We start from the raw sequence: 288,358 nt of genomic DNA on the forward strand, positions 1-288,358 counted from the left end.
CTGCTGCCGATGCTCTGGTTATGCTCGGGCTTCGCGGCGGCGGACCGAGCCCGTTCGCTGTTTGTTTGGGTGGGATTTTTTCGGGAGCGGGGCGGTGGTGGTAGAGTGATCGGCACATTCATTATTTCAGGTTTAAATATGTGAATTTTAGCCACAAATACCAGTCGATCTATCAGCCAACTTTGCAGCTCCTATTGTGACAGGAAACTTTCCTAATGGGGCTGAAGGCGCTAATGGAGGGTGATTTTTTTCTTGCTTTGTTTTGGTTTTTGTGGATTTTTAATTTTTTTGTTTTGTTTTGTTTTTGTTCCGTTTCCATCTAGTGAAGCCTAAGAGACTGAACATTTCCTTGTTCCCTCCGTGTTTTATGTTTCTTTCTCCATCGGAGAGAGAGACAAAATAAACAGTCGTGTCTTAAAAGGAGGGGTAGCGGCACCCCTACCTGCTCTGTGTCGTCTTAGACGATACTCTCTTAGAAAGAGTATCCTGCCTTTGGAACACGCCTAAGTGGTGCTGCCGTCGCCGTAAAAGTAACACTGGGATGCCAGAGAGGAAATGACCAACATATGTCCGCTGTATCCTAAGTATTTATTCACGTTAACGGCTGTCCTCTTTATCCTACGCAAGAAATTGGTATTAGACTGAAAATATCACTCTTTCTCAGGAGGAAGCAATACCAGTTCAGAATAATAACGACAGAAATAATAACTCCCAGTTTTGGAGTTAGTCAATTTGGGAGATTGAGGTTGTGAGGAGGAAGCAGGTCCGAAGTTAGGGAATGAAACTAGCAAGCGGAGAAAGTGACTTCAGTTGCGCAGGCAGCCTTTGAAAGCTCAGGGAAGGACATGCCAAGCTGCCCTGCAGCGAGAGTGTGAAGCGGAAGCAGCGAGAGGCCGCAGAACAAGAGGAAAGATGCTGCCCGGAGCGGCCGCCCGCCGCCCCCTCAGCTGCCCAGCACGGGCGGCCCCAGCCCCAGCGCCCCCCGGAGGGGAGGGAGCCAGGGCAGCGGGCAGGGGGCCTCTCCCCCCCGAGAGCAAAGTCATCGGCAGCTGCTGTAAGACAGAAATACGGGGTGCTGAGGAAATAAGGGATGAGAGGCAGGAGAGAATTCAAAGGAGCAAACAGACGCTTCAGCCTTCAGCACTGCATCTTTGCCGGAGTTCGTGCTTTCTTTGCACGTAAAGCCCTAAGCAAAAAGAGATACTCCGAAGAACTCTGTAGACTTCAGAGAAGCTCTTTTCTGGGCCCTCCTATGTCTTCGACAGGGGCAGGAGACAGCTTTATCATGCGCTGCTACAAAACGGAGCTCGTCACCCTGCCCCCATGGTTGGCACTGTCATGCAAGGGGTAGAGTTGACCGGGCTTGCCGGTCAACTTTCACGTTTTTGTTTAATTAGCAGTGGTGAGGGATGTTCACAAGCATTACTTTTGGCTCAGGGAAAGGATGATGAAACAGAAATCATGTCTCTTCTTTATCTCAAAAAATTCACCCGTGCTCAATGAGTAATGGAACAGCAATACTGCACAGCTTTTGTGGCAGCAGGGTTGTGAAGCCATCCCAATACCTCCTCACTGGGCTAGCTCTCACCACATTTGGCATTTCACACATGTAACACTTGGAGCAGAGGCTTCCCCACCATGCACATGTGCTGCCACCAGACCACCACAGCTTTACTGATGACAGATTTCTAGTAACTCTAGAGTTATTTCCAGGGGATGGGTTGCACTGCCAGCCCTTGCAGCCCTGCAGTCTGCCCTGGGGTGAGCAGGGAGCTAGGGGTGGTGAGGGGGCTGAACACAGATGGGAGTAAAACACCTCACAGGCACAGGGACAGAGAGGTGCAGCTTATCCTGCACCTCAGTTGGTGTCCGTGCTCACTGGGGTTAGACTGCCAGCCCTCCAGGAGCAGCGTGGAGCCAGAGCTCAGTCTATTTAAAGCCTCTGCTCTTGCTGCAGACTCCAAGCAGTGTGTGCCAATCCCCTTGGCTTGGCAAAATTATTTTTGGCTGCAGCTCCCTCCCACATTGTAGGAAATACAATAAAATTAAAACAAACATTAAAAAAAAGAAATAGAAATAATAAAAAAAAAAGAAAGAAAAAAGAGATGCTGAACAAGTGCTCCTGGCAGGGCAAGGAAAGGAGCCCAGGAGTGCCACGTCTTCCCTGTCCTGCTGTTCTGTAGCTGCCTCCATTCCAGCTGTGGCACCTCTGCCTGCCCGGTGTGGGGTTGGGATCACCCTGATCTGAACGGCAATTTGGACCTCTCTGTGTGGGCATTGCTGCATTAAGGATGGTGCTGTGTCCTTTTGGTGTGGTTTGGATTTAATCTTTATCCTGCCTTCAAGGAGCGTGTTGGGACAAGCTGCAGCTTTGTAGGTGCTGGAAAAGCCCTATTTCTAATATTTTCCATTCCACTATCCCAGCTCAGTCTTAAAAAGAGAGTAGCAATGAAAATAGACATTTAAAAAAATCCTACTCCTGAATTGAGACCATTAGAGTTATAGGCACAATGCATTCCAAAAACAAAGAAACCCATCTTTTCTCAACTTCATCTGTCAAAATTTCACAGACAACAAGAGAGAATGGGATTCAGTGAAGGAAAGTAAAACCCTCACTGGAGGAAAAAAACCAACTCCTCTCATTGGTGCAGAAGAAAACACCAAATAATATTCCAATGGAAAAGCACTGCTTACTTTTTTTTTTTTTTCTCTCTAATATATCTCTATAAGAGACTATGATGCAGATATGTATATGCTGAAAAATTTCTATTTATGGGCTGTAAGTTAATTTTACCTCTTTGGAGAAGCTCATGTATTACTTTCCTTCACATATTGTGAGGTCTAATAGACCAGTCTTCATGCCCTTTACACATCTGTCTGCTACTTCAGCTCCTCTTACTTCCAAACATATTTTCCTTTCTTTGGCTCAGCAAGAAGCAGAAGGAAGACAGAGAGGACAAAGTATGAAGTAGGATTGATATTTTCGCTTATATACTTCCAAGTAATTTTTTTTGCTCTGAACTTATATGCACCTGAGAGACAGGAATGCTTGTCCAGGAGTTGCTTCCATTCTAAAACTGGCTTTGAGAGTGAGTGGCTCCTGGCAAAGTTCAAAACTGTTATGCCACACTTTGGTAACTCTTCAGGGCTACAGTGCTGCTCCCTGAGCCTGTATTGTTCCACTACTCTTCCTCACAGTGGCTTACCTCTATGCAACACAAATTACCTGTGGTCACCTGTGCCTTATGCATATGTAATCTCTTGTCATGTAGCTCATTCCATTTTTACATACTTCTCTCACCTTGGACATGCTGCTGAGGTAAACCAGGTCGTAACACCCAGCTCATCAAGGGGTTTGGTTACTCTCATGGTTTACAGCTTCAGCTTGGTAGCCAAATGGAAAATTGACACTGTTAGTGGGGCATGTTCAGGGTTGAAGACAAGAAAGCTTTGTATGATTTCAGGGTGTGCCATTATAAATCCAGTGCAGCAAAATACAGCAACAACACACTTTGTTGTGCACCTGCGCAGCTGTGACTATGGTGAACTTGAATAGCCCACATGACTGCCAAAAATACCTGCTTTTGAAATAAATATTTTATTTTTAAAAGAAAACTATGAGTTTTCTTTAGCTGCTCTGTCTTCTTGCTTCTCTAGACAGCACTCTCTGTCATTAACATGGCAACAGTGTGGAGTTATACTCCTGAGACATTGTCTCCAAGTCCTGACTGTAGATCATCAGTGATTGCATGTTGTAAAAATCTCCACCCAAGGCTGTGGAATTTGCTTTCCTTGAGTTTCCCCATTCCTCAAATCCTAGGAGGGAAGGAGAGAATAAATTTGACAGTTTGGGCTAATCTTCACCTTAGTCTTGTGTCAATGCCTGCTTAAATAGTCCCCCTCTCATATCCAGGATGCCAGTACTTACCTTTAGCATTTAAAGATTAATATATCAACATTGAGTAGGCTTCTTGGCCAGAAAAAACTCCCTGTATCTCACCAACCCTGTCTCTATCATGGTGTGCTCTTTACTAAGTGACTCGTGGTGTCAGGTGTAGATTTTTACACACAAGAAACTTACTTGTCTTCTGACCAGAAATCTCTCCTTACAAACATTCTGGAATGACCACCTGGTCTTTTCTTTCCAGTGATTTATTAAAAATCAGAAATTAACCTGAAATTCCCCCCAAAACGCTCTCATGAACTGGGTACCTGCTTGCTAGCAGATGACATACGGGCCAAAATGCAGGGATAAAGGAGGAACTCTGTGGTCATACCAGGTCGCAGAATACAAAGAACATAGTTTTCTTTTCTTTGAATTGAGAACAAGAGATGTGCTCATAATTTTTCCTGAAGAAACCTTCCTCCACTTAGAGTGAGTGAATAAGCTATGCAGAATCAACAGAGCTCATGAAAGAGCTCATATAGGCATGAAGTACACTGTGACTCCGAACATCTGTTGGATAAACATTTAAGCCAGTGAAGTGAGGGAGCAACTCCTAAAAAAAAAAAAAAAACCAACAAAAAAAAACCCAACAAAAAACCAACAAAAAACCCACCAAAAAATACCCCAAAAAAACCAAGAAACCAAAAAAACCCAGAACAAAATTACTAAAAAACCCCTAAAAACCACCAGCCAACCAACTAACAACAGCAACAAATTCCAAAAAAAAGAAAAAATAAAAGAAATAATCTAAAGTGACCTCTCTGACGAGGACTTGAAGAGCCCACAGCAAGACAGAAGACAAAAAAGGGGCAGTGACTTGTTCCATGGTTTCCAAGGCAAGAGCCTTCCAGTCCTGGAACATAATCAGCCCAGATATTTCACTGGTGCCCTCTCCTGCACACCATCTTCTCAGAGAGCTAGAGCTGTCACCAGAGAGTACAAGATTTTCAGTTTGTCCGAGTCTGGAAGTAGGTACTGCTCCCCATTCACTCTGTTCGGAAAGAGTGCATTGGTGTGTGGTCAAAGGGAAACAGTATCCTTCAGAAACCATTCTCAACCACTAGTGTGACTACTGCCAGCACTTACTGGCAGTGCAAATCTGCATCTTTAAAAACCATTATTATAAGCAGCTGGTATGCCTGTGATGATTCTAAAAGTGCTTATAAAACAGATTATCTGTAACAGTTTTATTCTAATATTTTAAAAATTATTTAATAAGTCAGACAATCTTCACAGGTATCCCCAGGCTTGTGAATGTGCAGGACGGAAGAAGAAATTAGGAGGACTCTAAAATATTCCATTTCCTGATAGTCAAAAAACTCATGGAAAATCTATCCATGGGTGTTGGAGAAGAGTGTCTTTTCCCATTTTGTTTCCATAGTATGAAACTTTCTCTTGCATATTACAAAACACCGAAGAAAGTGCTTTCATTTAGTTCTTTTGCTGCTTACTGTGCCCCACTGATGACAAGCACACTGGCTAGCCACCTCGGGTCTTTTGTGCCTTGAAAACTCTTGGAGAGCCTTGGAGGTCCTCTTCCTTAGAGGCATTTTGCAGGACACTGTAGAAGGCAGGAGTAGAAATGGCACTGGCCATACTTTTATTCAGAAATTATTCAGTAAGAAGGACTGCCTTTTCTTTAGCCTGCTGAGTTCACACTTTACCAGTCTCCACCAGCTGAGAATCTGCTGGGTACACGAAGAGGTGTTTCTTAAAATGACATACACATCTTATCACTCTTCATACTCTCGTGAGGAAGCAAGATCCCTGCTGTTCAAGCTGGTGAATGTCACTCTGGGAAAGCAGCATTCTGATCATCATTCTATTCTGTGGGTGACAGAAACCTGTATTGTCTTTCAGGCTGAGATGGTCAGGTGTTCTATGGGATTGGTAAAGTGCCATACATCCACAGAACTAACACTGTCTGCAGAGCGGTTTTGAAGTCCCTTCTTTTAAACCCTAGCTATGATCTTAAGTACTCCAGCTACAGGAATAAAATCATCAATCCTGTAAAAATCTTCTCTACCACAGGATCTTCAGCTGCCTTGATGACACCAAAATGACAAAGACCTGTGGAAGTCAAGATGAAAAAGACACGGAGTGTCAAAACCATTCAGCTTGGACAAAAACATCTGCCCTGCTGGGTGGTCCTGGAGATGGAGGCAGGAAAAGTTTATGGTCAATCTTCATGCATATTTCTTTTTCATGCAGAAGTGTTAAATATCCCAACACCACATGCTGAGAGAATAGATTTCTTTTGCACAAGTTTTCATGATGGTATGCCTACAGGACAACACACAATGACTGTGGCATGCACTGTCAGTGTCTGCCAGACAGTCAGAAGATCCACCAGCAAAAAGAAGGTCTCCTTCCATTATCCTGGACATCCCAGTGTCAAGTTGCATGAAAACAACCTTTACTACCTTCCCTAATCTCTGCTGCCATGGTAAAAGTAAAGCAATATTTGGGAGCAGTTGATCCACGTTCAACTGATGTAACAGAAAAGGATAGAAATGAAAGTGAGAAGCTGGGTTCGCAGGCTAGAAGAATTTTGCACAGAAGTCCTTCCTCTGACTCTTTTGAATCATGCTCTCAAGCTGATATGTGCTAAGCCTTGGAAGATAATGTCAGAAATCATAGAACAATAGAATAGTTTTTATTGGAGGAGACCTTAAATATCATCTCTTTCCAATTCCCCTGCCATGGATAGGGAGCTTTCCACCTGACCACACTGTTCAGAGCCCCATCCAGCCCACTCCAGGTATGGAGAGCCCACAACCTCTCTTAGCAACATATGCCAGTGCCTTGCCACCTTTATTGTAGAGAATTTCTTCCTAATATCTAACCTAAACCTATTTTCCTTCAGCTTGAGGGCATTCACCCCTGTCTTATCACCACCTGCCCTTGGGAAAAGTCCCTCTCCAGCTTTCTTGTGGCCTTACTTAGGTACTGGAAGGTACTGTTAGATCTCCCTGAAGCCTTCTCTTCACCAGGTTGAACAGCTCCAACTCTCAGCCTTGTCTTCACAGGACAGATGCTCCAGTCCAGTGATCAACTTAGTGACTCTGATCTGTACTCACTCCAACAGGTCCATGTCCTTGTTATGTTGAACCCCAGAGCTGAATGCAGCAGTCTGGGTGGGGTCTGACGTGAACAGTAGAGAGGCAGAATCACCTCCCTTGACCTACTGGCTGTGCTGCTTTGGATGCAGCTGAGGATGTGGTTGGTTCTCTGGAGTTGGGTCATGTTGACCTTCTTATCCATGAATACTCCCGAGTCTTTCTCCCCAGGGCTGCTCTCAATCCATTCTCCGCCCAGCCTGTACTTGCACTTGGGATTGCTCCAACTCCAGATGCAGGACCTTGTACTTGGCCTTGCTTCATGATGTGTGCACATACCGGCCTCTCAAGCTTGTCAAGGTCTCCCTGGATGGTATCCCTGCCCTCCAGCTTGTGACCTTACCACACAGCTTGCTGTTGTCAGCAAACTTGCTGAAGGATCCCAGTGCCAAACCTATTTTAGGGCCAAATCCGATCACCTATGCAATGACAACATAGAGTTTGCTACAGGAGTATGTAACAGACAACTTACAAATTTACCTGCATTTGGTGAACTCAGATAAGCATGCTTGTGCCCAGGGCAAGAAATATTGAAGTCACTTCTGGTGCTAGGGACCACATATCAGAAATAGGAGAGCATGTGAAGTTTAGTCAAAAGAAACGCCTCAAACTGGATAAGGGAGGAAATTTGGATCTGGTAGATTGGCATGCAAAAAATAGGAAGCCAAAATAATTCTCCTTTAAGGGCCTGCCCTGGCTCCATTTCACAATGTTTTGCAATTTTCGAACTTAAAAAAAAAAAAAAAAATCCCAAACAAAAAAAACTTGCTACAAAAATATAGCTGCTACAAAGTTAATATGCTCTGGTTGTTCACATAGCTTGGCTGAAAATGCTGCAAGGCAAAAGTAACAACAAAGATGTGCACCCCTTCTCTTCCTGTTCACCTTAATGAGGTGTGAACTCAAAGGGCTCTGTATGCCATTTAAATGTTACCATTAAGCCTCAGCTTTCCTTTTTTTTTTTTCCCCTGTTAAAAACAATGATGTTACAGTTCCTTAGCAATCCTGTGGATTGAGAGAAACGAGGGTGCAGAGGAAGAAATTACACTTTGCTTTATTATTAAGGAGAGTTGAAGAGCTGAAGGCTCTTGTATGGAACATGCACAAGATTTTCTACCTTTCAGTGTTTCACTTATCTCCTAATCTTTCAATTTGTTTTGGTGATGATGTGATGATATGGTTGAGTGGTGATATTGTCATACTGTTTCTGCCATATTTTAGTAGAAGTAGACGTCTAAACAAATAAAAGTACATAGTATGAGACTATTAATTATACAGGAAGATATGCTGTGCATCAGGATTCAGCAGTTGCTTTCCTGGACAAGTAAAGGGAGACTTGCTGCTGACTAAAAATCAATATGCCATATTTCCTTTCCAAAATGAAGTTATTCAAAATGAAAACTCTGATCTACTGCAACAACTTTGCTACTTCTTACAGAAGTCACAAAGTTAAAAAAAAAATAATTATGGAATCTGCTTGAATTCTCCCCCATCTGATATGCCAGAGCAGGGCAGGAAACAACTGGCACTTGACCCTGCCCCAGCGGGTGGGAACTCCAGGCTTTGCTTGGCAACACAGGGAATTACAGACATCAGCCTCTGCAAGCCTTCTGACCAGTACTCTCCATCTCTTTGCCCAGTGGATTTCACCCTGGACTGCAGAGCGCTTGCCTGGGGGAAGCAGCAGAAGGAATCATTTCGCCAGTGCCAAAATGAGAGTTATAATTCTCCTAGTTGCTAGGAGACTGTGCAGGAGGCTCGGCAGGGCTGGGGTTCTGTAAAGAGCAGCACAGCAAAAGTATGAACTTTCAGAAGTAATGAGCAAGTGTTGTGCACATGTGCAAAATCATGGAGTTTTCATGGTGCCCTGCTCAGACAAACCTGAAAGAGTTGTTTCAGGAATAGGAAGCAGCAACTTTTACTACAGTGGCCTTTCTATGAAAAGTGGGAAGCTCCCACTTGAAAGCTGGTGGGTCAAGAGCATTTTTTCGTGTGCGCAAAATGATGTATTAATCCAAAGCTATGTGGTTTTCTCAGCTGTCCTGTTATGAATAATAATGGCTTATGCCATTGCACACAGTCACACCGTACTGAGATCCTGCCTACTGCATTGTTGCATTCTAACGTGATCCTTGTTTGCTCCGTCTATCCCATGACTGGACTTCTGCACAGACTGGACTGTTGCAACATTGATTCACCAGGTTCCCTTTCACTCATTTAATTTTCCTATCCTGTCAGGTAGTAAGCAAACCTTGAAAACAGAGAGATTTTAATAAAGTAAATTTACATCAGCATCTTCAAAAATAATATATCTTGAAACGTTTTGTATTTCTCACAAATTCTGTCGTAAAGATGTCAAATAATTCTTTGTTATTTTTTTTAGTGGAAATTCTGCAAGTGAATCTATCTTCCTCCAGATTGCTATCTGTTCATACACAGATGGGTAACTGACTTGATAACAATTATCTATGGAAGAAAACTATTTACAGTCTTTTCCTGGTTTACTGATTCTGAGTGATAAATAGTATTAAGTATATAGATATTAAAACCTCAGAAGAGCAAAAAAATTCCAGAATCAAGGTCAACCTGTTACAAAATATATAAGAATTGATTACATTTATGGAGAAGAAAGCCATAATCAACACACGTTAGTGCTACAGAACTAGGAAATCAAAAGCAATGGAAATTATACATAACACAAATTTTGAACTTAAAAGTTCACAAAAGTTGCTTATGACCATCTAAGTTTAAACTAAAGTGATAGAGTATGACAACTTCATGCAATACAATTTTTCTTTCTAAAGGACTGAAATATTTATTTCTTTCTTGATGTCATTATTTCTGTCATTTGATAGAATAAAAATCAATTTAGCAATTGTTTGGTAAATCACATGCAAGTTAGGCTTAGCAAATATATGGACTCAACAAAAACAAACAACCAATCAACAAAACAGAGAAAGCTGCAGAGAGTAATGGGATTGTCTACCAGAAACTGAATCTTTGTGAGCAATCACAACAGCAACACCAAAGTCAAACATAAGGAGTAAAAAATAAATGCCTCAAAACCTAAACAAATTATTTCTAAAGTTCTTGCAAAAACTCTGTTAAGCATTGATGACTGGCACAAATTTTTAATTGTGTGCAACTTTCAAAAATAAAACTTTCATTCTGTAAAAAAAGGGAAAACATTTAAACATGTTGTAAAAAACAACACCTGCAAATTCTTTTTGTCATAGGGAAAGGTCTGCTCTCCACTCGACTGACTAGCTGGTGTAAAGTTTTCAAAATCTGCCACACATAGCACTAACAGTCATTTCCTCTGATCACTGAACAGACAAATTCATCATTCATTTTTTCTAGGTTTGCCTTCTTTGTAAAAGGATCAGAAAAGACAAACTCTGAAAAATAAAGCAGAATTCTACAGTGATTGGTCTTAAGTACGAAAGCTTGTATTTCAATTTTTTTTCCCTATTTTATGGCATTTTCTACTTAATGTTAAGTGTAGACTGCATTTTTAGACGTTTAAACTGTTTTTCTCGAATCAAACAAAAGAAAACTAACTTCCTGAGAGGCCCCCATTCTCCCAGCAATGGCCTCCAAGTAATTATGAAGATTCCTTACAGTTTGTACTTGCCAATTTCTTACAGAAAGGAATGTATTTGTTATCTGATTGATTAAAACTCTTCACACACTTTTACTTCATGCACTTTTATTTATTTCAATGTAAGTGCTTTAATTGTGTAGGAAGTTTTAGATGTGAAATCCTTCCTCTGTGAGTCTGCCTTACTGCCGTCGGGTTTGGACTGGAGAACAATTCCTCTGGAGCGCAGTTAATCCAACAGGGAGCGAGCAGTGTGATGTGATAGCTTATAAAAGGTGTCATCTGAAACCACGAAATTACACAACCTGCGCGCAAAAACCTTCCTGGGGGGGAAAAAAACCCCAAAAAACAAAAAAAGAAAAAACGTGCGAAGATACGTACTTGCCTAACGTGGCCTGAGAGGGCTAAACTAAAATATTATTCGTCCCTGATCTGCGAAATCCCGCGGCGGCCCCGCTGTGTGCGGCAGCCGCCAGGCGGAAGCGGAGAGCCGCGCTTTCCGCGGGCGGCGGCGGGGCTCGGGCAGGGATGGAGGAGGCGGAGGAGGAGGAGCAGCCCGGGGCCGAGCAGCCCGGGGCCGAGCAGCCCGGGGCCGAGCAGCCCGGGGCCGGAGCTGGAAGGAGGCTAGGGCAGGCCGGGGCGGCCCGGGGCCGGAGCTGGAAGGAGGCCGGGGCGGCCCGGGGCCGGAGCTGGAAGGAGGCCGGGGCGGCCCGGGGCCGGAGCTGGAAGGAGGCCGGGGCGGCCCGGCCGCTCTGCTCCGCGCTCGCATGAGGGGCGGAGGAGGAACGCGGGCATCGGCGCGCAGAGGCGTCCCTGCCGTAAAAATAAACGTCTATATGTGTGTGGATATATAGGAGTTTAAAATTTGGGCTGAGGCGGGGAAGGAATTCTTGGGCCGAGTTCAAGTCAGACGCCACTGAAACGTGCTCTGCAGCCTGGCAGCTCAAGAAAGGAAAGGAGACTGGGAAGAGAGGAAGAGGAGGAGGAGCGCTCTGCCCACAGGCTGTGACTTTAACGCCTTTTCCTTTCCTCACTCCAAGAATTTTCATCCCGCTCGGTGTCAGGCAAAAAGCTGGCAACAAAATAAATCCAAAACAAAGCCAATAACCAACCTGAGCAAATAATAATAATGATATAATAGTAATAGTAATACTAGTAATAATCTCCACCTCTTCCCCTAAAAAATCCCCTTAAACGTCCCAAACCAGCAACAGCAAACAAAACAAAAAACCCCCATACACCCCCTCCCAAAGGGGTTTTACCTGAAAGGTAAAAGGTCATTTCTGGAAATAAAAAAATACAAACAAAACACAAGAACAACGACAGCAAAAGCAAAACCACAAAACCACCTCCAACAAAAAACAACAACAACAACATACCCAAAAAACCCCCAAAACCACTGGGCCCTTGAAAAAATTGAGATGCATCCAGGAAAATGTGAAGCCGAGTGGTATGTTGCAGATTTCAAGATCTCATTTATTTAATACAATACACCACAATGGCACATGGTGCTTGTATTTTTACATATATATATTATTTTTAGTTCAATTGACTCTTCTTTTGTAATTCCTCCAGGCTGAGATTGTGTCTCTGTGGTTTCAAAGTGGATGTTATACCCTATTCTTAAACGCTGATACCACTTCTGCTTTACAGGATAAGATATAAGTGGTGGATTGTTTGTATTTGGAGTTGTTTTTTTTTTTTTGGCAACTTTTCCATGTGGGTCACACTTTTATGCCAGAAATCAGTTGATGGAAGTTTGCATCCAAAAGTGCTGAACTTGGCATGTTTCCTGCTTCAAGTTTTTCCCCCTCCCCCCTTTTCTCTGGCAGACAACTATCAGTTAAATGCTGGAAAGGATTAATGCAAATGCTGCTTTATTGGTAAGAGATCTTTCCCTCTCCTTCTTGTTGCCGTAGAAATTGCTTCCTTACTCACATTTTAATATAATATTTTCTCTCTGGCTGTTTTAGCGGTTTTTGTAGTTAATGGACTGCAATTTGAATGTATCATGTGGAGGAAATGTCATTGCTGCTGTGTATCGTCTGCTCCATAAATTGTCTGGGGGCTTGTGCTGGTCTCTTTCATGCCATGTAGCAGGATGCAGTGTTAGGGTGGCATTACTGACTTGTTTTTTAAAGTTACTCTGGAGGGTTTCTTTTTGTTCCTTCCCCCCCCCCCCCCCCCCCCCGCCTTTTTTCACTGCTGTTTTGTTGTAGGACCTGTGTGTGTATTTTAATTCATTCCTTTCTCTTGCGTGTCTGTTTGTATGTGTGTGTGCGTGTGTCTGCTTTCCCTCTTGTCCTCTCTTCCCCTGTGTGTCTGGGCCACATTTTAATGCACAATATCCCATCCATTAAGTTGTGGTTGAATGCGGAGTGTGTGAGGACTTGGCAGCTCTCAGGTTGAAGGGGGCGGGGAAGCCAGTTTCGACTCTGACACAAGATGCCGATGTGGCGTGATCTGAATTATTATTAGTTCTGTGAACATAGCCATCTTCTCCTCCCGCTGCTGGAAAGTGCTGCCATTCAACTTGTGACGGGACAGACAAGATTTCCAGCTTTTTTTTTTTTTTCTTCTTTTTTTCTCTAAAGTACAGTAGCTGGCAGGGAAAAGGCGCCAAAACACACAGGATTAACTCGTAACATTCTCTGAAGCTGTTTTGAGCTGCAACGCTTGCAATTTTAACGTTGAATCACAAGAAAAAGATCAAGCACTACTACTATAAGTCTAATTTAGGGAGACATTTAAATCCAGCTTCTACATGCTGCCCCCTTCCCCACTCCATCCCAATATTCTCAAAATCTGGCAAGTGATATAAACTGCCAGAAATGAAATGTGTTGGAATTTTGTGGTCTTGTCATTGCTGTTTGCGTCCAGGGCATTTGAAATCAGCACATGTGAATTTTTAAAGAATTTACTGTGTTGGAAAAAGAGAGTTTCATGCTTTTGTAAGGCCAAGGATGCGACCTGCAGTGAGGACAAAAACTGCACAGTTGTGTAACCCAAAATGCTCTGGTTTACAGCTTTACACTTGAGGTTTGATGTTTTTATTTGCTGGTCTGGGAGCTGTGGGAAACTCAAGTATTGTAGTCCCCATCAAACCATATGTGGACAGGGGTCAAGCACACACACCCGTCATATGTATGTGTGTCTCTGTTTAGAGTAACTAGTGTATTTCTTCCCTTTTCATTGTATATATGCACACTTTCTATCTGATCATACATGTACATAGTTTATGTACAGTATGTGTTTCTTCCTACCACCCAAAACCAGGTAAAGAATGCTAGTCATTATAAGATACATAATTTTATTGTTGTATGATACTGTACTGGCTTAGAAGTTGTACTGACTGTTGTTTACATTTTAAGTCAAAAATAACTTAAAATTCAGTCTCATGTGAAGCATATCAAGGCCCTATAAGCCAAACAGTTATCTTATTTGACTGTTCTCTTATTTAACTGTTAATGTGTTTGTTTTCTCTGTATTTCTGTGCATATACATATGTTTGTATATACATGTATGTCGCCCTACACGGACAACATTCCTGCACATAAAAAAACTGTCCAAGGCTCTGGTTATGCCAAAGATGCAGAGGTTTCCTTTGTAGGTTAATATGCTTGTACAAGAAGACTTGCAAGGCACCATGATAGAATCATACAAATACAATAATCATCAGGTAATAATAAATATAATATAATATAATATAAAATAAATAATATAATATAATATAATATAATATAATATAATATAATATAGTTTAGGTTACTTGTTATGCATAAGGGACATTAACTATACTCCGTTTGTGCTACTAAGTATTTATGCATGTACTCAAGTAATTGTTTATCGAATGGACATACTCACTAATGACATTTTCTAACAAAGGGTGAAAAAGGAGTTAATGATATTATTAAACTAGATCAAAAACTTATGTTTTGGATCACAAAGACCTCTCGCATAAGAGTTTTGATGCTAGTTCTCAGATATCCCATACTTTAGACAAAAAGGCATGTGCCAGAATCAGTTCTTTCTGATTTCTATAAAGACAAAACTGGCTAGAATTTTCATGAAAACTTGATTTCTTAGAAGCTCAGTATGTCTATGTTTAGATATTTGGCCAAACTGCCCACATTTATTCTGAGATAATCTTAGGCTTCACGCTTCAGCATTAGTGACTCCTTTATTTTTGTTCCATTAATAATAGTCTTGTGCTCCAAAACTTGAAAAACTTAAGCAATTGTTCAGCCAAAGGACAACAGCTGAAATTCTGGTCTAGGTGGGATATAAATGGTCTAAATGACCTTTCCACATTTAGTGCAAGTTTGGCATGCTATGGTCTGCACCACTGGCATGAAACTGCCCTGGCAAACTAGGATGGGCGGAGGAGAGGAGCCCATCTTCCCCATAGTGTCAAAAAACCTTTGTGGTTCTTTCCTGTGAGATGAGCATCTCAGATCACGCAATGTGGGCAGTGGATGTCCTCCCATCCTAGCCACCCTGCCAGAGCTGAGTGGGGGCAGAGAGAGCATGGGAGCAGTTCCCCAGTCTGGAGAGTGCAGGCTCACGGTGAGCTTCGGAATCTGCCACTAACTAATGTGAAAGCTGCCTTTTCTTCCTGAGTGTCCATTTCTGTCACATGAAGGTTTCTAGCAGCTGTGTGCAGGTGCCTAGCTGTGTGTGTGTCCAAGCAGTGTTATCTGTTCTCATATTGCATCCCACCTGAGAGTGGGATCCCTTCACAGCCTGGCCTTGTGAAGTTGATGGGCTAGGATTAGTGTCAGAGAACCACTCTCAGTGTGTCTCACTGGGAAGGTCAGATAGTGACTTTCATTTTTTTAATTGCCCACATTGAAATGCTAGTTGAACTTCCAGATACAGCATGAGGTTGGCATAGCTCTGGCAGTGAAGACAAAAAGCAATTGTCCTCCAGCCTGGAGCTTCAAGGGTAGAGAACTTGCAGCATTAGTATGTGGGGATGGAGAGAAGGGTCTTGGGGTGGTTGAGGAAATAATGCAAGCCAGAATTTGAAAGCAACTGAACCACTTTCTCACAAGGTCTCCCTGCATGCCAAGGGCCAGCCACTATGCCTAGTGTCCTTGCTGCATTAATGCCATATTTCTCCAGGCTAACCCAGTTACCACCCTTTTAAACATGCCTCTGCAGCAAAGTGATAGGGACTTACACTTTGTTATGATTTTCATGTAGTTCTTTATCCATTCTGAAGATCTTTAGCTTGCTTTTCTGGGAAAGGAGCTGAGGGGTCGGGGTGGGATGGAGGAGGATGGAGGGGGCATAAGCATGTGCACACATGTGTATCTGAGCAGGGTTCTCCCAGGACAAAGCCTTCGTCCTTTATGGGTTCCCACTGGGATTAACCAGGAGCAACAGAGCCAAAACACATGTTTGAGTGCCCAGTACAGCCTGCTTTCTGTGATATACTGGGAGCCTTTGGGTCAAGCCCGTGAGCAAACCAATGGCACCATGTACCACACCTGCCATGACAGATAGATCATACAGAGGACAAAATGCTGCTTGAGCCATGCCGGCTGGGCAGTTCCATTTTCCCCAAGATGCTTTCATATGAGAAGCCTGTTCAATCTTGGCCCGCAGACTGGCTCTGGGGGTGGGGGTATCTGGCTTTGCCTGCTCTGCAGCAGTGCTGTTCTGGGGGATACGGGCACAAGCTGTAGGGCTGTCTGTGCTCATCTACCGCCTTATGCCCTCTGGGTAGAGATGCAAACCCACCCTCTGCCAGCTCTCGTGGCAATGCAAACACAATCTCACACTATCTCCCTCTCCCTTGCAGTAGCAAAGGCTGTAGAAAGTGACTGGTTTCTCTCTGCCACTACCTCACTACATTTGTTTTTTCCTGCTTGCCAGACTGCCAGGTAGTTCTTGCTTTTAGTGCACAGGACCCTAGTGCAACTGTAATCCCTTGGCCATCCCAAGGGAGGGAGTGGGGCCTTCTGCAAGCCCTACCTGGGAAAGGAGAGACTTCTCACATCTTTGCAGCTCACAGGGGCAGCCTTGCTGATGTGGTGTTATGGATTTGGTTAGGTTGCCCTCATCTTTATGGAGGGAAGAGAGTGATAAAAGGGACAGAGGAGAGTTATTGTCATTTTAAATCAGGTCCGCAATAATGGTTTGTTGTGTAAGAGTTCAGGCACTCAAAGAGGTGTGTTCAAGGACACCAGTGCATTTGTGCCAAGAGGAATGTCTTTTATGGTAAATTAACTCCAGTTAAATAGAATACTTATTCAAAGAGAAACTCCATAATTTAGAGCTGGCATTATCAGCTTTTTGTGTCTGGGTAGAGGGAAAAACAATGGGATTTCAGGGGTATTTTACACCAGATATAAAAATAAGTTTTGCTAATTATGGTTAACCCCAAGTTTTTGTCATTCATCTCTGCCTAAATGTATGTCCTTAACTTGTCCCTTATCAGTATAGTCTGTAGAAGAGAAGATGCACGACGGTTGTTTGACCCCTGCAAATCTGAGGGTGCTGGGCAAGAGTAGCCAGCCAGAAACCGAGCAGTGGGGATGGGGCATGGATTCTGCAAAGGTTACCGCGTTGGGCTCTTGCTGTTTGCTTTGACATTACCTGTCTTGTATGGGGTCTCTCCTTCCCCCACTCATCCCCCTGCTTCTTTTGTAAATTTATGGGAATTGCAGCTGGTAGCCTTGGCAAGCTCCCCTCATTAAGGGGCCTCTTTGAAAATGGGCTGTGTTTGAGCATTTCCCTAATGAGGACAGGACGGGGTTAAAAAGTGACCATTTCATGGTTGACTTGAACCTGCTTACTTTCCTTGATGTGTCGTTGTGAAATGCCTGACGTGAATAAACTCTCACTTTGGGCAAAGAGGAAGTCAGCGGTCCCTCCGGCACGCCGCCGGGGGCTGCGCAAGGGCAGCGGGAGGGAGCGCTGCAGTGCCCGCAGCGGCGGTGCTGGGGCCGGGGGCCGCACACTCCGGACGCCCCTGAGCTGGGCACAGCACCACAGCCCGCCTCACAGGAGCAGAAATAATTTTTACTCACTGTTTTTCCCCCCTTCCCAGCTCCCCTGGTTAAAGCCGCCCCCGGAGAATGAAACCAGACTCTGGCACCCTGTTGCCGCCCGGGAGCCGGGTCCCCTTCGCAGCCCCCGGCCGCAGCCGGCGAGGGCGGGGACATCAGTCTCCAGCGGTGCGGGACAGGCTCCCCCCGTTCGGGGAGGGGGGCGGAGGGGGCTGCCCTCCCCCGTGTCCCCCGCCGAGGGTGGGGGGGAAGCGGGGGCGCCTGAGCCCCGCCGCAGCTGGCAAAGTCGTACCCCGAAAGAAGAAAAGGAAACCTCTCGCAGATGGCAGCCCCCCCTCCCACCCCCCTCCCCTTCGCCCCCGCAACTTTCTCCCACCAGAAGAGCGGGAAAATGAGGGAGGGATGTTTGCGAAACGTGCTCGTTCCTTCTGCAGCGTTCGGTGGTAATGAATGCAGAGGGAGGGCAGAGGAAGGGGATCTGGTGGAGAAGGAATGTGTTTGCAGGAGGAGGAGTGTAAACGGTGATTGTGTAATTAAATAATTAAACAAAAATACTTAAGTCTCATTTGGGGAGAGAGCTGGAGTAGGGTCCACAGGGTGTAACTGGTGAATTTTTCAACTTCCAAGTTTTGCAGAGTCAGGGGCGGGGTAGTGGAGGGACACTCACGGACACGTTGAGAGCAGATCGGGTGGGAGCGCCGGGGAGAGATTTATCGTTTGAACTTCCAGGAGATCATTTTTATTACGGTGGCCGTTTGGAAGGCAGTCTCTCACCGCTGCCCGCAGAGAGAGGACGGGCGGGCGAGCAGAGGCTGCCGGAGGAGCCCGCAGGCCGCGCCGCCCGCCCTGCCCGCCCGAGCGCGTCCCCGCCTCGGCGCGGCCCCGCGGCACGGTCCCGACCGCCCGGCGAAGTTTCGCTTGCCATCGCTGTTCGGGAGCCTCTTGCTCCGCTCCGGGCTGTAACCTTGAACTTTCGAAAGCGTGGTGACAGTGTCGTGTTATTACGGCAGCACCACCAACTTCTGAAGAAAGAAAAAACACCGCTCCCCGCCCCCCCCCCCCCCAAAAAAAAAAAAAGGAAAAAAAAAAAAAAAGAAAAAGGATAAAAAAAAGCCAAACAAAAAAATCCTCCCGCCCACCCCCACACCCTCCCCCCCCACCCCGAGTCCTTCCCCCCTCATCTGCAAAACAACCAGCAGCAGCAGCAGCAGCAAAAGCAAGACTCCTGCGCCGCCGACTACAAGAGGGTTAAAAGTGTAGATTGGATTTCACCCCGGGAAATCTAGCACACGGAGTGAACTTGAATCTTTGGCTATTTAAGGAGGACTGGGGTTTGTTGTGAAGTTGTGGTGATCCAGAGCAGAGCCCCGTCCTGATTGATTTCATCTTCCTTGAGTCTCAGATGACTGTAAAATGAATAGATGAAATTATTCCTTTTTGAGGCTTTTCTTAGGGGCTCTCCGGGCAGCGTGTTCTCAAAGCGAAGTCATGATGTATTCTCCAATCTGTCTCACTCAGGTATAGACGCTTTTATTTAATTTATTTGTTAATTTGTTTATTTTCACGTGTTTGCTGGGATTTTAAAAAAAATTTATGTGTGTGGGTTATTAATGAGTCATTGCTAGTAGTTGTAACGGGTTAAAGCACAGTCGTAACTGTTTGTCAGATCCAAACTCCTCTCTCAGGAGGGAATATTAAAGAATAAACTGTACCACGCCATTGTTTTGGGGAGATCCATTCAAAGTGTCACCCGTATACAAATACTGTTAATTGTTGGTGCATAAGAAGTCAAAGGTTAACAAACTGGAAATGAGCATAATTATGCTAAAAAACCGTGTTTGAGAAGTATTGATTTGATTGGAATCAAACGATTTGCACTCTTTTCATCTCGCCTGTTTACACACAGCCTAATGAAAGGGTTTGAAAGGAAAAGTGGTTTTTTTGACAAAACACGACCACTGGCCGGTGCGAAGTAATCCCGTCTTATGCTTAATTAATAATATGCAGGCTGCCAACAATGAGGGAGATGTGAGCGGGGATGACCAAGCTGTGCAGCGTTTTCTCGCTCGGTTATACAAGGGCACGTCGTTTTCCCCCTCCCCGCTGAAGTGCGGTGCCGGCAGAGGAGCGTGCCTTCTACCCAGCACGGGGAGAGACCGGCCCTTTTCTGAGCGCCGCGCTTGCGGCCGCTTCTCGGTGGCGAGCGGCGGCTGTCAGCGGCACGGACGGCGGGAGGGCAGCGGCGGCCGGCGCGGTGCGGAGCGCAGCGGAGCGGGGCGCGGAGGGCGGGGGGCAGCCCGAGCGGGGTCCGCGCCGCGGCAAAGCGCGCATTTTGAAACCTGAGGGGTTTCGGGAGCGTGCCTGGGGAGTTCTCCGGGCGCCCCTGGAGCGTCCTCGGCCGGTGTACGGTATCGGCGAGCGAGCGCTGGGGCACCGGAGCCTTTTTCGGACGGTAAACCCTGTCTGCAAAGCTCGCGGATAGTTTTCAGCTTTCGTGAAAGTCTGTCTTAGGAGGATGTGATGTAAACTGATTAAGCGATAACTGCTTGCTTTTGCATTGGTGCAACAAATAGCTAAAGAAGCAGAAAATGTGCGAAAGTAATGTCTGCTGCAAGGCTGCTACGGAGAGGCCAACGATGCACTTACAGTTGCACCGTGAATAAATAAGTGTGATTTAAGTTATTCCGCAGTTACAAACCATTGTAATTCGAAAGGACTAAAGTATTCATAAATTGTGATTGAAGATGGAAACAATGATAAGGCTTATTCAGTGATTGGACACAGTCCTGCAGTTTTTTGGCTGACACATTTTTTATTGTTTATATTTTGTTTGGCATCTAAGTGTGATTGACTTAGATATGGATATTTTCAGTAAGTAAACGTGAGCTGCAGTGGAAGAAAGCTGGAAAAAAGTGTTATTGAGATATTTCTTCTTCAAAAGAGAAACATAGGAAGCATTTTGTGTAACAGAGACGCACATGCTTACAGGTACACACATAGAAATAACTACTTAGCGTGGAATCTGTGGTTAGCAAAATTAATTCTGTGGAGACTGTCCACTGTGTGGAATTATTGATGGGCAATAAGACCTCTGCATCAGAATATAAACCTGACAGTACAAGAAAACAGTTTTTGCATTTGAGACACAGGTTTTCACAACCACCTCTTTTACAGCGGTATTTCATGATCTTGTTTCCTTCTCTAATTTTTTTTTTAACATTATTTTTTCTTTTTGGGCTCATTGATGTAATAGATTTCCTCATTCTTTACAAATTTGTATTAAAATACTGCACTCAGGTGTATAAAAAAATGCTACGTTGTACTTCTACTGCCATTAATCCAAGAAAGCAGTTTCTGGCTTTTGTGCATTGATACTTTCTCCATAATATTTTACAACCATGCTCTACCACGTGCCATGCAGGAACAGTTCACATTTGGTAATACATACATGTAACACAGTTGCAATAAATTGATTTTAGTTTGAAATATTTTTCTACCTGCTTGGAATGATAGGACAAGTTTAGAAATGATATTTTTTCTCTATATAAATTAAAAATTAAAATGACACCAGTAATGAGAACTTAAACCTGGTATTCTTCATTTGTTTAAGGCAAAAGATTGATTCATTTCACTTGAAGTAGCAACTGCATTAAAGCATTACTGCCACAATTGTTCTCTCTCTTGTATTCTCTGTCTCTAGGACTCTTGCAATGCTCATCGACTGTGGTAGTACAGGTTCAGAAGAAAATATTTTGGTAAAAGTAAACACAGAACACCTGTTTGGATGGAACTACTTATGAAAGTGGTAGTTCAGTTTGTGCCGAGACAGCGCAGAAGCATGTTTTAATAACAAGTCTAAAATGCAAAGTACAGCTTTAAGACAAATCTTGTCAATTTGAGTGTTACCCATCACACTTAAAATAAAAGTTTAGTGAGTGAAAATAAGTCCAAGGTAGAAGAAAACTTACCAAATGCCATTTAATTTTGTGGGCCCCTTTCCTCGGTTTCCCACATACCTCTTTCTCTATGTTTTGGAATGACTGGAAACTGGATTTATCTCTCTTGCTGAGGCATGAATAGGATGCAGTTTACTGCATGCCTTTTAGTGCTAGCTCTCTTGTGATATTTTTGCCGTGGTTTATTATGTTGCAGTAGTCCAAAATCTCATAATATGTAGTGTTTTCTTTTGCGCCTATATGTTTCACTAGGCATGAGAAAATCCGTGCAGGAAGTTGAGTAGATGAAGTTTTTTGTATAAAATTTCCCTACTTCTGCCTGGTGCATTTACTGCACAGTCCTCAATTTGAGCTTTCTGGGCTGATACAAAGTTTAAAAGTGAAAGATAGGAGAAGAGCACTGCATATCCTCTTTATCTTTTCAATAAAGAAAACTTGGCCTACCTATTGTCATTAGATGGCTGCTATTTTTTCCTTTCTTTACCAGGAACATAGATGTTGTAGAGTAACTTCCATTTTAATTTAAATTGCCAGTGCACAATGGTTCACCTTAGCTATTTGATATTACATTTGAAAATCTTGCCTTTATAAATTGCTTCATTGCAAGAGCAACTGTGGCACATGAGCAAGTGTCACATAAAAATAAAAAATAATTTACTATTGTCTATATGAATATTAAGGAGAAAAAAAAAGTCTGTTGATATCTTTTTAGGAGATTTGGTGGAGAATGTGTGTGATTAATTGCAAATGTCCATTTAGGATAATTTTTACGGGCACTTCCCCATGTCAAGTAGTAGTTTCATTTGAAAATGCACAAAGAATAGCTCAAAAAATCTGATAAAATTGCTTTCAAACAGAATATTCTTTGCTGTGTTTCTTCTCAACACTTTTCACGTATATGTATGTCTTTAGGACTTAACAATACTGTGAAAGAAAAACCTGAATACAGTTTTTAAAAGGTTGGCATTTCTGGTGTGCATGTTTTTGTGGTTTCTTTTCTCCCTATTTTTGAAAAGGAAACATTCAGGTACTACAGGCTGGAATTTAATCAGTGAAATTCTCTATAAAATTTTCATAGATATAAAGTGCTATAGTTTATTATTGTTAATACTATATGCATTACCTCAAGGCATAGTCAATCTGAAATAATTTAGTAATTTATGATGATCTTCTTCAAAATTAAAACTAGATGTGCAACAATTTACTAATGTAGAATACATCCATGTTTATTTTATTGCCATTTTAAGTTATAAATGCCAAAGTCTGTTTAGATGTAGGAGAAATCATTGTATTGAGGCAAAAATTAATTTCTCCCAAAGCTCTTCAGCCACCTGCCTTCACCCCACCTTTAGCCCCAGCTGTTAGAATTTTCAAAATCTGTAGTAAATCTGTTTTATTCAGCCTAAAATGAATTGTGAGGACTTAACACAGTATGGTCATTATGCTTCCACTAATTAAAAAAAAATTCAGTACTTCAATTAAGATGACTTCTGTAAGAGAAAAAATAAACTTTCTTTAGTAGTTATAATTGAAAGGGAAAAAAGCATGGCATCAGAAAGCATATGAAGATAGGGAAGTCTTATCATGGGCTGTGGTTGCTCAGAGCAGTACTGCCTTCCCACACAAAGAACAGATTGTGGTTTAACTCTTTCCACGGCCTAGTTTTATGTACCAGTATAGTAACAGAATTGTTCAAATCTCTGCTGGAAACTACTAATCAGTTTAATTGTTGCCTTTGTAGGTCTTTGACAAGCATCATACTGTAATGAAATTGTTTATGTCCTGAAGTATCTTCCTATATTGCCTCTCTGTTCTTTTTTTCCTTTACCCCCCCCCCCCCCCCGCCTTTGCTTAATTTATTTTTTTTTCTATGAAGACAACATGATCATAGGTAAACTGCTTGTAACTTTTCTGTTGTTTTCTGTTTGATTTGAGGATGGTTAGAGAGGTAACTAGATCTAGTGGGTTTTCCAACATTCAGGAAATTTTGAAGTTTGTTTGAAATTCAAAGATTTAAATATGGAATTCTTTGCCTGAAGCTTCTGCAATGGCAGTCTGCACTCTATAATTGAGACCATTAGTTATACTTTCATCATTTTTACCTAATGGAGTTAATCAGCCTATTGATTAAACATAATTCATTCCTTGTCTAGCAGCGTAACTAAAATAGTAGTTTGTTAATTGTATTCTTGAATATAATTGCATAAAAAAGGTTCGGTTTTAGTTTGATTGCACTGTGCCACTAAGTATGATGAGCAATCTGCGTGGTATTTAAAACTAAATATCCCTACACACAGGAAGAAGGATACCTCCCCTAAGGTCTCCCTTTCAACCCAAAATATAGTAATGTTTGATAACCAGATTGCAGTGTTTTAAACAGCAGACTTGTTAATGGAAAATAAGTTTTTGGGGAAGGTCTATTTAGATATTAACATGGATGTGTAGGATGGTACTTTAAGCAGACAAATGAAATTAATTTAATTGCTATAGGATGTGCCTGTAGACAACAACTAAGCATTACCTCCTTAATGCAATCCATATTGCTGCTAGGCAGAAGATAAGAACTTGCAGGTGAAGCCAGACAACAGAAAGGGTTATTTTGAAACTGTAAATAAATGGCATGGATTTCACAAAAGCAGCATTGGACCAGCGGTGGACTCATAATGTCTCTTTGCCACAGCATGTAGAAACACAAAGAATGCAAAGTTTGTGCCAAGTTGCCATTTTTCATTGTACACCTCAGATTGATTTTTAAGGGGTTTAGAATAATTGCCACACTCATGTGATCAGTTAGCAAATTAACTGACCCTGTGGGGCTTCAAAATTCACAGTGGAACTGCTGGAAGGACATAAATGTAATTTTTGTTCTCACCTTCATAAAGTCCTAATTTTACAGAGCTTGGGGGTGGTGGGAGGGAAGCGAGAAGAGCTGCAAGTACAGAAGCTTCTGTTCAGGATTTGAATATGACATGTGTCTTTTGCCTGCTTTTCCTTACTGTATACTGGTTTCTCTAGTTACCACCACTGGAATGGTGCTGTTTCAGTGCTGGAATGTTGGACGTTTGATAAGAAAATGGATCAAGTTTAATGGCGCATGCTCTTTGTGCCACCAGCGGTCTCTTGCTGAGAGCATGCTCCAAAAGCGGGAACTGTGTGGCATTACACTGAGCATGTATATGCTTTGTGTTTCTGTGCCACAGAGAAGAGAAATGAACTGTGGCGTTTGCCTCAGCCTTCTGAACATTTCTGCTCAGATTTTTTAAAACCGTGCAGTGTCCTCTTTGTGCAATGGTACTTTTCTTGATGTTAGCTGTTCAAATATTTAAATGTTAGGAACAAAACATCTTGGTAGCATCTCTTAAATTATATTGTCTCTGCAGAGTTGTGGGATGAACGAGGGGAGGAGTACAAAATAAAATTTTCACATAGTTCTTTCAAAGAACGAAATATGAAATTTGTGTAAATTTTACGTGTTTATTCTCTTCATCTCGTATTCACTTAAAGATTTTCAAAAATGTTTCTTGATGGTGCTTTGGTTATGAGAACTTGCTGACTTTGAGTTTTCTTGTTCTCTTCTTCTTTTTTTTCCTTCACTTCTTTCCACAGGATGAATTTCACCCGTTCATTGAGGCACTTCTTCCACATGTGCGTGCAATTGCCTATACTTGGTTCAATCTTCAGGCTCGAAAACGCAAGTACTTTAAAAAACATGAGAAACGAATGTCAAAGGATGAGGAAAGAGCAGTCAAGGATGAGCTACTTAGTGAAAAGCCTGAAATTAAACAGAAGTGGGCATCCAGGCTCCTGGCCAAGCTGCGCAAAGATATTCGCCAAGAGTTCCGGGAGGATTTTGTGCTCACAGTTACTGGGAAGAAGCACCCATGCTGTGTATTGTCCAATCCTGACCAGAAGGGCAAGATTAGGAGAATCGATTGCCTGCGACAGGCTGACAAAGTCTGGCGTCTGGATCTAGTCATGGTGATCCTGTTCAAAGGCATCCCCTTGGAAAGTACGGATGGAGAACGTCTCATGAAATCCCCCCATTGCACAAATCCAGCACTTTGCGTCCAGCCACATCACATAACAGTATCGGTCAAGGAGCTTGATTTGTTTTTGGCATACTACGTGCAGGAGCAAGGTAGGAAGCAGACTGTCATGTTTCTATGTTAGTATGTCAGACTCTGACTCCAAGCAGCCCTGTTTCCCCTGTGGGCTGGCTTCCAGTGAAACAGTGTTCTGTGGTCCATAGATGGAGTGTGGCTACATATCCATTTGTAAATCAGCCTATATACATATGTACTTAAACACACACAAATTCCTGCAGACCTGTATGACATGCATATTTGACACGCGTGCCTCTTTCACGAGCGAGAGAGACATGTACCAAGGCAGTACTTTCATTCCACTGAAGTTGCCTTTTATTTATTGTGAAAAAGTGGCAATACATAGTTGCGACTTCAGAAAACATTATTGTTTTCAAATTGAGTTTCTAAAGAAAAACCAAACAAAACCCCCCACCCCGGTACTATTAAGAATAGATGCAGGTATATGCAATTGCACAGTCACAATAAATACTACAAATATTTATTATTGTCTTTGTTGTTATAATTAATCAAGAAGCAATCCTGAAACTGATCATGTTGAAGAGCAATTGTAGACTTTCTCATGCCTATAAAACAAAGCTTGAAAATACTTTATCACGGCAGTATTTCATATAAATGCCAAATAGAATCAGAATTGCAGCACACAATATGCAATGTTTTATCCATATTTTACATCAGTAGCTCATCTTATCTTTGAGCTTTAAAACAAAGATCCAGGTCGTAACATTTTGAGAAATTTTTATGAAGAGTATATTTTCATAATCACACTCATATACTTTTATTTGGCAGGTAATGGAAATGTGGAAAATTGCAGGAGCTCTATGGAAAAGCTTCTTAAACTTAGTATTACAGAATGAAAATAAAAACAGGGCTTCTGATAATCACGTGTCAGGGGAAAAACCTACTAGCCATATTTCATATATTGGATATTCAATAACAATACCCATAGGCAGGTTCCCTAAAATTGTAAATGGCTGTAAGTAGATAAAGGTGTTGGTTTGCTTTTTTCTTTCTTTTTTTTTTTTTTCTCTGATTGTAAGTCTTCTGAAGTATTTTTTCTCTGTTAGGGTCATTTTGGTTCTTTCTGATAATGATACTGTCTTCTAAGTGTCTTTGTAATGCTGGCTGATCAGCAGTAATGATGCATTTCTTTTTTAGCCACAGATCTCAACTAGGGAAAGTTCGACCATCTGCAGATGGTGGGCCATTTCACAACTTGGCCTGGTAGCAGGTAGAAATGGCCTGCAGAAGGGCAGATGGCAGGCTGTTATCTGATGCTTGGTAAATAACTATGGGATTTAACTGGAAAACAAATTGAATTGATTTTGTTAGCAACAAAAAAGTGAAATTGCATGGCTTCATTTGGTGTATACTCGTTTTTTAAGAGGAGAGCTGCAAAATGAAATATTTTGTTTTAAGTAATTATCTTTTAGCATTTACTCAAGCAAGTGAAGAACTGTTTTTGTGAATGTATGTATTATTTGATGTGAAAAAAATATTGGCTTCTCCCCCCACCCCTGCACTCCCCCTAGTATTTTTTGGGGTTTTTTTTTGTCTCTCCACAGCAGTAGACACGTTTAGGTATTTTACAGTGACTTTAAGTAGTTGCGGAGTCTGGTAAATCTGATCCCAAATAATACAGGAAGAAAGATTTCTTTGACAACACTAAACAAAATAGCTTAATTACAAGTAATTTTTACCTTTAAATTCCTTTTGTAGGAAAAAAAAATCAAATTATATTATGAATGCATATAGCGTAAGTCATAACTTACTGATTAATTCTATGGATTTACCTGTCTCTAAAAGTCAAAACTACAAAGGGAGGCAAAACAGTTTAAGTACCTCTTGAGCCAAAGAAGCTGGGGTCAGAGTACTCTTAGCGCACTGTTGACTTATAAGTTGTTGAAAGGCAGTAACTTGAAGTGGGAGAAGGAATTGCAGGGCATAGCTGATTTTGTTGATTTAAATGTATTGAGAATATAAGTTTATTTAAAACACTTTTGTCTAATTGGAAATGAGGAAGTTAAGCATGTTGTAATATTATAACTTTCAAAGTTACACAGTGCTACTTTGAGAATATACTGAAAATGAAGCTGGCTAATTTCTATTTCCAAGTCACTCATAGAAGACCCTTTTGTTTATTGCTAACTGCATGTCTTTTGTATTTTGCTGCTTTACATTAAGTCTTCCATTAACATCTGTTGGCTCTCTTCTTGAAAAAGTCATATTAAGTTGTCTATGTAATTTTTTCCCATTTTATAAAACTTTGATTCTCTATGTTCATTGAAATCAGGTTAATTGTGGCACTTTTTAGGGTACTTGATTAAGAGTGCCAGGCTCTGTGAAAGATATGTGTGAAGTCAACCAAAAATGTTGCATTATACTTATGGCATTTTGCTTTTTATTTATCTTTCAGAACATATAAACGCCTAATAGCACCATGTAACAGCTAAGTGGACACATAAAAAAATTTAAATCACTGAACAAAATATGAAGAAGGAATTAGCACACAAAATGAAAAAGGGCCAAATAGTTTGCTTTTTTTGTTGCTTTAAAATAGAAGATTAGGGGAAAAAAGAGGAGGAAGGATAGTTCGAGTGCCAGTGATGGTTGCCAGTGGCACCAGGATTGGCATCAGACCTTCTTTGTTTAGCCTAGGATGTCTGTGATTTGTTGGTTGGCATCCGCATTGCAGTGCAGAGTAATGTTACAATATATTGACAATTTCCAGATCTAGAAGTGTCAATAATGTTTTCAGTTCTTAACAAAAAGAGCTTCTACTTCCATGTCTGTCTTGAAAGAAGAAATAAGGACTGATCTATGAAGTCCTATCATTGATGAACTTCATCAGATGCTACTTTTCGCTCATCTCAAATTCAGCATCTTTTTTCCCCTCTATTCATTTTATGCTATCCTCTTAAAAGAAAAAAAAAGAAAAAAAGAAGATTGACATAGGTTGCAATGCTGCTCCTTTGACTGAAAAGGAGGAAGAAAATGGGAAGTATACATTGTGATCAATGTTTAACATGAAAATAACTATTAATCACAAGGGGCTTCTATGGGGCTCTGTGTGTTGTGTGTATCAGGGGGGTGCGTGTGTCCCACACAGATTGTTTATAAAACCCCAACTTGAAAATGGTACGAACATTGTTTCTATTGACAGAATTGTCCTTTTTTTTTCTCCTGTGAGCATCAGAGACTGTCTATCATTTAGTATGAAATGCATTTCAGTCCATAAAATCATTTGATGGTATTTAATTCAGCGCAGCGCTTATGCTGTGTTCCCGTTGCTACAAGAACCGCCATTTTGTTTGTCGAGTGCCAGGAGAGGGGAAAAAAAGGCAGACAATGTGCTTGATGCCAATAATGGTTGCCAGTGGCACCGAGGTTGGCATCAGACCCTCTTTGTCTAGTTGCTGAATGCCTTTGATTCGTTGGTTGGCATCCGCATTGCAGTGGGCACATTGGAAAGTTTTTGACAATCAGTGAATGAAAGCTGCAGTACTTGTTTGCTGCAACAGAACCAAGATAGTATAAATCTCTCCTTGAGATGGACATTTTACTTACTCTTACAGTGACTAATTTTAGAAAAAAAAGCTAGAAATTGCCTTATTCTTTTCCAAAACTTAAAATATCTATAGCAATGTGCCTTGTCTGCATAATTCTGAATTCCCTCTTCATCTCCACTACTTTTTTTTGCAGCATGAATAAAACGCAAATTTGATGTTAGGTAATTCAGCATATACTGAATGAAGCATAGTACACCTTGGTAGTTTAAGAGTTTAAACAACTGAAGCAGTGCTACATGTAAATGTTAAGATTTTTAAGTATTTTTAGTGCATGTGTCTCTCAGAGTACATTTATCTGAACAGTCATGTTACTGTTTATACTCTCCTTTGTCCTCATGTAAGGGTGATATAACTGGGGGAGCCCACGTTCCCAGTTGTTAATAAAGTCTGGAGTCAAAGGAGGAGAGGCTCTTTTAAAAGAGTGGGGAAGAAAATAGGTGCAGATGTCCTTAGTCTCGTAGTGTTCAGGCACTCTTCGTTTTTTAACTTCTTACACCATCAAGATGCTACTACAGCTCCAGCTGTGCAACTTTGTTATCAGGAAATTGGCAGAAAGAATAAATCATTTCTCTTGGAAGTTTCCTAGATAGTTAACATTAATATTGCTTTCCGGTTAACTGCTATTATCTCGTTAATTAATAAGAAGGATTAGCAGCTCTACCAAAAGGGCTGGGCAGAAGGAAGCCTGGGCTATGTGAGTCCCTGATTGCTAGACTGTGTCCTGTCTCTTGAGGATTGGAGGGGGGGTACTGGGCCAGGGAAGAAAACAGAAAAAAGCAAGAGAAAGCTTAGAGAGCAGCGAGGGCACTGGCTGGCCAAGGGGAGAATTTTGTATGCAGGGTTCTCATGCTGAGCTGGCCCTGTGTGGGGAGGTTGGCAGTGCCCTGCTGCGCTGCAGGTGCCATTCCCTGCTGGGGGGGCATGGGAGGGGGCACGGGCACACCCCGGTGTGGTGCCCACGCTCCTGAAGAGCGCGCTTGCAGATAACCTCAGCTGGGTCCAGGGTGCTGCCGCCGCATCAAGCTGAAATGCTTCTGCCCTGAGCTTAATGCCAGCAAACTGGCAATCTCCCAGCCAAGTGGGGATATCGCTTTCCCAATTCAGACAGTCCTGGCAACACGTGTGTCTTGTCTTACTTGGAAAACATGCCCTCTTCCAGAAGGAATTGTAATTCTTTTTTTAATGAGATATGTCTGAATTGCAGGACTGGGTGGGTTTATCAATGGCTTAATCTTTTTAAAAGCTTTTTTGAGTTTTGTCAATTTATGTCTATAGGGAGCTCAAATTTTGAAAGAGGTTTGCATAGTAGTTTCACATTACATTTGAGTTTTCATTCTATAAGTTGAGAAAATTTATTGTGTAGTCATTCTGTTAATATTTTAAAATGATAATGAAATTGTTTTTTGTTAGGTTGCTGTGACTACATGAATTTTCCACTTAAAAGTCCCACTCAAAATAATGTTTTAAGCAGTTCCTGGTTAAGTCATATTATGGTTATATGCCTAAATACCACGCCACCCAGATAGATTTTGGATGAGGGTTCGCATTTTTTTGTGTGCACTGATGATCCCACATACAATTAATAAAAAAGCAATGAGCTTAGATGAATCAACCATTTGCTGATTGTTTCTACTTCATTTAATCTTAATGATTTGCCTCCTTCTGAATACTTTACCTGGGAACATGCAGTAGAACATTTTACCTGTTTTGCAGAAGGACACATCAAAGTGCGAGGTGATTTGTTGGGAGTTTACAGAGCAAATGATGAGTTACAGCAGGAACAGCAGGAAATAGAGCTTATTACTGCCTGTCCCTACAGGCTTCTATATGCTCCAGGACCTTGTTTCTAGCACAGTGAAATGGCGTGTGATCCCCTGCTCTAAATCTCAATTTTGAATCAGAAAGCCAGTACAGAACCAAAAGTATGAGTTTATATATTGTCTGCCCTAGTAGGGGAAGAGCTTTTAGTAGTTTAAAAATCTCATAGGGAATAATCAACCTTTTAAAAACTGAATTGCTCTGGACAATTCCAGTCTGTTGAGGCGTGAAGAGAATGCAAATTTAAAAAAACTTTTTTGTGTCAACTGAAAAAGACACTGTTATTATTATTTTCTAGTTTTCTAACATAAAATTTTGGATAACTATTTTGTTGTTGACTGTCTCTATTGTAGTGAAAATTATGGGCAAGAAAGACATTTGCCATTAGGAAATGGAGGTTAATCCAGTCTATATATGGATGTAATAATATTTCTCAATTTATGATTATAGTTTCTTTGTTAATGAAGATCTAGCATACTGAAACATTTTGAAAGGCCACTTACCAATTTTCATTTTTTCAGAAGATTGATGTGTGAACTAGCATTCAGATAGTAGGTTTGCAGAATTCAAAATGTTTAATTTTTTCTTTTTAATCTAAAAAAGCTTTCTTAAGAGCAGGAATGTGGGTCAGGAAAAAGAAAAGGAAAATTTCCACTATTTAGCACTATTTAGTGCTAAATTATTTACTGTTAACAGGAATTAAATTTATGTGCATTTCAAGAAGGAACATTTACCTAATTCTGATTTTTCTTACCTGATACACTAATTTTCACAGGGTTAATAATATAAATTGTGTTTAAGATAAAAGAAACTTAAGTTTAAATAAATTCTGTTCAGGTACTTGAAAACATAGAGGTCATTGTTAATTTATGAGCGACATTTAGTTCAAAACAAGAAGCGATAAAGTAAAGAATGGAAACTGAATCAGAAAATTCTTGCTTTGTGGTAGTTTCAGATGGAATACTGTGTGCAAAAAGGATTATTCTAAACTATATACAAGAGGACTCATTAATAAAGGAATGCCTCAATTTAAAGCAGGATTTTATGTTTTACATTTCTTAAATGTTCATGCATATTTGAATTCACTCTAACTGTGAAAACTTCATTAAGATAATTGAACACTAAATGCCACTGCAGGTTGAATTTTAAAGTTAATTGCATGAGGTTGCTGTCAAGTCCACTTCCTTATCTAGATTTCTTTTTTTTTTCCCCTGTGTTTCCCCCTTGTCCTCTTCCCTGCTGCCAGTGTAGCAGCATAGTCATGTCAAGGACAGGTGGCCCTCAGAAGTGGTGGTCCACAATGCCAAACACTGTAACTCAAGAGGTTTCCTGAAGTGCTACTTTCCAGTCTCACCAGCAAGGTGAAATGTTTCTTTGATGTAATTGCTGGGACTAGGATGGTTTTCAGATCAAGTTAAATGGCTATGTTAACTGAATAGGGTTGCTCCTTCCATTGTGGGGTGAAGAAGGCTCCTTATGAGGAGCTGGTTTACAGATTTACAGATTTACAGTGATTGTGAAAAGGGAAGGAAGTCTCTGATACTATTTAGTTTGTTTGACAGATGTCAAACGAGATGTCATTAATTATAGGGAGGTTTCATGATTTTACTCTGTATCTCTTTTTAATTTTTGTAATTTTAAACTCTGTTTAGAAGTTTTTGCTAAAACCATGGCTCAGGGCATTGAAACCTGGATTAGAAGAGGTTTGAAAGTCTCAGAACTAGGAAAAGGGAAGTAAATCTCAGATTATTAGCTCTGTCGTAGAGAAAGCCAAGTTCATTTTGGTGTGTCTATTGTACTGTCTTTTAGCAGTGAGCTGTGTGTGAACCTGGAAGCATTCTTCTAGCACAATTGTTTATATTTCCCCCCCATCATCTTTTTATTGACAAAAAGTTTACTTGTGCTCTCCCCACCAGTTCTTCTCTGAGGGGGATTCTTTCCTTTTCTGAAGTATATTGTGCTTTTTAAATTTTAAATAAACATATTTCTTTAGCTGCTTCTTGGGAACATCAACATTTTAATGTGACTTTTACCCTAGTCTCCCCCCCCGCCCCCAAGTCCCATCTCTGCCCTGTCCCCAAAAAGAGTGGTGGGAGATGGGCACTTCCGATGGGCACTTGGTGTTTGGGGGGCATTTTCAGAAACGGCTGATAGTCTAAAGTTTGTTTATCAATCATAGTGTTTCAAATGTTTTTAGATTACCTGAGGACCAGAGCTTTTGCCTACATGCCTTATGACTCTTGTGTGTTATGTTCCACTTTATATGAGACCCCTCTTCAAGTCAGAAAGGTGACTTAAAATTATGGGGACCTTGGAGTAATTTTAACCTTAATTTGTTCCTAACTGCCTTTGGTGTTTGGAATTTTTAAGTGACATGTATGTTTGTTTGTTTTTACCCCAAGAAATACTATTGAAATAAGGAGAAGTTACTGTGATGAGGAAGGGTGTGAAAGCTTAGCTGAATCCCCTTCAATCATTGTGTTCTTTTTTCTCAGTGAAACCTTGCACTTTTTTATTAAGTAACTGCACAATCTCCAGAGTAGAAGGGACATGTCAAGTTTTCCAGTGTCCTTCCATAAAGGCACCTTCACTAAAGACATCTCAGTGGCTTTAAGTAGGCTTTTTATTTCCCCTCTGAATAAAATACATGTGGAAATTGATCAAAACTGTTCCCATTTTCTTCCTCAGAAAGTGAACAGGAAAGCCAAATGCAAAAATGAACAGGTAGTGAACTCTGAGAAACTTGGTGTGGTTGTTGAGAAATTAGGGAAAAAATTCGTGATTGTTTGTTGGAGACAAATGGTGTGCACACGTAAGTATATTCTATATTGTTTGGAATTATTTAACAATTGATAATTATAAGTATCCATCTTTTGAACATATTGTTTACCTATTTGACTTCTTGATCTCCAAGCAATATTAACCTGAGTTACTACACGTTTTTTCATAAAGGATCAATTCAAACAACTGAAAGATGGTTATCTATTTATCTTAAAACTAGCATTGTATTTTAATTTCCAGTCAATTTCCTTGCCATATTCCTCATATTCCACAAGCTGTCTTCTGAGGTGTCATAAAATTTGCATATTTTTTTTAAAACAGAAACAAAACAATGTGCATGTAATTCAGTAATTACAAACTCTATGCCTTTAGAAATTGAATGAAATAAAATAGTATATAATTTTGCTTGTGAATTGCATTGGGCTAAAATGCCAAACCATTTTCAGCCTTTTTTGTGAAGTAGCTAACAGGGAAATGTTTAGAAGATTATTATGGATGTACATTGTGTCTGAGAGATGGCAAATATACTTACTGCAGCGTCAGCTTTCCATTGCCTGAGTAATGCCATTGAAAATTATGCCAGACTTTTTGAAGGGATAACTCCACTCCAGTGTCCCTGATTTAAAAGTGTGAAAATTTCTCCTAATCAAGACAACTTACTCTGACATCTGCAGTTTCTAGACGGATTACCTTAAATTTGTTATGCCATGTTAAAAGATGTGTTTTACGAGGCTGGCCTTAGTGTCAAGAACCTGGCTATGTGATGCAATACATCTTGTTAGGTTTAATTGACCAAAGCTGATTTGTTAAAACAATTCACTTGCGCTGTAACTCATGCTCACGCCAAGTTGCTACCTGAATCTCTTGACCTTGGTTTGTCTGGGTCATGAAATGGCTGTGAACTGCTTGACCTCTCCATTGTTCAGTGGCCGTGCCACTTCCTCCGCTTCTTTGTGGTGGTTGGTGACAAGAAGACCTCGGCCCTGAATTTACACCCCAGTGGGTTTTCAGTGTCCCTCCAGAGCATCTGTATCCTCCTTTGGAAGCCCTTTGGTGATGTCACCACCTATTGTCTGCTGACAGTGAGGGGGACAAATTGACAGCCCTTCATAGTAGAAGAGGTAGTGAGGGAATTTCTGGGAGCTGGAGGAAAACTCCATCCCCTCTCAGACTGCTGTGCATTCCTGTGCACCCTGTGCTGGGGTGCATGGGGTCACTACTTTTTTCAAGGGGAAACACCATTGGTCTTGGTCAATCCCATTTCACTGTGAGTTTTGTATGAGTGGGATGTGCTGGGAAGAATGTTCTGCTTTGAAAATATTTTGTTATGAAAATCTAATGAGTATGCACAGTATTTCAAGTTTTAGGACTCAAGAGTGATCAAAATAGATTTTTGGCGTGAAATGGAGGAGTGTTTCCTGTCAATGTCATAAGTGGCTATTGATTTCTTTAATGCCAAAACATCAATTTCTTATGACATAACTTGTATTTAAAAGCAGTCATGGTTTCTAAAGCAGAGGACTTTAAACACTATGCTTGATGCAGTATCTAATCTTAGTAAAACGGAGAAAGAACAATCTTTATGTGACTTCTGTAAAAAAAAAAAGTAGAATACATTATTTTTAGTGGAAGCTACTTGTCCTTAAGAATTATTCTTGGTGGGGGGCAGTCATTGGATGCTTAGCCTGACAGGCTGCCTACTGTCAGTACCTCAGATGCTAATGTCAGCTTCTTGATGTAGACTTTGTGCTTCCCATAATTACCAACAATTTGACTGCTGGCACAGTTTATTTTGTAGAAATGAGTATTACATCTAATTATGTGCTGCATTGTGACACTTTTTTAGGAAGTAGAGCCTTTCAAAATCAGCGGCTGGATCTGTCAAAAAACTGTGGCTAAGTTAAGAAAGCTTATAGACTAGTACTGATACCATTGTAAAGCAAGTAAATTTGTATTCCTGTGGTCATCACATAATTGGTATGCTCTTTTTTTAACTCCTTAGCCTTAGACTTAGCTCATATGAATGGATTTTTTCAATTGAGTTGACATAGTTTAAACCCCATATTCTTCCACAGCACTGTGCACTGACTTTCACAGCACATGAGCAGGTTTGTATTTCTGCAGTACAACTGATTTCTTTGTAAACTTATTCTTTTTTGCTTCTTGAAAAAGAAATCAGATGGTATGTTTACATACAGCATTCCTGTGCACTTGTATATGTTGAAACATTTTTTTTCTGTGTGAAACTCTGCAAGCTAGGTGTGATTTCTAATTGCAGTTACATAGTTCCTCTGAAGGAAGAGGGTGGGAATGCTGGTGTAAGAGGAACTTGAATGCTGTGGCTGTGATGACAATGTAAAGTATGACTCAATGTTTAGTTGCAAGGACTTAAAAGTCCTTGTCCCTGGTCCCCAACCCCGCCGTTGTCTCACCGGGTGACTGCAGGCAAGTTAATTAATATCTCTGTGTGTCTGGACCCGGGGAGAGAGAAAACCTCTTGCTTCAGTGTTGGCCCAGCGAGGATTGTGATAAAAACTGAGATAAGTACTGGCTAAAAAGTCACTGTATTCCTGCAAGCAAAACCCATGTGCTGGTGCCCAGCCCCCAAGAGGGCTCTGTATCGCAAAGAAATGTTGTACCCAGTTTTCTCATGTCCAGACAGAAGGAACTTGTCCCAGCAGGGAGGGCGGGCACGGAGCATTCCTTGCCTCTGAGCCCTGCGGTGGTAGTGCTCCGCAGGAGAGGCGTCGGGGCGGAACCCCGCAGCAGGGCTGGCCCGCACGGGGGAGCGGGGCGCTGGGAGCAGCGCTCCTCCGTCACCCCTGCTTCCGTCAGGGCAGGGCTGGCCCTTGGGATGGCACCTGGCACAGACAGCTCGCTGAGTTTCCCTGCCCTGTGACCGTGAAGCAAAAATATGCCCCAGACAGAAAGGTCTGAATACTAAAGTTCCTGCACCGTGGTCCCATGCTCAGGATGGATGGTCAGGAATTTGGTGAGGTGTGAGATGAAACCCACCATGAAGCTAATCTAACAGTGTACCTATTATCTGGAACATGCTGGCCATCCTGTTTCATCTCCCAGGCTTGGAGAAGTCTGATTTGTGAGGCAGCTAATGGGCACAACATTGGTCTGTAGGGGCTTAGCTCAGGATTGAGTCTTGGAGGGCGGCTGAGCTTTCCCTGAAGCCCCAAATGATTGTAGTGAAACGCTCCTAAGTAATTAGTAGCCTGTGTTTTTTGGATCCAGTATGCCATCTGCTTTTACTCCTTCAGTCACTGCTTTCCTCATTCCTTACTTTATCATGATATTTTAGGTTTGGTAACGAGCTAGCCATACCGACACCTACAAAATTACTGTGTCTGCTTCTCAGAGTGGGAAGTGGCAATAATTTTCAAAAATTAGGTGTGTCCATGCATTTTTCCAGCTGATACTGAAGCAGTGCAGTTTACAGCAAAACAAGGGTTAACATAAAAACTTATTCTATTGTTTAACTTCCAGTTAAAGAATAACCAGCTTGTGCAGAAAAGAGAATTGAAAAATTGATTGGCCCTTTGGATTCAGACATAGAATTTAAAGGATATCAGGTTGTGATTTTGCCATATATGCATTCATAGGTGAGTTTACGGCCTGCAGTTCAGTGACTTGTGGAGGCTTATGTTGTAGGAGCCACAGCCTTAGGTGGTTTTATTAAACCTAAAGGAACGTGTTTTAAAGCTATGTATAATTACTTTAACTGGCTTAATTGCTGCCTTTTTTTTTTTTTTTTTTTTTTTTTTTTTTTTTTTTTAGTTAAGAAAACATATCAAATTGTTACTTAGAGCATAACATTGTTTTTTTGCACTTTATAGTGAGGAGTTCTGGTGTATTTTAAAACATATGCTGATCTTGCTTTACCATACACAAATCAGTGTGTGTATGTAGATCTTCCTGGCCATTCATACATTTTTCCATTCTTTTGTGGATATAACTTGAATATTCTGGGACAAGAATTATAGTTGTCCTGTAGTGATTTCTGTTCTATTTACAACCTCCAAATAAAGGAAAAGCTGCTTATAGTAAAATGAGGATCACTGGTCTTTCAGTAATTAAATAGACTTGTTATACTGCATTAATCCTTTTTGGAACATTTGGAATGGCTTCTTAGCACTCACAAACACAGCATTAGGGCCAGCAATTAATCTGTTGTTTGTCCTTCAATATTTGTGTGACATAAAGAATGTGCATTCAAAGATGTAATTCAGGTTCAGGATAAGGATTGTCATAGAGTCAAATACTTATATTGATCATTCAGTAGTGTGAATCAAGTCCTAGAATGAAGTTGCAATAATTGTTGGAAGGACTCACACACTACTAATTGCATACAACTGAAAGAACTAGTGATGTTTTCCAATGCTGTCTAGTTTTGGTTGCTCTATGTACATGAAGAAAAAAGTCTGAATTATTTGGAGGTAGCTAGAAACTTTCTAGTTTTCTGATTAGCTTTCCTTAAGGTAGGTCAAGAAGTAAAGCCACAACATTTCATCAGTTATGAATATGCTCAAGAAAAAAATTCAGGATCTTTCTAATGATGAGGACAGTGGTTTTTTAATCAGGGACAGGTTTAGGGAGCATCTACTAAAATGATATACCAGGGTTCAATGGTGCTAATACAGGAGTAAAATTTCTTCCTTTTCTGAGCTTTGACTTCTCAAACAATGAGCAGCTAAAATCACACAAACTTTCTCTCAGATTTTTGCAGTCTTTAAATTGATTTTCTGGACAAAGTCTGCTTAGTCTCTGATCAGAAGGCCAGTGTTGTGTTAAAGTCCTGTGCTGTTCTTCTTCATTGTTCAGCTGTAATTGACCTGAAGCACGGTATAGAGCTTAAGCTTCTGAGACTAGGTTAAATCAGCAGAAGGGTCTTATGTTCCTCTAGTATATAGTCTTAGAACACATTATCCTATTCCAGTAAGATAAAAGTGTTTTAAATATAGTCCAGCCAGTTTGACCTTGTCAGAATTCAAGTCATATTATTGGTAACTTGGGCTTGCTGACATGTTTCACAGTAGGTTGAGCATAAACACAGATCTCCCTATTCCATCTGGTGAGGAACCCAGAGAGAGTGCTATACATAGATTTGTTTTCTTAAATTCCATGTTACAGTAGAATGAGATTCCGTCTTCTCTGTGCTTATGACACTTCTCTTGCCATTGATGGGCACTCTTGTCAGAGACCAAAAAGTGCAGTTGAGACACTATGAAGTGGCAGTAGTAGTGGATAATGCCCTGGAAACAGGTGTCAAAACGAACAGAACAGAATTTAGTGATTAATGTACACATGTTACGAAAGTTCCAAAAAGACTCTACAGTTTTTAAATTTGATTCTGCCAAAGTTTGCCTATGCATTATAAAAACATAGTGATAACCAGAAACATCATGCTGAGGTCTGAGGAAGCTCATGTGGGTCCTGAAAGCAGCAAAATTGCATTCATCTGGCATCTTCATGTGCTTTCATGTAAACTGCTCCTTTGGGTTCCTTACAGGATGATGTCAATCTATTCTGGAAAAATTTGCCCATTGGAGTAACCACAGATTAATTTGAACTTGTCTCTGTTATATGTGTGTTTTATTTTCCAATAATAATAATATATGCATATGACTGTGTCTGTCATGAGGTGTTTGATATGTAGTTTCCAGTCTGAGTACCTGCTGTTTGGTATGCATCCTCGTCATTATGCATTTTATTGACAAAAGTGCCTTTGGTTTTTGTTGATGATTTCTCTGTCTCTGGTAACACATGGCCTCTTTGAAAGTGGCACATGGAATCCTAGAGTCACTTAAGTTGGAAAAGACCTCAAAAATCATTAAATCCAACTAGGAAACTAGCAACGCCAAGTTCACCACTAATCCCTGTGTGCTACATCTACTCCTCTTTTCACTGACTCCAGGGATAGCAGGTCAACTGCTCCCCTAGGCAGCCTGTTCCAGTACCTGAAACCTCTTTTGGTAATCGATTTATATCCTAATAATCAATTTAAACCTCCCCTGGTGGTTCTTGAGGCCATTTCCTCTTGCCCTGTGTCCTGTTACTTGGGAGAAGAGGCTGACAACCACTGGCTACAATCTCCTTTCAGATCGTTACAGAGAGAGCACCAAAGTCTCCTCTCAGGAGGAGACTCTCCTTTTTACTTCCAGGCTAAAGAATGCCAACTCACTCAACTGCTCCTCATGGAAGTTTTTCTCTAGACCTTTTGCAACCTCTTTTGCCCTTTTCCTTGATTTGCTACAGCACCTCAAAGTATTTGCCATAGTAGCCCAAAACTGAACACAGGATTCAAGGTGAGGCCCCACCAGTGCCATGCTGACATATTTCTCATTGCCTGAGGGGCAGACAGCTGAGTGGCAGAGTAATTGCATCTCTGGACATCATTGGTGATGAATAAATATGCCAGCATTTCCTGTCTTCACAGAGTGTTTTCACAGACAGTTCACACTCCTCAGCTTTTTTGGATTCTGTCACTATTTGAGTGCTAAGTGGCTCTGAGTTGTTTGTGCCTCCTTGCCAATGAAAACTGCAGCAGTAGCCCAACTCCTGCCACAACTTGTGTGGATGTGGGGAATGGGTGAGGTGAGGGAAGAGAGAGGGTGTGGGGCTAGGAAGGAGCGGGCAGGGGCTGCATGAGGACAACCCCAGAATGTGTGTGAGGTAGGGGGTGCTGGAAGATGCCATCTTTATTGCCAACAGCACCAGTTTTGCAACCCCTGAACTAGACAGGTCTGTTGATTTCTGAACAGTAATCTTTCTTCTTCTGTCTCCTTAGTAACCCAAAGTTACTTCATACAGAATGTTTGTACCTCTGCGTTTTAAGGCTGGAAGAAGAAAATATACATATGGAATGTCATGTTCTCTTTAGGAACAATGAGAAAAACAAAGAAAGAAAAAAAGAGTCTCTGATTTATCTTCCTCCCCTTCCTCACAGTTGTAAATTTGAGAGACATTCTTCTTGTATTTTGTAGGTTAATATGGATCTCATCTGATCTCTTTGAATCTTATTTGGTTGTTTTACAGTAATTCAGTCCTAATGCTGAATTCATCTTGCAAGGACTGTGTTCAGATTCCTACTTCTTCTGTAAAGGATGTTCTTTAAAGGCCTGTTCAGAAGCTATTCTGGTGCATTGAGTTCCCAGGCAACAAAACTAGAACACGTATGACTGAAGTACTGCAGACTCCCTAGACTGTAAACCTAATCCTGCAAATCCCTATTTACATAAATCCCACTGATTTCAAAGGGCCTGCACATGAGAAAGCAGGTTTTACAGGATCAGGCCATTCTTCCTAGGGACCAACATCTGTTGCACCAACTGTGATAATCTCATGACTGTTAAAGAAATCTCTGAGGAAACATTTTATCTGGACTAAAAGAAAACAGCAAAATAGTAACACTGTTATCTGTTGCTATAAGGTGGATTATTACCAAGAGCAATTCTCATTATATTCTGTGTCTCTCTTCCTTTCTCACATATTTTTATTTACTCTAGGAAAAATGCTATATCTGGCTATGCATGGTTGCTGCTGTCCCACACCCATGTTGTATGAAGTTTGTGAACCAGATTGCAGATGTTCAGATATGCTTAGATACTGAAAGAGGCTTTTGGCACATAAGTTAAAGACTATCATTGTGTTTTACAGTTTTTGGAAACTGGAGAAAGAAATGCCTTCAGTAAAATTTTTAGGTATTTTGGGTCTTGCAGTTCAAGGCTGTGCTACTTTGGCTGAATTAACTGAAGTATAACAGTCAAAGAGTTCACTGGGCATTTGCTGTGGAAGCATGGATGGTCAATAGGTAATACTGCAAGCAACTAAAAAAGAACAGCAAAAGGTGGTTATGTTGGGAAGAGCAAAGTCCAGTTCCTTTGCTTTCCTTTAAGAACTTTCCTTGGGCTGTGCAGCTGAAGATAGGGACAAGTATCATTCGTTGTCCCTTGCAGTACAGAGGTTCTAATAAAATAGATGTAGAAAAGAATAGCAAAATATCTGGGCCGGTCAGTTGGGCCATTACATGTCAGGGTTAAAGATCTGAAGTCCAAAAGCCAAGGGAGTCTCTGTCAATAATGAAGTACACGCTCAATAGTTCTAGCACTTTATCCGTGCTTTGGATTCCCTGCACTTAAAATTTATGGTCAGTCTCCACATGACAAGGACAATGGCCTGGGATTTCCATGAGCCATGTAATAGACAATAAGCTACTGTTACTCATTTAATGGGATCAGTGGGAAAAAAGGAGTAAGATTTCAAGTATGCCTACTGTGCTAGGTTGCTGTCAGCAACTGCAGGGTGGGTGGACCAGTGGCATGTTATTCCTCTGTATAGTTGCAAATTCTTGCAAAATTTCTTGCTAAAGTATAATCTAATGATTATACTTTTACCTCTGTAAAATGAATAAATAGTGTTCAAAGTCTAATAGGCAAGGCTTGAGGGAACTGTATTTAACAGATGTGCAAAAACTAGAATATAAATAAAATTTCTGTGCAGTTACTTCAGAAAGTAACATGTTCTAAGGTGGTGCTTTTATTCATAAGCTGTAACTTTACAGCATCTTTTTGTCTCCTTATCTTTTCTGATTATTATGAGTCAAGTTTCCTTCAGTGTGCAAGATTCATAATTAAGCATACTTATCATTAGGGGAAAAAAGTTTACTATAGGTTTTTCTACTATGTCACCTGTATTTCTGCACTGTGGTTATCACAATTCCTCCTTCCCTGTCATAGACCTGTTATTTTCCCTCATGTTTTTTAGGAAATGATTAGGAGTTATACTCTTAATTATTTTTAATGTGAGTTTAAATGTACCAGTTTACTTAGAAGTAATTGCTTTTGAGAAGCAAACAATATGCTTTAGGGAGTATTTTCAAGAATTTAAATTGAGCTCTGTGAAAGATCAGACCTATGCTAAATATGCAACATGAATCTATTATACTATGCTTAAAAAAGCAGAATGGAGATGAACGTCAACCAAAATTACAAAATATTCACTTCCAGGGAACGGTCTTGAGACTGAGAGAAAAACAATTTACACATTTTTTTTCATATATACTAATAGGAAAGATTTTAGAAAAAAAAGGCAAGCAAAATCTCTAGAAAGTTTGTTTATATTATGAAAATATCAAGCAAGCACTTATATTAATTTTCTGTATTGAGATATTGTCATCTTCATTTGCTAGTGGTAATCAGTTAAATTAGCAGAAATTTTTTTCTTCTTTTTTGGAACTATGCAGAATTAGCATTTTCAAAATAGTAAGTGTATAAGATCAAGCTTGCTGAAATACAATTGTGCACACTATTTAATTTGCCTCCCCTGTCTCAACTCCCAAGAAATGTAAGTTCTTTAGGGTCAGAATTTGTCTTTTGTTTGTGTAAGGGTAAATATAAAAGATGTAACAAACGCTTCTGGCTCTTTTAAATTTTAAATAGGACTTTGTTCTTGTTTGAGATTTTTTCTGATATTTTAAATCAATCCTCGTTTAAATCAATCCTCGCCAGAATTTGGCAATACATTACAGAAGATTGTGACTGCATGGGAAGAAAGTAGAACTGACTCTGAACAAGGAGGAAGCCAATCAGTTAGTTTTGAATAGTTCATTGTTTATTTTCAGAAGACTACTTATAACAAGTGGTTCCTTGTCTCATTCTCTGTAGTTTTCTATATTTCTCTCTCGTATCTCAGGAGAAATAACATTCTTTTTCATCAGAACCAATGTACCCTGTTAAGTCATTAAGATAACAGGATCTCCTATCATTCTGCTAAGTTATGGGGCTCTTGCTGAAGGTGAACACCTTTGGAAGGCAAAAAAGAGTTTTGCAGAATTTCACTTTTGAAATGCCTATTTAAGAAATGACAACTGTTCATATAAACACACTACCTTTTTATTGCCGCTTCTAGAGATGCTTTACACAGACTGCTTTACACTGCAACTGAGTGTCTGAGTGGAGAAGGAATGCAGGTATTTGAGATCCACATCCTTCTGTGCCTCAGCTCAGCACCAAGCACAGCAGGATCTTCAGCTCTGTTGAGATTGTGGTGCACAGTGGTATTTAAAATGCTTGGTGCGGAATTCTGTGCTAAAGCAGTACTCAGCATGGTATAGCTGCATCCCAGCCTGCAGGCTGTGATTCTTAGCACTTTCTTACTGCTAGGTAAAACAAATCATTGAACTGATTGGGTTTGTTAATTTCTGATACTCATTGTGGTACTGTATTCTGAAATTAAATTATCTGAATAAGAAAATATTTTTTCATGGGCATAAATCAATAAGTATGTTCTACATCATGTTCTTTACAACTATTGTGTTTGCATATCTTATCTCTGTCAATAAAATCTAAAGTCAATGCAGAAATTGTGCTCTGATGCTTATAAATGCTTAGATTTTAAACTTTTCTTTCCTATGATAGTTGTTAAAATGGCTGTCAGTAGAGGAAACTCTGGAAGAAAGCTAAAATTTTGTCATAGAAAACCAGATTTCAGTTAATTATACTGAAAACATATTTCCTAATCTTTATAGCTGTTCCAAAATCTCAATACGCCAAACCAAATAGGACACATTGTAAATAAACACAATTATGCTTTAAAAGTTGCCAAGAAGGAAAAGAAATAGCTTTTGATGAAATTTCACTAGTTCAAAAGAAAATAAGCAAACAAAAACATATATAAAAATGTAAAGGATGAGTTAATCTAGTAGATTATTTTGGAATTGCCTGGTATTTTCTGAGAGATCAGTAGCTGATGCTTCTTGTGATTCTGTCATTGCTATTGATGCAAAAAAGGTAATCTATAAAAGTTTCTAACCCTATGAAAGTGTAGGATCATGCCATATGCTGTTATGATTTCTTTTTGGATCAAGCATTCATTTAAATTTCATTTATGAATTCATAGTGGTTTTAAAATGATAATATCTCTTTCTTCATTTTTGATTTTCAAAACTCCTCAGACACAGCTAAAGTTTTTAGTTTGACTGTTGGCATGTATAAATGCATAAGCTTCAGAAGGAGGGTGTTTCACTCTGTAGTGTACAGATTACCCATTTAAGTAATCTGCTCCCAGTCCACAGAATCATACTGAAGTGCGTTAAATACCCTTTTAAATTAAATGTTTAATGTCAAAAGTTCATGGTAGTTCATAAGAAATGGTGAAGATCATTAGTAGAGTCTTCATTGATAAAAAGTGTTTGGATAGCATGGGCAGTTCTTTTGAAGACTCTCTGTGGAAGGAGTGAAAAGAAATTACACAATACAATAGCATATTTCTGCCAGAACACTTGAGAGGTTCATCCTGGAAACCACAAAATTGTGACTCTGGCATGGCACTCATCCAGATAACAATATCAAAATAATATGTGCCGTATGGACTTCATGAGTTGCAGAAATTTATTTCCTATACAAATTTAATACTTGAAAGTGGCAGGTAGCATTCTTACACATTTGCTGAGAAGTAAGAAATCTGAGGCGTCTAAGCAACTCCAGATTTTTGAGAGGCCTCTACTTTAAAATATGAATGCATTTTTTCATGTGAATGGAATGAACCTTTGGCCTGCAGCAAATTAATATGTGCCATAAGTGACCTTCCTGCACTTTCTGCCACGATCTTTATGATTGCTGTCATTAGCTTTCCTTTTGGTGTTCTTCAGATTTTTTTTATCCTTCACCTATATTGTCAAAACATGCTGATTTGTAGTGTGTATGTGCAATAATAGCAGTTTATTTCTCCATAGTTTACAGTGAGAGTTAGAAGCCAGCAACTGCAATTACTTCCACGTTCATAGCTTAGCAGTAAACTAGGAAAGTGAAGATATGCCATTGATGTAGTACATCAAGAAAGGATAAAATCATTGCTATACATTCTTTTGGTTTAATGATGGTTGTTACTTAAATTTGGTTTTGGGGGGATTTACCACTGTCTGTTATATTTATGTGAACACTCAAAGATAGTTTAAGTTACCTGTTTTGTGAATATCTTCTTGTTGTTCTTATTTGCTACTTCTTTCGTTTGGCTCAACAAAATTGTAAATTCCAGATAATGACTTTCTGACCTGCTTTGTGCTGTGTGGAACCGGTGCAGTTTTTACCCTTAGTGGTGGAATTACGTAAGCAAGGTTAGAACACATACATCAGAGTTCAACTGTGAAGTGTCACAGCCACTACTCTCTACTGCTTGCTCACATTTGTGAAACATATTTAAATAAGGCAGCGGCCTCTAAGGTTGAAATGAGTATAATTAAGACTTATATGCAACAGGTATTCTCTAACAATGGAAGTCTGAGCATCTAAGGATACAACTCCTTTGCACAGAAATTTGCATGTATATTTATTTTACATGTATAATTTTTTTTTTATATTTTGGCAGCTAAATTTGAATACTCTGTATGTAGAATATAGCTTATTTGTTGTGGTTCATGTTTTTATTTTTTCTTCCTGCCATAATCATGCATATATTTAAATATTATTTTCTTACTGAGACAAAGTTTAATTCAACACAAGAAATATTTAATTTCCTGAACATCACCAGTATCACCACATGAAAAGATGAAAATCTTTCATAATCTATATGATTAAAAATGTTTAGCAAAATATGGAACACAAGAGTTAGATCTAAGTGACCTGAAGATACTGAAGGGTCTAATTGGATATAACAGGTAGCAAGAGGTCTGAAGTTAATATAAACTTTCTTCATTTACTGTATTAAGCAATTTTGCTTAGGCCAAACAAAAAATTGAAAAGGAAATTTTGATCTCCAGTGTACAGTCCTTGTGCCCATTCAAATGGTCCAATGGTCCACATTACCTGGTTCTCAGTGGCTGAAAATCAGGGGTGGTTTCCTAACCACATTTATCAGTATGTTTCCTCTTGGTTCCCTGAGAGTCCACTAAACTTCCTCTTGCATTAGTCTTGCGGGGTACCATTATATTGGCATCCAGTTTTAGAAGGGAGAGCACAATTATATTTTTAAGGGTATCTCTGAGCAATGCTGCGGAGCATATGATAGCAGGACATTTTTGTCACAACCTAACTTTTACGCAGAAAAGTGTGAACTCACCTTCTAGAAAAGTGCTTTGTGCTAAAGTGGTTTAGCCAGCCAGTGGTTAAGAAAATTGAAGCAAGATTAGGACATACTTATACGGCATTTTGTGAGCAGACCTAACAAACTTTCCCTACAACGTTGAGCCCACCAGGCACATTGCAGCAACTACATGGCACTCAGTTCTGGCCAGCTGCTGGCTCATGGCACAGTCAAGGCTTGCATTCCATTGCCTACAAATATACTCCCATACTTGTAATGGCAATGTGAACAGGGGAGTGGTCACACTGACCTCACAAACAGCTCCCTTCTAGCTCAAGTGACAGGGATGAGGGAGGCCATGTGTCTGGGAGGGGGATGGTGAGGCCAGTTGCTTTTCAGATGCAGCTACTGTCTTCTAGAGGTTCCCTTTGAAGTGCCCAGCTGCCACTTAGCAATTTAGCTCACCCTTGTAACATGACCTAGCAGCAGCAGGAGTGGCTCCAGCTAACTCTCTTCCCTCTTAGGAAGGCCTGGTTGCCTATTTACAGTTTGCATGGAGTGATGGAGAGATAGGCTTGCTGTAGGCTTTGTTCTCTCTGGTTCCTTGTCGAGGAGCTTCCTCATTTGTTTCAATTTCTAGTCCCCCTGATTTTTTTTGGAGACTGTAAAAAATCAGAATAAATTTTAAGTTCACATTAACTTCAGAACACTATTTTTAATGAGTTATGAATGCTTTGGATTTAAAAGGTCCTTGTTTCTGCTGGCAATGACTGCTACATTACTTTTTTGTTTTGTTTCAAAACAGTCCTTGAAGACTTAGATTTGAAGACCCTGAGGAGAAATTACTAGGATTTAACCTTCAGTTTCCTTCTGTTCCTACCTCTCTGCTCTCCACTTAGTTTTCATTTGATGGAAGATTGCCTAAAAAATGCTTATTATCATAATAAAATAAGAACAGTCTGAAATAGTTGAATTCCCCAGGAAATAACAGTGATTTTTTTCTAAATTAACATTTGTCATGGGATTTAATGTGGTCATTCTTTTTTAGGGACTGAAAGAAGATGCACAGATTTAACATATGTACCTTGTTAGCAATGTTTTGACAAAGAGCAGCAGCTGTATAAACTAATCTTCCTGTAGCTTTCACACATGGGACTCAATTAACAATGAGCCACTTTCAGTATCTAATCCTTTCTATAATTTAAAAAAGAGTTTCCTGGTTTCTGTACATTTTTCCATGTCTAACTCTTACCTATAAACTGAGGCAAGTGGCAGATTGTGAATGGACTGACCTTGCACGACATTTTATATGTGATTTATAGAAGACAATGGCACTTGTGTTTATATTCCTGGTAAACGCAGATTAAAGTGAAGATTAAAGTCTGTTATTTGCAGAACATTGTAGTGATTGCAGGATCTAGAAGAAAGCTTTGTTTGAAATTCCGGTGTTTCAAGCTCTGAAGTGTAGAGAATCAAGAAGCATTGCCCCAGGTATGTCATTCAACCTCATTGTGGTAAGTGCTCTGGAGGAAGGAGGAAGGAAGAGCTCTGTCGTTATTAAGCCTGTGAACCCATGGTATGTATTGTAAGAAAGTCTGTATTTACCTATGGCACGGTCAGGTCACAAGGCTGGATAATTGGGCCTTTAACTAATTTCCAGGTGGATCTGTGGCCAGAAATGGAAGTATTAGGTACTTATGCAGTGAAATCTCAGGAAATTTTGAGAGAGTTTAGAATAAGAGGAAATTAATGTGAGTGCCATTTTAATTGCACTTGACATTTCAACCTTTGCTTTGAAATTCCTGCATTAGAATGATCTAAAGAGGACATTCTGGAATTACAGGGGCTTCTTGTCTTTTGCAAGTGAGCAGGAAGACGCCAAAAGGATATAAGGGCAGAGCCCAAATATTATGTCTTTTTTTTTTTCTTTCACCTAGTAAAACTTCAGTAAAGTTTGAATTGCTAAATTCAGAATAGGCCATTGTCACTGCTTGCCAAATAGTACATGCTTGTGCATCTGTCTAATCTATATATGAAAGCCACAAACAGAAGCACATAATTTGGCACAGCACCAGAAGCATGCCTCGGCACACTTCTGGAGATTCTTCCAAATGACTTACTGATTCAAAAATTCTATAATGTTTGCCTGTGAGCACGCGTTGAGTGTCTGGAGGAGTAAAGCATGAGCTCCGTCAGAAAGCTAAGTGTTATGTTTGAATTCTGGGATACAATAATTATGTGTCCCTACTAATTTACCAGGAGTCCTGGATGAGGTTTTTTTGTGGTGGTTATTGTTATTGTTTGTCTGTATGTATGTGTGTTTGTGAGAAATGGTGTTGTTTTCAGTAAGAGAAAATTCACAGAGGCAGTGTGCATAAAATGGACAGGTATTGAAGACTATTTCTTAGTCAGAATTGCTTCCCCCCCCCCCCCCACCCCTTTTTGTTTTCTGCTATAACTTCCCTCTCTTTCTGTTGAATTTTTAAAAATAGAGTATGACCACTGTTTAGAGACTTCAAAACTAGAATAGAAGCCTTTTCCATAAAATAAATTTTCTAATCTAGAAATCAGTCTTTTTCTTCCTTTAGTAACCACTTCTCCACATGTTAGACTCTTTAGGGTCTTAGACTCATCTTTTATTTCACAGTAAAGTGTTTCAAATGTTCAGCTAAATTTAAGGGTACAACTTCATGAAACAGCTGAGATGACCTTAGAGTCTCTTTTAAGGAAGTCATCCATATTCCCCTCTGGCTATCTCCCTACAGCTTCCCACAGAAGCCTTCTCTTGCCCTGAAACTGCTGGTTGTTTGTCTCATGTCTTTGCTGATTTCTGTTTTGTGCTGGTGGGAAGTGTTTAGGTAATCAGAGGATGAATTTAGTCTGGAAACACATTGGTTTAAAATACTCTATTAACAAAAAGCAGATGTAATGATTTGATGCTTTGAAATATAATGGAAAGAAGCACAGCACAAGAGTAAGCAGCCATTTCATTTTTTGAAGGGGTGTGAGGTTTCCCCTATAGCTTTAAAACAGTAACCTCATTTCTGTCATGCCTCTTTGTCACTCTAAATGTAAAAATACAAAATTTTAAATAGTGTATTCTGTTGGAACTATTTCACTATAAATTACTGTTTTAGCTGCAAATGTTTAGAAGTGAAAAAAGATGCTTTAGAAGAGGAAAGGATATTTTAGTTCCAAGGCAAGTTTTCTAAAGTGGTATTGTATTATACCAGAATAGCTGTCCTGGTAAATCTGCTGTTTTGGACAAATCTTTTGTTTACAAGCTTTTATTTGATTGCACACTTGATGTGCCAAAAAGTGAGGTAGGTGCGTCTGTACTCTGGTCCATACTTATGTCCGTCTTTCATCAGAACAATGACCAACACTGTATAAAAATTGAGAGAAATCTGAATTTTCTTAGGCTTTAAAACCTTTGATGTGGAAATATTGTCACCTCACAGTTGTAAATGCAAAAATACCTTTTTTTTTTTTTTTTTCTTGATGAATAAATAGTGGTGAAAGACGACATGTCATGAATTGAGATTCTGGCTTTTAGTCTGGACACTACTAGGAGAGACAGGCAAGCACAGCATATTCTGTTGCAACAAGAAAAAGACAGAGCCTGTTTTGTCTTTTTTTACTGTGGCAGGTTGACCTTGGCTGGCTGCCACATGCCCACCCAGCTGCTGTCTCACTCTGCCTGCTCAGCAGAACAGGAGAGAAAATGAGGACAGAAAGCTAGTGGGTCGAGATAAAGACGGGGAGGTCACTTACAGATTACCCCCATTGGTAAACATACTCAGTTTGGGGAAAATTGATCTAATTTATTGTCAACTAAAATAGAGTTAGATTGTGAGAAACACAGGGAAAATGTAGCCACCTTCCTCCCACCTCTTGCTTTTTTACAGGATCAGCTTTACACCTTCATTCCTGACTCTTCTACCACTCTCTGTCCTGGGCCTAGTGGTGCAGGAAGATGGGGAACCAGAGTTTTTTGGTCAGTTCAGAACAGCTGCTTTCTGCATCTCCTTCACCCTTTTCCTGTGTTCCAGCATGCATCTTCTCCATGGAGTGTAGTCCTTTAGGAAATATTAACCTGCTCCAATGTGGAGTCCTCCACCAGCTGCAGTGTGAACATCTGAACATGAGGAGAAACTTTATTGTGTGGGTAAACTGGTTTCCCAAAAAGACTGAGGAGTCTTCCTCATACAGAGATACCCAAAAGCTGACTAGACACAGGCCTAAATTACATACTCTAGGGGACTCTTCTTGAGCAAGGAAGTCAGACCATATTACCTCCAGTGCTCCCTTCCAAACTTACTCATTCCACAATTCTGGTGTGGTCCTTTCCACAGGCTGCAGGGAAATACTTGTTCCACCTCACGTCCTGGAGCGCCTCCTCCATATCCTTCTCCTGTGAGCTCAGTATTTTTAGGGTTATTTATCACTGTTTTCCCTCAGTCCTCATTGTTTTGCCCTTTGTTGCATACATTTTCCTAGGGACCTCCATCTTGGCGGAGGGTCTGGCTTTGCCCTGTGGTGGATCTGTTGCAGTCTGCTGGGGCCGGGGCAGACACTGTCTGTTCCACAGATGCCAGCTCTGCATCCCCCAGTGCCAGCTCCTGGCGACCTACACCCAGTTCACATGGCATTGAAAGGTGTTTCCTCTTGGAAGAAGACTCCATTCATTGCATATGCCATGGGGCATTAAGTCTTTCCTTAGTAGGTAAAAAAGAAGGAAGTGAAGTATCTTCCTTCATACTTACTTCAAGCTTACTGCATTAAGCTAAGCATGTGTCAGATATGCAAAGCATCACAGATGTATTCTGCATTATATTTTTTAAAGACTTGGTGTGGAAAAAAAGATTCAATAACAATTGTACTCACTGTTTTGAAAGGCAATTTTTAAACACATCTGTACTTGTAAGAAGGATGAGACCTGATAGCAGTTGTTTCAGCTGAGGTCTGGAATGAGCTTAAATCAGGAGGTGTGAGGAAAATTTGAGTTAGTGTAGGTAAACAGTTTTTTGGCTTCTATGAGAGAAACTGTGGTTTAGTAGTTCAGGACTCATTTATTAATTTCAAAACTCGTGACAAAAAACTTTACATTTGTGTAATTTCTTGTTGTGTTTGGAGACTCCAACCTAAATGCTGCTATTCTTATCTTCCACGCTTTTGCCTCCTCCAAACCATAGAGAAATTTTAGGACAGCAGTGTGGTATATTAAATATTCTTCAAATGGGTTTAGAGTTTTCTCTCTGTATGGAAAGCCTTTTAAAAGTAAGCTAAATAAGCACAGCTGCAAACTCAGCTACTCTCTGCTGCACTCCAGTGAAAGCTTTGTACCAGCTCTTGGTGTGAACATTCTTAGCTTGTGCTGAGTGGCTTTGTGCAGAAAAATTTATTGCAGTGGCAGAGTTTAGAAATATGATGGCATTGCTAACTCTGGACAATGCTGCAATGATTGCCCAGTGTAGACAGATTGTTAAATGAAATACAACTTGGAAGCTACCATATTTTCCTGTGCAACTGGTGTGGATGGGCTGCTGAAGAGAGAATTCATCATATACAGTTCATATCTAGCAATTCTTCTTGTAGCTTTTAATAGGAAAAAAAAAAGTTCCTGTAGTTATTTTAGTTAGACTAACAATTCATCGTCAGTAGAATTGAGATTAAAAATTTTTGGGAAAAAGTATATAAAAAAACCAGTAAATGAACATTACAATGAATGTTATTCTGCTGTAGGAATGTTATTTCTGTTGTAGGAACAGAAAAATGCATCCAGTACAACGAATGCCATTTTTATATATCCCTATGTATCCCTAACACTAAAGCAGGAAATTAATTTCCTGTAGTGTTTCTATTAAAATGATATAGAAGATGAGATCTTGACTTAACAAAATGTTTTGCATATGTTTTTGGACCTGCACATAGATTTGTCAAAAATCTCCATTTTCATTTTGTATGCATCCATTCAGACTGTAAACTGTCTTGGTTCCTGTCAATCAATGGCCAGGAACTTGAATTCTCTGGGAATTTAGATCAGGTTCTTCAGTTTTATTAGTGAGCTTTTCCTTGATTCCTGCCTGAATGCAGTTAAAAGGCAAAGCTCATTTGGACATTGCTAGGTTCTTCAGCTTTGCTCTTAGACTGAAACTCTTAGCACATTTGCTTATCTCCAGTCATGGTAAGGCAAAATCATATTTGTAAGACTCTTCGAAGCACTTGAATAAAAAGCAGTGCAGTGCTTATCAGTATAAAATCAGCAATTCTTCGTGGATATTGCATTGTGCTGTCTTGGAGACTGCTGTATTACCTTGTTTCTAAAATAGGAAATGACTGTGGCATTTCACAGATTGTGGTTTTGGAACTGTCGATAAGTCCTGATAAGGAGTATATATAAAAATCCAAAATCTCTGGAACAGATTTTTGAGAATTCAGTGTTCTGTTTTGGCTTGATGACTGGGGGAAGTTTTTCAAATTTTATCCTTATAGTATTAGTTTTATGCTGATGGGAAGAAAACCTGAAACCTTTTCCCTGAAGTCTAAAAAATTAAAATGAAAAATTGGGCACTCTAGTAGATCCACAAAAGAGATGAAGTTTTGTTCTTATATAAAATAATAAAATCTTCATTTTTAAGAGTGTCATTGTAAAAATATAAGTCCCACTTTATAACTTTCGTTTGTGTCCTCAATTATGTCTAAAATCTCATAAGTATATTTTCATCTGGGGCAGGGGGAAAGGCTTCTGTTTTGCCCAAAAATGAGTTTGCATTTCTGAATAAAGCTCTGATGTGTCACTCAGGGAGAACAAAGTCCAGCCACCTTATTGCACAGATAGAGAGGAAGAATGATCCCACAATGGGTGGTATAGTCTAACAGTTGGCAGTAGTGTCACATCTGGCACTGATGAGAGTTTTGGTTTGGCTTAATCACAGTGAGTTACACTGCTTTTTAAAATAATTTTGGCAGCCAGCACCAGAAACATACACTCTGTTGGTATAATCTGTAATTGAGTGTGATTTAGAACAGAAACAGAAAGTGTAGTTGAAGGCAGGACAACGCATTTGGCCACAATTTATCTAGCGGTGGTGGAACGGGTTTACAGTGACTCCTTCTCTTTGGTAGTGAAGGATGCCGCATCAAAGGAAAAATATAGGAAAATATGAACACCCCCTGCAACCCCCCAACAATCACAAATTTCAAAACTCAAGCCCCTCAAACTTAATTTTTTTCCCTTTTTTACTCTGTCCCAATGATGGATGTCCTCTTGTCTGCTGTCCTGACATTCAGAGGAGGTCTGTGGTAGGATTGTCTGCTGCAGTGTTTTTTCCAAGCACTGTTGTCATTGGAGCACACACTAATTTATGATTATCGAACATGAACAAATCTCAGTTGGAAAATGGTAAAAACTGCATTCAAGAGACTTGGAGCTGCTACTGTGATTTACCAGTAAAAGTCAGGAATAAAAGTGTTGTCAGAAATGCCTGATGAAGAATGTGGTCTTACTCGGAGAAGAGACTGAGGATTTAGTCTTGTTTCTGGTGAACTGGTGACTGTTTTATAGAAAAGCATCATTGAAATGGTTGGTGATCTCAGCAGAGAAACCCGAAAATGAATAGGCATGGTTTGCTGAGCAATTGTTGCTCTCTTTGATGTGGTTACTCTAGAAAATCATTAAGGCACATTGATAGATCCATGAGAGGAAACCACTCTCCCTGTTTATATGTGATTTGCTCTGTATTTGGGAGTTTTGAGCCATTAGCCGGCCAGTTTTATGTGCTACTTTTACTTGTGTTTTACACCCCTCCTCCATGCCTAAATCTGAACAAGTGTAGCACATAGTACATCCTGCCCTTTCTTTTAAGATCAAAACTGTTGTAGAAGCCTTAAAATATTGGAATGTGTAAATACAAGTTGCAGGATAAATAGCTGCAGAAAAGTAAAAGTTTGCAGTACCATCTCTGGTTCTTCACTTTGAAAGTTACTTACAGTGTAGGAGTGAAAGATGGATGGACAAACAAAATAAAATAATTTATGTTAGTTACAAAAGGCTGGAGAATTGAGCCTTTCAGAGCAAAACATTTTGCGTACCCAAAGTGGCATGCTCAGAAAAGATATATCTACATGAAGAGGAAAAGAGCATTTATAAAATTAGGAGAAATAATGGAGAACATCCTTATCAAGAAAAAAATTGAAGACAAAAAAGTAATCCGAGGAGTCTTAGTTTTGAGCAGATTTGTGCTGCTGTGATTTTTTTTTTTTTTTTTGGTGTGTTTTGTTTTTGTTTCCTACTTGTTGCACAAAATGTCACTCTTTGTCCATATAAGCACTTTCTTGATCAGACACTTTTGTGCCTTCAGATATGATCTGAAATTCCTTGTCTTATCTCGTTAATGCCATTGGAGGTGAAAAAAAGGCTGTTTCCCTCTTACTAATTATGGTGAAGTGACATGTTATGTTGTATTGTAGTTAACAACTTCAGGGGCACCGAGAACCTTTAGTTTTGCCCCTGGGGAGTGTGACTTTTCCTCTTTCACTCAGCTCCAGGAAACTTGAACATTTGTATTTTCAAGACCACGTACCATTGGGAAGGAAGCAGGGGTGGAGATGTGTGCAGAGATTATGTGGATATGAGAAGCAATATGCTTTGTAAAGATCTAGGAACTGCAGAATTTGGAGACATATGCACCCTTAACTGCTGTGTCCTTTGGCATTTTTAAGAGTTCAATGACAATGTTGTTAAATCTAGCAACCTGTTAGAAAATTCTGTGTAGAATTGTTTTTCGTATGTGGTTATCACAGATCACACTTTTTCCATAATGTTCCCTTCATGCACTTTAGCATACATAATGTGTATGCAGTGCATGTGTCTGTGTGTGGGTGCACAAGCTTTCATGGTCTAGCTGCATTTTTCTGGAATACATATTTATCATTCATCATGGTAAAGGAATTCCTTAACTGTGGGAACTAGTTATGAAAAAATAACTTTAAAATATTTAGACCAGTTTAGCATAAACTCTTCCACTTGGATATTGCATTTGCAAACAGTTTTCTGGATTTAAATTTAGACTCATGAATTCTATGACTCTACTTACTTTAATTTCTGATTCTGAGATAATGTTGGGAAAAATCCATAGAGCCTTCAGACGAAATTTAGATTTACTAGGTATTTGGTAAATTGATGGTACTACTCAAACTTTGGTCGTGTGCATTCTTGTAGATTCAGTTAGCAGTTGAGGAAAAAAAAAAGCCTTTTCTTTCCTGTTAGAACTCCCTAAACATATTAGCCGAAGGCCAGATTCAGTGTGGTTTATCACTATGCTTAAGTGCTTCTGCAGGGCAGCATGTCCTAGAGCAATATATAATTTGTGTGTTCTTACAGTAAGAACAGAAGCAGTACATTCCTGCAAATCGAATTACCCATGCTTTTATCAGTGAATAAAAACTGTATATCCTTTTTATCAAATAATCCATTTGACTAAAGTCAGTGAGAATCCTGCATGCACCATGTTCTTCCTTGCTTTATTTCTTCACTGTTTTCCTGGTGCTTTCTGTGATGTGAAGGAGCAATATGTACCTATGGATCAGGCAGGGGAGAAACAGATTGTGGGAAGCACTGCAAACAGCTCTGTGTCAGGGAGTACGAGTGTAGCAGGGAGGAGCAGGGTAATTTTTCTGTCTACAGACCTAATCATACTGTGGAGGAAGCCATAGGTTTCAGTACCAAGACATCAAGCCCCCTTTAAAGAGAATTTCTCCAAAAGTGGAGCTTTTGAGAAGACAGAATGTGAGGCTTATCCTAGAAGGCATTAAAATCGGTGCAGAACAGCCTGTCTATGTGATTAATATATTTCCTTTTTCTTCTTTATTCTGGTTCTATGGCATTGACACATTCAAGTGATAGTAATTTATTTTCGAGGATACGTAGCAGTCTTATTTGGCAAAAGCAAAGCTGGGACTTCCTCTTTAGTACTTACTTTCTTTTTATACCTCTCAACTTTGGGCTAAATGAAAAAGTTGTATAAATCAACCAAAATTTTCCTTCAAGTAGCAAAAATAATTGAAGTATAACCAAATAAAAATGAATAGTTAAAATGAGGTTTTGACATGGTTTTCACAGTAATTTGCATACATATTACTTGAAAAATATGAAGAAGCCAGACAACCAGTATCATCTTGTCTGAAAGCTAATTCTACAACATTTTTTCACCAGAAATAGTGCTGGAGGTCTTTACTTGCAACGGGTGGTATTTGCTAACTAACACAGTGAAAAATATGCACTGATGGGAGCAATGGTGTAGATGAAGATGATCTGTAACAAGTAATTTCCTATCTACTTTTCAGGCTGTGTTTTGTGACTGACTTTGAAAATGGTTTTTATTTCTGTAACTGATTGAAAAGCCTTGTCTGTGATAGAAACATTTCTTGGAGGTGTGCTCTTTTAAACAGACATGTTACTCAGCAACTCTGTGTTCTGTTTTGGAGGAAGTACTATTGACAGTGAATCAGAAAGGAAAGACAAAAGACTTTTCCAACAATAATGTATTTACTGCCCAATTTATTTTTACTCACTGAACTAAAACACATTGTATATGAACTTATTAATGATTTGTTTTACCTATCTCTGATTTTGATAGGAGTCTGAGAATTATTTAAAATTAATTAGCCATCAGTTACAGTTTGCATTTAAAAACCACTTTTGAGACTGAAGAACAGGGTGAGGTGCAGGACTGTCTTTCACAGTGAAAAATTGTTATGATTTCCAGAAAAGTGTTACAAAGTACAGGAAGCGCATGTCTTTTGTCTGAATGCTGGAGACATTTAGAAGTGTAGCAACAAATGTATGATTTAAATATTTTAGTTGAGTTCATACCTGCGTTTGAAAGAAATGAACTTATTATCTGTGTGAATTGTGGCAAAGTAGCTTCAGTAATCAAATTAGTGGGCAACATGTGCATACAAACTGTGGCAATGTATTATCCTTTGCAGTCTGAACTAAGAGAAATCTGCCTTGCAGATATTTTACTTATTGAGTATTTTATTTATTTTGCTATTTTATAAATAGTTAAAGTTTTGCTGATATATTGGAGTTTTTTCCCCCCACAGAATTTTCCTTACTCTCATCCTCATTAAGTCTGAACATATCTTTACTTAGGATTAAGATATGTCTGTTACATTTGGAGTAACTGAATTGGGGGGTGAAAGAAGAGATAAGAATTACCAGGTTACTATGAAATTTTATGGAAACAAGATTTTTCACAAAACATGCAGATTTACAATCATTCTATGAAGATCAATCTGTTAATATGTTTTTCTTCTTTTTTTGATAGAGCCCACCCAGAGGCGTAGAAATGTGTTCTGCAGGAAAGTTCTAGCCACTCCTATCCTCTCTCCTTCAGTTTTTGCCTTTGGGCAGTTAGTAAGGCACATTTTTAATAACTGAATTGGGGAAGGTTAGATTTCTTTTCTTCCTGGACTATCTCTCCCCACCCCCCTACACCCACCCCATATATTTCCCTCCTCTAATGTGGAGTGTTTTTATTTCTACGTGTGACAAGTCTGCAGTCATGTGTTCTTTCTGAGTTATAATGACTCAGATGTCATAATTAATTTGATGAGCAGGTGGGGGTTATTAGCCTTGTGCTTCACTTGCTAATAGCTGCACAGCTTTTCTAAAGTACTCTTTCAACTAAGGAGACATTTCTTCACATAGAATAAACAGTGCAGCACAAAAGCCTCAGTTAGATAACTATCCCTGGGTTTGAAAAGCTGCCAAGCAGATGTTGTTATTGGAGCGGGCCCAGACGAGATTGGGCAAGGCAGATGCGAGATGGGGGAGGGAGGAGGTTGCACACAACCCAGGCGCTTTCGCTGCGGTGGCTGCAGAATGGCAGGCTGGGAGGTGTCTTCCCATAAACCAAATCCATTCTTCACTGGCCTCATGCTCATTCCTCAAGACCCACCCTTTAACTGTAAATAAATGTGGAGGAAGCCCCCTCCCTCTGCTTTGTCTTAATATCCATGTGGGAATGAAACTGGATGTTCATCCAGCAGTCAGTGACTTCTGGTTTGCATTAAATCGGCTGTGTGCAATTTTTGAAGGGCCTACAGAGACTTTGCTTCATACCTATCAACATATGTAATGAACATGACTGCACTGACATTTACCAGAACTCTTAGGTTCTGCTTTATTACTATAAATTAGGTTGTGCAAATTTAAGACAAAATGCTGTTTTGTTTCCTGTCACCTCTTGTTTTGTTTTTTTTTTTTTCCTAGTGAGATTTTTTTCTTCTTTATTAAAAAAAAAACAAATATAAAACATTGGTCCATTTTTATTCTTTTAAAAGAAAAAAAAACCAAACATACCAAAACCACTTACAAAATCCAGAGGATTTGTATGTGAGAGACAAGTAGATTGGGTTGAAAATGGAACTGATCTCTCTTTTAGCCTCTCTGGGTTTTTCCCCCCTCTGTGATCCTAGGCTTTTTTAAAACACATTTCTCTGTCCCTCTCCCTCTCTTGATAAAATTGTATAATCCCATTTTTTATTGACTTGATCTCAAGCCAGTGGTCTGGGCTTTTATTGCCAAGGGATAATTTTTGATAATGGGCTATTAAAACACTTGGAGCTTCCACCGTGTCTTTCAAAACTGTATATGCATAGATTGTAGTTCTGTGGAGAAAGAAAATCCCTTTGTTGGCAGAAATCAATAGATTGTATGTTGTGTAGTATAAATGGCTTAAAAGAAATAGATGCCTGTTATACTAAATACAGCATAAAAATACCACAAGATCCAGGTGACTGCACTTGGTAAAGGATGATGTTCTGAGTAATATGCCTTTATGTTTTATTTGTTATCTGCATTGATAGTTTGCTAAGTCTTTTGCAGACTGATATGGTACTAAGAGGGAAGTTGTTCCTACAGTCTTTTTGACCATGGAAATTTACTGGTACATGACAAGATGTACAAGACATATGATCTTTCATTGCTGTCTAAAATGTAGTTAATATTGTTTTTAAAAGGACAGAGAGCTTAAAGGACATTTTTGTATTCTATACAAATATGCACAGTTAACTATTTGGTATGTTTGACTTGTAAACTTTGTTAGTGTTCTTCGGTAAGGATTGTAAGAGTCATAAAAGCTCAAACTAAGATTTTATTTACACCAATGCTCTTTTTACTAGCTCAGATTTGATTTTCCAGTCTGAACACAGTACATTTATTTGCTTCACAAGACAGCAATATGGTAGCCGAAAATCAAAGATTAATTTTTTCTCTTATGAATGGATGAAACTCCTTGATGCACTGGTCTAAGAATTTTTTTTCCTTAATTTTAACAGTGGTTTTTTTCATGGTGGTCCTTCAGCAAGTCTCTTTCTGACCTGCTGACCTTATCCTTTTAGGATTTCTATAGCTAGGGTCTGGAATAATGCAATTTAAAAAGAAGAGAACATAATGCAGCAACATTTCAAAACACGAGCAATTAAATTTCTTTAGGGGACAACAGCAAAGCACAGCTCTATACATCTTCATATGGTGGCCAGACTGACCTAGGAATCTTGGTTTTTCTACCTTTTTATGCAGCACCAGGAAGCTGATGTTGTAGGACTCTCCATATATTATTCCTTTCCTTCAAGTATTAATTCAATTTCATCCCTAGTTTTTCTCCCTTGATTGACCAGTAAACATTAAGATGTTGGTCCTTAACTTTTCTCCAAAATGGCACTATTTTATATCTCATTCAACTGCATGGATAGGATTAAGATTTGTCCTCTTAAAAAAAAGGCAGAAAACACCAACCACCCTCAAAATCATATATCTAGCAATAGGGGAAAAAAAAAGAGTTCACAGATCTGCTAGGACACAAAGAACATCAGCCTGCAAAGGATATATATTAAAAACTTTGCTGCTAAGGGCCTCATACAATTTCCTTCTGACCCTTTAATCATATTGCCTATATTGAAGTTGGTGATAATTTTGTCTGAAAAAGAACCAAATGAACATTAAAAAAAAGAAGACATTAGTTGCTTGCTTTGGTTTACTCTTTCTAAAGCACTGAACATTTAACTGTGTATTTGCAGAATGGTTTCTTGTTTTCCTGAAGGTCTTTCAATTTCCCAGATGCACCATATCTCAGATTCAAGGAAAAAAATAGTTAAAAGATGTTTAAGATATATTAAAATGAGTTTAACAGTCCCTAGGGAACCAATCTAATCTCTCAGCACTCTTGTAAGGGAAAAAACCCAAAAGAGGTTAAAGTGAATGTGAAATAAATAGTCTCTTCACATGTAAAAGTTCAACTTCATTTCATTAAATGTTATTCTGTTTATACAAGATGGCTGTAATCACTCCAGTAATAGATGTTAACAATGAAAATAATAGCATATAGAGTTGGTAATCAATGGAGACTCTTCTCTGATGTTAATGTCTTTTTCCTATAGTAAGTGTTTCTGATCCTTACTATAGGAAAAGGTACTCACAAGGCCTAAAGTTTCTTCTGTGACAAAAATCGCAGATACAAAAGGAACAATGAAATGCTATAGCAAAAAAACACTGACATTGCAGTCACTACTGTTTAGTTCAGGACTGTCCAAAAATAAAACTCTATAGAGCAAAGAATAATAATCACACAAGTATGAGTTACAGTGACTTTGAAGAATAACGGATAATATATAATAGATGATAAGATGAATGTGGCAACAAGTGTGAATCACTTTTATGTAAAAAGGAAAGTCTTTGGCAAATGACTGGTGTAATTTTGGCAGAAATATACTAGGTGCTGCTCTAACATATGAGCTTCAAGAAGAAAAATTCTTTATGAATGTTTGAGCTGCTTGACCTACTGTCTAACAGCCAGTTAAAGCCAACCTTGAATCAGATGTATTTTCAAGGATGTAAAAGAGTAAACAAGATTCTCACTTACTTTTTTTTCTGGAATTGTTCTCTAGTTCCTGCTTCCATCTGGGATGAGAAATGCTGAAATACAGCAAGTCAGTCAATTTTTAAACTACTTATGCTTCAGTTGGAGAAAGAAAGTATTGTCTTGATCTCGTAAGATTTTTAGCCCAACATTTTGTGAAATATCTTCTTATGAGGCAAGTGCCAGATATAAAACAAAAGCTTCTACCAGTTGAATAATGCTGGCTAGACGCTGTGAGATTTTTCAGTAAAACTGTAGTCTGTGCTCAATTCAGCTGCAGAAATGTTTGTGTTGTCGTCAACTTTTGTTCTGTAGCATTTCCCTAGGTTAGTAAGTCAGTAAGTTCAAAAAAGTGAGTACTTTGTTCTATGACTTAATTTTTTTAGTGAAGAAAAGATGATATGCAATCAACTGAATTAGTTTCTGCAAAAGAGCACAGAATATAAAAACAGAAACACTGGCAGGTTTTGATGTCCACAAAGTATTGTGCTTTCATAAGTATCATGTATCAGTTTTATTTCAAAGGAGTGAACAGTTAAATTTTGTCAGTGTCATTACCAACCATAGGGAAAGATTTGGGGTTATGACCTATACATTCACTGTAAAAGCTTTACATTACTTTATTTCTCTTTATAATAATGCATGGGTTCTGAGATTTTAACTTTATTAACTTCTTAAAATTTGTGGGTTGGCAAATAGCTAATATCTAGGCATTTCAAAATGCTTGGCCTCAGTCCTTTCCCAAAATGCTATTCCAGCAGCCGTTCTAGCCTTACTAACATAACTAGAGGTGAAACTGAATCCTGTGTTTTACCGTACATAAAGCTGGAAGAGGAGCAAAAGCTCTGTGTTATCCCATGCCAAGATGAACTGCTTCATAAAGTACAAGAGAGAGAGACATAAATTTATCCAGAATCCCAGTATGCAAAGTACTTAGTGGAGCTAGAATATCTGAAGTCTTCACTGTTTCCAGGAAGCAGAATCTCCTGAAAGAGGCTACAATTCCCTTGAAGTCAGACAAATCCCCTGACAGAGGCAGTACTTTGACAGTTTAATATGAATCTATGTATTTATGATCTAGGACTTCAGCGTATGAATTCTTTATTTTGTAATTGCTAAAGAGAAAGCTTCTCTTGTGTATATGTGAATTACTGGCTTCTGTGATTTAGCAAGTTTTTACTATACATTGTTCCCTTTACGCCTATTTTATATCATGTTTATACCATGTAGTTGTTTCTTTACCAGAGTTTTCAAAAGCACATTTACTTAGGTAAATCACTTAAGGAAGAGTCAAGTCCGCTCCCTGTTTCTGAAGACATGATGGGCTTTTGAAAAGAAGATTTCTGTGTGGTCTTCTTACTTGGCATGACACTAGGTAGATTTTATTGGAGAAAGGTGATTTCCTAATCAGCAGTGGAAAGAGTAACAAAGGAGCCTGCCTTCTAAAGGGACAGAGGACATTATGGATTTCTCTAATGAAGGGCTTTTTACAGTGCATCCAAGCTGAGAAGCAAAGCCTCCATTCATCATGGAAATCTTAAAAATCTGACTTAGTCCTTTCCATATTGCCATGAAGAAGGTAGGTAGAGAGATGCAGCCATTTTTCAGCTAGCTAGGCACTGTTCTGAACCCAAAAAGTTCCTTAAAAACAGTGAATATGCAGTGTCTTATGGGCTAAGAAGGGTGATTAAGACTTCTGCTTAAAGCAGCTGGATAGAATAGGAGACTGGTCAACACCTTTTGGGCCGAGAATTTTTTAATCCAGGATGTTATCAAAGACAAATCCTGATGAGGCTAAATGCTATCACTATACCCCATGAAGATCCAAATTCTATGTCAAACTTGGCTAGTGTTCATTTTCTGTTTGGAAGCAATCTGGAAAGATATTATTGTGAAATATCTACAGATATTTCACAAAAATACAGACTTTTCCTATGTTCATTTTATTACAATTCTAAAATGTCTGCAATTGATTAGTTTTTTTTCTTTAAAAGTTTATTATTTCTTTTTATTCTAATTGGGCTTGGTATCCCTATTTAGTGTTGAGGTGGCCAGGATATTCCCATTACAAGTGTGCTTCCCTTTGTTTATAAATCAGTTAAACTTCACTTTGACTTTGCCATGCAGAATGTACCTGGGACTGAAATTTATTATAAAGTTTCAGCAAAACTGGGCTAGACATTCCTAAAAATGACATAAACAAAAAATATCAATTATTTGATTGTAATAAATGTATCTTACAGCTGTTTTGTTGACAAGCTTTGCCTTCTCTCTGCTGTTGAGCAAAGTCTTGAAATTTGGCATAGAGGTCATTGAGGTGTCAGGGTATTCCTGTTGCTGTTCTTCTGAAAAAAAGACTTGGATGTGGCCAAGTTGTAAGCCCTTGCAGAGATTCAGTTTGCATATTAGCTTACAGTCACATCAGATTTTGGCAGAAAAATTCATTTGAGGGTGCTGAGTGCTTTGAGCATTTCCAGCTCAGGAAAAGTGCTAGACTTTCTGCAGCTTTTGCTACCAGCTCTTAAGGTCCTCTTTGGATTTAAGTAGAGGAATATGTTGTCCCTTCTTGTCTCATTTCTTCATCAAATAGGCAAGTGAGGGGAAAAGCTGTTTGTTTTTAATATAGTGGGAATAAGGAGTTTCTTCTGAGAAGTAGAAGAATGGTAAAAACCTAGGATAAAGAAGAACACATTACTGGTACACATTATACCATTAAAAATATAATGTAATCATATTTGATTTTTTAATGGAAATGACACAGCTTTAGAAAATATGTCTTTTTAGGATCATTTCAAATAAGGAACAGGAATTAATTTTTGGCTTGCTGAAATGGCAGTAGTGAATGAACAAACCTCGGCTATTTCTCCTTGCCTCTTTGGCATTATTTATTTCTTCTTGGAAATACAAATGCTTATGAAACCATGAAGCCACAGAGCTATGAAGCATATTTCAGATCTGATACTGGTTTGGTCAGCAGCCATTAGTCATTAGAGAGTCAGCAACTGCTGGTTGTTTTCTGTGGCAAGGGACTCTCAATGGCAAAGATATGAAGAAAAATAAGCTACCTAGTAGCACCAAATCAGACCCTAATTTCTTCAAAGTGTTTTGAACACATCATGGAAGTTGAGGTAATTTGGGTTTCCTTAGAGGCTTGCTGTGAATGGCAGTATTAATTTATATAAAGAGGCTGGTATGACAGTGTGCAGAAACTCTAAACATTATCCTGAGAAGGAGAGTTCTCTGTTTGTGTCTGAGCAGCACAGTGTAAATTATTTTTGTTTTCCACCCTATCAACTTACAAACTTACCCAGAGTATGTTATAGCTGTATGGGACTTGCTCCTTCTCATGTAAAAAATATTCTACCAATGCCAAATTATATCCTCAATTGTACTTTTGCCTTGAGACAATCTGTACAGGTGTGCAACTTTAATAAACAAATGTAGCTCTAATAGAAGGCTAGAATTTATTTCTCATGCTGTCTTAACTATATAGCTCTTCAAAAATTCTTCCTTAGGTTCCAAAATGAGTAGGCTGGCCCTGGATAAACATGTTGCTAATGTTTTAATAATGAACTTACCACTTATTTTTAAAGATTTTCATATTAGTCTTTTCAGACTTTTTAAAAAATTACTTATTCTTTCTTCTCTTTTGAAGGTGAATCCCCACTCCAGCATCCATCACTCTCCAATTAATCTAGTGAAACATTTTTTTTACAGACTAAGAAAAAATATGTTCATATTACTAAGTGTATGTATTTTCAAGAATTTGACCACATTTTTGCAGTTATTAATATTTCTTCAGATTATCACTCCAAATTTTATATTTGGATTACACAAGAAAACCCTTCTGGTTAATTCTTGTATCGATAGAAGAAAGTGCTTTTATTAATACTTTGCATGAAGAATGACAGATTTGGCCTTTGACCTTTTTGCAGTTAATGATGTAATATACTTAAATCTACAATAGTTTATCCCCACAGATACAGTACGTCCTCATAAGATCTCAGTGAGCTGCATAAAATAATTTTAACTATTGGTTGAACTACAATCCCAAGAATTGTGAATCAGTAACAGGTTTTTTTAGGGGAGCTCTAGACTCTTGCTACATATATTTTGTGCACTGAATTTGAGGATGAAACTGCTATGGTTTACATTCCTACCTAGTAATCAATACCAAACTCAAACTTTTACATGAAAGACCATCACAATTACAATCACATTTACTCTTTTTCTTTTCTTTTTTCTTTTTTCTTTTTTCTTTTTTCTTTTTTTTTTTTTTTGTGTTTCTGAAAATGCCAAAAGCTTCTGCCCTAAAAAAGATTGAAACCTCTGGTGAGAGCTCCCACTTGCTGTGCTATGGTGCATAAAATTACCTGGAAAAAAAATTGCAATTGCTCACCAAAATCAATAAGCTGAAGGAGTTATCAAAAACCTTCCTCTTTCTTTCATTCTGTCTTTCCCCCCCACCCCCGCATTATAACATTACTGTATGCATTGCATCTTTGAGAGAAAAACAGAATTCCAGAAAAAATAATTTAAGAACAACTTTCTTGTTCAACCAGCACTTTGAGGTAGACTCCAATATGAATAAGGTGATGGTACCAGTTAAAAGTGAAACCTGAGACACCATGCCTAGGTTTGCACCCTGCGCTCATGAAGTGTTGTAAAAAACCCCATATCAGTTGTGGAGCCTGAATGTTCTAATATCTTTGTAGGCTCCCTGCAATGATCATATAAAGAAAATACTTCACAAAAAAGAATAAGATTTTTCTCCTATGTTTTCTTCTTTGAATACTGGAAAAAAAACCCCCATTTCCAAATAAGCTTCACAGATGTTTAAATAGTACAGCCAGATTCCCATGTAGAGTACTCTTAAAGGAACTTGTCAAAAAACTTCACTTGAATCCCTACTGTGTAACAGTTTGAGATTCTTTTCATAGAGACATCTTTAATGTACATTTTGTCTGAGATTTCCCCATTGACATTGTATTATCTTGAAAATGTCAGAAAGCAGTTTTGGGAAGTTTTTCTTTTATACTTTCATAGACAGTGACCAGTTAAAGGATATGAAGGTGAAATTACAGCTTCAGGTGTGCTTTTTACTGTGCTTGGGGAAATCCACTGCTGCCTGTGGCACATAATGTGTTAGGGGCTTGCCTTTCCTCACTCTCAGTTGTAGATAACTCTCTTGGTTTTTCTTGCATGGCAGCATGAGCCTGTTTGCACAGATTGTGCAGCAGAGCACATAGAGAGTGTGTGCTTGCACCAACCAGGCATTTACCCTTTGAGTGTTTGAGGTCGTTTTACACTGTGCTATTCTGAGCCCTGATCTTCCCCCAGCCCTGTCCTGGCCTCTGTCCTCCACTCTCTCCTTACCATCTTTGATTCTGGCAACAAAAGTTCATTCCATAGCTCAGGTCAGACAGAAATGATGCATTGCATCACAGCTGCTTTTATGAAAGTGTTTATTTCATATCTGAAATGTTTTTATATACATTAGCTCTGCTATGACTTGCAGGAGGAGAAAGAAAGCAGTTTTACTGGAGGCAAAACAGCCACCTGTGAAAACTAATTGCGTAGGTTGTGTTGTGCTGATATCTCTGGGAATGCTCCATCAGGAAGAAAGTAAATATCCTTAATCTGTTAGGAGATCACCTATATGCCAAAATGATCCTCTTTATCAAAGTGGTGATTGAAATATTCCTTCAGATTTGCAGTGGTATGTGTAAGGGGGGGGGGGGGAAGGGAAGGAAGCATAACTCCTGTAGAGGCAGGTGCCTCATCTCAGCAAAGTGTGTAGACAAATGAAAAATTATGAACTTGAGAGGCTCTGACTAAATTGTCTCATTAAGGACTGTAATTCAATATGCTTGGAATCCATTTACTTTCAAAGAAGAATTTCAAGAGACCAGGCTGCTCTTCAGGTTTTTTTTTCCCATTCAGTAAGATGAGGCTTGCAGTGTCAAATTATGACCCTCTCCAAAGTGAGAGTGAGAGTGCCCAAAAGTTCTGCTCTCCATCAGCTTTCCAAAAAACACACAGTAGACTTAAAAAGAAAAATAGGTTAAAAAAAAATGCAGAGCTCTAAGGCAATTCAGCTGCCTGCCACCTCTGGGTGTGTTCGTGCAATTGCGTAAAAGCCTGCCGTGGAAAACTTAGAAAAAGTTTGGGGAATTTCTTTAAGGCATGGGCAGAAAAAACTGTTTTGTTTCTACAACATGCTGTGCTCCTCAGTGGCTGCTGAGAACTTGCTGAGGACTCCTGAGTCTCCCACTCCCCTGACTGCAGTGGCTTAGGGACTGTGCCCAAGACCCCAGGCTTGATTCTGTGTTCCTATATTACAGGACAAACTGGTGACTGGGCTTGTGTTGGCCATGTGAGTGTGTGAGGACTTGGACCCAGGATGCTGCTTGACTTACTGAAACACCAAAGGCAAGGGTGTTCACCAGACAGGATTATTTCAGTCCAATCTGGCTGTCTCTTCATTGTATGATAAGATGACTTCTTTCCCTTATTTTTAAACTTTCAGTTTCACTGTACCTTAGAGACAGACCAGTTGAAGAAATTACCTGCTCTGTAAAACCACAAAATCTTGCTGCTAACTCCATTCCTGTGATTTATGACCATTGAGTAGACTTTTCAGAGAGATTTTCCATCCTTATTTTCGAATTTTTGGGTAGTGAGCAAACAATCACTGTCACGGTGAAAATGATAATTAACTGCTTTTTGGCCTGCTTATATGAAGGGGATATTTGACTGATACTTCACTACAACTTATGTCCTATGTTTCAGTGACAATAAATATATTACAGCAAATTGTAAGACCATTTCATAGCTCTGAGTTTTAAGCAAAATATGAAATTCTGTTTCCCTCACCATTTCCTTAATCTTAAATTCAATTTAATGAAGTAAACATTAGAATATGGGAGGAAAGAACCCCACCAGCAGATAAAGAAAAAAAAAAAAAAGAATCAAAGGGCTCATCATGTGGCATGCCTCTAACACTTTAAAGCTGAGAATAACAGAGTTTTAGTAACAGTATGCAGTCTTTGTATGAAATGCAAATCTTGAATACAATTCTTTTAGAAATCAGTAGCTAGAGGAACCAAAACTAGAGTTACCTTGAAATCTGAAATCGACTCCTAGTATTATACCTCTAATTAAATAAATTTTATCTTTGGGATTGACAACAGTGATATAAGTAGTAAGAGGGAGATGTCAAAATGACAGATTGTATAATATATTGAGATACTTCATAGCAAAGGAGACCAAATGAAGTGATAGAACTAGTTGTTAGTGGCAGTGAAGATCACAGTTCATTAAAAACGCACATTTTTCAGAGATGAATTTGCCTTATATATTTACCAGGCTCATAGGAGGTGAGGCTCATATGGCACAACACTTAGCTTAAATGGATTTTGAGAGAATGCTGTAATACTAATGCCAGCTTCTTGCTTTGCATCCTGGATATTCACATTTCCAGAAGATTTACACGAAGTGCTTGGATTTAATTTGTGAGTCATGAGTCGTATTTTTGCTTAGTTTGTACATAGTGTAGCTATTGTACTGTGCTTTTCCCAAGAATAAGTGACATTACTCTGAAAAAGAGGCACTGTGATTTGATCTCTGATACTGTGTGGTAGGTGTATCTTTATTCTAGGATTTAGAATAATATATACTACAAGCCTAATTGTCACCAGGTGGAAGAGTACTGTGTCTGAATGACAAAAAAATATGTTTCTCCTCCAAATCCAACAAACCATGTGTTACTTTTGTTATTCTGTCTTGAAAATTAAATGAGTGGTAGTTTTAACCTCTTTTGATTATTATTGGATCACTGCTTTTCTAACTTATGTAATTTGACATTATTTTTCGTTTTATGGTCATAGCTGCTTCTTCAAGTTGATAGAAATGGCTGTCATTAGGTGCAACTTTATATCCTTTCTGGTTAAGCTAGGGAAGAGACAGAAGGGCCGCTTGTCAAAAGTCTCAGATGCTGGAGGGGAGGGGATGTTGCTAATGCCAAGGAAATTTGAGAAACACACACCTGTTGTTATTTCAGAGTGCCATGCTTCTGCTGATAGTTGGCTGATGTTTAAAGTTATGTGTGATTTAACTCTAATTCATAATTCTGCCACAGATAGACACTAGAGTGAACAAGGACAAGTCAAAAGCTGAGATGTTACTTACTATTGGATTGACTTTGGAAATTGGCAGTGATCCTCCAAATTAAAAGGAGTCCCTGCATTTTTGCAGGCAGATACTGGCACACATCTTCAGAGACAGACATTTGAGCCAAAGGGGTTTGGGACTGCATTTCAACCCCATCTGCTTTTGTCACCCGGCCATCCTGACATGCTTACTTTGTCAGCTAGAGATTTTTTTTTGTTCCCAAGTCTGTCTGTGTTGTGAGAATTCCTGGCTTCCTCAAGTATTCTGGGCAGCTGTGTTGGGCCTGAGGCTCTAGCTCAGTGTTTAAAGCCAATTTTTCCACAACACTCCCCTTCGTTTGTATCTTGCATCACTGCTTCTTTTGGTTTAGACACAAAGATACTACCTAAAAGTGGTCAAAATCAGTAGAATTTGGCTTTGTGAAAATTATTAACTCCATCACTTTTTTTTTTTAAAGTTGTAAGGATGCCAGAGGTACTCTTCAGCTTAGTTTTCACTCTTCTTAGTGGTTATTCTCCATGAAGTCCAGAGGACTTTCCTAAAAATAGAATCATAGAATGGTTTGGTTTGGAAGGGGACCCTGAAGATAATTTCATTCCAAATCTCCTGTCATGACCAGGGATACCTTCAACTAGACCATGTTACTTCAAGCCCTTTCCAACAGGGCCTTGAACACTACCAGGGATAGGACATCCACAGCCTCCTCTGGCAATCAATGTCTCACTATCCTCACAGCAAAGAATTTTCTAATACCTAAATTAAACATAATATAACTTTGAACCCATTACCCCTTGTCTTGTCCTAGTACCTGTCCAGGTACCAGATGACCACTATTAGGTCACTCTAAAGCCTTCTCTTCTCCAGAGTGAAAAATGAAAATTCTCTCAGCCTTTCTGCACACAAGAGGTGCTCCCTCCCTCTGATCAACTTGGTGGCCTTCTGTGGACTCTCTCCATCAGTTCCATGTCCTTCCTGTGCTGGGAGCCCAGAGCTGATGCAGCCCTGCAGGTGGGGTCTCAGCAGAGCAGAGCAGAGCAGGGGGCAGAATCCCCTGCCTGCCCTGCTGCCCACACTGCTCTGGATGCAGCCCAGGACACGTGTGGCTCTCTGGGCTGGGAGTGCCCACGGCTGGGTCATGCCCAGTCTCTCACCCACAAAGTCTTTCTCCCCAGGGCTGCTCTCAATCTGATCATCCCCCAGTCTGTGTTGACCCAGGTGCAGCACCACTTAATACCTCTGGGATATTCATCTGGGCTTCATACATGGATACAGGCAACACAACCGCAAAAAAACCCCCCAAACCCAAAAAACCCTGCAGGGAATGGGCTGCCTGTTTTTTCTTCACTTAGTCAGACTCAGAGTTCAGAACCCTAACGGCATCCATGCAGCTTGTGAGCTTTACAAATCTGCAAATTTTGAAGTAGAAATTTAGTTCTTTTTTTTCTACCATCACTGCATTTCACTTTGCAATCATTTGCACATTCACAGTATTATATATGCTGTTGAGTATATCAGATGAGAAGTCGACAAGTCTGTGTATTGGTTTGGGAGAGAAATCTTTATGAAAAATATACTGCTTAGAAATCAGTTTAATTTTTTTTATTTTGAATTTCCTTAGATATTAAATGAATATACATTTTCTTGTTAGACATTTTAGATGTTTCATTTCTATTTCATACATCCAACTGTAAATATCTAGCTGGATTCTGTTCAGCTCTACCAGACCCAACTCTCTGGTGTAATCTCTTTTTTTAAAAAATATTTAGAAATTTAGTTTCCAGAGGGGTATTTGGTCAGTGAAACTGCTGTAGCAGTTTTTTAAACTATAGCTGGTGTAGGAGGCCTGAGGGGACACAACTCTGTTCCCATCTGGATCTCAGAAGCACTGTGCAGAGGTGAGGATCCGACCTGTGCCTGTAACCAACCCCTGGAAGTTAATGCAGGTGCAAGCCTTGCTGAGCTTATGACATTTGTTTGCATACCATTTGCAGCAACCTGAATGACTGGTTATTCTGGTCTGGAGAAAACAGCTCTGACATCATGTGATTCTGGCAAAGTGAGCCACACTGGATCCTGGCCTTTGAATACCCAAGGGGCTGGCAGCAGTCTCAGGAGTTGGCTGGCGGCCCCATTGAGCTCGCTAGTAATCAGTTGACTGCTGGGCTGGACAAGCTGCCCTACTTTCTCTGACTAGCTCTGTCTAAGAGAATGATGGGCAGCCTGCCACTAGTGCTCTTTAGTGGAGTTACTGAAGATTAACTGTTTAGCAGCTCAGCCCTGACAGTGCTTCCCTTTGAAGAATGGGTGCCAGAGAGGACTTTGTTGACTAGGGATGCCACTTTTTCTCACTTGTTATAAATTTTATTCTTAAGGAGCAGGAGTCTCCTTTTCTTGTTTGGTTTTTTGCTTTCCTAATGCCTTTCTTGCCAATTTTCAGATAAATCCCAGTAGATTTGTTTTTCTTTGCAGTGTCTAAGGTTTGTTTCATTTTTAGTGAAGTGTTGCATTCTACTAGTTACTCAGCATTGCTAAGTTCCTACACTGCAGAAATTCCTGGAGGAAAGACAGGCAAAAGAAAAGTCAACCCTTGGAAAGGCCCAGAACATTTAGTGTTTATTGTGACAGACAAACTCAGATATTTAAATAAAAATTTTGATGTGTTCTCACATCTATGGGGAAAAAAAGCAGCAAAAAGTGGGATATTCAGCATAGAGGGAGAGTTATATTTGTGAATAATTTTGAAAATGTGATTGTCATAAACAGAAGACTGTTGACTATCAGAAGTGTAATGAACAAGTCATAAATTGAAACAAGAAAGGTTATATTAGCAATAGGCCTGTTTATCAGGTGACTTGGTGGAAATACAGTTACAGTACTGTCCCACAAAAGACAAAGAAGTGCTAAAATTAGGTCTGTAGAATAGATATTTTTTCAGTGGCTATTTTGTGTAGTATTTTGCTTGATAGTGATCTTTTTTCCAAGACAAATTTGTCTTAAGGTCAATAATAATATAAAACAAGCCACTTTTTAAGATAAATTTCTAAATTTTTAGATAAATTTCTAAATTTTCAAAAAAGGAGTTTCCTATGTTACTATTATGATTCAGAGAAGCTAATCCAAATTCTTCTGAAGTAGGTAAAAATTTTTATGACATTGCCATCTCTTACAATTGTGAGAAACATAAAAGCTTATTATTTTGTGTCTTTGTATTTCATCTGTTACATGTGTAGACACAGTGTCAAATCTGTATATGTCACATGCACTGGCATACTTTTGCATTTCTTACAGCGCAAGTTAGCTGGTTCTTCAGATTGGCTGTATTTGAAAATTATTTTCCTACTTAAGAAAATGGCAGGCAGAGAAATTAACAAAAAAATACATTCTGAGGATACCTTTGGAAGGTTTCAATTTAAATATTTTGGAAAACTCCATTTATATTTCACTTTCCTATCCTCTGCTGTGAAAATAATACTTGGACTCCACTGATTTATAAGACATTGTCCTCAACATTCTAGTCAGTGAGTGGCAATTTGGGAACTACTTTAGACCACTTAAAATGAATGTATTTTGGTGCTTCTTTCAGAAGCCTTTCTCCTCTTATTTTCTAAAACTTTAAGTAACCTTATTCTTAAGCCTCTTTGGTTTAGGTCATAATTAGTTCAAATGTCTGCCTGACAGACAATGGCTGATCAGTGGACTGGCCAGTCATTGTAAATAACTGCTAGCATGAACACATAATCACTTTGAAGGGTTCAGGCATGGCAAAAATTTTAGCATTTTTAATTGAAAGGAAGAATGCAAAACTGTTTAAATCCCATAAACATAGTAGCTAGTCTTTTTAGTGTCATTCACTATGAATGAAAAAGCACACTGTTCATATTGAGGTAAGATATACATGTGCACTAAAGCTCTTAATTTACTTCAATCTTAATCTTTTTTCAGGCTGTCAAGATATTTTTGATGGATATTAATAGCCAGATTTGAAAAGAGGACTTCTTGCTTACTCAGATAAACTTTCCTGTGTGGTGTATCTTTATGGGGAACAATAGTATTCTAGAAACTCACGAAGACTCATTATTCTCTAATTGATTATCTTCCTCTCTATCCTTCTATGGTGTATTTCTGCGTAATTCAAAAAGTAAAATTAATTCTGTATTGTAGCATAAGTGCTGGCTTATGTAATATATTTTATTATTAATTTCTGAGTCTCAAGACACAATTGTATTGAATTAAAAAAATTGCCTTGAAACTAATTTCTTTGCCAGTTTAATACTGAGGAATTATCATTTGAATTCTCTCAGAACAACTTTTTTGTGATTATGATGGAGGTGCCTGTATATCATGGCAGAAACATGCTGTTTATGTCTCCATTACTCAAAATCTGGTCATAGACAAATTAGAGTAGATCATTGCAGGAAGGTTTCTTCAGCCATTTAGATTACTGTATCCTTTTCTCTCTTTTCTTTTTGATTATTAAGCCAGAAAAATACAGTGTTTCAGTGAACTACTACTAAATGAGTGTTCATGGGGGAAGGGGAAAGGAAAGACATAAGAAAAGGAAGAAAATATGGTGTGGAAGTTATATTTAATTTTACTTATGAATCAAAAATATATGTTCATACCCATAATAATGCTAAAACTTGGTACCATGGATTATAGCTGTGCACTCTACATTTTGCAGCGAGGGAAGAGTCTGTTGGACTAGTCTGAGGAGAAATGACTTGCATTAGCTAATTTTATTAAAAATTCCCTGCTTTCAGATATTTGCAGATATTAGAGGTATTCCTCAGTGATTTGGAAAGCCTCAGTGCACTTCTGAAGATGAAAGTTTATAGACTTTTCAACTGCCTCATTTAAGCATTTCAGCAGGAAAGAGTATTTCAGACATAATTTAAACATTTTCTTGAAATGCTTAAATTTCTTTTTTTCTCAATTTTTATTGAACAATGAATTGTATAAAATCAGTTCCCATGGAGAAAAATTATGTTGTAAAGTCTTTGACTGATACAGAATAATTGCTTTGTTGATTGTATATCCATGCATGATAAGATATGCATAAGAAGAAATCTGGTACAGAAGTATAAATAATACTTATCTTTAAGCCAGCATCTGTCATCTGCTTCAGCAGACAGTGTTTTCTTTCATTCCTGCATAAAAAGAGCTGAGAGATTTATGGAGCAGCTTTGTTTGTGCTCTGTGATGCTTAATCAATTTTTATTAAATTCTAAATTAAAACTTGGCTTTCTTCATAGTCTTTTTTTTCCTACAAGCAGACATATCTGATGTATAGAACAGGAGAAAAGCTCATGACAGCCACAGAATTTATGTGAAGGTGGGAGGACTTCAGTCCTGAACTCCTGAACACTTTATTTTCAAAGGGGCCACTCTCAGTCACTTTTTAGAAGCTACACTGATATTTCTGTGACATTCATGAATATGACAGAATAACCTTTAAGTGATTAATATCTGGACTCCCTGGTTGGTATAATTATTATTGATCTTTGCAAGAAATCTGTGAAGGAATTTTTAAAAATAATTTGCAGATGGCATGAATAGTTCTTTTAATCAAACTATGCCTAAAGTTGACTTTCATCTTTTTGTCAGTTTAAAACATTAGTTAATTCACATTATGCACAGAGATATGTAAATAAGTAGTGTTATCTCCATTTTACAGATGAAGAAATTAAGGTAGAAGTGCAAAGTCAGTTAGTCAGGGTCATATCTCTTGAAAGAGGAAGAATATAGGTTACAGGAGTGCTCTAGCCCTTGGCTCAAACAATATCTCTAATTACTTTAATAAAGAATAGACACTTATATGCAAAAATTTTATTTTCAAAGCTTAGATACATGAAATAAATTACTCCTCTGAGACAAAAAATATGTCTTAAAATTGGTAATTTGCTAGTTTGTTCCAATGCTTTGTCATTCTTGTTGGTGCTAAATTGAGGTTGTTTAGCTTCACTGTAAAGTTCTTGCTGTGCCATTCACATAAAATGACAACCTCTTTATGATCTGTTATTTTCTCCCTATGAAGGTATTTACACATGCCAATTAAAACACTTTTTTCCTTCTTTTTGAAGAAGTCTAGGATTTACTCTGTAAATTTCAAGTAAGGTTTTTGTCTCCATTCTTCTCTAATAAGATGACAAAATGGTGCTTCTTCCACTTTCCTCTTTTTTATAGAGCTACATCACGTTTTGTCCTGGATTGAGGCTGGGATCACGTATTGCAATTTCATGATTGAAGCCTTTCAGTAACAAATTTTGGGAATACAGCCCTACATTCTTGTTTTTTCTGTCTGAAAACTCATAGGAAAGAACTGAAAAGGAACCATCTACTCAGAATGCTCAAAGGGTTTTTAACAGATAATAGAAAAATTTGCCTGTTTGTTGTCTTCAAGCAAGTTGAAGACATAAAAAGAAATATTTTTGTTTACCTTAACACCTCTGCTTTCAGATAGTTTAGCTTGTGTCTTCTACACAGTCTCTGGTATGCACCAATCTGTCTTTGAGATTGTTTCTTGTCCTCACTCTTCTGAGTAGTGACACACAAATGACAAAGTGTACTGAAAAGCAAATCTCTCAATCCTCAAAGCTGATTTAAAAGACCCCTTTCAGTTTATGCATGTTTGTTTTAAGAAACACAGCAGAAATACGGAATTCACAGTAATGTGAATTATATGTGGCGGAATATAATAATTTCCTTTGCTGGGCTTTTTTAGAGAATCTGAGAAGATAATTTTAGTTAATAACTTTTAGAAAAGTGGAATACAGTCTTCAGAGTTTTGTAGCTCAGCTTCTAATCAAAGATACGTCAGTTCTTTTTTTGGTGTCCTTTCGCCTTTTTATCCACTCAAAACACTGCTTGTTATCTATGCTGAACACATTGGTTCTCTGTCCAGTGCAGCAGCAGCAGCAACATTGAAAAAAAGCATGGAGCTGAGAAACTGAAAGAACTCAGAAAGGAAGACAAATAAAGAGAAGTGTCACTGAAAATTTAAAATAAAAACAGGATGTGCACATGATGTAGAGGACGACTTTCATGATACAGTGCAACTGTCTTTGTAGCTGCCCAATTTGTGCTGCATTGCTGTTGCCAATGCTCTTTTTTCTTTTTTTTTTTTTAATGAACATAACACAGCTCTAGTAAGTTTGTGTCTATTTCATGTGGAGTAAATTTAGACTAGATGAACTGAGTTTTTGGAACCACTGCCAAATGAGGTGGTGATGATGGCTAGAGAGGTTTGGAGTTTGGGAATGCTTCTGACTGGAACACAGCACATACTGCATCATGCCTTTGACCATGATGCTTCAGACATGCTGCCAAGTGTTTCTAACAAGATAGTGCTGTTACTGTGTTTTAATTTTCCTGTTGCATAAAGTACATTTCCTTTTTTGTTTTATAAACTGTGCTCTGCATGGTTTTTGTACCTCTGTAAACAGTTCTGACTATCTGATATGTTGGCAAAGTATAAGGGAATTTCATGCAGATTACTTATTGTTATATGATGTTATGCACTCCATACAGTTTTGGTAATATGGTCAGCCTGAGTACCTAAAATATCCTAAAGACGTGAATAGAATTTTATTGTTAGATGTTAGCAAAACAAAAAAACAAACAAAAAACCCCAAAACCCAACAACAAAACAAAACAAAGGGACATTACTTATATCTTTTAAATGAGCAAAACCACAATTATCAGTATGAGAGTCAGAGGGTATGTAACGATGTACCATAACAACAGTTAGATCAAAATTTTCTAAAAACAAAAGTATAGTCTTCTGCTATGTTTAGGGAGAACTGGAATACTTTTTTAATAAAATTCAAAACCTCTAAAATTTAGTGAATGTTATGGAAACCTCAAAAAGTATTTCAATCTACAAACTACCCATACATTTATAGGTTGAAATTTTATCTCTTCAACAGAAGAACAATTACATGATTTTTACATTTGGAAATGGTCATATAAAGCACCATTGAGTCTATGCTATAACTTCTCAAGTTTTTTTTGCTTTTTAATGCTGTTCTCTAACAGATCATGTAACTGATGTCTCCATTTGAACAGTAAAGTGTCCCCTCCCTGAATGAGGTCACTGTCCTGTATCCTATCCATGTAATCTAATGTAGTAGTAATCATGGTGCAGGTTCTTGCAGTCACCATAGGTACCTTTGAGAAGACAAAATTATGTTAATTGTGAATGTTTGTAATGGCAGAGGTTTATTATACTCAGCTTGAGGTATTTCTGACATACTGAGCTTTGGAAACACTGAGTATTTTTAATTTCACTGTTAAGTATTTGTCACTGTTCAACTTAGAGGCAGCTGCATATCTGTGGTGGATAACATGTTTTCTAGTGGTGTAAAACAATAGCAAAGTTTTCAATACCTTTTTTTTGGTAGGAATTTTTAAAATGCTGTGGTGTTTGCCCAGTAGCATACCATATCAGCATGCTGTACCACAGCTCTTGTAATGTTAATCTGGTCATCCACATCATAAGCAGTTTTGTCAGCTAGGAAGAATAGCATGGTCAATGCTGTGTGATGTGGTTTTGGCAACACTTCCGTTGTTCCTTCATGCTTATGCTTTCAGTAAAAGGTGTCTCTTAACCCTGAAAAAAATATGCTAACCAGTAAGTGAAAATTTACTTCTCGTGGCTTGGCTACCTTAGTTACTATTGTGAATAACCTTCTTATGTTTGTGTTTGCAAGAGTGGATTTCCACTCAGAAGGGTTATTGAGTCACCTTCTCAGCCTGTAGAACTTCTGTCTTGCTCCCCAACAACATGGCTTTGACAGGTCAGTTCAGTGCTGGGCCATTGTAGCAGTAGGAAAACTCTTCACCACAAGTGATTTCCTGCTGGTGAGTAAATGTTATTGCAGAGCTGGAGATTAGGAATTGAAAAGAAAAGTTAAGGACCAGGAGCTCTCTCTTAAGCAAAGCGTTTATCTGAACACTCTTGCTGTTTCTGTTTATCTGCTTCTTTTCTGGGTGGGCTTTTTTTTTTTTTTTTTTTTCCTTCTTCTGGTAAAAGAGTGAAGAATAGGTACTGAGTTCCAAAGCACTGACTCATGGGACCACAATGAGGCACTAGGATACAGCCACTTCCTACCTTTGTTTGAAATCAACCGAATGGCTCTGGCGGATGCGGCCCTCTGTTGCAGGGCTTGGTGAAAGGAAATGCTTTTCATCTTTATGGAGTATGGAAAGTTGCTCAGTGATTACTTTGTGCATTGCATGTGGCAAACATGTAAAAGGCTTTGCTGTGTGTTGCTATATACCTCATAGTCACCTGTGGCTCTGAGGTTATTTTGTCTTCAGGAAAAATATTTGCCAAGTAGTTAGAAAAGTGTGGCAAGGGAGATGGGATAACGAATTCTAAGACTTGCACTCTTTCTGAGGCTGTTTTACAGGTGTGAGTAAAACAACCAATCCTTCTTTGAATCTGAGAAACATGGCAGCAATAAGATGAAACTAAGCACAGAAAAAAAAAAATTTCTTGCCTGAAGATTCAATGGTTGCTGCAAAAATAGGCTTTATGACTTCATGCTCCTATTTTCTGTAGTGAGCACTTAACTCCACTTAAAGGGGTTTGTCATAATCTCTGAAAAGACAATGCATTTGCAGGTAGTAAGAGTCAATGCCTTAAACCCCCCAAATTTCAGGGTAGGTAACTCAAGGACTAAAAAGAACAATGACAACTGGAATGTTAGGTGGTTGTTGTGTATTTATCTTTAGCCTTGAAATCCATTGAGAATATTTCCAATATTTTTTCTGGGGTCTTTTATAAATGACTCTTGTGACCTTTCATTTAACAATAGTTGGCATAATTTTTCAATATTTTTTTTGTTTTGTTTTTAAACTGTGTTTAATTTGTTTGTTTAGTGATTTCAGTTACCTCTCAGAGGCAAATTTCTTTTGTTAACTAGTGCCTTATTGGCATGTGAAGTTGGTGTTAGTAAACATATTTAAAGAAGAGGCAAAAAAGTATAATCTTGGAAATTCTCCAAAGAAGGGTTAGGAAGCAGTGTACAGACAAATGCTCCTGCTTGGAACAAAATAGAAAAGGGTCTCCGGTTCATGCATTTGTCTGTATGAGTTTTTAGTTTTTGTTAAGCCAAAATTAAACACAGTAGAGTTCAGTGTTTGCTAATCACCATGTGTTTACTTTCTCTTCCAAAACTGAAGTTGCCAACCAATACATTTTCTACCCAGTGCTATGAATCTGTCCAAATAAACATGGGAAGCAGTAAAACAATAACACTATACGAAAATACGTCCTTATTCTCTACACAGAATCCAAAAAATTTTGTGAGGTTTAGCAGGAACAGAGAAATATGCATTATATGGGCTCTCCAGCACATGAAAAAATGATAACATAACATGAATTAAGTTCTCGAGAAAAGCATCCTGTAATTTACAGAGATGAACATTGATTATTTTATATCATATTCTCCCTGTAATCCCTCTGAGCTTTCACATTTTGTGTTTCTTTTGGTTTTATGTTAATGAGGAAGGTGTCTTTCAGAGAGCAAATGATCAGTTCTGACTACTGTCTCAATCATTAAACATGTCCTTCAAAGTGAATTTTAAAAGGACTTCTGTCTCACATCACAAAGGCAACAGCAGAAACATTGCAAAATCAGAACCATAGAATCATCATGGAATATCCTGAGTTGGCAGGGACCCACAGCAATCTTTGAGTTCTGTCTGTACACAGAATCACCCCAGAGTCACACCATGTGCCTGAGAACGCTGTCCAAACACTTCTTGAACTCTCTCAGGCTGTAACCACTTCCCCAGGGAGCCTTTTACAGGGCCCAATCACTCCTTGGATAAGAAGCTTTTTTTAATATCCAGCCTAAACCTCTCTTCACACAGTTTCATACTTTTTCCTTCAGTCCTGTCACCAATCACAAGAGAAAAGATCTCAGGGCCTGCCCCTCTTCTTCCCCACAGAAGGGAGCTATCTGTGCAATGAGGTGTCCCCTCAGTTTCGTGTTCTCCAGTCTGAAAAACTGAGTGACCTCACATGACTTCCCCTCCAGACCCTTCATTGTCTTTGTGGCCATTCTTTTGATGCTCTCTAGTAGTTTAATTTCTTATATTGTGACACCCAAACCAGCCTCCAGCACTGGAGGTGAGGCTGCCCCAGCTCAGAGCAGAGCAGGACAATCCCCTCCCTTGCCCAGCTGTGATGCTGTGCCTGATGCACCCCAGGACAGGGTTGGCCCTCCTGGCTGCCAGGCACTTCTGACTCATGTTAAACTTGCCACTGACCGGGATAGAATCACAGAATCTCAGAATCAATTACGTTGGAAAAGACCTTTCAGATCATTGAATCCAACCTGTGACTGAATACTGCTGCATCAGCTAAGCAATGGTACTAAGTGCCACATCCAATCTTTTCTTAAACACTGTAGGGAACAGTGACTCCACCACCACCCTGGGAAGCCCATTCCAATGTCCAATCACTCTTTCTGTGAAGATTTACTTTCTAATGTCCAGCCTAAACCTCCCCTGGTACAGCTTTAGACTCTGTCCTCTTGTCCAATTGCTGGTTGCCTGCAAGAAGAGACTGACCCGTACAGCCTTCTTTCAGGCAGTCATCGAGTGATAAGCTCACCCCTGAGCCTCCTCCTCTCCAGGCTAAAATACATCAACTCTATCAAGAAGTGCTCCTCATTGCACTTGTGCTCCAGACCCTTCTCCACCACTGTTGCCCTCTCCAGACATGCTCCAGTATCTCAAAGTCCTTCCTAAACTGAGGGCCCCAGTGCTGAACACAGCACTCAAGTTGTGACCTCACCTGTGCTGAGTACAGGGGGTCAGTCCCTGCCCTGCTCCTGCTGGCCACACCGTTGCTGGCACAGGCCAGGATGCCATTGGCCTTCTTGGCCACCGGGGCACTGCCAGCTCATGTTCAGCTGCTGTCAGTCACTTCCCCCAGGGCCCTTCCCACAGCACTGCTTTCCAGCCTCTCTTTCCCCAGTCTCTATACACAACTATAGTTGCCCCATCCCAGGTGCAACTCATTTTCTTTAAGCTTCATAGAGCTTAAAGAAAGCTCTATGAAGCTGTGATTGCACAGCCCTCTAATTTGTCAATGTCTGTCTGCAGGACTCTTCTACCCTCAAGGCAGTCAACACTTTGTCCAATTTAGTGTCATTGACAAAGTAACTTAGTATACCTTTGAGTCCTTAGGTAATGTTTTTTGCTTGTATGACCAGATAATGTTGGATGAAACAGTCTTCTGTGGGTGGCAGAAGAGAAGCTGGACCATACAGATGTCCATCTTTTCCCACCAGCCAAATTCAATTGATGCACAACATATTTAGTCTGTGCCAAAATTTATAATAATGTCAGCAGATAGTTCACAAATGGTTCAAAAGTAGCTTTTAGCCATCAGTTTTGTCAGTCACTGAACTGGAGAAAGGGAGATGACCTTTTTCAATACCTCGTGCTGTGTTACAGACATTGGGTAGAAAATAAAGAACTATGTAAAATGCATGGAAGAAGACCATGATACGAAGTTTATCAAACCTTACTCCTCAAGAACATATGGAAACATTTCAGATCTCATGCAAAGGAGGAGACTTTCAGGAGTTCAGTGTGTGTAAAATTAAATAGGGACCTGTGCTTTGAAGGCCACCTGTTCTTGAGATGCAGTCCTGAAATGGCATTCTGCCCTGGGGACACTCCATGGTTGTCCTTGGCAGCAAGTTAAACAACTGCCTCTTTCCACCAGCAAACCACCTACTTGTTCTCTGTAGATCTGATTTTTGAACCCCATCCAATCTGTGATACATTTAGGAATTCATGTTTAAATTTTATGACTTTCCATGAAGGTGACAACCTAGAACTTTCTGATGTTGCATTACATAATTCCCATACTTCATCTCTGGATTTTCTTTTGAAGTGCAGCTTCAATTAGTTCTGTTGGTATTTCCTTTGTTCTATTTTTTTTTTTTTGGTGGTGTTTATGAACTTCAGTGCTAAGAAAAAATGCTTCTGTTGCAGTTGGGAGCACATCCTTTACTGTGAAGCACAACTGTCCTGTTAGTCTGCAGCCATTCAACCTGAAATAAAACCAGCAAGAGATATGAATTTTCTTACAATACTTTGTGACTAGGACACTCTGGTTTTAAAGCTGAGCAATTATCCCTGGGATGCCTAGGAGTCAGGTAGTTCACTGTTAATCACAAAGGGCAGCAGAAATGCTTGCCCAAGCCAAGCCTAGGGCCTCTCTTCCTTTGTCTAGCTGATACATTCCTCAGAAAGTAGATTCTGGGGGGACTGAGATTGAATAATAACAAAACTTTCTGAATATTGTTTAGATTGCTTAGATAATTTAGAAAATAAGGTAAATGTAGTACTGTTATCTAGAAAGCCCTAAGCTTTGTCACATGGTCAAGGATCTTTCATTGCTTCATTACTTGTAAAAAAAAAAAGTTATTAGAAAAGGTTAGGATTTTTTTGTTGTTTGTTTGTTTTTCCCACATCAAGGAACCCTTACATTAGTAGAAAAATTAGGAATGTGATATTTGCACCTCTGCTGAAGAAGCTGTATGGATAGAAAATGTCTGCGAGGGCGTAAGGGCAGCAAAAGCATGAAGAGAGTGCACCTGTGAATCCTCTTGAATATTTAATAAAGATTTAAAAATATTTTTATTCATACTTTGAATCACAGTCTTCTATTACAGGAAGTAAAATGGGGGCCAAGAAAAATGTGAACAAAATCTTGATGACACTTGATAAAAACAATACTCAAAACTCCTCCTTAACCACCTTGAAAAAGTGTATTTGAAAAATCTCTAGAAATGATGGTTGGGATCAAAATTTAATCACATTGGGCACTGTGCAAAACCAACACAGACATAATATCTGCCCTAAGGAGTTTATGGACTATTTCAGGGCTTGATGCCAGGAGAGGGTGTAGCAAGTAGTGAGAACAAGGAAGAGGTAGTAGTTCTAGGAACTTGTGACTGTCCTGTCTTGATAGATAAACACTCTACTCAGTGTCAGCATCATTCAGTGAGGTTAAGAAGCTAACAAAAACACCAGTGCATTTGGTAATCATGGCTAGTCATCTGTCTTGTGACAGGCCTGGTGAATTTATGAGACAGAGCTACTGTCAGTTCTATTCCTCAGATTTTATTATAGTCACTTTTGGGCAGGAGGTTTTGGGCCTCAGCTAACTAACTCCTTGTTTATGGTCTGGTTTTTGATATATCTACTCCTACAGAGGAGCAGTGCTGACATACATCTTTAGAACTTTTATTTCCAAAAGAATAATATTTTCATAAAACATAATGATTGAGGGTTTTCTTCTTCTCTTACAATTCTGGCAAGATGAGAAATTTTTTTCCCATGCAAACATATCATTCAGTGGGAGTCAACTAATAAGCAAGCATACAGTATATCTGAAACAGATAAACCAATTTTCAGGGTACAGGATGCTGCATTCTTTAGTTGTTTTCACTAACTCCCCTTTTCTTTGCCTCATCTGGGGAAGGAGGCAGACTGCTGACAGATCATGAGCCAGCTCAGGAAGGCATTCTCTCTACAGGGCATCCTGAGGTATGTTCTCAGAGCTTATGGAAACTGAACACATGATTTATTGCCCTGGGCAGGCAGAAGTGGCTTGTTATAAGAGGACCCATTGAGGAGAGGTCACAAATTCTGTGTGGAAGTGCATAAGATGCTACAACAGAACTGTGCTGTAACCACAGGAACGTTACCATATCAGACAGGATTCAGTGGTCCAGGTCCATGTACTTAGCTCTTGGTGCAGCACTCCATGTTTGATAGCAGCATGCAAAGAACACATTAATTGACAGTTAGAGAATAACCTGCCCATAAGGGAAGTTGCTTTCTCAGCTCAGGCAATTAGTGGTTTTCTTTTGCCTTTTAGCAGGAGTTTGTATACTTTGTCTTTAGTGAGCAAGCAGTTCAGCTAGCTGAATAGCAGCTTTCATGTGGCTGTGGGAAACTTTGTAACCCTGGTGTGACATAAACAGTAAAATCTGCCTTTTAACCAGTAAGGCCAAAATGTACTTATTATTGATGTAGGGATTTTAGTCTAGCCTATGATGTAGATATTCTAGTCCTTGGGGTTGTGGTACTAATCAGTAACGGAGACCAACGCCTTCCATACCTAACCCTTTCTCATCAGATATCTCACTGAAATATGCATCTCAAACACACCTACTTCCACAAACCTAGTATAGTTTGGCAAAGTATGTTATGTCACTCCTTTGGGAAAACATAAACAGGGCTAAATATCTCATGAAAATGAAGTTTTCCCTAAAATTGCGAGTAAAAATTCATTTTTTTCTCGATTTTTAGACTCCTAGCTTGTTTACACTCTTATTTCATGATATGCCTTGTACTTTTACTATTTGAATGCTTCAAATATCTGTTGACAACCACCAACTGGCCTTTGAATTCCACAGCTGCAGTCAAGTTACTGGACGTAAATTTTGAGATTGATTTTAATTTTCATTAAAATTTATAGCTACCTCACTATTATTGCAAGATCATGTAGAAAATACATTTTCTCTTTGTCCACATAATTAAAGAGGTAATATTGGTTGAGTGGTTCTGGGGGACAATGGCAAATGCAGAGTTAAACAAATTACCAGTTTATGTTGAACTGAACATTCAGTGTTGATGGATCCTTAATCTCTAAACAGATGGTTTACCACAGTCCCATTGTAGTTCAGAAGTACCTCTTGCATGAGAAAATGCAGTCATGCAGAAACCGTACAAACACTATTGACTTGCCCACTACTTGCTGCTGCTCCTTTTCTTTCTCTTCCTCCTCCTCTTTTTTTTTTTTCTTTCTTTTCAACAGAATGCAGTGTTAGTTTAACTTTCATGCCCATAATGCCTTTTGGCCTTTTTACCTAAGATTTCTGTTTTGCTTCTAAATTAAATTAGTATGATGGATATGATGAACTCAAAGGCCTTCAGTATGAACTGATTATGAACTCATTTTCAAATTTGACTGGCTTTTTACTATCAGAGGACATTTCTTTTGGTTCTCGTAACTTCTCAAATCATGACATTTCAAATTCCAGAACTCCTGTAATACTATAATTTGTGAACAAGAGAGAGGAGAAAATAGAGATATTTCAGTTCCTGCTTTTGTTAACGCATTTTTTTTTCTATGCAGAAAAAGAAAAGGGTCTCATTACTCAAAGCTGAGGATCTGCCAGCTTGTAAAGTATTCCTTTTCATATAAGGAAGATTAAGTTTGTATTTTATGCAAGTTCCCTAGTATGCAGCTTTGTCTCTTGTCATGCATCACGTAATTACTGCATTTCACCACCAGCAATCATTCTTAAGTTAAAACCAGCTATAAACCTCTCATTAGTAAAAAAATAAGACAATGAAAGTAGGATGTACACCTTCAAAAAGAGAACCTACTGTTAAGGGAGTTAATCTCTTCATTGCACAATAGATGAAGAAAAAATAATTTTCACTTAGGGCTTTTTTTCACATGCAATCAAAATTGTTTGTGATAACATATCTGCTGCCAAAGGCTTCATGAACACAGAGTGTTTTGCAGATGGGGTTGATCTTCCTTCTACACTGCATTCAAATAAGGTATTTTTTTTAATCACAGCAGTTGACCAGATTTTGATGCTTGTATTATGGAGAGTGGAGAGCTTCTCCATATAGAGGGCGTTTTACAGGGGGTGGCACACCACCTATTTACAGCCTCTGCCAGGATAAAATATGTTTTATGGACAAGGAAAAGCCCCTGGTCAGACCTCATTTCCTCTAAGAAGTTTTGTCCTGAACTGTACCTAGAGCATGGAGGCTGATATTGGCACTGAGAATGGTTGTTGGAAAGCATGACATTATTTTGTGCCAGGCAGAGACTTGGAGTGCCTTCTAGGTTACTGCCTCCTATGTAAAACCATATTCTCTTCCAATCCAGTTCCATCAAGCCAAAAGATGAAGAACTAGTAAACTAGATGTTTTTTCTTGTTGCCAAAGCTTTCCAGAGTTAAGAAGAAAGCATTAAAAATTCAGTGTTCCATGTTCCAGTGAGAATTTAATTTAAGACATCCTTCATATCATGTCGATGTTTAAAATGGCATTTTTCTGCAGAAGGCTTACTATGGGATCACTGGCACCTGTGTTTGGTACCAGCATGCAGTGGGCTGCTATAAGCATGGATAAATTTCCACTTTTGAAAGGGACAAGAGAGAAGAAGGCACAAAAGGGATGGAAGAAGCTGGGAGAGAGGAAGGAAAAGGTTGCCGATCCATTACGCTGCAGAATGATACGAGGACTGAACTGTGTTCAGAAGTAGTGCACCATCACGTATCATAAAGTGTATAACATCCATATTCTGCTCATGAGACCACTGCACAAGATAAATGTCCAGAAGTATTTTATCTTGCCTTTGGAACTCACTCAAAATTTGTGTTTTGTGTATGCAAAGGGAAGAAAGGTCATCTAAGTGTCTTGGTGTCCTGGCATGAATACAATAGAAATATGTTCAGGCGAGATTTTCAAAATTGACTATTGATTTCAAAAGTAACGCTATGGCAATGCAGCCAGGTCAGTAGAGAATACTTTTCAGAGCTCTGTTCTTGTACAAGAAGATGGGTAGGCTAAATACACCTGAAAATTCAGGAAATGGGGTTCCTGTGCATGTCGACCCAATGTTGCACAGGTGCTTTGCAGAATTTTCCTAAATGACTTACAATAGAAGCAAAGAACCAAACAATTTTCAGGTAGTTTTTCAAAACTTTCTAGCACCAGAGATATCTTGTTGCATTTAAAACCTCTGAATTTCAAAATCAAAATTAGAGGACAAATAACATCTCTTGTTAAAGTAGCATATGAAATTTAGCCATGCCAAATTCCTCCCCTGCCTCCCCCAAAAACAGCTGAAAAACCTATTGAACAAGATTTTTTTTTCCACACAGTATGAAATAGGATTGAACTACAGCAAAAAAAAAAAAATCCAAAAAACCTGAAAGTGTATAATAGTAATTATAGTAATGATGAAAGATTCTAAATAAATTAGTTCTTCCAGAAGCCATCCATGAGAAACTTCAGTGGGAGCCAAACCACAGGCACTTTTTTGCCTCTTTGAAACATTTAGATGGAATGCTTTCCAAAACAGGGATGTGCTTGAGGGGAAAATAAGAAAAATAAGAAAAATAATTTTGTTAACCAAAATAAGCAGAATTCAAAATTACTTTTGGAGCTTTCCCTTTCCTATTGAGAGAAAACAATAGGAGGCGAAATGTTCCCAAACTAAAATTCAGTTCATATGTAAAATACACTTGCCATTGCAGGGTCCTTTTGCAGTTGCAGAGTAGGAATGTTCTCTGAAGCTCCCTAATTTTACTCTTTCAAGTAGTGTGACTTGCTAATTCTACTAGAACTCTTAGTGAATAAGAATGCACGTGAAGTTGGCTCTTTCAGGTGTGTGTGGTTTATATCCTAGAGTTACAAAGTACTTTACAGAGAGAAATATCAAATAAAACCAACTACATTGCAGTAATGGTGTTTCTCCAGGCTCTTTGAGCTTAATTACTGTAACCAGTAGCAAGTGCAAATATCATTTCAGTGTAATAGGTTACCTCAGGCCCAATTAGCCTAAAACTAGCACAGAAATCACATAGTCAAATTGCTTGGTCTCCAGTTAAGAGGCTCACTGCTTTTTCAGGAAATTTAAATCCCCAACTGTTACATAAGCCAGCATCAACTTGCCTTCTAAATGTGGGCACTTATATTTGGGATTCATCAAAATCTGGGTAGCAGTTATTTCTTACACCATATTTATGAATAATGACAAGACGCTGCCAGCTGGTATGTGTAAAGTCGTCTAGACCAATCTAAGAGCAGTATGTTTTTGCATTTTTTCTTATGGCAGCTTTGAGGGCCAAGGAGGCAGACTGGATAATTTTCCACTGACTGCTAAATGACCTCAAAACCCTACAAGAAATAATGCCTGCAAACACTACAGCTTTGGCAGCTGTGACAGAAATACTAAAAAAAAAAAAATAAAATTGGAAGGCCATCAGCACTTATGCTCTAGGACTAATGTCTTTGAGAAAAAGGAAGTTTTCTACCTAGGTCTAATATTTCATAATTTTGCAATGGGCAAATTGTAAATTATCATCATAATTACATAGTGCTGATCACTTTTTGAAATATGATCATGAGTTAAGACTGGGAGGTGTGACCTAGTGGGGTAGGCAGTTGTATCTGCAGTGCATTCTGCAGTGTTCCCTAGTGAAAGACTGCATGAAGGAATTTATTGAGTTTGTTTCTCTTTTGAAAACACATTTATTGACATCTTTTCACATGCATTTCTTTTCTGTCTTGAGGACATGTCGAATTCTAGGTATCTGTGCAGTTGTGTGATATAACTGGGGGGTTTTCCCCCCTGTACTTTTTTTCACTAGAAGGGAGAAGTCCTGCAAACAACCAGCATTCAAACTGCTTTTAGTTAGGGTGAGCACCCTAATCAAAATGCTGGATTCCGAAAGGGACAACGTGTGGCAATTTAGAAAAGACAGGAAAAACACGAGGTGAGGGAGATATGGAATGAAGAAGACTTTTATGAAAGAGAAAATTTTTTGTATGAGAAAGAAAAAAGACAAAGGCAGAAGAACTGTAAAGGAAAGTTAGATTATTGCAAGATGCCTAATTTTTTCCATGTGGCATAAATGTTTTGACATAGACATCAACTCCATCTCTAGATGGGAAGACTCCAGCTGATACCATGAATACCACAAACTGAATTCTCAATTTATTCTTAATAAAAATTACTTATAGCTTTATTGGGAATATCCTTGTCTTTATGTGTAATAAATATTCAATTCATGCTGAAAAAATAATTCATAGGTTAGCATTTTAGGGAGAAATGTTTGATAACGATTATAAATATCACTCATAGATCTGTAAATAACATACAGTTCCCCTGCGTGATCCCTTGAACAGTCATATATGCTATTATTTAAAAAAAGATTTCTGCATGTGGTAAAAGCATTAAAAGTAGAATGCACACAGCTCATGCTAATATTTTGTCACTTTGAGGACTTATCTCTCTCTCTTTCAATTTTTTTATTTTACTGTGTATTCATGTCTAACAAATGCACATTTAAAGAAGATTGAGTTTAGCCATGTGTAGTAAAAAGATATAATTCTACTGATCTGCTAAAAAAAGTGAGGAAAAGATATAATTCTACAGTTTTCTCTCTCAGAAGAGTTTGAAAACATCTGTTAAAGTTTCCATCTCTTGTCCCACTCTGCAACCATATTGTAGAAAAGTGAATGAGTTTCTTTTTTATTTTGTTTTACACCTGGATACGAATTGCTGTGGGGAAGATCGTGACTCTCAGAAGCATCTAGACAAAGTGTGACTCATTAGACATTCCTGAAGTGTGGTGAAATGGAAAAGTCAATGGAGTGCTGTAATAACTGGGTATAAGTTATGCAAGCCCAGTTAAGAGTATAGTGTTGAGGGATTAGCATTATGTAGTATGCTTTCGATTTAATTAATGAGATGATGCCACTCCATCTTACAGTGGTATTTGTAGAGAAATGAATCCCCTATCAATATGCATGTTTAGAGCTCTCAAGCCAAAAGCACAGCTTACTCAGCAAAAAGAAATTGCATTTCTCTTTGGAAAAGAATGGACCTATCTGCGGCACTGCGTAAATACCCTTGTTCTTGTTTTGCAGTGAACACTTGCCCACATCTCCAGAAGATGCACTCATCCATGTTTAGGGGAAGGATGCTAAGACTCTGCACTTCTTGCAGAACTGAATAGATGGAGGGAGGAGATTATCTTCTGTGCTGTGTGCTGTCTTCTCTGTATCCCTGTCATGCCTTCTCACTCTTGCTTAACCTCTTTTTTTCATTGGGAACCTCAGTCTCATGGCATTTTTCCCCTTGTGGAGACTCCAGCTTTCTTGTCTGACCACTAGAGTGGATGGGTCTCATTGCATCCTCTTCCTGTGCTAATCAACAAAATGTCATTTACATTTTTAAAGTTCTCTTCTCCCAGAAACAAGAATGAGAACACTAAGTAGATCCAAGATGAGAGAGGTATGGCAGGAAAATAGGTTCCACCAGTTTCTGCCCTCTTTTTCCTTCACCACCAACTGGAGCTGCTAAGAGGCATAAAACAATAGAAGAGTCAGAGAAAAGTTTGAGTAATTCAGCTGGTCAGAGAAGGATTGGTTTTCACAGGTGTTCACATACATTTTTTAGTTTGTTGTGGTTTTTACATGCAAAGTTGTGTTTGCAGGGCTGGTGGTCTGGGCAAAGTATGACCCTGCCCCATTTTGCTTCTCTGATGAGACGTAGTTTAACAGTCTAATGGCAGTCGTAGCTGCTCTGCACATTGCTCTATCTTGTGATTTTAGAGAGCATCCGTAGATAAGCTATTCTTCTGAAAGGCCTCTTCCATTTCTGGTAAATGGTACATGAGGCTGTCAGCCAACATTGAAGACTCTGGCTCCCCTCCTGACTGACATCAGATATGTTTTGGGCATGCAGTGTTACCATGTACATGCCAGGAATGGCTAACAAAACTGTCAGAGACTAAGTAGATTAAATTTTAGCAAAGCTACTTACTGTGGCTTGTGCCCAGGATGTACCTCAAGAAGTCTCATCTGTAAAAGACACTATTTTTAACTAGTGAGAATTGTTGTCAAGTCTGAGAATTTGAGAATTTCTTTCCATGGAGCTCATCTGAGAGTGGTAAAACAAGAGCTGACACCATCTTTCTATAACACAAACATCATTATAGGAACAAAATATGCATTTTTCCTTTGTTAGGGAAACAAGTCTATACTATTTAATACAGGATTTTTTCCTCCAACTATTTTTCATAGACTGGTTGTTGTTGTCCACATTAAGATGATAATTTTCTTTTGCAACTATTCCAGCATTCCAGACTTCTGACTGCAATCACTAAATATATAGTAACAATTTAAAAAAACTCATGTAAAATAAAAAAATTAAAAATTGAGAAAGATCTTGTCCTTTATTTTCAGTGCAGATCAAGCGCCTTCACTCTTTTTTGCTTAACACTAAAAAGAAATACAGGCAAATAAAAATCAAATAGCAAAAAGCCCAGCCAGACTGATCTACATCTACAGAGCAATGGTCACTTGAAACTATGCCATGCTGGGAGGCATGATTGTTCATCTGTGTCCTTTATATCATTGCGAAGGAGAGACTACTCAGAATGGACAAACTTTGTGCTCCATTTCAGAAAACAAATTGTTTACTTAGAGTATGAAAACATACCCAGGGTAATAATTTTTTTGAGATCCCTATCCTCTCTTACAGCTTTCTATGCCTGCACATTGTGGGACTGGGTATTATAATTGAATATGGTATTTTTTGGGAAGATGAACATGTCCTGTGGTATCACATAAATTTTTCCAGAAGTCAACTGGGGGAAATTTTCAAAAACACTTTTTACAGACAATCTTCTGCTCCCCCTCAAGGTGGATGCTGGTAGGAAAAAATAAAGCAATTTGACTGTTTGTTCCTAAGAGCCCAAACAATAGAAGCACTTCAACCTAGATACGTGTATCATACCCAACTTAAATTCCAATTCAATTTCTCCAATATACAGCACATTTTGTTCAGTTGACAGATGTGTTATTACAATTTGCAGATTGTTTTCTGTATGAAAGTTAATTTTTTGGAAGGCTCAGGTGGAATATTTTTCTTTGTGCCTAAATTAGTCCATTGGGCTCCAATATAAGAACTCAGAAGTTAGATGTGTATTGAACAATACAGACTAATTAGTTAGGTTTATAAACTGTGGCATCTGTGAGTTGTGTGTGGCTTAAAAAGCATATCTCAGAGATGGCTGACATTCAGCTGTGTGTGAAATGCAATTTGCGGACCAAACTTTTCATTTGTCTAAATAAATTTGCTTTAATTCAAAGGATGTCTGTAGAACTATTCCTGGTTTACTTTGGAGTTACTGAGAGATGCCATTCACTTCAGAGACGAAGTACATGAACAAATATTAAGTTCTAAAAATTTTTGGAGCCACAGACTTTATTAGCCATTTTAAGATGACTGTTTCTTCTCTTATTTTCCATCCCAGGCAGTGGAAAATCTTTAGATAACCAGGTTGCTGGAGGTATTTTGATTCTAAAGTGTGTGAATATATTTCATACAATAAAAACAAATTAGTTGTATTTCCAGATGACCAAATGAGCTTTTGAAAACTATCTTATATATTGAAATAGAAGCTGTCTTTGCTGCAGATATATGTCATTGCTGCTTATGGATGAAATGCTTGGTGCCCAGTGGCAGCTAAATCAAAGAGAATTTGACATAATTGTATCAAAGTTATTTTGTAAGCTCTTGTAAGCTTTTGTAGTAAGATCTGTTGGGTTTCCCCCTTGGCCTCAAGAACCCATCTATTTCACTACTTGGCATCCTCTGAAGATACTGCTAATTTTCACATGTTTTGTGGTTTTGTAGTGTGGCAAAGTCCCACTAGGTGCTAGACAAACAACTTCTGTTTTTGTGATTTAAGCCACATTTGCACTGGGCTGTCAGAGGTAAAAGATTAATACATCATTCCAACTCATTAGTTGGTTGTCCCTCCCAAATCCTTCAGGGATGTTTGCACACTGGAAGTTTCATGTAACCTTCAAGTTTTTAGTTTGAAATAATCATCAAAATACCCAAAACTATTATTACAGCATCAATGAACAGTCTGCAGCATTTTAGTTTTTTTGCTAAGGAGTGCACAGTCTTTTGTTCCCCAAGTTGTTTTCTGTTTACCGTTCTTTACAAAAACCTCTTCAATATGCTGTTTTTTCAGAATATGTTTTTAATCAAAAAGTACATATTGATGTTTTACGATAAGGCAAGAGAAAAGATTGGCCACACCTTAAGGAAAATGCTCTAATTCTACAGCTTACTCGTTCCCTTGCTTGGAAAATCTTGTTGGTTCTCAAAATATTCAACACCATTCAAATTTGCCTTTTGCTCTCAAAAGGATGCAAAACACTAAATCCCTTCTCCAAAACCAAATGCTTGTAATGTTATGAAAAGGGAGAACAGATGGTAGCATAAAGCTTAAGGGGAAAGTATAGCACTTTAATTCAAATTGTTTGACAGAGCTAAAGACAGCCACTTAGTTACCAATTGCTTCAGTTATTTATGCTCCTTTGTGTAAAAGAAGAAAACAAGGAAATTAAAATGTTTTGTACATTCAGAGAGAAAAGGGTAAGATAAGGCAAAATGGTCGTTTATTTGATTATGCTGTTTGCTAAAAGTAATGCCCAAAATGTGATGGATCTTACTAAGAAGCCTAATAGAATCATTACAATAATTGAAAACTAATTGTATAATAAGTTATCATATAATTTTGGTTTCACAGTGGGCAAGTTTACCCTGTTACAATGTGATAGCCTACTAGTAAAATACACAGAGCTTCATAACTTGGAACCTTTTGGTATTTTCCTTCCACTTTTAACTAAATTAGTTTTGCAGTTTCTCAGGATTTAGATTGTGATTCAGTGCATTAACTTATCCCCATGCTGCTTTGATTGAACAGCAAAGCATCCATTACCAATGCCATATCCAAAGTGACGTTTCCATACAGACTGCCTGCTGTTTCATTCATAACCACAAGGCAGCCCAAAATGACTTTACTTCTTTTACAGCTTGCAAGGAGTTAATGGACTGTGCTGGCCCCCTGCCAAAACCTTTAAGAAACTTTATTAATGTGCTATGAGGCTGGGACACCATAGTGCGGCATTTTATTGGTTGCTCATTTTAATGAATAAAAATATGTATGCACAATTAAAACCAGGTTTTCAAGCAATTGCCTTCTAGTAAATGTTAAGTCTTTGACGATGATATTCCTAATGTTTGCTAATGACAGTTTTGCATATTTCTTCTCATAATGCAAAACTTTGCCCTGCACGGATATTAAATTTGTGTTTTGAATGCTCCTTTCCATGCTAGCACCACCTTTTGCCCTGAGAGTACTCCTTTCTCATGCAGAAAAAGTATTGAAAGTTTCTGGTTGGACTTTACTGTAAAAGACAGCGAAGGCTACATGGCTGTGGAGACATTGTCAATCTGTGCACACTATATTAAGAGCTAACATAATGTAAATGGCTCCAAAATTAATGCCAGAAGTCATTTACTGGTAGGCTGGTTGTCTGATGTGATTTAATTGTTATTCTGCAAATATTTCTTCTCAACAGGCGATGGTTCCTCTGACCTATCTTTAAAATTTAGGGTTCGCTCAAACAGTGACATAGGTAAGACTAGGTAATACTCCAATTCTAATGCCTGGGCTGAAGGACAGAGAGATATGTGAACACTTTTTTTAAAAGAAGGCTGATTCATTACTTTTTCTTCCATCATTAAAAAATAAAAGTGGTAACTCAGAGTCCCTATTCACTAAAAAGTATCCCCATTTCCAGTCCCTGGATGCTATTTTCTAAAGCCTACAAATACTATCAGAGAAAAAAATCATCATAGAGTTAATGAAGATAACAATAAGAAATACAGAAAGGAATTTGGAAATGAAGTTTAGTAGGGGATGGAATGAAGAGTTAGTAGCAAAGCAAAAACTTTAAATAAAAATGCCTCCGTCTGTTTAAATAGTTTGTTATATTAGCACATGTTGACAACTGTTGAGTTCTCATAAAAGTTTCCATTCTGTTGTCAGGCCTCTCATTTGGACTTGAAAATTTTAAAGCTTGGTCCCTTAGAAAGCAGTCATGCTTTGCATGTAATTTAAGCGAAGAAGATGGCAATGGTTTGCATGTACAAGGAGACTCATGAAAGACAGCCCTTGGTATCAAAAGAGAATGTTCTTGTGACTTTTGTCACAAGATGCTTACACTATTTTCCTGTGACAAATATGTGGAGATAGAAAAACTGTATGCTGGGGACGCTTACTGAAGAGTGTTACAGTGATTATTTTAGGTTTGTGGGTGATGCACACAGTATTTTTGTACGAATAGCACTTCAGAATCCCAGGGGTAGTTCAGCCTACATTCCTCCTCCCTTTAACCTCTAACAGAGTAACTGTGTGCCTGACAAAACTGAAGCTGGCCATGAGCATATGTGATTAGTTAACAATGCTCTCAAGGAGATGCTGCAGTTGGTAGATCGTCTCCAGGTGGAGATTTGGATTTAGGAACGTATTTTCTGTATAAAAGGAAGGAACTCTTATACTAATAGAGATTCTGTTTGCAAAATAAAGACTTTTGGTTTAATTCTGCACATACATATGTGCACAGGTGCTGCATGAGTATCAGGACAGCACGTATATTTAAGATATTAGGTTTACTTGATGCAGAACTTTAAGAAAGTACTGCAAATACTAAAATGCATATGGGTCAGAGAGCAAAAAAATGAAACATATTGCCAACACTGATTGTGACACCTTGACTTACAAGGATCTATCCATGCAACTTCCTTTTTGCATGTAGCTTTGTATACTTCAGGCAAGATAGATTAGGAACCTCTGGATGTTGTAGAATAAACAAATAATAGATTGATGCAAAATCCAGGATTATATTGTGATAACTTTTCCCCCTTCATGCTTTAGAGTGAAGTACACAATTCAGTGTTCTCTTCCAGGAGATTTTTATGAGATTTAGCTATAAATTCTAGCCATTAGCTAAGAAATACAAGGAAAGTGGAGGTATTATTCATAACACTTATGTAAATCTGAAACATCTTTGGTAGTGCTCCTAAAAGAGGAAATACTCTGAGTTTTCCTGTCTTGAAAATTTTCAACTAAAGGAAGATCATGTAGGAATAAGTGTAAATAATAAAATACATCTTGATCCTTTTTTCCTTTGACTACTTCAGGAAGCCATATACCAGTGAAAATGTGATCCAATTTGTAGAACCTTTCTAAATACACAAGTGGAACTGCTAAGATACTAAAATACTCTGATACTGGTAAGATACAAGGATGTTTCCTACAGCATGAAAAGTATAACATAAGTATAATGAAATATTTTTTAATACTGTAAATGGAATTTCACAGTCATTTTAAAGCTGGAATAGGTAAAATTTGTTCACTTTGGATTTAGTAAACCAATTTGCCAGTAGTGTGCAGAACCTAGGGACTGGGGATGCAATCTCATTTTCTTACTGCTTATAGCATGAAGGTGCTGAGTTACCTGCAAGCATATAGTCATCTTTATCCCAAGTCACTGGCTTGGTATTAGGATGCTCAGATAAAGTGACACCCTGGAATTTAAGCTGGACAAAGCTGTTGTTGTACATCTGGGTTTTGTCTCTCATAAATGAACAGAATTGTATTCTTGAGCACTTTCAATATTTCTTTCAGTCCAGGGGAAGTTTTGGGATTCTCAGTAAGTGAAGTACTCAGTGCATCCATAGAGGAAAATGGCCTGTGTTTTTTTAGTGTTTTAAGTAAAAGTGCATTGTTAGCTCAGTTAGGATGAGAAATGGGGAACAAGTAGATATTTTTCTTTAAAATGCATATATGTCTTTGAAAGGAAGAAGAGTGGCACGGTATTTACAGAATGAAGCTTCATCTGTAGAGGATGTAAGCAGCAGATAAGATGGAAAGTGGCGTGATTTTTTGAAGATGTCCCTTTGCATGAGAGACTGATAAACATAGTCCCTTGCTAGTTTTGTCCCCCTTTTTTTTCATTTTATTTTTGGTAGAGAGCAGTTTAGAGATACACTTATTAAATATTAATGGAAGAGATGCTCTTTGGAACCTTAACCTCAGCTCACTGGGACCTTACAAGGACATCAGTATTACACAGCTGTGTGACTTCGACCCTGATTACTAATTAAACAAAGGTGAAAGTCACTTAATTCAGAAGCATATTGAGTGGACATAACCATCAAAGTGAATGTCCTCTCTGTTTAGCGGTACAAAAATTTCTCAATAGAGTAGAAAGGATTAGAAATGAAATATAGTTATATAAATAATTGACTGGGGTTGATCTGAAGTCTTGTGATGACTTCATGAGAAATAAGCATTTAATGGATCTGTTGACTAGCATTTTCACAAAAAGCTCATGTTCAGATGTTTTTATTTAATGATAGTAGATAGGGAGGCTTAGGACTGTAAATAGATAGGGGCAGCACCCACAAGACAAGCTTTATATTAACTTAGTGTCTGTAAGATTGTGATTCTTCTACTAATGGAATATTTTTTCTTATGTGGACACTTCCTATTTTATTTTTTAATTCCAAGTAATGCTAAAATGCCTGCAGAGCTTTATCTTGTAAAGAGAATTCAGTGAAAACATCATGATGCATTCAAGTGTCAGCTGTTGTTATCCAAACCACCAGAATCTTGTGAAACTGTCCAGCAATACATAGGAAAGCAGTGAAATGCTTTTGCTTTGGTTGTGCACAGTTATGGTTAGAGCAGAATACAAGGCCTAAGGAATCTCTCAATTTACATTTGTCTTGACATTAGACACAATGAAAGAACACTGTTCTGTCTGTTATATAGACCTGGGAGAGAATAGTTAAGGTTTTCTAATTCTGCCCATGGCTGGCATATCTTGATGAGGCAGTCCACATCAAATAAAATAGAGACAGTCGCAGCAAAGGCTTGAGATGTTTGGAAGGGTTTTTAAAATTTTGCTGGTAGCTTGGAAAAGACAGGAATTTTCTTTAAAAGCTGGCAAATGCAATCAGTGTGAAGGAGGTATAAAGTGTCTGGGGCTTTGCTGGCGCCTTGTGCATGAGCACAGAGTAGCTGTGCTCTGCAGTGTCCCAGTGTGTCTGCTCCTGGCACAGGGGAAGCATATGACGATTTGTGCATAATTTAAAACAATAAAGTAAGCTTCCCTTCAGGAAACCCCTCCTCCCCCCTTTTTCCCCAGTGATGGTATGTGTGGAGCAGTCAGCATGTCTTTTAGCCCTCTGCTGTGCACAGTGTACTGGTGAGCCTGGTGTGACTGACCTGCGGTGCCAGGTCCCACTCTTGTCTGGAAAACCAACTCCTTGCCCCACTTAAAACAATCTGATGGTTTTAGAACCAGTTTTGACTTTTGCCCTTCATGCAGGACAACACTAGATCGACGACATTTCGGGATAACTGTTTGGCAGCCATTTTAGATACTGCCTGTGCTGAGAGCTCTCTGGCTGCCAAAAATTGCAAACACTCTGTGCCAAAACACTCTTGGCAGTAGAGATAAACTTTGCAGAGATACACAGTCCAGAAATATCTTATAATTACAAAGCACAGGGGGCAGAATGTTTTTACAATACAGCTGTGCTAATGTAAACATTTAATTTGGCAGCCCTCTCCACCCACTTTTCAATTAACCGGGTTTATGCAGATACTTTAGGTCTGCAATAAACTTTATTGCTGCTTCTCTTAGAGTACAGTTTATGAAACACAGATTTGAAGTATTTTGGGGGCTTTCTATCCATTTAGCAAGGCACATTGAAAATGTTAGGCTGTTGTAAAGGGAAGTGTCAATTCCTGTTTTAAAATGCCTTAGCTCTGGCTTCACTAAAAGCCTTTGCTTTAAAAGTATATATTAATTGGGGCCTGTCTCCTTTGTTTTTCCCAAAGCAAGTAACAGGATATTAATAGGAAGAAATGAAATCACTTAAAGAGCTACAAAAGGACATTTGTGCTGGTGGTGATCATTAGAAAAGACAAATGTTCCTGGTATTACAAAATGGTGTTAAAGAGAATAGCTCTGAACAGCAGTCTTTACAACTATAATTGCAATAATTGTGTGATAGCTGCAGTAATTGTTCTCATAGAGTAAAAGAAAAATAATTTCCTATCACAAATATTTTTCAGCCTTAGATGGCAAAAGCAGCCAAAGAGCCTTTCCTGAAAACTCCAGAATGCTGGAGGTTGCATTATTTTATAATGGCATGAGTTAATTTGCGTTGTGAATTGCTTAATCTTTTATAATATAAAAAGGCATATTAGAAAAAAATATTTTCATTGACTATCAAATAAATTAGAGTAACTCTCTCTAATAACTTTTGCATTTTGTGGGAATGAGAAGCGTGACTTTGAAAGGCCAAAAGGTGGAGTCCTTCCTCACAGTCCCTCCCCAATTATGAGGGGGATCAGACCATGTCAGAGGGGCTGTCCCTGGTCTGCAGGGCTCTGTATTCAGGAGCTAGGCAACACATAGTAAGCACAGCCACAGGATCACATTACCTTGTTCTCTAGGGGTGCCAGACTTCAGGATTTAAAGGATCACTTCAGTTTGGAGAAACTGAGGAGTAGGATTGATTGTTGGTTATTTTTTTTTTTGAAACTATGTTGAGACTTTAGTTATGAAACTTGGATGGGCAGCCAAAAGAGGGTGTCTTGTCTACTTTAATTTTGACATTTATATTTCCAGGCCAAGCCACTTATTTCTGATAATTATGCCATAGCAGCAGCAGAATGAAGGCTTTTGATAGTCCCACTGCAGTCTGGATAATGGTCTCTGCCCCACAGAGCATTCAGCTTTGGTTTCCCTGTGTGTGGGGCCAGGATGTGGCGGTGTGAGGCAGTGGGACGACTGGCTAAGGACAGCAAAGTGCCTTTACAGTTGACATATAGAAACTTGTTGGGAACTGTTGTAGTATTTTTGCTTTAATCTTCAAATGAGGGAAGGTATGCAAGTAGACACAAAAGTGAAAACACTGAGGGCATACTTTACCAGAAAGTTTTTAAATGGGTGTGTTATGGCCCAAAAAATGTTTAGTGAAATTAACTACATAAATTTTTAATGGATTACAGAAATTTAGGTACTTAATATGAGTGAAAGGCAATCAGAAAAACAAGAGCTTCTTCCAATTGATTTGCCTTTTCCCAACTTTCATTGAAGTGAGTTAATCTTAAATGCATTTTTTAAAAAGTGAATTTACTTGTTTATAGTAGACATCATAGAAATGTGATTAAGTTACTCAGTACTAAAGCATAACAGCATAGATATATTAAAAAACTAATTGAAGAAGGTCAGCAAAAGCAGATGCTAAACACTAATGACATAAGCTAGGACCTAGCTTTAGTGTTAATTCTATCTCTGCAACCAGTTGAGCTATAAAGATTAGCTGTGAGGAAGGGAATATAGTTTATTTGTGGATCCCATACAATTGACTACTGCAGGAATCCAGAATAACTTCTTGTCCTGCATGATCACATGACATTTTCTTGCACTCCTACTGTAGGAAGTGATCATTGCTTTAAATTTATAGTTGTCTTACTTTCTATCAATCAATCAATCAAATTAATTTTGCTGATAAATTGGAATTACCTGTTTATCTCAAGTGCTCTCTCCTTTATTAGGAACACAGTTGTTCAGCATTGTTGCTGTGATTAGAGTATAATTACATTACAGAACAGAGTGCTTTGGGGAGTGGTATGAAACTTTTTAATAGATTTTGGCCTCTCCGTTAACAATAAAAATTCAGTTTGGTGTCAAAGGACTGTGATGAGTGAGATCTTTATTTTCTCCTTTATTTGGCCATGGGAGCCTGTAAGAATGCTAGTCATGGCCCAAAGGCAGAATCAACATTTAAAAAAATTATGCTTTGCAATTCATTGGTGTTAAAATAACATGTAATCAAGATAGTAAAAGCCTGGCCACAGGAATGAAAGATCTGAAAAGCAGTGAGAAATGCATTCCACACCTACAAAGAGATTATCAGTCATCTTTGACACCAGTACTTTAATGGATTATTGGTAAATAATCTGTATAGAATGCCATCCCCCTGTTGCCTCCCTCCCCAAGGCTTTATTGAACCATGGGTGATATTTGGGGACAAAATAGCCCTTGTATTTATTTCTCTATGAATAAGTTCCTAAACAGCTGGGGTTGGCAAGAGGTGGTTTTGTGATTTTGTACCAGTCTGGGAGAGCAGAGGCCAGTCTACACTGAGGGTCACTGGCTGCTGAGGGCCTCTATGTGGAAGAAAATCTCCATGTCTAGCAGGGAGCCAGACCTTCCTGGGGAGCTGAGCAACTGTTGCCGCACTCTCCCATGTCCCCTTTGAAATTTGTGGTCTGCTGTAAGTGCAAGAAACCTTGACTAACCAATGGAGGAAACATCTATAATATTCCTCCCTCTGCACACGTTGGCAACGTTCCTGCCTCTTCTTTGAGGCAATGAGCACCACTGCTGCACTGCCCCAGGCTGCAACAGCCTGCAGCAATCTGCGGAGCACTGGGCTGGAAGTGACATCTCCAATTCTGTGCCCAGGGTACCCACAGAAGAGTCCAAAACAACCTCCCTTTGTTCAGGTATTTGGGAGTACGCAAAACCAAAGCTATTTTTTCATCCTGGGTTTGAAGCTGAATGTTGGCATAATGTTTGGGCAAATGCTGGACGTGAAATAATACTGTTCTGATGATATGGCAAGAATTGAGAAACTATTTTCGAAGTGGTAAATGCAGTTTGCCACAACTAGCAATCTGCTGCCAATGCATCCTGAGGGTACTTTAAAGCTTGGATCTTCAGGAGCAGGGGTTGGGGGCAAGACAGGGATGTGTGTGGAGGGGATTCCATGCTCTAGCAGTGTCTTAGTGGATTCTTTAGAAGGATGCTGAAACTCATACAGTGGCAGCAGGATTTTACCCTGCCAGCCCATAGATGATAGTAACGATGCTGTGTCAGTTCCTTAGGAAACACATAAGCAAGGGCAAATGAAGTATTACCCTGTAGTGCAGAAGAGTTTAAATAGATTAGGCTCTGGTATAGCACTTCAGTTTATCAAGCATTTAGTGTTTAGGATGTACAATACAGCCGTATGTGACTTGCCAACTATCTGGGCTTCCCCCACTGTTTCTGGTTTGGCAACAACATGGTTTTTCACCCTGTTGCAATGCTGACTGCCAAGGAGACATGGCCAGCTTTCTGCTTCCTGTCTTCCTCTTTGTTCTGGCTTGGCCTGCATTCTGCCTGCCAAGTCACAGATGCCAAAAGCTTATACAGAAAGGTCAAACAACTAAGGCTTGAAATCACCTATGCCAACATTTGTATTTCTCTTTTATTCTTCTGTATTTGGCTAAATAGAAAGTACACACCACATAGCTGAGACAGGCATACAGAGAAGTTTTTGCAGGAGAGTGTACCTGTACCATAGTTCTAAAAAGTGCTCATGGTGGCAGGGAGCACTGAACCTTTCTTAAAATTCCTCTTATGGAATTCTAAGTGCTTAAGACATATAATAACCTTTTGATTTTGTGAATTTATGTCTCTCGCCTTCCTCAACCAATTTGATTTTTCTTACTCTTGCTGTTTTACTATACTGAGGATTCAAGTTCCTTTGGAAGTTTGTACTACAGATCTCGGCAGTTGGATCTACAGCTGCATTAATATCTGTGACCCTGTTGTAACCACTAAGAAAATTTGTCTTTCTGTAATATTTATAATTTGAAAACTCTAATAATAAGTATGCAGCTTTAAGAAACTTAATCAACATAAATCTGAAAACTGAACTGTATGGTTTTATATATTTTCTCTAGAATAAAATTATTCTTTCTGATTGTGGTTCAGCCTCTCCTCACCTTGTGAGATAGAAGCAGAAAAACATACCTACCACTTCTATTCCTGTAATGTTTCTTATCATGATAATGATATTCACTTATTATTTTAACCTACAAGTTTTAACCTAAACACTTAGACTGACAATAGTAGCCTTAAATGCAGAAAGACTGTTGACCATGAGTTTTAAAGTTCCATACTTGTAGGGTTAGCCTTCTGTTCAGATGATTCATCAAAACCCATGTTGAAATGCACAGCTTACTATTTCAGTCAGTCTTCAAAGGAAACTTTATTCATCACTGTCTCAGCTTCTCCCCTACCCTCACATCCTTAAAGAGAAGGTGTTTCTTTAAAGTAATGGCGAGAAGCAAAATAAAAAAAAACCCACAAGGACGCCTTCAGCAATAGGCATGATAATAATAATTCCATAATAAGCAGCATTGAATTGCCTCTTATTCAGATGAGCAAGAAACCTGTACAACTCTTAGTGGTTTTACATTGTTTAAATAAAAATATTTTCCTGGGCACTGCAAAAATTGCAGGGTTGAAGAATATTCCAAGGTGTATAACAATGCCACAAGGAAGGTAGAGAGACAATGTAAATAGGAGATAGGGAAAAGAATACAGGTAGTTGCAAGTTATCTTAGAGTGAATCTTTAACAATTTAACAATACAGTAAATCTTTAACAATGCAATATGCCTAAAGTTAATTATAGATCTCGATCTTGGGTAAATGGAGCTGCCAAAGTCGTTAATGGGGTAACTGTGCCTTTTCTAGGGTCGAATATTGGTTGTGGACAATTGCACATGTACAAAAATATGTCAGTTTTCTGCCACTCTTCCCTAATAATCTCATGAAAAAATACAGTCCAGAGAATTTACCTTGTTCTGCCCTAAAATCAGTGCACTTCTTTTTTCATGCCTTATAACTTAATAACTGTCATTTTTTGATGTGTGAATGTTTTTATCTGTGTTTAGTCTAGTATTTTTTTTTTGTAACACTGCAACACACTGATTACATTTTTTTCCATCTGCTGCTTATTAAAGTAGACTTATGCTAGTACATTTGGAAAGGCAGCTATCCCTTTGGTGTTGACATATGCCTTTGCAGAGAGATCCTCATGTGATTGCCTGTATTCTACACAAACTTAATGTTAGGCTGTGGTGTGTTGTTTGAAATGGTGTAGGTGAGAACCATGCAAAGATACCTGCACTTACTGTGGCTGAGTCAAGTGGTATATGAAAACACTGTAGGTTTGCAAGCTTAACAATATTCCCAGTGATGTTTTCTGGGCTGTCTCCTATATACAGTCACACACTGTCTAACAAACTGTGGTAATCTCTAGACTAAACTTGGTATAAAACCTTAGTTTTATTCTTATTGTCATGGCTATTTGTCTTCATGTACTGTTTCCATCTTCTGAACACTTACATCATGCTGTTATCATTAGCTATGCGTATGGAAGTGATTTCATTGCTCATTTTATTAAAATAGAAGAAAGGGTCCGTACAATATTCCTGGTGTTTCCTGGGGGGACACAGGGCTTTAGACTTAGAGGAGACAAACTGACTTGATATGGAATGTGCTTTAATGTAGTTACACAGCTTTAATTTTAGCAGTTGTGTATGTAGGAAGGGTAATGCCAGAATCACTTTAGAAAAATTGGCCAAACAATGTGCTGGTCTATGCTTAGTTTCTGGACATTGCTTTGCTGCTGGTGGAGTGTTTCTGTTACCAATCCTGATGTTGGTCTGCTTTACTGCCGGAAGGTCACACACCATAGCTGTCCTTCCACATGTGCAAATGAATGTGGGCCACTGAACAGAAGAGTATCATATGAGAAGTGTTTATTGCTGTGGGGCAGCTTCACACTTTTGTGGAGGTAGGGGCAGGGGGGAAGTAATCTGGGAGGAATTCTGACCAGCAGACTTAACTGTGCTGTGTCCTGGGATCAGTGCCCTTTTTTTCCCCCTTTTGGTTTGTTTTGTTTTTCTTGGTTTGTTTATACAAGTGGGATGTGTGATTTACTAGTGGGCCCTCTTCAATGCTTGCCTGTCAGTCACACCCACTGGGTGGAGAAACACTGCCCTAGGCCAAGGTGAATTTCACGTGAGAATTGTATTTTCTCATGTTCTTGCCATCACTGATATCATACTGCTGTCCTGAAAAGGCTCCATTGTTGTTCACGCTTCACTTTTAAGTTGGCATTAAAGGGATACAATTCTTGTTTAGAGATGCAACACCTCCTGGAAAACTATTTGAAAGGATAAAAGCATTTCGGGGCTTTGGAGATTTGCTTAATACAGCTGTTCATAAGTGTAAAATTTAATATCAAACTAGCCAATTGGTCTCATCTGCATATCAATACAAATTCTAGCAACTGGAAACCTGGAAACCTGAACTGCTCAAAATCAGGCAGATGTGAATGAAGTTTGGACTTGGCATTGTGCACTTTTCTGAATTCACTTTAAGTTGCTCAAGCAGCACAGACAGATTGACTTTACACTGCTCTGAAGTGTTAGTAAAAACCACATCAAAAGAAGGCTGGGCTGAAAAGGGAGCTGTAATCATTTCAGAATCACACAAGGTGTGTTGTGTATTTTTGTGGAGCAGAGAGAGACAGGCAGAATGGAGGAAGGTAAAGCAAAATGAGTTTGCAGGTGTCCATTAGAGTATTGTCACATGCTTGAAATCAGTTGTAAAAAGGTCTGCCATAATTTCAGTGCATACAACTGAACTATTGTGCAGTACATTGTGTCTCATCTAGCTCCTTCAGGTCACGTGCTTTTAACCCATTTGTTCAGGAAAACAGGGCTGCCAAGGGGCTTGAATACATGCAAGGTATTAAACTGGATCTTGAACCTGCTATGTGGGTGCACAATAGGGAAAATGATTAGTATTGTTCACAGAAGAAGGGCAGTGCAAGTATGAAGTTGCTATTTTTTGCTCTCACTTTTTTTGAAAAATCTCAAATATTTCTGTGAGGAATGCTGTTGTGAAAGTGCTGTTGTTCACGTTTATTTCTGTTCTTCCAGTAATGCACAAGACAGTCAACATATTTAACCCATTAGACTTCCACCTTCTCAAAGCCCAAAACATTGACTATAAGTAAAATAAGCTGGGATCTATATGAATTTATAATTTCTCCACGTACACACACATATATGCACAGATACATTAATATAAAGGGTTATTAAAATGGAAAATTCTGTTTGGATTGAATTTTATTTTATATATTTAACAAACAGAAAGAGTGGGTTTTTTGTGTTAGAGGGCCTTTAATAAGAACTTAAATCTGCAGTTATAGGAGATGTTGAATATCTAAGGTTACTCATTCTGGCTTCTTCTCTTGGAGCTGTTGGGTGGTACAACTTCTTTTGCTTTGTATGCAGACTGAAACTTGAGTTTCTGATATATTTTCAGTAAACATGTACAAGGTTTTTTAACTCCAAAGACTTTCTTTTTTATAGCTGCAGACCAAACCAGTCTTGATAACTTTCTCGAGGTCCTGCTGTGATAGAGTAATGGTAAGAAAATAAGCCTTAGAAACAGTGGATGGTTAAATAGTATTCAAGGCACTGGCAAATTACCAGGTGCAGCAAGAATTTTGAGTCAGGGTTTTTGTTCTCCTTCATTCTCCCCTCTGACCCCCCCTTAATTAGCACTCAATTTTTACTCATGCAAAAGGCCCCCAACAACTAGTAAGCAATAAAAATGAAAGCCTTGGAATTTGAGCCATCTGGTTTTTTTTAGATAAAAAGTAGTATCCTTTTTTCAAGTATATAATACCCTTAGGTACTGCAAGAACATGTGCCAACTTCTGTAAATAAAACAAAATTGAAAGAGCAAAAGCAGTCTCTGCTGTATATTGAATGGGCAAGCATATTTTAATATCTTGCAAAACTGCAGCTAGTATTGTACCTATCAGGTACAATAGTCCCTGCCAGGGAACTTCACCTACATAGATGATTAGAAAGTTAGGGAAATTAGAAATTAGGGAACTTTAAAGCTGTGATGTATAATATCCAGTGAAAACTATAGAATTTCAAACAGATGCTGCATGTGATATTAGCCACAAAACTACAGAGCTATGTTGGGCAGGCACAAATGAATATGATCAAATATGTAATACATTAATACTTTTTAAATACTTCTAATAATTTTTTAATAGCTTTTGACCAGTATGACAGCAATGACTGTACTTTTGCTAGTAGGGAGATGAGGAACCTGCTTGAAAGTCATGGTTTGCATGCTTTAAACCAAGATAACTTTTTTCTTTGTAAGTTACATGCTTTAAAAATAATTCCTTGCATTTATTTGCAGAACATTGCTGCACAAACTCAAAACTGAGTTGGTTGTACATTTGTATGCTTTAGTCAGTTTTACATTTTAAATTCTGCTGTGGCGCATAATTTGACTAGCTACTTCTGATTTTTATCTACTGTAAAAGGTCAAAGTAGAGAGAAAACTAATTTGTAAGTCATAATTTTTTTATCACTTTTGCTTCAATACTTTCTCATCATTTGTTACAAACCTCTGTGTAAACATGGTGCCTGTGGGCACACATGAAACTAAAATCAAGCTTTGAACTGGCACGAAAAGTTGGGGTGAATTTTCTCAGCCAATTCTCGTATATTACGTACTTAGCGCCCACTAATAGATTTAATCCTTCTTTTGTCATGGTTAGTTTGTTTTAATTGTGTGTGTGTGTGTGTGTGTGTGAATATGGTTAGGCACAGTGATGCATATTTTGTCTATGAACTTTTAGATTACAGCAGATGAAATTAAACCCACTTTATAAAGAACATGTGTATATACTTCTATTTGAGACTTTTTTTCACAAAGATCTCTGATAAAAAAAAGTGTTACTTGAAGATCCACAGAACTATGGCATTCCTTATGTCCCATGTCTCTTAGAAGTAAGTTAAGTAGCATACGATTGTAAATGTCTGAACTGCTGAGGAATCTGTCTTTTATTATTGTATGATTTAGTGGAGAGTGCAATGCACTTGAAAGGAAAAAAAATGCAGATCTGTCCTACAGTATTTGCTGGAACTATGGGTTTTTTTGTTCTTTTAAGCTGTAATTCACCATAAAGTGCCTCATCCAAAACTTGATGGAGCAATTTTTCATTGATTTTAACAACCTTTGTCTGTGATTCATGTTAACAAAACGGACTTTTTCTTACTCCTGTCATCCTTATCCCTGTCCTAAGAATGTTGTGGAAATGTGAATTTTATCTCCCTGAACTCTTTTTGCTTTATCGCTCTACAGTTCAACAGAAAATAATATCCTGATTGCACGGGACTCAGCAGTAGAATTTACATTAGCTTCCCTGAAACCAGAATCTATGTAGCAGGTTCAAGTTGGATCTCAGGAAGAATTTCTTCACAGAAAGGGTGTCTAGAAACTGTAATGGGCTGCCCAGGGAAGTGATGGAGTCACCATCCCTGGAGGTGTTTAAGAAAAGACTGGATCTGTCTCTTACTGCCATGTCTGACATGGGCTGTCTCTAGCTAACAAGGTGGAATTCAATCATAGGTTGGACTCAATACGCTCAGAGGTCTATTCCAACCTAATAGATTCTGTGATTCTGTAAAGATCTCAGCAATTTGCATTGCATATACATCAGGGTCAACTCTGTCTTACAGAACAGAATAAAGTGGATGGTTTATTATGTAGATGAAGGTATATGCAAGGAAATTCCTATTATTTGCTTGCAAATATGAACTGTTAAATTAATATAGTCTATCATATAATTTCTTCCTTTTATAAACATCACGATAAATCTTCACTGTGTTCCACATTTTGCTTTTGATTTTCTGAAGAATCAGTAAAAAAAGCTCTTAATGAGACATACCTTAATGTAAAAGTTCCAAAAAATTGTAGAAGTTCCAAAACCGACTTCTGAATATTTCTGACTATAGTAGTATCCACAGTATCCTCCAGATGGAGAAGATTAAGCATTTATATCTCATCTTTTCCGACTGAATCCAACAACTTTTGGAAAGAAATGTCATTCTTTCACATTCATCCACATATGGCTTGATACCTATGTAAATCTCTTCTTAATGTAAATGTCAAGAAAGAGCTCAACTAATATTATGAGGTATGGGAAATATTTGTTTCAGGCCATGAAAAAATGTAACCCTTTTCTTAACTTAAAAATGTGTGTGTGTGTGTGTGTACATATGTGTATATTCCATGCACAACTTGTAACACAGCTGGAGAAATTTGTTCAGTTTTCAATATGAGCAACATATGGTCTTTATAAATTGTATAAGAAATATTTTGAATAAATAATTGTTGTGACTTATGTCACATAAACAAATAAAGGAATTTAAATTAAAAAGATAAATCTATGCATGGGATATAAAGCTGAAAATCCTACTATGTGTACTGCTATTTTTGCTCTTGTAAGTGCTTCTAGGTCCTTGGATTTCTTTCAACTATATAAAATCTGAATTTACTCCCAGAGCTCCACTTCTTAACTAGGGCAGTTTAAAAACTAAACAAGGATTGAGTCAGTTAATTAATTTAAATGAGATTACAAATCAGAAACACATTACGTAATGTTCATTTAATTACCATTTTTTATTTACTCAATTAAAATACTCTGAAAGAAAGTTTACTGTCTTGACAATGGCCAGTTGGGTGACTTGGCGGAGGCAGATCCGCTGATAAAAGAGCAGGTGAAGCAGGGAGCCTGCCGTGACCCGCTGGGCTCTGATGCCCCAGCCCATCACACACCATCTCAGTGCCAGCCCCCATGGCACTGCCATTGCCCCGACAAGCCCATGCGTGGGGATGCTCCTGCAGTGATTGAGACGTGGGGTTTCACACAGCCACAGGCGAGCTTCTCTGGGCTGGGAGGGCACGGGGGCATGTGGTGAAATGGGTCAGCTGATGGCTTAATAGCTCTTGCTGTGTCCAAAGCAAACAAATTTAAACTGAATTGGAAAGTGAGCCCAGTCTGCTGGCTATCCTGACCAGCTCCCAGCAGAAGTGCCTCCATGGGCTGAGCCCTGAAGGCTTTGTGGAGTGACTTGCTTGCTTGGACTAAAGCCTAGGTACCAACACCAACAGACAGCTCAGCTTCTGGGGTGAGTAGTCAGCTCTGTTCTTTGCTGCCTTTTTTGGGTAGGTGAAGGTTAGACAGCAGCACTCTTCTGACGTAAAGAACCTAAGTCACTCTTACAGCTCCTAGTGAGACACATGGGTGCTGATGACGCCTGGCTGCAAGGATTACCACATCCAGCCTTCAGGGTAGCTCCTGCTGTTTCACTGGTCTCCTGAGAGGTCCCAACCATGCCTCCTGGGTCACTTTTCTATGCTGCTCATCTACCACCAGGTGTATGAATATGAAACACAATAAAAATGTATAGGACTAGCTCTTTGTGTAGTTACCCAGTGCAATAGCAGAGCTGTCTTGTAAAGACAGAGGAAGTTCTTGCAGAATAAGAGTAGTAGAACAATGTTTTTAAAAGAAGTCACTGATTCAGTGTTGTGGATGTTTCCAGTCTGGGTGTCATGAACACATATTGCTTACAAGTAAACACTGTTGGGAAAGATGCAAGGGCAAACATGTCTTTCTCACAGTGAAGCCCTACTTGTTTTTTTAAGGTGCTGCCTCCTCCTTCTGTGAACTGTGCTGCATACCATATCTCTTCAGGGACATATAATCATGGAATCCTTTAGGTTGAAAAAGACCTTTAAAATCTTGAAGTCCAACTGTAAACCTAACTTTGCCAAGTCCACCCTTAAACTATGCTCCTAATTGTCACATCTCTAGGTCTGTGAAATACCTTCATGGAAGGTCACTTTCTGACTTCCCTGGGTTGCTGATTCCAATGGCTGGCCATCTTTTGGTGAAGAATTTTTTCCCAGTGTCAAAACTAAACCTCCCTAGGTGCAATTTTAGGCTGTGTTCCTCTTCTTTTATCGCTTGGTACATGGAAGAAGAGACTGTCCCCACCCGGTTACAACCTCCAGTCAACCTCCTGCAGAGGGCAATAATGTTCAGCCTCCTTTTCTCCAGGATAAACAATGTCAGTTCCCTCAGAACTCCTAACAGGACTTGTGTTCTACCAAACAAATTGATGGTGGTGAACATTTTATCAGAAGACCTCAAAGAGCCAAAATTTTCTGCAGAAGTATTTGAATTAAGTGTAATGATCTCTGAAGATGTGAAAAATAAATCCCCCCCTCAAGTTATTACACTTGCGAAAACAAGGGTGACAGTAGCATTTCCATGTTGGTAGCAGCCTTTCAGTGGATGCTATCCACTTTTCAGTGGATAATGCATCAAACCACTTTTACCTGTTCTATGACAAGAATTGGTGTGAATAATGCTACTAAAATAGTACAGATGGTCTCTATTGTCTGATAGAGAAAGACTACACTAAGAAAGACACTGCTTTTCAAAATGAAATTGTTACAATTGTTTGGGAAGTTTATCAAACCAATCAGTTGCTTTGTCAAGGTAAAATAGTGTAGGCAGTAAAAGGTAGTTATGTAGTAAAATTAGAGTAATTATAAGTCAAGGTAATGATTTAAAGTACAGGGATAAATTAGTTATCTCTTTGTTTTATGGATTTTTGTGGCTCATGTTATTTGTTTTGGAGAAGAGGAAGATGTCTTACTTTTCTTTGCTGTGGATGTTCTGAGAGTCTTTGAGAGATCAAGCAGGCGCTGAGATTGAAGACATTCGAGGTCTCTACCACACTATGGTAACCTGTGATCTTGTGATTTTCAGGGGTACAACATTTGTGTCAAGTGATGTCAGATGGTGAAGTAATCCTGACATTCTGGAAGGTTGTTGTGATTCTTGTTCATGATAGTGACTCTGTCAGCTGTCAAGTGCTGTATATGAATGTGAAAGTTTGGACAACGTCATACCTGGTTTGGTGATGGCCACATCTCTGTGGTTCCTTATCCCTCACACCAAAGTCAGAGACAAAGAGCAAGGATGTATTTACCTGGTGGTGAATGATTAAATTAGTGTCTATCAGCTGAGATCAGCTGAGGCTGATTAAAGGCTGTCCTCATAGCCTGTGGCGAATAGAAATGTGTTCACTGAAACCACTGAGCAATTTAATTTCATTAGTGTGATGCCTGTGGACAATCTACTTATTTCCCCAAGACATGGCTTTAGAAAATATCTTCAGATTTTAACACATTCTGCTGCTACTTGTTTTCAGTGCCTATGGTATTATGCTCTAACAGAGAGCCTTAAAACCAAAATTTCTTGTACAGGATGGGGCATAAGGAAGGTATAGCAGCTTACTTTTTAAAGAGAGTATCATATCAGCTAAAAAGTGAAAGGTTGTTTTATTGAGATGAGCAGTACTAAAAACCCTTCAGGAAGCTGGTGAGCAACAATGTGACTTGTTTGTCTTTGCTGGCATGGGTGTCCTTCCTGCTTGTCAAGGACAATGTGGCTCAAAGGGAGAGAGGATCTCATCCTTTGCTAAATGGACTCTATGGACACAGCTTTTTAAAATTTTCCTCTGTCTTATGAAGCCAAGACTTTTCCTAGTGTACCACAGGGAAAATGGAAGCTTATTTTTTCACTTGAAGCAGGCCTCAGCAGTCAGTTAGTCTCAACTCTGGCTGCACTGGGAGTTACCTGCACTCACAGATGCTCATTGTGATCAACCCCTGGAAATGAAAAGATAGGAAAAAAATTAAGTATTAAATATATGTCAGCTTCTTGTCTCATCCTTTCATACAGTCTCCCAGAAGTAAGAGTAGTTTGATATAGAGTTTGAATATCTTGGAGATAGCTGTGCTAAATCATGATAAGTTATACATAAAGGGCATCAGGGTTACATGACCTGTTAAAAGTAAAGTCTGGCTTGAATCTGTTTCATATGAGTTGTTCATCCATGGGGCAATAAGTTATCAAAGATAAGTTTTATCAGTCAGCACCAAGAAAAACAGAGTAGAAGATGTGCTACTGTAGCTGTGAGGTGCACATGAAAGCCATTTTGGGGAAATGGTATGTGTAGGAGACATTTTGCTCCCTATCAACCACTACAACAACAACAACAACAGCAACAAAACTAAGAGAACTTACAGTTGGGAGCTACCTAAATGAAAATTACAAAAATTTCAGTTTCATTGCATAAACATGATGGGATTTGATTTTCTTCTTGTTAAGTATATTTTTATCCAGCTTCTAGCTTGGGTTTTCTTTTGGTGGTTTGATTTCTTTTGCTTTTGATTGTTGGTTAGTTTTTTTTTTAATTTTTAAATTTTTTTTCATGCGTAAGAGTTATTTGCTGGGACAATTGAATGCAAATTCAGCTAGACAGACAGTGAATTTGTTTTATGTCTTTCTCCATCTCCCCTTCCTGGAAGAAAGGGCTCATGTTGTTAATTAGTGGTCTTGTACAGATGAGGACAAAGAATGATTTAAAGTGTCTTAACAAGTCTTTTACTTCTGTAGCTTCTGTGGCTTCCCAAAAATGCTTCTTACTCCCTCTTTTAGAAGAGCATTGCTCCAATGTAGCTGTTCATTCAGTGTTCTGTTTATATGCAGTTATATAATTTAATCCTATAATGACCATGATTCTTTTGTACTTTGCAAAGCTATTTGCATCCAATCAAAACAGAAGAGTGCTTTGTAATTACTGACATTGGTAGGAGACTTGGATCATCACAGGCCATCTCAACTATGCGTCTTTAATCTTGAGGATCAGATGCTTTTCTGTGTTTTAAGTGCAGAGTTCCATAGCTTGATGCTCTCATACAGAATAAAAGTCTTTGATTTTTAGTGAAGGCTTAGATAAGTTTCTTCTCATATTCTTCCTCAGTATTCTCCAAATCTCATTGAGATCTCAAAAGACACAGATTGAGAATCAATACATAAAAGCCATGATTACTGAGTAGTTAACAAAACCCAAAGCTAAGGCTGATTGGAAAATTATAATAAATAGCCAACTGCTTATCCCTACAATTAGAAAATTCTTTGCTATATTTCCTACTATAATAAAAATTGTTCAAACTTCCATTAATCTTTAAATCCTGAATACAGAAACTAGAAGTAAAGGCAAATTTCTGTGCAAGATCTGAAAAATTATTTCACTTTGTCATTTTTTAAAATGAATTTTGACAGGAGAAAACTTCAAAAGTTATTTTCTGGTAGGTCTCATTAATTCAGTTTCAAATCTCTGTGATCCTGAAGCTATGTTGTTCAAGCTTTATTGGTTTTATCTACTACCAAAATGACAGTTCATTTAGCCACATATCTGCTGTAGTTTTACACTTGGACATTGCTGTGTAACATTAATCCTCTCTTATAATTTGAATTTAAATAGTGATATGTATGGTTTGCAGAGTCAAAGAATGTCTATTAGAAGAACATTCTAATTCACACGGGAAAAAGGATGATTCTCCCCAAATTGGTCCATATGTGGAGAAACATTAGACTCTTAGCATTTCTTGTAGCTGATTAAGTTTTTAAATTAACTTGATTTAATTATTTTAAGGGAAGTATCACATCATGCAGAGAAACAGACTGAATGGCTGCATACTGTGCTGCACAATGGGACACCTAAGGGTACCCAGGTGCCAAGCCACGGTAAGGGCAGAGTCCAACGCATAGTCTTGCCCTGCATGTTTCCTGCCCAAGGCTGAAGAAGATAAATGAAATTTCATGGGAAATTCCCTATTCAATGTGCATTTAATTGTGCACAAGAGTGATTTAATTCAGTTTTGGAAAAGTTAGTTGGTTTTTTTTAACACCATTGGAACTGCGTTTCACATGTGCCTTGGAATTCCAGTACTCAGGTAGCTACCCAGGTGTATACATTTTGGGATAACTGCCATTTAGATCAACTTAGTAGAACCTGAGCTGTGAAAAGGACTTCCATCTCAGTTAAAATCTTCTGTAGAATCAAGCTTGTGCTAAGTTAAAGAGTTTGACAGACATGTGAGTCAAGGCATGTCTATGAAGATGCATAATGGGTAGCAACAGAATTAAATGAACTTCTTGTAGCAGGTAGAGGGAATCTCTCATTCTAAGATGTGGAGCACATCAGCTATAAGAAGAAGTAATGGTAATTGAAGGAAAAATATTTGTTGATATGCACTTTTCTTCTTTACTATAAAGTTTATTCTTTAATATGGGCACTGTAAGCAGCAATGCATTCAACAACTCTACATCCAACTGGAACTGATTTGGTGGTAACAGTTTCTATGGTGCTATGATGCAATCTTTTGGTGATCTTATGCTATTAATAGCATCACTACATTTAAAAAAATTGTTATTTTTTATTCAGACTCTAAAACAGCTCCAAAACCAGCCTGTATGTAGAAAAAATGGTGATGCCTAATTTATTTTCTTCTTCTCTGCATGTTTTGTTTTTTATATCTTTATTTCTTGCAGTGGAGAAGGTTTTTGTTGTACTATTGATGTGGGAATACAGTGAAAAGTAGATATATTTAAAAGCAACTGTCTTTATGAATAAGGATATAATTTATTATTTAGTGTATTAACATGAAATTACATTCTGATTTTGATTCAATAGGTGCATGCATGGAGGCGCAGAAAAACACACTTTGAAGTCTACAGTATTTGAGTTTTGTTAGTTTTTACGTTACATAATCTTAATTTCACAACAGCAGTTCTCACGGGCTAGGAGCACAAAGACCATATTGTATTTAAACAGACTGTCATATCCTCATTGCAGTCATGAGTCTGTGGAAGCAATGTAGGCCTTTGTGCTTTAAGGAGAAGCTAAAGCAAAAAGCCTCATCACCGCAAGCACCACTAATTGCCTGATCCAGTGTGTCTCTCTGGTCATTGCCTGAGAAGAAGTTACCTCTGCTTTGCTCATTATGCAATATTATATTTGGGGGATGGTGGGAAAAGGAATGAAAAGGTACCCTTGTAAAATGTGCTTACAACTTTAGTATTTAACTGAATGACTCTCTTGTCCTTATTCAGTGATCTACAAGTTCCTCTTATGAGGATCATTGCATCTTTCACAATGTTTCTACCTCTGCATAAAATAGCTTACAGGTAGAGTGTTTGTTCAATAATGCGTCACATAGAAAGTCAGGGAAATGACCTTTAAAGAATAAAGTAAAGCATTAGTTTAATTGTTAATAGAGGGTATTAAAAGATTGCGAGATACTTGCAAAACAAATTATTAAAACATTTCTTTCATTTCTTTATAGATTCTGGGCAACCAGGAAGTCCAAGCCACAATGATCCTGCCAAGAATCCACCAGGTAAATATAAGTTCCAGAACATGTGCATCTAACATTGTTTGAGAACAATGATACTACTGATAATGGCTAAAGAGAGTTTAATTATTCAGCAACATATCTTGCGCTGGTAAAAATAATCAGGATAAATTGTGATACTTTAGTTCCTCTAAACTGGCAGTGCCTTAATTGCTATTTCATCAATATTAATTTTATCTAAGGAGTTTTACTTTCATCTCATGTGTTTAAGAATTTTCTAAGTGGGGATGGGCAAGGAGGTGGGAGTAAAGAAACAAGATCCAAAATAACTTTATTTTTATAAAAGTCTTCCAATACTATTAGTTTTCTTTCATCTGAGGCAAAAGAAAATTGACCTATGTTTAAAATCTGTGACTACACTACCAGCTTTTTTACTTTTCATATGTGCTTTATAAAATAAAAATGTGTTAATTTAAAATTATTTTTTGGCATCAGCTCAGAGCAGTCTTTGAACATGTTAATGCATCATGGCTGGTGACACTTGATATTCCTTTGAGAGAGATGTTAGTGTAAATGGTCCTTTCAAGGATTCTTTTAAAATAAAAACACAGGAGAAAATCAAACCCAATTTTTGCCATTACAGTCTGTTTAGACAAAAGGTTCCTTGAATTTTTATGAGCCTGTCCTTCTAATCAATTGGGCTGTGCTAGTAAATCTTGTAAACCTTTGCCACGTTATGAATTTTATCAGACTAAGACAAACAATTGTGACAGACACACTATCACTTCTTAATGACCAAGGAGTGACTCTACCCACCATCATCACATTGTATCTTCTCAGTTTAGCTCTCAGAAGATACGTGTATTTGAAACAAGTTGCAACTGACTCAGTTTGATCTTCCAAATAAGAAATGAACCGTATTCTGACCAAGATGTAATTTTGTGTTGCTGGGCAGCTAACATATACATGTATATTTTCTGGATCCGTTACAACATTAGGATAAACAGTCTGCTTTGTGGTTGTACCATTTTATAATATGCTTATCATCAAAGAATTCTCTATTTGTGAAATATGTCATGTGTATTGCCTGTGAATATCCAAAAGTGGGAGAACCATCAAAGATTGTTATACATAAAGTCATATTCCTGTAACATTAACCCCAGATATGTATACTTGAAGATAGCAGATGTATTTTAGAGGTAAGAGGACAGAATAAGTCAAATAATATCATTCTAAGCTCCAATGCAAGCGATTTTTTTTTCTTTAAGGGATCATGCAGGCTTGTTATCAGTTTCAGTTGGAGACTTTGATGCTATTTCTTTCCAAACTGTGTGGGATTTTGAGAGTGAAATTTTATTTTTCTACTAAATACATGCCCACAAATATGTAGATTAGTGGTTTAAAAACCCAAAGAAGCAAATTGACTCATAAAATAAATATGAAAATTTCTCTATGGATAATTACTGTTTTTGAAACTTGGACCATTCAACCATAGAAAATTTATTTGCTTTTAGAACATCCCTAAAAGTGCAAGAAAAGCCAAGCACATTACCTTATCACTTGTGATTTTGAAGGACTTTTTTGTAGCTTCTGGGTTTGGGAAGCTGAAGGCAGAATCAACTCTCCTTCAGCATATTTTAAAATTCTGGTTTTGAAGTGCCATTTAGCATTTGGAGTAGGAAGGTGGCAGTATGTGTTTTACTAGTGAGGATCACACCCTATAGTGAGCCAGTCCCCCCAGCCCTCAGCCTTACCTCCAGTAAGGACTGATCTTGTTGCCAGTAACAGAGCCTTGGGCAGGCAGCAGACAAGCTGCATAGGCTTTCTTGTGGGCAGACTTATGGGTCAAGATGTAATGTTTGACAAACTCCACTGTCTCAGAAGTTGAAGGGATGTAGAAAGCAGATCACTCTGAAACATCATGAAACTTTATGCTTAAAAACTGAGCACAGAACTTTCTCATGATTTGGTGTCACTGCAGCCAGTATTATCCCTTTGTCTGCTGCCAAGTGGGGGCAGAAAATAGAAGCTGTGCCTTGGTTCCCTTGAAACCTTTCATTTAAGCAGAGACAGAAGGATAATTGAATGTCATCTGTTGGAGGATGACCTTCTAGCTTTGTTCAGCTTCCCTGTGTAATACTGTTTTGGAGTTAAACTGGCAAGGTGAAAGTGCTGTGGTTTGTGGGATAGCAGAATACAGGACTTCTGGGGCTGTGCAGGAGAATGAGAAGGAGTTGCATGCCATTCAGCTTCTCTGGGAAAACCACTACTGTCCTATTCTTTCTTACTAAACTTCACACGATTCTTATTATTAGAGCCAGACAGTCACTTCTGTCAGAACCCTGGGGGATATCCACTCTGAGGTTTGTTTTCAGTCCTCAGCCAGGAGTATGTGGATTGGTAGTGCCAGGAGGGTTGTTCTTCTAGCATGTTTTGTTCTAGTGCCTGTATATCAAGGAGCCAGGTTGCTGGCAAGGGATGTGTGCTGCTAGCTTTTGGATGCCACCCTTTTCACAAGGATACTGCCAAAGAAGAGGTTGCTGGAAACTGAGTGGTAGTTGGCAGAGCTGTTGGTGTTAAGAGTGGTTTTTTCCTAGGTTTGGCGAGACTGTTGCATTCTTTAGGGTGTCTGGTAATTTGCTGTCCTAACAACAAGCTGGAGAGAGGGTAATGTCACTTGCCAAACAAAAGAACATGAAGAGCATTTGTTGGAATTCTTTACAATATGTTCCTAATATTTTGATAGCTCAATGAAGTGATAAGACCTGTGGTATAGCTTGTGGTGATAGTGGTATGTAGCTTTTGTGGCTACATCCAGGGGTATCCTCCTCTAAGTTTTATTTTTCCATAACTTTGAATTATTTTTTTAATAAAATATATTATTAAATATATATTTGTATTAGCATATTTTTATAAAGGCTTAATCATGTTTTTCAGAGGGCTGGGTTGTAAATTTTGCTTCTCTGCAGGTACTATTAAATAAGTTCCAGACAGATAGGTGAGCAGAACTGAACTGAGAGAGGAGAAAAATCTGAACACTACTGTTGTCTGCATCAGCCTTCAAGTTCCTGGTATATAAAAGTTTGTGCTGTACTAGCATAGTCCTAACTATTAAAAGTTTACATTATTTAAAAGAGAGAATGGACATGACAAAGGCCCCAGTGAGGGTGTCTGAACAGATAGAGAAAATTAGAAATTTGAAAATGCCCATATTTATGCACACAAAAAACAAACACCAGCAAGCCACCAAAACCCAAACATAATCGAAGTACTGTAGGCCTGTCTTGTTTCTTACTTTGTGCTCAGAATGTTCTGAGCTACAGCTGAAGCAGTCTGTTAAAGGTAACCTAGTGTGGCAGTTTCAGTCTAATGCTGCATCATTATTTGCTTCCTCCAAGTTCCATAGGTGTTTTATACAATTTAAGAAAATCCAAAACATAAGTCTTCACAAGTGTATCTGGAAATATGTGCAGTGATGTGGCAGGATATGTACTGAAGACAGAAGATGTCATCTTTTAGTAAATTAATCTCTTAAGCTTGAGAAAATTATGAGGGTGAGTAAAAAGAAAAAAATATCTAGAACTGTAGTTAAGCTAATGATATTGACCCCAACCATAACAATATGGTCTTCAAAGATACTGTTCTTACTAGCCAGTTGTTCCTGGTGAGGATTTTCTAGATTTTGCTTTGCTTTATTATTCTTTCCGTTTCTGCCTGTGGGCCACAATGACTTGATATTAATAGGACTTCTTACCATTTGCCCTTGGTTTGAGGTTGCTGCTTGGCAGATTTGATTTATACATCAGCATTAACACAACTGTGTCCAGTTGTTGCTGTGCTGCTCAAATCTTTGAAGACCGCCTTTATAAGCAACTAATATAGGAGTAAAAAGTAGCAATATTGATAGAGTTAAACACCATGTGGATAGGACAGGGAGGAGACTCAATTAGCTGTGAAGATAATTTTAAATCAATTTTTAATGGGTGCCTTCTATATTTTGGAGCCATTTTTGTCCAGCAATGGGGAATACAAAAGATATCTTTTCAGAAAGTGCAAAGAAAACCTAGATATCCTGACACAGACAGGTATGGGCCTTTTTGTTGAGGGAAGATGAGTGTGTTCAGATTTTTCCTTTTATCCAAGCAAATGAGTTTGGGTTACTCGAGCTATGTTTCCTAGCAAGTGGCAAACGCTAGGTTTTTTATTTGACTTTTTTCTTGATACAATTGACTCGATTTTATCTGGTTTAAAAATTTTTTTCATAAATTTTTATGACTATAAGATCAGTCAGGATGCAGAGAACTCAGATTTGAGCTTTTGTGCTAATAAATATTAAATTATTTATATGGGATAACACTTCTAGATGAAGAGATGGACAAACTGTCTCTGTGTCTTTGCCTTTCATTACACCCCATTGGTTTCATTCTTTCTTTCACAATAATCCAGGGTATGTTGTCAGGGAATTTGCCTAGAGATAGAACCCTTAATCTGAATGAGACATAGCACCATCCTTACTGTACTGGAATTCTTTTTCCTCTTCTATTTTCCCTAGAATTTTTATGTTAGGAACAACTTCCAAAGAAGACCTGAGTGAAATCTCCAGCTCTGAAGTTAGTTTTGTTTTGTTTTGTTTTATTTGTTTTTTAGTTAAAGAAGGTGTTGCAAAAAACCTTGCAACGAGCCTCACCCATCTCTCAATATGCAAATCTGTCTTGCAGCTGTACAGCCCCAAAGGCTTTCCTTGCACTTTCTTATGGCCTAGCAGCCATTGGGTGAACATTTTTTTGGGTCAAGCCCTTAGAAGTGTGTAATAAATTTGACTACATATTTCTGTTTCGGATAGAAGTATTTCAGTATTAGGTTTTAGAATTTGTAGTTTCAGAAATAACCTCTGAAGAGGAACATGGTCTCAACCTTTCCACCCTTTTGGAAATGCAATAAACAAATGTCTTTGAATTTTGAATGTCTCAGGCCACAGATACTTTCATTATTTTATTCTATTGCAAGCTACCGTCTTGTGGGTGGAGAATTAGCCCTATAATTAATTTGAATAGAAGAGATATTCCCTGGCCTCATCATTGTAAGCAGCTTTTCTTGTGGAAGTGATGATGGCATAGTAGCAGTAGAGGGAATTCCAACAGAATTGTATTTAAATAAACAAATATTCACCTCTTTTTCAGCATGGAAGTAGATATCCTGAAATGCTTGCTGTTTCTCATATGCTTGTAGCTGTGCCATCTCAGATAGTGATCTTCAAATAAAACAGGGTTGGGTTTGGTCAGATCTTGATTTTCTGTGAAGTTCTCCCTTTCCCAAATGTTCTATGAACTAGCAATGTCAGAGGGTGAGAGATGATATTTTTCTTTATCAGCTTCCCAGCAGTGAGCTGGAGGGGGTTGGGTGGGGCATTCTGCAGTCAGTGCCCAGCTGCACAGGTTGTACAGTCCTGCTTTCCAAAAGAAAGAGTTTTTGGCCTTTCAGGATGGTTTGGAATTTGGTGTGGGTAATTATTACTGTCTGCTGGTTTAGTATTACTTTTACATTCTTGTTTGGATTGGCTGTCCTTTATGAAACTGCTGTGTGAATAAGTGATGCTGTGATCAATTCTCATGCTGATTCACATGCTGTTGTGTTCAATGGTGGATGTGATGGTTTTACTTCAAAGCATACACAGAGAAAAAATTTACTAAAAAAATCTTATGTTATCAGCTAGAATTCCAGAAACCTTCTTTGGCATCAGAAAATTCCCTTTTGGTACCTACTAGTCCTATAGCTGTTAGAAAGCAGTTCCCCCAGCTTTTTCTTAAGTCTTGGCTGTAGCTTTGGTATATCCTGAGACCCTCTGGAACAGAAAGCAGTATGTATATGTGTTACTTACCCTTTCTGTTTCTTGCTAGGTTTCAGGGCAGCTCACTTCTTAAATTCTAGCCATGGATTTCAGAATCCATTAAACCTGGTTTTTACTTCTTCAAATTAATGCGACACAGGTGACTATTTTTCTGTCTATAATTTTGAGGATGTCAAATATCTCATTTGTTTCTGAAAATGGCGCATTTAGCTATTTAGATCCTAATTGTGTTAAAAGTTCAGTGGAGTCAGGGGGTCGTTTTGCAAGTTTGTTTCCTGTCCCGGTTACAACATTATTGCAACTTTCAGGGGAAAAGAGCCCAAACCAAGCTGTGGGTATTCTGCATGACTGCAGAAGGTTGTGTGATAACAAAAATAGCCTCATTCTCTAAGCAGACTTTAGTTCAACTGTTTCAATGATATCATCACTGAAATCTTTATCACTACTTGGCAAATATTATCCACCCATATCAGTCTTTAAGATATTCTGTTTGGTAGCAGCCCGTTTCTGGTACTGTTTTTCAGGCACTGGTTTCAAAATGCATGCAGTAACTAGAAAACAAACTGTATGTCTGCTTAATGTATTTTGACTTATGAAAAATGTGAGACTAATTTTTCACTACCACTTCTGACTGTAAATAATATCTCTACAAAGCTGTAGCTAGCAGCATTACCCCGCATAACTTAAAGTTTATGTACTGCTGTCTGCTTTAAACCAGAATTTTCAGCCTTCTCACAGTCACTCCTGATGTTTGTGTATTTTTCTTATTGCTAGTAAGTTTATTTGCTATTCTATAATTCCTCTTTTTAAAGTTCCAGGAATAAAAGTATATTAATAAAAAATTATTTCCGGTACTGATTGGGTCCTCACCCTTATTTTATAAGTTGCTCAAAACCAAGGCAGTATCAATGAGAAAACATATTTATAATCATACCAGGAAACAGTTTTATGGTTAGGTGGTAGCCAATATGCTGCAGAACATAAACAGGCATTCTATTCATAAAAGTACAATTAAATCAGAAGACATAAAATGATCGGTTAAAAATTTTCAAAGCTAAACATCACTAGTAAGCTTTTAAGTAATGTGAGAACAAGCTTGTTAAGGAATTGTTTCAGCAAACTGAAATTTTTCAGTCAGTTGAAACTATATTTCCTCCTCCTTCCCAACCCTTTAACTTTTTGTGTGGTTAGAACAGTTAAAAGCTGCACGTGTAACTCATCTCTTCAAGGCAGAGTACAAGGCATAGTGCAGAAATAGAGTGGGAGAGGTGCAAGGAGTAGGGCAGTAACTTCTACAGCAGTTGGAGGCATTGCTGCGGGCTTCTCCCTTTACTGACTCTATATGGGAGCTTGATCAGAACTGCTGCTTGGCTTAACCTGTTCTTTCATTGTTGATGCCACTGGCTTGGCCATTGTGGAATTATATGGAAAGTGTATTTTTCATGAGTGAATTTCCTTTAAAAAAATAAGGAGAGAAAGATTTTACAGTCTCCATGTACAAAAACTAGGAGAAAATGTAAAAAATCCACTCTTATTATGGGTTTTGGAAGTTACTGAGTCTTGGTACAAGGTCTCACTATGGCAGTTTTGTTAGACATTCTCCTTTTGTAGAAATCAGATTTTTAAGAACAAGGACAATTAGTAACAATCATTTCAGAGTGTCATCTCTCAGGCAGGATAAGTTTTCTTAAAAAACATTATTCAATGCTTTTGTTAGGTTTGAATGATAAAGGCAGCAGTGTTACAATGACCATCAAATGGTACAGTAAATTGTCTGTGAGCAATACAATAGACATATCAAGTGCATTAATTTCTGTACTGAACAGATCAGAAACACACACCAAGAGTGCTAATTTAAGGCTCTTTAACATATTAATGTAAACAGTGCATTAGGAAGGGGCAATCAAAAAACCCACTAAGGCCTATATTGTATGAAGTATATTGATATAAACTACATATTTTTTTTCTTTCATGAAGTGTAATAATGTGAATACAAATGTTAACTCTTACTCAGTGGTGTGATCAGATTCATTAGGTAAAAGGCAGTATCTCACAATATAAACAGAAAATATCCTATACTGTTTAGCTTCTGCATGTTAAGAGTTTTGCTCTTTGTTACATAGAATGTGTTTCCACAACAAATTACAGCAATTTAATGTCACAGAATATTTTCCTCTTGTACAGTTGGGAGCCACGTAGCAGTTGTGTAACACACTCATTGCAGGTGACCTTCATAACTAGGTGAAACTTTTGAAGTTCACTGGTATTGGACCTTAACATGCACCCAGAGTCATGTTGGAGTCCACCTTCCCTGTCAGAACATAAAGCTCAGGGTGAAGTTTCTCAGTGCTATGACACTGATTGTTTATTTTTGCATTAATTCTTTAATAATAATTTGTCACAATACATAGAGAAAAAATTAAAGTTGTTTTTCATGTTGATTGAGATTTAAAATAGCTTCAATTTCCCTTTCCTTTCTCCAGCCAAAGCATTTTCATATATCTGTGAGTGTCATTATTTTTGGCCATTCTGAGGCATGAGTGAAAAAGACATGTCCCATCAGTCAACAATACATCCTTTTGTGAGGGGATGAGAGATGGTGGTACCACTTGATGGTAAAATGCTTTTCCTGCTCTCATTTCATTATCACAAGGAGAGAAACATTGTATTTCTCTTTCTATTATGTATGTATTCTTAATATTGCCAGTGAGAAAAACTAAGAATCCATGAGAGTAGACTGAAAATTAAACATATATGCCTGGGTGTGTATGCATGAACACATGTACACATCTCTGTTCTTACATATAAAATCATACATAGGCTTTTTCTTCTTTTAATATGAGCCTTACATCTTGTTCTTACTATAATGATAGCTTGATTAATTTACACTTGGCTAGAGCTTCTCTCAAGTTAGTCTGGCTTGAAGGAGAGACGTTGTGCTTCAAAGTAGTTGTGCTTGGATAAACAGCAGAGAAGTTCAGTCATGTCTCATTACCAGCTTCAGAGCTGGCTGCATAGTTGTACACTGGCTTTATGCCACACTTCACTTATGAGCCAACTAAAATCAAGAAACCATTTTCTCTTTGGAAATCTCCCTTCCGTGTTGTACTTTAAACTGTTCCTGCTGGAGGAAATAAGCAGAGAAGGGAAAGATTGCCACTGCTTGAGGAATTACTGGGATTCATCCAGCTTGCCTGATCTTAGATTAAAAAACAACAAGTGAGGAGGAAAGGAAAAGCAAAAATTTACTGTTTGCATTTTTTCATTAAATGGTTATACCAAGTTCTGTCAAATAAAGAAGTAGATATTTCAGAAGCTATGTAATGTTTTCATCCACACAAAAAAACATGGAGAAACAGTGCAAGAGAAAATTAAGGGGAAATCTTTCAGTTCTTAGACACTGCAGATGGCAATATCCAGGTGAAGGATGGTAAGAGAGGAAAAAGTAATGGATATGGAGAAAATCTGTTTAAAATTAGAGATAGAGAAATATGAAAGGAAGAGAATTCAAAAGGGAGGGAGACCTGAAGAGCTACCAGAGGGAATAAAGACATGCGGGAATAGTGTATGAAGTGGCATTGACTGGGAGATGAGAAGACGACAGCATTGGCAGAACACTGTTCAGGATGATCCCACAGGCCCACAGTGCTCTGTACACCCGTGGTGCTTGGTCATGGCATGGTTCCCAGCTGGGAAAGACTGACAGCATAACAGACATGTTGGGAAATGTGCTTGGTCGGATGGGTTCCTATTCTTTCAGCTAATGCTCTCTGATGCAGTGTTTATACCTGCGCTGGTAAATAATACCAGGTGTGCTGGATGAGGCAGCTCTGTTAGACTAGTAAGCAGGGAAAACCACTCTTTTTGTCTCTGCCCTCTTTTTGACCCTGGAAAATGAGTAGAGGTTTCTACAGATATATGAAGGACAGACCTCTCAGGTAGTGTGTGCTGCTTTTATAGTTACTTTTCTGATTATAGTGGCCATGTTTTTGCTAAATTACTTGAACATAAAAGGAGAAATTTCCAAAAGAAATCCAAAGAGAATACTACCAAACCACTGTTTTCTAAATCAGTAGATATTCCAGTATTTTTGTTTATTTGTTTTGTTAGTTAAGATATCTAAAATACTTTTGCTCATTCAAACATTGGGAAGAGAAAGTTGGCAGTTTATTTCCAAAAGAAAAAAACTATGTTTATTCAGAAAAGAGACTAGAGTAACCACAGTAAGAAATTCTTAGTGCACAGTCTCACATGAAAAGAAATTAAAAAGTAACACTATTGAAACAGCAATGTGCACCAAGTATAGATCTCAATACTTTTGTTTGTAAATGCTAGTTATTATTACCTATAAAAGGCCATGATGCTATGTAATCTCAAATTCACTAATACAGCTTTTGCATGCGAGGCTTCCACAGAAAATTGGGTTTCTTGGCTCTCTTTGCATAAGGTTACTAGTTACACTGCTGAGATAAGTCTTATCAGCTGCTGTTTCAGAGCAATACTTCAACTTATGCCTGAATTTCACATCAGAGAAAGTATATAAAATACATTTATCTTAGAATAAGTGAATACAGGCCAAAATAATAATATGTGTTTTCTTAAACATAGGTTTCTAAATATAAAATTCAGCATGTGTATAAAACATACCCCACTGAATAGCTCAGTCACTTTGATCAGTTCTATTTTTCCTGGAAATAGTAGCAAACCCCTCATCTATCTCAGAGATAGTGATTTGTTAATGCAGGCTGTACTGCAAAGTCACAATCAACAAGGTGAGAGTTAAGTAAAAATCTCTTTAGCAGAAACATATGCAAGGACAGGACTGCTCTATGAGGATATTGCTTATCCAACTGATACTGGTTGTAATTCAATAGTAGCTTAAATTTCCAGTTTTCATATTCTTTTAAAAATTCCTCTATCACAGATCCTTAAGACTTTTTTGCACTTTTTTTACCCTCAGTTTCAACTCACATTAGATCCTGTGATAAGTTTTGGATGCACTTTGATCTTGTATTATTGTTCTGTGAGTCCGTTAATACCATTGTTAGCTGGTGTATAAATCTATCTATAGTTATTTATTAATCTTTTCATTATACTGACTGTGGTTCTGTGGTCTTTTTCAGTGTACCTTGAGGACAGTTTTGTGAAATCTGGAGTATTCAATGTGTCAGAACTTGTGAGGGTGTCAAGAAGTAAGTTAATATTTGTGTTTAATTGTTTCCAAAGCCTCCTATAATCAAGTGAAGGTTTTTTCCTTGAACTTTTTTCTCCACAAGACATAAGATGCATACAAAATGCTTATAACAATGCACAATTTTGATATATTTTACCACAGTATTACAGTCCATCTTGAACATGTTTGTAATAAAACAAATAGGTCTTCTACCTCTTTGATATTTAAAGATGGAATCAATTTGTTATATCTCCCTCTGCACACCTAGTGGTCTGATGTTTCAATAAAATTACCATATGTAGCAAAACCTTCCATTGTTAGACTTAACAGTTTTTTAAGGATGCTCTACACATCCTTGGGTATTGCTAAAAGATCAGATTATTCCTTTAGTTTTTTTTTTTTAATTTGCAACTGTTAAAAATCACGGTATGGATATAAAGAATGATCAACAATATATGAAATATTTGTGTTTCTTTTAGTCTTAGCATTGGCTGTAACTGAATTTCTAATTACATTGTCTTGTTTTGCCATCAGAAATATTACACACATGAACATGTAAAAATCTTCATAAATATTAAATATAAAAGTACAGGTGAAGCTTTGACTGCAGAATGAAAAATCAAGAAGAATAGAAGGTCTCTTTTGTTGGCATCTAACAGTTGTTATAATAGTATAGCATAAAACGTCCGCATTTTCATTTTGCATTGCTTCCTGACCCTTTCTTTTCTTCCTTTACTATCAACACTATTAAAGTATTTCTCTCAAGACTTCATTAGGAAGTAAAGAAGAATAGTTGAAAGTTGTAGAAGTGTAAAAGTGTCCACAGTGATGATACAACATTGTAAAGACTGACTGGTCCAGAAAAATCACTTTTCTGGTGAGGTGAGGAAAAAGTAAAAGAGGCTTCCAAAATTTCTAAAATGTCTGTCCATATTTTGCACAGGTGTTAACTCATGCAGGGTCCTTGAAGAATTTAATTAACTTTCTGAGGCTTCAGAGGCATAGGTTATTTCATTTTCTGTGGTCAGAAATGAATATTCAACAACTGAAATTTTGTTAAATCCTTCAGCAAAACAGTGAGCATTGCAATCCTGCAGTGCTAAGACATATCTTTTCTTGTGCCTGTTGAAGATATGATTTTGCTGTTTTAGAAGGCTGAGGATGTGTGAATTATAGCTTTCTTTTTGTTGTCAGGTGGTTAAGTACATTTTAAAGTGTAAGGCCCTTCAGGTTAAAAAAGAAACAATATTGTAATTGTGCTATGAAACTGTGCATTATGGAGCTGTTATACATGATATACTTCTAATAATAAGCATTAAAGGATGTGGTTTCTGTGGGATATCTTACCATGCATTTGTTTAACCTCAAGCCACAACAGAGTTGTACTTAAACTGTCAGGAAAAATACAAACCTTCAAATACATTACAGAACGTGCAATTATTCTTTTAAGTGCCAAAGGTAGTTAAAATGCACAATGCACAGACAATGAACAAAGGTAAATACACCACAATATATAATACATAATTTATTCTTGAATTACCAGAGTCTGTGTGGTACACAGACCCTAAAAGGAGGTGAAGGTAACACTGACTCTGTGTATTTGCATGTAGGTGTACATATGCAAAGCAGAATACGTGGCATTGGGCAAAAGAAAAAGAAGGCAGAAAACCAGGCTGTCAACACAGCAGGCTATTTTTAATACAGGAGAGTTAACATTAAGGAAAAGTAATTAGTGTTTTTCCAGGTTTCTTATTTCCATTTTTTCAGTTCTTTAATAAATAATACTAGCTGCATAAACCCAGCCTCATTCATTATAGTGCTTGAGGTTTGTATTATCTTTTCCATATTGGTGATTCCATGTTATCTCTTATAAAATAAATGTATTCTGTCTGCACAACTGCTAAGGCAATACTACAGAAGACAATTCACTTTTTAGATACATAATCATTGATGCAACTTGTCTGTACTTGGTTCCCACAAGAGGCAGAAAATTAGGTACTTGTAGTAACATCCTGATATTTTTCCAAGTGTTAAAAAAGAAAAGATAGCTAAAAAGATAAAAGATTATCTCTGACTTCTTATGATGATGTGTTTTTCAGCACCCATAACCCAAGGAAGTGGAGTAAACTTCCCAATTGGAGAGCTTCCGAGCCAGCCATATTACCACGATATGAATTCGGGTGTAAACCTACAGAGGTCCTTGTCCTCTCCACCAAGCAGGTAAAAACTCAAAATAAGTGCTAATGTGAACCATGTTTAATAGTGTAGGACAAGCAATTCACAAATCCTGTCAACAGTCAACTGCTTTGTTAATTTCCTCTGATTTTGTGAGGCTAGCTACTTATGTATGTCACCATAATCTCTGTACAGACTTGTAAATTATAAATTTTGTCATTTGAAATGTTGTCATTGTTGCCTGCCATCTTGCATGACGTTGAAGATGGTGGAAGCTTTCTTCAGGATTTGAGGTGCCCACTAATTGATTTTGCCAGGAGGACAGCTACACATCCCCAAAGTGCTGCTGAGCTGCAGGAAGGTCCAGCACTTGGGAGCATGCTGGCCCAGCTCAGAGTGGTTGTGGGGGAAGAAGGGCTGTCTTTCAGGGCTCCCTTTTGGGCCTCCGTCTTGCAAGAGATGTTTGGAGAGATACTCTTTCCTCTAGAAAAGGTCTTAGGACAGGTACCTAAAGACGTTTTCATCCGTAACAGCCCAGCTCATGCAAATACGTTTCATGCCTCAATTCTTCAGGCAGCATTTCCCAACAGGCTGGAAAGAAGGAGGAGCATGTGAGATAGTTACAAGTTAATTTTTCTCAAGAGTCTCCCTTTGCCTGCTACAGGTGATTTAATCTGAGGGACTGACTTCCCCCTTGTTCAACATGCTTCCTTCTCCCATCTCTGAGAAAAAGGTCGCATTTCCTCCCTTAGGAAAACTGGTGGGCCCATGAATGTAGGGCTGTGCCCTGCTGTGCCCTCCTCCTGACTACCAGATCATGTAGTGTCTGTCAGACCCCTAGGGCCCCTTGGTTTTCTGAAACTGCCTGCTACACCATGAAACCACAAGCACTATAGGAGCTGTCATTGCCCCACAATTCTGCACCCCAATCAGTCAGGAAGTATCTGCACAATGGGACAGGACTTAATAGGACTATCAGGGCGCTGAGGTATCAGGGTGCTGGTCTTCCACCAGCGCTTGATTCTTCTGAGTTATTTTGCTCATATTCCTGTATTTCATTCTGTCATATTTTCAGCTTGGCAATATACCAAATACATTTTAGAAATTGATGGATTAATTAGAATAGATGGATTAATTATCATACTGTAGCAATAGCAGTTATAGTAGTAATAGTAGTAGTAGAAGTAGTAGCATTGGTAGTAGCAGCAGTAATAATAATAATAACAACAACAATAATAATAATAATAATACCACACCATTAAAAGCTTATTCTTGTTTTCTTTGGCAGTCAGTAAACTCAGGTTCAGTATATATTGCTATTCACTTTCCTTCACTGTTTTGAAGTTCTGGCTCATTTTATATGATGTGACTTGAAATATTGTTGGGCCTTTTGTTGTTTTTAATTAAACTAGTCAAAAATGAAAAGTGTTTGTTTCAAACTAGCCCTCTTTGAAAAGTTTGGGAGTTTGACCTGATGAAATGCAGTAAAGTATATTTTTTCCTTATTACCACATTCACAAAAGTTCCTGTTCTACCTTGGCGTTATTGGTAACACTTTCCAGTGACTTGCTTCACTTCATGGTTCTTGCATAGCGTTTAGTACCTTCATGACACAATCTGTCTTTGGTAGGCTACAGGAACTGGTTTATTGCTCCATGAAATGCTATGGACTGTTATGTTACTCATTCATGTGATCTTTGAAATATTTAGTCATGTGAATAGCACAAGTGCGTACCTGCATCATATATTATTAACATTGCCTGTCAAGGTAATGTAAGTTGTAATATCCAGGGGTTTTGTTGGCTTTTTTGGCTTTGGTAGTTTATATACCACTACTAAATGAGTATTATATTCACTGACAAATCTCACAATTCTTCAACAGCAAAAGACCCAAAACTATCTCCATAGATGAAAATATGGAGCCAAGCCCCACAGGAGACTTCTATCCTTCTCCAAATTCACCTGCTGCAGGAAGTAGGACATGGCATGAAAGAGATCAAGGTGAGTAGCATGGAGTTTTTTTACTTGAATTATGCTCATATAGCCATTTCATTGCTGCAATAAAATGATGACTTTTTAGAAGAATCTTTTTTCTGTGTGGAGTATGTATTTGCTGGTTTTGTAAATGTATTTAAAACCAACAGGATATTGTATAAACAACCACCATAAACAACATTATTCTTTATACCTAATAATAATAATAATAATAGTAGTAGTAGTAGTAGTAGTAGTAGTAATAATATCTTTTCTATCTGGTGCTAGCGTTATTGTTTGAAAAGACATGTGACAAATGAGGTACTTGATATAGTCTGTGCCATGATCATCCCAGTAGAATTGGGAGTCCAGTGCTTTCAGAAATCAAAAGATCTCCTTAATATGATTACTAAAACATAAGATTACACCATTTCTTTACTACCATGGCATGGACATTTAGTCTCTACCGTGTGACTCAGATTAGATTCAATAGGCTCTTTCTGAAGAGCCCACATGTAGCTCTGTGGGGCTCTGTCTGAGGGGCTTGGTAAGTAGTGGCATGTTCTGGGTTATCCAAAGCAACAAACATGCTTACTGTGGAGAAGAAGAGTGAAATTAATCAAAAGTCAAAAGAGTGAAATCGATTGTCATAACTCTCTCTCATGTTATCTTGATGTTTTATAAACCTAGGTGCCTGTGCAGTTCTCTCCCCTTTGTCCCCTCCCCTTTGTTATGTGACAATGTGTTTAAACTCATATATTTGAACAGTGTTGGTTAATGGATCCTGTGGCTGAGGTACTGCAGCTGTCTGGAGGGACTGTGACATGTAAAGCATAGTATGTAAAAGGGAAATAGTTAAAAAGACATGCAGCTCCTTCCTTTGGGAATCTTTCAATATTTGTCCTTAGTTTTCACATCGACTGCTGATCATTGCTCTCAGTTCTTCCGCAACTGAGTGACCCTTTGGTCTTACCTCATTTTTGTATTGTTTTAAAGCTTCTTAAAAAAACAACAACAAAAAAAGAACCAAACAAAAAAAACCCCAAAATAAAAAGACCCCAACAACAACATCAACAACAACAACAACAACAAAAAACCAACCAAAAACCCCCAACTCTCTTTTTCCCCCCTGCTGAGTTTCCTATTTCATCTGCATGTGCAAGGAAACATCTGACTGGTATTTCTTTTAGTTGCCAAACTTTCACATTTCTATTATAGAGGGTCTCATTTTAATCTGCTTTCGCCTACCTTTTTGTCTGTGTTCTTTCCATTAGGCTGTTCTTCTCACTCAGTGTTAACTAGTTTTTTATTCATAATTTCTTTTTTGCATAATTTCTTAGGGAGCCTCTGATACTTACTTTTGACTGTTCGAAGCATTCACTTTAGTATTTTTTAAAAAGAAGGTTGCCTGTGGTTTTGCATAATCTAATTTAAGAACAGTATAAATAGCAGATCTGCCATCCAGAATCTTCCTCCTTATGCAAAATATTTTTCTCTGTGAATGCTACTTGCTTTGCCATGAAACTTTATTAAAATTCTTCATAAAAGACTGGACCATACCTCAAATAATTTTTTTACTTTCTAGATAAGATAAATTATTTTTATAGTTGTAGGGAAGACATGTATCCCCATTTCTGCAATGTAGTTTTGTCCTACTGAGTGAGCTGTAGGGGCTTTTGGGAAGTTCTCTGCCAAATAGACTCCTGAGTGCAAGTCCTGCTGACAGAGCCTTTGTCAGGTGATCTTTATAGTTCTCAAGTATCTCAACTGCTTTTTAGGTTTTGAATCATTCTGCAAAGAATTATTTTCCATGAACACTGGATTTGTTTATGTTTGTATGAACTTCGTATTGCAGTTATCAGTAGTGAATAATGTTGTGATTTAAATTGCTTGAGTGTATTTACAATGAACCTTTACTTAATTTCTGTATCATTAGGTAGCTAGACTTCTGGAGTGAAATAGCTTTTAATATGTTCCATAAAATAGGGAACTCCAATATGAGGAAGATAAAAGACTTAAATCAGGGTGTTTTGCTTCCTGGAGTTTGCATCCCTCCTTGAATGTCCTGTCCTCCATCTATAATGGGCTTAGTGAAATTTTACCAGATTCCTGCCAGAGAGATAGCCTTTAAGTCACTATTATGGACTTTCTTTTTTCCATCCTTAAGATGTTCTTCCATTCCTGCAGAGGCACAGATGCAGCACTGTCCAGCGCAAAAAGCATTGTACTGGGGGAATTAATTAGAAGCATTTTGCCCCTAAAAAGTTATGTTTGCCTCTGATCACTTTTTGAGATTATTTGCTGCTGCAGAAACACCATAAGTAGTAACTGATAAACAATCCCTTCCCTTGGTGCCCGGGCTCAGTGGGAAGGAGTGTGGGGCAGCTCCTGGCATATTTGTTCCGCTGCTAGTTTGTTAGAGGCTCGATATCATCTTCATGGCACTGATTTAATCTCTCTGGTGACCAGTGGGGTGACCCAAAGGAGTGACAGATTAGGTTAAATATTAGAAAAAGGCTCTTCACACAAAGGGAAGTGGACCTAGTTCCAACCTGACAGAGTTCAAGTAGCATTTGGACAGTGCTCACACACGTATGGTTCTCAGGGCTGCCCGTGCAGAGCCAGGAGTAGGGCTATGGTGATCTTTTTTTGGTCCTTTCCAGCTCTGGATATTCTATGATGATTCAATTACTTATATGTATCTGTGTAAAAACTCCTTTCAGACACTGATGTTGTATCATGATATTGTATTTATGAAAATCTATTTTCTGCTTCCATATGCCTGCAAACACAAAGATAATATAAGTAAATTTTGGAGGTGGTTTCTATGCCAGAGATCTCACTTGTCTTATTTCCCTTTTATCTATGTAAATCTCTGTGTTATATGAGGTTAGGATAAATGAAAAAGAAATAGGACTTTTGGGATCATGTTTGTGTTTATCCAGTGTCAAGAAGGAATGATCATGTGGCCACACTGGATTGCTTCTTCAGGCAGTATCCACAGGTCATCAGCACCAAAAATGCAAATCATTTCACAGTACCCATAAATAAATATGTCTCTGGATATCATGTTTATGGGTAAATAGCTTCTCTACCATGCAAATGCAATTTTAACTTTTCTAAGAGAGACCACATCAGGAATAGTGTTGATACTAAAATATACCATGGTTAATTTCAGTTTCATTGTCTCAGTTTTGGACTTGACAGAGAGAGATTTTTAACTTCTGAAATGAAATAAGTTTAGTTTCTTCATCACCATGTCTAAATGTAAAGTATTTTCATGGAAATTGAAATGACATAGTTTTGAAAGACTCTTTAATCATTAAGGCTTTTCACATCTTTATTTAAATATTTCTAAAGTAACAGAAATGTCATGAGTGGTAGTTTGGAACTGGAAGTTGTAATAAAACAATAACATCTGAAACACATTTGAGTAAAATATTTAAGATTTTCCTAGGTGTCTGAGGGGCATTCTAACAGTTTTGATAGAGAGAATGAGACAGAAATTAATGGGCAACACAGAAATATACTGAAATTAAAAATAGGACAGAGGAAAATTTTGCAGTAGGGTGAAATGGGTTAGATTAACTTTCCATTGCTTAAAAAAAAAAATCATAGTTTAGTACGTAAGAAGAGTTTAGGAGAGGAGTGATTTTGTTGTATTCATTATAGGTTTTATAACTTCTCTGTGCAGGCATGCATTATGAGGGTCAGGGACATGAATACAGGAGTACTTGTGGTGTCGTCAGGATGTAGCATTTGTGGAACTAAGAAAAAGAAATCTAGCCTAGTTACAGTAAAATATTGCTCATACCAGACTCTGCTTTCAGTTGCAAAACTCAAGACTGTCCTTTTGCTGTTAACTGTCTTCCTGTCATAGTACTTCCAAAAATGTTTTGATAAGATTTCCAGATGTTGTGCTTTATAGTCTGTTTTGGGGGAGCTGTTTCTTTGAAGTTTTAACTCTGGGCAGAAATAAGCAAGCGTACCCTAAAATTAGTAACTTTATAGATGGCATACACTTAGTAAGAAAAAAATCCACAAAGAATTATGTTACCAATCTGATATAAAAATATTAGTCCTCTCTAATTAACCCAAATTAACATGAAAAATAAGTTTTAAAATATTTTTATTTATTGAAGTTGGATTATTGATCTTTATGGAAAAAAAGAAAATCTTATTAAGCCATGATACTGTCCTGGAGATTTGCTCCACTGGCTTGCAAAAAAGTTTTTGATTATTTTAAAAATATATGTAACCACAAGAGTATGTGTAACTGTTTCAAAAACAGATTAAAAAAATACTGTGGAATGACAGTGTTGTTTTTTATTTTGGAGACATCCAGTGAATGTGGGAAGATTCTGTAGTTTTTGCCATTATTTTTTGCTACGTTGAAATGCTAAAAATATGCTTCTATTTGGTGACTTTTTGAAACAGGTTTGAGGTTTTCTGGTAGTGCAAATAGGCAGTTTTATAACTTCAGAGATTTCTCCCAAGACTTTTGCCATTAGCCTTTCAAGTAACTAACTGTCCTCCAAAAATCCTACAACCCAAGAAAGGGAAAAGTCATCTCTGAGAATGCTGCATTACTTAGAAGTTGAGCCCTAACATGACAATTGGGATTTCAATTGCTGTGTCTTCTGTCAGATATTGTACAAGTTATTTTTTCTCTCTTGTGGCTTGTTTCTTCCAACTGGATGCCTGAATAACTTCAATAATATCTGGATCATGTCTTAAATCTCCATCAGTTAGAAATACCTCTATGTCTACTAATTTACTGTAGATCTCTCCCAGTCTTCCTTTCTCCAGGTTGCTGTTACTGAATTCTTTGCTATGTTTCCATATCAAACAAAATTTTAAGTTCCTGCACTAGTAAGATTTTGTGAGATAGATGTAACTTTCTGCCTGAATAAAATTTATGAGTGTTTGAGCAATATAGAAATTTTATGCAGTAAAAAAAAAAAAAAAATTCCCTCACAAAATATGGGAGAGGAAGTTACTAAAAATTTAAAATGACTCTAGTGACTAGTGCAGTGGCTAAAGGATCTTTAGCATTAATAGGCTAATAACTGTTGGTGAACATCTTGATTTACTGACTGGCAAGTAAATTAGATGCTTTTTTTCTTAACTTGTAAGGAAACAGAAATATCAGAAAAGAGAAGGACAGTGTTCCCATCTATGGCATCATTTTTGAAAGATGGCTTAGGAAAGTTCATTAACATAATTTCAGACAATTTCCATGTTTGTCCTTGAGATCTGTTTTACTGTTATAGTGTTACAACACTGTGTACATTGGAAATAAATATAACAGTTGTCATCAATGCACACTGTTCATTACAAAAGTGGAGAGATTCATGTGGATTTCCATAGTAGTCAAGTGTCTGGAAATACTGAATATCAATATACAATGAACTGAATTTTAATTTTACAGTTTCTTCATCATGTTCATTCTCTTACACCTCACCCACCTCTACCAACAGTCAAGAGCCAAGATGCCATCATTCCATTAAAACTGAAACAGCTGGACCGCCTTCACCTGTTGCTTGGCCAGCATCTGTTGGACCCTCCACTTCTCAGGTCCCGACACCCTTTGTTGGATACTCCTCTTCTGGACACTTGTCCCCTCTTTCTTTCTCCCCATCCACTGGAAACTCCCTCCCCATTGGGGTCCTTCCTGATCACTGCTTCTTTCTCGGGTCTTCTTCTCATCAACAGTCGAGGATGGATGTTCTCATTTCTGAAGTGAGGGAACTGAAAGAGGAAGTAGTTAATGTAGTCCAGGAATTGAGAACAGTAACAGAGCACCTTGGCATTTTGGTATCCTGTGTTGGACAGGGTAGAGGATTTTTTCAAGCTCCTGGTGCTCCTTCCGAGGGCTAATACTTTAGAAACACACTCTCCATCTAACAGATCAATTCAGTTTGCAAAGGTTTACCTGATGAATATCTGTTAAATGCTATTCTGTGTTTTTGACTTAGTCTGAATTTTCAAAATCTTTCCATGTCAAAGTATATTTGAAAGCAATTTCTGTCTTATTAGTAGCTTGTTGCTTCTACCTTTGTATATTTTTATTTCAAAATACTTTTTAAACAATGTATACACACACGTACACATGCGTTTCATATCTCTGTATCTCTATGTATTACATATAATTTTATGCGGTTTTGACTAGTATGATAGGATTATTTTCAGCACTGTAATCAAATACTACCACTTGGTAAATTTTCATAACTTCACATTTGTAAAATGAGAGATATGTTTCACCAAGACTAACTTCTCAAAGTGTATTTCCAGAGTAAACTCTTAGCCATGGCTTCTGTGAGCCTGTTGGCTGCTGTGCCTCTGAAAATGGCATCATGGTAACAAACAACAGCCTTACAAGGAAGAATTCAAGTATTTGAGTCCTCCTTGTTCTTCCTCATTGCAGAAAAAAGATGTTGGTAGAGTTCAGTGCATGAACTTTGTCTGCTTCTTAAAAATAATGTCAAATTTTGGGATAGTTTAAACAAATCCAAGGTCAATAGGGAATTGGTTCGCTTTTGTTTTCTATAGTGACAATTTTGCAAGAAAAGCTGCTGGGACCTGGAATAAGTCAAAAGTTATTTTTATAAAGATGAAAAACACTTAAAGCTTGAAAGGCACTAAGTATGGAAAAATAGGTGAAGGATCTCCCAAATGTTTATTTAATGAAAATAAAGAGAAAGGAAAACATACTATGAACAGGATGGCAAAAATGTTACCTTGGAATGAGTAAGTTGCTCGTACATCAAGAAAATTGACATCCTGCATTATGGAGAGTGGTAAGTTTATGCTGCCTTCAAAAAACAAAGCAACAAAGATTATATCAGTTTTTCTGTATTTAAAATTGATTTAGACAAATTTACAACTGTTCATAAGTATCTTCAAGTATTCAGAATAATGGATGAGGAAGTTTTTCTTTTGGGCACAGCAGAGACCTGACTTTTCCTTCAGCCCATGAACACTTAAGTTTCCAACTGAATGAAGAGTGTTTAGAAATATAAACAGAAGGACAAATATAGTTGGAGATGCAATAGGAAGCATACAAAAAAGATTTGCTTTTTTTTTGCGTTCCTGGAAATGACTGTTATTTGCTCAATAAAGTTGCTGTAAAAAATCTCATTACAGATTCTTTGTCTTTTTTTTTTTGACAATATATTGTGGAAAGAGCTATTACTTAATGTTTTCTATGTGTGATTAGTGAGGTGAATACCTCAAGGTCTCCATATTGATCAATGAAACATGTTAGTGCAAAAGGAATTTTTCTTATACTCATGGCCATTATCCTGTGATGAATTTTGTATCATAGCAACATCCTGTTATCTGGATGGTAGACGTCCTTTTATTGAAATGAGTGATACAGTGAATGTCTTAATGCAAGATTTGTCCCAGGAGCTATTATGTGTAATTTTCTTATTCCAATTTTGCTGAATAAGAGATTAAGTATTTTGAAACGGATCACTTCTTTTTAGAACTTAAAGGGTATGTCTAAGTCTGCATAATTTAACGTATGTGGTGCAGAATGTAATTTATGGAAAGAAGAGGTATTGTCATTTTTTGGGCACCTCTCTTCATTCACATATTCTGTGTTTCTGTGTTTATACATAGTCATATTTGAAAGGGTACTTTTTTACTACTTTCCAACAATCTATATCAAACTTGATCAAAGTAGTATATCTCAGTTTGACTTAATGATTTTTAAAACCATTCTCCAGAAGGATCAACAACTAATGTTACACAACTCTTAAAATGTTCCTGTTACTATTAGAAACCATTAGATAATAGTAATAAAAAGATTTCATAATCTGAATGCTTCTAAATCAACAAATTCCATCACATTATTTTATCTCAAATAGCCGTTTAATCTTATTGCATTAGAAACTGGAAATACTTTTGTGACTTTGGCAGTTATGATTACAGTATTGATTTTATTTTCTGGCCAAGGTCCTTGGAGTCTCAGTCTTAATGAAATGTTACAGCTGTACATTTTTCCTTGAAGTCTGGATGACTTTCTGTAGGATAACTTAATAAATGACTAAAATGTACTCCAAAGTCTTCATAACTTTTTTGGTTTTTTAGGAACATTTTACTCATTCTTCCATAATGCTCTTCTATCACAGCTGTGTACATGAATCACACCTCTTAACAGTGATTCATAGAAGATGAAATGGCTCACTCTATTTCTGAAGTGTAAAGATAAACAAAAAAGTACTCAAGTACCTGAAATACACTGGAGCTGCTTATGGGTTTTTTTTTTATGGCAATGGCTTTTTTAGTGATGATATATATATATTTGCTCTAGCAACACAGTATTTTTGGCTTGATGTCTTTTATCACTGTTTCCAAAGTCAGCCCCATTACTTGCAGTGCCTACTCCGTGTTTAATAGGTAGCCTGAGCTCTGTGCTAGTCCCAAGTACTTCCCATACAACATCCAATGTGCTGTGTTGATACAGAAGTGGTAGGATGAACTGAGTCTGCAGTTGTAGGAAGATGTGAGACAGGAGAGGCTGTAGAGGTGCACCTGGTCCCTGGGGACCACTGTGAAGGGAGTGGAGGAATTCTCACCTCCTTCCAACAGCAGCATCCCAGATCCCAGTGATCTCCGTGATGGCCCCTGCAGCTTGGGGGTCTCACAGCAGGACAGTGTTTCTGGTATGAGATGAAGATGAGGAAAGGTGAGGAAGGCTGGGCAGTTTTATCTAGAAGGTCAATGCATGGGAAAAAAGGGTATGTTTCTTCTCTCAGGAAACAGGGCAGTTATAGTAACACAGTTGTGCTGATTATAAACCTTCCCTGGGTGTTTTACTGTTACTTCCTGGTGAGAAGTGGTGAGGTGTGTTTATAGATGAGAATGAAGAATTGCTGCCCACAGCCTTTACAGGACAGTGTACCATAGTTTCAGCCTAATCTTGGTGGGAATAGCTGCGGGTTTACATAGACATGCATCTCTTCAGTATGGCAGTTAATTACCTACGTGTAATATGATCTTGTCAAACAACAGTTATGGGATTGGGTCTGTATGTCCTGTCCTATAGGTGGACATTTTTAAAAATTATTTTGGGATGGGGAAAGTTTTAGTGTTCACATATTCAATATTAATTTGATCTGACCATCATAGCTTTGGTCATCCCCCATTTTATAAATAGTGTTCTGTTAAAATTGAAAAAAAATTGGGGAAATGTGTATGCAGGTTTCTCAATTACTTTAGTTTAAATATCCATGCACTAGATTATACTTTCCAAAAGCTAGTGCATATAATTTTAACAGGAACTGTACTGAGTTTTACTTTCTGTCCATAAAAAGTAGGATAGTCAGTAATGCAATGGAAAATTTCAGTTGTCCAATTTTATACAGTCACAAACACCAGCAAAGAGTGTCCTACATTCATTCATATAGGGATTTGCCTGAGTTTTCCACCCTACCTCCCTATATCCACCCTTGCCATGTATACAGGGAGGTGTAAGGGCAGGTAGGTAAAACACTTCTGTCTCTTGTCCAAACCCCTTTCTGCTGAGGTAAAGAAAATCTTCAAGGTAAACACAGCCCACAGAATGATACTGTTGGCAATGGAGTACAGCATTATTCAAGTTCATGTAGTTAAGGATGAGAAGAATGGCATGTCTGCTCCATCAAAAGGGTTCTGACCTTTTCTATTTCAGGTGTCTGGAAGTTCTTGTATCACTTTCTTCTCTTATGTATATTAATACTTAGAGAGCAAAACAAAATAGTGTAATTAATTATATGACTAATGAAAAAATAAATAATTCAGTTGCTTTTGCAATTAATTTATTAATTTTGCTGTTGTTGTTCTGAATTACAGTTTGGTTTTAGTGTTTTTCTTGACAGCTTACAATACTGAAAGTGACTAGAAATTCTAGTCTAGTTTCTCTTCTTGGGTTTTAAATACAAATCTCAAAAGATGATACATTGAAATGGTTTATCTGTTGTGAAATGACATAATAGCACAACAGAGCATTTGATTAGCCTTGGGCATGGTTCCTGATGGGAAAACAGGTGTCACAGTCTGGTAGACTGGATTGTGTAATATCAGAGGTGTGCCTGTGAAAATAACATTGGCACTAAGTAGGCTGATTTGAAAATGGGAAATTATCAAGTCTTCATACACTGAAAAATTCTAATCCAGTATAAAATTTTCATATGTAAAATGGTTTTCCACACTTGATGCAGAAGTAAAAGTAAAACCGAGATCAGTTTTTAAAATGTGAGGTAAAACAGATCAGTCTTTTGAATGTGAACAGCTCTTTCCAAACCTTGACACTTGTCCTAAAGTTCAGAACACTCTCAGCTGCTAAGCAGTATGCATGCAGCTGCATGACCCTGTTGTTTCTCACAAAAGTGAGTGCAAAAGCTCACCTTGAGAATTGTTAAAATATGCCTCAGAAATCCATAGCATGGAATTGACCATGATTTGTTTGTTCTGTTTTATTTTGTTGATTTTTAATTCTGGAGAACGTCAATTACCAGAATTTTTCATGGAAGTAAATAAATTTTTAAGAGGCCTTACCTCTGGTCCAAGATAACACTTACAGTGAAGTGGAATGAGACACCAAAAAGTCAAGGATTAGGCACAGATTTGTAAAAGGGATGAGCTAGTTACAGAGACTGGTTTCTGTTTGGTATAGAACAGGAACTCTAAGCCAGTCTTTGTTACAAACATCAAGTATCTCTAACATCCAGCTGTTCAGGCACATTTCTCTTTCTTTCATATTTATTCACATATCCATATAAAAATATGTCCCCACTCCTTTTCTTCCTTTTGTGGAGAAGATAAATGAATTAAAATGTTTTTATTTTCATGCTCCTTAGTTTTCATCCAGCCCCAGTGCCAAATGTTTGGGGCAGATATAACAAAGCCTTTTTTCAATAAGGGAGAGGTGGTTGTGGTTTAAAGTCACTCAGCTGTCAGTATTCAGTATTAGGTGCCTTATTAAAATGCACAGTTGAGAAATACACGATGTTAAAGGAAATCATATTGAGCTGTCAGAAAAATTGGTGATGCTGGCTTTGCCTGTGCAAAGTGGCTCTGCACCTTCTTCACATGTGCGGGTGTAAAGCAAAACTAATTCTCCTGACCATGGGGAGATTTCTTGTCATTATACAGACATCCAAAGTGAATTCAAAGTTTTACTGAAGTTTTCATGTGCTTCACACAAGAGTGATTGGATGAGGTGAAGACTGAGGTCAAGCTGGCTGTGATGTGTGTAGTGTATCCTGCCACCAGAAATCATTCCAAGTACTGCCTCTGGGAAAGAGCAGTTCATTTAAAGCTGTAGCATGGAAGGATGCCTCTTATAGCTTGACAGTGGTGCTATGGACTCCATGGTTTTTGTCCTTCATGACAGTGATAAACTGTAAGCTGAATATGGGTTCATCTTACTTTCTCTGGAAGTGATGCTACACTACTGAGGTGTAAATAAATCTTTACAGATTGCTGTTTGCAAGAGTGTACCTTGTACAAAAAGGTTTATGAAACCAAGCAGTAGAAAATATACTAATAAGAAGATTTATAGAATTAAAAGATTGAAATATATTTATTATTTGTTTATGGAATCTTCTAGCTCTTCTCATAAGCATCCCTCATCGGCAAGAAAGAGAAGCTGCTATGCTGTGGTGGTGATCAAGAAATTAGGTCAGGTGCCCAGAAATGGGCAGGTGGATGTTTAAATTTGCCCTGGGTCACTGTTTGGTTCCAGCTGAGTTCTCCTTACAGGTGGCTTGCCAAGTGCTGTGTCAAGATGACACTCATCCAGGAACTGCCTGGATGGCAAGCTGCTTTAGACAGAGGAAGAGGGTCTTTGCTTTGATGAGGAAATTGCCAAAACTCAAGTCTCATTAGTGTTTCCTAAGGTTCCTTGGAAGTGAACAACAGTTTAATTAAAGGCTGATGTAAACATGTTTCTGCACTTTCCCTGCAGCATTTTATCACATTAGAGTTGATCAAAATTGTTGCCTTGGGCTGTCTTGAGCAGCTATACATCTGGAGCACCATTTGTGCAAGCTGCTGACGAACAGGCTACATATGCTATGTTTCACAGCAGCTCTTCTGCCCTCCTACGTAGGCTGGTTTACCTTGTTGGAAGATGAGATGTTCTAACTTTTTTTATTTGCATAAGCCCTTTTTACTTTGATGTGATGCTTTGGAATGTATAACATGCTACCTGTTTGGGTGCCTGTGTGCTGTACCTCCAAAGTAATATGAGAATAAAAACAACAGTGATTTGGAACAGCACTGAGAATTTAACATTTGAAGAATATTCTCAGCAGGACAGGACACTGTGTCTGATTAATTTTGACCTTAAAATGACTTTGTCGGAGTGCTTTTGACATCTTTCTGCTTTTCATCTGTATTTCAGATTGTTTTTTCCAAAAGTCTGTTTTATTTTCATTCTCAAAGTAATAAGGATTGGAATCCCCTCCTGAAACTTAAAAACAAATAAATCGTTTTTCTTCAGTATTGTTGAAGAGATGAACTCTTCGGGGTATTCAGGCACTCATCAGACATAGTAGTCAGGATCAAAGTGGAGGGTGGGACTTGCAGGGGATGGTGGAGGGTCACAGGCAGAGTCTGCTCTGTGTCTAGTGCCAGTGCCTGTGCCGGGATTGACAGCAGGATGGGGCAGGGTAAGGAATTGGACTCAGTTTCATCTGTCCTGCTCTAAGTTCGGTTCAGAAAACATTGATCCAATTGGGTCTCAGTAAGACATTCACATTTTTGCAGGCCTGTCTTAGCAGAATAGAGTAATAGAGTGTGCCAATATTAAAAGGGTCAAAATAATTTTAAAAATAACGTGGTCCATGTAAGAAGTCAACTTCAATGTGGCCCCTATCCAGTAAAGTGCTTAAGGAATTACCTCTGCTTTGAACATGGGTTGAAAGCAGAAATAATTGATTTGAAATCCCATTGATTTGAAATGGAACCAATTACACTATTGATGTCTGTTTTACAAAAATATTGTAATTATGTTTGAAATAATTTGGTACAAAGTCCAACAAATATTGATCAATTAATGTAAAATTTCAGAAAAAATCCAGTATTTTTGCTCTGGAGAACTTCAGTAAACTTGGTAGAAATCATGCATTTGTCCCTACCAGTCTGTTATCTTCACATAGTGAGCTCTAAAGAAATGCTTTTATTTATTGGGAATCTCAAAGGAAGAAGTGACAAGACAATCCTTGAGACATGGAAAATATGACAATAGTTAAAGTATCCCTTGTTCTTAGGGAAGTTACATTGTTTCATTATGGTTTTGGTGATAAGGGGATAAGTTTTGAGGTAATAAAATAATAAATACCATAAACTGGCATGTGTATGGCAGTTACCCTACACACCTGAGTGTAGGTGTTGCATTGAGAAATGCAATAAAAATTAAGTGGCTGTTGAAGGAACAGATGATTTGGTGATGTACTAGGGAGCTGACGGGTGTCTATGAAGGTTCTAAAGACATAAATTTCTTCACAGGTTGACTTCTATGGTATTAAAGAAATGTAGTTGCTGTCTTGCAGGACAAGAACCTGTTAAGACATAATTTTTAATTCTCAAATTTGAAAGCAGTAATTTAAAATTAGTTTATTCACCATATGGGATTTGCATCATCATATCATATTTGTGCAAGAAAAACAGAAAGAAATATCTTCAGTCTATAAAATTATGTGTTCTGAGGCAAGCTTCTAAGCTAATGTTATTGTTATATTTTTTTTTATTGTAGATATGTCTTCTCCTACAATGAAGAAGCCTGAAAAGCCTTTGTTTAGTCCCACTTCTCCCCAGGATTCTTCATCAAGACTGAGCACTTTTCCCCAGCATCACCACCCAGGAATCCCAGGAGTTGCACACAGTGGTGAGGGTTATGTCGGAGGAAATAAAAACCTCCCTTGTTCATTTGCTCTGTTCTCCTTTGCTATAATCAGATTGTGATGCATTTTTGCAGACTTTCTTAGAGACCTAATCCAATTTATAATACTGGTGAAAATAAAAATGGAAAAGGTTGGGATATCCCTGCAAGAGTGCTCATTTAGCTTTTCAGGTAATCTGACTGCTGGAAGTCACTTAAAAGGATTTAGGATTAATTAGTGAATAAAATAAACTGTACAATGCATAAAGAAACTGACAGAGGAAAAATGCTCCCTGTATTTCATCCTCTCACCTAAATCCCTTTTTTATTATTGTTGCTATGACTATATTGTATTTAAATACCAGAATGGCAGGATTTAATACACAAGAGAAATCACAACCATGTTCACCATGTGACACAATGAAATAAGTACCAGTGCTTCTTTTGAATGCTGAGTCTAAAAAGTCCTGATTAAGTATTTTCCAACACCTGTTTTCTGAAATCATTAGTAAATCTGTAGTAAAAATTCACTTGAAGTAAGGATGAGATATGTGAAATGTGACAGAATGCATGTTGTCTTGAGGGTTTATCAGTTACAGGGTAATTCCAGCATCGTGGTGTGTTTAATTTTATAGGTGAGACCGACCCTGGTTTTCAGATGATCAGAAGTGTCCCTTCAACATCTCATCATGTCTCCTTGACATAAACTACTTATAAAAGTTTTAATTTATTGAGCAGAGTTAAGTGACTAGAGTAAAACAGATTTGAAAATTTTGGTTTTTTTCTTCACATGAAGTTTTGCTTTGAGAAGTTTCTGTTTTATTTTTCCTCCATGATTTCAAGTGAAATCTATAAGAACCCTTTAAGCTCATCTATAAGAACTATTTTCCCCTTAACATCCACTTATTTTTTATTACAATGGTCCTGGACTCATTCTGGTCACTCTGATGTTTCCACTACCAGCAGACACTCACGCATATAGAGATGATGGGTGAAATGGAAGGGACAGATTTCACTTTATTCGTGTTTGTTTTTCATAGCTCTGACATGCCAGAGGAGTAATTAGTATTTTGTTTAAACTGAACTTGGTGGAGCTGTCAGTAAAATGAACCTTCTAAAAAAACCCAAACAAAAAACCCCAGCCAATCAAAAAAAAAAAAATCCCCCAAATCACTTATATCTCCTTATATTAAATTTAGAGTATAGTTTTATAATATACATTCTTCAGTGATGATCATAACCTATCTTGTGATTTAGTGAATTATTTACTTGTTGGGAACCCCATTTTAATCTTTGTGGCCTGTTCTATTATGCTGATGAGCAATGCCCAAAAATATAGGAAGTCCTATAAAAATTAAGCTGAAGAAACTCAGAGATGTGAAAGGTGTTCCAGAAGAGCAGTGTTCATGTGCTTGTGCTGATGCAGTAGAGAACCATTGAACAGTGTATAAATAACCTTTCTTTAAAGACCTGATTTTGTATTTTTCCACTAATGAAAACGGAAACTCCCTGTCTCTTCTCCATTTCCTTTGAACTAAGTACCCCTTGTTTTCATACACCGAGTGTGTGCTCTCTAGGTGTGTAGTAAGGGTGGAAAGTGTGTTCTTGTGCAGTGTGATAGAAGAAAGTTCTACGCTTCCAGACCAACAACTGGGCACCAGAAGGACAAGCTGTACCTTCCTTGCACTGTGAAAACATTGTTAGTTTAGACACTATACGCAGTCTTTAGGTAGAAAATTGTATGTTTGTAGAGGCTGGAAATAAAGAGAATGATAGTAATGAAAATGGGTAGTGTAGGTAATTTTTTATTAGTCAAAGATAATTTTATTGGGTGGATTGGATTCTCAGGTACTGAAGAAGTTGAACATTCATTAACATTTTCATAACGGTCAGCAAATATCCGTGGCAATATTAATGAGTAGATAAGATACTGTCCTGTCCCCAAAAGAGGAGGATAGATTGCAATGCAGCGAGGAATCCTCATTTCTTGGGACTTGGTGATTTTCCTCAGTGTTGCAGTGCTGTAAATAAAAGTGGGGGCTTTATTTAGTATTTGGTTTGATTTCTTTGGGCTCCAGATGGGAAAATTGTGTAATTGGAATAACCTCTATGTTGGAGAACGACTCCTGTTTAAAAAAAAAAAGAAAATACTATGATGGCATAACCCACAAAACCAAAACAAGATGCACTATTTATGAATTTGAAACAGTTACACTTTTCATTTCCTGAGATAATATGAAGGCATTAAGTTTTTCTGTAAAAATGCCCTTACGCAGGAGTTCAATACATTGATTTGAAACTGACTTTTTATTTTTTTTGCTGTAACACAGAGGTGAAGAATTTTAGAAGAAACAAGATGCGAAGTAATTTTAATTTTATTTTATCTTCTCCAGTCATCTCAACTAGAACTCCACCTCCACCTTCACCGTTGCCATTTCCAGCACAAGCTATTCTCCCTCCTGGCCCATCTAGCTACTTCTCTCATCCAACGATCAGATATCCTCCCCACCTGAATCCTCAGGATACTCTGAAGAACTATGTACCTTCTTACGACCCGTCCAGCCCGCAGACCAGCCAGGTACTGTAAAATTATGTCAATAACTCCAAAACCAGCCCTGTGGGGAATATGTGTAAGGCATCTAGACTGGTGCCTAGCCAGTTCTGATGTTAGAGGAATCTGGAGCTGCTGTATAAAGTGATACAACTTATCCTGTTCATCATGATTGAATAGAGGGTGCAGGTTAGTCATATTTACTTGTTTTCCTCCGTCAAGTGTAAGAAAATACTCTACTGGAAGCCCTGCCATCAGCAACAGGGCAGGTGCTGGTCCTGCACCCTCCTGCAGGCTGGGCCACCGGAGGCAAAGCTCCACTCCGGGGAGCTCCTTGGTACACATGCATGTCCAAGTACATGCGTGGACATACAGGTATATTTATAGCCTGACAATGAAAGTAAACTCTTGCAAGTTAGTACTTACCCTGTTCCATAGGCACTGATATTTCTTTGCACAGTGAGCACAACACTTATAGGCGCTGATATTTCTTTGCAGGTACTGATATTTCTTGGCATAGTGAGACATACAAATTCTTTTTTCCTCCCTTTCTAGAGAACATGCTGTAGTAGATGCATTCCTGGCAACTGCACGGGTTCAAAGTTGTGTCTGATATTGGAAATTGACATGTTTTTCATTAGGAAAGTCATTTGTGAAGGTCTGTGTGCAAAACTGCTTTCCATGATAGCATCAGCACGCACAGTTACCATGTGATTTGCACTACAGAATAAACTGCAGTTGAGACTTGGTCTCTCAATACCTGGAGTATGTCCAATGTCAGTGTAATGTAATCTTTGCTGCTGAGGCTGTTATTCTTTTGGTGCCTTTCCTGAAAGGCTCTTTTGGAGCCCTGTTGCTGGTGTTTTAGCATGTTTTTTTGGAAGAGCCTTGGGTATGTAAACTGCAGACAGGTTTTCCGTCTTCTAAGAGTTAGGTTCCTTTGGAAGGACTTTCTTAGCAGGGATGATGGGGTTGCTATGACAGTATTTTGTTTTGGGCTAAGGTTGGTTTTTTTTCACCAATAATGACAGGCCTTGCAGCATTCATTTTGGTTACAGCAGCACTGGAACTTGAGACTGAATCAAACTCTCTCAGGACTGTGCAGACTGTTCATGGTGGCTATTGTGCCCATGGGCTAATTTCCTGGTCAAGCTGCATGATTTGCTATATATTTAACTAACAAAAAAAAAAAAAAAAAAAAAAAAGAAAAAAAAAAAAAGAAAAAAAAAAAGAAAAAAAAAAAAGAAAGGTGGGCCCATAAAGTAAAAATTTACTTTGAAGGAAGAAATTCTGACTAGGTGGGTTTTGCTTGTTACAGTATTACTGCAAATTAAACAAAAAACTGAACGCAGTGTATGTTGACTTCAGAATACAAATTGCTATCTGCACATGGATTAAAATTCTTTCAATCCTGTATAGCATTTTTTCTGAGACTCAGCTGGGAATGTTGCATGCAGGACCTGATTTTAATTTGTGTAAAATTTCCATGAATAACAAAGTCTAATTAAGACACCCATTAAAAGTCCTTAGCTTTAATTCAGTGTGGAAAATCTCAGAGTTCTGTTGGATTTTTTTTTTAAACTGATGTCTTAATTAGGCACTATTAAGGGAAAAATTATGCAAATTAAATCAGGCCCTTACTGTTATGCATTTCTTTAATTATTCAGTGCTTGTTTTACTTACATTTTGATTTCTTATATATGTTAAAGGAGCAGATTAGGTGATAATCTCTCTGGATTGTCCCACATCCTACTTCGGATCATTACTGAAAAAAACTACATCTAAATGAAGTATCTGACTTTCTTTCAGTTGAAAAATGTGCTGTCTTATGATTTTAATATTGGAGAATGTATCAATTGAGCAGGAGTTATGCTTTCAACTTTCTGCTCAACTCTTTTCCCTTACCTCTGGTTGAAAAAATAATATTTTGACCTTAAAAGATTAAATTTTAGTCTGATGATTTTTTACAGAGTAGTGGCAAACTGAGAAGACTTCATATTTTTGTGTACTCCATAGGGAATAGCAGATTTAACTGGCCCAAGTTTACTGCTTTCATCACTTTTCCTAACCTTTTTTAGGGTAATTTTTTTGTTTCATTTGAGATTTGGTTTAGTTCCTGACAAGAGGAGATAGGGTAAATGACACAAAATATGCAGTTTCAGTCATCTACATCATATATTTACCATAATTTATTATCATTAATCACTATTATTAGTGAAATATTTTAAAAATTTAATTCTTTGAATTTCATCTCTTAGATTTGCTGTAGGTTTGAGCAGTTGCATGCCTAGTCAAAATATCACTAAATAAAATAGTTAAAGTTTGGCTGTATGAAAAGTAAAACAGCAGGATTAATTTTTTGCTTAGGAAAAGAAGATGGAACTGTCTGTGAAGTTTCAGTGACAAAAGGGAATTGTTCTGATAACAATAGGATGCTTTGATCCAAACCAGTTTTTCTTTTCAAAATAAAACATGAATTTTTATTCAAACAAATTTAATTATTATAAAATTCAAAACAGCATCTGTAGGAATACCACATTAAATTTAATTATACTTTCCCACCTCAAAACATACTCATTTGGATTTCAAAAGGAGAACTATGATGATAGTTTTAATTTAGCTGGAGAAATAGAAAGAATGGATACCCTGACAGCATTTACCTAAAATGAACTGCTCCTCCTGAACATCTTTCAGTAATACACTAATTTAGATTGTTACGACAAGCAACTGAGATGCCTTGTACTCCCCACAGCAATTTTGAGATTAATTACATTACTGCTGCACTGATTATAGGGAGACAGTCATGCTATTCAATGGAATACTTTAAGTAAAATTAGTTCAAGGATATAGAGATCTCGTAGGTTCCCATTATGGGAAGCACTGAGCAATTTTCTTGACATAATGTTAAATAGTCCAAATTATGTGTGATGAACAGTCAGGAAGTTCAAACAGGCCCTTTGGCTGCAGTGAAAAATGGTTCAACAATGGATGATCCTAAACAAAAGGGAGCTGTTGCTGCTGGTTTCATGAATATCTGCTTTTCATCCCCTGCTCAATATGGAGAACAAACAAACAAATGTACTGAACAGAAATAGATCTTGTTAGATATAGAGCTGGACTTGTCTCAAGCTAGTAGTCTGGTAAGTTCCCAGGGTTTTGAGAACTGTTGTACTATCCACTGATTTAGAATTTCTGCTAAGCCCTTTCTAGTGTATTTATTTCAAAGCTTTTCTTCTTAGCTAGGTACTCATTTACTGGTTGAGATTTTGTGTGTGAGGATGGATCTGTATAATGATGGGGTACAGGTGCCCCTGACTGATACTGATTATTCAATGCAAGTTTCATCAAAAAACTAATCGATTAGTATGTGTCTAATCCTCCTATGGGGTTTATCCACATAGAGTGAGGTTTTCAAAGCTACCACAAATTTCCAGCATGTATTTCCTTTTTGAATGATTCCAGATGGGTCAATCTTTTAATCTTAGAAAATATTACCTCCTCTGTATCTGTGTACACAAGTACAGATGCACACATGCACACAAATCTGCAAACACATGAAATTCATTATTACTCAGGAGTGTAGTAATCATATTCAGTATCAAAATAAGGTATCCAATAAGCCTGAAAAAATAGTCAAGCACAACATCACTTGTGTGGCTGAAATCAAAACCAAAACCTCCAAACATTATTCACAGTTGAATTAAATGGAATAATTTCCTGATGAAGGTGTGGCAAATCACAGAAAAAGGATCCGAAAGTGTGATAAAGAAATGCAGTAAAGCAAACAGTGGAAGTGAATCCTGCCGAGGAACATCCTGGTATCAGTAGGAATTATCTTTTTTTCTGACTGAACCAAACAATCTTCCAAGCTGTTTGAGTATGTCATAATAAAGGGCACAGTTTTTCTGTAACCTTACCTCAAATGTTGTGATATTGATGTTGAAATATGCTGTTTTCATGATATGGTAAATCTAACTGAATTTGATGTGAGTTAAGTATTGGGCTGTTTTCTTCCTACAAAAAATGGCTTGTATGTGTTATTTAATACAGGCTGAGTGAACTGCTGCATATTTGCAGTATATATGACTGCATATTTGTCTAAAATTCCTGTGTCTGATAAAACATACTTTATTGCAGAGGGGGGTAGTTTGCAGCTTTGTCTTTTCTTTGGTTTTATCTTTGTCTGAAGACAGAAATATCTGTAGCGCTTGAGAATAATTGTTTCTGGAAGCTGATGAGGCCACTTATTTTCCTCCTGTAGTGGATTGGGATATTGAACATTTTGTTCAATGAAAGGACCGTTCTTCAGGGATGCTAGGCAGATGCTTTGTTCTACATTCTTCAATACAATAATTACAGTCATTTGGTGTTGATGAAGGGATCTTGTGGGGCTTTCTTTGGGCTGGTCATAGTGTTTCCTCTTAATTCTTGGGAGAGTACTAGCAGAACTATCCAAAACATGCAAAATTGTGTGCATATGGTTTCTTTGGTACATCTAGGACTTCTTTTATTTGTTGATGTTTAATAATTTTTAGCTTCTTGAGCAAGTCTTTCCTTGCAATTTTTAAGAAATTATTGAAGATTAAATAAGGCAATGTGCAGTTTTTAATTGTGATTGGGAGGCAAAGACTGAGTCCAGTCTAGGTTAACACTATCTACTGACATGCTGTTTTAAGATTTAATTGCAGTTGTAAATTATTATCTTGTATTTAATCTCTCTCAATGAATGAGTTTAAGTCTCCAGAGTGCATGAAATACTATGTAATATAAAAATATATTTTGAACATTTATCTACAAAGAGAATTCCTTTCCCACGCTTCTGTCACCCAAACTTATCCAGGTAAAGTTTATCATAGGTAAAATTGTGATTCAGGATGTAGGATTCTAGACTGTCTTATGAGATCCATGTCTGAACATGGATTACTGAAGCTCTGCAGTTGCTCTCAGTTTCAGCAGCATTACATCAAGATGAAAATTCATTCATCAGTTCACCAAATGAATGAGACTTGGGCCTTTCTAGATCAAAGTTGACACCTTGATTTCTTATAGAAAACACAGTAGGGATGTTGTCAGCCAAGAACTGGCAGCAACATGTATTTCTCTAAAGCTAAGTTTTTGTGCAGGTAGCTGCATGTCATACCACATAAAGCTCTGGTGTGGTATTTGAGAGGTCTGTGTAAGATATGCTGTCATGATGAGTTACTCAAATTCTTAATAGGGAAGCTAGGGTGATTCATTCCGCTGAAAAGTGGTAACGGGCACTAAAAGAAGACAAAGTGCGTTCCTGTTGCTACTTTAGTGTTCAATAGCAGAAAGGAAACCTGTACAGCCTTGATTTATGAGAAGCAAATCCTTTATGGAACCCACCAGGTTCAAAATGCCCTAAAGTATTTTCTAGAGTCACACTGGTGGTACTCTATTAATGCCATTTCCTTATGCTTAGCAGAGTCTCAGAAGCATCATTATTAGTCAGATGGGTAATAAATTGAGGATGTGTTTCACACATTTTGTGAAACTGACTGCTGTACCATTCAGCTATGTCTGGTGCGAGAATAACATGGCCATTCGATTTTTAGAGGTGATAGAGCATTAGGGCACCCTAGACAAAAAGGAGAGAGGGAAATTAGAAAAATGGAAGGCATTTCTGATTTCTTTCAGTTGTAAGTTTTCTAAAACATTCATCACTCTCCATGGGCACTGTACAGCACAATGACCTGGGCTCAAAACCAGAACTTATCAGCTATGATCTCCAGGTTCAGAGGTGTGTCTAGTAAACAATTTTTAATGTAAGATATTTGGTATGAGAACAAAGGACCAAAATATCCCAAACTATATCTCATATACCTTCTTCAACAAAATTAATTCAATCAGCCTTCTCAAAACTACCCTGCCATAGGTTTTTATAGTAATATTGTTTACCATAATACCGGAAATTTGCCTTTACAAGCAAAGGGAATACTTGAGAGGAAATGGATGAAATGGTATTTCCAAATGCATGATATCCAGTTTGACTAAACTGCATTCACTGGTTTATCAGCTAGCTATAATATGATAACATTGTGAAACACAGAATTTCTATTAAAAACCTGTGTTTTGAGAAGCAAATATATTATCCTCCAGGTGTAATGGTTAGATGGGGTAATATAATGTTTTGTTAAGCCTTGAAACTTATTTCTGAAACACCTAGCAGAGTATCATATGTAGCTATACCTAGGACATGCACAGATTAATATAATTTCTGGCCTTTGTTGATTATTTGTTTGAAGGTGATTTGTACTTAAGATTTCAAGGAAAATTGGATTATTTAATTTGGGATTGAGAAGTATAATTAATTTTTTTTTAAAAAGTGTATATGTGAGCATCAAATATATTTTATAATTTAAGCAATAAATAGTTCACGTAAATTTTTTTAATAGATGTTTCATACTTTTTTTGTGTTTGGTTAGGTCATCTGTAGATGTTAGTTTCTACTTCATTATAGCATCAGAAATACTTTTTTGTAACACTGAAAGTAGTAGACTATATGAAAAAACACTGTCCTGAATTGTACCTAAGGTTAAATATGGTGGTATTTGGGAATGTATGTGAACAAAAGTCTGAAAGGAGGTTGATTAAATATTGATTATAAATATGTTTAAAAATCCTATCAGGGCAAAGAGATACAGTGAATCCTGACTTTAAGAAAGTCCATATTCATATTGGTTACAGGTTTCTGTTCAGACTTCACACCTGAGGATTAAAATAAAATGTGCACAGTGCACACCACTGGATAACAACAGTCTGACATTCTGAGTTACATTACAGCTGTGACAGCAAATGCAACTTGCCTTTGCCTTTGGGCACATAAATGAATTAAACTGTGGCAAACCAAGATGGTAGAATTAAAAAAGATCAAAATTGTAACAGATCTGAAAATCAAATTAGCGTTCAATCCAAGAGTAGAAAAATGTGTGCCTGCATAAATAAGGGCTATATTTCCCAGACCTTCATTATGTTTCTTTCTTTTCCTCACAAATTTTCCAATGCACAGCTTGTTTATCTAGCACAGCTGCCTCTATGGAATTTGCTTGAGGTTTATGCCTCAGGCATTGCCTCTGTGAATCCATCACATAGACATATTGATGCCCTATTTGATGGTAACAGCTGATTCTTCACCTGCAATGCATTTGTCTGTAAGAATCTCTTGAGGAAAACTGGAACTAGAATATTGAATTTGTTTTGTATAAGGAAAAAATTAATTTGTGTTAAATGAAATACGGTAAGTATTTTTAAGTACTTTTAATTCAAGTGGATAGTGTCCAAATAGATATGTAGTTTCCATGCTAAAATATTGTTTGATAGAACTGTAAAGGGCAAAAGGAGAATAGGTCACAGAAGTTCTTTCTAGCTGTCTGTTTTCAACAAGATTATGAAGGAGCTGTTTCTGACAAAAGGGTTTCCCTTTTTGGATTGAAAACTTAAAGCAGCTTAGAGAACCTGAGACACTTGAGAGAGTCGATGTTCATGTACTGCTATCATTTTAATTTTCTGTTTCCAAAGATAACCATGGAAGTGTGAATTGAGTATAAACTGATGCAGCACTGTCTGCATCAATCTGAAGACAGGCCAAAGCAATAACTCTGAGACAATTACATGATCTGTTTTTTAGGAGTATTTTTCCAGTCTTAAGCCGCAAACTAGTTATGATAACTTAAATATTAGTTTGGTTAATTCCTCCACTCTTGTTCACTGCATGCAAAAAAACCAAATTTGGATGTTTTTTGAAGGCTTCTTATGAGAGATGTTGCTCTAATAGAATTTGTGAGAGTATAAGAGTACCATTCATAAACTCTGTTTTCAAAAATAGCACACTTATGAAAACCACTGAATTTTAAAGCAAATTTCAAGTGTACCATTTCCTATGAAAACATTTGTCAAAAGGAGGACCTTGGCTTACATCTCAAAGACAGCTCGACTGTTGAAGAAGAATTGTATTTGTAAACTTCACACCAGGTATGTGCTTACCTACAACTGGATTTGAAATCTGATATGCAGAGTGTGAAGTCTTGGACCTATAAGTATTAAACTTACTAAAGTAACAAGTTTTCACTGTTTTTTACCTCAGAGATTTCTTTTCTGTGAATAGAAGACCTCAGTGTCATTGTATTGCATCTGCACTCTCTTTTACATGTGAGACCGATGTAGAACTTCCACTTAGGAGGAAATTCGGGGAATTAAAAAAGAAAAAGACATGGAGGCACTTGGTGTGGGGGATCACAAACTGCATATACTGAAATCACTGGTAAATCCTCTATGGCTGTCAAAAAGCATGGGATTTCACCCTCTATTTTTATGGAGTGGAGTGATGCACTGCACTGCCATTATGATATTACACAGGGAAGAATTTAGTTTAGAGGAAAATGGGGTATAAGTATAATCTTTTTCTTAACCTTTGTTTGAACAAGGAGTGTGTTTGCTCATTTGGGCCATATGGATAAGGGAAAAGCTGGGATCCATGTGAGCCACTAGATCCCTGGCTGGGATCCCTACAGTACAATATAAGGAGATACATTTCTGTAAATCATCATGGTCTCCCATGATCTTCTAATTTATTTTAATCTATTCTAATTTATTCTTCTCTGTCTTTGGAAACAGCTGCTTTTGTAAGCTGATTATACTGTCTGTTTAAATCCATACACTTCACAGAATCTTCTTTCTTAGTTTTAATAAAAGTGGATCATTTTGGTAAGAGATTCTCAGCTACTTTTGTGATGTTTGCACACCACATAAGCTAAGGATTCTGAGGTAGCCTTGTGATTGCAGGTCAGCGACTCCACCTACAAGCTACAGATGCAGCTGAGAGGTGATACTCCCTCCAGCAGCCTCTGTGGACAGCTGGGCTGCCAGGACAGGAGAAGAGGCTTGCATCTGCAGCAGACTCCCTAGAAACATAGTGAAAATCCCATCCAACTTAGTGAGCACGTCTTCCTGACAAGAGTTGTGTCTAGAGAGTGACTTTTTCTCGTTAGGAGGGGTAGTTTGCCGCTCATAATTAGTGTGGTTTTTTTACTGTTATTTTTCATTGTAAGGCTTGTGATTTTAGAGAGAGGAGTTAGTCAGCTAACTGCTCTATGTTCCTACGGATACCATATTGGTTTCCATTTACACTTGTATTTTCTAGTGTTTTCTGCTAATTTAGCTTAAGATGTCCTAAACAAGACTCTCCCTTGGGTGCATTTGCAAAGTTTAGTGAATCATACTGCCAGGAAGTTTCTTGTGCTATAATTTTAAATTTCCTCCTTCTCAATTTCATTCCATTACCCCAAGTATGCATTTCCTCTATTTTCCAAAAATTCCTTCCTCTTCTGTGTGTTTATACTTCTCACATACTTGTGGTAATTGTGTCAGTCCAGTTATTATTTCATTATCGTCATGCTTACCTCCTTTAACCTTTCCTTGAATCAGTTGAATTGTGTCCTTTATCAGTCCACATCTTTAGGTTATCTTAATTTGACATGATGCTTCTGATTAACAGATTCCCAGTATTTCATATTTGTATGACTCTTTTAAAATACTTATGACTCATAGACCACACAATCAGTTTAAGACAGAAGTTATCAGCTGCTGTTGTAAAAACTATTTACTATGTGTTAGTTTTATTGCAAGTTATTTACCCTTAGAGTATTTGCAGTCATGCAGAATGTCTAAGGTATATTTAAGCACTGGATAAACATATGTTTACCAGTCAACATTGCCATATTCAGATGTGCCTACATGTAGAAAGTACCATATTGCTTGATGACCTATACCTGCCATAAGGTCATATGCAGACAGCCTCTTGTATCTATGAAAGAAGTGTTACTTATTATGCTATTGACTTGCAAAGTTCCCATTATTAAACACTTCTGTGTTTTTAGTAGGTGACTTTTTGCCAGATGTTATAATGTGTACATGATAGTGCATCATATCCAAACCCTCTACCCTATTCCCAAATTGTGAATCATTAGTTAGCCTTCCAGTGTGAGTAACCTCTGTGGACAGTCTTGGTTTTTCTCCAAGTCAGAGTGGTATGGCATGTGAAAACAGAGGTTTTACATCAGTTGTTTGCTCTTAATACTTCATACATTAGGGCCTGTGCCCGGTCAGTTTACTCCTGCTGTCATGGAATTTTGGTTCACAGACACTGCATGAGCAGCAAAAATATTTTGGAACAATCCGATGCATGTGCACCCAGGTAGGAAGAATGCGGAAGACTGCTTACCAAAAAGTACTGCTACCTAAGCACCCAAAAAGTACTACCTATCTGAAAAGGGACCTGCCTGGTGAAAATATCACATAGAAATACATAGCCTATTTAGAGCAGCACATTCAAAAACACAGGTGCTATGATGATGGGCAATTCTGGAAATCCCTAAGATAGGTAGGCTCCTAAAACACAACATGTATGTTTCACAAGGCATTCTTTTGGTTTTGTTTTGTAGCCTAACAGCAGTGGTCAAGTAGTAGGGAAAGTGCCTGGCCATTTTACTCCAGTTTTGGCACCCTCTCCCCATCACAGTGCGGTGCGACCTGTGACCCTGACCATGACAGATACTAAACCCATCACTACATCCACTGAAGGTGAGGCATCTTCACCTACAGCAACCAGTAAGTATTTCTTTAGGAAACAAAAAATGTCCATCAAAGATTTGAAATTATTTCAAATTAAGGCCAGAAAAAGGCGCCTTTTCCTACTATTTGACCAAGTGGGTGCTCATCATTTTACATGGAGAGCAAACCTGGTCTGACTGCAAAGCTTTTCCTCCCAAAATTTCAACCAATAGATCATGTTACATGAACCAAAGTTTGTGACATGACAAGCAAAATGAAAGGGAAAAGCCTGCATATTTGACCACTATTCAAGAAAAAGAAAATGTGTTTTTTCATCTGAGGTGGACATTGTTAAGACATTGAGAAGCACACCCAGACAGTAAGATTTTACAATGACCCACAGATGGAATTCCAGACAAGGACTGGAAAATTTGCTCCTCAATGAACTTTCCTACAGAAATCAAACCTTGTTACAACACATACTGAATCTGAGCTATGATAATTGCATGTTAATATAGGTTGTGTCATTTTTAGTAAAAACAACTGCTGTGGCAAAAGAAAATTTTCATTCTTTGTCATTTCTACAAGGGGTGGTAGATCCACTGTATGTGCTTGTTGCTTTTTTTAAAATAGAAAGTAACAAACTCTAACTTCAATGTTTTAATCTCTTTACTACATACAGGATCATGTTATTTATCCTATTATCTTCAATGGAATTGCAGTTCTAGAAATACAGGCAAATATCTAGACCAATATCTTCCCTTCAGAGTATTCATAATAAGTGGTGCAGAATGCTGCTTTTTAACTGTGTTCTGAATTTCTGTTGTTCTTGAACTGTTATTTGGATTTGAGATGGCCATGTTGCCAGCATTTAACAGAGTCATGAAGATTTTTAGGAGACACTTCCAGATTCTTGGAAAAAAATCTTAAGTCTTTAAAGTATCAGTCTCTTTAGGATTTGTACCATTTAAATTACTTGTTCTAGATCTATTTAATATTTGAACTTCAAATACAGTCCCTAACTATTGGTCTGCCATTAATGGAGACCATAAACTATCCTTTTCAGGTGTTATACCACTTTAAAACTTTTCATTAGCATCTGAGGAAGACGTGAGACTCAAAAGCATAAGATGTAAAAGAGAAAACTGTTTTAAGCATTTATCATAAAAGGATAGTAGTAACTTTTGGAGAAACTACTGCTGAAGTATAAATATATATATATATATATATACACACACATATACATATATATATGGAAGCATTTTATCTGTCCTTTCAGTATATTAGGTTTGTTAAGAGGTCTTAAGTATAATAGTTTTGCTAGGAGTATGTCTGTAGCTTTACTGGTGATTTGTGGTACAGTTTTTTGATCTTTTAAGAAGAGTTAGCTTTAGCAGCAAAGAAAAGCTGTTGCTCTAAACATTTGCACCAGAACAGAAAACTGAGAAAATTAAATTCTTGTACAGTTACAAGTATTTGTGGTTTCATTCTACTTTAACATGATTGTGCTTGACCTGCATATCTTCTTAGATGAGGACACAGTTTCTGATAAAAATGGCAAAAAGAGCACAGTAAATGCCAGATCTGTTTTGGGATGTTTTCTGGTTATATGACCTTAATCATCACAGGAAAGCATACCTAATCTGTACATTGTCCTACTACCAAGTGAATTATTTAGATCATATTTTCCAATTAAATCATCACCCAGTTTCTTGGGCAACTCATGGGAACCTGAGTAGCTGATTCCCGCTGAACCTTTAGAACACCTTGGCTTAGATACATAAAGTAAGGCGTCCTCCATGCTTCCATATTAGTTTACAAGTAAATTCTTGCCACTACAGTACATAAATAACAATAGAAAAAATCCCTATGTGCAAATTTTATTTGAATGTGACCGTACTGCCTACAAGATAGGTATAGCACCTTACCTGCTCAGGTGTGTTATGATTCTCAGAAAACTATCTCCTTGATATAGGCTTTTGACACTGGGTTGATAACTGTAAGAGCATAAAAAAATGAAGAAATATAGCTTGTTGATGAAGAAAATAACAATAAAATGAGGGATCGTGTCCTTCTGATATATAAATTATATATGAATACGTATAAACTGTATAATCAGTCAAACTGTATTATCAGTCATAATAGGTCCACCACACAGATTACTGATGTTAACCTAATGGGAAAATCAACACTTAGCATGATTTATAGCATAGTTTTACTTTTATTTGCAGTAATTGACTGATTGATTGGTCCAAAATACATATAGTTATATATTTATATAACTTGGAAAAAAAATTATCATTATTATTCAGTGTGATGGAAATAAATTGACACATGAATTGCACTGCTTTTCATTCTGAAGTGCTGTAGCAGAATTTTTATTAATGAGAAAGAACGTCAGGCTTTACAAATAATGTTTGCGGAACCCTGTGGCCTCCATCATAATTTCCTTCCAATAATTGGTTAATTCTTATTATAGTTTTTCAATAAAGCCTATTTACTGTATATATAATTTTTAATTTTTTGAAAAATGAATACATTTTCTTGTTTTTTTACCATGTGAACTTAATATTTGCAGGCCAGTTTAGTAAGTACTCTCATCTAGCTTCTCACTGGCATGCTTGTATATGTCTGTCCAGTTTTAGTAATTTTGCTACTAAGTCATTGGTAATTTTCCAGCAAATTTCCAGACTATGATGCTACAGATTGCAGTGTGGACGTCTCCACACTGGGAGGTTGAGTAAGACCACCTAACTAATTTGATAAGTGCCACATGAGAACATAATGACTTTTAGGAATTACTGGGAGAGACCAGAGAGGAATTTGTCCTACAGGTGGAGGATCCATTCCCTGTGGCTAATCCTAGCTTCCCCTGACATTCCCTTTCTCCTCAGAAATGGATTTCTTCAATCTTCTGAAGCAGGTAGAGAGAGAATTGTTTTAGTCACTCCCCTCAGAAAATATTGTTTTCTGGTGTATGATGGGGTTGAATACTTTCTGTTATATTGCACAGTAAGAATTAGATCCCTTCTTAGGAAATTATTAATCAGATTATATCCCATTACTGCAAAAATTCATTTAATGCCACATAAGCAAACCAAAATTTTTGTTTTAATTTATGTTCTACTTTTATAGTTGTTTGGTACTTTCTTGGTAAAAACAGGGCCTTTAAAGAAATAAAAATAACGTGACATGAATATTTTCTGTCAGCATTGTAATTTTAGTGGTTTCACCGTTGCTTTAGATTGGTATAATGAAAATTAAAATTGTGGTTAGTTCAAATAAATAAACTAGGAAAAAATTTGAAAAAAATTAATCAAACCAACTACTATTGTCAAGAGACATCATTGTGATTTACACATGCAGCTTCCATTGAAGTTTATAGGAATTTACACATGCCTTTCCAAATTTGGTCTAATATTTCTTTTGCTTACTCTTAAAGAAAAGCCAAAGACACTTCCTATATATTGCAAAATCATAACTCTGGATCTCTCATATTTGTACTGTACCTGCACAAGGTAATAGATATGATAGGTTGGTATTTTTATCATTATGTTTTGTTCTTCCTTAATCAGCCTACTCAGCCACAGGCACATCCCAAGCCAATCGATATGTGGGACTAAGCCCAAGAGACCCATCCTTCCTACACCAGCAACAGGTGGGCAAGTTTCACATAGGTGTAATGATGTAGAGAAGCTTTTGTGGTGTTACCTTCCTACATGCTGCCACGGGTATCTTGGATTAGACTGAAGTCTTGAGGTTTTCAGTATTTGTCGCATGAAGATGATGTTTATTCAAAACAAATTGAATGCTTTAAGAAATATCAGTTCAGCCTATTCTTTCTTTCTTAGATTGGTCCCATCTTAATGAACTTCTGATATGTTTCTTTCAATATTTTATTTTTCAGGAGTTCATACATTTAATCTTTAATAGGATTTTAGGAAGTAGAATGAGGTGTTTAAGAAACAAATACTAATTTCAAAATCAGTTTATAAAAACAAGCAAAACTTTCAAAGCAAAATACACAGTTTATTATTTTCAAGTTTTGTTTCCATTTCCTCCAGATGTTTAACACATTTATTCATTTTACTTTTAGAAGATCAGTTGTAAAACTGAATTCTCAAGGCAGCACATCATCATTTCTAGCGTAATAGGTTTAAATTGGTCTGCTGATTCCAAATGTGACAAAAACACATTTTTATTCTAGTTTCTTACATCATTTATATTTCAAGTAGCATTTTAAATTTCACATCTCATTAATGCTGCAAATTTAATGCAAATGAAGTGTTTACCCAAACTGTGAAAATATAGAGCTGAGATTAATGACGGCATACAAATAAATTAGCTGCAGTCAGTAGCAAGGCCATGCACATACAGAAATGGTACATTTCAAAAATAAATTCAGAACCTTTAGTATTTTAATGTACTTTATGATGTGTGTTTGTGTTCTTCTTAGATGTTAACAGTATAGGACTTTGAAGTTCACAGCAATAGAAATGTTGCAAGGAGAAAAGCTGAATGTGGCAATAAGAAAGAGGGTGTTAAATAGGCTTGGTATTTGTCATACTGTATTTTTTTCTCAGGCTTGTGTTACTGTCAGCAGTTTATATGCATTTCTGTTTCATTTTTCAGTAAAAACTACCTGTTCTACATCGTTAAGATATAGCTGACCCTTGCTTCAGCTGAAACTCCCTATCCATACCCACTCACAGGGCAAGGAGGCAGTATATCCATTTTAAAGGTCACCACATGCAGAGTTTAGAGAAAATCATAAAGATGATAATTTATTCAAAATAGCTGATGCGTTGCCAACTATTTTTTTAACCAGTAAGACTTAAATTCAAACATCTATGCACTTTATTATGAAAATATGTAGTGACTATTAGTGGCTCTTCCAGCCATTAATTTCTCAATAACTTTTCTGCCATGTTGTTTTGTTGGATATTTTCAAACCTCTCAAAGATTTTTTATTATGAAATATGTTGTAATTATTATGAAATGTTTTTTTTTCAAGATACACAACATATGATTATTGTTTTTTAAAGCACACACAACACCTCTCCTTTTTATGCAGAGTGAATGTAATTTGTAGAGTTCTTGTGAAGTTTTATGCAGCGTTCTTTGAAATATCTCTCACATCCTCTTAATTTAGGGATGCGAAATATGTTTTTTCCTCCTTGTAGTTTTGGACACAATTCTTTCTGCAGACTGCTCCTGCTTAGGCCTACTCCACTTTCCAAGCTCATTGAAAGATTTCTTAATGTCTTGTCGCATGCCAGAAAGTAGTAGAAGCATATTCAATTTTGTCCTGGCTGAACTTGACATATATATTGCTGATGTTTGGCATCTTCTATTTATTTTTGTCTTTGTGTGGATCAAAATAGATTTCAAAATTTCAGCAGTGTCCTTGGAACATCAAAGTGAGAGGGATCTCAAAGGTCTTTGGTATTGACATGTGTTGTGTCTGATACTCCCTCCCATGGTATAACATGGCCAAATGGCTTAAAGGGAAGGGGAAACTAAGCTAAATCTAATATTGCACTTCAGAAGCAGAAAAATTATTTAATGCTACTGTGTTAAACCAATGTTCCCCTTTTTAAAGTGTATTGATTCATGGTCTCATTATATTAATTCAAGAGCATCAATTGGTGACCAATGAGCCGTGTAATATATTTAAAAATATTAGTGTTTTATTGTCTTTGCTCTTAACTCACTATTCTCTTCTAACATATGCAATGGACATATCTGTGTTTGCCTGAGTGTGTTTGTGTGTATGAATGCCTACAGGTGTGTAGAAAGTTAAGGACAAGTATGCCCAGCTGAAACTATCCAAAAGAACAGAAAGAATACTTAAAGTTTTTCAGATGGATAAATATGGACATATAAGTATGTATAGGTATGTTTCTAATGAATTAGTTGCCTTCACTAGTTACCTTCGTTAGTTACCTTCATCTCCAATTCTAGAGATGACAGACTATACACACACACACACACACACACAAACAAACAAACGTGTGTGCGTGTGTAGAAAGTAACGTAGAGCATTGAGATTGTCTAAACAACTTCAATAGAGCCAAGGTTATCCTTTGGTAAGGCAGAAATGGGATTGATTTACTATGTCCTTTCATTACTTTACAACAATGCAAAAGAGACCAGTCTTCTTGTGGCAGATTTTAAATGCATTTGCTTTTAAGCAACCCATGATGAATGAAAAGAAAAATCAAGGGGTATGTGAAATAAGGCGATAAATCATTTTGTATTAGTGGAGAGAAATTTTCAATTAGAAAGCCATTGGTTTTAGTTCCAGAGAAATCTTTTAAACATTCCTCCCTGTAATGCACAGTGACCCCTCAAGAATAAATATTGTCACTAGTACCTTTTTTACTTCATTGGAGGAGTCTTTATGAAGATTTATTTTCTCTGGTTATGAGGAATAATAGCAAGTACCCACGAGTGGTTTTTTTTGCTGTTAAGAAGAGCCATTATGTAGCCCATTTAAGTTGCAGTAACCACAATAAATTAAAAAGTTACACAGGTATTTTGCAACGCACACTCACATGGATTCCTGACAAAGTGATAGCTTCCTAGAAATTCCAGTAAACCATGTACAGCAAAGCATACCCTAAATACTCACATTTAGATGGGAAGCACTGAAAAAAGCTTTGAAAGACAACACATAATAAAGCCAAGTGAGAGAATTTTTTTGGCTTTTACTGATCTGGATACTGTGAAATTGTGGTGTTATATGGATTACTTAGCCTGTAACATTGATATTTAGAAAGACTAGATTCTAATGGGGAATGATAGCTATGCAGTCCACTTTCTGGTACCCTAGCTGGTGGATCTCCCCATTACTTGCCTTGAAATGCCAGCTATTTCTATGCTGTGGCATAAATAGTTACAAAAAATAACATCAGAGAATCCTATATATCTTGGCACTTTCTTGTAAAAAATTCATATCATACCTCCTCTGTCTGTTAGAAATTATTGATGACCACTTGTTTTTTCTTTTTTTTTGATTCAGCATCAGCTTCTGAGACTTGTTAAATGTTGATAACATAACTGCAGGAAGAGCACCATGGGAGAGAGCAAGGGAGATTATGAGATAGTACCTGAATGAGATAATTTTTCTTAATTTTATTGTTGGTCATTGGTGGAAGTATTTTCTAAAGCCAAATCTAATGTTCATTGTTCTTTATCTCTGCTGAGAAACATCCTAGCTAAATTAAATAAAATGAAAGTGAGGTGGGATAATCTTTGCTATTATATTGGTGCACCTTCATCCTCCTCCTCCCTATTAATTTGCATTTATTGAAGATTTCTAAGCCTAGACTAGAGGAAAAAAACAACAAACAAACCAACTGAGGAAAGTCAGTCAAATTCTGCCCTCTATAAGTGGACACAATTCCTTGCCAGATTCTAGTTGTGCCTGCATTACTTTGGCTAAGTAACTTTAATGACCAGATCATTAGTGCAGTAACAAAGTCCTAATGATCAGGATCCTCATAGCTATGTGATGACATTTCTTTAGCCTGCTTGTGTCATGGTTCTCCAACTTCATAGATTTATTATGGTATTGAAATGACAAACACTTAGAGTCAGGTCATGTTGTTTCTGGCAATAATGCTAGAAAGTTGCCAGAAATACTAGTCATATACTTTGCCTGTGTAAATAGTTTAAAAAGATAGATGGATGGATGGATGGATGGATGGATGGATGGATGGATGGATGGACGGACGGACATTTGTATTTATTGCAAGTGCAGATGCAAAAAAACAAGGTTTCTATTGGAATGAATGAAATAACTGCAAGGTTTTTGTTCTTGACCATTTAATTTTAGTGCACCTCTGGCTTTGTATGGATGACTCTATTTTTAATTAGAAAACATAAATAAATGGAATAGCTATTAAGGTTGTTAACAGTAATCTCAAAAACTTTCACTGTGTTAACTAATACTGTCCCAGTTGCTGAGGAGTTAATGAACTCTTCCGATTTTTGCACTGATAAACTCAGTATCATGGTTTTCACCAAAGCTTGCACAATCTGGGTATGATGGTATGTTGCATTCATGATTTTCACACAGATTTTAAAATTATGAGTGAGACCTTTTCAATATATATATTAGTAAGGTCTCCAAAATTTTCAGAAAACTGTAGATAGCTTTTTATTTCCTACAATGCCTTCCCTGTCTCTTCAGTAGAAATTTCTTCTTACCAGATGCATCCTTTAGCTACTGAGCTGCACAGTTCAAAATGTAGTTCCCTTCATACTATTAATCATGGAAATTGTGAACTTCAATGTCCACTGAACACAGAGTATTTGTTTACAAAATGTTTTGAGTGGATGTTAGTCTTGCATTCAGCAGCAGGCTGAAAGAAGAACACAGGCGGACTCCTAAAGAGAACTTGTCAGTAAAGTCAGGAAACAGGTTATCAACACTTAGCCTGTTCTTATTGTGTCCCTTATCATAATTGACAGTTTGACGTAAAACTGGGTCACATGATTGCCAGGGAGGTATGTAAATGGCTAAGAGGTCACCTTTCACATAAGCTTGCTGGAAAGGAAACACATTTAAAGGAAGTTTCAGTCAGAACAATGACAATATGCAAATGTTAAGTTTTATGGACTCTTCTCAACTAACAGAAGCTATAGCAGTCTCCGATTACACTTTCCTAAATACAATTCTTCTTTCACTAGCTATCACAGAAACTTGAAATGGATGTTAGTCTTAGCCATTCTTTACATACAAGGCTAAAAAATCTGCTTAAATACTAACCCCTAAAAGTCATTCATACTGTGATTAAAGATTGAGCTGTTGGGCTGTGGGGTTTTAATGTATGTGTGATTTGCATACTTAAAACACTACAGGATGGTTGTGCTTGCAAGGTGCTGTTTAAACTGTGAAGACAGCTATAGTAAAATCTAGCACTTGGGTAGAACTTCACATCAGTATGTCTCACAGCTCTGGAAGGTGCAAAACAAAATCAATTTCCTGGCTTTCTACAGAAGAGAAGCACTCAGTCTACTTCTTTGCTTGTCTCCAGGCCTGTGTCCATTTCCAAGCTTGTGTTCCCTTCCTGTAAAATGTCTGAGGTGAATGAGGGAGTTGCACTGCCTCCCAGGAGAGATGCAAGCAGTGCTTTGTGCTCTCGGCTGCTTCATGAGTGCAGCAGTGGGGCTGTATCGCAGGCATAAGGGCAGAGCCTAGGATCCAGGACTAGGAAAATGCCTGAGCTACCTGTAAGGACTCCTCATCTTCTGTAAGGCTGGGCATCCATTTCCACTTCATAATACAGACTCATCCTCTTTCTCTTGTAGTTAAATAAGAGATAAATAAGAAAATCACTGATAATTTTTTGAGTGTGGAAGATGTTATGGTAGTGAGGTTTTTGTGGCTTGCTTTGCTAAAAATCCACAGAACTGTGGACTGAAGGTCAAGTCTTTTCAGCAGCCTTCTAGGGAAGACTTTTCACCATGTCATATGTCAAGTAAGGTCATTTATTTTTCATCCATAACATACATTTGAGAAAATTAGTAATGTTTTCAGCAGCTATTAGATATGTCCTGGGGATCATTTCTTATGACTCTCTACTGATAAATGTAAGTTTTCTCAAGTAGTTTCCTGCCTCTCCTCTTCACATATCTTGCAGAGAAATACTTTTAGGGTGGCTTATAGTGGGTAAGAATGACTGTGCCTTCTCCACTCCAGCTAACACTGTGGCATGATTTTAGAGGTACCTAAGTTACTCTGAGGAGAACAAGTAGAAAGAAAGCTTTCAGTATTACTCCAGATTATACATAGCATTTTAAATACTGTAGCGAAGTGCCTTATGTCCTTCCAAAGCTTCGTATTCGTGTCATGTCTATGCACCCAAGCTTTCCCTTCTAGGCTATGTGGACATCCTTCCAGGGCATCCTCCCACTGCGCTGCTGCTGTGATCAGACTTCTTCCATCAAAAGGAGTCCAGACTTACAGAGTTCTATTAAATTCTACAGTATTTTTACCTAGAAGCCACTCAACATAAGCAAAGGATGCAGATGCAGACTTTGGAAGCGGTATTTCTAAACCTTAGACCTGCAGACATCTTTCAATAGGAGTGACTTGGGAGAGGAAGTTTTACGTGAGGGAGAGTTTAAAAAAATAAAAATTCCAGGCAGGTTAATTTTTAAAGACAATGGGGCATCTATGCGAGCCAAATGAGGAATGTGGAGCAGCAGTTTTTTACATTGGAAGGTGTATTTCAGTACAACTAATACAGCCCTGGGCTTGTCCACAGAGCCAGCTGTCATGCAAACCTGCACCTCTCCACGGTGTTGTCAGTACTGCAAGCATGGTGCAGTGAACAGCACTACAGTACTAACTGGGAGTCTCATGGGACATGAACCTTCTTATAAATGTGCATGTACATGCCTACAGATTAGGTATGAAATGTACATGTTACATTATTTTCTTCGCAGTGTTTGGCTGTATGTGAATTGAGGTACATGTGACTGTGAATAATAAGCAGCATGCCATTTCTAATATTTATGAAATATGCTTCAAAAACTTTGTCGTGCTTTCTTAATGATAAATTTAACACATAAACTGTATGTGTGGAAGGTTTTCACACAGACTGTGGGAAGAATACAGTGATATAGTGCAGAAGCTAATTTACTAAAATGCAATATATCAGTCTCTTGCTCTTTTCCCCAAATGGCAAATGCAATTAAGCTCTATATAACAAGCTAAGTGCTTGCCAGATTTTTTGAGTTATAACTAAGTGAATATAATAATTTGGTAGTGCTAAGTTTGTGATTTTAGTATATTTTTAATGGTTCTAATCAGCCACAGGTTGTTTATGCATAGATTTTATATTTTGTGAAGAAGTAAAAAAGGGGGGTGGGTGGGAGGGTTTAACCTTTTAGTCTTTTGTTTCAGCTGCAAATGAGTTTTTATAGCTAAGTTAAGAAGCTCTAAAAAATGCATTTGTAGTGAAGATGATGACATCCTTAAGGAGAATAGCAGAAATGTGTCTACTGTACATTGAATAACTGGGCTGACATATTTTATTATGTTTTCATTATTAAAATCAAGTTCAGAATCCTGTTTTGTATAGTGACTAAATCAAATGTTTACTTACCCATTTCTTTAAACATATTTAATATATTATTCACAGTTACCTCTAGCAAACTTTTAAACTGCATGTTTCCTTTTCTGGTTAATTTCATGTGGTTTAGTCATGCTTTTAATGGCCTTTAGAAGGTCCCTTGGAGTTCTTTAGATAACAAACAAGAAACAATCCCTATGAAAACATCAAAGACTAACATTTCCATTTCTCAGACCTTAACAGCAGGAAGCTTATTAGTCTAACAGCCAGACAGGGTCAGGTTTGCAATATTGTCTTGTCCTCAGCATTTGTATTTTTCAGGAAAAGACTGCAATAAATTGTGGTCCTGTGAAAACAGTTTATTGTAGTTTGTTTGCTGTAGCCTGTGCTATCTCAAGAATGTGAACATGGACAGAGAAAACGAAAATGCATTGAATGCAATTAAACTCGGCAACATTATCTTCAGAGTGTCTAATCATATATAATAGTACAGCAATTTATATAAACATGACTATACAGAGAATAAAACATATATTTTCTTCAGAAACCAGATAAGTTCACTTTCTTAAGTTTAAAAATAAGCAGCATATATTTTCAATAAATCTGCTAACACTATTGGGCAGCTGTTAAATAAACAGAGCTGCTGAGGGTTGCTTGAACAATCTGCGAAGGAAGAACTGATGATTTGGGGATCTGGGAAGAATTTGTTTCAGCTAATATTTAGTACATTTGTCTTTATATTAAAATGTAGTAAAGTATTTTAAATTCTACTTTTCTGAGTCTGAACCCTATTAGATTATTTTATCACCTCTTGCTAAGTAATACCACTTTCAGTAACACTTGATTAATAAACTTCAGTTACAAAATATCTTTACTCTTCTTAAGTGGCTAGATAACAACATAGAATTGGTGACAAATTTTTCTATAAATTGCATGTCTTCTATATTTACCAAAAAGCATGCTAGAAGGTATTGATTATATTTTACCATACTAAATACACATTATATAGAGCACTGCTTAAAAAGACAGCATAATTATTTCCTTTCTTAAAGTGTCTCACTATTGATTATTAACATTTCCTTTTATTCCAGCTCAGTTTGTAATCTAATAATGGCTAATTGTTATGTGCTACACACTAGTTACTCTTTTATGCTTTATTAATAGAGGATCATATTAAAGTGGCATTATATTAAACAAGTCTATAGGCATTTATCTCTCAAAATAAGTTATTTTTCTTTGTTTTGTTTTTTAAAGTTACTTATTGGGAAAGTAAGACTTTTGCCATGTACAGTACTAGTTTGCATGTATTCATTTAAGTACTAAAAACTGTAGTATGCTCGATCCATATCTGACTGCTAGGTTTCAATTGACAGCTGAGAATTTGTGACTGGACCATGAATCAAAACGGCAGGCATTTTTACCCCAGTGCCAGTGAGGATACATTGGGAATTACTTGGCAAAGGTAACATTTTAATTATTTCCATCCCTACACTGCCTCTAAAAAGTTGCATAGAGCGGCAATATCTGTTTTAGTGGGCCTCCAGAGTATATGTGACAGCATTATGATCAAAATATGTGTGTAACATTTCTCCTAAACACATTTAGGTTATCTTTCATGCAAGCTGGCTTTAGATGATCCCTTAATGTGACGCCTGAAATAACATCATGCTGTCCTATGCAAAGGGTGTGCAAGATCTTAGGCTTCAAAAATGTCTTTCTCTCATATTTTTGGGACCTGATTGCTAAGAGAAAGAAAACGGTGCTTTTAGAGGTATGGATGAGTATAATCATAAATGGCTGAGGTGGTGGTTGGTTTTGGGTGAAGAATAACTATATTATTCATAGAGACTTTTCTTACCAATTGGCTGGTGTAGTTTTAGGTCACTAACATATACCTGAAGGTAAGATATAAACCATCTTATTTTTCAACTAGATAACAGAAAAGTTAGGAAGGATTTACAAAAGAAGTTTCTTTTTCTATGAGCCCACCCTGTCCTCCCCCCAACAAATAAACCAAACAATAAACTTCATTAACCTTTGATATATTATTAATTTATTAGATTTTACGTCTCTTTATATTTAGTGGACTATGATAACAGCAGAAGGTGTTTATCTAAATAGGCATATAAACTAATCAACATAATTTTGATACATCAGTTTTTATCTTTTTCATGCACAGGATTATCTGCGGCACTCAATACTTAATGAGGGTTGTTCATGTAAGGCTTGTAGGTTGGGAGCCTATCAGATGAAGTCTGATAGAAGCCACTCACTCATTAAATAATTTAAAATATTTTTTAGAAATTTATGTGTACATGAAAATATATGTACTTCTGAATAATTAGTGTTAGTATGTGTGTGAGTGTAATTTATATGTAGTATATACAAAATGCCTTCTGATGCATTGTGCTGATAGTACTATGGATTGCTAGAAGTTTTGGGAGCTTTGAGTATCAACTTGGAAAGGAAATTACTGAATTTAAAAACTGGTCATGTTTAAAAATCTGAAATTTAATTTTTTCTGTATTTGTTTTTTTTTTTTCAATTTATATGAAACAATGTTTTAAATCTGAAAGAATTGTGGCAGTAAAATAAGACCTTGTAATTTCCTTCCTTTATATTAGAGAGTACAATGAAAAATTAGCTAATGGATTCACCTCATCTCCTCAAGGGCTGTGATTCACATTACAAATCCCCATCACACAGTAATTGCCAGAGTTTTCAATGTACTGCCAGGAGTGAATCCAAACCAAGCTTTTATAGCACAGAGGGGGTGATTTATTCTCCCACTACAAAGTGACATTTTTCAGGGCATTGACAGGCATTAGAAAATTACATCACAACAACCTAGCTAGGAGCATCCTCACATGGTTTTAATCAGTCGTCACTCGACCCCCCCTTAAAGCAATGCCAGTTACACTGATAGAAGCACTGTCCCTCCCAGTGTTTGCTGAATTCTGTTTTTCAGTGCCATCATACAACACCCTGGGCATAAATTGTGAAAAGAAAGGAAAAGTGGGGGAAAACACTTCTATGTGCTGGTCAAGAAAACTTTGGTGGTGAATGAAAGCCTTCTCCACGATCCATTTGCAGTTACAGACCCCACTGCTTTGCAGATCACTCCCAGAACGCTGCCTGCTACTCTGGCCCTGCCAACAAACACAGGCACTGCCAGAAGAGCCTGGGCACAAAACCTGCCGTGGGCATTTTCTTCGAGGCCTAGGCTATGCCACTTGCTCTTGGATTATGCGCAGCCTAGAAGGACAAGGAAGCAAACAGTTCTGCCTAAGCAGATGGCTTTTAGTTGTTGGATTTTTAAGGATGACATTCTTCAAATCCCACAGAGATAAGGACCTAAGAAGAGAAATTATACGTGCACAGGTTAAGGAGCTCCTTAACCTGTGCAGGTATAAAAACAAGAATATATTTAAAAAATAATTGTTGGCAGTCCCTCAGTGTTAGCTGCTCCGTCTCTACAGACACCAGGTAGCAGATATGCTCAGGTTGAAACCTTTGTTCTCAAGCATTGTTGGTGAACCACACCATGGAAGTTTGGAAAAGGTGAATGACAAAAAACTTTCTGTTATTTCTGTGTGTCTTTGTCTTACTAATAATTGCCTATCCCACCTCATGGTAGGTACAATACATAGATTTCAAATTTCTTTTTTTTTTTTTTGTTTTATTTCCTTAGAAAATTATGTGTCTGTTGGCATCTAAAAATTCAGGTATAAAACTGTAGTGGTCTGTATGCAAAGACTGAACTTTGCAGAAAAGAGAATATGAATAATACTTAACAAAAAAAGGACCAAAAAGCCACAAAAATTAGATCACTGATACAGCATTTTCGGCAAAACCAGAAGTCTTGCAGCGAAAAGTGATAACAAAAAATAGATTAATATTCTGCATAGCTGAGTTAAACATTCTAGTATCTTTAAAAGAAATACTTATATTAAACATTCAGTGAGCATCCTAAAAATCCCAAAATAAAATGGAAAAAACTCCTATCCCAGTTATTTGGTGAAGTATTTAAAAGTAGCAATTTTTACTTTTGCTCCTCATACCAAACCATCTACAGCTTTTGTTTGGATTGGTTTGATTTTTTCATTGCTCACTTGGAATATTTAGGGTACATATTCTGTTGTTATATGACTTTTTATATTTATTCATAAATGTATTTTTTTGTGTCTGCTGAAATTTGAACACCATTTAAACACATCAGTAGAAATAAACTCTCCAATAGGTTTATGATCATTTAGGTAATTTTTTTGGTGTACATAGGAAGAAGATATTCAAAATCATTAAAAAACCCCAAATCCTTATTTTTTTGATAATGGCAATTCTGTTTTCCTAGAGACGGAAGGCGAGGAAAAGCTGTGAAAATCTGTAAGGCTCATTTAGAAAAATACAGTCTCAGTCACTGTGTGAGGGCAAGAGTGTATGCAAAAAGTACATTTAAGAAAAAATGAGTGGCAAAAAGTGGGGGTGTGTGTGTGAGGCTGATAGCATGAGTTTGATCCTCAATCTAAGCCACTCATTGCACCACTGATGGTATTTCCAGTATAAATACTCATAAAAGCTGGCATGACGGGTCTCTCCTAGACCGTGTGGAATTTTTGCATGTCTTCCACAGACTGTTAACAACTTTGCATAGCCAAAGTGTACGCTTCAATTCAGCTACCAACAAATGTATTTTTATTTATATTAATATTAATTATTTTAACAATCATTCTGCGTTAACTGTTTAACATTACCTTTACCCTATCCAGGCAAATGGACTAGGCTAGAATTTCATGCTTTCATTCTGTTATCTTGACACATCAGCATAGTACAACAGCTGGCTCATTCCTGGAGATGCTGAGGGGAGCACTGTTCTCAGAGTGCTGAATTTCTTTCTCAGCTGTAGCTGTGGGGTTTTCAGCATTCCAAGCATCATTCCTCCCCCTCCCACTCCCCACTCTCCCCGCACCACTGTGTATTTATGCTAACAGTGCTGATAAGGCAATCAAATCAGGCAATCTGATTTATCAGAGATAGAAGTCGACGGGGAATTGAGAATGGATGCATATTGCTTTTGCTTTACAATATCTTGTACACAATTGGTATTGAGAAAGCATATAGCTAAAATTACACAGCCAGCAGCATGTCTGTGGAAACAATTTTGGCAAACACAGACACCTGTTAGAGCAGTAGTTCATACACTGTGACCTGTGTCCCTCCCTCATTCCTCTGCCCAGCAATGGTTTGGAATAAAAGTAGCATTTCTATACAATTCAAGAACAAAAAGGCTGAAATTTCTTGAGTGCAAAAATATTCACAGAGAGAAAATGAAATTATTTCTTATCTTTGTAAATATAAATTACTAATTCTAATAGTTTTGCACAACTCTGTAATGCGTAATAATGTACAAAACATTGTTTCCTCCCCATCCAGGCAAGCATCTTCCTAAGAAACACTTCCTAAGAACACTTCCTAAGAAATTAGTTGTATTCAAGCCAGACTTGCATGCTGCCATCCCACAGGAAATGGGTCAGCAATCCATTAAGATGCCATTAGATAATCTAATTTGGAACTTAATCTCTAAATTAACCATGCTCCATACTTGAGGCATACTTGAGAGAAAGAAAAAAAGTTTATGTTTGAATCGATAGGGGAGCCGAAGCGTGAAGAAGGCTGTTTGTTTTTTCTGTAGCTGTGGTCACGTCTCAAGCCGTCTGGTAACCAGGAGAAACCAGACATGATGTAATTCCAGATTGAACTTGAACTTCAGGGACTTAGAATGGGGGAACAATGGACCATAGGAATCAATAATGTCCATTTTCCACATGATTATGTTTGGAGCTTTAAGTTAAACTTTATGGGAGAAGCAACAAGAACTGCAGTGTGACCAAAATGAATGAGTTGATCTAGAAGCAAGATGCTAAAATAAAGAAAACAACTTCAGTAATAATTTCTGAGCAGCACTGCAGATTCCAGCAGAATTAGAAAAGTTCTTGCTCTGCAGTGAACTGGTTGCCTGTTCTGAGATCTCTTTGTTCACTTAGGTGGGACAAACTTAATCTTATGTTTCCTGTCAGATGATTTTTGGCAGCTGCTAGGGAAGGAGGAGCATATTACTGAGAATTCCCAAGTATAAACTTTATATTTAACCCCTTGGTTGCTCCAGCTTTCTACTTCCTTATCATGTTACCTCCAATTGTTTCTTTTGAATCAGCAGAACTGATTTGTTTGGGGTTTATTTTGTTTGTTTTTTGGTACAGTTAGGATCATTTGCATTATTATTTAGTCATGCTAATTTGTTAAACTTGTAGTTAATTTTTTTTTTTAATGCTAAGGTAAAAATTGTAATGGTTTGAAATGAAAATAGTGATATTTGGGAAAAGAAAAATATAGTGCAGGTGTGTAAAGTTGAGAGTTAGTTTTTCATGGGCACCCCAGTGGACTCTGGTAACCAAGCACAAGTTCTCCATGGTTTGTCTTGGCTTGGTCAGAGCCTCCTCTGTGCAAGCGCATGTTTGAAATCTGCTGTTAGTCTTGTTCCTGCACCAGATTCTCATACATGGATGGTCCAAAGCACAGCATGGAAACGCACAATTTCTCTGGGCACTCCCTCTGTTGTGGGTATCCTTTGTAAGTAATGCGTTCTGTAGCCTCCTCCTGATCTTTGTGTACCTTTTTGTGTTTCACTGCCACAAAAAGATGTTTGCAGGGAATAGAATAAATAACATTCTTATAGATTTTCCTTTTCCCTCCCGTGGGCATAAATCTTCAACTCCTCTGTCTGCTAGATGAGTGACATGTGCCTGCTAAATTGCAAAAGACATCCTAAACTAACCCGAGATACTTCATACATCTTTTGAAACAAGTGCTCAACTTGGAGGTGAAATTTGGAAGCTGTTTACGTATGGATGCCAGTTCAGAATGGTAACAGAAGTAGTCCATTAAATGGATGTTTGAAGGGTGGTTATTCTTTTGGCAGAAATGCAGCAGTGTAAATTTAACCAGGACATTAAGATGAGCAAAATTTCATTTCCAAAATTCTTATGATCCAAGTAATTTTAAATTTAAAAACTCCCGGTATTTGCGTGGGCAAGCACTTACTAGAGAGAAGTTCCTTGCTTGGTGGTTTACTACTGTCACTTCACTCAACATTGATTGAAAGGTATTTCTACCTTGTCTGTCCAAAGCCTGACTTTGCAGGCTCTTCTCTACTTTCTGTAAGCTAGCGAGTTCATGTATATGATAGTAAAGCTGCAAGAAGGAAATACTGCAGTAGATGGACTTTCTGAATGGTAAAATACTCTTACAGACTTCTGAAACTGTAAAAGAAAGAAGGTAATAATTGGTGGAAAATAAGAATATGAAAGACCTCTACATTTATTCAGGTCAGATTAGATTTATTTTTTATTGCATTTAGTTAATTGTTTAACATTATTATGGTCTTTATGTTATTATAACCTCCAAAGTGGACTGTATATACATATAATATAAGCAATACTTGTGGTCCATTCCAGTAATATTTTAATCAGAGGTTCTTGAAACAGCAATTATTATCTTTAAGAGGAAATCATGGCAGAAATCTTGATTGAATTAACATCTGGAAACTGTAATGGAAAGTGTAATGGAGAATGTTAACCCCGTAGTATACTTGCAGAATTTTCCTTTGCTGTTTGATTGCATTTGAACAGATAAATACAGGCTTTGCAGCGAAGTATCTGTCACTCCTGCTAGGATGTTCTGCAAAAAAAACCAGGGGGTGGTTTCCATGGCAGAAGCTAAGCTCTGCAATACTCAGTGAGGTCCTTTCTGAGTAGGCTGGAGAAGGCTGACGGGGACCTTGCTCTTCTGGGCAGTTAGCCTTGCTTGGCTTCATACTGGGGGAAGTGCTGGGGAGCCACAAAGCAGAGTGTGGCTCATAGAACAAATGAAAGTCCAACTAAATTTACCATAAATGAAAAGGGGGGCATGGGAATATTGGATAGACAGCCATATGCATGTAGCTTAGCAGAGCCTGTGTTGTGTGTTTGGTTATTCACAGTTGTGTTACAGCGGTTCTTGGAGCTCTGTGCTGTCACTAGGGCTGTTTTCCTCAATAGCTTTCATTCAATTTTCTTCCCTTGTCTGCAGTAAGCCCCTCATGGTGGTACCTGGACTGGGGTGGCCCAAGGTAGTTATATCCACCTGCAGTATGATAATGTTATTTTCTCAACTACACCAGAACTCATCAAGCCTCGAAAAGAGTGTCTTAGGAAATGCCAGCAAACAGAGGGAATGGGCCAGTGCAGCCAGACTCTGCCCAGTGTGTGTGCTTAGACCAGGACTTCAAGCACATCCAGAGGTGGGGAAGAGGTGGCTGTTCCAGCCCTGCAGGCAGACAGTGTGTGGCTGTCTTGGTCCCGCAGGTGCTCTGCTGCCTGCACAACAACTCTGGCAGAAGGCTTGGCTTTGAGACAAGGGGCTTTGAAACTCCTGTGAGATATGCACAGTGTTAATATGGGTGATGTATTACTCCCTAAGGATTCATAAATAGTACTGACAAATTTCTTGCAGTCTGCATTTTTGTCATGGTCATAATACGAGGTGGGAGGCTTGAAAGGTTTAAATAAACACCTATATTAAACTGTTAGGTCATATGGCAACAACGGTCATATTAGGAACCTGCTACAACTTATTTTTATTGAGCTGTTTCCATAAAAATCAAGGTCTCTGTCTGGTATTTGAAGTATCTGATAAAAATTTCACTGCAAATAATAATTTGCTTTTAGTCAGCACAGACTTGTTTCCTTCACCCACTGTAGTCTCTAGAGGGCTGGCAACTTTAAAACAAAGCAAAAAGTCAAAACTGAATTTATCCAATAATTGAAATGCACTATAAATCTTCAGAAAGATAACCTGGAGCCTGTGTGTTTAGCCTTTGCCACAGAAATTTTTTAAATAGAGTGTTGACCTCAAACAAAATTTATATTCTTTGAGTTAGTGGTCTATTTTTTGGAAGTCACTAAACACTGTAAATCCCATGTAACAGGACAGCAAAGAACTGTGCATTGTAAAACATATACTCAGACAGATCCCAAGCAAACAAATCTGACTGGGTCTTTATTTTTTATTAGTAGTTCTTATTTTTATAAATCCACATGCTTGGAGGCAATTTGCTTTGTGTCCATTATTTCAGAATTTACTTTTTAACATCACTGAAATCCAGAGAGGAAGGAACAAAAAATGCATTTTACAACAAATTGTGAAGGAAGATGAAGAATAAGTTGAAACAATTAAGCCACTTAAACAAACTTCTGGTATTAAATTTTTATTTTCTTTTTGGAACATATTCTTTTCATTATATCATCTTGGAAAAGTCTTTCAAGCATAACAAGGTTTAAGTTTTTTGTGAGTGCTTCAAGATTTGAGGTCTAACTGTGATTTCCAAATTTCAAAAGGGTTTTCATTTTCCTCCAATAGCAGATTTTTTTTTGTAATATTCAGTAGAATTAAAACAACAAAAAAATTAAACACATCTGCTGATCTTAAATTTTTGAAAACAGCAATTTTAAAAAGAGATTTTCTGAAAAATTAAGACTGCAGATTTTTACGTGTTCTTTGAGAATATACCAAACTGAAGAAAAAAACCACCTGTCTTATTGAAAAGCATTTGTACTTCAGACATTGAAAGCATTAAGATATTAATATTTATTGTATTTTCTTAATGAAATAAAATTAGTCCTTCTCCTTTGGGAATATGGTCGTTATTGAGAGAAGCAGGTCAGGAACTATTTCCACTTTTTTTGTGTGTGTAAAACATTGCATCTGAAATTAATTGCTAGGAGTTAAAATAGTAAATTAGCAAGTTTAGAGAGGTAAGTATTTTCAAACAGAAGTAAATTACAGAAGCCCTTTGTATTTTTTTAATTAGAAAGACCTGAGAAACATGTTCCCTGGAATTCACCAAATAAGTTGACCACTTTTCAGCAACTGAAATGATCACAAAAGGCTGCCCAATGAAATGTAATTATGTCATGAACATTGGAAATAGATAAAAAAGGTCAATTTTCCTCTTTATACCTGATGCCATAAAAGCACATCTGCTGGTCCAGGGAGAGAGCAGTGAAGAAATGGGCCAAAAAATATAGAAGGAAGAAAACTTTTTGCCTCTGCAATACACACGTTGAAGGGCTTCAGATGTGTTATCAGGAAGCTTGTCAACCTAATCCCAGAATATAATTCGAAATAAGCACTTATGTTTGATATAAACAGTGGAAAAGCTCAATGCAATGAAATACAGAGGAAGGGTGGGTTTGCATGCTGTATGTCCAGTGCTGGTATTAGCTCTTTGGCAATGATGCCGACTTGATGAGGCTGTTTTTCTTCTGAATAAATGTGACAAAACTTTCTCTGAAGTCATAGAATCATATAGCTTAGGATAGTTTGGTTTGGACTTCTGGGTTGGCAGAACCACATCTAAGGAAAGGGCTGCTCAGGCTACTGGATACTGAACACAGCAGATGAGACCATCTTTGAGTATCCATCCATCTTGCAAGTACTGCTGATTGGTGCCTGATGAACCTGTGAATGCCATTGGGACTTGAGCTCCTTTCTGACAGAGTTCTGTCAGAACATAAAAATCCTCTGTTCTTATGGGCATCCTTAAATCTCAGAGGCCCATCTTGGGATGGTGACAAGATAAAATGATGTGTTGTAAGAGTGGAGGAAATCTCATAGGATGCTGAACTACTGAATCTTTATGCTGTATTCTTGAAAAAAGAACATCTGTACCCTGTGGTATATTTCACTAGCTCTTAAATGATATCTATTGCACTATGTAGTTTCATTCGTATGGTTTAGTTGTGTCTCCTCTATATATTTGTATATGACATTTTTGGGGGGTTTCATAAACAAACAGACCACTTAGTGTAACTCAGGAATCATACAAATTGCTACTGAGTTCAAAACAATTATTTTTCTTTCAAACAACTCATACTTTCACAAAGAAAACTAGGAAGTAGAATCTCAAGTTACATTCACAAATTTTCTTTCCAGCTTTATCTTAAGTAGAGCTATTATTAATGAGTATTAACTGGACCTTGATTCAAATTCATTGTATACATGTTTAATATTTTTTTCTTTCTCTCTCTTTCCCTCCTTGTCTCTTTCCCCTTTTCAACAGTCCTGGTACCTGGGCTAGCTTGGTTCCTTTCCAAGTATCAAATAGGACACCGATCCTGCCAACAAATGTCCCAAATTATGGTTTGAACATAATTGGAGAGCCTTTCCTTCAAGCAGAAACAAGCAACTGAGGGAAAAAAATTAAAAGCAAAATTAAAAAAAAAAAAAGCAAAAAGGAAAAAGAAAAGAAGAAAGTATGAGAAAAGAACCTGAAGAAAGAAGAACAAAAATAGACCAGCAATTGCAGCTCTTACAATCACTAATTCTCTTATGGTTGAAACTGAAATGATTCACAAAGGGTCGATGATATTTCACTGATGAGTAGAATGCAGCTCCTCCTAAGTAGCCTTTGTTATATGAAGTCCGCTGGGAAATAGATGTTCTGTCTCTGACAATATATTTTAACTGACTTTCTAGATGCCTTAATATTTGCATGATAAGCTAGTTCTGTTGGTTTAGTATTCTTGTTGTTTACGCATGAGATCACTATTCCTGGTTATCTCACAAAACAAAGGCTAGGCAGCGACAGCAGAGCTGCAGGAGGACAAGGGCCGTGAGCCAGACATTTTCTCAACAGTCTGATTTCTAAATGTTTTAAAAATAAGCTCTGTAGCCTTTAGTTATCAGTATGGATTTATTAAACTTTGGCCCTTAATTCAGCCTTTTTCTAGTGTGTTATGCAGTTAAAATTTTCAATCAGTATGAACACACAGACTCTATGGAAGAAATGCCTCTACGCAGGTAAAAGTGTTATCTTCTCATGCAACAGTAAAAAAAGAAAAAAAAGTGACGTTTTCCCCAGTAAAGAAACACTAACAGAGGCAAGTGCAATTTAAAAATCATATCTAAGAGGTCATCACTATAAGTCCTTCAGCCCTTGGACTCTAAATTGAGGGGATTAAAAATAGAAAATTACTTTCAACAAACTTATTTTTCCCCTCGGTTTTTGAGGGCATTAAAAGGCATTAAGTCAAGACAAATCACGTCCTTGAGAGTAAGAAATCAATGGAAACACAGCACTTATGTTGGTTTAGCTGCTGCCTCCACAGAGGGGTAGGATTTATTTATTTAAAGTTACTTGTTGCATCAAGAACCCATAGGGTTTACATGTTTCTGTAAAATCTACATCATAGAGACAAAGACATAGGCAAATCCATGTCACAAGGGCAAAGCTTACCGTTTACAAACTGGTAATACCAGGATGGGGATATGTTGTATTTAAATAATGCACTCTTAATGTAAGTCTAATTACAGGGTGCTGTAAACTTGCATGGTGCTTTCAGAAGTTAGCCTTGTTCAACAATTTTCACATATTGACAGAAATATAATGTGCATGGGCAGACATTTTGCCTCTATGTCTCTTTAAAAATTTAAAATACTCTTTCCAGTAATCCTAATTTGCACGAAGATATAATGTCCACATTACGTGCCTTGCCTTGAAATCTAAAAAATGGAAAAAAAGAAAAAAAGAAAAAAAAACTACAAAAAAATTGACATCACTACACTTGTTTTGCTGCATTTATTATAATTTTAAATCTTTACCATTTTTATGACAAAATATTTTGTACTCCAGATGCGAAAAATGTGTGACATCATGGATTTTTTAGACAGTTATACCTTTATCTCACATTTATAGAGCATATCATGGCTGTGTATAGTTGCCGCTTAAGAATTGTAATCGACCAGCAATATTTTCAGTATTTTGGTGTTTTTTCTATTAACCTTTCATGTTTTTCATCTTCCAATTAATATTGGGGGGAGGGGATACAAATTTATACGAATTATGCAATACCAAGTTTTGCCTATGTAGGTAGTGCTTTTAGCTGTATTGGTTATTATAGGTAAGTACACAGATTTAAAAAAAAAAAAATAATGTATGCTTTTTTTGTTTGTTTTAATTGACCAAAGTGGGTACTGCTATTTTTGCAGTGTGATGAGGTCCTTTTCTGTACTGAGAGGTGGACAGGGGATTTTTTTTTATACATACATATATATATATTCTGGGGTGGGGGGGGGAGGATTTTTAACACTTTACAGTGTAGCTGTGAAGCAGTGCACCCTTAGCCAGGCAAGGGCTGCAAAGCAACTGTTCTGCCTACTGTGACAAACTTTCAAATAGGTTCCCTCTTTTTAACTTCCCACCTGGGGTGCAAGCTGAAATCATTTCTGGATTTAAAAAATAAATAATGAATTCTGTTGGAGGCAGACTTGACTTGAGGAAATTGTTTTACTTCAAGGTTTTTTTCAAGAGAGAGAGAGACAGACAGAGAAAGAGGTCAAGACCCACAGTGAGATGAAGTCTTTTCCATTCTGGCAAAGATAATGCATCCTGAAGTGTTCACGTTAGAAAATGTTTTTAGCTCAGAATGACAACGATGTTTGCTTTGTCTAGGAAATGCAAGTACAGGGCCAAAATCTTTGCTGGCATAATTCCACTGACTCCAGTGGACTCTGGAGATGCTCAAGCAGAGAATTTGCCCCCCTTATTCTGCTTGACTTTTTTTCCTGTACATAATTTTTTTTATATTCCACTCCCCTCTTGCCCCGCCAATTCAAATTCAGTATTTGAATTACTGATCAGGCTATGTCAGAAGTTTGCAGTCTTCTCATAGAGATTGGATGGAGACCTCTGGGGTGTAGTGGAGAAGGAGTTTCTTTACGCAAGGAATTAGACCACGGTGGAAATAAAAGTGTGTTTCCAGTAAGATCTCATTTTGCAGACCAGTAATGGGCCTGTTGCTGGTGATCTCTTACACACAGGAGATCTCTGCAATGTATGGCTCGACACAGGGTGAAGCTTTCTTTAAAGCACAGTCTTCTACTAGGGTGGAAGCAGAGGAGCGTATAGTCACGCGGATGGGAAAATTCATCCCTTTGCAGTCGCCTCTGCGTTTGGGAGGTTTTCCTACCCTGGAGCAGTGCCAGAGGCACAACTCCAGCAGCAGCCACCCCAATGGGCCCAGGTTGGGGTGTACCACCACCAGTCCCTTCTGGCTCCAGCTGTCGTTAAGAGCAGTAGTGGTGCCACATCCCCATGTCTCCAGGAGGACAGAGTGTGCAGGCAGAGCTTGAATGGCTACAGAGATGGGAATTGTAGGAAAATAAACTTTGAGATTTAGCTAAACTGGAAAAACAAAACCAAGAAAGAAACAGATAAGACACAGACACAAAAAGAAATTTAAGGTTCTTTGGTTCTCTTTCAGAACCCTTCAGTAAGTAAATTTATTTGCTAAGCACATGGCAAAGTCTGCTAGACCCAAATACAACGTGCCTCAGGCCTTGGCCTGGTAAAACAAATTATGTATTGTCCTTTACACATGTCATGATGCCGAGCAGTCTGGGAGCAGAGCTGTGCTGATGGCATATCCTTGATTAGTTCCATTAAAAAGGTGTTCTCTGGAAGCTTTTAATACCCCACTGGGACAAAACTGGAACAAGTTCAGGCTTCAACATGAAATATCCAGAATGGTAATTGCCTTTTGTAGGAAGAAAGATGCCCTTAACGGATTTTTTTTTTTTTTTAATCTGGCCTTCTGTATAAAAAAATTTGAGCTTAAAGATGCAATTTTTCAGAGAAGCAAACTCCTTCTTTAAACTGGGTTATTCAGCAACTGTGGGTTTTTGTCACCTGCCTCTCTAATAGAAAAGCCTGCTTGGAAGATAATGAGATTTTCATTTACTCTATGCTTGGTTTTAGTTTGGCTTTGTTGGTTGGTTTTTTTTTTAAGCTCAGTAGTCAAAAGATTAAGATAAGATTGAGAACTCAAATCCAGTCTCTGGCCTCCTCCTTCACCAGGAAGTGTATTCTGACTAAATTGAGCCACCCCGTTCTATGTGCACTGTTCTGCCTTTATTAAGTTGCTTTGCAGCCCTGGCCTCATGGCTGTGCCACTGAAGTGTGTTTCCCCTGGAGTGACATGAACGCTTGAGGCTTGACTAAGGAAAAAAAAAGGCAGTGAAGGAGACTGTACATAAAGACATGGCAAAAATATTAATTATAGCAATATAGTTGTGGGGTGATGTTCAGGTGGGCAGCTCCATTGAAAATATGTGAATGAGTTTGTGAAGCTGCAAGTAGCAAGAAGAAAGGATGATCTTCTGACTAAACCGCCTACCTTGTAGACAGTAATTTGTACACTGTATAGTTTTGTTAAGAATTTTTTTTTTAATTAAAATACCCTTGTTTGTAAAGCTAACTTTTTAACAATTATAATGGAAATGCGTTTCCATTTTTAAACAAGAATATTCTTTGTTTAGAAACTGGACTTGGGTTAAAACTCTCCAGTTTCTTAATTTATGTATTAAAAAAAATCTGTCCATGTTAGGAGTTATTTCGCATATTCCTATGCTTGAAAAGCATAGGTTACTAATCCTTTAAAAATGTAAATGGAGAAAATTATATTTTATGAAGGTTATTTTGTTGTATTTAGTATTGGAAAAGTTGGTTTTCAGAGCATTTCAAAATGTTGGAAGCACCACTGTCTTTTTTTATTAGTATATATGGCCTTTAGCAAAAGTTTTTGTGATTGCTACATGATGGTATTTAAGATTAGGTTCACAGAGCTATTCAGGATAGGCAGAGAGCTAAAATAGTACTTAAGTCTCACACAGCTGTGTCCTCAGGGAGCAGAATTTTGGATTTGCAACTTGTAGCTTCATAAGGACTTAATGAAAGAGATTGCACAAAGACATCTGTGACACCAGAGTGTGTTCTGTACCTAAACCTAAATTATATGTACTGTGTGAGATTATGAAGGCTGCAGAAAGTTTTCCCATATTCAGTGTACTGTTTTCACTTTTAATGAAAAACTCTCTAATGTTGCTGGCAGTAAGGCCCCAAGCATGACATCCTCTATGGTTTACATGATCCTGTCAAGGTCTTTTGTTAACATTAACCAGCTGTATGCTCCTGGATTTTTTTTTATTGGGTTTCTATAGAAAACTTTAGGGGAAAAAAAAGAGAGTAAAATCCCGTGCCAGCTAACCAAGTTAAACTGGAAAGGCTCAAAGCTGAATATTCTTCTCCATACTGAAGGAGCTGAAAACCACCTCCTTCTTATTTGCACTTTCTGCTAGTTCCCCAGTTTTATTAATTCCTCAAAATTGTGCGGGTGTGGTGGAGCACTGCAGTTGGAGGATAACATGGACCACTGATTTTGCCCTTTAACCCTGCACAATGACCTTTGCATCAGCCAAACTTATTGCCATGACAACTCTTTGTACTGTTTCCATGCCACAGCTCTGTTGGTCACGTTGTCAATAGTAAAGGGGACAAGTTGGAGACGGTCAATTTTTACTTTTTTTTTGTCGCAATTTTTTCTTCAATGGTTGTAAGTAGTTGTTTGGTTTTTTTTTTTTTTTATGATAAAAGGGTTCACTAGTTAGTACTCTTTAGAAATATCTGTGTGTTGCAATTCAGATGTATGTTGAATTTGTGAAAAGGGCTTCAGTGCCACTAGCATCATGAATAGAATAAGCCTTTGATACTTTCATTGCATGATACCGTAACAGTAAAACAAAAGGTGGCCTAAATAAACGGAGAGCAGTGTGAGCTAGTGACACTAAAGCTAGTCTTTGTATTACTGTATTTTTGACAGAATGATTTTGAAAACTGTGCTACAGGGACTGATGTGGCAAATGTATCTCTATATGCAGAAGGAAGTTTTTTAAGAAGTATGGCTTATTATGCATTTTTCATTGAGGGCATTGAAGTTGCATGGACTGATAGAAGTTGATACAAAATGAGAAAGAAACAAAAACCAGCAAAATGTTTACCAAAAACTCAAACAAATGAGCAGTGCCTGTTCAATTTCACAGTCTCTGTTGAGTTCAGTTGTAAATATGTTTCAGATAACATTTTCTTCAAAAATAATCTCTACAACATTGTAGAATGTGAGGGGTTCCTCAGTCCCAGGCATAGGCTTCTCAAGAGCTGCATTAGATTATGTCTTCATCAAGCTGTTAATTTGTGCTTATATCATATAGAACTTTTAGTAATCTGGGAAGAGGCACCCCATCTCAATGATATTTCTCTGAGAAAACTTTTGTAGGGCTGTGTGTTTCTTTAGATACATTTAGTACAACTGTAGGTGACAAGTAGTCAGTTATTGCTTGCTAGCTACATACCAGGGTTGATCCATTTTAAAACTTTTGGCATTTTTTCCCATATTGTAGGCCATAAATCCTGAAGGTTACATTTTAATTAAAAAGAAGGTGCGTGCAGAGTCTTTGTGTAATGAACCTTCACTAGTAGGATGCATTACAGTACAGCTACTTAATTTTGGAATTAGAGCCCTCTGGCATCAGACCTGATTTTAGCCTGAGTGTTAACAAAGGTTTTTATTGTGCCTGGTTGGAGGATAAAGTGTTCTTTCTGGTACTTTTTTTTTTTTAGGTTACAAATGAACTCAACTGCCACAAGTTTTAAACTGGTGTAAATCAAGCTTGACTTAATGTGATTGTTACTGTTATATCCAGCCTATACTGCTAGCAGCTGCTCATACTGCAGTCAATTACTGGAAGCGGATATATTTCCTATGCAAAAACTGTTTAAACAATAAAAATGAGCTATGCTACAAACCTGGCCTTATGTTTTCTTTTCTGTCTCTAAAAGTCATAATTGGGAATATCTTAGGAACAAACCTAAAACCTTGTAGCTTGATAGCATGGCAAAACTTACAGAATTCTGTGTATACTTAGTTTAGATTTACATATTTGTTTGCACACATTTGGGCTTAACTTACTTACACTGAAAATGGAGGAAAACAAGAGCAAAAGGAGATGCAATCAGGTAATCAGCTCAATTTAAATTTTACATTTAGTTTTCATCATATTCAACTAACCCTAGTAATTATACAGGTGATCTTGATGCCTAATCGATTTTTTTCTTTTATATACTGTTCAGAAATATTTGTAGCTCTGTAGCTTATTATGGTATAACTATATAGATTTGTGCTAGTAGGTTTCCTATCCTGTTTGACAGAAAGACAAACTACATTCCTAGGCCCCTGTCCTATCTTCCTTCTGAGAACGAAGGTCAGGACACTGTCCCACAAACAGCTAGCAAGGAAAGGAGGCTTCTGAAGAGGGTAGAACCAAAAGGGGGAATTACCTCAACACCCGTGTTTCTAACTGGGGATTCTTGTCAATTATGCTGATTTTCTAAACTTATAGAACTGTATTTCCTCTGTGTCATATATGCATTTTTGGCATATTTTTGGCGTTTATTTCAGCATTTTACCTGACGGGGCCTTTCATAGAAAGTAGCTGCATTTTTATCACCTAATTGTATCTAGCTCATGATTTCAGGGAGCAGAAAAAGGCATCAATCTGAACTGCATCTCCTGTGATGTAAAATTAGGCATGATAGCAGAAGGTCAGGAGACCTCTGTTTTGTTTTAATGTTATTGATTTGTGACAGGCAGTCAATCCTTGATTTCTTAACCATCTTCATGATTACATTTTTGTTGAATAAAACCAGGAAGATCCAATCTTCCCAAAATTCTTCCTGAAACCAGGAATCTTTATGTTAGGTCAAGATCTTTCAACTCTACAAAAGAACTATTTTTTGTATGTGTGAATCAGATGTACATATGGGATGTTTCATTCAGTTCATGTTCTGGGAAATAGCAAGCTTTCTTCTCAAACCACTAGGATTCCATAAATCAGTACCAACAGTTAACAAGTAACATGAATGTGGTCAAATTACCGATGGGATAAGAGTGTCAACATTTAAACGGGATTATATAGAAATAATAAAATTTTGTCCCACAGTGAAGTGAAACAGCTCTCCATATACTTAGATGAAAATATTCTTCAGTTTTTAGAGCATAAGTTTTATCCAGCTGCAACCAGTGGTGTGAAATATATATTTTTTTTTTATTTTTTCCTACTGGTTTGTTAACACAATGACCATTTGTTTATTAAATGCACTCATTTTTTTTTTTTTCCTGTGAGAGGCCCTTTTCTGTGTGTGTGTCTTTCCAAAACAAATTGTCAGGCATGAAAATTTAGGAAATTCAAATGATTTTTCCAGTTGGGGTTTCATTGAGTGGTGCCATTTGGCCATGATTTGAAGACTATATTAAGGCCCTCAGATTCTATGTTTAAAGCTCCAAACCAGAAAACTTTCCTGAAATAATCCAGAGACAATTAAGTTCAGCCTCCTCTTTCTGATAAAAAGCTGCCCTACTTCTCCAGCCGCTCTTCATCTGACTGCAAAGCAGGCTGCTGATGAAGTGTGCAGCAATCCTCCGTGACCTTGATCCCCGCTCCGTGCATGCCAGCTCCATGGTGACACTGGTGCAAACAGCTGGAAGGAGAATGGAGCTGCCTGAGACTGCCAACGCCACAGCCAGAGCTGCAATGCCATGCTCAAGATACACAGCACAGTGTCCTATACCACCAATATGAAAGTAGCAGGAAGGAGAGAATGCGGAGAGCATGGCTTGCAACGTTGTGGTAATACAAAAAGAGGAACACTTCTAGCTCAGGCCTTTCTGCTTTCCCATTTACAAGGTTTTTGAAAAAAAATGGACAAACAATTGTTTTTTAACAGGTCCAGTGTTATTTTTGTGTATTTTCCCATGAGCATAAAAATTATAATTGAAAAACAGCATAAATCTTGACACCAGATCCAAACACATGCACGAGCAACAAAGTAGAACTGTGCAGAGCAACCACAAAGGTTTTTGCTGCTCAAGTCATTACATGAAATTCTGAAATCTTTGCTATATCTGAGTTTCTTTTTGAGTCTTGTCTTAATTTTTATGTTGGTTACAGATCTAAATTTGCACAGTAAAACTGTTGGTCAATCAGCTTCTGATTTCTTGGGTAATGGTTAAAGCAAACATTATCTGGACATCTTGCTTTTGAGCCTCAGCCCATGGGCATCCATTTCTTTGGGGATCTTCCCCTGGCATTCTGTTTCTTTGGATCTGTTCTCCTGAATGCTAGGGGACCCTTGGGAGTGTTTAACTGCCAGTATCTGAGTCACATCCAGGAGTGTCTATGAGCACAAGGTTATTGAACTCTCAGGACTGAACTGAATTTTGTCTGAAATTTGCTGGACAGAAGAAGATTGCTGCTATCCAGGTGATTCTCATGTGCTTTGTCACATCTCCACTTGAAAGCTGCAACCTCAAGTCTTTCTGGTAAGGTAACTACAGGATTGTTTCACAAGATCTTTTCATAGAAAGGTTATATAAGTCACCCCAAGAAATGGTAGAACTATGTCCACTAAGATTTAAGAACAGAGTCCAAACTAAAGCAAACTGTTGACATTGTCAGATTTTGACAGACATAAGCAGGACCTAACCAAGATCTTCATTAGAAGAGATATCTTACTTTTGCCTGGAAAAATGCATCTTTAGTGTTCACAAGTGGTTTATTTAAGGTTCTTGACATGAGAGCAGCCACAATGACCTAGGCCATTACCCAGAAATGTTGATGGACTGAAATACTGAGAGCTCTAAAGAGGTAAGCAAGCATTCAAGTGTGTCTTGAACTCAATGTCTCAATTTACCTTTTATGGCATTCACCATTATGTTGTACCCTGTATACACTTTTCTTACTCTGTCATATCAGTATGTTCTCCAGAGAAAGAATGGAATGAACAAAGTTACAGGACATTGAAAAATATGAAATTTAAGGAAAAAGCAACATATGGGAATTATAAGGACACCACCAGTCTTTCACATCAACATTCTCTTATAGTGGGTGTCTGCACATGCTGTTATGAGGTATCTAAACAGAATCTGCTGCTTTAGAAAGAGAGGGATTGAGGAGTAGGTGGGACATCTCATCTGAAAAAGCTGACTGATGCCACTAGGGATTAATAGAAATCCCTCAACTGATTTCTAACAGGTCTTTTTAGAAAACACCTATATTGCTGCCAAAGCATCTTAATTAAGGTGACCATTTTTTCCAGGCCTTAATATCTATACCTTTTTCTTTTTCCCCTTGAGATGGGTGCCTTAGGGTGAAAGCAGATGTTCAAAGCAGAAAATAATAGTTTCTGCAGCTAAGATGATGCTCTCTACAAAACAATTGTCTCCATTGGTGTTGTTTAGATGCACTGAAGCTGCCAAAACCAGCACTCATTGCTGTAGGCAGACAGGCAAGAAAGTCTGATACACCAAGGACTGGGGCAGGAGTAAGAAATATATCTCTACATAACTGACAAATCAAGCACTGCAGCACCGTGAAGCTGGAACCATATCAATTGCAAGCAGCTGTCTATTCAATTTTCAGAAACTCTCTGATCAGATAGTTGCTGATGTTTCAAGAAACAAATGGTTCTCTCAGTTAGAGCACTGAAATTCCACACAATGCAATGAGGTCACCCAAGGGTATGTGGGGGCTTTAGTACTTAAACATTTTTCAGGCATTTTTCTGTTTGTAAAACACCTCTCTCTCAAATTATTTGAGATGGAAATATTTCCCTTAGTGTAGTTTTCTGCCGAAGTACACTGGAAAAATATCACAGTTACTTATAGTGGACTGGTTTCACAGACCAGAAAACATTGATTTGTGATAACCATTAGAAACTGAATATATTTTCTCTTTCATGGAGACAAGAATACAAAGATAAGTTTGGGTTTTTTTCTTGGTGGTGTTTTGGTAGTTTTCCTTTTGTTGCCTTTTATTTTCTTCTTCTTTTTAGGTGGCTTGATCTCCTTCCACCCTCAGTCCCTCCTTTTGAAGGAATGTGATATAGGAATTCACTTGTATCCAATACCTAAAGTATCTAATGTATGTTAGTTTGGTTTTACTTTGAACAGGAGAGGAGGACATACACCACCAGTACTCCTAAAATCCACTCAGTGATGAGAAAATTAACTAAATATAACATGATGCCTCTAAGACTCAGAGCTTGCATAAGTTGGAAATAATAATATGTGGACTGGAGATAAGACACTTTGGAGTATGCAAAAGTAAGGTAAGTAGGTAATGCTAAAAAAATTGCTGCAATCAGATGTCCACCTGTTAATCATCTTTACTTTGTGCTTTCTGGGCATGCCAAGCTAGGATCAAACTAGGATGACTGTGCCTTTAGAGGGGCCAGGATCTCTCTGCTCAGGAGGACACAGCAGCAAGAGCTATGGGGTCCTGGCAAGCCTGGACTGGTGTATCAATAGGAAGCTCCAACAGTATTTGCTGTGGACGGTGTGCTCCTTGAGGACAGTGGCTTTCTGTCTTTGGTCCTAAGAAGTCTTGGGGATCTTTGGAGCACTTACGTAGAGTGCAATAGGGAAGATAAATTGAGTGATACAGTGATGACCTTCCAGTAGCTAGTTTTCCTGTCATATCATCTTGTTTTAAAGGAAATATGCATGGACCCTTCACGGCAGTTTTTTGATATATAAGTCTTCTGTTCAGACTTTTGATGTTTCAGGCAAAGAACAATGTGAGGAACAGAAACCCCTGCTATCTTATACGTTTACAAGTTAATTCACTTTGAATTTTGATAATTGTTCAGAGTATCCCAGGATGATGATATTAGGGTAAAACTAGAAATGGAAGTGTTTTGTCCTGTGCTCAAAGATGACATTTGGCTTGGCACAGCATCTCACTGTGAAGCATTAAAACTCTCTGTTCCCAGTGTTCTAGGGGCTGAAGAGATGGGAAGCTGACATATCCAGACTAACAGCTGCCTTCATAAACAATTCCTGCTGCCAGTCCTGTCAGTGTCTTTCTGCAGGCTCAGGTTCTTGTCACTGAACCCCCTTCCCTCTACCCTAATCTTCACCCTAATTCTTCAATTAGGCCTTCTTCTTCTTCTTCTTGTCTTTGCCCTCATTCTTCAATTTCTAAGGCTCCTTCCTTGCCATTCCCCACTATCTCAGCCTGATGTCAATCACAAGTTCCCTCATGCCATGTGTCCTCCTTGTCTCTCCTGAGGATGAAAGGTGGTAGAGTTGGATCGCTCTTCCCCAAGGAGGGAGGTGGCAAACAATGGGTGAGCCTGAGCTCAGGTAGGATCCCTTTTCATCCCAGGGAGCAGTAGAGAGATAAATGAGCACCAAGAGCACCTGCAGAGATGGCAGATATCCTACCCTCTTCTTCACCTCCAGTGGTGGCAATTCTGCAAGGAGTAACTGTGCTACAGCACCACTATATCAGAAGACCATCTCCAGGCTGGCTGACCTCATGTCTCATGAGAAGGTGGGACCTGCTGGGCTCAGTCATCTCAGAATTTAATCTTCAGGTAAAGGTATATTCTGTCTTGGATGCACTTAAATCCAGTTTTTAATGGTGACTTAAAATAAATGAACAAAAGCTGAGAGTTTTATTGCTGGGGCTGGGTTTTTTTATCCTATAGAGAAAGTCAAGTGATTTTAGTATTGTAAGGAAAAACAATCTCCCTTTGACATATTTGATCAAGAGTTGTGGGGAAAGCAAGAATGACTTCACAAAGATGGTTGAGTTATGCTGGTAGACAAAGCCTTTCTGCAGGACTTTGCTAGGTATGAGTGGAGCAGTGGGTGGGGAGGTCCCGTCCAGAAGTATCCAGCAAAGAGAAAACTCCTGCAGCTTGATCATAGTATAAGGCAAAATTATGGTTTTAAATTATGTTTTATTGCAGTTAACTGTAAAAGAGTGGATTGGGGACAATCTATAAAAATGAAGGAAGGATTGCTTTAGAAAGGGAATGTTTCAAATTAATGGCACCTCAAAGCAGCTTCAAGGATGTCTTCCCTCCCTGTTCCCTGTGACAGGCAGTGCTTCAGTCGAGTCCCCAGGCTGAGAAAGCAGGGAGGTGTGAGCTGGGGTCAGGAGCCTGCCCTAGGACCAAACTCTGCTCTGTGCTTGCTGATATGTGTAGCACTCTGCTAGGTCCCAGGGGCTGTACCACAGACTCTGTAGGAGATTAAAAGCAGAAATATTAAAAGCAGTCTGCAAGCAGGAGCTTAATCTCTAATGCCTCCATCCAGTCTGGTGTAATAACACCAAACTTGTGTGCTCTGCTCTTAGGCTTGTGTGCCACTATCCAGGCACATTGACGACACCTATACAGTGTAAAGATACTTGGGCTGAATTAAAAATCTGCTTAAAAAAATTGCAGGTGCTTTCTGAGGGGCATGGGTCAAATCACAATCATTATCATTAACTCTTAGTAGAGAATGGAGCAGATGCTGAAGATTATAAAGGTCACTAAGACGCAACAATTTTTAATGTTGTTTCATAAGAAAAAGTAGCTCTTGAAGCCAGTATTATTTCAAAGTTGTGTTTTGAGAGCTACACATTGAACTTTCCAGTTGATTTGCTGATAAAATATGTATGTACACCATCAAAGGCTTAATTGTGTGTTCTTAGCAGAAGCAAAACTGAATTATGATTTCCAATAAACATTGTCAAAATGAAAGCCCATGGAGGCTGAAAGCTGGAATAGTCAGGCTTTAACCTTCCTGTATCTTTGATTCTATATGGCCAAACACGATAACAGCACATACTTAGCTTATAAGAACTTATGTCCCTAGATTTCACTGAGGGTTCTACGTGTTCCCATCAATATAAGTAAGAAACTACTATTACAACCTAAATTCACATTTTTGGAAGAACCAGATTTGGCAGCCTTCTAACATAGCTTGTTTTCACAAAGTCTGAGTGATGATCAGTGTTTTCTCTGTGGAAGTTAATCGGCTACATTAAGAGTTTTGGCAGACCTCAAATTCTTCAAGCTGAAGTTTCCTAGCTTGAGTGAAGGAATCAAAATCACTTCCTCCGCAGTCAAAGTTTTCTTGCAAGTCAGAAACCTTGCAAAGTATGAAAACATTCACCTGTTTGCCTTGGCTCCTAGTACTACTTTGCTTTTTTTGTTAGTGAAATATGTAAAATCATCTAATTTCCACAACTGGTCTTTGGTTAAGCAGAAGGTCTCGCCTGATAATGAAATAAATAGAGGGATATGATTTCCAGTGATGTCATCGCCTTAGCAGTTATAGGAGAAAAGGAAATATTAATGTGACTGCTGCTCAAAGGGAGAACCTTTGCATTGCTAAAAATGCAGTGTTATATTGTATTTTAGTGCTGAGACTTCCTCTCTGAAGAGGAATTGGGAAAAGTGGAAACTTTTTTCAGCAAAACCAGGCTTAAGTGGCTGAGTTAAAAAATCTGATAATTGGGAGAAAGATAAAAAATTCTCCTGAAAACTACGTAACTGCATATATGGGCCTTGTACCTGGGGATTCATGGCTGAGATGCCTGATTCAATATAAACAATGCATTACCTCCACAGCAGGCACCTGGAAATGTTGAACACTACATGCAGGAATAATTGGAGAATAAAGTTCCCCAAGTTGAATGTTACAATTTTTTGGCATTGTCCCCATTTAGTATTTTCACATTCAGTATTAAGTTCTTTCTTTTCAGCTATTTAAGTGATGTTGATTACACTTATAGGCAAAAACGAATTCTTCAGATGGAGGAAATGTTATCAAATTAATTGATTGTTGGTGTACATTTGCACAATTTGCATGATCTGTATGATTTTGTTTCCATTTTGATTGTACATTCAGAACCTGGATGGAAGTCTTTGTTCCCTTACCAAATACCTGTTTTTTGAAAATGTTCTCCAAAGTATGAGAATCTTCATTGAAAGGGATCAAAATTAAAAAAGCTGAAGCTGATTAAAAAAGCTGATATATATATCCGGATGGCAAGTCAGCTCACAAATGAATGAATCAGCTTTAAACTAACACAAGTGTCTCATACAGTGGTGTTGCATTTTGCAGCTGAACAGCTGCTCTGAGAGCACAGCAGAGGTGACCTGATGAACAAATCTGCAGGGCAAACATTGTAAAGCGATGACAGGAACTGCTGTCAATAAAGGGCAGGAATGTAGTGCTGAATTATGGCCTGGTTTTTCCATTTAGAAAGATCAATGTAGAGGGGTCAAGAGTGGCAGGAGGAGCGCTCTTGTTGGTCTTACCTGATGCTTTTGCTTTGTTTAGCTGTCAAAATCTGCAAATAAGGAACCCACCTGTCCTGGTTTAGGGCAAATTTGTTAAAGAATCTGCAAAGGAGGGCCCCCCCAGAAATCAAAACCCACACGGCCCCTCCCCCCAACCGGTTTGGGAAAAAATTCCTTGGAGAGAGGTGGAAAGAACCTGCTTATTTGACCGGCACAGCACCCCCCAGCACACAAAATGAACAATACCTGATGACACCGCTCTGAGAAAGATGACAAAATCAGCAAGTCTCTTTCGGGGGTGGTTGCTCTGTTATCAGTCCCTCCGGTGCTGGGGCAGCTGCTGCAGCCAAACGGTGTGAATCCTCGGTGTTCCCAGTCCCAGTCCGGAGCAGGTTCGAGATGGTCACAGAAACAGGAGAGGAGAAACAGTCCGGGAAGGAATTTGGACTGTTTAGCTAAACTAGCTAATAAGCAGAAGCAAAAGCGAGAGCAGAAGCAAGAGCAGAAAAGCAAGCAAGCAAAGCAGCAAGCTGAAAGCAAGAAGTGAAAAACAGCCCTATGTACTGCTCGTCTCTGTGTCCCTGATAAGAGAAACCCAAACAAAACTTCCACTCTTCAGAATCAGTCTTAAAGGCACAGAACAGATGAATGGGGATACAAGCATCGTAACGTCACCCCAGGACACCACCTTCTAGATGGGATTTGGTGTCTAGGTCAGAAGGCTGGGATAGAAAAACCAAGCATTGTCTAAAAGTAATTAAGAGGTGCCTTTAGACACTATTGAATGAGTTATTGCCATTTTTCAGTCTGCCTGGTGTCTATGTCATTTGTAGTGAGGGAATTTGTATGCTGCATAGGCTGCAAAAATTTTTAAATCATATTTTTTTGCCAATAATATGCCCACAGCCAACCTCATTTATTTCATTTATTGCTGTTAACATGTGTAGCATGAATTGCAACTTCTGATCTCCTCATTTACTATGTGTTTTGTTGCCTTAAACACTGAGAAGATATTTGTCTTCTGATTAGGTTTATGCTGACGGGATATGCCTTTTTCTCCTAGACAGCAATTAACTAATCCAGCACAAAAGAATCACCTTGCAAGACTTTTTTTTCCAACTTGAACACTTTCATGAATAATTTAGGATTTCAGTCCTCTTAAGTGAAAAGAAATTAATCTGACATCTTCTCTGATGCGTCGGAATACAATGTTTCAAAAAACCCCAAAAGCCAACAGCAAGAGCAGCAACAATATCGAAACAAACCAAAAGTGAAACCCATCGCAAAAAAACAAAAAGAAGAAAGGAAGGCAAAAAGAGAAGCTGTCCACTAAATAGATAAACAAAAAAGGAGAGATGTAACATGACAAAAAATGATAGAGGGAAAAAACCCCATACTTAAAAAGTAATGGGCTCAGAATAAAGAGGAGCCAGGTACATTAGGAACAAAGAAACCCTTGCAGCAAAACAGGACCATTACCAAATGGAGATGATGACAATTTCATAATGATGCTGGAGAGACTTATTCCAGAGAGGTGGTTCCTAAAAGGTGTTCCTATTTGCAAAGAAGCAGAAAATAGTCCCTGTATGTCATCAGGATGTTGACATGCCTCTCAGTTCTTTGCCGAGGCTGAAGAGCAGTATCTGCAAAGCACAGGGCCACAGGGAGGTTCTCGAGGAGAGTCAAAGGTGATTTGTACCTGCAAGTATATAAATGTGGAGCTGTGAGTAAATAATATTTAGAGTCCCTTCTAACCCAAACTATCTTATGATTCTATGCAACGTTAACTCAAAAAAATATTAAGCACCATAGAAGTTCCAAAAGCCTGAAAAAACGTTAAAGTTTGAATGGGTGGTTTAAAAAATAACTGTATCATAAAAAGTAATGTGAACTGAAAAAATCCAGATGAGTTACTCATAGAACCACAAAACCATTAAAGTTAGAAAAGACCTCCAAGATCATCAAGTCCAGCCTTCTGTTGAACAGTACCAGGCCCACTAAACTTTATCAAAAAGTGCCAAGTCTACTTGTTTTTTGCACATTTCCAGGAACCGTGGCTCTGCCGCTTCCCTGGGCAGCCTGTTCTAATGCTTAACTACTCTCTCAGTAAAGAATTTTTCCTAATATTCAACCTGAATCTCCCCTGATGCACCTTGAGGCCATTTTCCCTTGTTCTATCACTAGTTGCCCGGAAAAAGAGACTGCCTGCCACCTTGCTACAACTTCCTTTCAGGTGGTTCTGGAACACAGCAAGGTCTCCCCTGAATCTACTTTTCTCCAGCCTAAACAACCTCAGCCCCTCCTAATGAACCTTGTGCTCCAGACTCTTCACCAGCTTAATTTCCCTTCTCTGCACTCACTCTTGTACCTCAATGTCCTTCTTGCCTTTAGGGCCCCAAAACTGAGCACAGGATTTGAGGTGTAGGCTCACCAGTTCCAAGGACAGGGGAATGATCTCTTCCCTGCCTCTGCTGGCTGCACTGCTGCTGATACAGGCCAGGATGCCATTGGCCTTCTTGCCCTCCTGGCCACATGCTAGGCCATGCTCAGCCTCTGTTCACCACCACCCCCAGGTCCTTCTCCACTAATAAACTTTCCAGCTGCTCTTCCCCCAGACAGCTGCATTTTATTTTTTTTTTTTTGGAATGGGGTTGTTATGACTCAAGGGCAAGGCCTTCCACTTGGTCTTGTTGAAGCTCATGCCAGTGGCCTTGGCCCATTGAACTGGAGTGTTTAGAGCCCTCTTCAGAGCCTTCCTACCTTCCAGCAGATTAACACTCCCATCCAACTGGGGCATTGCTGTGGTTTTTATGTGTCTGCAATGATAGTGAAAGTACTATGGTTATCCTGGAATAGAATAGCTCAAAGCTGTAGCAAGAATGGATCATCTTGGAGGAAGAAATATTTTTATATACTTGGAATTGAGAAAAAGGGATTGTGGGAAATTTGGAGTACTTAAAATTAAGAGTGGTTTCTTTATCAACTATATATGACATACAGTAGTAGGAAAATGCCTTTAAGCTGAAACAGGGCAATTAAAATTTAAAAACACGTAGATTTTGGGTTTTTTTAAAGACTGATGTTACTACAAAGCAACCAAAAGAGATGGTAGAGTCTTCAACTCTCAGGTTCAAATAAAATACTTTTTTAAACATCTTTTCTTAAGCTCTTTTTCCACCCAATGCAAAAATTACATTCATATCAAAATAAGAATATCTGGATAAAATTAACTAAACAGTAATGATTGGACTTCAAACCAGACTGGTGCCATACTGTGTTACTTAGCGCCTTTTGCAGATGCCTGTTCATGAACATGTAATGCCTTAATTCCTTCTGTTATCTTTCAGTGTCATTGCCAAGGAGTGACTTACTAATAAGAAAGTTAAAAGGAATAGGTTAAGATGATTGTTGAAGAATTGGTGGAAGCAGGATTTATTTGAAGGTTTTCTGTCTTGATCATTTCACTCTTTGTACAAATAAAAAATTCTCAGTTGTGAAACCAAATGGCTACTAAACTGTGCCTTATACTTTCAAAATAAAGTCTGTACATTATCCAAGTTTGGTTTTAAAAGTTTCATTTCTGTCTGAGAGGCTCCATCAGTTTTATTTAAACTTTGATTTAGTATTTATATTTTAATTTTTTTCAGTAATCTATTGAAATATTTCCTGAATTCTACCTAGGTTTAATTTTTAAGTGTTTTTACTTTTTTCTTCTCTTACCTTATCAGGCTATTCAAACTTTGGGTGAACACTGTGCAGGTAAACTGTTTGTATGTGTATGCTGGAGATGCAACTTTCTTGAAATCAGAATTTCCTCTTTTTGTGTCTGTTGTGGGCTGACCTTTTCTGGCTGCAAGACCCCTGCCCATCTGCTTTCTCCCTCCTCATTCTCAAAAGGATTAAGAGAAAATAAGATGAAAAAGCTGTTGGATTGAGATAAAGACAGGTATATCATTTAAAAATTGCCCTCACAAGCAAAACATACTTGGCATATGTAAAATTAATTTGATTTATAGCCACTTAAAAATAGACTGCTGAGAAACAAAGACAAAACAAAAAATCTCTTTCCCTCCACCTCCCCCTTTTTCCAAGGAACAACTTCAGTCTTTCACTCCAAATCCTCCACCTTACCCCTTCCCCAAGAAGCACAAGAGGATAGGGAATAGGGGGTTACAGTCTGTCCATAACAGCTCTTCTCTGCTGCTTCTTCCTCCTCACACTTTTCCCCTGCTCCAAAGTGAGGTAACTCATACAAGCAGGCCTCCAGGAAACAAGCACTTGATCCAACATGGGATCCTCCATGGCCAGTAGTGTGGATATCTGTTCTGGTGTATTCCTCCCATGGCTTACAGGGAATTAAGTGCTCTAGTGTGGTCTGCTCTATCTCTCCCTCCATCTCCTTTTCTGACCCAGGTGTTCACAGGTCCATCCCTCAGCCTCTTCCCCCCATTATTCGCTGTCTTAAATATGTTTTCCACAAGGTGTCACAACTTGGCTGATGGGTTCAGCTGTGTCCTGTGATGGGTCTTGTTGGAGCCGCCTGTGTCTGGCATGGTGCACACTAAATTCTTCCACAGAGGCAAACTCATACCAACATCTTGACACCTACATTCAGTATGCTTGTCATTTTCCTTCGTCTGATCTGTCCTTAGGATTAGAGGTTAGATAACTGTACTTTGTGCTGCAAGAAAACAGAAAAGTTTTTGTAGCCAAAGTTTATTTTGTGGAACCACTCATGTAAAATTCCTCCTACTGGCAATTTTGATTTTGATGAGAAATGATTCTTTGAATGAAGTTATGGAGGGAGTGATGAGCTTCTCAATGGCTGTACTTGGAAGGAGAATAAATTTTGGGAGTTGAAGCAGAGGGCAGAGAGCCAGCATGTGGCTGTGGGTTTGTTTATCTAAGCACTTTGAAACAGCTCCTTTCTTGTTAACTTCCAAAACAAGATGCATTACAGTTTCCCTTGAAAAGGCTCTAGCTCAGTAGTAGGAAAAGAAAATGTTCCAGTCATTTCTTGAGGTGGAAGAGTGGAGACAGACGTTATTGTTGCTGTGCAAGCTACTTTGAGGGCAGAGGGATCAGCAAGCCTTGTGACTGATTAATGACAAGGAAATGAAGACTGCAGTGGTGGGTAAAACTTACGCACAAGTTGAACTGATCAGTTGCCTCGCTCATTCTGGGCATCAGAGAAAAGACAGGCTCTTTTTATTTCTAGGGATAAAGGAATAAATTGAATGTCCTCCCTTTTTAAGCTCTGGCCAACAGAACGAATTCTAGTGGCTGCACATGTTTTGACATCACAGAGAATATGAGCAGCTACAGTCCTCTCTGTGTGCAGTGGGCTAAGGGCTGATCTAACTTGTGAGAGGCTGTCACTACTTATGCACACTCTTCCCAGGGAAGAAGAAAAAATAGTGTGGCCCTTTGTTCAATGGTAACTGTGCAGAGACTAGCTAAGATTAATGATTTTTTCAAAATTATTTTAATCCTTTCAAGCCATTAGAGCAGGCTTGTACATGATTGCAAAGAGGTGGAGACGACATACAAAACAAACTCAAGACTAACAATAAGGTACTAAAAACAAAATGATGCCAGAAGCCAGGTGTTTTTCCTGTCTCACACAATAATTTTGGAGTGAAGGGAAATACCCAGAAGTGGGCTGCAGCCCTATTACAGGAGTTCCTGGTGAGGGCAAAGCCAGTAGAAAAGTTTTGCATCAAATACAGCTTGCATTTTCTCAGCCTTTTTTTGGTATGCCCAAGCTTTTGACATCACCTGCAGTACTAGCAGGTATTTCAGGATCTGGGACTCCAAAATCAGACCTTTCCATGGATAGCATTCCCACATGTGCCAGCTCATTGAGGTAATTCTCATGTCACAAGACACTCAGGTTCTTGTGATATTGCGTGCTTGAAGACGACAACAACAACAACAAAAAACCAGAATTTTTTTGATGCATATTTTTTTAAAAAATACAAAATCATTCCTTCCTATCAAGAAAGTAAAAAAGTGTCTCTTGGGTGTGATTTAGGATATTCTGCCTAATGACTGTCCACACAATGACTGAGATAGAGTCTCAAGATTGTGTGTTAAACAGCTAAACTATTTTTGTTCTTGCTGGGCCTTTTAGGATTACACTATCTTGTGTTACAATTCAATGACACACAGGTTCAAATACAATACTTTAAGAGTTCTTTTTTAGAGCAGAACTAAATTCAAATTCAGAGTGGGAACACAGTAAAGAAGCCCAGCATCAGGGAGAGGTACAGTAAGAGTAACAGTATTGCTTGTCTCTGTGTAGGAACACCATTGGAGAACTGACAGGATTAACATATTTCCAAAAAGCCAATTGAGCAAAACACTACAATGAACTGTGTAAATACAACGTGCATGATAACAATAATTATATTTTTCTGTATTCTTTTACTGCATATATTCTTGAAGAGTCCTGAAGACTTCTAAAATATTGCTACTTGTGAAAACAGAATGGTTTTGAACACTCAAGAAGGACTTGCTGCTTTATTTATTAGATTAAACCAAAACATTATACTCATTCAAACTTGAGTTTCAATGGCTCTTGTTCAATCACAGTTCATATTTGTGTATTAATAATTCAGGAATCAAAATGCTTTCTGTGTCAGACAAAACTTGCCATAGCAAATGTGACATAAACAGATGCATCAAAACACAGGAACACAGAACAGCCAACAAATAGTAGCACAATTACAGAAACATTTATGTTTTCATAAAACACAAATATTGTGCCTTTCTGAGCAATGGCATGGGGAAAATTGTGAATGAGTCCGTGAGATTAAATTGCTGTTATGCAGTGGTCATTACTACTGTAACATTTATCAAACCTGAGCAGCCAGCAAAACATCTGACTTTTATAAAGATATAGGGGTTTGAGTCTTCCTTTGTCCTATATACATTTAATCATTCGTGTCCATGTCCATTGTCAGAGATTTCATTAAGCTAAAAAAACTGCACTTTCTTCTATCAGTGCATAGGAAAAGCACGGAATGGCTTGTTTTTCTTTGTGCATTTTGTTTGTTTATTTATTTGTTTTATTTCCTGCATATTCAGTTTGGTTTTAGTAGAAATATCTTGGGTCATCATACTAGTGTCTACAGAACGCATAATGAAAAAAGTGTACTGTGCTTGAGGTCCTTTTTGTTTTTTAAGTAGGCTTTTATAAGCATCTCTCAACCATGCACATTCCTCATGCTGCCAAAAGGAAAGCAGGTTCTCTGTCTCTCTCATCTGAATGATCTCATCTGATATTGAAATGAGTTCTACACTTGAGATAAGTTTGCAGGGCCTCTTGGGGTAACCTGTAAACTGACAGGCTCATCACTAGTCCAACTGATGTGGCTGGAAATGTAAGCTCAATAAATGACAGAAAACAGTGAAGATGGAGGTTGAATTTACACCTCATATATCAAATAAAGGGTATTTTCTCAAGGGAAATGTTTAAGTGAACAAGTGGAAGAATGTTTGGCAATGGGCCAAGTGCTCACCAGTTTAAGCACCCTGCATTCAGCTTCTGCCCCAGGATTGTGGAGGGACGAGGAAACATTTATCTTCCCAGAGATATAGGGATGAATTAACATAATAAGTACTTCCCTCCTCCATTCTTCAAAACACACTACTTCCCAAAGTGAAACTGACTTTGCTCAGATGCAACAAAGAGCACATTAAAACAGAGATGACATAAAATAAACTAAGAAAAGAAGGGAAACTTCTTACCAAGATTACTGATCAGAAAACTGTCTAGCAAGAAAAATGCCCAGTTTGAGGTGCAAGGGGAAAAGTCTCTGTAAAAGCCAGTTAAACTTTGCAATTACAATTGCATCATAGTGCTATTTGTAAGTTATTTCCTTCTAAACCTAATGGCCTAACCCAAGAAAGTGCTGTGTCATTATAAAACCTCAAACATTATAACACCTCAAACAAAACTGAGCACTTTTTACTCTCTTTTTTTTTTTTTTTTTGTTTTGGTCCCCTGTTTCTTTGTGGTACATCTTTCTCTTCAGGGGATGTCTACTAACTAATTTCAATTCACACGAAAGTAGTTCATAAAATACCTCTTTTTCTCAACCCATGATCACTATGCCTTTCTTCAACTGCAATAAGGGAGTGGCTAGAGTCATATGGTTTGCCCTAAAGTATGAAGACAATAGCACTTCTTCAAAAGAAGCAGGTAATTTGCTACAGCTGAAAGACAAACTTTAGTTACTACAGGAAAATATCTCCAGGTTTACAAAATGCAATAAGGCAACAGATTACTGATGTCACAGTACCAAATGGAAAATTTGTTGGCTAAAGAAAAACTGGAAAAGTAACTTTTTCTGTTAACTTTAGAAAGGCTCTGTTGGAGTTTGTGAAATGTATCCTGTAGAGCAACAGGAAATTTTTCACTATGTGGGATCTAGCTAAGATGAGGCTTAATAATAATAAACTGTGGTTTGTTTGGGATTTGGGAGACATTTAATAAAATATGCTTTAGGCTCTTAATAAAAAACTTTATTAAGAGAACTCCAAGTTCTCCCTACCCTGAACATAAATTCTGGCTAATGTCAACATTCACTGAATATTTTGGACTTTATTTTGGTAGTTCATGAAATGGGAAATACAACTGATCATGCACACAATGTTTGTAACATATCCTAAAAGTGAATAGAGAAAATTAGGAGGTATTGCTGCTACTAAAGGGATTGGCAGTTTATTTTAGGACTAAGTTGTGGTGGTAGCAAATATAAAGCATTCTAGCTTCTGCTTCTCCTGAATATCATCTGATTATGCAGTCTTTAAATCATACCATGTTGCTTGTGTATGTGTTAAATTCTAAAATAACTAAGATAAGACTGTATACTGAAATGTAATTTATCTGGACTACAGTGTCATGGATCCTAATTAGGGCCAGCCAGAAAGGCAGTAGTTTTACACACATGTACTTAAAGACATGCCCCCCTCCTTTCAATGAATTTTTTTATTCCTGCCTGCTCCTTCACAAAATGTTATAGTTGAGATTCTATCTGATGTGTTATTAAAATCTCCTTTTACTTTTTGCCAGTTGTCCCTGTGCCTTGCTGTGCTTTCAGCATTTTCCTGACCAAGTGACTGCTTGCTGGCCCTGCTGATTTTGTACAAGTTAACTTCGTTAGAAGTGAACTACAAGTGCTGGAAGGATAGTATTATCAGAAAAATGCTCCTTTTTATCTCCCCTTCCATTCACAAGCATTCTCTTTCTTTCCACCTTAAACCAGCTGGCAAATTTATACTGAGGTGTCTCCCCAGTCTGGCCATCAGTTCAGTTTCTGCAGCCCCCTCCTTGGTGAAAATGGCTGAGCCGTGCTGCGCCGCTGTTATGGCTGCAGAATGACCTGGAGATCTGAAGCAAAAAACAGATGTCTCAATAAATTTTTGTCAAAATGCAATTATCTTGGGAGCAGGGAAACAAATGGAGGGAGAGGCAGAACCAGATGCGTGACTTTGAAATATGCAATCATAATTACAAGGAAATTTTGAATAACTAAGTGGAAGAGCCAATGATGACAGAGAAAAGTCCTTCTTCACTTCTCATGATTATGATTTCAAATGAATCCTGAAACTCGGTTTCTGATAATGGTGCTCCAAGCAGAAACAAGGAGGGCTGAGCAAAAAAAAATCCTCTTGAGTGTATTTTCACAAATAAGTCTTTTCAAATATGACAGGCTATCTTTCCCCAAGGAATCCAGCCAAGATGCTTCTTTCTTTTCAACGAATAAAACACTGTAGATTTTTTATGGTAAGTAATGGTGGGAGTTCATTTCTCTAGGACATCAGGTTAAATAACACAAGTAGGGAAAACTAATTTACTCAGTCAGCGTGAAGGTAAAATGTCCAAAAATAAATTTTTTAGTGCTGTTTTAACATTAGGTAATTAAACTAATTTCAAAGAGAGGTTAGCTTTTGTTTTGTTTTGGTTTGGTTTTGGGGGGGTGTGGTGGAGTGGGGTTTTTTGGCTTTTTTGGTGTTTTTTTGTTTTCTTTTATCAGAAAAGACCACTCTACAGCTGCATTTAAACAAAATGCTGTGCAAAGTCAGACCAGTTTGCTAAGCTGCCTTTTAGGTGAGTATAAAATCCCACATTCAGCTGTTGTTAGTAATGTTGCAGAAATTCTGGGGAGGGCTTCCTAGCAGCACTCAGGTTCTCCTCACTCGCGCTGCGCCAAACTCATTGCCATTCCCTGAAGCACTGTGTACTGCAGCTTTGCACGCCCGCTGATCACTTTATCAGAAATGCTCACATTCACATGAAGCCCCATGAGCAGGCAGGCTACCTTCCACATGCTCTTCTCTCCAGGGGACTCGCTGGGACTTTTACAATTAGAAAATGTTTACTAAATTGCACCTCTACAATGAGGTGAGGTGAGTTTTAGCTCTCTCATTGGAGAGGCTACTGCCTCACTTCCTCTTTTTTGTCTCATGTTCTTATCTGTCCTGTGAGTGTAAAGGATTCTGCTGTTGTTTTTCTTCATGTAGAAGTAGCAGTTTATGGAAAGTGTTCTCACAGCTTGGAAGGTAGCTGGCTGGGATCCATTCTGTGAAGAAGAGTACAGATTATTCAGGAAACAGTAAAACTTTACTCCTGTAGCTCACATCTTGTTTAAACACTTTAGGATTTGGACACATCCATGGCCAATTTATGAACATCAAAAAAAGAAAATACACAAGCCAGTTTTCTTGGAAAAGGAGGTTGGTTCCTCCAAGATGCCTTGTTTAAATTGTGCTGCCAGACACAAAATCAAAAGTTTTGTTCTGTAAAACCTAAACATTTTCTGGGACCCCTTATTTAACTTCACCGGTGAAAGCGCTGCTTCTGGTTTTGTTTAATAAATATGATTACTAAATTATAGAAAGTAACAACTTTGGAACTTCATTAGCATGACAGTTTTTCCCCCTTAAATAGCCTATTTTATAGTTGATACTGAATAATGTTCTCTGACTCCCCAAATATCAAGTTTTTTTTAGTCTTCTGGGCTGCTCTTTCAAAGGCAAAGAAGACTAATACTGACAGACTCTAATAACAAGGATCCATTTCCCTTCTCCCCTGCTGATATATTTTCAACTCTTTCTAAACAGTCATTGGATAGAAAAGAAGTGGAGAGGAATTAAAACGATGTGTGAATCAAATTTTAGAATTCATTGTAACAAGTATACTAAATTTTATTTCCCTATGAATAGTAATGGTCCTAAAAGGCTGGCATGAGTGGACGCTGTTCAAAAATAACTTAGGAAGAGAAGTTTTTGCTTTTCTCTGTTTTAAACTGAAATGAAGGCTGAAACTAAAAGTTTAATTACAAGTTAACAATTTATTCAGTAGAACAAGCTTAACACTTTCAAAGATACCTTATAGATTTGTTTTCCAGGTTACTGATTTTCATTGGCAGCAGACAGATAACATTAGCTTTATAGGCAGACTTGAAAAAGTCTTTTGAAGATTTAAACGTGACCATAAAATATCCTCAGGTGTAAGAAGTCACCTGAGATCTAAGACAAAGGTGAAAAGAAAGAAGATCAAAGTGTGATCTTTAAAATACCACTTCCATAGTAAGGCAGTTAGAGCTGCCTTACTATGGAAGTGGCAAGGTTTTTCCACGGTAATCCTTTTATTCTTCCTGTAAACACTTAATATAGCCAAAATAGATCTGAAAAACAAAATTAAGTTCTGACAACTTCTGGATTAATGTCTTTTATGAAAGGGTGTTCAGACTCTGGAACAGGCTGCCAGGGAAGTGACGGAAGCACTGGAAGTGTTAAAAAAAAAATAAAGGAGATATGTTACTTGGGGACAAGGGTTAGCTCTGGATATGGTAGTGCTCAGTTAAGAGTTGGAATCAATTATATTAGAGGTGCTCTGCTTAACAATTCTATGATGCTATGAAAGCAAGCACATAGATGAAGCATATAGAAGAACATTCTCCTTACTTATTGAAAAGTTGGCAGAGCTTTTTGCTATATGTTCAAATTGTTCTGTAAACTACAGGATTAAGTATGTTTATTTTCATGATGATTTAGGCCAGACTATCAGGATTTAATACGGCATGTAATACCCCTGTCTGCTGGATTAAACTTTTTTAATTTTATTGCAGCTATGGTTTAATTAATAATTAATGTTGAATTACTATTTTATTAAAATATATATATATTCACAAACTTTTAAAAGGAATTTTGGAATCTTGTTTCTAAAGCATAGACACATCTGTGGACTGTATCTTTTTTAAACCTTATCAAAGTTCTCAGAGAGTACAACATAGTTTATAAACATAGTATTTATACAACAAGAAATGCTGGGTAGGAAATCCTGAGATCTGCAGGGGCTAAGCATGACCTGCTTGACCTGCAAAGTAATAAATAAATAAATAGTCTCCTCCAGGTATAAACCAAGAATGCAAAGTTCGGCAGTCTTTTTCAAGACTGAGAAGTGATAAATTGAAATTCAGAGCTACAGGAAAAGAGGGCTAGAATAGAAAGCACTGTATGACCTTTGTAACATGTTATTGTAGGATGTCTGAGCAGGCATATGCATACATATAAACAGGATGTTAATCATTTAGACTGTGAATTGAAGGAGCAGTCAGAGCAGCAAGGACAGAAATTCATAAATAATTCTCATTTCTTGATGTCTTAAATAGCCTGCTACCTACTCAGAGAACTGTCTTTTTATAGAGCAGAAAAGTGTATTTTCACTAATGCACTGTATCAGCTAGATAATCAGATGAAGAGTGAAACTATCAAACTTGTAAATAACGAGGATGATCATCTGTGTTCCACTTAATTGTACTGACCATTTTGGAAAAGTGCAACATTAATTGCTGATTAAATTTTATATGCCTAGCTTTAGAAAACTCTAGAAAGAGAAGTTAATACGCAAAATAGCTATATTTCAGTGCTTTATGATTGCATGGCCCTGGATTCCTTTTCCTTGATGTAAGCTAGATAATCAAGAATCGGTTTAATCAATTTAAGCTTAAATTGATTTTTGTGGGTTTTCAGCACAGAATCTGTCTAAGTTTGTCACAGTCATAGGCAAAGCAGTGATTGAGTTGCAGTTTTTCATATTCTCATTTTATTTAAAATAAAACATTGAAAAGCATTGCATAAATTTAACAAAAGTGGCATAATCAAATGTAAACAAAATTATATTTAGTGCAATCTTTTTACTGTCCTGCATGTTAATAAGATTAGAACCTAAATTAGAAAACATATTGAAAATTACTACTTTGTTCTCCAAAAAAATCAGTAAATACCCAATTTTAATTTAACTTGCTCTGGACTTTTTGCAGCAGCTTTCTTTTTTTCTCATGTGTCTCTGTTTCTTCCAGTCCAACCCCCATACCACATGCTCTGCAATTTCTCCTGTTTCCATTTCACCCTTCTGAGAACTGCTCAGTCTAAGTACTGAGTACATTGAGAACATCATGACACGCTCCAAAAACATAAAGTTAACCCTTAAGTGTCCTGTGACACACTGCACAAACCCAGGGAAACAGTTCCTCCATAATCTTGTCAATCAATTAATACTTCTAGAAGCTGCCACAGCCCCGAAATTGTGATAAAGCATGCCTTCCTGAACCGATCAGTGATGCACTTAGATGAAGGGGTTAATTACTGTCAGTTATGTACTCAACACAATTTTTGTCATCAGTACTCTCTCCACCTTATGCACACATGGCATTTCATAAATAAGAAGATAAAAACCTTTGCATGAAATCTTCTTATCAAAACGACCAGAATCTGGAGTACATGTGCTTGGGTATCTTAAAACCTCTTGCATTCCAAGGCAATGAAATAGTTAAGACCTTTAACTGATGAAAAATAGATTCCAGTACTTTGCTATTTCATAGCTTCTTTGCTATTTCGTAGCTATTTCATAGCTGTAAGGGTTAGCTGTAATCATGCTCCTTAATTTTTTTTCCCATTTTTATTCATTTGAACAAACCCTTCAGGTTTAAAGTTCCATGACTCTTTGTATGTATGTACCTATGTATGTAGTTAGGTATGTACGTGTATTTACATGCACTATTCAGAACCTAAAACCATATGGAGAATTCTTTCTTAGGCATTCTCTTTCTTTTTTTTTTTTTAATAGCAGAAAGTAATAAAACATTTTGAGATGTTATTAGGTCTTTAAGTTACAAAATCTAGATTCCACCTTAAAAATGTTCCATACTGTATGTTGCATAGCCTGGGGTTCTGACTAGCTGCCAAATATCTATCAGAGAGTGATTTATGATATATGATATGTTCCTCAGCCCAAGTGGAGACTGTTTAGTTGAAACATGAGAAAGGAGAGCCCTTGTGCTCTCCAAACCATGATGACAAGTTTCTGTTTGGCTTTCTGAGTGAACGCACAGTACTAAATGTGCCATATTTTACAACACCGAAACTTATGTAAGGAACAAAACTAAATTCACTTAACCCCTGGTTTCATTAATTTTTCCTTTTTTTCCTTTCCATTTTTTTGTGAAGTCTGCTTCCTATTGTAACAAGCCCATTATTCTTTTGTTGTTTTCAAGGTCTGTAAAATAGAATCATTACAGCTTAGTTTCTAAAATTAAAATATTTTCAATATCTGTATGACCATATTTTTTTTAAACGAGATTTCAGTCATACAATTTAAATTTTGGTTGTACTTTTTTTCAGCTGTAACTAAAGACTGTGCTATGGTTTCTGGTGCATTTTTTTCTGAAAATAATTTTTCCCTGAAGCTGTAAAGAAGTACCTCTCCCATGCTGTTTTTGGGGTTCCCACTTTAAAATGCCTGGGTTGGACAATAATGTCAGTGATCTCTATGGTCCTGAACATTCCTCAAACCTTTTTTACTGTATTCACAGATACTTCCAGCCATGGGAAAGAAAGAAAAAAAGAAAAAAAAAAGTTGGCTGTTTAATCTAGCTGATGTGTCTGTTTTAGTTAGATATTCATTCACCACAGTACCAAAATGCTAACGTGCAGCATGGAAAAAAAACCCAAAACCCAAAACAAACTCTTGTTACTTCAAGGGGGCTGGATTTGTTTCTTCATATCATTATATTATCTTTCCACGTTCTCTCTCTGCTTTTGTAATCTATGTTTTTTCTGCGGAAGAACAGCTGATATGGAAGGCTAGTTTTCCACAGGGAAATGAAATGGTCAGCCTAGAGCATGCTCTGATCTCAAGCAAAGCTTTTCACAGCTGTACAGAAACTGCATGTCATCTTCATCATTTTGTATGTATGATAGACTGCCTACTTAGAAGATACAGTAAGTGCATGTTATGAAAACATGAATCCCCCCCTTACAAAACCTTGCAGCTCAGTACCTGAAGCAAACCTTCAAATCTGAGTCAAAATGCAGAAGGAAACAATTTTTTTGTGTGTGTGTGAGTCTTCAGAAGAACAGTTATGACAAAGGTCATATCTAGTCTCAGGAGGGCTTCCCAGACCCACTATGATATTGTTCCAGTACTCACTCTAGGGGAAGACAAAGAACCAGGATGGCACTCTTCAGTCTGGATTTTTGCCAAAGTACATGGGCTTGGTAGAGATAGGGAGTGCTTTTACACACACCAGTCCTGACAAATGTAAAGATAGGATCATGGCATGTGTAATGACAGCTATCCTCCACTCAGCCCAGGTACAGACAGGAAATCAAACGTACCTATGGCACAAGAAACTGCTGGCAGCAAAAGAAACTTGCTTTCCTGTTCTGAGTCCTTGTAAGGTCCTTAAGCACAAGACCTAATTTCTATAAGATTCATTGAAGACATAGATGATTCTCACACATGTGATTTGCAGTTCTTTGGAGATGCTGCAAATCACGTGGACATGAGAGGTCACTTTGCCCTCAGTACACTGAGACTGTCAGGATGAAGGATCAGACTTTTGTATTGGACATGCAAAAAGGGGAGCCAGTAGATAATCAACAGGCACTGGTCTCAGGCCATTAAGACAGAGAAGAGACTGCTGTAGAGGTAGGATAAATGAACTATGACACAAATATGTTTCTGTTTACGTAGAATAGTATCTCAGTTAGAATTATATCTCTGCAGAGGCAATTTGACAAAAAGTCCATAGCAGAAAAACCTGATCAGTACTGTCTATTGAGGCTGACTATCCTTTCTGTTCCTGGGTCAGTATGCTATTAATAGATGTCTTCAGGGTCATTTATTGGCCCCTTCTGGATATGCACAAATCAACAACTCAGGAAAGCCCCACTCTGAAAGCTTCTCTAGTGCTGCTTTTTTTTTTTTGTTACCCACAAGTCCAGGCATTGAAAGATGTTGTGGGGTAATGCAGCTGATTGTTCTAAGAAAATGTGCAAGCTGGAAACCTAAGAACTATGAATAAGCCTTGAAGGTAAGCATTTTTTAGTTTGGAAATAGACACACTCCATCATTCAGAGTTGTGAACCGATTTCACTATATTCATCTCACAAACGTGTATCTGCTAGTTAGTGCATCATATTCTTACTTTGAATTGAATCTTGGTATATTCTGGAATATGTCTTCAGAAATCTGCAGCTTTTTAAAGTCCTTTTTAAAATGTTAACTTAGCTGTAGTCACATATTGCATTTTTGATTAAAAAAATAGGACTCCGAGTCTGAGTACACTCGCTACAATTGAGATATGTATGAAGGCATACAATACTGAAAGAAAAAACAAACAGAATCTTTCCAACTCTTAAGAATAGATTGGCAGAGAGGGACAGAAGCCTGTGAATAGAATAATCCTCTAGCCTGTGAGAAGCGTGAACATTTCTGTTCTGAATTAATCAGAATTGCTGTCACTTTTTAGTCAATACAGAGTAATAATACTACACTTATTACTGTTTAACCAGTTGTAGGGATCAAATTTATCTTGGAGTCTTTGCTTTCTTCTGTCCAAACAGGCAAAATTTTCACTGTTTTACGTAAAGTGACGCAGCCTCTTCAGTTATAGTGATGCAAACATGACACGGTTGAGTTTTATCTGGAAGATCCACAAGCAGGTTAGCAGTAGAGAGTGGAGCAGCACATAGAAAATACATAATGCGCTAGTATTATCCCTAGAAATGTCTTTGGATTGTCTTTGCACTATATCTCACCCTGTTACAACAACATTTGATGTGCGGTAACAATTATGTTTTATTGTCAGAGTAGAAGCCTGCCCATGGAATTCTAAATAACAACTATTTAAAATTAATTTAGAGGAAAAAAAAAATAGTCTTTAGATCTCTCAGCTTGCAAAATGCTGATATTATTTGTTACTTTACTGACAATGCCTAAAAGGTCTAGTTGTGTTTAAAAGTTTAAAATTTTATGTTTTCTGGTGTCTGTTTTGCAGAACTATTAGAATATGAAAACTGTTGAAGATTATGGGTTCACCAGTAAGTTTTCCTCACTTGGGAGTAATCTATTGCTCATTTAGAGTATAAACAACCCTATTAATGCTAAAATAATTGTTTGAGAATTTTCTTCTGCTTGGATTTTCAGTATAAGTGCTGAGACTTGCAACTCAGCTAACGTCAGCAGCAAACAAACATCCTGTCAATGTGCCTGGCACTCTGTGTTCCTGTATGATTGGCAGGAAACAGAGTGTTTGGGGAAGGGGAAGATGGACATTACAAAAACTGTAAACTTGTTTTCCCAAAACAATGGCATGATACAAACCCAAAGGGGCCTTTTATTAAAATATTTGCTGTTAGATTAATTGAGTTGCAAGGGTAAGTGGGGGGAGGAATGGGTAGAGGGTGTGATTTCTCAATATATAACTGAGGCTAAATATAACTGGCATATTATAGACACTTTTTTTTCTCAAAGGCTGTGCTTCAGCCACACTGTAGAATGCATGGAGCTGAAACCACCCATCTGTATGTGTCCATCCCAGTGGGGTTTATTTCTTGTACACCGTATTGGCGGTAGTTTCTACATTAACTTGGTCTGTCCCCATGATTAGTGTCCAGAGCAGATGTCCTTCTACTTTTTGGGTGTATCACAGCTCAAACCATAAAGCAGACCAGGTTTTTCTTTTTTGTACTAGCGCCACTCTGGCATTGTACAGAAGGTTAGCTTTAATATCTGTGTGGCACGGTATGCAAGTCCAGCTGGCCCAAGCTGCAGTGTGTGTGCTGAGCAAGCATGCTTCCCAGCTGCCTGGGCAGCATCTCCTGCTCAGCCACTCTCCAAAACTCTTGGAGCTGAGCTGCAACCTGGAAGCTCCTACAATGAGGGAAAATGAGACAGCTCTTCATTAGACTGCAGTCCTTTACTCTTAAGCCTTCTGGCTTTCTCGGATGTTTCTCTCCTGAAAAGTAGTCTGGAGCAATTTGTGGGTTTTATACATCTCTATAGGCAACCAAATAACTAGTTTAGCCATCCATACAGCACACAAGAAGTTAAAGCCTGTTAGGAGGGGATTGTTGAATCAGATTGTATTTGAAGGACAGTCATAACTGGGAAGTGGAATTTGGGGTTTTTTCCTATTCTTTCTAGTAGGCATATCTATAAATGTACCATCTTGTCACTGGGACTCAACAACATTTTCTGAAACCACCAAAATAAATTGAAGTTAGTTCTTAAAAAAGGCGGTTTGCAAATTATTTGCAATTTGTTCAACTGTGAAAGATTTTTTGCTATTGTGAAAGGCTTTGAACTAAAAGATGTCAGCTTTGAGTTAGTGTGTGATACCATCTGGCACATTTGCAGTAGCAATTGCTTAATATCAATGGTGGTTCAAGCAAGGAGCGTAATGAATTTTGGCAGCAAGTTTGAATAACAATGAGAAAGTTGAGTTTCTGTTCACTGGTCATAAACAAGGACATTTGTGTGCCTTACAGTGCTAGACCCAATGAAAAGCAAAACTTCTGCTGGTGAATATTTGTACTGGTCTTAGCCAATAGAGTAAACTTTCTCTATGGTAGCTGGTGTGTGGCTGTGTTTTGGACTTCTGCCAGAAATCAGTGTTGATAAGGGTGGATGTCCTTGTTACTCCTAAGCAGCACTGATGCACCATCAAGGCCTTTTCTGCTCCTTGCACTGCCCCTTGCACCACTGAGGGTCCTGGGGTGCAGCAAGCCAGGAGAGCTGACCCCAGCTGACCAAAGGGATGTAACCTGCCACAGGGTAACCTACAAAGGGATGTCACCACGCAGTGACACGCTCACCGTATTGAGCTGGAGGAAGAAGGTAGAAGGGGGACATTTGGAGTTGTAGGACTTTTCTTCCCAAGACACTGTTGCATGTGATGGAACCCTGATTTCCTGGGGATGGCTGAAAACCTACCTGCTCATGGGAATCAGTGAATTAGTTCCTTGTTTTGTTTGCTTGTACGTGTGGCTTCTGCTGTACCTATTAATCTGTTTTTATCTCAACTCATGAATTCTTTTTGTTTTACTCTTTCAATTCTCTTTCCCATCTCACTGTGCAGGCCTCAATGAGCAGCTGTGTGGTGCTTATTTGCTGGCTTGGTTAAACCATAACAAAATGCAATGCTTCTCTTGAGTCACATGCTTTCCACCTACTCAGAATCTGCCAGCCATACAAGCACTATTATGCTGCAAAAATGACAGGGTAAGTTGAAATGTGGAGCAGATAATTCTGTGGTGAGACAACAGTTACAACTTTATGGAAATCAGTGGAACACATTACCCCATTGGACATGAGTATATTCCCACTACACTGTAAAACTTGAAAAGAATTGTCTGACATGCTGTGTCTAGAGTTCCTTTCTTTCCTGTGCAGATGAGTCATCTACATGTCCATGGATCTCTGTAGAGACATTTATTTCCTTAATTATAGGCAGGTGCACTAGGTGTCCAAGGTGTGTTGGAGGAGAAAAGGAGAATCTGTTCTAACTCCAGGAGGTTATGTCTCCTCCAAATGTGTCTTAATCTACAAACAACGCATGCACAGCATAAAACAAAGAAACCAACCAGCTTTAGCCAAACTGAGCCCTGCAGCTACTTTAGTGCCAGACTTTAGTCATGAAGAAGACAATAAAGATTCCACAAGAGGAAAGGATGCTGTAATGTTTATTGTGGAAATTTAACATGTTCTTCCTTCCCGTAGCATTGTCACTCCATTATACTGTAAATGGCTAGTGGATGTTTGATCAAGGATGTCATGTTGTAGACATGGCAGTAAATCTACCTCTATTATACATGCTCTGCAACCCAGTGTGAAGGTGTGGGCAGATGTGGCAACATGCTACTCTCTCAGTGCACACGGGTAATTTGCAGTAGACTGGGAGATGCCTGTAAAGCTTACCATCTAAAGGACTAACACTAGTGGAGCCGTAGGACTCATTTTACTCATTTTAGTTAGGCCTGGCTGATGCTTCTTTTTTCTTCAGATTCAAGCTTATGGATGTTTGCAATTAGTTTGTCATAAAGACTCGGTCTTTGATTTTACAGCAATTTTTTTTAATTTTTAACCTACACAGGTTTCCTACAATGCTCTCCAGCCTTAATTAAAAGTCTTGTCTTGAGTAAAAATATTCTCCCTATGGTGAACTGGCTAGCTGGTGTATAAGCTGAGTGAACACAGAAAAGTGAAAGAAAAGCCAGCAGCAAATTCTATTTTAAATTGGAACAAATATAATTGGGGAAATTGCATGTAGTCATCATCAGTCATAGTAAGAGATTTCTCTGTGAGTGGCATCTAATTTAATGATTTCACAAATGGGTGGGAGTGACTCCATCAATTTTTGGTGAATTGACAAGCTCATTACATTTATAATAGCCAGGACTTGATCCTGCAAACCTTACTCACCACAGTGAAAAATAGTGTGAGTCAATGCCTTTGTTATGTGCAAAATAAAGGAGAAAAAAAGATCAAAACAAACATATTTTTTCCTCCCCTTTTACCATCAATAGAATATTTCTGATGCTGATAAAGGGATACTCTTTCTTGTCTGCTCTGAGGTTTAAATCAGTCTTCCATTTTTATTTTGAAACTTGAGGTAAGAAGCATTATAGCAATAACCCCAATAAAACCAATAATGCACAATAAAAAATGTTATTAGTGATGCAGAATGTAATGACAAAACATGTAATGTTAAGGGAATGGAATCAAATACTTACTCCTTACAACAGTAGAACTAAAACACTCCAATATCTTGCAATGGCGTCGTTTTGCTAGACTTCACTCCTCCATTTAGCAGTTTAACAAAAGGAGAAAGTAACATTCAAAATATATCAGGCTGCCTGTGCATCAAGTGTCTCGCTAAATGCCCTCCTCTAGTGCACTGCTAGCACAATAACTGGCAGCTGGGCAGCATATGATTCCAAGGCTTAAGTCAGTGATCCTGAGGAAACAATCTCACCTTCACGGCTCTATTTCTGTCCTGGATTGAGAAGGAATTTTTGATGATGTATGCAAAATACAGACCAACATTTATTATACTTTATTTTGAGCATAAAACTATTTTTATAGCGTTTTTATCTCAAAGGACACTAAAATTATTTGTGGTTAACTGAAAACAGTCCTCTCCAAGGATGAGAGATGTTCTGTGCAAGCTATGATATGCAATTTTGAGAAAAAAAAAAAGATAATAGGAAAGAAAAAGGGAAAAGGAAGAGAAGAAAAGGAGAATGAACATGAGACAGAAGTGCAGAGGAGTACAGCAGAATTTGTGGGGACACAAAGATTAATAATCTTGGTAAAAAATCCCTGAAAGTCATAAATAGGAAATAGAAAATTTTGCAATTCATACTCATTCATATAGGGAAAAATTATTATCTTATTCTGAGAATCAACATATGATGTCATGAGGCATACTGTGGGGTTTGGACTACCCTATAAAGCACTTTCTTGTGTGGGATCAGTACACAAAAATGCGTGTTAACTGAGGCAGCATTATGTTAGCTTTACTTTATGGCAAATCCGTCCTTTATAAATTGATAAAAAGGCTGATTTACTTGTAAAGTTTAATTCTATCCTGATTAGTGATCACTTCATCACTTGAAATACTTAGAGCAGGGGGGAATTAGAAGGGAGGGAACCAGTTTCCTATTTATACTTAAAATAATAGGCACTGGACACCTGGCACCCTATAAATACTGTGACACTGTACGATGGCAAACATGGGCACAATGCACTGCTTATTCTCAGCTGAAATCCATCTGTACACTACAGTAGTAAGACAAAAGAGGATTGTTAGCACTTAAAGGCACCTTGACGCAGTCATACCACTTGACTGTTTTATTAATTGCCCCATCTGTTAAGTGAGAACTTTCTGACATAGGTTGGTACACACTCTTAAACCCCTTGGTCTGCTTCCTATTGGTTCCACATGTGTTTGTGTTTGTTCTCAGTGGGCAGAGATTCCAGAGAGAAAATGAACCGCTGCAGATCGATTGCAGTATCAGTCATGCAGAAGACATGGTAATACACTCCACTTCAGCCTGGTTTGCTGTTAACCCTTTGAACACAGGCAAGTAGTGGGTGTGGGGCAGAGAGGAAAAGAGAAACCAGTAAGCTGCCAAAGAATCTACTGGGAGAAATAGGATTGGTATCATGACTTTTAAATTACTCATCTCGTTAGGGGCTCTCTGCCTTCCAATAAGTCTTTGCAAATTACATTTCCACTGCTGCCTGTCTTAGAGCTATGTACTTTAATACAGCCAAGCCAGACAGTATTAGGATAATGCGAAAGATTACACTGCTGTGCTGAGTATTCCTGCCCATTCTGCACTGCCTGGATAATTCTCTGACAAAATTATAGTGACAAGAGCAACGACTGAAGCCTAGAGTGACAAAAGCCAGAGCATTTAAAGGTAAGACCACAATTCACACAAGAAATAAACCAAAGACATAGTGTTGCTAAGTATTTGCAGAAGGTGTAGACCTGCTTCCCAGAATTTTTGGTTGGCATTTATGGTATTGCTAGGAATTATATACCAAAACATGATTTTCAAAGGCATTGAAGAAAAATTTGTAGTTTGAAGACCTATACTATGGACACATGGGCAGTAATTCAAAACTTTTCAATTTATTGAGCAAGTAGGATTAAAATCAAAAGACCATCTTCATGTGAACGCACAGGCAGAAAAGCAAGCAGTGTTCTCTTTAATTAAAAAAGATTGGCACTGTAGCACCTGGTAGAGCTATAAAAGCTCAGTGAAAATTTTCTTTAAATGTGACTTCTGTGAATTGAACACATGTATTCCTATGATGATGCTTGAGGGAGGCAAGTAGGACCTGTTTTCTCAAAAGTTCGAGGCAGCATAAAATCTTTTGTTATAGTGCTACAGTTGTGTTGACTGCAAAACCTGCTAAAGTCTAGAGTGAATACAAAGGTCCACATAATCCAGTCATTGTTCATAGAACCACTTAGGTAGGAAAAGACTTGTGAGATCATCGAGTCCAACCATAAACCTGACAATGGCAAGTTCACTACTAGTGCCGCTTCTACCTCTCTTTTAAGTACCTTCAGGGAGAATGAAGCAACCACTTTCTTGGATTGCCCTTTTCAATGCCTGCCTGGTTTCTGTGAATAAATGTTTCCTAATATCCAATCTAAACTTTTCCTGATGCAACTTGAGGTCATTCAGTCTCATTCTGTCTCCTGTTACATGAGAGAAGAGACAGATCCCCACCTTGCCACAAGCCCAAGTTGTAGAGAGTGATTAGGTCCCCGCCGACCTTCCTTTCCTCCAGCTAAACAACCCCAGATCCCTCAGCTGCCTCTCATGGAACTCCAGACCTTTAATCAACTTTGCTGACCTTCTCTGGACACAATCCTTAATGTCTTGTAGTGAGAGGCCTAAAACAGATCACAGCCCCTGATCTATGGACAATCATAGCTGTCTTTTCTTAAAACCCTCTAATTAGATTTAAAGTAAATGTGGAGTGGTTACACTAGAGAGTTAGAGGATGCATTAAAGATGACTCATAAACATTTTAATGCAGTTTTTGCATGGTATTTTAGCTTTACCAATAGAATCATAGAATGGTTTGTGTTGGAAGGGACTTGAAAGAGAATATAGTTCCAAACACATGGCCATGCGCAGGGACAACTTTCAGTGGAACAGATTGCTCAGAGCCCCATCCACCCTGTCTTGAACACTCCCAGGTGCCCACAGTTTCTCTGGGCATCTTGTTCTTCACCACCCTCACAGTAAAGAATTTTATTCTAGCATTTAGTCCAAATCTACTCTCTGTCAGTTTGGAGCCACTCCCCCTTGTCCTGTCACTACAGAACTAGCATCTCTCCATCACTCTTGTGGATTCCCTTCAGGTCCTGGAATGCTGCAATTAAGTCAACCTGGAGTTTTCTCTTTTCCCGGTGAAAAACCCCAGTTCCCCCAGCCTTTCCTCACCTCCTCAGAGGTGGTCCATCTTTCCAATAAACTTGACAGTATTTCGCTGGACTTGCTCCAAGATGTCCTTTCTGTGCTCAGAATCATCCTAAAAAATACGTCAAAGACTTAATCTTAGAGTTGATGTGAAATGGACAATTTATATACTTGGGAGGGGAACAAACATACTGCATGAACAGAATTAAAAGATGACTGATGGTGTTTCAGTCATCTATTTGTTTTTAAAAATACACATTTTCTAAAAAAGCTCAGGGTTAGTCAAGCATAGAGGTTTCCAGGTGTACCTGAAGCATATGTAAGTTGACCCACTCTTTCAGGGTCTCTTGGCAGATTATCATGTATACATTTTTCTCATAGAAGAGTGTAGTAAGGAGACATGGAAATTCCTAGTTTTGGAGCTTTGAGTCAGATTTTCTGATGATGGTTGTTGAGGAGTATCCAGAGGCTGTGCTTTTTGAGTTTTCCCTTTTTTTAAACTGAAAGACTACACAGAAAAATTTGTGACCATTGGATCGTATTTAGAAATTTAAGTGCTAGTAATAATATAATCTTTTCTTATTATACTTTTTATTTTTAAGGTCAGAAAGAATCCTGACCAATAAAACACTAATATCTGAATTACAGGTATTAGCTAATTATTCCTCTTTTCCAAGTTATTACTGTAAAGTTGAGGCTTTTAATATTAAAAACGTATATAGAAGTGTTTGCTGTGTTCTATTTCTGAGGAGCTTAAATAAAAACAGGAAACAGTTATCACCACAAACCTACAAAACAATAATGAATCCAATTTAGTTAAGAATAGCACACTAGCCTCAAAAAGTGGTTCTCTGGACAAATAGAGTTACTAAAGAGACATACATATATAATAGTTTCTAATATGATGATAAATTCTGGGAAGTCACAAAAAGTATTTGTTGGAGAGACAAGAAGTGATTTCTTCTGTGTCCTGGTGTCCCTAACTCATGGTTTTGCCTCTATAGCCTCATTATATGTAAAGAGAATGTTAAAGACATGCTGTTGGGGTGTGCTGATCAGAAAATTCCTTAATAAACCCTTTATTTCTAGCAAAATATTTTAAATATAAACATTCATTTCACAGAACATTTTAAAATTATTTATAATTAAGAGCCAATGCCCATGGACTAGAATAGGTCAATGACCTCCTGCTGGTTCATTAATGCAGAAGCATTTATTTTCCAAACAGCTGATCCTATGACACTGTTCTATTAGAGTAATATTTTTTTTTATTATATAGAATGAGTGGGGCAAGTTTAAACATTTTATCTGACAGATATGGGTGCACTGATGCCAGAAATACTGTACTGTTTGCCCCAATGCGCTTTTACAGAGCTGAAAGTGGCTCTCTCTAGGTCCTAGGTAAATTACTGATTTTGAGCAGACCTTGTTATTTAATTGCACTTGAAGACTTCTTGTTTTGGTGCTTCCATTCCTTTCCATTCCATTTCTCAGAAAAAGACAGCAAAATTAAAACTTCCATTATTTTTTAATGATTTCCACAAAACAGTTCCACAAAACAGGCTCCTATTAGGAAAGTGTTGGGAAACAGGAAAGAAAAATAAGTATATCCTCTATAAAGCAAACAAGATTAATAAAGTTTTATATTACTGGGATTGCTCAAGGGAAAACATGGTTCCAATAGTCTGTGTGCAGGTTGGGTTTTACTTTAAATCTCACCTTTGTTATGATTCCCAGAAGTGACCAGTGTCATTTCAAAAGGAGTAAAAGAGGTCTGTCTGCTCTTTTATCTTTTTTTTTTTTTCATGTGTGTACACCCTTGTGACTCAAACATCAAGAAATTGGTGAAGGAGAAATGTGGTTTTATACAAGTCAGTCTCTTAGTCAGCTGAGCATATCTTCTGGTACAAGTTGTGTCACTGACTCCTTCTATCACCATGAGCACCTAACTGCTCTGTCTTTCTCTGGGACTGCGGCATTAGATCATTAACATCTGTACAAAACATCAAGAGTCAAGAAAAAATGCCATTAGCACTATCTTTTTCGGATTTAGTAGGAAAAACGAAAAGGGTAGCAGTTACAGAAGAAGGAAGTACTCCTAGAGACTGAGTGCTGAACAACAGATCATCTCAGAAGATACCTTAGAAGAAAAAATGACATGATTTTTTTTTTAAATCACAGAACAGGAACTATTAATAAATGGTAATACAATGATTATGAAATTTCAGACTTAGCGGGCTTTCCTTATAACTTTTTGATATGAATGCTGTTGAAGATGTTGCAAAACCCTTTCCAGTGGTAAAGAGTTAGCCATCACAATTGCTAGGTATCCTGTTGGTTATGAAATACGTCTCTTTGTCCCACTCCCTCACTCCTTTGAAAGACTTTATGAGTCAGGTCACCTTCTAGCAGTTTCTTTTGAAAGATATTTTTGAGTGGAACTATAAATTCTTTATTAAAATGTACGTAATACACTATTTCCGATGTTGAACACTATTGGCCTGCACTAAATTAATTAAAGAAAGATTCATTTTCTTTACTAGGAGAGGGACAGAGTGCATATGAGAGCAGGAAATGTTCTTTACACATCAGTCTCTCTTAGGGAATAATTGAATGCCAAGACTGCTGACCAGGCTGCAGCTATAATGAGCTTTTATTAACTTTTCTATTAGTGCTCCGATTCTCTGTCTACTAAGATCCCCTTCTTTCATATGACAGCAATCCCAGGTGGATGACCATGCAGTAAAGTGTTGACTTTGCTCAGCTAATAAATGTGGAAATAAGGAAATGCTTTCCTTGAAGCTAAGTAGCATTGTCTGGAAATATATCCTTTACACACAGTGTGTCCAAATGTCTGGGAACAATGTGAAGTCTGGGATCCCATCACTCCAAGTTTAAGAGTCTATTGAAGGGCAGGAAAATTTGGGCCATTACTGTGGGATCGTAGCTCACCATTAGAGGTGCTGTAACTCTGTTGGTGCTTGGTAACAGCATCTTTTTGAAAAGGTTATGGCTTAGTAATGTCTTATGCCATTATTACTCAGGTGCATTAGGACTGTTAGAGAGTTACTCCAGATTGAGACTAGCAAAATCATGGCTAAACACAGGTTTCTGGCTGGACAAATAACTTTTGACTTTCCTCTTTTCCAAGGTAAGTAACTTTGTGGCTTTTTAAGTCCAGCAAGTTCAAAGGAAGGAGATAAACTCTGCAGAGGGTTGAGGAAAGGGCTGATTCATTCCTGAAAACACAAAGAAGATTATGAAAGGGCTATTCCAGTTTAAAATGTCTTATGTTTTGTGTTTTATGGATTGCAGAGAAAAAATCCCTGTATACCTAAATACCCTTGATACTAGCCAGAATGTTCTCCCAAGAATATCTCTTCAGAAGGGGTGAATGAGAAGGTAAGATGAGCCTCAGGGAGTCTGCAAAGCACACGGGAAGGCTGGTAAGAAGCAAAAAGAGATGCCAGTATAATTCATTAAAGAAAACTTGAAGTTGGACCTCACAGCTAAGTACACGTCTGCTGAGTCTTCCTATGAAGATCTCACCCACATCTCTGGCACTTCCACAGCAGATAACCTAAGCTGACATTCACCTTGGCTACTTTACAGAAGTAATATTTTCAGCTGGACAAACTGTTGTTGAACAGCAGCTCCATTGAATTACTCATGCTTTCCTTTATGAGCGTACATGTTTTCTTTTCCATAGCAGGGATTTTTTTTTGGTTCTGTTTTGGTTTAAGGTTTTTGGTTTTGTACTTTTTTTTTGTGCATACTAAGATACTCTCAGTCCCCCTTCCCAGTTTTCAGTCTTGCCAGGTTTACTTCCACAGAGTGATCGTGTACTTAGAGTACACTTACAGTACTTTGTCAGGAAGCAAACCATGGTTTTGATGAATTTTATAAAGCAGTTTTGTAAGTGCGTGAGATGTAGTTGTGGGGAAAAGTTATTGCACTTGCCATTTTGCCTTCCGGTTTTTTGGCTTTGGAGTAAAAATGAGGCCTTCACGGTTATTGATACAAATCTCATCCTAGCCTACAATAGATAAGATACTAAATATAAACAAGAGGAATTGCAAAGTATTTTCACAATGGAAATTTTACTGAGAATAGCATCAAAATTATCAAATTAGATATGGAATCATTCAGTTAGTTGCCCAACTGCCTTTGAAAAAAAAATGTTTAGCAAAAAGGGTGGGATGATTTGCACCAATACTTATCCTCCCAAAACCCTGTCAGTCAACAATGTTTTTCTCTCTTCTGAGAAACAGGATTTGTCAGACTTCCTGAGCCAATGGTATTTAAAATATAAACAAATTAAGACAAAAAAACAATAGGTGCTTTTTTCTACAAAGGGGCTATTCATTTGTGCTCAGCTTTTCATTAAAAAGAAAAAAAAAGAGACACTGCAAAAATGTCTAACTACAGGCCTGTGTAACAACATTCATGTGTAGGGCAATATCTAATTTTTTTTCTAATCAACTTTCAGACCAGCTTTTCGTTGGTCTACCTCTCAATCAACTTGGTCAGTAAAAAAATCATACATCTGGCTACTTTATTCTGCTCTGCATTTTGTGGTACTTTCTTCTTTTGATCATTGTCAAATCATAGTCAATGACTAGTCTAAAATTAGTGGACCTACATGTGTAGTAAGGTAATAATGTGCTAGGCAGATGATAGGATTTGTCCTTTTGTCTGTGCTGTCACCTGCAGACAGACACTGGTAGAAGAGTGCAGAATTACAGCTCTGAAACATGTTCCCCAGATGTAATCATTTTATAATCAGCCAGTAAAACAAATACAATGCCCTAGACTGAAAGCATCTAAAAAAAGTCCCTACTCCCATGCTGCATTTACATGCTCTCTTTCAAACAAACATCCTCAGCCTCACAAAATCTGATGGACAATGGGATATATTTTTATTGAAAGGCATTAGGAACAGCATGACATTACTTTCCTGGGGTTTCATTGGTCTACCTCTTGTTTAGGACGTCATGTCTCTGTCATTATGTGAAAATTACCCACCATTATCAGTTCATCCACCAGATCATAAAAGTAAACAGAGGGACAAAACCAAACTAAATCTACCTATATTTACAAGAAAAACTAATGATGCATTTTTCAATTTTCCTCCATCTATCAAGAAAATCAAACCCTTTCACCTTGCTGTAAATCCTTCATGATACAAGAGGTGATTAGAAGTCCCTTTTGTGGCAGGAGGAAGAAAAATACATCCTGGTGTGTAGTTGTAGGAAAACCAGAAACTTTGTTCTAGATAGTGTGGCTCTGTCTCCCATATTTTTCCTACAGGGCCAGTATTTTACTGTAAGGGGACATGTATGAGCAGGGTGTGTTTAGCAGTGTCTGTCCACTCACTGATCATCATTTCTGTTTTGAATGGGGCATGTCTGTGAGTATTCTCGTGTGGTGGCTCAGTGCCAGTTATGGGTCATAGGATCACATGGGTCACAGGGGTGTGCACAGGGTGCCTGCAATGGAGAAATTAGTGGTAAATAGGGCTAAAGGTTTGGGAGCCATGAATTGGGGTGGCCTGCACTAGGGACAGTTGAGAATAGAAGGTCTGAGAGTTGTCTACTGGACTGACAGTAGATTCAAGTCAGAGACCCAGGGTCTGAACTTGCTGGTAGTAACTTCCACCAGTCTGAAGCAGCTAACAGAGAGAGTTGGTTTTGTATGTATGAGTCTGCAAGAAGCAGCTGGGAGACAATAAGGTCCAAAGCAGCTTCTAAGGCCAGCTACCAGAGTGAGACGTACAAACTTAAACCTATGGACCTTGAAATAACATCCTTGTCATTTTGCACTTGGGAAAGCCGAGGCAGAAAAAGGAGACAAAACTCAATTTGCCTAGCAGGCCAGAGGCAGATCAGCTGTAGTTTTGACTTTTGGAAGAGTGAGAGTCACCACTCAAATGCAGTGAATAACACAGAACATCTCCAAGCTCGAGGTGCTGTAGGTGAAGAGGTGTGGAGAGGAACTAAAGCCTTTCAGCTCAACTAGCAATTGTGTCTGTGGGAGAAAGGAGATTGAGTGCAAATGTTTGCTACACTCTGCTCACTTCAGCAGGCAGAGGTTAATATTTTGAGAAATATTCAAAGCAAAGGCATCACACATTTTATGCTTCATGTCCTAAATCAAATCAAAGAAACATACAGAACCAGGACACTTCTAAGTCATATTTTAGGCTGGTAACACATAAGGTGTAATGACTACTATAAAAATGCATGATTTATCATGTCTTGCTATTTAATTGCCTTTCACACTGTACAGCTTTCCATTCTATCCTCTGCCTTGCTCCAAACCATACATTGAAGAAACTATTTCTACCACTTAACATTAAAGTCTTTAAGACAGACCACAGTGCAATTAGACCATTGTCTTGCTGGAGGTGCATAACAGCTTGGCATGTGGTTTTTCCTATTCTTTGCACTTGGCTTGTGTCAAGAACAAATGCCAAATGGCAACATGTGAAGTCTGTAGACAGTGGCTAAATATATCTTACTGTGACTAGTCTGCAGATCCTGTTTCCTTGCTTCAAGCACCACAAAGGCAAGCCAGAAGCTATGTGAAATGCAGGCCACTTGGCTTGATTTCCTCTGCGGCTGACAGATTGTAGGGAAGTTTTCATCCTGAGTTCCTTAGCTAAAACTTGTCAGGACACTGAGGATTTTGAACTGGCACACATGAACCAAAGTCTGTGGAAGAGACAGGAGATAAACTCTGGCATGAACTCTTGTAGTATTAGAGAAAAATACTGCCCTGGCTCAACTTCTCTACATAGTTTAATTTTGTGTGAAAGCTACCTGGAAAATGTTCCTGACTCAGCTAAAGTATAAGAATACTTGCCAAAACATCAGCCCAAGCTCAGCTAATCTCAGTGCTGGTTATTAAGTTGGTATTGGAATCATGGAGGAGTGAAGTGAGTGTGCCAGGAATGGGAGGGCTGGGGGAGTGGATGCTCTCTTCACTTCTTTTTGCTACAAAGCAAAGTATCAGAACTCCTAGCTTCAGAGCTCCACATCTATGCACTGATGTCTCTGTATGTGGATTGAGATTTTAAAAATATGTAACTGCACACAATATAGAAATACATATGCCTGAATATACATATTCATGTATAGGCTCATCATGTGTCTGCATACGAGTAAAATCTAGTGAACAGCTTCAAGTCTTCTATGTAAATACTTGCATTTTGATAGGAATTGTTATGACATTGTAATTTAAGCACAACAAAATTGAGTTTCATTTTTTTACTGTCATACAAGTCTGCCTTGGTGGGACAGGGACTACAGGAAATAGGCATTCTCTTTGAAGAGAAACAATGCCCCTGCTATCCTCTGCATGAAAATTCTGCAACTTGAGGAAGGGGCACTAAGACAACAGTAACACAGCAATTTACTACTTGGTATTTTTGAGGTTTAAGTGGCACTAGGGTTTTATTGCCCTAGGTGTCAATCTATATCTTAATGTTGACAAAGATGAGTTACCACTGTATGGAAAAAGTGAGAGAAAGGGTGGACAATTGGGACTACCTGACTGGGAGAGCTCTGCATATAGCCTGAATTTTTTGGTTTTTTTTGACATTGGTTAGCTGGATCTTTGACAAACATTAAGATTCATTCCCATGCCTGTTTTGGAGCAGATGAATTCCTGTATCAGCATAATTGGGTTGTTGCCGTTGCTGGGATACATGAACATATACCGTATATACTGTACCTATATGGCACATTTAAATAAAAGGCTGGGGAATAATGCCACTCAATTAGCAGCAAACAGAAACTGAATGATGATTAAATTTCTGTTGCTTGCAAGGAAGGCAGAAGTTCCTGTGCTTCAAAGGAATGGTTAAAGGGACTGAGAACACTTCAAGGATTCTCCAAAGCTACTATGATCTTTCAAACCAATAGCTACCTTAGGAAAAAGTTAAAATCTTCACTCCTTTAAGAAGGAACTGGTAAAATTTTACAATAAATTGAAACAGAAAGCTGTGTAGAACTAAATGATGGCAGCGCTGACAAATGATAGCAGGCTGGCAAAAATCTTGAATAGTTTTAAGGGCGGAGAAAAAAACTGTATTATGAGTTCATGAGTGCCTGTTCCCTGTCAAACTGCAATATTTCACCAATTAGTGTTCAGAATACAGCACAAGGCTGTACATTTTACATTTTAGGGTAAATTTTTAGACTGGAAATTTTAAGGTCTGTTTAAGCAAGGCATTCACTTCCACACTATGTAAATCAATAAAACCTCAAACAACTTCACACTTACTTTATAAAAAAGATAATTTTATTATTTGAAAATGTTGCATTCAAGTTTATTTCTGTGACCAGAATTTATCCAAACATAAATATTGCGAGTTTCTTTTCTTTCCTCTAAAAATCCTGAAAGTATTTTACTACCTTGTAACTGGCCTGTTTTTGCCACTTTTTAAAATTCATTTTAATGACATAAAATACACACTTAATAGTGAATTCACTCAGGAATATACTGTAGCTGAAATTAACTCTTCTGATATCACTTAAGTGTGTTTTTGTCCAAGTTTACTATAAACTGCTCCATCATGGCATTTTTAAAGAATTTGGGAGAAGGTCAATCATGATAAATTAGAATCATTAAAGAATGCTGGTAAGAATGGAGTGTGAATTATAAAGAACAGTAATTAAAGTATGCGAATGAAAAAAATTAATGATGCTCCATTTTCAGTGAATTTGCGTCTGTTTTCAACTTCCATGACCACACTGTCAAAACCGTAGTTGTCAGCCAGCCTTTAGCCTTTATGTACCTCAAACTCCTTTTGAATCTCCCTACTGGAGAGATCAGTACCCTACTGGATGGGAAGGAGCAGGCAGAAGCATTGGTCTGGGCTGGGATTCATGCCAGCTTGCTAAGGCAGCTATGACCTCTTAAAGCAGGTAATGGCTACCAGCCATTCCCCAGAATCAGGCAGTAAACTTGGGCTCTCTTCCACTCAGATTTTGCATTTGTATGCATTTGTATTTAAAGTTAACAGATATTTGTTCTCTAGTCTCATTTTTGGGTGTAAAAGATATCAGCTACTTTAAAAGGCGTATTACTTATCAGCCATTTAAAATAATTGCAGTATAAGGAGAAAACTGAAATTATTTCATTACTTTTTCACTAAAGAAAAAGAAATTTTAATGGCTGTGAATATCAGTTAGAAGCAGTTGGAATAATCAGAGGGGATGTTGCAGATGTACTGGCGAGACAAGCCATATATATATATTAAAAAAAGGGGGAATTGATCCATTGCTTCAATACAAACTTATTAAAGATTGCTGTATAGTTCTTGGTCATTCTTCTGGGGAGGAACGGTGTGTGGGGGGGTGTTTGAGATATGTAAAGAGGGGTTGAAATGTACTGCCAGGAAATAGATAAATATTTTGGGTTTTTGGTTTGGTAGGCGCAAGTAGTAGGAAACACTTCTTAGGATTTGGCTCTAGAACAGAAAATTTCCGAGAAGGAAGTAAGTGGAGTTGTACAACAGCTGGTCCATCCACAACTACAGGTCAGTGGGAAAAGATGCTAATGTCTTGCCTATTACTGGATCTTGGGATACAGGAATCCAGAGTGAAATTTTCCATGAAAGGAGCAAAAATTGCTATATGATAGCTATGCCCAGAACAATAGTGATGTAATGAACTCTTTACAACACTCCTGTCCCACTGAGACTTTCCTCTATACACCATACTGTCTCTAATAACCTTGAATGAGAGGTTTCTCAGCTGAAAGGTTCAATATGTAGTAGGAAAGGGGTCACTGAGCCTGAACTACATCCAACAAACTGTAACTGGTTAACAAAGGCCTTTTGATGAAAGATGTTTTGTATATGCAACTGGATCCCTTTTCACTGCCTCTCTTCTACCACCTGCTCTAAGAAACAGGACTCATGTACACTCTGAAAGTAAAGACTATCCAAATGCTGCAGATCAGCATACTATAAGGTTTGCAGCTCTGTTGCTGCATAATGAAGAAATTATTATTTCTGTAAGGAAGCCAAAAATTTAATTTAAAAAGGTGAGGGAAATCTTTTCTTAATGGCATGCATATATATAGTTTGTCATACAAGTGTACTGAGATGTACAAAATATAATTTGCTTTAAAGCTGGACAGTCATTGCAATGAGGTTACATTTAAAAAAATATCTTTGGTAACAAACTGCTGAAAACATTTAGGGAGCAGGTAGATTGTGATTATAGTAGTTTAGGAGTCTGTGCTTTTGAGTTCAGCATTCACACATTCTTGTCACACAGAAGAGAACATGATCCTGCATGGGAAGCATTAAATGGGAAAGGAATGTTTTCATTAAAGAAATTCAAAACTGATTTATGGCCCACCGGTTGCATCTCATGCTGAAAAAAGGAAACCCTATAAATAAAATTGCTTAGAGGGAGTTCAGTATACTTTCCAAAGGACAGTCTAAGAAGTTTTCTTTTAAACTCTAAATTAAACTTTAAAATTTTAAAATAAATTTTGAATAAAAACATCAATTTTAGTCCCAGTTGCTTTTCTGTGGTTTAACTCCTTTGTGACTGCATTCCTTGAGGTTTCTAATAGAACTTTCTGAAAAGACAAATTCCTGATGAAAAGATTGATCCAAAACTGATATATTAGATGGGTAAAGAAATGCCTGAATGTATCAGAGTTCATTATCTCAGTAATGTCTGAATGTCTACTCATTGAGATCCAGTTTTAACACAAGCTGTATTACCCATAACCGACTTAAAAAACCAAAAAGACAAAAACCTAAAAACTACCCAAAAACCCCAAAAGCCACAAAACAAAACAAGAATAAACAACACCAACAAACCCAAAGCAAACAAAAATCCCAACACAAAAGAAATAACAAAACAAATAAACAAACTAATCAAATCAAACCAAACCAAGACACCACCCCCCCCCCCCCCCCAAGAAAAAAATCCAAAAAACAAACAAACCAATGGCTAGCAAGAAAGAAGGTGAAAAAAATGTTCTTGGATAAATTATGTTTCTCTCCACTGCAGAACAAATCTGCCTAAAGGAACAAAGCTGCTACCGTGTATCAATTCCTTATAGGTCAGATGCACCATTGCTGGTCTTTGGACAGCTGCTACTAGGGACTTAGATTTAATTAATAAGTGATATTATAAGTAAATGGGTTTGAAATTATATTTCAAATGACACAGAGATAAAAAGAAGAGAGTGAAGTGAAAAAAAATATTGTATTCTTACTTCAGAAAGAAATCTATCATGCCCTAAGACAACCTGTGACACAGAAAATAATTTGATTTATCTGAAAAAATTTGTTTCTCATTAATAATTCTTTTCAGTGCAGCTATATAGTGAAATAGTTGGTATTTCCCTTTTCCATATTAAGGTCTGCTTCTGAACAGTTTATCTTTCTAGCATGAAAAAATGGACATCGTGTCTGAAGTTGATAATACAAATAATAAAAAAATGAATATCTGTATATGTTTACAAACCTACATCTTACCCAGCAAGAAGTTAGTTAAACAAGATCTTTAAGCATTTTTTTGCCTCCCTGAGGTGTTGAATTGAAAGTCTTATTCATATTCTCAGCATATTTGGAGAAATTCAAACAGAACCAGTCTCCTCTACTGTTTCTGTTCTGTATAAGAAACTAAAACAACATCTTATATCCAACCACCAATGCCTTGAGTGGGAGGGAAAAATTAGTGATGACAGGGAATGAACTAAATAATTTTGCAGCAATCCAGAAAGTGTAATCTATGAAACATATCCAGTTCCAAATTCATTAAACAGAGAACTAACTGCAGCTGTTCATTCTGGGCCAATTTGATAGTATGGAATCATATTTGCAAAAAGACAAAAGGGAAGGTGATAGAGATGAGAGTTTAGCCATGATTTTATTATAAATTAAGGTAATTTCAGAGAAATTATTTACAATTTGTTAAAGAATTCTTTCCAGTAAATGATAACTCTGGTTTCACAATTACAGGACACGGCTTGCTCAAGATTTCAAGGCAGGACAAAACATACCTGAGGCAGATCTAACGTTATTACGAAAGGTATTTTGTCAGATTTTAGCTATATACTTTTAAACCTGCAATTCCTTAACCAGTGCAGTGATCCTAATGAAGACCAGGTGCTTTCTCCACCCTTCAGACAAGGAGCTGGCATAAGTGCTGCTTTGTGATATCTGGGAGCCTCTCGTTTGTCCCTCCAGGTGGGCTTTGGTGCTTGCCATAAAGTCACTTCTAGAGTGGAAAATAGTTCAAGCCTGCAAGAAAGTCCAGTGGAACAATCAGATAAGGTCAGACAGGGAAAACAAACAAATATGGTGGCTATGTGTGGAACAAGTAAATGCCTTGTACTGAGAAAGGTACTTCATCACGGGTATGCAGCCATTACCTATTCTTTTCTTACTGGGATTTGAGTCAGATACCTGAATATGTGGGAAATAGCAATAAATTAGCTACAAAAACTGCAAGATAAATATCAAAGAAACCATGTTATTGGCAGCTGCCAGATAGTCTAATTGAAGGGACCTTATTCCCTTACATGTTGAAAGTTTGCTATTTAGTCTGGAAATGGATAATTGATGTCTTAAGCAAGATTTCTTTTTAACAAAACACAAGGTTTTAATTTAGATTGCACTTACATAGTTATAACATTCCATTATGGAACATGAAAATTTTTCAAAAGTAATTCCTTACAGAGCAATTTTCTCACTTTTTATTGCATTTCTATGTTTTAATTTTTTACCCACAATTTATAACAGTGAAGGAGAAGTTAGTAATGGCTCTGAGGATACAAAAAAAAAAACCCCAAACCTGTTTAAGGGGAAAAGAAAGGAGAAAATGTCTATATTTTCAGCAGGAGCTGAGTTAATTATTTGACTCCTTCCCATCCACCTCTGGCACATGACACTCTCTCAACAAAAAAATAGCATTTCTACATTGAGGGGAAAAAACAGAGATGGGCAAATACCAATATGTGTGGCACAGTGCTTAACTTTGAAGTCCAAGTTTAGTTAGAGTGGACTTGAAGCACTGCAGATATAGGGCTTATTTTTTCTCATTCCTTTTAAATAAAATGTTCTTGAACTGGAAGTACAGAGTGGGAGGAGACAGAAAAGTTTTGTGTAAGGTAGAATTTTGAAAGGCTAAGCTGAGGCGCAGTGAATATAATGAATCCTCTTGTGCTGTTCCATTTATGAGTCCTCCTATAGCAAACTCTAATGCAGCAAAGAAGTGGAATGACCCAAAGTGCTTTGTTTCCTGCTCATTTGTTAATGACTTTACTCTGTGTTTCGGATGCCTATGGAGTTTTTGGCCTAAAAATTGCTTGAGTCATAATACATTTAAACCATTTGAAATCAGCAAATCAATCTGCATGCATTGTCTGAGCATTGTGGATCTACTCTTTTTTCTGATAAGTCAGTCAGCCTCACCCTGATCTCTCTGAAGGTGGTGGAGCACCTAGTCCTGTAAACCATTTCTAAGCAAATGAAGGATGAAAAAAGGATGAGACAATCATCAGAAGCATGGCTTCATCATAGGGAAGTAATGACTGACTGACTTTATAAGCTTCTGCCATAAATGACTGGTTTAATAGATGATATGAGAGCAGAGGATACTGCCTACCTGCCTTCAGTAAGGCCTTTCCCACTGTCACCCATAAGATCCCTCTTAATGTTGGATGAACTGTCAGTGATTTTGGTTGAAAACTGACTGAATGCCCAGGCCCAGAGAGTGAAACCAAGTCTAGTTGGAAGGCAATAATGACAGTAAAATATTAGGTCATGACTGGGTCAGGTTCTGTGAAACATCTTCATTAATAATCTGGCTGATGAGGCAGAATTTTCCCTCAGGAAATTTGCTGCTGACACATAACAGGAAGGAGTGGCTGATACAGCAGATGATCCTGTTGCCAGCCAGAGGGATCTTAACAGCCCAGAGAAATGGGCCAACAAGAATTTGGTGAGGTTGAGCAAGGAGAAGTGCAAGGTCTTGCCCCTGGGGATAAACAAGCTGATTGACCATATGCTGAGGGCCACTCAGCTGGAGAGCAGCTAGGCAAATAGGACTCAGGGAACCTGGTAGATCCCAAATTGAACATGAGGCAACAATGTGTCCTTGCAAAAAGGATAGCCAATGGAGCAGATGGGATCCTGTGCTGCATTGAAGTATTGCCAGCAGGTCGATGGAGGCCATCCTTCACTGCACACCCCTCCCCCTGTCCTAGGCACTGCTGAAACCTCACCTTAAAACCTGTGCTCAGTTTTGGGCCTCTTACTAGAAGAAAAATTTTGAGGTGCTGGAGCATGTTCAGAGAAGGGCAAAGAAGCTGGTGAAGAGTCTGGGGCACAAGTATTGTAAGGAACAGCCAAGGGAACTGGGCTAGTACAGACTGGAGAAAAGGAGGCCCAGGGGACACCTTGTCTCTCTCTACAACTGCTTGAAAGGTGTTTGTGGTAAGGTATGAATTTTATCACTTCTCCCAAGTAACAAGTGACAGGACAGGAGGAGGAAGCGGCCTAAAGTTGTGCCAGAGGAGGTTTTGAATGGAAATGACAAACATTTTTTTTACTGGAAGAACCATCAGGCATTGGAACAGACCGCCCAGGGAGGGAAGTGGTAGGATCACCATGCCTGGAAGTGTTCAAAATGTGTGTGGGTGTGGCACTTAGGGTTATGGTTTAGTGGTGAACATGGTGGTGCCAAGTTGATGGCTGGACTTCGAGGTCTTTTCTGACTGTAATGGTTCTATGATTCATCTCTCAGCACCAGTGAGGCCACCCTTGGAGTCCTGGTTGAGTTTTGAGCTCCTCAGTCCAAGAGAGACATGGGCATACTGAAGATTGTGCAGCAAAGAGCCACTAAGACCATCAAGGAAATACAGCATTTCTCCTTTCAAAAAGGACTGAAGACAGTTCAGGCTGGAAAGAGAAGGCTCTTCAAGAAAATCATTAATGCATATAAATACTTAAAGGAAGAATGCAAAGAGCACAGAAACAGGCTCTTTAAAGAGACAGGACCAGAGATAATGGGCACAAACTGAAATATATGAAGTTCCTTGTGAACTTCAGGAAGTATTTTACTGTGAGGGTGACCAGGCACTAATGTAGATTGCCCAGAGAATCTCCTTCCTTGGAGATGGTCCAGCTGTTTCAGGTGATCCTGCTTGATCAGGGCAGTTGGATCTACTTGAACAATGCAGATTATATCCACAGGTTGCTTCCAACATAAATCATTCATGCTCTTTCCTTCAATGACATGTGGATCAAACACTTTTGCATAGCTATTGTATCTCCTTAAACTCCAGCCAACATACCTCCTAGGAAAAAAAATGCTCTTATTGAAATTGTTAGAACTATTGCTAGTATTGTTCATGTTAATGCAACAATATATTTATATGTATTAGTATAAAAAAATTCTGCTCTATTTTCTGTTCCTCTTTTTACTTCAAGTTATAGTGTAACTGCTCTCTTTAATCAAAAAGCTTTACCAAAGCCACGCTCTGAGGAAGATATGTGGTTTTAGAAGGGATTCAAGAATACATATTTAACATAGTTCTGTTAAATTCTAATCAATATTAATAATATTTTCAACAAATTTGAATTTCAGTGAATGTGTCTTTCTGGGTCCACTGACAGAAGAAGAAGAAAAATACTGAAAATTATAAGTTTATATGTTCTAATGAATAACCCACACCCAGGATGATTACACTTGAAATGAAGCAAAGAAGACAATGACACTGGGTGCTGCCAATGGAGTTTTATTCCCCAGTATATAGTAATTGTGTTAGGAATGCAGTATGAATATCTAAAAATGAGACAACAATCATACATAACTGATTAATTAATTTTTTGCTTAGTTTTCAGGTAATTTTATTATAAAAACCTGAGATGGTGTTTTACTTTTTTGTGGGTGACCGGACACAACTATGAAGTATTCAAATATTTTAGCAGAAAATGGACACACAGAAAGCTCAATGTTTATGTTTTATCTATATTTTACAGGATTAAAATATTTATCTACATAGTTAGACAACTAATGGAACATTTTTGAATTATTTCTGATTTTCCTAATGTCTTTTTGGCAGTTGAAGATTGACCTATAGTTCCTGCCCAAAAGATTCTGTGACGAAGCAAACTCTGAATGGGGTTGAAGAATCTCAGCCACCTGAAGTGCTAATTCTTCAAGTCCAACCTGTTTGAATCTCTGAAATAGCAAAGTTATTTCAGAAATCTTTACAAAATCTTTGCAACTATCGTATACTAATTACAGAAGAGGAACAAACCTATGAACAGCCTAGGCCAATTTATTGTCTATAAGAATTTCTAAGTGTCTCCATGGACAACATAAATTGCTTGCAAGGCATAAAGTCATGGAACAGTTTAACCATGGGAGAAGTCTTTTACTAGTGCTGGCTGATAATCAGTTTTGTACCAAGGCATGAGTCCTTTTGTCTCAGATACAAATGTACACTGAATGAGAATGCCCTGCCTCCCCTTCACAGTCCAGGGATTACAGTTCGTAGTTCCTGTCAAACAATGGCTTTAGTCTCCAAAAGAGTGACTGACTAACTCTGAATGACAGTGACACCCCTAGTGCCTAGGTTTTCTGCCATGGAGAGACACAGTCTATGCCATAATACATCATATCCCAGACAAAACTTAACTGTCCAGTTCTTCAATCAACAGCAAAAACACAATTACACATAGTCATAGAGCACCTCATAGCTGACTTTCATAAGAATTTCTGATTAAACCCTGAGGTGTCTTGCACCTGGACATGCACACATTTTCTTCTAAAATAAACACTGCAGCTGTTAAGAATAAATGCCACTTGTTCTGGTCATTGTTTCCTGAATCTCTCTTTCTTCAATCTGCCCTGTTTGGGTTTTTAACTGCCTGTAATCTGTTTTAACAAAAAGAGAGATGTGAAGCAGCTTATTATCTTCTTTCAGGGCCTTTGGATAGGTAAAATGGAAGAAATGGCATTGCCTATGTGTCTGAATTTTAACCTATCCTGACAGTGACAATATTGCAGTTTGCAATTGTTCTCATTAATAAAAAAGATAAATAGATCTTTCTCATGGTGGAGCGCTCAATTCAAAATCATTCTTTTACTCTGGCTTTTTTTTTTCTTTGTATACTACTGCATTCTCTGTATGTGCTCTGCATGCTCTGTCCCTTGTGTCTATCTGCAAGTTTGGTAACTGACATCAGCCTCTAAAAATGTAGTTAGTTTTCCTTGTTCTCACATTCTGTTCCCTAATGCATGTAGTTTTTCTTCTTTTATAATACAATTTTTTCTGTACTATTCATTAAATACTCATATCCAGATTAAAACTAATGCACAGAATCTTCAGGTAGAATGGTATTTCAAATTAGGATTTCTTCTACAGCATCCCTCTTTCCCTCAAAATTTTTAGCTAGTGATGTTTTCATTATCTTAGTTCACTTTGCTGATGCTTGCAAAATGTTAAAAGTTTTGCATTTCTTTTTATGTGCTGGTTATGGTATAGATTTTTGCTGTTTGCAATAAGATGTGAACCTGTGTCTGATTAGTATTTTTCCTGTAATACGGAGCTCCTATAGCCTTTCTTTTTAGAAATATGCTGAAGTTATTTAAAGAGCATTGAGTGCCAAAACACTGTTGGCCTTCCATAAGCTTTGGCTTCAGACACATGACTGTCTTGTATTGGTTAACTCTAGTTATTCCAGTAGTTGCTTTAGACCTCTTGCCTCTGTATTGCATTCTTTAACCTTTCACCTACATCTGCTACTGACATATATTTTCTTCTAATTATATCCTCTGTTTCACAGAATCTCACTCATATGTGTCATATAGCTTCCTGTAAACCCATTTGTTAATGCTGTCTTCTTAGTCCTCTCTATGGTAGTTAAATAAAAAATCAGGTCGAACTTGAGTTTAAAAACATCAAATACATGGGACAAGGCTAGCTCTGAGATAGTCATCTTTCTACTATTCTTCTTTTTTTTTTTCTGGAACTCTTTTTTGCAAATATAAATGGGACTACAGGTCCTTTCTTGATTTGTCTAGTCCTTTCTAGTGTGAAATGATACTCACTGCTTAAGATACTTGCAGGATTTATGCTCTATTCTGTGAAGGACTTCAACTCTCTCCAAATAATGAAATTCCCTTGCTGCTGCTTGACAGTGTTTTCTCTAGAATTTTAACTGTTAAGGTACAGCTCCAGCAAGAGAAAATGCTGGCCCCTGGTCATTAAAAATTCTTGCAAGAGGTGTTAGTGAACAAGATCACAGTCCTCTATACAGTACAGGAACTAAACTGAACAGAGGTTTGATATGAATAGGCTGAGATCATCTCCCAGTGAGCGAAAATTATTATTATTATTACTATTATTATTACTACTATTCCTACTACTACTACTAATATCATCATCATCACCATCATCATCATTAGGCTTTATTAAAAGAACCCAGTGGGTCATACAGCTTGAAAGGAAAACATAAAATGTAGGGAGACAAAATAGGCTTCTTTTTAAAAGTATTGTTTATACAAAGATTTTCCACTTCCTATTGTGGTCTAAAAGGTAGGTTTGATACTTGTTTTGAATTGCTTTTTGTAATCTTCAGAGTTTTGGTGACACTGCAGTCTGCCCTGGTCGCCAACACGTTCTTTCTGCCACATCTGGCTTCTATAGCTACTCACTCAGCCTTTCCCAGGACATGACCTCTTTCCTGGCAGCCCCAGATTCCATCCCAGCCATTTTTCTGGGTAAGCTCACCTGAATACTTCTCCTAAAAGAGACACAGAACACTGAAAAATAAAACAGTACTAACCTACTGTCCATCGGGAGCCTTGTGTCTATAATTGAGAGTAGAGAGGCCTAAAGTCCACAGACATTGCCAACTGCAGTAGTGTTTCATTATGCATTTTGGGGTCTGCTTTTCTCCCCAGGTTAGTTTTTTTTGGGTTTTTTTGGTTTTTTTTTTTTTTGTTGTTTTTTTTTTTTTTTTTTTTTTGTTTGGCTTGGGGTTGTTTAGTGTTTTATTTTGTTTGGGGTAGTGGGGAAAGGGGAAGGGTTGGCTTTTTTTGTTTGTTCATTTTTTCATTTTTTCTTTTTTCTGTTTTTTTTTTTAGTTGGTTGGTGTTTGGTTTTGATTTTTTTTTTTTTTTGGTTTTAAGTGAAAGATTCACAAAATGTGAATTATCCACTATAAAATTAGTCATGTCTTCAATTCACCTCCTGGATTAAAAGTATTGCCATTCCAAGTTATTTTTAATTACCTCTTCAATGAAGCTGAACAAACTGCAGTCAGGTCACATCATCCAGCATGGTTCAAAAGTTTTATTTGCTATGTTGCACGTCACAACAAGGTGTGCAACCAGCTTTCACAAAACAGCTCACTAGCTCTCAGCAAGATACTAGTTTTACCCTGGATGGTCTCAACAGCATGTCTTCTTGCAAGGCTGTTGTATAAATGCAGGATTTACGCTGTTGGGAATGAACACAATCTCTCATTACCACGATTTTGTCCTAAATTTCAAACAGTGGTAGGCATATTGCACCTGTAGAATATGTGCACTGTGTCATGGGAATCTTAACACTGACCATGAAAATTGTAATTTAACTGTTGAGGTGCTATAATGGAAAAAGCCTCCTTCAACTTCCACATGGGTTTATCATGAAAGTAGCATAGGCACAGGTCGCTCATACTGTGTCCCCAGCTCTATGACACACCTTCCATTAAGATATCTCAGAGAGACTTGAATTTTCCTTTTCCTTTCCCTTTCAAACAATTTTCTCTATTACTGTGTTTTCACTTCTTCAGTAAAATCCTTGGTTATTTGTCCAGCACCAAGAGCATAGGGGCATAATTAGTGTTTGAACTGTTCATAGAAGAGTGTTTAAGAACAGCAGGTGGGCAGTGTTGACAGCAGTTGTCTTCTAATCCAGATTTTCAATAGAAAAGTTGTTTTCAAAATTTCTCTCTGGTTTTCCTATAAGAACTCCTAATAGTGAATCTACTGCTCAACAGTAAATATGCCAGTTAGAGGTGAAGGAAAGAAATCTTCAGGTTTTCTGTCATGGAAAAGAAAGGGGTGGAGAGCAGGGAAGTGAGAGGCAAGAGAAAGCAAGAAAAATGAAGAGGATTTAATTTCCTACTGGCTCTCACTTCACAGCTCAACGTTTCTCAGCAGCATGGCAATAATGTCGAGAGGCTGCAGAGAGGATCAAACTACACTGCTAGGCAATGCATATGCAGGAAGAATACTGCCTGTGTTGAAACTGTGGCACAGGAAATCTCTAAGGTCTTCTCTGTTCAGAAATCAGGCTTTTGCTTACTTCTAATATAGATGTCTTGCTTCTCTCTCAAGATATTGGGACCTGGCTGGGGTGTGCACAGAGAGTCAAGAAGGTGAATGGTATCCTGTCAGCCCTGATCCCAGAGCTGTGATTAAAGTAAAAATGGCATGTGAAGGTGACAAGGGAGAGGGATGAGAAACAGAGAAGGAGACGAAGTACGCTGAATTATTTTGCCTTTGGGAGATTTGCCCATGGTTTATAGAGACAATAAGGCAGTTAAAGGAAAGAATGCTGCAAACCCAAGGGAGGGTGAGTACTTGGAATCAGGAAAGGCAGTCTGAAACAATCTTCCTAATGAGTAAACGCAGAGGACAGCCAAGTGATGAGCCTTTACTGTGTGTGCCCAGTGCTGTCTGCAAATTGTACCTACATGATTTTGTAACTTCACATTATTAGTTACAATAGAGCATATTTCTGAAGTGTTACTGTTGTGTTTTTTCTGTTGGCATAAAATTTCCTCTTTTTCTCTTACTCCACACCAGCCCCCATCTCGTGAAACAGGATCAAGTTTCAAACTGCAGTCTGAGATGAAAAAAAATGGAATAATAAGGAAGGGCCTGGAAAGGAAAAAGTAGCTTGTGGTTTTAAGGGCCTCCTAAGGAATTCCCAGTGTGGGCCACCTCCAACTGCAAATGCTTCATCTTTGAATGCAAACTTTATTGTATCAGCTCTAATGTTATGTCTTTGCAGACAGGATTTAATCACAATTCCATGGACAAATTGCCAGAGAATTCCTGCTTGAGTAATTTGTACCTCAGACAAGCAATGAGCCAAATAATTTAGAGAGAATCAGAAGGAACCTATAGTTTCAACACTTTGAATCAAAACCAAAGTTCAATCTGAGGTTTTGGTTAGACATATACCGAAACCACCACCCTTGCTATAAATAACTTCACATTTTAGAGATGTTTGCTGTAGGTTTGGATCTGATTTTGGGGTTTGGGCTCATTCCAAGTTTGTTTTTCTGTCATTTGATTTCCAGGAAAAGTAGGGAATATAACTCCTGTAAGCAAGCAAATTTAATGACGCTTGTAAGCACACAAATAAGTAGCAGGAATATTTATTTTTCTCTGATTCATTCTCAGAATTAGTAACACTGCTGTGAATCTGAGTAGAGGAGCAAAAAAAAGTCCAATTGTATCAATGGAAACACTTTGTAATAAATAACGTTTTCACAGCAATGGAACTGCTAAACGTTTGGTGTTCCAATTAAACTTTTAAATGGACTTGTTGCTTCGCAAGACCAGGATGTATGTCAGTCTGTTCTTCAACCTGTTGAGACATAACAGATTTCTGATTTTATGGATATGAGGAGTATGTATCTGATAAGAAATCTTTGCAAGAAATATAAGTATGAAAATTTGCAATAATGTAGACCCCCAATAATGGGGGACACATACCTCACCATTTTAATATGCAGGTATGATAAGACCCCAGGATAGGTAGATTTTTGTCATGTCATATTTTCACCTTAAAATATTTCGGGTTTGACTGCTGCCTCTTGCTGTTTCTGGTATTCGCCCTGACTTAAAACATCAAGGTTTCTTGTTATTTTGTACATTATGAGCAGAAAGCAGAGGTCGGTTTGACCACTTTAAGACACTGGAGGTCAGCATCTTTTCAAGTGTCCGGAGCACTGTTCTTTAGTTGGTGCTGCTGATATTAAGCACATTTGAAACATATTTCTTTGGCTGTTTCAAGCTGGATGCTGTCAGAACATGCCATTCTCACTAATACCTTTAACTGGAAGTATTGCACTTTGTTGAGGCACTCCAGTAACATTATATTGGTGTACTTTTTACAAGGTAAAGAATTTTTGCCTCGGAGAGTTTGCTTTTTACTGCTGGATGAGAACATCTTGTGCCTAAAATCAATCATGCAGGTTTTTCATCTAGCCCCAGTTTTATACTGTAAGAGACATTAAGCAGAAAAATGACAAAACCAGCATGCATTTTCTTTGGTCTTATCTGTGTTAACCCACCTGGGGAGCTATTCACAAAAAACAAATAACAAGAGTTATTAAATAAATAGAACATTAGAACATCCATTAAAAAGTAAAGTACTTCAACTCTGTTTGTTGGGGTTCTGGTTTGGTTTTATTTTTTAACACAGAAAAATCAGTTTGTTATTGCACATGAAATATCTGCATATGGAGTGGATGTTGAAATAGAAAAGAATAGAGGGGTCTGCTGAGGAACCTGAGTGGTTGAAGGAGCCAAAAACACACCAGTCTACTGTGAACAGCTTTTGAGCTGGCACATCTGCTCAAAAGTGTCACCAGTGCCTCAGAGTTGGACAGGCAAGATGTATATATTCCCCATTTTCAGTTGCTTTCCTGCTTGGCCTACTTCATGTGGAGGTTTTGTGGAGGGATGTTTTTAATGGCAGGATTTCACATGGTAAGGATGTAATTCAGGAAACAAAATTTGGCATGTTGGCATCTGCTAGAGCCATTCAGCCCATCCAGATGAATGAAAGCCTGACATGACCATGATGATGCTGTCTCTTACAATTTTATCTTGAAAACTTAAACTACTCTGCTGTTGTGAATGTTTCCAGGGATACAAATCTCTTTTCCATGGTCTAAATGAAAGCTGAAAGTGACATAGACAATGATGTAAGTGTGAATTTTAGGTAGATCACAATCCATCCTGACCACTTGAAATAGTTTACTGTACTGAACATTTAGAAAATCAAAAAAGTCCAAAACCAAACTCTGTAACTTTCTGCATATGTTTGAAATACTATCTAATGAAAGCACTTGCTTACAAAACATTACACCTGCTGTATGGATTTCATAACCCTGTTTGATTTTCATAACCCAGTGTGTAGATGTCATCAACATATGGTTCATTCTGAATGTCATCCTAGGGAAGTGTTTTCACCGTTGATTACTTTATATGCTAATAAAAAGTGGGTTTTTATCCTTTTTCTGAAATGTTACATAACAGTCTTCATATTCCAAAATGAGCCTTTTGACATGTCTCAATATCATAAAAAGTAATGAGCTTTAAATCCTGTTTTGTTCCTCATGTTGCCATCTTCTTTCTAGAAATGGGAATTTGTCAGCTTGCATTCCACAGCAGCCCTTCAGAGAGATATTTTCTCTTTCCTTATTTCTTAGAAATAGAATTGGGAAGGTTGAAGATGTTTGAACTGTGCTTATTTCGGTGCTTATTTCTTTGGTACTGTCTTGGAGGCTTTTTTCACATCTGTTACAGTTCTGGTAAAGCTGGTAAAACAGCAGTTTCTGGAGAGATTTATGAATACACTGGAATATCCCATTTTGTCAAAAGACTTTTCTAGAGAGAGATTATTACATAGTTTATATAATTCCTCTGTTACCCTCAGATATGAACAGGTACAACATGGTCATATAAATGTTAAATAGGGAATTAGTTTTCCCTAAAATTGGAAAACTTAAAAGAAGAAGGGAAGGATTATTTAGGATAAAATGTGGTCAAAATATTATATTTTCATTTTACTATGACACATTTTATAAGATATGAACCTATTTTGCTTAAAAGGTTTCTTCTAGGTTATGGACAACTTCCCTTTCAAATAAGCATGTGAATATGTTTTTACAGAAGGTTGTTAGCTAAATATGTAGTTAAGCCTCAGTTTGTAGCAAGAAAAATATTACTTCATTCTCATTGTATTTAATTCAGTTAGAAAAATCAATCATCATTCAGATGGATGAAGGCAGATTTGATCAATTTCTAAAGAAATGCCTTGAATCCTGCCTGAGACAAAGGTCTGAATTCTGTTTGTGTTTAAAAAACCTCTAATCTAATGTCAGTTGCTTATATTTATTTTTGGCAAAAATTCTACACTTGAAAACTAAATGAACCCCCAACCCCCTGTTTCCTGAACTTCAGAACTTTCACTTGTAACAGAAAGTGTTTAAATAAGTTGTTTAGATTCTCAACCAGATTTGCCTTTTATAAATTATGCCACCACCATTTTAGGACTATTTATAATTAAAGATAAATGCCTGAAATTTTTTACCTTCCATTGCATTTAAAGTGATCTATTTGTTCTGATTTGGAAAATGAACAAATTTGGAGGCATTGGAATTCTGAGTATAATGAAACCTCTTTTGCTGGTTCCACTCATAACACAGATCCTAAACCAGGCCAGCTGGCATGCTCTCATCTTGGAAGATGTCAGCACATCTCTTGGAATGCTTGAATGGTGTACATGTACAAATAAACACTTGGATCTATCACACACTTGTATCAGCTCTGCCTCATCTTGTGGTCTGGCAGCTGTAATATTCTCTCCATCCTGCCTCCCCACCCTGGTTTGTTGAAATGCCTTAAGGATATCAAACTGCAGTAAGCCAGGTGCATCCATTGACTTGTACTTGGTGGATAACAACGTGTGCTTTCTGTTGCTGCTGGGTTTTGTGATATACTGTAATCTATTTAGATGAAAATGACAAATTATTTAATGACAGTTCATGTCAGGGGTCTACAGACATCTGCAGAAATATTGTCACACTTTGAAGTAACTCTGCTTCCTAGTTAAAAAATGGCTTTTTCAGCATACCTTGACTGTTCTCTGCTCCTCAAAAGGTGACAAGCTCAATCTATGCTTGTGTTGTAAGGTGTCTGTGAGCTTCAAAGGCTCTGCTGCAGCCCTTTCCAAGGGTCTCAGTGCTATCCAATCAATCAATTCATTGTCATGTGCCATTAAAAAGGTGCCAATAGTGGATAAATAAGAAAACCCCTAAATCAAACATCTTACAAATCAATTTTGAGTGTAGACATTTACTACATAGTTAATCTGACTTTTTGGCATGCACATCTAACCTGAATTAACTCCCAGGACTGCAAATGTTCCCACAGCAAAGCTCCACCTCTGATAGCACAGCACCATAGGTGCTGCTAATGAATCTTTTAGGTTTGAGGATATGGACTACGCCCTAAGACACCCCAGTGTTTCTCCATGATCCTTACAGCAATTCATTCTGGTGGAACTGTGAAAAGTGAACTAGATGTCTGGCTGAGTCTTGGTAACTCTTTAGTCCTTCCTAACAAGGAAGCGCTCGGACTGTCACTGCAATTCTGACCTTTATAGCACAGCTGATATGTCAAACCTCCAGACGTGATTCTGAGAGTTTTCTAGATACATGACACAGAAGGATGTAGCAGTCAAATACAGACTTTCTTCTTGTCTCTCACAAGGGAAACGAGTTACCACAAAGATAAGTGAAGTGCTACAGTTCCTTCTATTGTCAGTAACTATGGGGATTATTTTCACTGTGCTTTTCAACCACTTGAATATATTTCAGTGACTGCTGAAGCACCTGAAGCAGTCAGAGGTATGAGATATTCTGTTTAAAAAGAGTTTGGTCTTGTGGCATTTGTGTAGAAAGCCACTATTTCAGTTTAGATTTGAGGTTAATCTCACCACTGAAGTCTTGGAGAAGAGATGCGGAAGATGGTGAAATGTAGAATACTGTTCTGAGAGGAAATAGTACCTCAGAAATGGGAAGCAAGAACTGGGAATGCAATACAGAGATTGGTGCTCTTGAAGGACTCTGATGAGTTACCTTTATGTGGCACTAGGCACCACACTTACCAATGTGTGGTGGAAAATCATGTTTGCATGGTGTTACTCTGAGTCAATGCAATTTCTGTGTTTCTAAGGTGACTAAATCAACCAAATGTCTGTTTATGATACAGTGAAAATAAGTAAGCCTGTGAGAAGATTTTGCAGGAGAAGCAAGTCACTTCTTTCAGGAATTTTCTACCTCTTGGATGAATATTAGTCAACTTCAGTAACTGTCGTATTGGGGAGTATCAAATAGCTGATTGCAGATATGAAGTTGTATAAGCTCACCTGATGAAATCTCTGTTGCTTTTTTCAATTCTTCTTAGAGTTTTCTAAGTGTTACAGTAAGGACTAGAAGAAGGAAATAAGAAAATTGAAATTTTCACTTCTGGCATTTCATGCTGATATTTTTTTTAGTATAAAGTAGAAAAATGAGTTTGAAATATTTTAATGCTTTACTAATGAATTGCCTAGAAAATTATGCATTAAGCTTTCATTTATTTCACTAGTCTCGAGCTGCTGGTTGAAGCTTTGGCTTTTGGGATTCTCAACCAAACTTGCAGACTATGTTTTCAGAATATTAATATATAGAGAGTATTTCTTGTTGGCCTCTTTCTCTTCTCTAGCAGTTATCAGTGCACCATAAAACTCGCTCCTCTTTCATTATGCTACCATCTATGATACTACAATCAAGGAATGGATAATAGAACTTCTTTCTGTTCATCCTTTTAATTTATTCTTTTTGTTACAATCTTGTTCATTGCATCTGTTTCTTCTTAACTGAGTGATCTTATACCTATATCTTTGGGGGTAATTGTCATCTGAATGGTTTTTGTAATTAATTGTTTTCAATTAAATGATACTGAGATAAACTAGCTCATTTTTTTCCCCTGTAGAACTCAGTTCATACTCAAATCCAGTATAAAAGCAAAATAAGCACAACCTGTTTTCACATTCTCCGTTTTCACAGGTAGGTTCTGAGCAGCATTCTTGTTGTGTAGGGCCACCACAACAAATAACCTTAACATATGTCTGTCTTCTTGTCTAAAAAGACCAGATCTACCTGTCTGCTGTTTCTTCTTCTTCATAGAGGAAATTCTTGGGCAATTACAAAGATTTTCAGAAAACAGCCTTGGTTTCCTCTGTCCTTGGCACAGGAATCTTGTTCCATGTGACATTCTGCAGAACCCCTAGATTCAATTCACCTTTTATTTGAGAGATAATACTTTCTACTATTTTCTAGCACAAAAGCTGGAAATAGCAGACACACTTTCCACACATTGCCTCATTATCTCAACTTCATTTGTACAATGACTTTTTCTCTTAGAAGTAATCAAACAGGCTTTTCAAATCCCAGTCCAGCTTTGGCTTTAGGAGTTCCTTTGAGTAAAGGAGCCTCTTTGGCAATTTACTTCAGCAATTTCTTTACTAGGTTTTAAGGTATGTTGGTCCTGGGTGTTATTTTGCCACCACAAAAATGAAGGCAGGTTTAACTCTTAATTTTTCCTGGCTGACCACTGCACAATTCTTGTCTCTACCTCTCAGTCATCCCCTGTGTTGATGACACACAATTAGATGATCTTCCCTTTCTGCAGCTTAAGAAATTTGACATGATCACAGTTTGCACTAAGTTAATTTGTAAACTAGCCTGGATGCAATCTCAGCAAGACATTCTTATCAGGAGCCATTTTCCCCCTTGGACTCCTTGAACAAGGCACCTGATGTACAAATATATTTCAATGATTTGCACTTATCACTTATTTAGCAAAGCAGACATAACCTATGTGGTTTTGGGTTTGGTTTTTTTGTTGCTTCATGAGTTAAATTACAACCGCTAATACTCAACTATATTACCTCACCTACTTGAAATCCTCATAATTTGTGTGAATGTGATTAAAGAAATCACTTACCCCTGAGGCTTTTGAATGAGTTTGTTTCATTTTGCTGACTGATAAGGGTTGTCATATTTAATCTAACATCAAAAGTGAGGAGAGGAAAAGCAGAAGAAAAACAAACTATATTTTTTTGAGATTGAGTAGAAAATTTGTAAGTTACATGAGTACAAATAATTATGTCTCTTCACACTTGTTGAGATAGAAAGGTATTTTATTCTGTGGGGATTTTGAACAAACAGATGCCACACTGGGGTGGATTGCTTCAATGGGTGGCCTAGTTCCATGGGAAGTACATAGCCTACAGGTAAAACTGAAGAGAACAAAAACAATAATTGATTTATTTTAATTACAGGATACATCTCTTTTACCATCTTGGCTGTGCTCAACAGTTATTTCTAAGCGCTTAAAATCATGCAGCGAGATAGCTTTAGGAGGCTGCAAACAGAAATTAGGAATTTTCCCCTTTATATTCACAAAATTTTTTCCATTTTGTTTCTTGAAGTCATTATTTTTAATTGTTGTTAGTGATGGATGATAGGAGGATAATAACAACTGTTTGAAGTATATGGTTTAGATTCTCACATGAGGTCATGACAGAGGATTTGAGTTTCATGCTATTAAACCTACTAAAGGCAGTGGAACTATTTAACATCATCAGCTATGCCAGGTCAGAGTATGTACAGTAATGTTTCTGAAAACAAAGCAAAATGCACAATCACAGGCAGCCAAGAAGTTTTTAGTCCAGAAGAACTGAAGCAGATGATCCAGCTATCTGTTTATACTGCAGCAGCAAAACAGCATAATTTCAACAGAAGACTAGGAGTAGAGATTTCTTAACTTGACTGTTGGCTCCTTGCTTCAATGTTATTAATTACTATTATAATGCTAGGACCTAGAGGCTTTAAAAAAAAGTATCTCAGAATTGCTCTGAATTACTTTTTGAATGGAATAGAGAAAAACAAGACAAACAGGCTCAGCTGCAATAAGGAACATGAATAGTGCAACAGCGGCAGATGCCAGTGGTGTGCTGGTTCGGGGGAACATGTGGTGAGGTGATGAAGTCTAATTAAAAGGTTTGGGTGAAAGGAAGGGAAAAAAACGTGAGAGAAAAGATAAAATAAAGAGAGGATAGAGTAGTGGACATAACTAAGGAGAAGAGTAAAGAACAGCTGTGCCAAACCAAACTCATAATTTTCTTACTGCTTCTGAGGGTTCTTATTTGCACTTTTGCAGCCATTCCCCATAGATCTTTCCCCAGGCTGAGTTCCTCAAATCCAATGGTATGTCCCCAAAAGGTTGAGATTCTGGGCGAGGAAGCTGAACTTTGTCTTGACTGCTTCTCATTCATTTTTTTTTTCACCCTAATTTTGCTGCTGCTTATTTTAACTTGTCAGCTTATCTAATTATGAGTCTCAGTTTCTCCAGGTGTTGAAACAGAATTAACATCTAAAGATGAAAAGGCAATAAAAAATGCTCAATCATTCTTGTTCATGCCGGGCTTTGCAATGAAAGTGTTTTCTCACTTGTCACCTGTCTGTGCTTGTTCTTCACAATCTTTTTAATGGATCTGTTACTATCAAACTGAGCTCTGAGATGAGCTCAGGATCACACATTATTTGGTTTAAAGAACTGAAGGTGAGGATGACTGTATCGATGGAATTTTTTTGACATTTATTTTTTGGAGGTGCTTTCTGTGGCTACCAGTGTTGTAATCTTTAGGCTAAAGTAATCATTCTGCAGCTGATTTTTTTCTATCTAAGCTTAGCTGAAACTGCAACACAATTCAGATCAAGAAAGAGAACTGGTAGTTTTGTGGTGGATTAACAATCTCTTAAGTTCTTTAAATTTTTCTACCCAATACTCATAGTTAAAATCTTCTTTAGCCTTCTGGCATAAAAGTAAAGTGGCAAAAGTTTTTGAGATTAAAACTTGTGGCAAAATTTTCTATCTACAGGAAATATACATGCACTCTTCATAGTAAGCATGCCTATGATAATCTTCTTAATTACCCCTTGAAAATTCATTAAATATATCATTAATTACCTATCTTTAAAGAAAGGCTTACTTTTAAAGTAACTTAAACATTACATTTAGAGACTTTTCCCTGGAAAGACTTCAAAAAGCCCCTTTTCCCACTGTAGATGGGCTCACAGGTTTTTTTGAGGAGAATTTTTGGGTAAGACGAGTTCCCCAATAGTGAGCTTAAATTATAAAAAAAAAAAAAGGAAAAAGACAGGGATAGCAATAGAAGAGTTATTTTTATTGCTATGATATTGGAATTTTTCAGACAAATATTCCTTGAGTTTGATAGTTTTTCCTTTGCTGGAATCTGAGTAACTTCTGACTACATCTAAATGTATCTTTTTTCCCTTTTCAGCGCAAATCATAGGAGTTACAAGAGGAAAATTTTATATGTGATAAACTGAAACTCCTATAAACTCCTATTGAGTTTTATAAAGTATGTCCTTTTACTCATCATAAACCACACCGTTAGCCAACCAATCTTTAAATTCTGCCTGTTTTATTATATAGGTTCTGAATTTAAAACTTAGTGATAGTTTAATGAAATAAAAAAAATCTTGGTAACTTAAAATGAGGTAGATTTAATATTTGAAATGGTGCCAATAATCTTTAATTTTCTGGGATCATTTATGGTTTTCACTTCAAGTCGCCTGATCTGGGTCAGCACCAATAGTTTTCTGACACGGTAGCTTGTATAACCAATATTAACAGCATTTTTTCAAGGCTGAAGAACTGTTTGAAAAAGAGGAGTTACTAAACAATAACAAGTCCTTCCTTCCATTTTCTGTGCCATGCTTCTTACTTGGATGGATAATTTATTCTTTTCAGCAAGACATTTTTTCTTTCACAGCCCACCAATTGTTGCTGGACTCAGATGATCAGTGCAATGTTTCACTCATATTTTGTTAATATTTGCATGATGACCATGTATTAGAGATCATTCTCTACACAAAAAATAAGGAAAAAAAATAAGCAAAAAAAAAAGCAAGGAAAATAAGAATTAATATAATTCTCTTCTAGAAGATGATGGTCATCACCATGTCTTTCATGCTCTTTGCTTTCATTGAACACAGAAACATGATGGGAGCATGAGCCATTGACAGTTCTGTGAAACACTGGAAGTGGAGGCAAGACCAGCCTAAGTTCTGAGCACTGTCCCAGCATCAAGACATGGCTTATAGTGATTAAAACCCTTCTGTGATTTATTGCTGATAAATGAGGAGCACTATATTTAATTCACTCTCTATAAACGGTTCTTCCATCTTCAGAAATGTTTGGGAGCTGAATCAATTTTTTTTTTATATCATGTTTCTTATGCTGCATTTTTATTTTTGTCATTAAAATAGCTGTCATATGAAGAAACAGGTTCACTGCTTAGTGTACAGACATATATGAGGATATAGTTCTTGACATAAGGTATTTCCATGAAGCAAACACAGCTTCAGAAGAAACATTCATTCTTCTCATATTGTTAGTTTTCTTCAGAGTCCTGAAAGTGCTGGAAATTTAAAATGTGCAGATGGTGAAAGCTGCTGTTTGTGTGTTGCTTACACCTCTTCTAATACTCCAAAAGTTTTACCTTGACTTGACTCTGAGTAGCCAGCTTCACTGCTCTTTTGGTAAAAGTCTTTCATGGTACAAATGGAGAGCCAGTCTTGACCTGTTTTTCTTTGTGTATGAAAAACAGTCTTGACTGTTTTTCTTTGTGTATGTGTTTTACAAGACCCATTATGATCAGTACTTAATAGTCAGGTTTTCTTCATTTAAAGCAGATTTAACTTGTATTGTTTTTAAGTAATAAGCCACTGTGAAATGCTTCAAAAGCTAAAGAACCAGAAAAATTATTTTACTCTAGAGAATCAGAAAGGGTTCTGAGGGGTTTGTGTTTTTATGATAGCATTGTGTCCCTTTCTGCTCATAAAACAAACAGCACCTCCAAGACCATATCTAAACTGTCACCACACATCTAGAAACATAAAGGCATCAGGCAGGGATGTCAAAACTCTAAACCAAAAGATTGTCTTTTCTGGGACCATTTTAGGATCTGGGCATGTGTAGATTGTGTGGAAGAGGCTGTGAACTGGGGCCTTGGTCATCACATCTTCCTGGGTACATTACTCCAGGACACCCATACCTGTTACTTTTAAAAGTAATGCACTTTAAAAAATTATTCTACCTTGTACTCAAGATCCTCACCTATCAAAGAAAAAGGTATAGAATTGAACTGTAGTAAATGTGATGTTCTGCATTTTCCTGACTATGGGATTCAGAATAACCTTAATGAAAGCTTGAAGAAATAAATTGAACCTATAATGTCTGTTTAGCATCAGAATTGAAACAAACAAACAGAAAAACAAAAAGAATGCTACTTTATCCATTCAAAATATCTTCTGAGAAGAGGATTAATGAATGTCCTCAACTCTCAAGTGTTGTTCTTTTCTATTCCCTATTTTCCCTTTTTAACAGCACTTGGCAATTAGACTAAATTTTCACTGAACTGAATCTTTTGCAATTTATGGACCAAAGGTGCTGATTGTATGCAGAAACCTGGAATAAATGTGCATTATTGATACAGCTGAGTTTCTCATCAATGTGTAATGTTCTATATTGTTCAATCTGTAGTTTTGAGATCTTATGTGCCAAAATATCTTTCATTTAAACACAGATGTAATACCTCCCTAAAACAGAATTTTAGCACAGCTTTTGGAAGCTGAGTGTTTCCACATATGTAAAAACTAAATGACTATGATTCAATTCATTGAAAGTTATTTATACCTCAGAACTTACTGTCCTAAAAGTGCCTGTCCCATTGGAAATATTATTCAGATGCCCTGAACTGAAGAAATATTTTCCTTTTTCCTGTGTAAAATACGAAACAAAAGACAACTGAAAACAACCTCATTAAAAAAATTCCTTTGTCCTTCTTTGACAAAGTAAATTTTAAAGGCACATGGCAATTTCCCTACATAGGTGGTCTATTTTATGTTTTAACCTCTCAACAACCTCTGAGATACACTGTGAGTTATTGATGAGTTCTGAGGATTTCTAATCTGTTGAAAATCAGGACACTGTGCAATGAGAGATATCAAGTTTTCAGTCTATTAGAGACTAAATTTCCAAGTGCAAGAGACTTCTTTCAAAAGCATTTCTTGTCCTGGGCCACTTCCACCTGTGGTCAGGCTGGGAGAAGGTGTTAACCAGGATGACCCTTCCCTGCTGGGCTGTGTTCCCTTAACTCTTTGGGAAGATGCAAATTGGTTTTCATGAACAGTTGCAGTAAGTTGATGTTATCATTGTGCCCATGTGTGATGTTTAGGTATGCTCCAGGGATGACTACTGGAAGTGTTTCTTTTCATATTTGGTAGTCCTAGTGCTTTTTGCCATCCTTTGATTATAGGCTGAATATCTTTGCATGAATGAAGGCAGGCAAAAGGAGCTTCTTTTAGTGAGAAAAAATGGATACTGTGGGCCAGACCCTCAGCTGGCATAAATCATGCCTGCTCTGTTGAAGCCACTGGAGACATACCAGCTACTTCACAGAGGAAGCAGGCATGTGCTCTGTGTGACTTTCCTTTTTGGAAGCATCTTTATAGAATTACAAATGTGTTTCATATCCTTGGTCCTGGGAGGAGAACAAGCCAACACTTGACCATACTCCAGCTTTCTAAATACAGTAATTTAATGATGCCCGTTAATCAGTCAGCTAACTTGCATGGACAGTCTTTAAAAATGAGAAAATAGAACTTTTAGTTGTTACTGTTAGACAAAATTCTTCTTTTTTTAAAATATAATTGGTGTCATTCTTTTCAGTGCCAAGTAAAAGCAGAGGCATTTTTCACCCTCTAAATCTTCCAAACTGTCACTACCCCATAGTCTGAGACAGTTGTGAGAGAGGAGTTGAACTGCTTCAGGGTTTAATGTGGTCTCCGTGAGGGCTGGGTCTGTCATTGCCCAGTGATGTAATTTCATTAGTTTGTACAAAATGGTTGGGCTGGTACAAGTTGTTTGCAGACACTTACATTCCTACTACCTACACGGGAAAACAGTTTTTAATAGCAGATAGCAGAAATGGGGTGGAAATGTTCTTGCTTGAACTGGTGCCACATGGCTGCATCAGCCCATTTAGGGGTGAGCCAGGGGCAGTCTTTCATCAGTCTGACATACCTACAGTTGACTGGAACACAGAAGTACTGCCAAATTAGCAATAAAAAGGAGGAAAAAATATCCCTGAAGGTATATTTCTGAAATTTGTTTTCCTGAGATTTATTAAATAGGCCAGGGAGGACCATTATATCACCCCACCTCACCTTTTGTACATCATAGGCCATTAAAACTTCATTTAGCTATCCCTGCACATAGCCCCAAACCTATTAGAGGGTTTAAACATTTCTGCAGTCTGAAAGCAGCAAGGGCATCCAGAAAAGGACCTGGAAGGACCATGGTACTGCTGACACCTGAAGCTCTAGACTTTTCAGTATACTGCATATGTAGAAGATTAGTCCAGACAACCTCAGGAGATGAACCATATTCCACATGGCAAAGTAAGGTTTAAAAACCCCTGAAAAAGTGGACACGGTGATCCTAATATCATGAGAAATTCTCTTATTCTCTATGGACATGAAGATGTTCTAGGTGAGTGGCTGGGGAAAGTGCTAGTAGACTTAGGAGGATTCCTGCAAGGAACAACTGGACTTCTACCATATGGGGGAAGCATGCCTGGACTATCAAGCTGTCTTTGCCAAGGATTAATAACATCTCCATAGTATGAGACTGACAGGTCTGGAACAGCCCGTTTTGCATTCAAGTGATGCTCCAGCTCTTCCCCAGGACAACTGTTAGTGCGGGTGTACCATGAAGACCCACTGTTTCATAGACGTATCTGTGTACATGGGAAGGACAGAAACATGATTGGGATATAAAACTCACATGAGAGAAGTCTCCCATGCTCTGATTTAAACTCATGTTCTGTATGCACCTCTGTGCTGTCTGGGACAGTGATGTGTTACGTATGCTCTTGCCTGGTTTCTTTCCTTCCCTTGCACCTCAATGGTTTTGCAGCCACATCTTAATATTCCCATCCAGCTGCCAGCGAAGCTGAAAATATTGATTTTGTATGGGGCAGCATGGGTACATAGACGTAGATGTAAAAACCAGAAAGGAAATAGAAAAAGGAACTTCAAACAATACAACCTTTAATCACACATCTTGATTACAGAAATTTTAAATGCTCATGACCAACACAAATCTATGGGAGTGATAGTATAGTGAAAAAATGACCACTACCTATGAGTGATTACTGAGAAATTACTGAGAAATTACTGCCAAGCCTTAGGCTGCTAAAAGAAAATAAAGAAAAAATGGATATGGCATAGTTATGTAGCAAGCTGATCTGGGTGAGCTGGAGTTCATGGGAGATGATCAGCCAGTGAAGTAAATTTAGTGACTCTTATTTGAGTACTGCTTCTTTTTACAGACAGCAGGTCTCAGTGACTACATTGCAAACTTTCAAGAATATGGGATCCTATTGTTTCCTGCTGTACTCATCACATTTTATACTGCACTTACACTAATACTTATAGTAACCTACACATGTGCTCTTCAGAATCAAGTGCACAACACTAAATTTTGAAATGCCAGATATTGTGTTCAATATTGCCTGCTTCACTATTTAACACTGCTAAATGTGAGCTTCTGCTTGTAAAACATTTTCCCACATGAGGAAAAAAATACAGGCCCAATATGCCTCTTGTTGTTTGACTTCACACTGTAATATGCTCATTAGGTGGAACTTTGAATTTTAGCTCTCAAAAATACATAAAATTGTAATTAGTTAAGGTGGCTATTTCTCATAATATAGATAACTAAAGGCTATTAAAGTGTCTGTAATAGGATAAAACAGTGGCATAACACTCAAAGCTGTGACAACTCTCGATAACATTAATAAGTAAACTCCAACCAATTACAAAAGACACAATTACAGAGGGTTAACTGCAATGAAATTAATAATGCTTGTTAATCTCTAGGTAAGGTTTAATAATCACTTGATAGTCATTTAATTCACAACAACTCCCCATATTAAATCTAAATGAAGGGTTATGTTCCCAATTTGATATTTGTGTCTTTAACCATGCCACTGGGAGTTGGGTAGCTAAAGTCTTGTTCTTAGCATAGAGACTATATAATCTGAATAGGAACCTTAATTAAATATTACCAAATGTATTTTAGTTGGCAGTAGAAGGGAAAAGACAAAGTCTTGGATCTGAACAGAAGCCTCAGATCTACTGGCAATGCTCAGGGGAAGGAAGGGCTGTGATTCATGCTTGATTTGTTTTGTTGGAATGAGGTACAGCAGCTAAGTTTAGATACCTGCAGCTTGGGCCAAACTTTAACAAAAGTTGGGGAGTGGAGTAGAGCAAGACAGAGGGAGAGAGAAATCAGTCAGCACCTGACTTCGGTGTCCTTCTGTTGCATGAGTGCTACTACTTAACCATTCACGGTGGCTGTGAGTAGTTTCTGGTTGCAGATTGGGTTTTCTCTTCCCATCCATTGCCATGCTAAATGGTTAGCAGTAATATTAATTGGGTGAGCATTATTTCTCTTTAATTAAAGAGTAGATAGAGTTTAAAAATGGAATATGAAGCTTAGCATCTAAATCTAAACATCTTCGTGTTTGGAAATTTCTTTCCCCTTCTTTTATTATGAATTCAAGCTTCAATTTTGGTAGAAACAGTAAAACAATGGGATCATGATTGAACACAATATTTGTTCCAATACTGGTATACCTCTTGGCTATGCCAAAATATTTAAGTACTGCTGGTTTTAGTCCAGCACTTCAAGTCCTACTGCAATAGGGAAACAGAGTGCAGAAATGAGAAATGGATTCTTCGCTGCTTCTTGCATTCAGTTTACCAATTCAGGTTCATCTGATTCTACCAATTAAAGGTAGAAAGTTACTGCAAATTGCAGAATGCAAAGTCTGACTTTCTGACCTCATAAAGTCTGCAGCGATGGAAATTAAATTTGTTTTATCTTTGAGTTGCCTAATAACACAACTGAAAAGAAGGAATCAAAAAAACCCTAACAGTCCTCAATATTTTTAAGGCTTCTCCCATTTCATATGTGTTGAAAAAATATAGCATGGATTAATTTCAATTATTGTATAACTCTATTACTGTAGTACATAAAAATGCATGACTCAAAAGTAAACAAGTATGTATGTCACTGAATGTGAGTACTACTAGAAAATTACAAAATACCTGAAGAATTATAGCTCTTTATCTGGTAAGGGATATATTGATATGTTTTCTTTTCTTATGTCTCATTGATTTTTTATAGCATGAACAACAGCAAAAAGCTGAATCATTTAAATGGCACAGTGATTAACTTCTGAAGCATGTTGTGGTTTAAGCCCAGCTGGAAATTAAGCTTCTCGATCAATCTCCTTCTCTCCCTACTTCAAGAGGGTGGAATGGGAAGAAAAATCAAAGTCAAACCTGTAGATTGCAATAAGAACAGTTTTATAATTGAAAATAAAGTAAAAGTACAGTAATAATGGCAAACTATAATCAGTAATGATTGTAATAATAAGGGAAAAATCAAGAGAATGCAATTGCTCACCACCCACTGACTGGTGCCAGATTCCCCTTCCCAAATCCCCCAGACTGACCCCTCTGGATACCCCTCCCAGTTATATACTGGCATGACATTTTATGGTGTAGCATATCCTTCTGGACTGTTCATGTAACCTGTTCTGGCTGTGCTCCTTCCCAGTTTCTTTCACTCACCTTCTCACTGGCAGAGCATGAGACAAGGAAAAATCCTCTATTTAGGATAGACACAATTTAGCTAAAAACCAAAACATCAGTGCATTGCCAACACCATTATCATTCTGAATGCAAAACGCAGCACTGCAGCAGCTACTGAGGAGAAATTAACTCTCTCCTAGCTGAAAGCAGAATATTTTGTCACAATGAATTTTGTAAGAATGCATGAAAATGCAGCAAAGAATTGTCATTGTTATGCAAGGTAAGCCAGTCATCATGCTGAGAAATTACAGAACAGAATAAAGCATTAGTGTGTTGGGACTTTTTTGCCAACATGAGAAAAAACCTTTCTGTAGAAAAAGAAAAACTGTATTATCCAGGCACACACTATACCTACCGATCTCTCTTTTCCACTGCCAAAATTCCACTCAAAATGATTTCCAACTACTTTGTTTTGACTTTCTGCTAAATGATAAAAACCAAAACCCAGTAAAACTACTCTTTTATACAATAAAAGCTCTGCCAGAAGCAAAAATGTGAAAAGTAGATGAAATTAGCAAGTAGTCTTAGTAATTAAAAAAGACGAATAAAAATACCCTAGAGAAAATTGTTAAATTATTCCAGGTTAATAAGAAAGTCACACCCGTTTAATTTTGTTTCTTAAACTTTGGAATGAATGCTGCTAGAGCTCTTTCAGAAATAAATATGAAACTTCAGTAAATTAATGGCAAAGTATTTCACAAATGCAGGTGAAAATTTCTCCTAAATAGCTTTCAAAAAATAATAGCAGATAATTTTTTTGTAAATAGCTAAGTGCCAAAGTATATTGTGATATTATGATTCTTTCATTGGCCTTGTCAGTAAGATATTTCTTTTGTAATGTTCCTTTAGAAATTTGTGTCTGAAAATTGTGAAAATTTTTGCCCAGTAAATCAAACTCATCTTCATACTACTGTAAGAGAGGAAATTATTTTATAACTGGAGAAAGTAAATTAGCTGAGATGGTCACCAACAATCCTGTGTTCAATTCTTTTTTCATACTATCTTTAATTCTAGACTCTGGTGACTTGACCAGTTCATTAACATTCCATTCCTATATTGCTATTGATTGATTATGAAGTAAGAAAATATAAGTAGCACTTGATAATTTTCCATGTGAACTTTGTAGTAAGAAATATGCTAGAAGGAAAAAAAAGGTTTATTAAGAAATATTATTCAATAACATGAAGAGCAACACAGAAAAAACCCAACATGAAAAATTATTTTAAATAATGTTACTCCACAGCAAATGTTCTAGTGTTTCCTGTGCCAGTCATCATCCCCTGTTACTGAGTTTCATAGTGTTCCAGGAACTATATTTTTCACTGAGAAGAATTTAAAAATTTCAGCAACAAAGCAGATTCAAGAGACTTTTCTGCTATAATTTTACCTTCTGAGGGTTTTGGTTTAGTTTAGTTTTGTTAATCTAGAGTCATATCGGTTAAGGAAACTACAGTAGAAAATCTGGCCTTTAGCTGTATTTGACCTCTTCTGACCATTTGATAATATCCCAGAACATGAAGCAGGATATGGCAAAATCTGAAGAAAAAAAAAAAACACTTTAGAAATACTTTAGCAGTATGTTCCCTTAATTTGCTTATTGAAAGAGAATTTAGGTGCAGATTGTCTATTTTAAAACAATGGCTATACCTAGAGGCCAATTAAGTAAGACTAGCTCAGAAACACACAAATACAGGTTTTGAGGATATATTTTTGAATACTAGAATTTAATAACATAAAATTTTGCTCTTTTTATCACCAATGTACCATGTAAAACATTTATTTACTGAGGCATCCGATACCACAGACATGTAAGAGGCATAAATTGTGCCCTGGTTGGTTAAGATTGTGCCTTTTCACAATTTGTGAAAGATTGTGCCTTACAGATTTTTTGGTGATTTGTGGCATTTAATTAGTGTAATATTTCTTATTTGGAAATTATTGTCAGGTTTTTGGTGTCTGCCTAAATTATTTTTTATTTTAAATGTATATTCCTGGAGGTCATATTTGCATAGGTAAATGGTAAATAATGCAAGCTGCTGGCTTTGAAATCAGAACTTCCTCAGAGCTTGGGATGCTTAGATTTTTCTTGCTATGGGGAATAGGTGAGGCTGAGTTGAGTAGAGGCTTTGAAATTTCTATCTTTCTGATAGGTAGTTTAATACTCCTGCCTGTCTAGTTATAAAAATAGATGAATTAAACCAATTTATTAATGTTTGTGGCATGGCCTCTTAGTCAAAAGACAAGCTGAACTGCCTTTCATGTATTTTATGAGCATTTGTTGTTCTGGTGGGGCACTTTATTCTGAAGAAGCTCAAAATGTCAATTTTAAGATGCTGTGAGGAAGGCTTCCAGTTTCCTGTTATGAAGGATCATACAGTCATATAATGATTTGGGTTGTAAGGGACTTTCAAAGGTCTTCTGTTCCAAACCCCACTGCCCTGGGGAGGGACATCTACTAGACCAGGTTTCTCCAAGCCCACCCAGTCTGGCCTTGAACATTTCCATAACTGGAATTTCCTGAGCTTTCTGGGCAACCCGTGCCAGTGCCCCACCACCCTCCCAATAAAAAATTCCTTCCTAATATCTTCTAGTTTAAAACTGTTCCTCTTTTACCTATCACTCTCTCTCTCTAGATAAAACGTAGCCCTCCCTCTTTTTTATAGGGCCCATTTAAAATTACCAGATGACCTAAGTGATGCCTCTTCTCCACACTGAACAGCCCAAGCTTTCTCAGCCATTCATGACAGAAATATTCCAGTCCTCTGATAATTTTTTGGCCTCCTTTGGACAGATCCATGTTTTGGGACCTCAGAGCTGGATGCAGTTGGCCAGGTGTGGTCTTGCAAGAGCAGACTAAAGGAGCAGAATCACCTCCCTCCACCTGCTGGCTTCTTTTGATAAAGGTGGGTTTTCTGGGATGAAAGTCTACACTGCCAGGTGATGTCTAAATTTTAACCTGCCAGTATTGTGAAGTCCCTCTTCACAGGGCTATTCCCAATCCATTCATCTCCCAATATCTGGTGATACTGCTCTTTGCCCTGACCCTGGTGCAGGACCTTACACTGGTCCCTCTTGAATTTCATGTGGTACACACGTGATATGGTTTCACAGCGATGGTTCCAGATGATAATCAGGGTCAGGGCTGGGAGTGCACTGGAAAATGCAGTGGCAATGTTATTCAGGTCTAGCATATTGGAATTGATGTGCTTAAGAAGATATGGCTTTCAGAAAATTTTTCTTTGACCAAACCAGAAAACTGAAACTCAAACCATGAGAAAAAAAAAATCCCCATTTCTATTCCCAGGTCCGGTACAATCCTGTTCCTCCATACCTAAATATTGATCTAATTGTCACAAAAATTGATAGAAGCTAGTTGATCCTAACAATGCAAGTATATGAGCCTACTTCTGGTCACTCTGCAGTGCACACAATTTACCATAATTTTCAGCAATATTCCTTGTCTCATTGGTCTTGTACTTGTTGGGTGTAAGAAGATTCTGTCAAGTACCTTCTGTTAGTTTGAAACAAACTGCAGTGTAGGGATTCTTCTGGAGGATGTTTTCTTTTCTGTTTGTGGTTTTGTTTTGGATTTTTTCCCTCTTGATGCTGTTTTTTTCTCTATTATTTGGTATTAAAGGATATCCATTTTCATTTCAGCTTTTTTGGGGTTATTTTTTTTGGCAAATACTCCCTAATCCATCCTTCCCAGCCCTAGCTTCTTAAGAAAGCCCTAGGTTTCTTGAAGGCAGCTTGCTTGTAGTTTGCAGATGCACTCTGAATAAGAGCCTAAAGCACCCACTGGAAAAGATCTGAAGGTGTTTCATCAGACACATCCCACCTGGGACAAAGGAAAGACTGGGAAGCAATCCTTCCTCCAGAGTCAGGCTGTGGCTCATGGAGAAAGACTGCTTGCCTTCAGGGTCCTGCGCTGTCCCACAAGAGCAAGAGCAGAGAACACCTATGTCAGACCAGGGCCACACCCTTACAAAAGGGATTGGGTTATGGGCAGCCACACATTTGGTTTCTGAAATGTAACTTGAAAATAAGGTGATCATTCTGGTAAACTGCTAGTCTTTCTCCTTTAGTCTTGCATTGTCTTCCTTCAGCAAGCAAGTCTCAGAATAAGTTCTTATTCTCTTCGTCTTGTGATAACTCTCTGAACTTGTATGTTAGAGCTGGTTTTCCTGTCCTGGCATGCTACTGGTGTGGTACTAATAATAATAATACAAGAAATAGAAGGGTGATATTATTAAGATGGTTAAATTAATCTAGTTTGAAAAGGAAAGTTTGTCAGATTTCACAGGACAAAGAATACAGGAAGTAAAACTACACAGAATAATTTGAGGGCATGTTAGAACCTTCCTGGGCAGCGCTGTCATCCCACTCATTGAGTGGGAAGCGAAAGAAATTAAAGTATGTTCTTTGTTTCCAAATTCCAGATTGGCAGCTTTGCTTTTAGACGGGTTTCAATCTCCAGTTGTGTCTGGAAGGTGTTTGTTTTCCATTTTAATATATAATTTTCCACAATCATGTAAGAAAAAGTTTTCTACATTCAGGGTATATTTCAAATTTTCACTCCAGTAAGGTATTAAAAAAATCAGACATTCCTGGCTGCAGAAATAGAAATGATTCAAAGTTATTTCATAATCATAAGCAGATATCTCCCTCCCTCTCCTTCCTCCTTCATTCTCTCCCCCTCCTTCTCTCCACTTTTGTTTCTTTTCATTTTTTCCCCCTAAAGCAGTTAAAATTAAATATTCACTTTTTCTCTCTTCCTCTGGATGAGTTGCAATTTCACAATATGATAGTTTTATCAAGAACTAACAACTTTGGTTTGACATAGAACTATATAATTTTCTTAAATACAAAGCAATAATTTCAAAGTTTGGGCTAAGGAAGGAAGGAATACTGCAGCTTAGTGAAAGCATATGTTGCTTGTGGGGACCTCACAACCACATTCAAGTTCAGCTCTTGCCAAATCACGTTACATTGCTAGAACTCCTACTTTAAATTTCCCTGGTGAGGCTCATATGGCAGGGTCTCTGCTCCTGCTGCACGATACTAAGGAGGGCTTCTCTTTACCTTTTTTATTCCTTTAATAAAATGCTTCTGCAGTTTACACATTCACAAATCAAGAACTAATTTTACCTTTTGTGGTTTTTTACAGCATGATTCCCAAAACTGGAGTAACATGGAAAAAACTTAATCACATATATAGACAATTTTCTGTTGGGATCTCTGCTGGAAGCTGATTGCTTTGTTTTATAGTGAAGCACATGCTGTGTGTATAAAATATCTCTGACTGCACCAGAGCTTGAAGTCTGAGAGCTGAGCAGTGATTAAAGATCTAGAGCTGTTCAAAACCATGCAGGTTTAGCTCAAAAACCTTCTATAATTTTTGTAGAAGATCTACTTACTAATTTTTACAGGGAGAATTTTTCCACCCTTTTTGTACGTAAAGGCTATTTTAAAAACTTATTAAAGAGTAAAAACATGTATGAATACAATCATTACTATTATCTTAGACCAAACTTGTAAAAAAATTAGAATTTTTTTTAACAAAATTATCTGAGGAATTTTATTTTCTGGGATGAATTTTTATGCATTCTTTTCCCCTGCCTTTATAGTAGGGGACATTTAAGACTCAAATCCAACTAAAAGCTTTGAGACCACATTCTTAATAGCATAATGTCAAAGTGGGGACACATATGACTCCATGTATGTTATGTGTATGCATGTACTGGCACTACAGAAGTGCAATAAACAGTGCAATAAGAATGTTACTCTGCTGAAATGGATGTAATTTTAGATGAAAAGTCTTTAAAGCTTTGAATGCACCATGAACCCTTCAAAGCCAATCTTTTGTTCAAGGACTCAAAATAAAAAAAGTCACATGCATCAAAACTTTATTCCAGATTGAAAACTTCTACAAGACTTCTCTTCTAGTCTTTTATACAGCTTGGAAAGATATTGATAGAATATCTACGTGAATTCATAATTTTTGCATTCTTATTTCATAAAATGTTTTTAAATGTGCTATTGTGTTGCAGATTTTTGTTGAAATTTTTTACTCTATCACTGACAGAGAAAACAGAAATAATAAATATGACAACACTAAATGTTTTCAGAAAATAGTGAAAATTCTTCCATTTCTTTCATGAAATTGAAAGAGGAAAGAAAGGAATAGAAGGAAAAAAATTTGCAGCCTTTCTGGACTCATTCTGTCCTTAAGAAAGTGGTTGTGTTGTTCAAGCTATCAAGAGACAAAAATTTTTCAGTTGCATATAGGTGACAACTTTCAAGTCTCATGGCTTAGCTGACATAGAAGCTATTTTACCATGAAAACTTTCAATTGGTCCTACCTTTGGCTCGCTTTTATTTGGAAGGGCAGATGAGGATGGTGTCCCACTCCATGAAAGGAGGGTTGAATGACCTTTACGGCTGATCCCTCCAGCCCCAATTAATTTATAGTTATATAGTTCTATGAGTATGATAATTTGTGGTTATTTATGTGTCAAATTAAAACCTTTTTTGTGGTGAGGTGTACTCATAATTGTGAAATTTTGTGTCCCATTATCTTGGTAAAACAGCCTTCTTGAATTTCTTGGGAAACAATGAAAAACAGGCCATTTTCTAACGTGAAGATGTTTTGCTAGGTGTCAAGTGGATCAATGCTGATTTAGAAAATTCTTCAAAATTCACTTGGCTCTAGCTGATACTAAATGTAAATACTTCTGTGAGACTTTGATATCAGGTTAGCAGTAGGGAAAGCTCTCACCACAATAAAGTCCATGTCACCACATATTAAATGTTTGCATCCTTTTTCTAAGTTGCAAACAGTTGTGTATACCTAAAGGTGAATTTGCCCTGTTAAGATGAAAGACAACTTGCTATTAGAATTAAAATCACAGCCTATGTAAATTCAGGTTAGTAAGAGTGCACATTTTTATAATTTCAAGTGGCATTTTATAGTTGTTATATAAAACCCATCCAAATCCATTCAGAAAATCTGTACATGAAGGTGTTGCACTCAAAACTGGTTATTCTTCTGTTTGTGTTTGCCATCTTACATTAAGTTTTAAAGTCCCGACATTTCCTACATGGAATTGAGTTTCAGGTTGACTTTTATACGCAACTTTCTTATTCTTAAGCAAAAGTTTCATGCTGTCTTTTACACTCTGGGAAGCAGATACATGTATAGGGTCAAGAATTATAAGGATCATTAATTATTTTAGTAATTTACAACATATCTGAAGGCTTTATCCAAAACGTCTCAGGTTTTCACCAAAGGTGACTCAGTAGAAGAGCAGGTATCTACCTTATAGTAGTTCTGACTCGCTGAAACTTGTGTGCAATGTTCTGTATCTTCAGCTGCAGGGCAAGATACCAGGAATGCTTAAAAAAAAAAAAAAAAAAAAAAAAAAAAAAAATATATATATATATATATATATATATATATATATATATATATAATGTGTTTATATGCACTATATAATGTGCAGTAGTTAATTTGTGTGTTTATATTGAAAGAAAATTTTCTTTCAAGTCTCAGAACAAATATATCAATAAAAAAATAGTACGAAATTAGAGAAATACTAAATCCTGAATGCCCAGTATCTGTGCTTGGGAAAGTCAGCCAGGTCTCTAGGACCCAGCTTTCATCTTTTCTCATGTAGTTCTATAGCCCTGATCCTAAGCAGTCTTCAGCTAGAGCTAAAGTGTGAACATTTTATCAGTTATGTGTTAGCCAGAATATATTTTACTCTGCCAGAGTATATCTTACTCTATATCTATATAGTATATCTAGCCAGAATATATCTTACTCATAGTAAGATTAGTGTCATAGAAGTAACAGAATCTCAATAAAGAAAAGACAGTGCCAGTTCATAGTGGTAAGAAGTTTGTCAGTTTCAGGTCAGAATGCTTTCTATGCATAGACCTGTTAAGTTTTAAAATGCCATTTTGTATAGGCATTATTCTGACCACAGCTACATTTTCAACACATGCTATATGTGGCTTAAAGAAAAGACATGTCCCGTTTGAGAATGTAATTAACGTTAAAGGAGGGTGCAATATGGGAGATGAATCTTGCATTGTTGCTGATTCAGTGTTGGTGATGTGAGTTATTGAGTCCACAGACACTTTTACTTCTGCATTGACAGAAAATATGCAGACTTCATGCTAGTGCTCATTACTTTACACTGACAAAAACCAAATGGTTAGGAAAAACTACAGATCACTCTGGTAAGCACAGCAGTAACCATTAAAAGCTCTGCTAATAGTGCCTTTAGCTGGAGCTTTTTAAGAAAGGGTGAAATATAGTGTAGAAAGATTTCTGCTTTGGAGGTTTTCAATTGACTTCCAAGTGATAGCAGAAATATTTCAAGAAAAAATTTGTATAAGACGAGGTGCATTCTTGAGATGCTCACATCTACAGGGGTAGCCTTTTCTGCTCATGAACATATACACCTCTCATAAACATTAAGATAGACAGACTGTTTAAAACTGTGACAGCCTTACCATTTGCTAACAGCATTTCTTGTAATGTGTATCTTCTGATAAAATTATAAAAGATAGAATCTGAGAAAGAAGAAAGGATTTCAAAGCCAATTCAAACTCTGCTTCCAATGCCCAGTTAAGTTACCACAGATACAATGATACAGAAAAATACGAACTATTCTGTGGATATTTAGCATATGGATATGGGAGCAATTTGCAAAAACATGTGGACTGTAAGTTCTACAGTGATAGGAAAGCTAGATGTGCCTTCTTGTACTTTAGCCAGACAAAAACTGAAGAACATTGTGACCTTTTCTTTCTGATGAGGTGTCTGGCTATTCTTCCTGGGATCCGTTAGACATACCGCCACATTTTTCTACACAAAAGTAGTACGGGATTAGCAAAACTTGTACAAAGACATGCAAACAAGCCATGTGTTTGCTTTTTTCCCTAGTTATTTCTACCATAAAGTGACTCATTTGTCACTTTGTCTATAATCATCAGAGTAAGATGTTTTATTCTTTAATCCTATGAATGTTGGAGTAAGTGCAAAAATATCATAAAACCGCCCTTAGTGATACTATGGAGTATCACTGCTTGGCTTTTCTTTTTACTTGGCTTTAAGGAGTTCAATGTACTCCAGTGATTCAAATAACTAGTATTTTAATTTATAAGCAATTTCATTATCTTTTCTGAAATTGATGCTATTTCATAAACAGCCCAACACCTGTTAGCACCCTAATAAATATAGCTTCACCACCTGTCCAATGTTTTTCGTGTTGTCTTTCTAGGAAGAGAAAAAAAAATTTTTTAGTCTTCAATATTGTTAAAATAGGTTGCATTCAATATTATTAATATGCTTTACATTAGCACTTTACTGTTAGAAGAACTCTCGAAAAGCTGGACATTCACTATATTTGGTTTAATAGAAAACCCAATTCTTATTTTTCAGGAATCACCAGATAGTTCTAGTTCAGCTATAAATGACAGAATATGTTTATAAATAAAGCAAATGAAGTCATCTCAGAGAAAAAGTTGATACTTTGGAAACTGGGCAGTAATGGAAGACAAAGACTTCAACCTTTGCAGCAACACCTGTGCATTTAGTGGCAATAATTTAGTGGCTGAAGAGCACATTTTTAATGGGATTTATTCGTGAAGGTTGATGGAATGCTTTTGGAAGACTCCAGTTAATATTCATGCCCACAACCAGGAATGAATTGAAATATCTTCATAGGTAAGGGTGGTTTGTAGCTCTCCCAGAACAACTCTCAATTAAATTAGCTGTGTTAAAGTGAGGATATCAGAACGTGCCCACTTGTAGTCTGTATGATATTTAAGTGAATTCAAATTTAATTTGCTTTTATATACATATTCTGGGTGTAGAATCAAGAGTTGGTTCTTCTGCTATGATGTTGCATAACTTTTAGACAAGGCAATACTGAATCTGTACTTAATATTTTTTTGGTTGTCTATGGTAACATTAAGTATTGATGGTTTGGTTAAATACCAAACCATTATTTTGGTTAAATAACAAACCATTATTTGGTTAAATACCTATTTTATCAAAGAAAATGCATTGAACAGAAAATGAAGACCCTACAGTAGATGGCATTTAAGTCCTCATAGGGGAACTCTATGTGTGGCTAGCCTTTGTTTGGTATGTTTGCTGTAGATTGCAGAAGGTAAGAATGTGCAGCTGGAAAAATTTACTGGTCTCTTAGTTTTTGAAGCTTTACATAGAGGTGAAATAGTTGTTGCTTGCCAGCAGCTGATATAATCTGCCAACTCTTCATAGATTTCCCCTCTGTTTTGTGCTATGAGTCACAGATGTCTATGCTCTATGAGTCACAACTGCAGTACTGGAAACAGATCTTTGAAGAAAAGTAGAAGATGTGTTCAAACCTGAGCAGGTAAAAGAGAAGGAATAATGGCTATTCTTTTATTTTCTTTTTGATTTTAGAAAGTTTTTCCTTTGGCTTCTTACAAGACAAAAATATATCCAGTAGTTTTTTTCATTATATTACTTTGTTAAGGAATTTCAGCTCCATTCCTACATGTATCTCTGTAATGCCCTCGCATGACTCTACACTGTGTATATTACACTTGTGTTTTTGTCAATGTGTGTAACACACTCTGAATTTATCTTGACTGTGATTTCCGTAGTGCCTTACTTCCAAAAGGAGGACATTATTACCAGCAAAATAGAAAAAACTATATCCTTCACAGCACTTTGTATAAAATTTAACGCTGCCAAACCACATAGCTTACCCCCTATTTGACTTCAAGGACATATAAATGACCGATGCATTTTTGAACTTACATAATTTTTCTGCTCTCATTTGACTTAACTGGGCCTTCTAAGTAGATATTACTAAACATATTGTCATTCTTTCATTTAAAAATCTTTGGCTAAACTGTAGCCATGGCTACAATAAGGTAGGGTCAGATTTTGAGGGCCAAATTCACTATCAATTCAGTGTGTCTGACAGCAGGAAGTATTTTAAGGGTGTCACAAGTTGAGTATTTCACAGAGTTGTTCAGGTAATACAGAAAGGAATTTTTGTTAGTGCTTTCCATACTATATATTGCACAGTAGGATGGTACCCTCCACTTTCATTGTGCATTTGCCTGTTATAAACTTTCTGCACAGCCTTGGATATAATAAGCTGTCAATAGTATAGGAACTTACAAAAGGAAAATATTTTACTGAAAAGTTCTCCTATTCTTTGTCATCTTCATCATGAAGGTATCAGGCAGTGGCAACTGTGGATCAGGGCTTTAAGTCCAAGATGGGAAATAATTTTGAAATTATGTCATGTAAGAATTTATTTGACTAGAGATGCTCTTCATGAAAATTAGGAAAAAGTATAAAAAAGTACAAATTCTTGTACTTTGCTAATAAAGAAAGCAGGATTTTCTCTTTGGCTTTACTTAAGCCAGAAGTCAAAGAATGTTTTTTGCATGCTGTAGAAAGAAAAGTGAATTTTTCATGTAAAGAAAAGCAGATTAGCTACAAAAACAAATTGAAGAAATAAATCTGAAGTGAATGTGAAGGTATGAATGCCTATGTGAACTGAAAAATCAATGTTTCTGGATTTACAGTCTCTCTTTGAAAAAAAAACTTAGTCTAAGAGAGCTGGGTTAAGCTGAGCAGGGACCAGTAGTTGAGAGTGGGAAGCACTCATCACCACAATGATAAAGTTCTGATCTTTATTAAAGTACTTGAAAATTAAATTCTGAAAATTTGCACTGCTGTACCACTAGTACAGCCAAGTTTTATATATCTATTTTTATTTTCTTCCCCAATGAAACTGTGATAAATAAATGACATTATTTTACCACCTTACTCCTGTAATAGGAATGACTGTGATGCATTTTATGCTATGGAGGTAATATTTACTGATTAAAAAAAATATTACCACAATCTGCAAATTAATTCAGCACCACAACACAAATTATAAAGCAGTAATTCCTGGGGTTTTGCTCAACATCAAACTCAAAAAAACCATGATCATAGTATCTGTTAAAAAACTTACTGCACAATAATTTTGGTCTCTAACCATTTTGGTACTTGAATACGTATGAAATACTTAAAATATAATGCACATAATTTTGTTCTGACCAACACCTCATAATAAAATCAGATCATTGGCAACAAATAGTGCATTTTTAAAAAATATTATTCATATAATTCACCTTTATTCAGTTTACTGAAAGCTGAGAGTCAAGACCAGAAGCCTACTTCACTGAAAATCATTTTGGGTTCTTGCTAAAATGTAACAAGAGGCTGAAAATATGCGGCATATTTACTTGTACAAAAGTACTGATTTTATTTTAACCTTGAATTTCTAGGGTTCCCAGGAAGAAAATTAACCTCACCAGTTTTATGAAAGGAAATCAACTCATACCTTTCCATAAGAAACAGAAAGGCTATTGGATTTCTGAGCTAGCTACTGACTTCTTTGATTTCAACAATTCAGTAACTTGCATCATCTTTTTGAAATTAGATTTACTAACATATTTAAATGTATTTTAAAGATAAATAACATCTGGATGAATATTTTCATAGTAATATTTTATTAGGGATGTAAAAAGAAGTGAGACTAGTTAAAACTGGACAGAGTCATGGCTTGCACATTAAAAAGTTTGGTCAGAATTTTTTAAACTTTGTAGAAAAATTATGTTTGCCTTTCAGACTACACCTAGTAACTTCTCCATCAAGCCAAATTTTTTGGGCCCTTTAATAAAATGGCTAACAACAGGGTTTATAATGGAATCTGATAGTAAGCCTGTAGGGGAGAACTTTTACTTCCAATATTGATTTTTTTTTTACTCTTTCATTTACCTGCATTAAATCTAAACACACTTAAGTAATTCAGCAAATCTGAGAGACATCAAAGATCAAAATAAAGTTTAACCATACCTCCCTCTGCATGGATAACACATGTTTTTAACAAATTCCACTAATCCTGTATAAAGAGATGAGCTCCAGAAAACATTTCTGAAACCCTTTCAGTTACTCCTTTGTTCAAAGTGACAGTAACTCTCTCTAGCATTTGGTTCTTCCTGAATATCTAGTATAATGCTAGCAATTATTATTTCTACAAAAGCAGATACTTTTATGTGCACACTTTACTGGTAGATTTGCAGTGCTGTCTTCCCCGAACACCTTTTTAGTGATTATAGGAAGGAAAATTTTCTTTATGTGACAGAGAGGTACAATGCATTATTGGCTTTATATGTCTTTAAAAATATTTTCCAGTAATAAATTTACATATCAACCTCCCCTGAAGCACACTACAACTCTGTTTAATACCAAACTCTGTACAATACCAGAAAGATTTAATATACTGTGGCTAATCCATTTCTGTTTAAAGCTACAGTGCTCATGGAAAATGAGTCACAAATGCTGTTATACAATTGGTAGATTAAGTTGTTAAATACAGTGGGATCTATTCTCTTGCACTGTCTTGAATAAACAGAATTACATCTGATATACATACCAGTAGTTCATAGAAGCACTTTTGTTCATTAAATTCTAGCAGACAGACTCTGGATTAAAAAAAGCAGAGTCTGATAACACTTGTGGCTGATAAGAAATGTAAAATCTAATCCCCTTTCCTAAGGCCAGTGGATCACAGCCAAATGGAGGTTGAAAGCTCAAAAAATGCCACCATCTCAGTCGGAACCTTTTCTTCCAAGGAGTAACTGAATCTGAGATTAACAAGGCACTGACATTTGTGGGTGGGGTGTATGGGGACACACAGGGGAGAGATGGAAAATCATGTTCTCTGTGCAAACATTTATCCTCTGTTTCTGTTCAGGGGGACATAATTTAAAGACAATTGAAAAGATTGCTGCTTACTATACTATTGGATAAAGACAAATTATACCTTCAGATGGAGTGCAAAATTTGAAAGCAGCACTTGGGAGTTAGACTATCCAGTTGTCACAGGTATATTTTAGTTAAAAATGAGTACAGTTACACATTCTTCAGTGAAAACACTGTTATGATATGAAAATTAATTTATATTCTAATTATTCTCATTGGAAGGGTCTTTTAAATACTACCTTGTTCCAACCCTCCTACAGTCAGCAGAGGTAGCATCCACTACTGTGATTGCTTGGAGCCCCATCCAGCCTCGTCTTTAATACATCAAGTGATGGGGCATCACTCAAATTGCCTGAGTGACCTGCCAATGTTTCACTCACTTCATCATGAAAAATTTTTTCCTTCTATCTAGTCTGAATTTACCTGCTTATGTTTTAAAAGGATTACTGCTTTTTCTGTCTCAGCAATTCCTGTTAAAAATGCTGTCCTTGTTTTCTTGTTACACCTGGTGATTGAGAGCTCCTCTGCTCTTTGGAAAATATCCTAAATGATGCACCAGATCTGTTCTGCTACCCTGTTCCTGAGGGCAGTTCCCAGAGGCTCCTGCAAATTAACTCCTTGAAGAGCTGAAAGCTGTTCTTCTTCAAGTTTGGGGTCCTGATTTTACTGTTTGCTTGACCCCTATTTCTTAGGACTGACCCCCAGTTTGTGATCACAAGCTGCTCCAGTCGTGATGTATCTGATTTCTCTGGTGACCATCAAATCCAGTGTGGCTTTCCTTCTGGTAGGGCTGTCTATTTCCTGGCTTAAGAAGTTATCCTTCATGTGTTCTGGCCATCTCCTGGTTTGCCTGCAGTTCACTGTGCTACTTTCCAGCAGATGTTGGGTGGTTGAGGCCCTCCAGCAGAAAAAGTACCTGCAAGCATGATCCTTCTTGTAGGTGGAGTGAGAAGGCTTCAAAGATAGGTTCCCCTTGATTTGGGACCTAGAGTAGACAATATCCACAATGATCTCTTTGTTGTGTTGGTCTTGAGTTCTTACCCAGAAACTTCTTGACCCACTCATGGCTGCTCTTCAGAGACAACTCTTCACACTCAATCCGCTTCTTGATGTAGAGGGCAGCCCCACCACCTCTCTTTCCTTTCCTGAAACTTCTGAATGGCCTGTAGCCATTGATCACTACACTCCAGCCATGGGATTCACCCCACCAAGTTGCAGTAATGGCAACTATTTAGTAGCTTTCCAGCAGCAGGGTGGCTTCCATCTCCTCCTGGTTGCTGCCCATGCTGTGTGCACTGGCAGAGAAGCACTGCTGCTGGGCTGCTGGTTGTATTGCCTTAGGGGAGCATCCCTTCATTTCTTTGAGATATTTCCCGGGAGTTTCCTTGTTCCCTCATCTTACTTCTGGAGCCCCTCTAAGACTTCAAGTGTGCTCTGGTGTACTCAGCACATCTCAGGGCAGCAGGCTGAGGTTCCTCACTAGTATCCTTCCCTCTAACCTTGGGGCATACCACGGGTAACCATGGCTTGTCATGGCCAATCCTGATCTTATACCTTTGTTTAAAGTTCTCTCAATAGGTTGTGAGCAAAGTCCTCTTACTGCTTTGAGAAGGATAAGTCCTGTCTGATAATGGCAGACCTGGTGCCATGTAGGTCATTCCATTATTAAAAAGCCACAAAACCCTGACAGTTATACAAGCCACAGAGCCATAATCACTGGGTATATTGCCACATGATGGTAGTTGGTGTGTCAGAAGTAAGGGACTTGTGAAACATTTTATTTCACCTGTCCAAGAAAGCCACAGAACTAGGGAATAAGTCAGCAATTACTTACTAAAACCCTGGAACATATCTGAACAATAAAAAAATGGTTTTTGGGATCATACTTGCTGAATAGAATATGCCAACATCTTTTCAGTATGTCTGATGACAAAATAACAACATTTGAAAAAATGACAGTGTCAACAAAAAATGAAATCAGCTGTTACAGAAGCCACTTATTACAAGACTCCCAAAAAAACCCCACCTTACTGTATCAATTAAGTTCCAAAACCCACTAGGTATATAGCTCTTATTTTTCTGAATTCTGCATATGCATCCCATATGTTAACACAATTTTTTGGAAACCTATGATTCAATATTAGAGGAAAATACCTGTGTGAAATATAGGAAAATACCTGTGTGAAACAAATTGACACACTAATTTTTTTATCCTGATTTCACACTAGCATTGAGTAAGTGGTATTTCTTCAGACTTTCAGTTCATAGAAATCTCAGTCAAGCCATAAGATTTTCTCTTTTTTTCTGGTTTTGCCTAGTCAGTCTTTAATATTTCCCTGTACCTCCTTGAATTTAATGAGAAGGAGGTAGGAAGGTAGGAGATGTCTTGCTAACATCCTGCTTACTGTGGGCATGGTCCTTGGATCAGATCTTCTGCTGTATCCCTGTTTACATCAACCACATCTGCACAGCTCCAAGGTCTGCTCTCACAGTGTTTCCCTAATTTCTATCTTCTGTAATTTTTAATTATCAAAAATCTGGGGAGCTTTGTGCTGTGAGATTTTTAACTCTGTGCTCTGTTACACCCAGTCCCATTTCTAAGCATATAGCTAAGGTAGGATATCTATAGTGCAAAATTTCTGACTCTATCCTTTGTTTCTTACAGGAGATTGTGCTAATCAGATGCAACATTTAAATTTTACTTGCAGCAGCCATTCCTCCTCCAAACAGCTCCAGTCAGACATACTGTAGATACTCATGCAGGAGTGCTCCTCACATCAATTTCTTTGATCTCTTGAGTAATTAGTTACTACTTTCACTTACTAGAAAATTCAATTTCAAGGACAACATAAATGATTGGGGACTAAGAGCAGAAATTAGTTAGTTTTTTAGTACTTCAGATATCACCACATTCAACACAACTTTATCTACATTTATGTTTTAGAGTCTTGAAACCTGCATCTTTGGGTTCAGTGGAATCCAAATTTTAATGATTAGAGGAAGATTAGATTAAATTCCTTGCTTAGCAATTGGCTTTCTGTGTAAGCTTGGATCATAGGATGAATCACATTTTTTTACGTCCTTCCATCTCTTGAAATATGACGAGGATTACTGTGCACTGAGATCATAAGACAACATATTCTAGAAGAAGGGGAGGTCTCCAGACCCAGGCCCTACCCAGAGCAGAGTCAGCTGTGGGCTCAGACTGGCCTGCTTGGGTGTTCTTCCGGTCAAGGTGTGAAATGTTCCCAAGGATGGAGACAGCTCAGCCACCCAGGGCAGCTGTCCCACCCCTGGCCTGCACTCAGGAGGAAAGGGCCTTTTCTCTGCAGCCTGAGCTCTGCGTGTTTCAGCTTGTGCTTCTGCCTCTCATCTTCCCACCAAGCAACACTGGAGCCTTGTTGCATCTTCTCCATCCCCTCCTGCCAATGTCAGAAAGGCTGCTGGGTGTCCCTGAAGCTGTGCCTTCTCCCAGCTGAACCAGCCTCGGTTCTACTTGGAAGATTCTGCAAGATTTTCCTTGAAGAACAAAGACTTCAGTTGTACCACCTTGGTGACATCCCCTCTCCTCCCACCAGTTCTGTCTACATTGAGAAAGCAGCATGGCAGCTGTAATGAAAGCAGTGGGTGCTTAGACATTATGGTGATAAGGGATATGATGGCTAAGGTGGGGGGTATTTGCCATTGCATTAAAGCAGCAATAACGACACACAGCAATTATAGTTTTACTCTCCACAAAAATGACCTGAATACCACCAGCTTGTTTAATTTTACTATCTAGTAAAAGAAAAAGAAGGATAGGTTTCTCCTAAAACCTATCCAAACTCATTTTATATGTGGCTTTCAATAAGGATTTCTTCCTTACTATATCAAAGTTTCTCTTCTAGGTGACAGAAGAATAGATGAAACACTTATTTAAAAAAAGAAAGAGAGAGGAATTGCAAATCTGGAGATGAGATTTTTTCCCCCCCCTTAACCCATACTGTTCATAGCAAGTGGCCTTGCTCAACAGCTAATTTCTTATCTTTCTCACTGATGCATCAGCACTTAAAAATCGGAATGAAGATCTTAAGTGAAACTAAATGAACTTTCACACATGGTGATTACCCTCTGCATTTGGGTTATTCTTGAAGCCAGTGTGTAGACAGTTTCAGAGACCTATTTGAGGGAATTTCTCAGTTTCCTCCTTCAAACTGAATCTTCAAGTACCCTTCGAAGGATGAGAACCCTCCCCCTCCTCCCCATTTCAAGAAATTTCCTGAAGAAAACAGATTCCTGTGGCCTTTTCTTCTGTTTTACCCCCAGATACCAAAAATGCTATATGACGGGTTTGAGAACACATTTGTTTGCAGTGACAGAATGCTGCTTGTTAGGAAAGAACCCTGTGCTCACCTGAGTTTGGTCTCTCCCGTTGGGGTCTGGAGCTTTTCAGTGTTGGAGATGAATAATAAAGTATAATATGTGTTGGATATTGTGGCTATAATATAAATATTTTTCAGTTACATTTTGAGGAATTTGAGTCCAACCACAGTCCCAGGACACAGCTATGGGTAATATGTTTCCAGTTGCACTCTATGCAGTAACACAACCAAACAGTTCTATGAAAGTCCTGGAAACTACATTCTCAATCTCATGTTGGTGCTGGACACTTGCCACTGGAGTTAAAATTGCAACTCTATCCCTTGACTCCTAGAAAATTCTCCCCTGAGCCATATGGGGAAAATATAGGGAACCAACTGGAGGAGCCCGTATTCTGAAGGAAAGGAATAGCTTGATATAGCATGAGATAGTAGGGGAAGAGGAGCTGTGAGAAAAAAAGTCTGAAAGGGAAAGGTGGAAGATTTATTTCTGAACATAATGAAGGGACTAGAATGTAAAAGAAAACAAATCAATGGTCTTTCTACAATGGCCAGGTATAAAACATTTGACACCATTTTGTAGAAAGATTTCAGTTCCAGATACAGAAAATAATGTTACCTGAAATGACAGCTGCTCTGGAGCTCACCTAGACTATATTCCTGCACAGAAGGGGCTGTTTTTTCTCAGACATTCTTATATTTCAAACAGAAATTAAGGTGAATGTTGAACCTGATCCACTAAGCCCATTTCCCTCGTCCTTTCTGAAAGCAGAAAAAAAAGTAGTGGGACAAACTCACTTCTCAGAGTTTGCTAACTCTGAGAAAATCTATAGAATCTGTAGGTGCAAGTGCATTATTCCAGCTCTGCCTACTTGCTAGATTGATTGGTGAGTCCTGGGAGATACTCACAGATAATGTTGTTTTGTACCTCCATTCCTGTGAATAACAGAGGAGCAGCACTATCAACTTTTGACAAATTTGTACAAAAATCAAGGTGTAATAAAATATAGGAGCTCTAGAATACAGTAGAATTTAGGCTTTTTATTAGTACCTGATTTCTGTAAAGTGAATGCATACAGACTGTGCTCGTGCTGCTCTCTCCCCCCCTATTTTAAACCACTTACAGAGACATTGTCCTTTGCTTCTAGACTTTTGCCAGCTGTTTGCATCATCTATCTCTTATCAGGCTTTATGTGAGGCATTGGATAATTGTTTTTCTGTGGGTATCCTCAATTAATCCTGGTCAAGCTGAATTTGAAAATAGAGGGAGCTGGTCACCATCTCAGTGAAGTGTAGCCCTACTGTCATGCATGACGATGCAATGAAGGAAAATACCTGAAATGTGGCTTCACAAACAGAGATAAACAGTGACTGACATTTCAAATAAAGGAAAATCAGGACATTGAGAGTTAGGAATTACAGTATCATATTAAAATTTAATTAAAACCACATATTGTAACATTCATAATAAAACTGTGGGAGTTTGCAACTGGTGGCATTTATGATTATAGCAGCTTATATCCCTCATGGTGAAATAGTTGGCACCAAACAGAAAGGAATCACACAGCAGAGCATGTAGACTCCAAAAATGCAAAACTCCAGGGCTCTGGGTACCAAGTTGCAGGGAAAGGATCATGACTGAAAGACGTATGTAGGCAGGAGGAAGAAGGGAAAGAATATTCTGAGATGGAGAGTTTAGCTGCTTATAGGTGTTCCATGGAAATAATTGTATTTAGGCTACACAACCGTCTCAGTCTTCAGTCTTGAAGTCTTTTTTCCCAGGTATAATTGTTAGGTTACAAACAAGGGACACCATGAGGTTATTTCACTAACATAATTTATCAGGTAGTGCATTTGGTGTAACCTTTATGACTCATCACTTGAAAGCTTACTTCTACTTCTGCTCTGATATGTATCATCAAATACTATACTATGGAACAGTTTCTAAGCTGTCCAAGAAAGAAAAGTAAGCTTTCCAGTGTAAAGTCAACAAAATTTCTGTGTTTGCTTTTATACGACTGTGTTTCAGGTTGTATGTAAGATATAAAACAGATTCTGTATTTGCATAGGAGATAATTGATGAGTGGTGTCAGTGTGTTAATTCAGTCAAAGAATGGGGTCAGCACTTCCTAGTGCATCCTAAGAAATACAGCTGATGAGCTTGAGTTGCAATGCATAAATAAAATCCTTCTCTCATGTCTCTTCACCCATCTTAAAGAAGTCTAAGTATCTCTATTTTACTGTTCAACTCAAGATTTTTAAAAACTGCTTATTCAGACTATAGAGATGGAGTTGATTTGTCTAATTCAGCCTTTATTTTGTTGTTATCCATTGCACTTATAAGAAATACTTCTGTTTTAGACTGGCCTGAAGTAACAGCATGAAAACTAAAATGTTATATTACCTACTTTCTGGGGAGCAATTCTGACATCTGAATACATCAATTTCTATAACATTCATGTTTTTTAGTTTCTTTAGACCCAATGCCGAAGATTATTTTCAGCAGGCCTGAACTGTGACACAAAGAAAATCACAGAAAATAATTTTGTGCATTTGTCGTGGTTTCTGCTGGGAAAGGGTTAATTTTCTTAGCAGCTGGTCCATTGCTTTGGATTTGGATGAGAATAATGTTGATAACACATTGATGTTTTGACTGTTGGTAAGTAGTGTTTACCTGAAGTCAAGGACTTTTCATTGTCTCATGAGCTGCCCATGAAGAGCTGCATAAAGAGCTGTAAGGGAGAGAGGCCCGATGAGTTGGAATCTTCCATCCAACAGAACATCATGCTCAGTATATAAACTGGGGGAGTTATGTGGAAGGGGGGTGACTGCTGTGAACTGCAGGGAGTTACACAGAAAGGGCCTGACTACTTTTGGGGGATGGGCTGGGCAGCAACCAGCAGGTGCTGAGTAATTTTATTGCGCATCACTTGTTCCTCTTGGGTTGCATTACTCTCTCTCCCTCTCCATGTAATTACAACTGTTGTTATTACTGCTGTATTCTTTTCCAGCTATTAAATTGTTCTTAACCCACAAGGTTTACTTTTACTTTATGATTCTCCTCCCCACCAGACAGGGGCAGGGGAAGAGTAAGAAAGGGCCTGCAAGGTAGATAATTGGCATCTGGAATTAAACAATATTAATTAAGTTAAAGAATTGCTGGCCATATCTACATTCTTTTCTGCTTTTAGTGTGCAAGAATATTTTTTCATATAAATGGGAGGTTATTTCTAACTCAAAAGTTCTGGAACTCACATTAAAAAATTAAACATTAAAAAATCAGCCTGCTTAAAGGAAGTTTGAGAGGAGAAGTGAATATGAAGGAAAATTAAAAGACCTTATTGAGCAACAGTGAATTATAGGGCTACTTAGGCATACACACATGGGCTAGAGGATGAAACTTTTGTAATTTTTCAGCTCATTTAATCTGAAAGGCCTGCATGCTGAGTTACATAGCCAGAGTTCACATCTGCAGTTTGGTTGGTACATTCCATTTGGTGCTGGCATTAGCCCTGTGACCACAGTGGCTTCTAATGCTCAGCTCTTTTAGTGGTTTGGCATCTTTCATATTCCCTCAAGCTCTACAGTAGAGCAAGCGGACACCCACACTGGACGCCAAGAGAGTCATCTTAATGAATGACATATTACAAGCCTTGTGAAAGTAATTTGCTTTGCACCATGGTGTAGCTGGCTAACTTCCTATTGCTGAAGGTTGAGAGCTGAATCCAGCACTAAAGCAATGCAAATTCTTGCCTTTTGGGCAACGTAATACAGAAGCAAGCCTTATTAAAAGTAATTTTTACCTTTGTTTTCTAGAATGCTTGGAAGTTTTCTACTATCCCGTTTAGGGGTAATGAGTTCACACCTGAAGACTTGCCATTTTTATAGCAAGGTAAGTCTTCTATGAAATGTAGAACAAAGATTCTGCTAAATCTAATTTTCTGACCTGTGATTTGGTGACAATGGCTACTGGCTGTTGGACACTGACCATTAAAGAGCTGAGCACACAGGGCAGACAGCTCATATTTCCCTCAGTCTGTGCTTTACTTTCTTTCCTATTCTCTTTCTACGTAGTATTATCTGAACACAGTGATTTTCTGACACGGGCAAATACACAGGCACTCATTACTTCCACAGCTAAGATTTTGCAGTATTTTCTGCTTCTTGCTCCTGTTTCATTCACTGTTTTGATGAAACATTCTTCTTTGCCTGAAAAGTGTGTCTGATGCCTTTGCTTCCTGCCTGTTTCTTCCAAAAAAGCACACGCATCAAAGGGGAAAGATTTATGTATACAGAAGAAACTACTCTTTTCTATCATGAACATTAGGCCTGGAAACAGTCTCTGTGAAAGGGCCAATGGGGGCCCTTAAAGAAAAAATTGGCTTTGATTTTACAGAACCTTGAAGCTCTGAAAAGAGCTGCTTGTTGTGTGTACAGTTCCCAGCCAGCTCACACTGTGTGAATCTGAGGAGTGGTGTGCTGTGCCAACATGTGAAGCCAATTTAGTTGGGTAGTGAAAGTGTGAGGGAGTTCTGTCAAGCAAAGCAAGGACCATCCTCATCTTCTTTCCTGAGAGCATGGTAGGAAAGATAGCAGCACCCTTCCGGCTGTTATACTCAGGTAATTATGAAGATATCACAAGGCAGAAAATAGTTATTTTTTACTTTATTTTGGAGTAAAAGTTTCTCCTTCTTTTAACTCCATAATTGAAACCAACCTTAAAACTGAAGTTCAAAAATCACAGAATTGCTGTCCTCTTGTTACTTGTCACAGTGATTGTTGTAAGATTTCTTGAAGTTCATGCATGGTTAAAATGCCATTATTGTCTTACTTGTGAAGCTTTTCCTAATTCCCTCCTTGCCTCCCACCCTATCCTGTTAGTAGCTTAGCTGTATCACTAATATACATGGATTTGTGTGGAGACATATGGTCCCCATCAACTTAGATATTTAATTTTGAGATGACATTCTATTAATCCATCTGAAAAGGGAGAAGTCACCATATAACTGGTTGCAATTAACCAAACCACAATTTTCTCTAACCAATTCAGTCTCAACCAAAAACCAAAATAGTATTTTAGAATTACAACATCACTCCCAGATTTGCATCTCATGAAGAATTCCCAGGGTTAAGATTCAAGCCGTACTGTAAAATCAATCCTCTAATTGCAACTTTTTAGAGAGGAAGATCAGTGGCAGGTGGTGCCTGCTATAAAAGCCTCATTAAAACATCTTCTGTTTGAATATCACAAAAGGGAGTCACCAGATGGAGGCACAGATCCACATGGTAGCCTTACTTCAAATGAGAGTTTCACCTGACACTTTAAGGACAGCAGAATTTTTTTTCCCTAACTAACAAGCCACTGAGGTTCAAGAGAGGATATATTAGGATTAATTGCACTTGATCACTAATCCATTGTAATGCCATATGCTGAAGGCATTGTTCATTGTCAAACCAAGAGACAGGTAGGGCCCCTCTGGTAATGTAAACTGTCCCTATTTCCACAGATCTAATCCAATTTCACCTCCTTACAGACCTCAGATTCCAGTAAAGATATTTAATTCTTCCTGCTTTGTCTCCTGATACATTTTTGAATGGTAGCAAATCTGATACAGAAACTAATGATGCTGAAATGCGCTGACAGATTTGAAAATTATCTTTCCTGTTGTTGCTTGCTGAAATGAACAAAATATTAAAAGGATATTTACTCAATTGTGTGCTCAGCCTCTTGGTCTAAAGGGTCAGCTCTTCCCCATCAACCACACAGTTTAACTTCTCATATCTCTTCCCTCTCCTAGTCTCAAAACACATCTGAACAATATGTGATTTACCAGATCAGAACAATTGGCAAGCTAAATCATGTGAGTAAAGTTTATGTTTCTTAAAGGAGGCATTGTCACCTCGCACAGGCCTTGGAGTGGGAGGATTTTTTCAGTAGCTTGGCTTTGGCACTGATCCAAATCATTAAGTGCCAAACAGAGTAACCAGAGAATTTTTCATAGTTCTGTTGTGTATTTTGTATTAAGCTACTTTAAAAACTGCCACTCACCAAGGCTTTTTCTTAAATTAAGAAGGTTAGTTGGATTAAACATGTAGTGTGTGTATTTGTGAGAAGCAGAAGGAAGGCAGATAGGTGTATTGAATTAATATATTTTTTACCAAGTCATACATAGTGTCCTATGCCACAGAAAGAAAAGGTAAACAAGCCAAAACCTGTAATTCTTTGTAGACATTGTACCAAAAGTTCAAGACCAAAATATGTTTTCATGCTAATCTGATTTGAGAGCTGAGGTTTGGTATATAACATCTCATCTTGTGCTACTTTCTTAAGACTACTCTATACTTACAAAATGTCTTCTGTTCCAGAAAGGACTCCAAGTGTGTTGCCAGCTGAACACACTTAAAGATCAATTCAAGCACCAGTGAAACGTAACCATCTCTGGGGTAGAGCACAGCAGCTCCTCCATTCCACAAAACGCAAAGCATTCTTTTTAGGAGGATGAAGTAAAAAATATCTGCTTCAGCTGCAGTTACAAGGGAAATTGTGCTGGCAGAGTATAATTACTGTTGTTGAAAATTGCCCAAGACACTGGAGGTAACTTTCTCCACTACTGGAAAAGGTGCCAGCAGATCTTCAGCAATAACAAGTGCCCAAGGCCTCACATTTGCTATGAGTTCAGAAGGCATTGACTGAAATATATGACAAAACGTTTCCTCTCCATTAAGTAGAAGGTCAGATATCTCTGTAGTTTCCAACCCTACCTGTTCCACTCTCTTCCCAATATCTGTCTTACATATAGTACAAAGCCAGCTGACTTAGTCCACCTAGTCTACTCTAAGCATCTTCATCCTTAATGTAAACTTGGCTTTTAAATCAGGATTCTCATGGTATTTCCAAACCAATACAAGTTTGTCAATGCATTTTCTCACTGTCTCTTCTAAAGAAATCCTTTTCAGTTATTTTGGAATGGCAACTTCCATTTAATTGGGAAAATTAAATGTGCTGGCCGAAGTAGTTACCTGAGGTATAGGAGTTCCACATTCTTGTTCAGTTTCTGTCCTGCCTGGGCTTGCATGCAGTAGTTGTATGTTGTGAATTAAGGGTAAAGTAGTCCACAGCCTCCACTGTTATGGAGGTTGAGGACTACTTTATGCATGTATACTTCATGCTTATGGGTCTTCAGGCATACCATTATCTGCTTCCATCCAGACAGGTAGCTTGTCCTGATCACAGATGAATGGATCTGCAGAATTGTAATAAACAAATGATCTCCAAAACCAGACCAAAGACTGTGTCCATGAATAAGTGCTGAGTTCAGTGGAAATCTAATTTAGCTAACACAAAATATTCAAGGAAGTATAGGCTGTCCTATACTTCCCAGGTACCCAGGAATAGATTTGAGATTCATAAAATCTTGAAAAGATTTAAAAAACAATGTTTGTAAAAAATTTAAGACTTCATTGATTTTCATTAGTATTCTTTATTTAAAAATTAGGCAATTTAGTAGAGAAACAGAAAACTGATATTTGAGGAAAAAAGCACTATTAGGAAAAAAGCATCCATAGCTACGTATGGTTTTGCCTTCTGAAGACTAGATGAGACATAACATATCTCGGGTATTTTAGGAACTATCTTTCTGGTAAACTGAGTGCTTTGAAAAACTGTTACATAATCCTTGCTGTAAGCTGATTAGTAGTGCCCTTTCTGGCTGTATGTTACATTCCCAGAAAGTCAAGAGCGTTTCAGAGAAGTCAGAGGTGGCCAATTTTCCACTTGTGACTTTCAAGAAAATTCTGCCTTTATGATAGTTCTGAAATAGGTTCTAGATGACCCTTAGGATATTTGGGTGTATTTGATTGCTCTTTCCCCAGGGTAGTACTTTGGTCTTCTCCTTGTTTAATGAATTGAAAATAAATTAAAAATAAAATTTTCATTAATGGAAATTTCATTAATGAATTTATTGAAATATCTGTTGTTTCATTTCTCCACCCTGCCAGGATCTCTCTGGTGATGAATATGGAGGCAGGGTGAGCTTCTGGTGTATCAACCACTACTTCTGGGTTTGCATAACTGGCAAATTTACTGAGGGTACGCTTTCTCCCATCATCCAAAACATTAATGAGGATGTTAAACAGGATCAGATTCAGCACTGACTCCTGGGGTTCACTTCTAATTGTTGACTGCCAGCTTTGCCCCCACTGATGACCACTCTCAGAGCCCAGCCATTCAGAGAGTTTTAAATCCATATCAAACATGACTGAAATCCATGTAGGTAGTATCCACTACTCTCTCCTCATCTATCAAGTGGTGGTTTCATCATAGAAGATGATCAAGCTGGCCAAGTGTCCTGGTTTCTTCTGGGATAGAGTTGATTCCTTCTCTGTAGCTGGAGCAGTCCTGCATTTTGGATTCACTGTGAGAATAATGTTGATAACACTCTGATATTTTAGTTGTTGTGTTTATCCTAACCTAAGGGCTATTTTGTGTCTTATTTTTTGCCAGTGAGGAGGTAGAAAAGAGAAATCTCTGAGGAAGCATTGACAGGACAAGGGATTGGAACTGATTCCACACTCTAGAACATCATGTCCAGTCTATAAATTCTGTGAGTTACCCAGAGGAGAGGCTGATTAGGGTTGGGGATGGAACCTGGTATTGGCCAATGGATTGAGAACAATTGTTTTGTGAATAACTTGTTTTTTCCTTTAGCATTATTATTAATTATTATTAATAATTATTATTATATTGTTACTATATTTTATTCTGTTTTAATTATTAAGCTGTCTTGATCTCAATCTACAGGTTTTACTTTTGATTTTCCTCCCTTTTCCAGGGAAGTTATGAGTGAGCAGGTTTGTGGTGAGTAGTTGGCAGCTGAGCTTAAGTCATGACACCAAGCATCATCAGAGGTATTTCACATTGGTGTGATGGAGAGGTGAAAAAAAGCATATGGACTTGGTTGGTATATGTAAAATGTACTGGTATGAAACAATCCTAAAAAAAATCTAATTAGTGTGAAATGAATAATATTTCAAAGGTACACTGCTTTGAAATGTCTTACACTTCAAAAGACAGATGAGACCTATGTAAATATTTTAATTTATAGTTAGGATTTGGCCTACTGACCCATTAAATTATTTCAATTTTTTTCCTTCAACAGAACGAGCTGAGGTTCTTGAGGGACCAGGAGACCCTCATGGAGTAAATCAAATACAGAGTTATTATCCTTTTTAATGGTTATTAATACAACTATTACTACCACCACTACTACTGCTACTACTACTAACAATAATAATACTAATAATAACTTTCTAATAATATCTTTTGAATAATTAATCTTTTAATAATAAGAGTAGCATCCTTTTAAAGCATTTATAACCCATAAATTACTTAATTTGAAGCAATGGTTGGAGCGATATCTAATAGTTTGCTATTTCCACTTAATAGCAAGAAATGGTATCACACATACCAAGTTTTCCTGTATCAAAAGCAATGTGCATTTAGATAGAACATTTGATCTGTGTTTCAAACCAGAGTCTACAGCTGCTCCTTAACTCAAAATGGGGGAGTCCAATAGCCCACCTGTGTAAAGTAAATTTTGCAGGACATAGCACGTTTATTTCTCTTAGTGTTGCTAGTAATTTCTTTTTCCCCCATTAGAAAGAATTTCTAGAATTCCTCCTTTTGGAATTTCATTTGTGCCCTGTATGGTTCTCCATGTTGAGCCATTTCCACAGTTTTTATATGCGTGTTTTGAGACTCTGACCAAAAAATTGGGCTATCCACCTGTTGAATTTGGGTTTGGGAGAATGGAGACATACAGGTTTTTGCAGATCCTACCTGATAGTATTTTCATGTTAGTAGGCATATATCTTTAGGCTTATTAAATGTAATTAAAATAAAAACAGCAGCCTTTGTAATTAGCATTTAATCAATGGTATTTATATTCACTGCAGCAGATTTCACTGCTTTTGTTTTTTTATTCCTTTTTCTGGCATTGTTTGTTATTCATTCATCCTTTGGTCTAATATTCACCTTATCCACTCGAGGGTCAAAGACATTAGAGTCCCAAACACTATTTTAATTCAATTACAAAGAAGACAATATTCTGAAAAGGACAGAATTTCAAACATAGTGTTGCCTTCAGATATTACTTTTTATGTTCGCCTGAATGTACATGAATAATCTCGATTTTTGTAAATGGGAAGAACTTAGAGTCCCCCTTTACTTTTTTTGACATTTAAAATCCTCAAGGATTTATATTGATCAGACATTGGTGAATGATCAAGCAGATACTTTTAACAAAAAAGTAATCTTATGATTCTATGCAAAACTGTCCTTCTGTCAATACAAATAAACAGTGTTTAAACTGTGTTACTTATGATTCGCCAGGAGGGTGAAATAAATAAACATCCATAAATTACATCTTGATAGCCAGTTATTTTGGAGAATGATCTCGTACTGTGCATAAGAAACAAGGCTGACAAACTGAAGTCATTGTATGAAAGGTTTAGAGCCAGCAAGGAGAACTTACCTTCTTTTGGTTTCCTAATGCATGTATCCAATGAAGATGCTGCAAACTAAATCACTGGAAAGAATGGATGAATGGATCTGCAGCTGATTAATGCCTTACCTGAATTACTGTTCATCTCCCAAAGCGGAACAGGTGGCTTTGCAGCGCTTTGTGTGCTCCATGATTTTTCACTATGGTTTGGTGAAAGCAAAGGATTGCACTCTTGCTACAAAATTTTTTTGCTCCTGAAGCTATTAGTCATACTATTATATTATTACAAATAGTAATAATCAGATGTGTTATTTTTTCTAATACTGAGGTGGAATACTTCTTTATGTGCCTGGCAGAAGTTTTCACATAAATGTACCATTATGAAAATAATAAGTAAAATAAGTTATAGTGCTTTCTCATGCATCTTCCTTATTTTTTTCCTTCCTTTTCCTCCTCTTACCCCTTCCCCCCACCCTTTCCCATGCTCTTTTCATGTTTCTTTTAAGCCTCAGATGAAACTTATATTACAATGGTCTTTTTATTTTTTTTTCCCAGTAGTCTTATGGCCCTTCATGGCCATGAAAATTATCTGTCTTTCTGTTTGTTTTCTATATTCTTATTAGAGTTGTTGTTATCTGCATTCTGATGTTTGTAGTTTTTGGGAATCTGAATCTTTGTTATTTACGTTATCAGTGATCTGACCTGGCTTGCCCACAGCAATGTTCCAACTGTTCTCAGGTCCTCAATTACTAATTATGCAGATGAACAGATTGTGCAAACTCTTTCCTTATGGCCACATTCTGGAGGAGTTGTTTTTAATAAATTGGGGCTGGTTTTGAATTTTAAGGAAGTGCCGACCATTTCTTAGTTGGTTTTTTCATATGTCCTGTAAATGTTTGTTGTAGTAATTTATTAACAAGTGATATTTACATACACATATCAAAAAATTCAAACAGATAACACTCAAAAGTGATGAGGTTTTAAGTGGAAGTACCGGACACAGATTAAAGGCAGATATCCAGAGGAACAGCTTCCTGAACATCACCAAGACAGTGGACAGCCTGCCAGTAGAGTACTTGGCAGTGTTAACATTAATGAAATAAATTAATCACTCATGAGCACTGATTGATATCATTAATCTAGGGATGTCCAGAAAGAATTCTGGGAAAGAATTCTCTTAGGTTAATTTTTTCTCTTATGTTAATAATGCTGTACCAATTTTTATCCTAGTTTTTGAGAAGTAAGTAACAGTGTGATATTCTATTAAAGGTAATTATATCTTCATGGAAATCTTCATCAATGTCTAGTATCACTGGAACAAAATAGAACTGAACCTAGTTTGTGCTGACAGCACTAAGCATAGGATTATGGTTGTATGTCATCTTTGTTTTTTAGTGTGCTACAGTGGTGCCCAGAAGACATACTCTTTCTGTTTGAACAAAACACATGTTCATGATAATATTGTGCTACTTTTTCATTTGAAGTAATTTAGGGACTTTGGTGAGTGGAGAAACCTCGATTATCTCTTGCCAATGTGAGTATGGATTTGTGAGTCCCCCAAGTGGGGGGGACTTATCTCAAAAGACAAAAAGACTGTTCAGTTACCATACCAGAATACTGGTCCTTTTCATCATAGAAAAGCCTTATGAAAATAAGAAAACAAAGAGT

General features: G+C 37.7%; 1 protein-coding gene across 4 annotated transcripts; it reads left to right on the forward strand.

Annotated features, from left to right (window-relative positions):
* The first annotated feature begins 18,880 nt into the window (after positions 1 to 18,880).
* NFIB (nuclear factor I B) lies at positions 18,881 to 183,699 on the forward strand. Of its 4 annotated transcripts, XM_054283574.1 has the most exons (12): positions 18,881 to 19,200; positions 25,245 to 25,776; positions 116,719 to 116,772; positions 127,699 to 127,767; positions 129,848 to 129,968; positions 131,806 to 131,924; positions 145,645 to 145,776; positions 148,164 to 148,348; positions 158,782 to 158,920; positions 162,466 to 162,548; positions 171,351 to 171,439; positions 181,133 to 183,699. In XM_054283574.1, the coding sequence occupies exons 1-12, from the start codon at positions 19,171 to 19,173 to the stop codon at positions 181,260 to 181,262; spliced, it is 1,683 nt and encodes a 560-aa protein (XP_054139549.1). In that variant the 5' UTR covers positions 18,881 to 19,170; the 3' UTR covers positions 181,263 to 183,699. The 4 variants fall into 4 exon arrangements, with proteins under 4 accessions (XP_054139549.1, XP_054139526.1, XP_054139540.1 ...); XM_054283551.1 differs by lacking the exon at positions 171,351 to 171,439; XM_054283557.1 differs by lacking the exons at positions 18,881 to 19,200; positions 171,351 to 171,439 and adding an exon at positions 24,866 to 24,929.
* The last annotated feature ends 104,659 nt before the right edge of the window (positions 183,700 to 288,358 follow it).

Source organism: Melozone crissalis, unplaced genomic scaffold (assembly GCF_028551555.1).
Source record: "Melozone crissalis strain CALT ecotype California unplaced genomic scaffold, PUWL_Pcris_2 ptg000005l_1, whole genome shotgun sequence".
NCBI classification, from domain to species: Eukaryota; Metazoa; Chordata; class Aves; order Passeriformes; family Passerellidae; genus Melozone; species Melozone crissalis.

What these genes read in the sequence shown, in the direction of transcription:
- NFIB (XM_054283574.1), top strand. Translation starts at nt 19,171, where the DNA reads ATGATGTATTCTCCAATCTGTCTCACTCAG. An exon ending in ATACTACGTGCAGGAGCAAG is followed by an intron (nt 25,777 to 116,718) that starts GTAGGAAGCAGA and finishes ATTTCTTTATAG; the next exon opens with ATTCTGGGCAACCAGGAAGT. An exon ending in TTGGGAATTACTTGGCAAAG is followed by an intron (nt 171,440 to 181,132) that starts GTAACATTTTAA and finishes CCTTTTCAACAG; the next exon opens with TCCTGGTACCTGGGCTAGCT.